At 38.1% G+C, this 288,358-nt stretch overlaps 2 protein-coding genes, 1 long non-coding RNA gene and 3 pseudogenes across 8 annotated transcripts; 2 read left to right on the top strand and 4 right to left on the bottom strand.

Moving 5' to 3' along the window:
- Window positions 1–9,267: 9,267 nt before the first annotated feature.
- On the top strand, window positions 9,268–15,794 carry Npbwr1 (neuropeptides B and W receptor 1). Its single transcript, XM_004837516.3, has 2 exons — window positions 9,268–9,382; window positions 9,720–15,794. Exon 2 carries the CDS (start codon window positions 9,865–9,867, stop codon window positions 10,855–10,857), a length of 993 nt encoding a protein of 330 aa, XP_004837573.3. The 5' UTR covers window positions 9,268–9,382; window positions 9,720–9,864; the 3' UTR covers window positions 10,858–15,794.
- Window positions 15,795–56,783: 40,989 nt separating this feature from the next.
- Window positions 56,784–57,939, bottom strand: LOC101725961 (heterogeneous nuclear ribonucleoprotein A1-like; annotated as a pseudogene).
- A 4,103-nt stretch (window positions 57,940–62,042) lies between these two features.
- Window positions 62,043–64,900, bottom strand: LOC110347679 (uncharacterized). The gene is made up of 3 exons (XR_002392402.2): window positions 64,820–64,900; window positions 63,055–63,291; window positions 62,043–62,730 (listed from the first exon to the last, which is right to left on the bottom strand). It is a non-coding gene; the product is annotated as an uncharacterized LOC110347679 (long non-coding RNA).
- A 4,313-nt stretch (window positions 64,901–69,213) lies between these two features.
- LOC101725591 (RNA-binding protein 7 pseudogene) lies at window positions 69,214–70,298 on the bottom strand (annotated as a pseudogene).
- Window positions 70,299–104,071: 33,773 nt separating this feature from the next.
- LOC101725206 (torsin-1A-interacting protein 1 pseudogene) lies at window positions 104,072–228,371 on the top strand (annotated as a pseudogene).
- A 26,977-nt stretch (window positions 228,372–255,348) lies between these two features.
- Window positions 255,349–283,023, bottom strand: Oprk1 (opioid receptor kappa 1). 6 transcript variants are annotated; one of them, XM_004837515.4, is made up of 4 exons: window positions 282,694–283,022; window positions 282,015–282,308; window positions 266,541–266,893; window positions 255,349–261,183 (listed from the first exon to the last, which is right to left on the bottom strand). In XM_004837515.4, exons 2-4 carry the CDS (start codon window positions 282,269–282,271, stop codon window positions 260,651–260,653), a joined length of 1,143 nt encoding a protein of 380 aa, XP_004837572.1. In that variant the 5' UTR covers window positions 282,272–282,308; window positions 282,694–283,022; the 3' UTR covers window positions 255,349–260,650.
- Window positions 283,024–288,358: the final 5,335 nt, after the last annotated feature.

Here is a 288,358-nt window from a genome sequence, read left to right as displayed (position 1 = left end):
AGATTAAAAACTCCATTGAAAGTATGCACAGCAGATTAAGGGAATGTGAAGATAGAATATCAGATATAGAAGACAGGATCGTAGTTAAGGACCATGAAAACAGAGAGTTCTTAAAAATAGTAAGGAACCAGAAGAAATCAATCAAGCAGCTGCTAAATGATGCAAAGAAGAATAACATAAGACTGATAGGAGTCCACAAAAAAGCAGGAGAAAGTACAATTGATATAAAAAAATTCACAGAAGTAATAGTTGAAAACTTCCCAGACAGAGGTGGAGAATTGGACATACAGATAAGTGAGGCATATACAACTCCAACTAGCCAGGATCAAAAAAAATCTACAGCTACACATATAATAGTCAAGATCCCAGAAACCCAACAGAAGAACAAAATCCTACAAGCTCTTAGAGAAAAGAAACAAATCACCTACAAAGGAAAGCCCATCAGAATCACAGCAGACTTCTCAACACAAATGCTCAAATCAAGAAGGGCCTGGAGTGAAGAATTTCAAGCCCTAAAAGAAAATAACTTCCAACCTAGACTGTTGTACCCTGCAATATTGACAAAGAACACCTGAGAAATTTCATGAACACCAAACCAGCACCACAAGCAATTCTAAACAATATCCCAGAAAAAAACAATGAAGGTCACAACTCCATGAGGCCCAACAGAGGGAAGCCACCAGGAAAGGTAAGAAACTAAAGGGAAAGGGGGAAAAATAAATAAAAGAGCCAACGAAAGTAAACCATCATGACAAGGGTGAGTCAATATCTATCAATTATAACCATCAATGTAAATGGCCTCAGTTCACCAATCAAAAGAAATAGACTGCCAGAATGGATTAAGAAGCAAAATCCAACAATATGCATATACAAGAAACATACCTAACTCAAAAAGAAATTCATAGACAGAAGTAAAATTAGGATTGAAAACAGTTCTCCATGCCACAGGAAACCAGAAAAAAGCAGGGGTAGCAATCTTATTTGCAGACAAAGTTGATTTCAAACCAAAACTAATTAAGAGAGGCAAAGAGGGTCACTACATCCTTGTGAAGGGAACAATCCAAGAGGAAGAGATGACAATCCTAAATATATATGCACCAAATACGAATGCCCCCAAGTATACAAAACAAATATTAATGGACATGAAAAACCAAATAAGCACTAATACAGTTGTAGTGGGGGACCTCAATACCCCACTATCACAAATAGACAGATCATCTAGACAAAAAATTAACAATTCAAGAACTGAACCAAGCTATTGAACAAATGGACTTAATGGATGTTTACAGAGTGTTCCACCCTACAAAATCAGAATACACATTCTTTTTGACTGCACATGGATCATTCTCCAAAATAGACCACATTCTAGCTCATAGGACATGTCTAAGTAAATGTAAAAGAATTGAAGTTACCCCTTGTATATTATCAGACCATAGTGCAATAAAATTGGAGATCAATAACATAAAAAAGCCACAAACCCCCCACAAACACATGGAAACTGAATAACACCTTCCTGAACAAACAACGGGTCACAGAGGATATTAAAGAACAAATTAAATGGTTTCTACAAGTAAATGATGATGCCAGTACAACATACAGGAATCTATGGGACACAATGAAAGCAGTTCTACATGGGAAATTCATAGCAGTGAATGCCCATATTAGGAAAACAGAGAAAACTCAAATAACCTAATGCAGAACCTCAAGCTGCTAGAAAAAGAAGAGCATAACAAATCCAAAGCTTGTACAAGAGAGGAAATTATAAAGATCAGAGCAGAAATCAGTGTAATGGAGACTAAGAGAACAATACAAAAAAATCAATGAATCAGAGTTGGTTTTTCGAAAGAATAAATAAAATCAATAAACGTTTAGCCAACCTTATCACAAAAAGGAAAGAAAAGGCTGAAATCAGTGCAATGAAGAATGAAAAAGGGGAAGTCACAACAGATCCAATAGAAATCCAGAGGATCATCAATACCTACTTCCAGAACCTGTACTCTAATAAAATGGAAAACACAGAAGAAATGGACAGATTCCTAGATACATATGAATTGCCAAAGTTAAATGAAGAAGATATAGAAATTCTAAGCACCCCAATTACAATGAGTGAAATTGAAAATGTAATTAAAAAATTACCAACAAAGAAAAGCCCAGGTCCTGATGGCTTCACTGCTGAATTCTACAAGACATTTAAAGAAGAACTATCCCCATTACTCTTTAAACTCATCAAGGAAATTGAAAGGGAAGCAAGGCTTCCAAATTCATTCCTGGAAGCAAGTTTGACTTTGATTCCAAAACCAGGCAAAGACCCAACCCAAAAAGAACTACAGACCAATCTCCCTAATGAACATAGATACAAAAATCCTCAACAAGATACTGGCAAACAGAATACAGAGGGTCATCAAGAAGATCATACACCCTGACCAAGTCAGATTTATCCCAGGGATGCAAGGATGGTTCAACATTCGTAAATCAATAAATGTAATACACCATATTAACAGAGTCAAGGACAAAAGCCATATGATCATCTCAATAGATGCAGAAAAGGCATTCAACAAAATCCAACCCCTATTCATGATAAAAACCCTACATGAAATTGGCATAGGAGGTCTTTATCTCAACCTGATTAAGGCTATCTATGAAAAACCAACAGCCAACATCATACTACATGGTCAAAAACTGAAAACTTTCATGGTAAAACCAGAAACAAGACAAGGATGCCCACTATCACCACTCCTGTTCAATACAGTTCTGAAAACATTAGCCACAGCAATTAGAAAAGAGAAAGAAATAAAAGGAATAAAGATAGGAAATGAAGAAGTTAAACTGTCATTATTTGCTGACAATATGATACTTTACATTGAAGACCCAAAAAACTCTGCCAAAAGACTGCTAGACTTAATTGACAAATTCAGTAGAGTAGCTGAATACAAGGTCAACACTCAAAAAACAATAGATTCTTGTACACAAATAACAGGCTCTCTGAGAGAGAAATTAGGGAAACAATTCCTTTTACAGTAGCATCCAAAAAAATGACATATCAAGGAATCAATCTGACAAAGGAAGCAAAAGACCTCTACACTGAAGACTACATCACTCTGAAAAAAGAGATCAAAGAGGATATAAGAAAATGGAAAGACATCCCTTGCTCTGGCTAGAAGAACAAATATAGTGAAAATGGCCATGCTTCCAAAACTACTATATAGATTTAATGCAATGCCAATTGAAATTCCAACAATATACTTCACAGAACTGGAGAAAACAATCCAAAAATTCATATGGAACCAGAAGAGACCTAGAATATCAAAAGCATTTCTAGGCAACAAAGACGAGGTAGGGGGTATCACAATCCCCAACTTGAAACTATACTACAAAGCTACTCTGATAAAAACAGCATTGTACTGGCAAAGAAACTGACCCGAGGATCAGTGGAATAGATTAGAAGATGAAGAAACAACTCCAGACATACTCAGCCACCTCATATTTGACAAAGGAGCCAACCACCCTCATTGGAGGAAAGATAGCCTCTTTAATAAACGGTGTTGGAAAAACTGGATTTCAACCTGCCGAGGATTAAAACTAGATCCATATCTATCACCATGCACTAAACCAAGATCGAAGTGGATTAAAGATCTAAATACTAAAACAGAAACACTAAACTTGCTGGAAGATCAGCTAGGTAGAACTCTTGAAGACTTTGGCATAGGAAAAGACTTTATGAACAAAACTTCAGTAGCTTGAGAACTAGCACAAAGAATCAACAACTGGGATCTCATCTCATTAAAAAAGCTTCTGCACTGCAAAAGAAACCACCAACAGAGCTAAGACACAACCTGCAATGTGGGAAAAAAATTTTAGCAGCTGTATCTCAGACAAAGGACAACTATCTAGAATATATAAAGAACTGAAAAAAATCAGAGGCCCCCAAATTCAAAGACCCAATTCAAAAATGGGCATCTGAAATAAACAGACATTTCTCACACAAAGAAGTAAAAGCAGCAAATAAATATATGAAAAAATGTTCAACATCACTGGTCATTCGAGAGATGCAGATGAAAACAACACTGAGATTCCACCTCACCCCACAAAGAATGGCTGCTATCAAGAAATCAACCAATAACAAATGCTGGCGGGGGTGTGGGGAGAATGGAACCCTTCTCCATTGCTGATGGGAGAGCAGACTGGTGCAACCACTGTGGAAATCCGTATGGAGATACCTCAAAGAACCAGGACTAGAGGTCCCATTTGACCCAGCTATTCCCCTGCTGGGTATCTTCCCCAAAGAATTAAAAGAATCATACCACAGCAATATATGTGCACCCATGTTTATAGCGGCACAGTTTGTAATAGCTAAAGCTGGAAAGCAGCCCAAGTACCCATCAACTGGAGACTGGATAAAGAAGATGTGGGTTTTTTTAAAAAAAAATAAAATGGTTTAGTACTCAGCCATAAAGAAGGAGAAACTAGAGACATTTATGGCTAAATGGATGCATATTGAGGCCATACTCTTAAGTGAAATAAATAGGACACACGTGTGTAAATACCGAATAGTTTCTCTAGTGTGAGAAACTGAAAGTGTAAACAAGGGTTAAAATGATTGAAATGAATAATTGATCATTTGAAATAAGAAGAAAGGTCCAAAGGGGAATAGTGGTGGGAGGAGAAGGGGAAAGGAAAGAAGGGAAAGGAAAAATTATGAGAAAAGAAAAAAAGTGGAAATGAAGTCTGTGTAAATAGGGAAAGGTGGAGGGGGTGAAGGGCACACAGGTAATGGGGAAAAAATAAGAACCAAGATCCATCATGTACAGGTACAAGCACCCAATGATAAATGTAAGCATATTGTAGACCTAAAATGTGCCAATAAAAGAACTTAAGAATAATAATAAAAAAGAAGATAGAAGAGTAGGGAAATAGAGATTAAACAGTAACACTGTAGGTGGATGCCCTTGTCTTAGTCCTTTCAAGCTGCTCTAATGCAGTACTATAATGCACGTATCCTATAAACAAAAGAAATTTCTTTCTCCTAGTTCAGGAGGCTGAAAAGTCCAAGACCATCGTGCCAGAAAATTAGGAGTCTGGAGAGGGCTCACTTTCTAGGTGACCACATTAATGCTGTAACCTCACAAGGAAGCTCTCTGGGGCCGCTTTCATAGGGGCATCCGTCTCCCGGGTGGGGCTCCACCGTCACGATTTAATTATCTCCCAAAGGCTCCATCACATACCATCACTACCTTAACGTATGGATTTTGAAGGGACACATTCAGATCACAGAGTTCCACCTCCGGCCTCTCCAAGTTCATATCATTCTCACCTGCAAACTGCATTCATTCCATTTCTGTATCCCTCCAAATCTGAAGTCATCCCAGCACCAACTCAAAAATCTACAGTCCAAAGTCTCCTCCAAGTATCATCTAAATTAGATATGAGTGAGACTAAAGGTACCATTCACGTTGAGGCAAACCGCACTCAAGCTGTGAAATCAAACACGTGCTACCAAAATACAAGGATGGGTCAAGCATAGGATAGACGTTTCTATTTCAAAAGAGAGAAATAGGAAAGAAGTAAAGAGAGATAGGTCCCAAGCATCTCTAAAATCCAACAGGACAAATAAGGTTAAATTTTAACCCTTGAGAATAAGTAACCCTTTTTGATTTGACGCTCTGTTGTTCACTATGACTGAGGGAAGATCCAGCCCTCCGGACGCAGGAGTGCAAGAGACCTGTTGCCGTGACTTTGGGAGGCACTACTTCCGTGGCATCTCTGTGCCTCAGCTGTGACCTGGTCCCCATTGCTGAAACCTCTCATTGGAGCTGCTACTGGTCTGGGGCCAAGGGAGTGGTCCCACGCCTACAGCTCTGCTGGGCATTGTCCCAACAGAGTCTCTCTCTGGTGGCGCTATGCTCAATTGGGCTTCTGCCCTCTGGACCTGTGATGTGGGGCAGCCCTGATGATTTCTGAATTACCTTATTCATGTTCTTGAACACTGGGCCACGACTTCTCTTTAATTTTATTATCAGAGAACGTAGTTTGGCCACAACCTTGGTGTTCTCTCCTGAATAGGCCTTCTTATTCCTTTCAATGTGGATATGCCGGGAGTTTCCCAGATCTTTAAGTTCTTTCCATCTTTGAGTTTTCTCTCCATTCTTACATTTACAGTCAAGAGGAATTTGGCCTCTCCTTTGGCATTTTGTTTAGACATTTCCCCAGCTGAATATCCAATTTCATGGTTTGTAAGTTCTACTGTCTCAAATCGTGATTCAGACAAGTTCTTTGGGATTTTATAACAAAGAATGTCTTTCATTCAGTTTCTAATAACATGCTCCAGTAACAAGAGACCTCAGTAGAATGGCCTTTCCTAAGAAGACTGGGGTCTTCTCCCCAGTTCTGCTCTTTCCTTTCTGAGCTGTCACCACCATCATCTTTAAAGGTCCATTCATAACACTGTAGGCTTCTTCTAGAACACACTTAAAAATTCTTCAGGCCTCTTCCCATTACCCCATTACAAAGCCACTTTCTCATTTTTAGGTATTTGTTACAGCAGTACCACACATCTTGGTCCTAATGTTCTCTTTTAAGTGGTGCAGGCTGCTGTAAGATAGCACCAACTAAGTGGCTTATGAGCAACAGAAGTTGCTTTCTCACAGTTCTAGAGGCTGAGAAGTCAAAAAAAAGGTGACAAAAATTTGGAGCCTATTAAAGTCCTGCTTTCTAGACAATCACCACTATAACCTCACAAGATGGGAGAGGTAAGGGTATTTTCTAGAGCCTCTTTTGTAAAGGCACAAATACCAGTGAAGGGGCCACTCTCATGGTCTAGTCACATCCCAAAGTTCCCATCACTAAATGTCATCCCACTGCAAATTAAGTTTTTTTTTTCTTCTATTTTCACTTTTTAAGAAATAAATTCTATTTAATCCCATTCCCCCCTCAAGCCCCCTCCCCTCCCTATGTACAGAAGCTTTGTTTCCATTTTTTCCTTCTATTTTCACTTTTTTTCTTGTCCCTTCCTTCCTTTCTCCAGCCCTCCTCCCTTGTTCCCCTTTCCATTTGAAGTCTTAATAATTTATAATGGGATCATGTTCTTATAAACTTATTATAAACAGAAACTATTGTAAGTCCAAAATTTATGTAATACGTCTTAACTTACTGAGCATCATAGGTTAGCTGTTCAATATAGAACAGTGGTGTACAGGTTCTGTTGAATATGTATCATAAAGATTAAAAATCTCTAGTCAAACATTGCAAACCAGGGATTGTGCATGAATTTATGGAGGATACAAGCATTTAGACCATAATAACCCTAATATCTGTAACTTCATTAAATACACAATGAATTAAATTCTCCAATTCAGAGACAAATAGCATTAGACTGGATTAATAAAGCTTTATAGTGCCTACATAGGACATACTATAAAAATAAGAACACAGGAAGATTTAAAGTTAAAAAAGTAAAAATGATATACTCTGGTAATACTAAGGAAAGAGTGTAGCTATGATGATACCAGCAACAAGCAGTAACTGAATTAAGGAGCTTATATTGATGAAAGAATCTACTGGAAAATCTAACAATCTGAAACTGTGGGCACCTGATAAAATAGGATGAAATTAGGTAGTCAAAATTGAAAGAACTGAAAGTATAAATAGATAAATCCACAATTATTGATTGAGATTAGCACAGCTCTTTCAGCAAATAATAAAACAGGAAAAAATGTCATTAGTGAGAAGATTTGAACAACATAAGTAATAAATCTGGCTAGTTGACATATGTAGTGTTTTGCACATAACAAAATGCAGAGCCTACATTATTTTCCAGTATATTTGAAATAGAAAAATTTCTACTGGGAAGTAAGTTTCAACAAATTCTTGTGAATCAAAATTATATTCTGTGTGTTCTCTGTCCACTAAGCTGTGTTCTCTGTGACTAAGCTGAAAATGAGTAACCAAAAATAGAAAATCTCCAAATGTTTGAAGTTATCAACTACATGCACCTATATTCGACACATTCAATACATACATACACACAGGTCTATGTGAACGTATATACGGGTGCTTAATATAATCCTTTCTCATTTTTCTTAACATTGCATGGTGTTTCCTTACATCATGTTCCCAGGGACATGGTCTGTGAATTTCCTGTCATTTTCTTCACTCAAAGCATGAAACTGCAGAGGAAGTAAACTTATGTAGATCCTGTATTTTTTGTTTTTGTTTTTAAAGAGTTAAGGAAAGCATTTGTATTTCTGTTCCTCTAGACCTCTTCCCCTGGCTACTTGTGATGTTTTTCTCAGTATCTCAGACCCTCCCTTCTCAAATGCATCATAAAGGAACAGATGAACACTGTATTTGAGCTTTGCCTGCTTTTGGGGCAGGAAGTTTATTAGAGGGTAGGATCCAGAGTTTTATTTTACTGGCTCTCCCAAAGGGAAGTTGGGGGGAAATATGAATTAGAGAGAACCGATATTTAGTTTATTTCATTCAATCCTCAGAGTATCTGCGCGGTGTTTTCGATGATTCCCCCTTTCTGGAGAAAGCAACTGAGGTTCAGGGGGACAGTGATAATGGAGTCCCAGCCTCCGCTTGCTTCCCTTAGCAACCCCAGGCCTTGAGTACAGGAAGTTCTCATTAGTGGCAGAAGCAGGAATGTGTGTTTGAAAAGCAGGAGAACGTGTGGAACAATACACGACATTTTTGTGACATTCATGACAGTGCCCTGAACAGCCTTCAGAAGCCGTTTGTCCACATTAGTCAAGTCTACACCTATTTTTGGAAACAGGAAAGTATCCAGAATTGTCAGCCATTATTTGACACCAAGGATCTTCTGACCTTTAAAGACTGGAGTATTAGAAAACCAGTTATTTGCATTAAAAAAAATTGTAATCACTTTCCCCTTCTGTGTAGCAATATGGTATGCATGTAATTTCAAATTCCAAATTACATTTGTCCATGTGGGGCACGGCGTTTGAGACAGGGCAAGGAAGTCTCAGCTGCATCATTCTCCTTTAAAAACAGAGCACCAACACCTTAACCTTGTTTTTCTTAAATTTAACTCCTAGCAGGGAAGCTTTTTATTATTTCAGATGGAATGACGTTGACTACTGCAAGGAAGAAAAGAACCCCTTATATTTTGATGGATGCTGCTTTCTGTTATCCAAGGCTGTTTTACTAGGAGCGGGGGCCAGTGGGGTCAGCGGAGAGCATCGCGGCTGCGCGGTCCCAGCACTTTCGGGCGGGCTGGAGGGACACGCGGAGGAGCTGGCTGCCGCCGCAGGGAGGAAACTGGGAGGAGGGCACCCAGCCCGCGGGCGCTGCATCCCATCCCAAAGCTGGCCTGCTCCTGTCCTCACCTCTCCGGGAAAGCAGACCCTTTCCAGAAGCCAGTCAGGTAAGCCAAAGATCGCTCTTGAGCTTGGTCTCACTGAGGGCGCAGGAACCCAGGGGGCTGAGTTTCTCTCTGTTGAATTCGGCGGGGGGACCCCAGCGTGCCAAGAGCGTTCTGAGCAGGGGAGATGGGCTTGTACGTTTCCGGTCAGGAGTGAGGACGGTTCTGTCCAGCACGGTGATGCATTGAACTGGTTGGAGAGAGATCTCAACAGGTAGCACAGAGCACTCGCGTGGGGCAGGGTTGTGGCGCTGCGCCGCCCCCGCCTGGGTACCTGGCTTCTCTCTAAAGCTGTTCTTCGAGGAGGAGCCTAACTTGTCTTTTCCACTCTGCTTTCCAGCCTCAGGAGTCCGCGGCTACAGTGGGCCGAGGGTGGCAGGAACGCCCCTCCCCGCGGAAAGCCAGAAAGGGGCTCCGCGCAGCAGCCTGAGCCCGCGCGCACGCGGGACTCGCACTCGGGTCCCCAGACCCTTGCCCTGGCCAAGATGCGCAACGCCTCTTTTGAGGAGCCCGGCCAGGCCAATGAGTCCTGCCGCGCTCTGGCGCTGGGCTGCTCCAACGTGTCGAGCCCGGAGCCGTTGCCGCTGCCGCAGGCTCTGGCCGTGGCCGTGCCGGTCGTCTACGCGGTGATCTGCGCGGTGGGACTGGCGGGCAATTCGGCCGTGCTGTACGTGCTGCTGCGGGCGCCGCGCATGAAGTCCGTCACCAACCTGTTCATTCTCAACCTGGCCATAGCCGACGAGCTCTTCACGCTCGTGCTGCCCATCAACATCGCCGACTTCCTGCTGAGGCGGTGGCCCTTCGGGGAGCTCATGTGCAAGCTCATCGTGGCCATCGACCAGTACAACACGTTCTCCAGCCTCTACTTCCTCACCGTCATGAGCGCCGACCGCTACCTGGTGGTGCTCGCCACGGCGGAGTCGCGCCGCGTGGCCGGCCGCACCTACAGCGCCGCGCGCGCCGTGAGCCTGGCCGTGTGGGGGCTCGTCACGCTCGTGGTGCTGCCCTTCGCGGTCTTCGCCAGGCTCGACGACGAGCACGGCCGGCGCCAGTGCGTGCTGGTCTTCCCGCAGCCCGAGGCCTTCTGGTGGCGGGCCAGCCGCCTCTACACCCTCGTGCTGGGCTTCGCCATCCCGGTGTCCACCATCTGCGTCCTGTACACCACCCTGCTGTGCCGTCTGCGGGCCATCCGGCTGGACAGCCACGCCAAGGTGCTGGACCGCGCCAAAAAGCGGGTGACCTTCCTGGTGGTGGCCATCCTGGCCGTGTGCCTCCTCTGCTGGACGCCCTACCACCTGAGCACCGTGGTGGCGCTCACCACCGACCTTCCGCAGACGCCTCTGGTCATTGCCATCTCCTACCTCATCACCAGCCTGAGCTACGCCAACAGCTGCCTCAACCCCTTTCTCTACGCCTTCTTGGACGACAGCTTCCGCAGGAGCCTCCGCCAGCTGATGAGCTGCCGCGCGGACGCCTGACTCCCCCGTGCCCAGCTTCTCCACCAGCCCTGCCCTCCACCGCTAGTTCAGGGGCGCCTGAGAGCTCCTCCGCCCGCGACAGGCAGCCTCGGCGTCTGGCGGAAACTTGCTAGGGACGCACGTTCTCCGGCCCCAGTCCAGACCTCCCGGCTAGGCTGCGCTGTGCCTGTGCCTGCTGTTTTCCTGTCCAGCCCTGGGCGTGCGCCCTTGTGTGGGCACAACTGAGGCTGAAAAGGCCATGCTGCCTGCTCCCTAAAGGAGAAGGGTAAGGGATGAGCCCTCGGCTCGGCCGAGGGACGAGTGAAGTAGAAGAGGGCAGTGTCCCCGGCTGCCTGCCCTGAGACCCTGCAGGCCGGGCAGTGGGCGACCCCGGGTTTAGGCGGAGCCCACCGCGGCCTCGAGGCACCAAGGAGAGAGGTCGCAGGCGCCCCCAGGCGCTGGCTCTGCGCTCGCTTCGGCGCTTCGCTCCTTTGCTTTTGGCGGTGGATCCCGGCGACTGGGGAAGAGGGTCGAAGCCCACCCAAGTCGTGCTCGCCTCTCCGAGGTTCCCTCTCACCCCCAGGCCCCACCCGGAAGTGCTCCGTGACTGTCATTTTGAGGGAACCTGCCTGCCCAGGTCGGAAAGCGACAGGAGCAGTTCGGGGGCAGTCAGGGCTCTGCTCCTGGGGCAAACGCAGCAACTCGAGGCGCGCGGCGCGGTTGTGCGGGGCGCGTTCTGCGGGCCTAGCAGAGGCCGGGGGTGGGGTGAAGGAAGCTGCAGCCCGGCGGTGGCCGCTCCCCGTCCCAAGGTCTTCATCTTTGCCTTTTGCCTTTTCGATTCCGATTCTTGATCCTACCTGCGAGCCTGCTTCGCGACTGCCCCTCTTCTGCAACCTTGCTGCCCAAACTCAGGAAGAGCCCGGGGCCGGGAGTTCTTGGCTTGGAGCGAGGTTCCGGCGCCCCCTTCAGGAGCCGGGTGCTCAGCTAAGGCCTGGCGCTGGGCTTTTGCCGGGGAGCTCACGAACCCTCCCTGGTCACGGCTGCTTAGGCAGAGCACGCCAGGTCCCACGTTCCCCGCGGCGGCCCCGGTTGGCTCACTCACAGACAGACGACGTGAGCAGTGCTTTGTAGTAACTGTGTGAGTACTGATTTTCAGGGCTTGAAACTGCATAAGTACTACTTGTGTCCTCATCTCACAATTTTTTTTTGAAGATGGAAAGAAGAAATGCGATCTACTCTCGTCTTTGTTTTCCTCGCTTCCTATACTTCTCAGACACTGCCTTAGGGAGAGGCAGGAAGCTGAAATGATCGAGAACCTCAGTTTTCCTTGGCTGATACCTTTCTACTTTTATTCCTTAGGCCCCAGGATGGAACGTGGCAGTAGTCCGTGCAATCTGGTAAATATCTGGTTCTGAACTCACCAGGGAGACCAGCCAGTATCTATTTTTACTTTATTTTTACTTATGAGAGACAAAATTGAATTAAGAAAGGATTGACAATTGGATTTCTCTGGTCATTTGTGATTTAAACCTCAGACATCAGGCCAGAATTAACTACGCTCTGATCATTGGTTTCAGTGCTTCAAAAGGTATTGTTCTTCAATATGAATTCTAAAAAGGAATGAACATTTATAAAAATGTTTGTTTCCTATGGTAGGATTCAATTTGTTATGTGTAAGAAAGAAAAGTTTTGTTTACCTAGTTTGTCATTTTAAATCAAGTTTTCAATTATTTAGTTTCAAAATACCTTTAAAAACATGTGGAGGAGAAATACTCTCCCTTAGTGTGGGGAATATAAGCCTTTCCTCTGAGTTTGGTGAATGAGAACTGGTTCTTAGCTCTCTAAGTCATTAGGATCATTGAGATTATTTATAGCTATTGGTTTAGAAAATATTAATTTAGGAACTTTCTGCCGTGGTGTAAATGGTAGTAAAATGTTTGAAACAAAGTTTTTCGTCTCTAATGCTTTTATTTTATTTATTTATTTTTTTAAGTAGGAAGATATTTATTTATTTATTTTTAAAGTTTTATTGATTTTTTTATTTTTGGTACTGGGGATCGAACTTGGGACCTTGCGCTTGCGAGGCAGGTGCCGGAACCACTGAGCTAAATTCCCAGCCCAGAAGATATTTATTGATAGGAAAACTCCTGAGGGGCAGAAGGGGTCCCAACTGGGTAGCCCTCTAATGCTTTTAAGTGATGACATTATGCCATTTGAACAGGTCTCTGCTTGCGGTCTTCAGAGGTCTCTTGGAATACCTGTCAATATCTCTCAAATTTCTAGGAAATAGCCTTCAAATTTTCCTTAAAACTCACAAAATTTGTTTATGAATCCTCTGTAAGTTTTCAAAATTAAAGCTTTGAGCTTAAAAGTAACTTTTAATTTATCCAAAGTGAAAGACAAAGACTGAAGTAGATACTTGACACAAACACAGCCAGATGTGAGCATCTCGATTCAGAGAATCTGTCTTCATGAACTCAGTGACTGGACACAGATTAGAAGGAGACTCAGTTGGTCTGTCTGCTGGATTATCTGTACCATTGATGGACATGAAGCTGTCTCAGAATCTATGGAGACAACTGTTGGAAAAAAAATTACAGGAACTGGTATCACTGTGTCATCTAGAGCAAGGAATAGGTTGGCAACCTAGTATGCATGTGGGATTAAATAGGACAGTTTCATTCTGGCTTTCTAAGTCACTGTACAAACTGTTGCATAATTTCTAGGTGGTTATCTTTCATATGTGCATGTAGGAGGCCAGACTATATAGTCTTGAACTTCTTAGGTCTTCAGTAATAGGTAGAATAAATATGCAAATAAACCATGCAAAAGTAAAGTATATTTACATCATTATATTGAAAAGGCTTTAATTCTGTGTTGAATTCTTTCAGTCTTTGTGTATACTATATTGTTTGGTTTTACCACTTCTGATATGTAAAAATGTTCATTTAGTTTTACTTAATTTAGTACAGTTGTATAATGTGCTTATGCTTTTTCTTGTGAGATGCAGAAACTCTGTCAGTCCATTGCTGAAGAACTCGGTTTAAAATAAAACCTAAAACATTGTGTGTTATAAGTACATACTCTATTTCCTAAAAACATAAGATGTATAATTCAATCACCTTAGCATTTTTACATTAATAATTTTTAAGGACACTGCCTTCCCAGAAAAGTTATCTAATAAGTAGCAATGAATAAACAGAAGTATTTGACAGGACAAGATTAAGAATAAACTCACCCCCCTTTTAATTTGGTTGATTATGAAAATGATTCAATAGTTGACACATAGATAGTCCTGGTTAACACATAGATCCTAGAACTTAAGTTGGGCAGAGAAAGGATAATAAGCTTTTATCATACACTCACAAACTTCTTTTCTTGCATATGTGAGCAGCTATATGAAAGGTGAAGGAAAGAGAAATTGCTTAAATGATTAGGAAACATATAACACTCAGTTAGCAGAATGCATAAGCATAACCTAAATACCTGCAAGGTAGAGAATTTCATCTGAAAAACCCAGCACACGCACTGTGAATCTGCTTATCCTCAGTAACATGTTGGGAAAAGAGTACTAATATCAAACATGATCCATCATAGACAGTAATCATCTGTACTTATGCATGTTAAGAAAATGAGACAAATTTTGCTTATTATAGTCCTTTATTAGGACAGCTCCGAATCTGACACATTGGTCCTCATTTTACTACAAACACAATGAGATGTAAAGAAGTGGATCAGTTTAGCTAGGTGCACAGAGGCCAATCAAGACTAATCAGAGTCCCCATTCTAGGAATGTTTCATACAGTTTCAGCAGGGAGGGACTTGTTTGCACTGTGTCATTTGGAAATGATAATAGAAACCACTGATATCTTTGAAATGTTTAGTGGATTGAACAAGTTGTACATAATATTACATCATGAGAGATGAAGGGAGAGGTAGATTTAACAACAAAACCTGAGGACTAGGGAATGCGGCTCAACAGTAGAGTGCTTGTCTAGTGTATGTAAGGCCTTAGGTTTGATTGTCAGCACTGAAAGAGAGACACAGAGGGAGGAATGGAGGGATGGAGGGAAGGAGGGGGCAGAGAAGGAGAAGAGAAAGGGAAAAGGGGAGGAGAGAAGAGAAAAGAGAGATGCTGCAGTCTTAAACCTTTGCAAAGCATATGGAGTCATTAAAGGTTATATAAAAATAATTCCTAGCCCAGAGCTGGCCAAATTACTCAACTGCAAAGGCACCATGTGCATGGCAGTCTTTGAGCTTTCTGCACATGAAAATGTGTTCCAAATGCAGTCTTTATATGGAATAGAGTATAAATGGTACCCCTGTTTTATACAGAATAGAGTTTTGCAGTGATTGACACTCTGAATTTAGGGCAAGGTACCCAGATTGTTTTACCATACCCAATAAGGTTATATGACATCACTCCTTATACAAACTTTGCTTCAGTTTCCCTCCACTGACCCTGCAACTCCCTCTCCCAACTTCCATGGGCTCAGTGGCCGCTCTAGGGGTGCCTACTTTCTAGTTGGAGCCAGCCAACTATAGACTGAAATGTCTGGTATTTAAGACATTTGTGTTAGTGATGAGAAAGAATAACTATGACATAATCTAAAATATTAGGTTTCTCTGGTAACAAGCATTTTGATACTTGGAAATAGTTCATATATCTGTCAAGAAAACACAAACTGCCTGCAGCGGGAGAGAATCTCTGTACAATTCATCACTGCATCATCCCCAGGCTCAGCACAACTGATCTGATTCAGAAGATTGGATTTTTTCTTGTCTCATCACTGTTTCTTTTACAGTAATAAACTAATACCATGCCAATAACAAATACCAATGTTTAAACTATCAAAATATTTTTAGGCTCCCAAGGAGTAAGTTTTTATTGATTGTAAGGTTTGTTTTTAATCATAAAGAATTATATCTTTATCCTCTTGCCATGCTTCGGAGTTCTTTTACCCCCATCACTAGTATATTGTTATAAATAACTTTCTCAAAATGAACACTGTCCTTGTGACTAATGCTTTATGTTTAGTGAGTGAAAAATAAAACTAATTTAATTAATTCTATTTGTTTTTCTTAGTAGGAAGACCCAAACTGATAAAATAAATCTACAGGAATTACTTATTTACTTTCTCTTATTTAAGGTATTTGTAAAAAGTGGACTTGCCTGCCACCTTAAGGATGGATTATGCAGAAAAATCAGGACTTGCAGCTGTAGCAATACTACCTTCAGCAAAATAAGACAACCATAGGATGGGGTTGGGGATTTAGCTCAGTGGCACAGCACTTGCCTCACAAGTGCAAGGTCCTGAGTTCTATTCCTGGTACTGAAAAATTTTTTTTAAAAAAACCCATAGTATGCACTTATGGGAAAACCTCAAGAAAAAAAAATCTTGACTTTCTTTTTACTTCTGGGATTCTATCTTTTATAGGCTTTCTAATTATGATTTTAGTGCATAATATTTCATAGAGATTAAAAATGTGATAATGGGTCTTGCCATTTCTCTATTGCTATTCCTTTAGTATTCCTATTTTGAGTTTTTTCTTGTTAGTGCAGTGGGCATCTTTATGCATGTTTCTTTTTTAAAAAATCATTTTTTTAGGGTATGCCTAGAAGTGAATTTGTTCCTTCACCTTCTTATATCTAAACTTCCAAATCCTACACCTTCCCTTTCTTCCTCCTGTTATATGGAGGAGCTGTCTCCTCAACCTAACATTGGCTGCGATGCTCTCCATTCCATTTCACTTTTCTCAAAGACTTTTTGTTTTGTTTTGCTTTGCTTTGCTTTTATTATTCTTATTCTCATTAAAATTATACATATTCACCTCTACTTCATAATGATTCTGGCTGGCCATTCAAGCATTCTAATTATAGCTTTAAATAACAAAAAAGAGAAAAGCTTCCTCAAACTCTTCTTTTCAGATGAATGACAGCTAATAAATGTAGAAGAAATGACAGAACAAGAAAAATCACAATTTTGCAGTAAAAATAGCAGCACTTTGCAAATTCAAACAAGCCCTATCAAAGGCTGCCAAAACTATTCAGTGTAAAATTTACTGGGAACAAAGATTTTTCATATGGTGCCAAAATATCACCCAAAGATTGCTTGCTAAGTAACTGAAGAGTAAAGATATACTTTTATAAAATAGAAAGCTGGCTGCCTTACAAAGTAACCCAATATGGTGTGAATAATGACAAGATCTCCTGGTATTAGGTACCATTGTGGCCCATGTACTATTATATATACAGCACTACTGTGGTGTGTTTTTGCCCAAGATGTTTAACCATTACCTAGTCTAACATTTGACTAACTTTGGGTTAAAAGAGAAAACAGGAATAGGAGAATAGGAAAAATGATGCCATGTGGAAACAACCACACAAATCTAGAATGTGTGCTATTCTATATGACAATTGTTTTACTGTACTCTCCAAAGAGTCAATGTGACACACATATGCCCAAAAGAGATGAAGGAAATGATTAAAGTTAAAATAACAAAAAGTAACCATCAAAGGCACCAATAGATTTGGGTTTGAAATGCAAGCTCCAAGAGAGCTTTTAGAAACAATCACGGAACTTGGAGAATGGTTTGAATTTTAGAAATCATTGAGGAATTTTTCTTTTTGTTGTTCACAGTGTTGGTTTAACAATTCCATTTCCAAATGCAGCATTTTCTATCAGTTTTAAAGGCTATTTACAAAGTGTTACTCTGCCAGTATTTTTAAATGCATTCAGCACCTGTAAATATCTAGAAATAAGGGGTAGTTCATGTAGGAAGTTACCCTAGTATGTACACAGCACTGCCACATAACACTGCACACCTGTAACAGTTGCTATCATTTGAAGTGTCTTTTCAACAGGACCCTCAAGGCCTTGAACCATTTCCTCCTCACCTTCTTTCTACCTTCAACCCAATGAACAAACACAGGCATTTGTAATACTCGGAGATGGTTGAACAAATTTGTATCCAAAAGTCACTTGCAGAGGACAAGCTTTCCTATGAGTTTCAACACAAAGTTTACAAAATGTGCTAATTTTGCTGGTTTCTTTGTTGTATGAGGGTCTGCTAGTTAATCTCGATTATTAACTTGATTGAATTAAGAGATACATAGTGAAGTAGTTGGACTATGAGAATGCAAACATCATCAAATGGTTTAATCAATAGGTTAATCTGTTGATGAGTTCATAGCTGAATGGGGCTCAGTTGGAGGAAGTAGGTCACTGGGAGCATAACTTTCAAGTGTATATCTTATCCCTAGTCCCTTCCTCTCTGGCTCTGTTACCCTTTCTGCCTCCTGACTGCCATGAAATGAGCAGCTCTCCTCTGCAATTCCCTGCCACCATGGTGTTTCTGCCTCACCAAAGGCCTGAAAGCAATAGAGTCAGCTACGCATAGACTGAAACCTCTAAAAGCATGAGCCAAGCATCTTTAAAATGTTTGCCCCTGTATTTGGACATTGTAGACAACTCTTTTACAGCGTAGAGAATAAATGTTGCAAAATTAGGACTCATTTGTTCATTATGTAGACTAATGCACAGTAAAACAAAATGGACAAAACATACAGAAAAATGGCATCAGAACACTTCCAAGTATGAATGCACCTTTTGCAATTCCTTCCATCCCACCTTCTCCAAACCACCACATTAGGAGGACCATGTTGCTCATGAAGGTGGTTCAACAATTCCATTTCTAAAGAGATAATATTTCTCATGATTTTTATCAAAAATATATTTACAAAGGGATACTTCACCATTTCTACATTTAACGTATGTTAGGCACTTCTAAATTTAACATCATTCTAGGCAGACTAGGTGTTTCAAGTAAAGACTTAATTTGTCCACTGTATACACAGTCCTCCTAAATGCACTTCATGTATGTAACAATAGTCATAATTCAAAAGTGTATTCAAAATATGGACTCTTCCCTTCACCACCGATGCAGTGGACTTAAGGCTCAGATTTTCAAAAGACAATCTCTCCTAGGAAATTTAATACAGCAAACCCTACATTTATCAGTTTGCTAGCTCTGCTTCTGTCACACACGGGCAGTTTTAACATCTAAGAAGACAGATATTATTAACTAGGAGGCACTTATCCTTTTCCTGTGAATTTTTGTACAAAAAATTTTGTAAAAGGAATTTACAAAATGTTGTTTTACATCCTCTACATTTAAACATCTAGCAAGTCTAGATACTCTATTTCAAAAAGTCATTCCCAGAGATGTTCTTATGATTTTAAAACAAAAACAAATGGCCACTTATAACATGTATGATTTTCTAATTATACTCTACCTTACATTAGCAACCTATTTACATCTAGAATGCCTGGACATAGGAATACTTTTCTCCTTTCTTTCTTTCTTTCTTTCTTTCTTTCTTTCTTTCTTTCTTTCTTTCTTTCTTTCTTTCTTTCTTTCTTCTGCCTTTCCTTCTTTCTCTCTCTCTTTCTCTTTCTCGCTCTTTCTTTCTTTTTCTTTCTTCCTCCCTTCCTTCCTCCCTCCCTTCCTCCCTCCCTCCCAATCTCTCTCTCTCTCTCTCCCCCTCCCTTCCTTCCTCCTTCCCTCCCTCCCTCCCTCCTTCTACCTCTCTCTCTCTCTTTCCTTCCAGGCAGGTGCTGTGCTGCTGAGTTATATTGGCACCCAAGGAATAGTTTTCTTTTCAACAGTTGAGGGGTGGAGTTAGGAATAGCTTTTTTTTTTTTTTTTAGTACCGGGGATTGAACTTGGGTCCTTGCGCTTGCGCAGCAGGCAGCGAAACCACTGAGCTAAATCCCCGGCCCGCATGAATAGCTTTTTAAATATTATGAACACAGACCTTCTATAAATGCCCACACAGGCCTTCTTTAAATGCCCAGTGAATTTTCCTAAAGGTGGTAGACGTTTCCCATTGGCCAAATGTGATGTTACTTTACCATTTCTCTTTCAATATCTAGGTCCAGTATAGCCAAGACACTAGCCTGATGACCTATCAACAATTTCCTCCATTATTGACTGGGGTTGTGCTCACTTAGTCTGGTAAAAGATGAAATTACAGCAAATCTAGATTTTCAGATCTCAATTGGCTTCATTTGTAATTAAAGAAAAAGGCAGCTGTTCAGACCAAAAATGGTGCAGAAAGCCTTCCTATATCGCATGAGTAGGTTATATTTTCTGCTAGAGAAAGGAAAGTGGTGTACAGGAAGAAGTGAGTTACAGCTTGAGTTTTTACAGCTTGGTGAATCTTATTTAAATGTGGTTTGAACAGTTGGCTGCCCTTGATTATCTGAGACTCAGCTATTTCTTACAAAAGTAGGTTACAGTCTGCATATTAACTGAGGTTGTAGCTCACTATGTGTGAAGAGACCTTTAGGTCAAACTTAAAATATTCATGGAGGAAATTTTAGGCCAAATACAACAGGCTTTTAACTGTCAGAGGAGATGAAGTTTTGTCCATTTGGGATGTGGTGGAGTGGTCACCCTGAACAGAACCTGCATCTGGGCAGCTCCATGGCCTAAACAGGTGGTGGCTGAGTTTGAGTCTATGAACCTACCTTCTCTGTCCTCGAAGCTTGTAGTGACTGCTCTTCTTGCCCTTGCCTTGCCTGCTACCACCCAAATTCACCATGTCCTCTGTGGCTTGGCAGAGGTTTCACTGAGGACTGGTAGGACTTTGCTCGGAGACCTGGTGGCTGGCAGAATCCATGACTGGAGAGGCCACTGCCACCATCAGGTCACCACATGGGATGAGGAACAAGTTCCCTGTTATTTCAAATCCTGAGCTGAGCTGGTGGATGGCCACAGCCAGGCCTTTGGGTATCTGCAGGACAGTGGCTGCTACCTGTTCCCTAATGTCCCAGGTCACTGCTGAACTGGTGCTAAAGGATCATGTTATGCTTCTGACCGTGATCTCTGTGGGGATCCTACTAGGGAATATTTCTTGTAATTTCTTTACTTGTAGCAGTAATATTATTTTGGCTGTATAGAATTTCTCTATTCTTAGGTTAGAAAGACAGAAACATGAAGGAGTGAAGAGTTATGATGCTTATAATTTAGTTTCAAATTATTTGGTAAATGTATCTTTGAGTCCATATGTATCTACAAAACAAATACATGAAAATATTTACATTTAGACATAATACAGGCATTATTCATGCTTTGTTTTTTACTTGTCTATACATTTAAACACTTCTGTAGTGATATTTGGAAGGAAAACAGCAACTTTAAAAGAAGGAATGTCATTGGCCACACATTCTCCCTAAATCTATGGATCCTCAAACTGCCTCCCCGAGTGGTCAACTGCACTACATCTCGTGTCCACTTTCTCCCTCATGTCCATCCTTCAGGGTACTCTAATCCTATCCTCCTATTTTAATGCATTCAAGATGCTGTAGCAGAATACCATAGTCTGGGTGGCTTAGGAAACATAAACACTTAATTCTCACGATTCTGGAAGTGGGAAGACCAAGATCAAGGTGCCAGCAGACCTGGTGTCTGATGAGGTTCACTGACGGCCATCTTTCTGAGGGGCTTTTGGTTTTACCTTTAAAGTAGATCTTGGGAAAGTGCTGCCTCTCTTCTCTCTTTATCTCTTTTCTCTCTCACGCACACCTTCCTGCAGTCACTCTATACAAACCACCACAATTTCTTGCCTGCACAACTGAAGCAGCCTTTACGTAACTAATATCTGGACTTCCACTCTTGCTTCCCTCAAATCATTTTTCACGAAGAAGCAAGAGTGATCTTATTAAATTGTAAATTGTGCCATTATAAATTGTGCCATTCACTAGGTTGCACATCTCCACCTGACTTTCAGTACAGTTTGAATGGAATCCATGCTTTCTACCTTGCCTTTCAGGGAATGCCCTGACCCCCATCTGCTTCCCTCTTCAACCCCATCTCACGGCCATTTTCCTTACCACATCTTGCAGCAGGTACCATCCCTACCTAAGGCTTCTCCTGAGCAGGGACTTTGCACCTGCTCCTTGTTTGGCCAGCTACACCTCCCCAGGACACAGGGTCAATTCCATTTGTCTTTGAGGTCAACTTGATTTTATCTCCTTGGAAGGAAGACCTACCCTACTACTCCTTGGTCTTCTCTATTTCTGCTTTTAATCACAATTTCCAAGTATTTACTTGTTTCCTTGGCTTTGCTTGTCACTCCCACTGTATGTAAGCATCCTGAGGGCAGTCACCAGGCTTCCTGAGTTACCACCCAATCCTGGAAATTTAAAAAGAATTGTCACATGGTAGGGACTCAAGGAATATCTTTGAATGGAAGGATTAATGAACAAATAGATTTAAACCCAGCATTTAGGTTTTAGATACCTTCACTTCATTCATAGTATTAGTTTATAGTCTTTCTTGGTGATTTTCTTTGAAACTTTAGGAAGCCCTAAAAACAGCCTAAATATAGTGAAGATAAAGTCCGTTTTTTAAAAAATTAATTTTATTGGTACATTTTAGGTATATAATATCATGACATTCACCATTGGAAATTTGCACCTTTACATAGTGTCTCTTGGTTCTTATATTTTACCCGTTCCCCTGCCTTCCCTTCAACCCTTCCATCCCTCCCTATTTGATAAAGTCTGTTTTTGAGAGAAGCCACCAGAGGGAGCACTGAGATAGATTTTGTAAAACAAAACAAAACAAATCTAAATTACTGTTACTCAAGTCACTTGAGTCTTTTATTTGTTTTTTGGTACCCAGGATCAAACTTGGGACCTTGTGCTCATGAGACAGGTGGCAGAACCACTGAGCTAAACCCCGGCCATTTGAGTCTTTTAGATAAGAAGTCTCACTAGGTTTCATTCAGAACCAGAATTTTTCTCATTATATCTTACATATTAAGACAGAAATATATCTCATATATTAAGACAGAAATTACAAAACTAAACCCACAAATTTAATTATTGTTAGACACAGATTTGCTCTTAATTCAGAATTAAGAAACCACATTTAAGAAAACTTGACCTGGAAAAATCCTGATAATTATGCAGATCTTCTGTACCATTTAGAGCTTGATAATATATTTGGACATAATTTGCTAGGAAACAAATTGTAGTTCTATTATTATGTATACATAATTAAAATCTCATGCTTTTAATTTAACAATAGCTTCACTGGATATTACTTTTATATTATCTCAAATTTTGGATTTCTCCAAATAAAATTCTGTTAAACAAAATCTGCTTTTAGTTCTGCTCAGTGGATGTTGACAAATTTGGATGGTTAACCGTAAGACAAATTGGCCTATTAGCAATTTATAAATGATAACAAACTGAGCAACATTATTCTCCATATATCTCATTTCATCAGTGAGAATTTTCCTTGTTCAATTTGGAGGTCAGAAGTTCAGATTCATGCAATGGCTCTTTAAATTCTTTGTTTTACCATTCCTAGTGCATATTGTTTGCTCTGTCACTCGCCACTTTCTTTATCACAAGTGGCTGCTTAACTCCAGCCTCTTGACCACAGTCCTTCAAGAAGAAAGGAAGAAGAAAGAGACTGAAGGCATATCTGTATAAGGAAAGCAATTTTTCTGGAGACCCTCAATAAATTTGTACTTAGGTCTTATGGGGAACCATTTCATGCCCCACTGCTTATACGAGTTGAGCGAGTTGAGCTATAGTCTGAATATTTGCCCCCCATTCATATATTGAAAATTAATCCTTAATATGAGGGTATTGAGACTTGGCCTTTTGGGAGGTGATTGGGTCATGAAGGTGGAGTCCTTATAAACTGAATTAGTACCTTCATAAAATAGGGCCTTTTTTTGTCGCTTCTACCATGTGAGGATGTAGTAAAATATCACCATCAGTGAGTAATGAGCCTTACTAGACAGTAAATCTGCAGATGCCATGGTAATGAGCTTCCTAGTTTTTAGAACTACAGGCAATAATTTGCTTTTGTTTATAAATTACCCTGTTATAACAGCCAAACAGACTAAGACAGAAATATTCCTGTTGTTAGGGATGCAGATATGATTCTTGATTCTGATATTCTCTATTGGAGCAGACAAAATAGAATACAGTAAGCTGCACCATGCAAACCAGTAATGAACACACATATGTTCTAGGACAAGAGTTTGACACACTTTGTTGTTTCCTTACAAAATCCCTATGAAGAATTTTAGTAGTGCTGCTTCAGAAAGGACAAATTGAGGCCTAAAATGTTGGTGTAAATTTTGGCCAAAGTTATATAGGTAGTGAGACTCTAGGACAGTCTGAACTTAGATTGGCACAATGAAACATTCAAGGTCTCCCCAAGATGAGCCTCCAGTCCTTATTGCTGTCATCTCTTTATGTAGCATAGTCACCTCTTTCCAATTGGCTCAGGAGAATTTTCTACACATTTATTTTATTCAAGAAATAATAATCGAGCTCCTGCTATGTGCCAGTTCTGGGTGCCAAGTTGAGATGCAGCTGTTGAAGGACCCTAGTTAGCAAGACAGACTTCATATTGCTGCTGAAAGACCCACCTGCCTGCCCTTTAGATGAACTCAGAAGGAGGAAGCTTAGAAACCTCCTCCCCTTAGAGAGTCTCTTAGAAACAACAACTAATCAACTATTGTTTTACAAATGTTCTAATGACAGGGTGTTCTGCTTCTGTACTTTTTGCTTGCTTTGCTAGTTCTATCCCATAGGGGGAGCCTAGAAACTGCTGACCTCAAAGGTGTATAAAATATGTTAATCTTCCCCAGACTGGACTTGAGTCTGATGCAGATTGGACTTGAGTCTGATGCTTGGCTCGGGTCCCAGCCGGTAATAAACTCCTGTGTGGATTTAATATCAGTCTCTGGTTGGTTCTTTCTCGCTGGGTGCAACATACTTGGAGGCCCCAGTGAGATAGCCAGCTGCTCTGGAGCTTATTATCTTGGAGCCTTTGTTTCTTTTTAGGAGAGACCAGGATGGGACATTGGCGGTGTTTGGCCCCTCTGGACACTGGTCTGGGGAAGGAGAGGCCACCCTGACGGTATTCCGGGGCTCCAGGTAGGCCAGTCCCAGTGGGGCCCTATCACTGATCAACTGACCCACAGGAGTTTATCAGGGAAGCCTCTAGAGGTAAGAATCAAACGACTCTTAGTGCACTGTGAGTAGGTGGGAGGAAGCCAGATGTGGCACAGGTTCCTCCCACCTAGACCCTCTTCGGGAAAGTGAGCAGGCTCAACTAGGGTGGAGTCCTCAGAAGAGCGACTCCCTGGGTGGGGTCCGATTCATCCCCAGAGGTTTATGTGGCCAAAGTCTGTTTTTGTCTGTTTATTGTTGTCTGTCTGGTTGCTTTGTGTGCCTTTTGTGTTTTCACAGGCTGAAATTATGGGTTCCTCACAGTCCACGGAAGGAACTCCACTTGATTGTGTTTTGAATAACTTCAAAAAAATTTATTCCACAGACAGAGAAGATGAATATGGCATGAAATTTTCTAAAGGCAAATTGCCAATTCTGTGCCAATCAGAATGGCCAGGTTTCGGGGTTGGTTGGCCCCTGGTGGGAACTTATTCCGTGCCTATTGCTCAAGAAGTTTGGAATGTGGTCATGGGAGTTGGTGCCCCAAGGCATCTGGATCAATTCCCGTATATCAACATTTGGATCGATATGTTGGAAGATCCCCCTAAGTATTTTATACAATGTACAGGTCCCGATCGACCTTTGACAACCCTAAATTGGAGGAGAAGGGGAAATCGAAACCTACTGGAGAAGAGCCCCTCTCTGATGGTTCTGTCAACCAGCAAAGGTGTTCTCCAGTCTGACCCTGAGGACGGTTTGTGCCTGACCTCCCCCTTATCATGCAGGTGGAGTCAGCGCCCGGGGTAGGGGTCCTGAATCTCCCCCTGTAGGCCCTCCAGTTCCCGACTCCTCCTCAGACCAGATCCACTCCCCTCCCCATACTCGATCGGGACAGGACTATGGTCCATCGGCCCGTCTTCCTCCTCCCTTTATCCTTTAAAACAGACAGAGCCCGGGGGAGGATTGATTTATGTCCCTTTTACAACTAGTGATCTTTACAATTGGAAACATCAAAATCCCCCTTTCTCTGAAAAACCTCAGGCATTAATCTCTCTTCTTGAGTCCGTTTTTCATACCCACCAGCCAATTTGGGATGATTGCCAGCAGCTTTTACAGATCCTGTTCACCACTGAGGAGCAGGACCATATTTATTAACAGGCAGTCAAAGAGGCACTGGGGCCAAACCCCGGTGTCACTCCCAGAATTCCAGGGCATTCGGCCAGGGCTAAAACAGTAGTTCCATCGCAACACCCCAAATGGGACCCCAATGATGATGATGGTAGGAGGAGGATGGGGACCTACCGCCAGGACTTATTAGGGGGACTCTGGGCAGTGGCCAGAAAACCCACTAATCTGAGTAAGGTAAGTGAGGTTTGTCAGGGAAGAAAGGAGTCTCCGGCTGCATTTTTGGAGACTCTTGGAAGTCTATAGAGTTTTTACTCCTATTGACCCAGAGGCTCCCGAAAATGCAGCAGCTTTAAATCTGGCCTTTGTTTCCCAGTTGGCCCCAGACATTAGAAAGAAATTACAGAAATTGGAGGGATTTGAGGGAAAGAATAGAACTGAGCTTCTGAGCATAGCCCAGAAAGTTTATGATAACCATGATGCCCCCAAGGAAGTCCTAGCTAAGAAACTGGGGAAAGTCACTATTGCTGCACTTCAGGCACAGGAGATAGTTCCTCTGAACAGAAGGAGGGCGAAGCCCCTTAAAGACTCACACCATCCCCAGTTGGGGAAGAACCAATGTGCTAGATGCAAGAGGACTGGTCACTGGATAAATGAGTGTCCCTATGGGGAAAAAGGAGCCCTCTCCAAGAAGGACAAACTGGAGGTTTTGGTGATACAGGAAGAAGAGGACTAGGGGGGTCAGGGCTCTTATCAGTTAAGCCCCAGGGAGCCCAGGGTAAAAGCCAAAGTAGGGGGCAAAATTATAAATTTTCTGGTCGATACAGGAGTGGCACGTTTGATTTTGACCCAACCACTAGGGCCAATAACCAAAAGAAAAACTTTTGTTCAGGGAGCCACTGGGACTGCTACTACAGGCTTCCCTTGGACTACAGAAAGGACAGTGGACCTTGGGCACCGCAGGGTGACACACTCATTCCTTGTAATCCCAGAGTGCCCATACCCATTGCTTAGAAGGGACTTACTTGAAAAGTTAGGAGTTACAATATCCTTTGAGGGCCAGCATGCTAGTCTTTCAATTGGTAATAAACCTGCCAAAATTCTTGTTACTTGCCCCCTATTGGAAGAATATTTGTTGCTCCCCGATATTATACCTATGGATTCAAAAACCCCAGACTCTCAATTTCTTCAGGAATTGACCACCTTGTGTCCTAGAGTATGGGCAGAGACCAACCCCCCAGGACTGGCAGCCCATCAACCCCCAGTAGTGGTCACTCTACATGCCACCATGACTCCAATTGCAGTAAAACAATATCCAATCAGAAAAAAGGCCAAAGAGAAAATCCAGATTCACATCGAGAGGCTTCTGCCTGCTGGAATTCTCATGCCATTAAGTCCCCCTGGAACACCTCTCTCCTTCCAGTCCAGAAACCAGGCACAGATGACTTCCAACTGGTCCAGGACTTGAGAGAAGTCAATAAGAGAGTGGAAACCATTCACCCCACAGTCCCAAATCCTTACACATTGCTGAGCTTAATTCCCCTGGAGAGACAGGTCTATACCATTCTGGATCTCAAGGATGCCTTCTTCAGTATCTCACTGGCCAAGGTAAGCCAGCCCTTATTTGCCTTTGAATGGGTGGACCCAGATGGCGGCTACTCTGGTCAATTAACTTGGATGAGATTACTGCAGGGTTTTAAGAACTCCCCAACTCTCTTTGATGAAGCCCTGAACAGAGACTTGTCCCTGTTTCGGGCCACCCACCCGGAGGTGACTCTACTACAGTATGTAGATGACCTGTTGATTGCAGCAAAAGACATGGACATGTGTCAAAAAGCTACTCGAGATCTTTTAAAGTTGTTGGAACAACTAGGTTACTGGGTTTCAGCCAAGAAGGCCCAATTATGTGTAGATGAAGCCACATATTTAGGCTACCAGCTCACTAAAGGAAACAGACTGCTTTCTCCTCAGAGGATACAATCTGTCCTACAAATCCCCTCGCCCACCACTAAGAGACAAATTCGAGAATTTTTAGGGACAGTGGGATATTGCAGGCTGTGGATTCTGGGTTTTGCCGAGATTGCCAAACTGCTTTGCTCAGCCACCGTGGCGGGAGGGGGGGGGGATGACCACTCCCCTAGTGTGGACAGAAAAAGAAAAAGCCACCTTTCTGGCTTTAAAGGAAGCCTTAGTGTCAGCACCAGCCCTGGCCCTACCTGATGTCACCAAGCCCTTTCAGTTGTTTGTGGCCGAACAAGGAGGCACAGCCACAGGAGTGCCAGCCCAGACATTAGGGCCTTGGAACAGACCTGTGGCCTACTGTGTAAAAGAGTTGATCCTGTGGCAAGCGGATGGTCTACCTGTCTGAGGGCAGTTGCAGCCACCGCCTTCCTGGTCAGGGAGGCAGATAAGCTCAGCCTGCAACAGGACTTGGTCATCACTGCACTCCACGTGGTGGAAACGTTGCTGAGAGGAGCCCCAGAGCGATGGCTCTCCAATGCTTGCCTGACTCAGTATCAGGCCCTGTTGCTGGAGGCTCCGCGCATCAAATTCACCCGAGAGACGGCCCTTAATCCAGCCTCCTTACTCCTGGACTCCAACCTGCACATACCCCTCCATGACTGTCTGGACACTCTGATAGCCTCAACCACCAACCGCCCCAACCTGACTGGCATTCCCCTGCAACACCCGGATGCGACCTTCTTCACCGATGAAAGCAGCTTCGTGGAAGACGGAGTCAGGTATGCAGGGGTGGCCGTAGTCATTCCAGAAGGACAGGTGCACTGGGCACAGGCATTGAACTGGGGAGCATCAGCACGGAGGGCTGAACTAATAGCTCTAACTGAAGCCTTGAGGTTAGGTTGAGACAAGGCCGTAAACATCTACGCTGACAGCCGGTGTGCATTTGCCACTGCCCATGTGCATGGTGACATCTACAGGCAGAGGGGGCTATTGACATCAGAAGGAAAAACTACTAAAAATAAAGAAGAAATTTTGGCCTTATTGGAGGCAATTTGGGAACCCAGGGCATTGGCCATTATTCATTGTAAAAGCCACCAGAAAGGAGACAGCTCCGAGGCCCATGGTAACGAGAGCCCACTCCACTGCGGCACATGTGCCATGGGTTCGCCATCACTGGCCTAGGCACACTCAGGCTTTCACCCACCAGGCCCTGCAGCCCAGTGGGAGGTAAATGTACATTTGTTCACCAATTCAACCAACAGTTATGGAACACATACTATATTGTTACAGGTTCTGTTCTGGTCAATGGAATCACAGCAGTGGATCATAAAGATGGATCCAATTTACAAGAAATGTACACTCTAGCGCAGAGATAGAAAATGTAAACAATCAGTAATAAGATGGTTTTAAATGAGCTAGTCCCCCCTTATCTGTGGGGGACACATTCCAAGACTCTCTGGGTACCTGAATTTGTGGATAATATTAAACCTTATGTTTTTTCTGATCCATACATGCTTACAATATAGTTAAATTTATAAATTCGGCACAGTAAGAGATTACCAACAATAGCTACTAATAAAATGGAAAAGTAATGCCAATGTACTTTAATAAAAGTTATGCGTATGATGTCGCTTTCAAAATATCTCACTGTACTGTGATCACTTCTTGTGATGATGTGAGAATATACAATGCCTGTGCGGTGGGCTGAAGTGACGTGAATGACACTGGCATTGCGATGTAGGGTCAGGCCATGATGAGAACATTATGCACAAGCTCGGCGACGGTGCAACAGTCAATCTGATAACCAAGCCAGCCTGAGTGGCTTACAGTCAGGTAGTGTAGTATGTCCAATCCCGTCATCAGCCAGACCCGCCTCGTAGGACTGTCTAGAACCAGCTGGTCAGGACTGGCTTCTTCAGAGACGAGCAGCCTTCAGCTTCTGGAGCCACTCTCTGGGCCCTTGCCTTCAGTGCAGGTCAACCCTAAAGGGCCATCCCTCTGGCTCTGTGCCATCTTACTGCCCGCTCCCCACACTGCTGTCCTCACAACCTGAGGCCTCAGAACAAGCTGCTCTTCATCTCTGCTGAGAGCACTACTGTACCCACACACGTCTGGACTCTAGCTTCTGTCCCCTCCTTAGTTTTAAAAAGAAAGATGCTTACCCTGTTTTGTAGATTTGAGAAAGGAATAAAGCTCTGTAATGTAAAGAGATGGCTCTTGGGCTGGGTTGGTTAGCAGGATGTTTCCCTGGCCTTCTGGTCAGGTGAAGAGCAAGTGAGCTGGCAGTGAGGGGCTCCCTTGGTGTTTTGGGCTCCCATCCTTGCCAGTAAATGGGGAGAGGGGCCCTGGTCCCTGGTAGGAATGCAGTGTTCTGTGTATGTGTATGTGTATGTGTGCATGTCTGTAGCCTATGTTTACTTCATTTATCTATATTTAATGTTTATTATTTATGTTTTATAGGCTTCTTCATATTTCTGTATATTTTTACATGTTATCTATATTTAACTGTTTGTAAGTGTGTTAATTAGCTTTCTGTCATTATAACAAATACCTGAGATAATTAATTTATAAACAGAAAAAGTTCATTTTGGCTCACAGCTTTGGAGGCTCCACTGCTTTGGGCTTCTGGTGAGGCAGGACATCGCTTTTAGGAGAGTGTGGAAAAGCGAACTGTTCACCTGATGGCTGGGCAGCAAGTGCGTGGTGAAGGCTTGAGGTCCCAGTGTTCCCTTCAGAGTCCTACCTCAAGGACTCAAGGACTTCCCATTAACCCCCAACTTTGAAAGTATCCACAAGTTCCCAATAACTCCCACCAGAGAACCAAGCCTTTAACACATGGGCCTCGGGAGCACCCTCAAGATTTAAATGATAGCAAGTTCCAAACTATAAGTATGTGTTTGTATTTGTGCAGCTGTCTATCTATCTATCTCATATACATCTTTTCTTGTACACCAGTGAAGCCCCAGTCAGTCAGATTTACATATTTATAAGTATGATGTTTTATAATATATACCCATTATTGTATTTATGTATAAATTCAAATAAGCTTCAAGTTTCTCCTTTATTTACAAATATATTTTTCATATGTGCATAAATATTTATCAAATATGGCTTTTATATACTGAGGCAGTCTTTCATAACTAGGCCTGCCACTGATGACCCAAGAGATATCTGGAAGTCTTGCTGCTATCCCAGGTCCCCATGCCTGCCTGTGGCTTTGTGTCTTCCTGTAGTCCCGAACCCTGAGCATTCACCGTTCATATCTCCTAGACACCACCTTTGCTGGACCCCCTCATTCCACAAGTTGATCTAAATTCAACCTCCATTCATTTTGCGAGGCAGTCCCAGTACTGCCTTTGACCTGGTTCCCTTCATTTGGTACCTGCCTAAAGGGTTTGTCAGGCCATTTCCTGCTTTGGGTGCTCCTCAAACAAGTGGAGTTGACCTCAACTGACCTCTTTCAGGTGTATCCAATCTGGGTATTAATCATTTCCATCTAGCTTACACTCTCTAGCTCTAGCTAGAATGGGCCAGAACTGGGTTTCTCAGAAATGTTTGGGCCTCAGTATCTGGGGCCATTTCTCTGGCCTTCAGGAGCCCTCAAAATGAGGCAGGACTTTGAAGTTGCCACCTAAAAGGAAACAAGCAAGCAGCTTCACTTTGGGGTGACCATAAGGGGGATGAAAACAAAGGGTGGATTAAAGGGGCAAGCCACTGCCTCCCCTGCAATACAGAAACAGGATGCAAGAGCAAACTGGGAAAAACTGATTCAAGGAACTAAACTGCATCCCACCCAAGCCTTAGTGAAGGGCTAATGACATTCCTCTGAGACTCCATAAAAGTGAAATTCCTCCTTTGTTCAGTACTGCTCTGTATGTGGAGCAGCCAGCTGAGTTTCTTTCCTAAAATAAACTAGTCCATGTCTGATTTCCATCTTACACAAGGCAAGGACCTGCACTAGCCAGTGACAAGGCTTTTATGAGTCTGACCCTGGCAAGGCCTTCCCTCTATCATGGTGGCATTTTAACTCACGTCCACAGGTACTGCCACCAGAGCAAGCTGAGGGATCTTTACTCTACTGATCTTCAGCTCCAGATACACGTCAATTCTATTTCCTCACACCAAGATCAGTGTATGTGTGCTTCTTGGTGTTCAAAAAAGGTGTCTTATCCTGGTTGACGGTTTTGGGAACAGAAACCGGCTTCCCATTGAGGCACTCTAGTTAGCTCTGTTTAAAGGGCTCTGTCTTGGTGCTTGCTGTCAGCCAAGGGCCACATGGACCTGACTGTGAGGGACTTCCTTTGGATTTTGGGCTCCCAACCCTGTCAGCTGATGAGGAGAGGGCTTATAGGTCTTGGGCCTAAATGAAATTTCATGTGCGTGCATATGAGTTTCTGTGTCTTTCTTTGGCTTATACTTATCAGATAAAAAGCTACATATTTATATAAATATAGTTTTATACTTTTATATAAAAACTTTGTTTATATATAGATGTATATTACATGTTTCTCAATATAAATAAGTATATAAGTATGTTAGTTACACATAAATGTAATATACAATATTAAAAATTACATTTATGCATATTTATATAATAGATTTATATTTAAATATAACATTGCACATTAAATATAACATTTAAATATAAAAATAGAAATACATTTAAATATTTTAATATTTAAATGTTTAATATAAATATACACATTTACATATCTCAATGCAAATATAAATATTATGTTCCTTTTTATAAATACATTTTTGTGTGTATAAGCACACACATGTATTGATCAAAAGGTATTATTTTTGTTTGTGAAAGCCATAACCACTTAGTTTAGCACTAAAAATCTAAGAGACATCTTTATATCCCTCAGAGGCCCTGGGGCAAGCCCCTGCCCATCCCAAGGTCTTACATACAGTGAAGAAAGGGAACACATAAGAAAGTGAATACTGGCTTTTTTATGGCCCCCAACCACACAAATCTAAAAATCAAATTAAATTCATCAGTCTTTAGAAGAAGTAATGCTTTTATATGTCACTGACAGAATTAGTAAATTAAAATGAGTCAAGTAAAAAATTTTAAATGAAAAATTCTTCAAAACCCAAGCATAGAAGTGAGATTTGTTTTATTTGAAATGCTACACATTCGTGTAAAGGGCATGGTATAAAAACTGCACTGTGCGAATGTTATGGAAATTCTTTAAGAAATAATTGTAAATGTAGTGGAAATGTTCTTTCATAAAAGTAAAATCCCTGTGTAATACTCTGAAAATCATCTTTCATTTTTGAGAATATGAATTTTGTGGAAAGGGTATTAATATTTATTCAGTAAAGAGCAAAGGTAAATGAATTATTTTTAAACATTACATGCCTCAGATGTTGTTACATCTTCCCGGGTTTCGTTTTCTGTGAACACTGTACATGTTCAATTTTTCACTAGATGGCACCAAGTGGCTGGCTATATAGACATGGGTAGAAACCGCATTTTTAAAGGATGCTTGGAAGACTTAAGTATTAGCATGAAGAATCCTAAGAAAAATTCTGAGTTGAAAGTGTTGGGTCTGCAAAGATTAGAAGAAGTTGATCTTGGATGTACATGGGCATTTGTACTGAATGTGGTTTCTTAAATGTCTCTCTTTTTAATATCTAAGTAGATATATAGGTTCAGCTCATGACATTTAAGGTGCTAATACTATTTTAAAAATAATATATAATAATAAATCCATAAAATATATAATAACTTCATTAAAAGTATTAAAATGACCAATTTTTACTTTAAAAACAAGTTTTTATGTTATTCTTTGAACATGTTATGGTGCGTTATAAGATCCAGTCACCCACATTTTAAATTAGCATTTCTTATCTCTTTTTTCATGTAGTAGATAAATAAAGAAGATAGTCCAGTAAAGGGTTGCAATTTTAGGTTAGTTACGGCAGGCTTAATGAATGCAAAAAGCAAACAAAAGTTAAATCATATCACCAAACCAAATGACATTGCATTTATTTAGACATTTTGTTAAAGGTTTCAATGACCCCCAAATTGGGTCAGTAGCCTTCCCACACAGCCTTGTAGCCTCTCGTCCGTACTCACCTCATCAGAGCACTTCAATTTTGCAATTACCTTCACATTTGAAATCTTTGAAGGCAGGAGCTGTGTCTTATCAACTAATTCATCAAGCATCAAGCATTGTGGGCTGGTACTTAGCTGACATTTCTATATAAAGAGTAAAATTCTATCATCGGACAGACATTGGGTTGTTTCTCAATTCTATCACTTATTTAGGTAAAATTTTGGGCAAATTACTTAAGTTCTAGATCCTGGAGTTAATAACAATAAATGAAGATACCAATAGTAAGTATTTGATAGAGTTTTGCTGAGTATTAAATGATAACAGATGTAAAAGACAGTCCCTTTTTAATTTTTATTAGTACATATTTGCCATACATCATGATCACATTCATCACAGGGAATTTGTACCTGTACATGATATAGCTTCCTTCTTTTTTTCCCATTCCCTTCCCCTCCATTCAACCCTTTTCCCTTCCCCATCTACAAAAGCTTTGTTTCCATTTTTTCCCTTTCATTCTCCTTTCAAATCCCCTTTCACTTACTTCTCTTCCTCTTTTTCCCTCCCTCCTTCCTTATTCCCCTTCCCATTTGAACATGTTCTTTCTACTCCCCAACATGTATCCTTCATTTTGCTCATCTACCCTTTGGGTTTCTCACAACAGAGAAACAATGCAATATTTCAACTTGTGTGTCTGATTAATTTCACTTAAGATTATGGTTTCAAGGTGCATCTATTTATCTAAAAATGTCTCAAGTTTATTCTTCTTTATGGCAGAGTAGTACTCCATCATACCTAAATACCACATTTTCTTTATCCATCCATCTGTTGATGGGCATATTGGCTATTTCCAAGATTTAGCTATTATAAATCATGCTGCTATTAACATGGGTATCCATATATCACTATGGTATGATGCTTTTAACTCTTTGGGGAAGATACCTAGAAGGGAAACAGCTGGATCAAATGGAACCTCTAATTTTAATTTTTTGAAGAATCTCCACATTGATTTCCACAGTGGTTATGCACACCCACCGGCAATGGAGCAGGGTTCCTTTTTTCCCACAGCCTTGTCAGCATTTGTTACTGGTTGATTCCTTGATGGTAGCCATTCTTTCTGGAATGGAAATGGAATCTCCGTGTTGTCTTAATTTGCATTTCTTGAATGACCAGTGATATTGAACATTTTTGATATACTTATTTGCTGTAAAACACAGTCTCTTTTGCATGGTAAGAACTCAATAAATGTTATGTATTACTTATTATTTAAAATGTGTATTTGTTGGATCTTAGCTAAATTTTTTGAAATTGTTTTTATCTATTTTGCATTACTGTTATAGCCTGAATGTTTATGTGCTCCTAAAGTTCATATGTAGAAATCTAATTCCCATGAAGGCCATGCCTTTATGATTGGGATTTGTGCCCTTACATAAGAGGGTTGCAGGAGCTTGTTCATCCCTTTGCCATGTTAGAAACAGGTTCTCACAAGATATAAAATCTGCTGGAATTATGATGTTAGATTTTCCAGAGTCCAAAACTGTGAACAATAAATCTCTACTGCTTATAAATTACCATCTAAGGCATTTTGTTGTAATAGCTCAAATGGACTAAGACAACTGATACTTTTATGGTGTGGGGATTTCTCTTACTGTGCTGTATGTAATTAGGAGTAAATATAACTGTTCAATTTGTAGAAAACTCAGACACACTCTTTCTCTCTCCTTCCTTCCTTCCTTTCTTTCTTTCTTTTTTTTTTTTTGTACCACCGAGCAAACTTGGGTCCTTGCACTTGCAAGGCAGGCAGTGGAAACACTAAGCTAAATCCCCTGCCCTGCACACACTATTTCTATGAAATACAGTGCTGGATGTTAGTTTATGGTCAGGATAATTAACCTCTGTTAACTATTACACTGTTGGTGGGCATGTAAAGTATGGAAGTTCCTCACAAAACCAGAAATAGATCTACCATATGATCCAGGTACCTCATTTCTGTGCATATACCTAAAGGAAACAAAATAGGCATAGTACAGAGATACCTGCATGTCCGTGTTTATTGCAGCATGATTTACAATAGGTGAGACATGGAACCCGCGTAGGTACTCATCAACAGATGAATGGATCAAGAAAATTATATATATATGCACCATGGAAAAGAATGAAATTTTATTATCTTCAGAAAAATGGAGGCAACTGGAGGACATTTTATTAAATAAAATAAGCCAGACAGAAAAAGACAAGTATCACAGGTTTCTCTCATATATGAAAGCTAAAAAAGTAGACTTGAAAGTGGAATGGTGATTTCTAGAACTTGGGAAAAGTGAGAGAGGTGAGGTGGGTGTTGAAATGGGGCAGCTGGATTTGGTCAGGTCATGCTCTATGTATGTGCGGAAATACCACACTGAGCCCCATTATATAATCAATATGCATTAATAAAAAATTAAAAACCCATGCACCAGTACATTTTTAAAAGGCTAATGAAATCGAACAGATAATATAGATAGATAGATAGATATGCAACCCTGAAGGCATAAGTCTTTTCAACTTCTCATAGAAGAAGCTTTTCAAGAAAAAAAATAGCAAACCCTTAAGTTTTGTTAAAATTGCTTTGTCCTTTAATAGAACAGCATCTTTCTTCTGTTCTCTTAACTACTCTGTTCTTTCTTAGGTTAGTTTATGTTTCCAATCATGCTTCTATCTGGTGAAGCAATATCTGTAGGTGCCTTTGCTTTTAACCCCAATTTAAAATATTCTATTTGAATATGTGGGATAGTAACCAAACCAAAGCCTAAAATTGGTTTAATGTTGGCAATGGAAAATTTCCTTTTTAAAGAAAAGAACATTGGAAATATTGCACATAGCAAGTTGAGAATCAAGAAGCTCTTGCAAATAAATCTTCAGTAACTGAATGCAAAAGATTAAGGAATATGAGAATTTTCCTGATGGGCAAGGACATTCTTAGCAATGGGAGAGCAAGATTTCTTCCAGAACCAAAAACACTTTAGCATTTATAATATGTAGAAAGTAATTTTGATTATTTGTGTACAGTAACAATATCCACACCATCTGAACATTCAAGAAAGCCAGAAAAGAAGTCTCTTAGAAAATGTGGTATGAGATAAAAGCAGACTCAGCTGGCATTATTAATAATAATTCTTTGCAAACAAAATAAATGTATCACATCTAACTCTCAGTCTTTCCTACCCAGTAACTTGGTCATTGGTTTGACAATTGTCACAATAACAATCAAATGTTTGATTTCACAGTTATAAAAAATAATGTGCACAAATCTTTTCAAAGGGAAACAAATATGTCAGGAACATCAATAACATAAGTGATATTTACTCTATAATTGACAATGGATATTTTGACTATATATGTTTATTATGTGCCTATACAAATGCAATAGTTTATACTACAAATACTTGTTAAAATTTGAGGCTTTGACTATACATGTAGACCTTATCTACCTATTTTCAGCTATTCACATGCATATAATAATTTATATTACAGTATTTGAAAAAATGGAGACTTTTATTAAAGCAGCATATGCCTAATTCTTAAACAACTCATTTAATAATATCTTTTCTATAATTCTTAATATATTTTCTATAATTTTAAAGACAAATCAAATTTCCCAATGTCTCAAGTCAATGTTATGTTTTCATATCTATCATTATTGTAGTTCTATTAGAATCCCAGTTAATAAATGGACTTGCTAAAATATCTGATTAACACATCATTAATATATGTTATATATAAATGCAAAAAGATATAGTTTAAATAGCTTAGCAGACTCTACTGTGTCCCTGCTTAATGTTTGTTATTGCTTTCATAAGGTGAAAAAGAACATTGCTTTTGCAATGGGTGAGTATAGTATATGAATTTCTGACCAAAAGAAAATTACTTTAGAGGCATGAAACCAGGCCACGGCCATCTTCATGACACAAAGGTCAGAGAGGTGGCTCACGAGCAGCAATTTCAGGTAGTTTTGTAGAGCAGGAGGACATTTCAGCTAAGAAAAGAGAGCAGAAAAATCATGTGCACTCCGCACGCTGATTTAGCCAGCACAGAATAGCTCTTATATAGAAAGGAACAATCCTCTTTCTTTACTTTTATATAAAAGATAAATAACAAATAGTGCTCAAAAAGAAAATTATCGTACCTACCCACATAGAAATATCTAATAAAGTCTAATATCCAGTCATTCGGATTCATAATATCAAACATCTAAATACATCCTCCATGCGGATGTTTAGTGATATGTGGACAAAGCATTCAAATGATAATTTAAAAAATATTTATTTTTAAAATATTTATTTGGATATTTTAATTTTGTCAAAGGGCTCAAAATAATAAAAGTGGCTGAATATATGCATCCTTTAATTAACATATTCATTTATTTATTCACTCATTCATAAAAACAGAATGGTTTTGTTATGTGCTGCATCTGACCTACATGCAAAGAGGCAGCAGTCAGCCAGGGCTGCAGTGTTGATCTCCAGGTGTCACAGATGGAGTTCGTGTCCATTCATTCAACATTCCTCTCTGCCTGTCTGCCCTGTGCTGACCACTGGAGATGCAGAAATGTAAGGGAGGTCTCCCTCTTCCAGAGAGCTGGTGATCTAGAGGCTGAGACCACACATTCCACACAGGTGAGGTGAGCCATCCATTTTTTAAGATACTATGGGATGCATTAAGAAACAAATACATAACAAGGTTTTGTGACAATGTTTTACTTGATTAGAAGGAATTAATTTCATAGTCTTAAATTGAGTATTTTTTATTGATCTGTTGGTCTATAGAAGATCTTGGAGAAGATTGTTACTGAGATCCTGTGAGCTTTCATGTTAGTTGTGAAGTCAGAGAAAGTGAAAAATAAAAAGAATAAAAATACAGAGGTAAATCACCAAGTGGCCTATCACCAGTTGTGACTTTTGAGATATAAACAAGAATCTTGAAGCTAAAAAAAAAGTTCCCATGATGCTTGGCTTGACATTGGGGCTTCGTGCAGCACCACTGGCCATCTTGGGAGCCTCACCTTTGGGCTCCTCCTGTCTTCTCTGCAGTAGCAGCTTTGTCAGTTATTCAATAATGTGAATAATTTGAGACATAAACCACACACATGTGGGTCAATAATACAAACTCAGTAGACTCCCAGCCTTCTCTTATCTGAGTATCCAGAAATCTGCTTTCATCTTTAGTTTCACTTGAACATTGCCTAAAATCACCCGCGTCCTAAGGAAACCTGCAGGACGCTTCCATTTCAGGTTAAAACCCTGGTCAGAACTTATTTCAGGCCAGGCAGGGATCTATGCTCCCAGGCTGTCTCCTGAGCACCCGAGTCTCATTTTCTCACCTCTGTTCCTACTCTCGTCTTTCTTCCCACAGTTCTCTGTTGATTCATTTGGTTGAGATTTCACATTTCATTTGTTGACTATATTTCTCCAGGGTATCTTCAGGTCATCACAAATTAGCATGTTCCGAGTCCTGCCATTATCTCAGGTGCTCCTAAAATCGTTCTATTTGTTCAAAGACTGAAAGGACCCCTGTGACCATATATAATGGAATTAGGATTAGTCTCTGAATTTGCCATTTTCATTAAACGAGGAAAACATGCCCAAAACTTTCCCTGCAATTAGAAACCTTCATTTCGACAAGTAAATTGAATATCTTACTTAACTGGATAGTTTGGTCTTGGGTAGATAAATGCATATACAAGAAATTAATCATTCAAAAATAATAGCTTTTTTAAGAAAATATTTTAAGAAATGTCCTTATTTATAGGATATAATCTAAAACCTTTGTCTTGTGATAGAAGAAAAATTCTACTGTGTTCTAAACTTAATTACAAGAGGAAGTGACATGAGGGAGTTTCATTAATTAAAGGATCCTAACCTGAAACAACAAAACACAATTTTATACTTCAGGGTATATGTTCAAATGCTAGCTCAAAATCCCACTGTGGTCTTCTAAGTACCATTGCACTCATCTTAGAAGCCCAAGATAGGAAAAAACGAAAAGTCCTTTTATTCAGAAGCTGTCCTAACCCTAAATCTTCTACTTGTCAGTGTTATCTTGCTCCTCTTACAGTTGCCACGTTCTGGGCTTCTGGGGTCTCCTAGAGGTGTTTTCTAGGTTCTTTCTATCCTGAACAAAGCATTGGTCAAGACAGTGCAAAAGGTACAGGAGCTTTACATTTATTAAGGCTATGAAAAGAAACACACTTTGCAGAATGAGTGCAAGCCAACAAAAGGAAAGAAAAGAAACATATACCTTGCAAAGCCCAGGGAGGCCACTGAGAGTTAGCAGTGGCCCCGACTTGATGGCAGCCATCTTTTGTAACTCCCACTCTTTAGGCTGGTGTCAGGTCTAGGCCATCCTATCAAAAATCAGATTGAGGGGGCGGGGATTTAGCTCAGTGGTTTTGCTGCCTGCTGCACAAGCACAAGGTCCAGAGTTCGATCCCCGGTGCCAAAAAAAAAGAAAAATCAGGTTGAATTCTTATAAGAAGAATTGAAGACAGCATTCTCAGACTGGTCCAAGGTGTATGGCTTTGGGAACTGTTTTATTCTGCATGTCCTGGATCTCTGTGACTGACAGCTCACACCCATTTGCCCAGCTGCTGTGCCACCCCTTAATCGCCCATCTCATTTTCTGTAACCAGTCTAGGTTCAATGCAAACAATTTATTTTGGAGCGGTCAAATTTTAATTATAAACATGGTTTTATTATCTCTAGGTCCAGTGGACATTTTCCAACTGTTATCTAGCCTTGCTTCTGGAAGCTGGAGGAATTTGTTGCAGGAGTTGGTCCTTTTCTGGTGAATACCTGCAACTATTCGATAAACCCATTTGTATCAGCGAGCCTTTGTTTCAAGAGTTTTGACAGCTGTCATTCAAAGTTCTTCATAATTAAGACAGTTACATTCTTAAAATTTTTTATTGAAGTTCACATAATATACACCATTTTAAAACAAACAATTTAGTAACATTTAGTATATTCAAAAAGTTGTGTAACCACCGCCTCTAATTTTGCAACGTTTTTATCACTTTGAATAAACATTATAGCCATTCTTCCTTCTTCTTTTCCTCAGGCCTTGAAGCCACCAATTTACTTTGTGTCTTTGTTTTTGTGTATGGATATTTCACATGAGTGGAATCATATACTATGTGACCTGTTGTCTGTTATTTCACATAAATGAAATCATACAACGTGATCTGTTGTGTCTGGGCTCTTTGTTTTAGCATAATGTTTTCCAGGTTCATCCGTATTGTGGTGTGGGAGGAAAGCCTTTTCATTTACCAGTTCAGGTTCTGTGGTTGAGGCCTATAAATTTAACCAGTAAGACGTGGATTAATAGAAGAAATGACAATGTTTATTCATATGCATATATGGGTATGAAATAAAAGTAGGTCTCTGAACAGCTAAAGATAAGGGTTTATATACCTTTTTTAACAGGGGAGAGGAAGCAGGAGAAAGGGTTTCTATGGACAGAGCAAATTGTTTCTCGGGAAAGACAATGGATTTTTAGGGATAAAAAGGAAAGGTAATATATTTTTAAAAATTAATTTTATGAGTACATTTTAGGTATACAATATAATGACATTCATCATTGAAAATTTGTACCTTTACATAATATATCTTGGTTCTCCCCCCCGCCCCCGATTCCTTGGCTCTTCCTTCAACCCCTCCATCCCTCCCTATTTACAAAGACTTTGTTTCCATTTTTTCCTTTTCTCATATTAATTCCATTCCCTTCTTTTCTTTCTCTAACCCCTCCTACTTCCCCTTCCCCTTTGGACCTTTTCTTCCTATTTCACATTATCTATTATGCTTTTTTTTTTTTGGTACTGGGGATCAAGCTCAGGACCTTTCACTCGTGAAGCAGGCGCAGTGCCACTGAGCTAAATCCCTGGCCCTATTATGCCTTTTATTCCTTATTTATTTATTTATTTATTTATTTATTTATTTTGGTACCTGGGATCGAACTCAGGTTCTTGCGCTTGCACAGCAGGCGGTGAAACCACTGAGCTAAATCCCCGGCCCTTTTGTTTCTTATTTACACTTTCAGTTTCTCACACCAGAGAAACTATTCAGTATCTGTGATAATGTTTGTTAATGTAAGTCCAATTGATCTTATCCATCTTTTTCCTGAATGCAAAACTTCCCTAGAGAAGGGAGGGTTTATGACTGTGTTAGTAAGTTTTCTATCACTGTGATGAAATACTTGAGATAATCTACTAAAAATAGGAAAGAGTTTGACTCGTGGCTTTAGAGGTTTTGGTTTGAGGTTGCTTGGCACTGTTGCTTTGGGCCTGTGGTGGCATAGTACATCATGGTGAGAACGCATGGAAGAAACTACTTAGCTCACGGCAGTCAGTAAGCAGAGAGAGGCTGAGGGAATGGTGGCTAAAGTCCCTATATCGCCTTTAAGGACGTTCTCCCAGTGACTTTACTTCCTTTCACCAGGCCCCACCTCCTAAAGATTCTACCACTTCCCAATGTGCCACAGGCCGAGGACCAAGCCTTTAACACATGAGGCTCTGGGGATATTCAAGAACCAAACCCTAATACTGGCAGCCTCACTCCCAGATGCTTTTGCTTATAGTGGGTAAAAGAAGTTCTGAAAAAGTTTTTCAGCACCAGCTGAATCTCAAATGTCTCCAGTTTAAAATAATCTTCATAACAACTCTGGGATCCAAGGGGTCCCCACAGTGACATGCATTAGTACTTCCCTGCTTTGTAGGGCTGAAACTATTTCATTATACTACACTATGTTTACCCACTTATCAGCTGATGACACTTGCTATGGTTTGCGTGTGTCCTCCAAATTTCATATGTTGGAAGCTCAATCCTTAAAGTCCTATATTAATGGAAGTTGTGAAGTGAGACTTTTGGAAGGCTCCCATTCTGTAGGTTGTCTTTTCATTTTCTTGATAATATCTGCATATGTGCATAAATTTTTAGTTTGATGAAGTCCAATTTATCTCTTTTTTGTTCATGCTTTTAGTGTTAAAATTTTAACTTGAAATTCAAAGCAGAAGTGAAGAGGTTGAAAAACACAACTGTGGCTCATTGTTATTTGAATGCCTGGAAAAACATCATAGAAAAATGGAATGATGAGTTTTGGCTGACTTTACCATCCTTTCATTATACTTTTGAGTTTGAAGAACAAATAAAAAGAAGCCTTTTTATGTTTCTAAGGGATACAATTTTCTGAGAACTTACCACTCATCTGAAATGGCATTTTTATTTCAAGAGGCAAAAAAAAACTTTCCTAAGGGATGAAGTTCAGATTGCTATGTTTATGATCAAAGGGGTATTTTCTGGAATTCTGTCATTTATATATTTTCTTAGAAAATACTATGATTGTTTCCCCATCCTAAATAACAAAATCCTAATTCTAAAAGTTACATGCTAGGAAAGGGTCTTGTGAAAGATATTATTAGCCTTTTGGGGGCAACTCCAAGTGTTAAGTACATGAGATCTTTGACATGGATTACCCATTTCATTCTGTGTGATGGTTAATTTTGTGTGCATTATATTGCTTTAAGGACTACTAGGTAGCACATGAAATATTAATTTCTGGATGTATATGTAAAGGTGCTTCTGGAAGAGATTAGCATATAAGTAAAGAAGATCCATCCTCACCAGTGTGGGTGTGTCTCATCCAATTTGTTGAGAGCCTGAATAGAGCAAAACTGAAGGAAGGATGAATTTGTTCTTCTTGTAGAATGGGGCAACCATTTCCTCCTGTCCTTGGATATCATTGCTTCTGCTTCTGAGCCTTTAGACTCCAGGACTTACACCACGAGGCCCCAGGGTTCTCCTTGCTCATCACTGTCACAACCACACTGTTGGCTCTTCCTAAAGACCCTTAGCTTTGCAGCCTGTGCACTTTGTGTGAGGCAGTCACCCCCACATCCTGGACTTTTCCTTGCAGTACTGGAAAACATCAGCTTTTTCTGATACTCCTGACATCACTCTAGTTCTTTCACGATCCACACAGATGATCTTTCCAATATCTTGGCTTCTTTACATCCTTGTCCTATCTTCTTCAAAGATCTTTCCCCCTACAAGAACTCTTCAGCTTACAGTTATGGTTCATTTGTCAGTAGAAACCATCTGTTTCCTTTCTATAATGCCACTTTTGAGAATATCATTGTTTGACCAAGAATGCTTCCTTTTACCTACATCCCCACTCTGACATCTGAACCCTCAATCCCCCTTCAATCTCAGCATGGTTTACAACTTGCTCTTTTTCTTGGCCAGGCATCATGACCTCGCTTCCCTCTGAATCCCATTTAGATGCCATGTTGCATGATTATAAGTATTACTTTGCCTATAATTTCAAGTCCCTTGACACTTTTTCCTCCTTTGTACCAGTTTGAAAAAAATCCTATGTCAGAAATGCCAAGCATTTAATTTATGATTATACCAGGCAAGTGATTAAGTAGATGAAGAATGCTGACCAACCTTACTCTAAATTGATAATCACTAACCTCAAGTGGATTTTTGGTGCTGGCTGACATTCCCACACCATTTCTCAGGACTTGTCACTCCAGAATTCTTCTATATGATTATTTTTTCTTTCTTTCCTAAAATCACCAACACCACCCTCCATCACTGTTCTCAGCTAATGACCTTTGTTCCATGGAGGAAATGGAATCGATCAAGGAGTCTACTCACTGGGTATCAGTATTCTCATGGTTGGTACCACTGTGACTGGCAAGGTTCAGCTGCTTTCTAGTTGTGCCCAACCTCTACCAGAACATATCCCATCTTCCCAACTCAGTTATAATTGCTTCTGTATTTACCCTTTCTTTCACCTGATGACTTACTATTCCCACTGTATCAGATTATTTACAAAACTGTTGAATATCTTTCAACTTTTATAAGAAGCTTTTCTTAATGGAAAAATAGGAACAAAAATCTTTGTAAATAGGGAGGAATGGAAGGGTTGAAGGGAGGGCTGGGCAAGGGTGAAAAATAAGAACCAAGAGAGACTATGTAAAGGTGCAAATTTCCAATGATGAATGTCATCATATTGTATACCTAAAATGTACCAATGATTAGAATGAATAATCGATAATGTAAAATAGGAAGAAAAGGTCCAAAGGGGTAGGGGTACTGGGAGGGGCAGGGGAAAAGAAAGAAAGGAGAGGAAAAATGATGAGAAATGGAAAAAATGGAAATAAAGTCTTTGTAAATAGGGAAGGGTGGAGGGGGTGAAGGGAGGGCTAGGAATGGGGAAAAAATAAGAACCAAGATGCATTATGTAAAGGTACAATTCCCAATGAGAAATGTAATTGTGTTGTATACCTACAATGTACCAATAAAAGAATTTAATACAAAAAAAGAAGCTTTTCTTGTTTGAATTGATGTTTCTTTCACTTGTAAGTATGATGCAGTCACATGTAGATGCATTTTATTGAGTTGGGAAATCCACTACCTTCTTAGTTTCTTAAGAGTTTTTATCATGATAGATAGGTGTTAGATTTTTTCCAACACCTTTTCTGTGTCAATTGATATAATCAGTTGATAGGATCTGATCCTTCTTCAAATGTCTCCATCATGTTTAGTGATAGTGTCACCTCTGTAGCTGCTCAAGCCAAAATCCTTGGTGTCGGACTGGGCTTCTATTTTTCTCTTGTATTTTATATCGATATACCCATTCCCACACCTTCTGCTGCTCCTGTTCTGGTCAAAACCACCTCACTGCTCAAGTAATAGTGCTTCTGCTTATCCCTCTTCCCCATCTGAATTTCACACTTTCAACTTCTCAATCTGGAAAATAAAGTCTGCCACTCTCAGTAAATTACTCTTATATTACTTCTTCCATTACTTAACATCAATAAATGTTAAGACATGTAGCATTTTAAATTTTTATGTGCCGTTTACTTTCCTACTTTAACAATTTATAAGGTAATCTGAGTCTTGCACAGAACACATTTTCAAAGTTAATTTAAAATTTTTAAAATAACTCAGTCACTCAAATTAATACCTTGAGTTCAACAATATTGCCTTTCAATGACAAAGTAAATTGAAAACAAGTTAAGTGACAGTCAGAGGTTGGCTGTTCTTGATAAATCTCTTCAGAGTGTGAGAGAATGGACTGTAGTTATGAGTTGTCTGCATGCGGGAAGAAGGGGTTGGAAATGCTCTGCAATGTCAGACAGTTCATTCTCTCTGTGAAGGTAAAATATTTCTTTTCCAAATGAGCCCATCAATCCACTGCCATGCATCTCTCTTGGGTCTCAGCAGGGCAGGGATCATTCAGGTTGTGAGACTGGTCAGTCCTCATGATCTAAAAGCTATTTAAATACATGGATAGCAGCTTACTCCATGAAGACCATCTTTCTACTTGACACCCAAATGGCCTATGTCATGCGGGCTGCAGTTTCTTATCTTCATCGATGATCTTTTTCTTTTCCAGTTTATCATTCTTTCTGTCCAGGTATCTTGCTGATATATTGGTGGTTCAACTAGGCATTGTCTATTTTTTATTTCTTTGTCCTAACTTTCTTAATATTCCTTTTCCCCAGGCTGCTTCAAGAAGGAAAGCTGATTTCTCTTTGTTTTCAGGCTAGTGAGATTATGGAAAATACACTTGATACCTCTTGCACTATTGTGACTATGGCTCTTTTTAATATTGGAAAATATTTTTCAACTCTGTAAAGTCTGTCATTAAAAACATCCATTTACACAACACAGGTAATTAATAAATAACAATATTTTTATAGTTTGAAACTTTTTATGTATGAAAATGAAAACCCTTGGTAAACACAAAATTGTCTTTATGAGTCCCATAGCCATTTCCCTACTTCCTCACTGGGGCATTCAAAAAAAATCTGACATTCTAGGAATCCTACTATTTTATCTTTTTGCTCTCTCTAGCTATATACCATCTATTTGTAAGCAATGGAGATCCTGAACTTTCTATTTTAGTTCCCTTATCATTTTCTGTATCTCTGCCTTTATGCCATGCTGTTTTTGCTTCTCTCTCTCTCTCCCCCACCCCCTCTCTCCCTATTCTTTTTTTTTTTTTTTTTTTGGTACTGAGGATCGAACTCAGGTCCTTGTGCTTTCGGGGCAGGTGGCAGAACCACTGAGCTAAATCTCTGGCCCTCTCTCCCTATTCTTGATGTCCAGTGGGACAGTTTTTAAGAATTTTTGTTCTTTTTTAATTATCTTTTCTATTCCTGGGATTTTATTTTTCTAGAAAACTTTATAATATGTTTGTCAAACTCAGTAGAATTTTACAGGAATTTCATTGATTTAGTAGTTTGAACTGTCTTCCTAGTCAAGAAAATAATATATCATACCTTGATCAGGCCCTTTTTGTCCTTTATAGTGAATCCTTTTTTGTCCTTTATAATGATTAACATTCTTACTTCATTTGTAATGTTTTGTTTATTTTTAAAAAAGATTAATGCTTAGGTAACAGAATTTTAAAAGTTATTGTTGTGAATCACCACTGTGAGTTAAGCAAGAAAAAAGGAATATCAATCTGCCTCAGTGAGTTATCTGGGGTATCAACACATTTAAGAAATCTTTATTGAGGAATGGTATGTTAGGGTTTTCTGTTGCTATAACAAAGTATCTAATATTGGGTTCTTTCCAAAGTACAAAAGTTTAGTTAGCTCACAATTTTTGAGGTTGAAAATCCAAGATCAGAGAGCTGTATCTGTTCAGCTACTAATGAAGTTCCCCTTGCTACATGGCAGAGAAATAAGAAGAAGAAAAAAAGAGCCACATGCAGAAGGGACCAAACATGTGCACCGGGCTTTTTTCTAACAACCTACTCTTTTGAGAATTAACTCCACGAGACCAGCATTAATCCCTTTCAAGGGTGCTGCAATTGGTGACCTAATTATCTCCCATTTGGTCCTCCCACTGAAAGGCTCCACCACTTTTTAACATCACCACACTGAGCATCAGGCTTCCAGGAGAAGCTTCCCAGGGAACATACTCGAACCGTATACAACATAGTAAATAGCATTAATAAACACATATATTTAAATTGTCCAATGTGATCATCTTTGATACATATATACAATATTTCCCTTGTTCTATGCTACAAAGCTGCAAGCATCACCACAATGTAGATAATAAACATATCCAGCAGAAGCAAAAGTTTTCTAATGAAACTTTCAGTGACTGCTTCCTGCCACTTTGCCACCATCTTTGACTGAAATGTATGAGAATAGTTTAGGCAATAGATAGGAAAGCACATGAGAAGAAAATGTGACAGTGAGACCCTGCATTTCTCACCTGTTCCATGATTGGAACAGTGTGTGGGTGATTTTACAGTGGTTCTAATTCTTCGTTACCGAAACTTCTCTTCTTCACACGTGAGGACCAGCCGACTTCTGATGCATTGGTGCCATGCTTTTAGGATCCTTGAGTGGCAAGTGGGTTGTCTCCTCTTTTGGGTTGAAGGTCGTGGTGATTTTTGCTCTCTATTCAGAAAGAAGTATGGAGTGGGGTTTTCCCAGACAGACAACTCACCAATGTCAACATCAAGAACCAAAATATTCTTATTCTTAGGAATGGCTACATTTTTCATAGCTATCTTACAGATCCAAGTGCTATTTATAACATTGTTTCCGTGGGAGAAAATTTATTTCATGTTCCTGACAACCTAAGTAAAAGGCAATTTTGTGAATATGAGTTACATGTAAGTTGGGGACACTTCTATGGGGAGGGTCTACCCTGCTGTGGGGCTCTTTCTTGTGCAGGTCACAGTCACTTTATTCTGTTTGAGGAAATTACTCTGTTGGTCTGCCTTTATACATACAGCTACTTTCTTTTTTTGGTATCAGGAAAAGGTGAAAGTTGAATTCACTGAAAATCCTTCCTTCCTCCCTTCCTTCATTCCTTCTCTTTCCCTGCTTCTCTGTCCCTCCTTTACCACTCAGACTTCTCACTCTGTGGTCATTTCCACAGTGAGGCAGGCAGTAAGGTGAAAGCCACAGCTCCATGAAGCCTTACTCCGTCATGTTCTGACTGCTCAGATCCCTCAGCATTGAGAGAAAGGCCAGGTCAACCTCTCTTGAAGCATGGGCTCCCCAAGGGAGGTCTACCTGGTAACAAGCTCTTTACTTCAAGTCCAAACATTTTAAATATAAATCTGTCTGGTGTAATTTGATGATAAAACACAGTTTGAATTTAAAAAACTATATTTGAAATGTTTGAAAGTAAGTGCAACTGGTCCTACAGCAACAGAAAACAGACTAGGACAGTATTTAATCACACTTCATGAATTTATGTCTTAATGCAAATTCCCACTCATTCAGAGAAAAAAATAACTTGTGAATAATAATTCCACCTCTGGACCTACAAAATTGGTCTTTAATCAGACTAACAGAGCATAACGAATGTTTGAATGACAACATTGGTCATAAGTTTGATTCTTCTACTTTGTAAACAATTAGTCTCCCATGGCTTGTTATAAAAAATTAAAGGTCATCTTAAAAGACAAATATGTCATAGTTTGTCACAATTTGGATTTGGTTGGCATAGAAATGCATCATTAAAATAACCAAAGTGTAGGTAAATAATTGTTTTTGCTTTCTTGTATGGATATGAGGTTATTGCTATTCATAACTAGCACAGTAAGACCTTAGCTTTTATAAATGTGGAAAATAAAGTCAACTTTCTTTACTACACATATGGCTAATTGTGTTGAGTTTTACTTTTAGAAATAAGAAGAAAAAATTCTCAAAAAAAAGGAGAAATGTTGGAAGTAGCAAGAATGAGCAGGAAAAGAGGACTGGCTGCTATAGCTGAGGACACCCGCTTGAGCAGGTTCTGTGCAAGACTCTGCTCTTGGAGAGGGGCAAAAGACAAGAGCTAAGATGCCTCAGGAACACTACATTCACCTTTGGGTTGCAATTAGCTCTTTCTGCAGAGAATCTTAATCTGCCATCTTACAGGACAACCAACCATAGGCAGGCTGGGAGTGAGTTTAAATTGTACTCATTTTATTTATTTGACTTTTGAGGTAGGATCTTGCCATGTAGTTCAAGCTGGACTTGAATTCCCTATGTAGCCCAGGCTAACCTTGAATCTGTGGCAATCCTGCTGCATCAGCCTCTTGAGTGCTGGGATCACAGGCGTGCATCATCACATCTAGCTAGTTGTTCTCATTTTTAAAAGGAAGGGAAGAATGTAAAGCATATGCTTAGGAGAGAACTGCAGGCTGATTATGGGTTTTAAATTCACTTTCCTTGTTCTTTCCTGCAATCTTCATGGCTGTTGATAAGAAAACTAATGTATCAACCATTCTTTTTAAAAAATATTATTTTATTTGTACATTTTAGGTATACAATATAATGACATTCATCATTGGAAATTTTCAGCTTTACATAATCTCTCTTGGTTTGTATTTTTCCCACTTCCCCTGCCCTCCCTTCAACCCCTCCATCCCTCCCTATTTACAAAGACTTTGTTTCCATTTTTTCATTTTCTCATATTAATTTCTTTCCCTTCTTTCCTTTCCCCTACCCCTCCCACTTCCTTCCCCTTTGCCCCTTTTCTTGCTATTTCACATTATCTATTATACCTTTTAGTCCTTATTTACACTTTCAGTTTCTCACACTAGAGAAACTATTCAGTATTTATACATGTATGTCCTATTTATTTCACTTAAGAGTAGTGCTTCAATGTGCATGCAATTAGCTATAAATGTCTCTAATTCCTCATTTTTTATGGCAGAGTAATACTCCATTTCATGAAAAAAACACATTTTCTTTCCAATTTTAGTATATGTGCTGCCGAAGTGAGCATGAACAACCACATTTTCTTTATCCAGTCTCCAGTGGATGGGTAATTGGGCTGGTTCCAAGTATTAGCTATTACAAATTGTGCTGCTATGAACATGGGTGCACATATGTCACCGTGGTATGATTCTTTTAATTCTTTGGGGAAGATCCCCAGCAGGGGAATAGCGTGGTCAAATGGGACCTCCAGTCCTAGTTCTTTGAGGTATCTCCATATTGATTCCCACAGTGGTTGCACCAGTCTACACTCCCACCAGCAGTGGTGCAGGGTTCCTCTTTCCCCACAGCCCCGCCAACATTTGTTACTGGGTGATTTCATTGTAGCAGCCATTCTTTCTGGAGTGAGGTGGAATATCAGTGTTGTTTTCATTTACATTTCTCAAATGACCAGTGATCATTTGTTCATTTGTTCATGTGTATTTGCCATTTCTACTTCTTTGTCTGAGAAATGTCTATTTATTTCAGATATCCATTTTCAGATTGGGTCTTTAATTTGGGAGGTCTGATTTTTTTAAGTTCTTTATAGATTCTAGATAGTAGATCTTTGTCTGAGGAAGAGCAGGTGAGAATTTTTTTCCACATTGTGGGTTGTCTCTTCACACTGCTGGTGGTTTCTCTTGCTTTGCAGAAGCTTTTTACTAAGAAGAGATCCCACTTGTTGATTGTTTGTGCTAGTTTACGGGCAACTGAGGTTTTGTTCATAAAATTTTTTCCTACACCAGTGTCGTCAAGAGTTCTGCCTATTCTCTGTTCCAGCTGGTTCAGTGTTTCTACTTTAATATTTATATCTTTAATCCATTTCGATTTTAGTTTAGTGCATGATGAGAGATATACATCTAGTTTTAATCTTTGGCAAGTTGAAAGCCAATTTTTCCAGCACCATTTATTAAAGAGGCTATCTTTCCTCCAGTGAGGGTGTTTGGCTCCTTTGTCGAAGATGAGGTGGCTGAGTATGTCTGGAGTTGTTTCTGCATCTTCTAATCTGTTCCACTGGTCCTCAGGTCTGTTTCTTTGCCAGTACCATGCTGTTTTTATCACAGTAGCTTTGTAGTGTAGTTTCAAGATGGATTTTGTGATACCCGCTGCCATGTCTCTGTTACCTAGAATTGCTTTTGCTATTCTGGGTCTCTTCTTGTTCCAAATGAATTTTTGAATTTTTTTCTCAAGGTCTGTGAAGTACGCTGCTGGAATTTCAATTGGTATTGCATTGAATCTATATAGTAGTTTTGGAAGTATGGCCATTTTCACTATGTTGATCCTTCCTACCGAGGAGCAGGGTATGTCTTTCCATTCTCTGATATCATCTTCAATCTCTCTTTTCGGAGTGCTGTAGTATTCAGAAAAGAGGTCTTTGATCTCTTTCATTAGGATGATTCCTAGGTATTTCAGTTTTTTGTATGCTATTTTGAAAGGCATTGCTTGCCCTATTTCTGTCTCAGTGAGTTTATTATTCACTTAGAGGAAAGCTATTGATTTTTGTGTGTTGACCTTGTATCCAGCTACTCTACTGAATTTGGTTATTAAGTCTGGAAGACTTTTGGTGGCATTCTTGGGGTTTTCTATACAGAGTATCATGTCATCTGCAAATAATGACAATTTGACTTCTTCATTTCCCATCTTTATTCCTTTTATTTCCTTCTCTTGTCTAATTGCTGTGGCTAATGTTTCCAAAACTATATTGAACAGGAGTGGTAATAGTGGACATCCTTGTCTTATTCCTGATTTTCATGTGAAGGATTTCAGTTTTTAACCATTTAGTATGATATTGGCTGTTGGTTTTTCATAGATGGCTTTGATCAGATTGAGGTAGAGATCATCTATTCCAATTTTGTGTAGGTTTTTTGTGGAATGCTTTTTTCTGCATCAATTGAGATGATCATATGGTTTTTGTCCTTGGCTCTATTGATATACTGTATTACACTTATTGATTTGCCTATGTTGAACCATCCCTGAAATGGTGGGATGAATCCCACTTGGTCAGGGTGTATAATCTTCTTGATGATCCTCTGCATTCTATTTGCCAGTATCTTATTAAGGATTTTTGCATCTATGTTCATTAGTGAGATTGGTTTATAGTTCTCTTTTTTGGTTGGGTGTTTCTCTGCTTTGGGGATCAAGGTGATGCTTGCTTCCAGGAATGAATTTGGGAGTATTTCTTCTTTTCAATTTCACTGAAGAGTTTAAAGAGTAGTGGCAGTAGTTCCTCTCTAAATGGCTTGTAGAATTCAGCAGTGAAGCCATCAGGACCTTGGCTTTTCCTCTTTATTAAGTTTTTAATTATGTTTTCAATTTCATTGGTTGATATTGGGTTATTTAGAATTTTTAGGTCTTCTTGGTTCAAATTTGGTAATTCATATGTATCTAGGAATCTGTCCATTTCTTCTGTGCTTTCCATCTTATTGGCATATAGGTTCTCAAAGTGGGTATTGATGATCCTCTGGATTTCTGCTGAGTCTATTGTAATTTCACCCTTTTCATTCCTAATTGCATGGATGTGAGCCATTTCTTTCCTTTTTCTGATAAGGTTAGCTAAGGGTTTGTCAATTTTGTTTATACCTTTGAAGAACCAACTCCTGGTTTCATTGATTTTTTTGTATTGTTCTTAGTCTCCATTGCATTGATTTCTGCTCTGGTCTTTATAATTTCCTCCCTTGTATGAGGTTTGGGTTTGTCCTGCTCTTCTTTTTCTAGAAGCTTGAGGTTCAGCATCATGCTGTTTAATTGGGCTCACTCTGTTTTCCTAATATGAGTATTAACTGTTGTAAATTTCCCTCATAAGACTGCTTTCATTGTGTCCCATAGATTCTGATATGTTGTATTGTCATTGTCATTTAATTGGAGGAACTGTCTGATTTCTTCTTTAATTTCCTCTGTGACCCATTGGTTATTCAGAAATGTGTTGGTCAGTTTCCATGTGTTTATGAAATTTTTGCAATTTCTTTTGCTATTCATCTCCAATTTCATCCCACTATGGTCTGATAATGTACAAGGGATAGCGTCAATTCCTTTGCACATACTTAAACATGTTCTATGAGTGAATATGTGGTCTATTTTGCAGAAGGATGCTTGTGCAGCTGAAAAGAATGTGTATTCTGATTTGTGGGGTGACAGTCTGTAAACATCTGTTAAGTTCATTTGTTGAAGAGTTTGATTGAATTCGAGTATTTCATTACTTATTTTTTTGTCTAGTTGATCTATCTATTTGTGTGAGTGGGGTATTGAGGTCCCCCACTATTATTGTATTAGTGCATATACAACTTTTCATGTCCATTAGTATTTGTTTTATATAACTATATATAAATAACACACTAGGATTTGGTGCATAGATATTTATGATTGTCATCTCTCCCTCTTGGATTGTTCCTTTTACAAGGAAGTAGTGTCCTTCTGTGTCTCTCTTAATCAGTGTGGGTTTGAAATCTACTTGATTTGCAAAGAGGATAGCTACTCTTGCTTTTTTTCAGAGTCCTCTCACTTGGAGTATTGTTTTCCACCCTTTAATTTTCAGTCTATGAATTTCTTTTTGAATTAAGTGTGTTTCTTGTATGCAGCATATTGTGGATCTTGCTTCTTGACCCATTCTGCCAGTCTATTTCTTTTGAGTGGTGAATTGAGACCATTAACATTGATGGTACATATTGAGTTATTGTTGTCATTACCTTTTCTTTTTGTTGGATTCTCCCCCTTTACATTTAATTTCTTCTCGTGCCCAATGGATTCATTCTGCTGTGCTTCCTGGGGTTTCGATCCTTGTTGTCTTTTCCTAGGATATGGTCTAAAAATTTTTGGAGTGCTGGTTTGGTATTCATGAAGTTCCTAAGGTGCGCTTTGTCATGAAAGAATCTTATTTCTCCATTAATTTTGAAAGATAGTTTTGCAAGGTACATCAATCTGGGTTGGAGGCTGTTTTCCTTTAGGGCTTAGAATACCTCACTCCAAGCTCTTCTTGCCTTGAGGGTTTGCATTGAGAAGTCTGCTGTGATTCTGATGGGCTTTCATTTGTAGGTGATTTGTTTCTTTTCTCTAAATTCTTGCAGACTTTGTTCTTCTGTTGTGTTTCTGGAATGTTAACAATTATATGCCTATGTGTAGATTTTTTTTGATCAAGTTGGAGTCCTATATGCCTCACTTATCTGTATGTCAAGTTCTTTTCCCCTGCTTGGGAAGTTTTCTGCCATTGCTTCTGTGAACAGGTTTTTATGTCATCCGCACTCTCTCCTGTTTCTTCATTGACTCTGATCAGTCTTATGTTATTCTTCTTTGCATTGTCTAGCAGCTGCTGGTTTGATTTCTTGTGGTCCCTTAAAATTTTAAAGCAATTTTCCTTTCCTGTTCACTAATTGCAATCTTATCTTCTATATCTGAAATTCTGTCCTCACATTGGCTCATTCTGATGTGTAGACATTCAGTGGTGTTTTTAATCTCCTGGAAATCTGTTTGCATCTGTTTTATGGATTCCATTTGTTTCCTATGTTGGGATTCCATCATGTTCCTCAGCTTTTCTCTAGATTTATTAATCGTGTCTTGCAGTATGAGCACAATCTCTGCTGCTATCTGTGAAATTATTTCTGATTTTATTTTTTCCAGATCCTCTTTTGTTGCTGGTTCATGGAGTCCAGGTGGCTGAGTATCAGAGTGTTCCATCTCATTTGTCTTTGGGGTTGCTGTAGGTGATTCGGAAGTCTGGTTTTGAGACTTGTTTATGTGTCTTCTCATTTTGATGGGTGTGTGTTGTGTGTGTGTGTGTGTGTGCGCGCGCATACTGTTGGTGCCTGCATGGCTCACACTCCTCCTGGAGTGGCAGTTCGGTTGCCTGGAAGCCTTCTGTGCATTGGGAGTAGTGATACAGTGGCTTGGAAGCCTCCTCTGAGATGGTAGCATGGTACTGCATCCCAGAAGCCTCCTCTGCACTGGGAGTGGTGGTATGGTGGCCAGGCAGCCTTCTCTGTGCTGGGAGTGGTGGTATAGTGCCCCTTTATTATACAATATTATTCACTTGAACTAAATGAATATTTAGCATTGTGGAATGTGGTGTGACAGGTGAGAGAGGAGTAAAAGAAGGTCTTCATGCTCACAGATGTTGGTATCTAGAGAAGGATAAGCACAAGGACCACCATATAATGCAGAGGTGAGATGTGTCACAAAGAACAAGTGAGAATTCTAATGAGAAGTGTTCAGAAAGCTTCCAGGAAGGGCTTTGAAGAGGGGCCTTCCTGCATAGAAGATGAGGGAAGGTAATGTTAGGCAAAAGAGATAAAGAAAGACTGGGAGGCACAGAAGTTCAGTGCTTATCCATTGCAGTACTGCAGGCAGGTCCAGCGGATTGAGCCACCTGGGTGTGTACACTGAAAGGTCAGGAAGCTAGCTTGTATCTGAATTTGGTGGGCATTGATTGCCAGGTACAGCAGAAGTGGGAGTCTAGTAAGGTGTTTTGATCAGGGGATATAATTTTGTGATTTAGATCTAATTTGGGAGTTATTGTAAAAAAGATAAAATGGGAGCTCAATGATAGTGAGGAGGTCATTGCTGTCAATAGTGTGGGTAAGAAATTATGTGAGAAGGAAGCAGGATGCTAACAAAACAAACAAACATAATCATTGCAGAGGCATATTAAGGATTGATTAAAAACAAGTTGTGGGGATAGGCACTGGAAAACCTAGACCCAGTTTCCTCATCTGTAAAAAGAGAGGTGAGATCTACTTTATAGGAGATGCTTTATTAGAATGCCTTTTAAATTCTGAATTGCTATCTATACTTATATTCTTTTTTTTTTTTAAGACATCTATTCAGCGTCATGATCAGACTATTACATTTAGCAATCAACAGCATGGGTGCAAAAAAAAAGTCTACATTAAAACCCTTTGTTGGAATGCTTTCCACTTTCCACAGAACAGAAACTAAAATAACCTGTTATACAATTAGTCACAAATACAGTCCTCAAGTTTTTTTGCCCATACAAATGAGTATTGTCTAAAACATGTCTTCTTTGTAGCAGCTAGGTCCTGCCTTCACTGTGCTTGGCTGAGCTCACAAATCTGTTATATGTAACCTGCAGCTTCCCTGTCACTTCTCTGGCTCTCCTCTCCTGCTAAGCTTTGTTTCCTGGCAGTATTAAAACCTTCTGCCACTGCCATAGCTACTGCTGCTGCTGGAACCGCCATAGCCACCTTGATTTCGTGGTTTGGCAAAGTATTGGCCTCCACCACCATAGGGCCCAGAGCTTCTGCCTCCAAAGTTTCCTCCCTTCATGGGTCCAAAATTTGAAGATTGATTGTTGTAATTGCCAAAATCATTGTAGCCTCCACCACCTTCAAAACTGCTTTCATCATTACCAAATCCATTGTAGCCATCCCCACTGCCACCATATCCACTTCCACTACGGCTGCCACTGAAGCCACCTCGACCACTGAAGTTTCCTCCCTGACTGAAATTGTCATTGCCCCCAAAACCACCTCCACAGCCACCACCAAAATTTCCAGAACCACTTCGACCTCTTTGGCTAGATGAAGCACTAGCCATCTCCCGTTTCAACAGGGCTTTCCTCACTTCACAGTTGTGGCTGTTCACAGTATGGTATTTCTGAATGACAATCTTATCCACAGAATCATGGTCATCAAAGGTTACAAAAGCAAAGCCCCCCTTCTTCCCACTGCCTCTGTCAGTCATGATTTCAATCACTTCAATTTTTCCGTACTGTTCAAAATAGTCTCGTAGTGATGCTCTTCAGTACCTTCTTTAATGCCACCCACGAAGGTCTTCTTCACGGTTAAGTGGGACCCGGTCTTTGAGACTCCTCTCTCGAGACAGCTCTCTTTGATTCCACAACTCTTCCACCCACCTTGCGTGGCCTTGCGTTCCTGGCTGCATCCACCTCTTCCACAGTGGTGTAAGTGACAAACCCAAAGCCCCTGGAGCGCTTGGTGTTTGGATCTCTCATTACCACACAGTCCGTGAGCGTTCCCCATTGCTCAGAATGGCTTCTCAGAGTCTCATCTGTTGTTTCAAAGCTCAGCCCTCCGATGAAGAGCTTCCGCAGCTGTTCGGGCTCCTTAGGAGACTCTGACTTAGATATGACGGCAGTCGGAAGAGAGACTAAAGATGTTTCCTCCGTGGCGTCCACGAGCAAAAAGGAGTGAGCTACCGAACGTACTCCTATACTTACACTCTTATGTTTCATCATTTTGAGACTGTCTCATTGAATTATTTATTCAACAAATACTTACTTAGTGCCCGTAACAGGCCAGGCCTTGTTTCAAGTTCTTGGGTTCCAGGAGTGAATAAAACAAATAAAATAATCTGCCCTTGTGGAGATTATGGCATTAGTGGTGGAATAAAAAGAAACAAGGTATATATGTAAAGCTTATTGACTGCTGACAGAAAAAAGGGAAATATAAAATGATGAACAATTTTTAAATTTTAGGTAAGGTGTCCAGGGCAGGTTCTCATTATGACCAACTGGAAGAAGGAGAGGGTAGTATGCAGATATTTGGGGAAGAGAGTTCTAGGAAGAGGAAGTAGGACCTGCAGGGTCCTGAGGCAACAATGTGCTTAGAGTCTTTGAGGAATGGCATAAAGATCTGCATGGCTGGAACAGGGACACAGGAAGCCAGTTTATGTAGAGCTTGTGGGCTAATGTAATAACTTTGACTTTTACCCACAGTGAAAGGGAGAAACTATTGGAAGATTTTAAGTAGAGGAATAACTTAGTATTTTTTGTTGTTCATAGTTTTTAGTGCTTGTGGCACTTGGGATTGAAACCAGGGTTGCTCTATGACTGAGCTACATTCCCCACTTTTTTTACTTATTTATTTTTTTTATACCAGGGGTGGAACTCAGGACCTTGCACTTGCGAGACACAGGTGGTGCCACTGAACTAAATCCCTGGCTCCCTTTTATATTTTTTTGAGACAAGGCCTAAATAAAATGCCCAGATGGGAGTTCAACTTGTAAAATTCCTGCCTTAGTCTCCCTGAGTACTGGGAACAACTTTGGTTTTAATTGCTTCTGACAATAAATTTAGAAGATATGCAAGAGATGAGGAGACCATTTTGGAAGCTTTTTGAAATGATCCAGGGTACAGACTATGCACAAGGGTTGTGGCAAAGGGAATGGGATGTAAGAGGAATCCAAATCTCTGATATGTTTCAAAGGTCAAGCTGACAATATTGTTAATAGACCCCAGTAAAGTTTGAGAAAGAAAAGTCAAGAATTATTCTAGGATTAATGGAGTGATTCTTTGATTGATTCAAAAATCTGCAGAGGAAACTGAACTGGGTGGGAATATTAGTAATTTCACTTTTGGGGGGTGCAACTTGAGAAGAGTCCTTGGATTCCTGGCTTAGGAGAGAGAAAGTGAAGGGAAGAGGGAAAGAGAAAGAAGAAAAATACTTCGTGGAGTGAAACAAAACATTTTTTGCCCAGCTTGGTTGGGCCTTACCTTCATTTCTAGTTACTGAGATTTTTACTTGTGCCTGGCCCCACCAAAATGTACTCTCCTGGCCGCAATCACCAAAATATTATTGGGTAGCTTGTTTTTAAAAAGTGGCTCATCAACTTAATGTTACCAGATTCTGGAGAGCTCACCTCTCCTTATGGAACTGAATTCCAGGTGTATTTTTTTGGCCTCAAACAAAGAATTGAACAAAACGAGCAAAAAACAGTGGGAAAGTTTATTCAAGAAACCAAAGTGAAGAGTGGGAGAGAAAATGGTTCTGTAGAGCAAGCTTAAACCAAGTAAATAGAAAAAGGGGATGAGAGCAAAGCAAAAGCACACGCTGTATCTGGCAAACACAGTGTGGGCTACCCTAAAAAGTTATGACAGCTAGTGACTCCATTTTGGACCAGCTGTGAATACATAATGGTCTTTGCTTTTCTCACATTGGCATTATTGGTTTATGGCCATATTCCTATCATATTTACATCACAGGAAAATGATCACTCTGACAAGGAGATTCTGTAGCTTAAATAGTAGTTGGAACTACTGGGTATATATTCTTTTTTTTGGGGTACCAGGGATCGAACTCAGGACCTTGTGCTTCCGAGGCAGGCACCAGAACCACTGAGCCAAATCCCCGGCCTGGGTATATATTCTAATATCCTTGGAACCAGTTGCAACTTTCCCCTTTGACTTCCTACAAACTTCTCTAAATCATTGTTTAAAAATATTTAAATTCATTCTTGATGCACTTTTGTGCATCAAAGAACAATTATAATGTTAAATTGGCTCTTTTTTTTACTATGAAACAGCTGAGTCCAAACAATTAATTATATGATCAAATAGCTGTCCTAATTAGGTTATTTGTACAGAAATAACCAGAACAGTAATGGTCTATTTACTTTGAGCTAATTAAGTTTGGAACTTGACTTGGGCTGAATAATTTGTTAAAAGTATTTTTAACATGATAGAATATATTAGTTTTTTTTAAAAACCAAGATAATTTTGGAAGCATTTCTATTATGAAAGCATATAAATGTTACAGAAAAAGTCTTGGATAAAATAGAAGGTTCATATATTAAAACTATTTTTCCCTATATACTTATCAAAGTTATTTAACCCTCTTTCATTATTTTTCCATATCAGACTTTAAGACTGAAAAGTATCTGAGATTTTATTGTCATTGAAAAAAGATCATAGTTTTAAATCCAACTGGAACACAAAAAAAGCCATTGCATATTGGGTTTCAGGAGAATTGGATTGGAACCTTTGTTCCTTTAGAGACAAATTCCCTTTGGGCTTATCTCATAACTTCTCCTCACTTCTTTCAGTCCTAAGGCAGAGATGATGATCTCTGCCTTATGGAACTCACAGGACTGAATTGCAGATGCAGTGAGATCACATATATGAAATAATTTTGCAAACTAAGTGCTAACAGCAATGGGATGTATTATTACAATGAAAAGACAGTAAATTTAGTTTAAAGATCTAATTAGCTTTTACTTGGATTTCTAGAAGTGGGTAATGCCTCATTTTATAAGGCAAAATGTACGTTGCAATGAGCTGAGCAGAGGTTGTCTTTATAGGTAGAACTGGGTTGATTTTCCTTTGCGAGCCTTTTTTATTTTATGAGAAATGAAAAGAAGATTGTCGCTTCTTTGTAGGGTGAAAGGAGAGGGAACTTCCTTGTCATTCCAGCTCAGGTAAACTAGGCTCTTTTTTCTTGGTTGCTGTGAATTTCCTGCTTTTTTTTTTTTTAAAAAACTAGCTCATTTCAAGGTTCAGTTTGATTGCAAGGCAATTAACATGAGTGACCCTGCCTTAGTCTGTTTGTGCTGTTATAACAAAATAGCACAGACTGGGTGATTTATGAAGAGCAGAAGTATGCTTCTCACAGTCTTGGAGCTGGGAAGGCCAAGATGGAGGTTCTAGCACTAGTATCTGGTGAGAGCTGCTCCCTTCTCCCAAGAGGACGCAATGCTGCACCCTCACATGGACAAAGAGCATAAGGGAAAGAAGCCAAATGCCGGGTGAAGCTTCTTTTATAAAGGTCTTAAATCCACGGTTTAGATGTGGCATGTCCACCCAAAGGCTCACATATTCAAAGGTGGGGCTTTTAGAAGGTGACTAAATAGTGGGGGTGTTATACTTAGCAGTGGATTAATCCAGTGATGAGTTCATGGTTGATTGTGCTGTTAGGGGGTGGGGCTCGCTGGAGGTGGGTCACTGGGGTAGGACCTAGAAGAGTGTATTCTTGCCCCAGCTCCTCCCTTCTCTCTCTACTGCCTGACTGCCATGTGTTGATTAGCTTGCTTCCACCATCCCCTTCCACCTTGTCCTTTCTGCCTGGGAAACAGCCACACATGGTCTGAACCCACTGGAAACTGTGCCAGATAAACCTCTCATCCTTAAGTTGTGGGTGTCAAGTATTTTTTCCTGGTGACAGGAAAGTGACTAATATACTAGAACTCTGGTGACCTGATCACCTCTTAATGGCCCCTTTCCTTAGTAGCACTATCACATCATTGGTGAGCAAATTTCAACCATGAATTTTTTTACCTTAAATTCTTTTATTGGTACATTTTAGGTATACACTATGTTTACATTTATCATTGGGTGCTTGTACCTGTACATCATGTATCTTGGTTCTTATTTTCTCCCCATTCCCCGTGCGCCCTTCACCCCCTCTGCCCTTCCCTATTTACATAGACTTCATTTCCATTTTTTTTCTTTTCTCATAATTTTTCCTTTCCCCTTCCCCTCCCATCACCCCTACTCCTTTGTACCTTCTCTTCCTGTTTCAAATTATCAATTATTCATTTTAATCATTTTCATCCTTATTTACTCTTTCAATTTCTCACACTAGAGAAACCAGTATTTACACGTGTGTTCTATTTATTTCACTTAAGAGTATGGCCGCAATATGCATCCATTTAGCTATAAATGTCTGTAGTTTCTCATTCTTTATGGCTGAGTAGTACTCCATTTTATAAAGAAACCACATCTTCTTTATCCAGTTTCCAGTTGATGGGCATTTGGGCTGTTTCCAAGCTTTAGCTATTACAAACTGTGCTGCTATAAACATGGGTACACATATATCACTGTGGTAAGATTCTTTTAATTCTTTTGGGAAGATCCCCAGCAGAGAAATAGCTGGGTCAAATGGGACCTCTAGCCCTAGTTCTTTGAGGTATCGCCATACTGATTTCCTCAGTGTCAACCATGAATTTTGAAGGGCACTTGAAAGTTCAAATCACAGAAGACTCATTTCAGGCTTGGTCTGGTCTGCTGAGGCCTAGTGTGGGACTGGAGTCCAAAACAATGGCCTTCCATCCACTTTTATCATCACTATTGGTTCTTAATCATATGTAGGATGACAAAGTACCTTAGATGTATTTTAAACCTGGTGTTGTTCTCATACGGAGCAAGAACGGCCTAAGGATCTTCCTTCTTCTTGGTAGGAGCCTCACATCTCTCTTTGTTTTGGTTGCTGGTCAGGAGTACGTGGATGTCAACCTGCAGAGATTTCCCATGGTGCTGGGAACCATGTAAAGCTGTACTGAACTGGACTTAAAATATCAGAAAACTCCTAATACACTAAAATAGCAAGAGACTGTTACAAGCTACATGAATCACAATGTTCAAAAATACCATCTGCGGATGGAAGCAGCTGCCTTTATTAGCAGCCATGTAGACTCCACATTGTCTCTGGACCCTCCTCCTCATCCCACCCCTCCACTGTGCATCACCGGGAGTGTGGAATGTGCACTTAGGGGAAACAACCTCTCTCCCAGTTGAAGGAATGCATGTAATGGGAGACATTTCAGGATTTCTTTATATATATAAACAATTGAGACTCACCAAGACAAAGAATGCTCCTTCTCTAATGAGGGCTTACTCTGCTAAAATCTCTGCAAAGCTGGAAACCATGTTTTCTCCCCAATTAGTGACCTTTATTTGGGTTTTACAGTTGTATCCTCCAGAATTGTGCTATTTGGCTGCACTGATGCTTTGTATTTCTCTGGAAGCTCATCAAGGGTCAAGGGTACTTTGACATCTTCTGTGCGGCCTCCACTATGTGGAGCTGTGTGGCCTCCACTGTGAACACAAAGCAGATCAGAGGAAAGAAATTCTTCAGCTTCTTACAGGATCTCTGCATGATACTTTCTAACTGGTCCTATTTGTTACTCTCCAAGTGAGTTAGCAAAACCTTCTGGTTGATTTTCTGCTGTAAAATGATCAAAACCTGAACAACTTTGATGTGGACACTTAAGCATCCTTGTTTTATGCATACTTAATCTTTCCTGACATGAGACAAATATGAATGCTTCGTCTAGAATTCAGTATGACCTTAAACTAGCTTTTAAAAATCTTAAGCTCTTAAGATACCTAATCACATATATCTTAACACAGATTTTCAGTTCAGGGTTGTGAGACCCTAATTGTATTTTGCTGCAGAAAGATCCTGTGTGTAATAATTCCATTGTTTTTACAAATGACAGATTTACCTAAAAAAGCAGTGGGAAAATTTAACTGAAATCATAAAAAGTCTTTGTTCTGAAGTGCTATCTTACTGTTTTTCTTAATTCAAAGTGATTGCTAGATGTTATTTGATTATTTCTTGTTAAAATATTAATTGGGAGGCCAGCAAGCTGAGGTGGCTCCCAAACCCTAGGTTCCTATATAAGCATACTGAAACCCAACTCAGGATAAACGGTTTCTAGGCCAATCAGAAACAACCAACTGACCTTTAACTAGGGACTTTCCTTAGAATGAGCACAACAAAGCTGTGGCTTCGCTCTAACATATCAAATATTTTCTTTACCTTGCTTTCATTTTTACCTTAAAAAAACTGTAACCTTTCCCTGTTTCCTTCTTGGAGCCCAGAACCACTAATGGTCTGGTGTGGCCTGATTTTTGGATTGTTGGTTGCTCAAACAAACTCTTCAATATTTTAATGTGCTTCTGATTCTCTTTGAATACTCTCATGACAACACACAAATATAATGGGCTCATTAAGAAAGGGAATAGTATAGCATTTTATGATATAGGTTTAGCTATTGTTCTAAAAGTAAAACCTACAAGTTAAAAGAGGAAAAGTTTATTTTTGGCTTACAGAAAGTTTAGAATAGTTTAATATAGAAGTTTCAGTCCATAGTTGGCTGCGTGGCATGGCAGAGGAGAAACAGTTCATGGTGTGGCAGGCAGAAGGAAAAATACAGCAGCAATAGCAAGCCTGCCTTTCCCTTTTTATTCCAATCAGGCTAAAAGCCTATTGGTTGGTGCCGCTCACACTCGTGGTGAGTCTTGTGTATTTAGTAAATCCATCCAGCCACACCCAGATCCATGCTAATCCACAGTGGACTAATCCAGTTATCAGATACCCACGATCCAGTATCACACACCCCTGTTCCCACCACCCCCTCAAAGCTCCACCTATGAGTGTATGAGGCTTTGGGGAGCATCTAGATATAAAGCATGACATTGGTGAAGCTAGAAAGCTGAACACTAACTTCTGTGACATTTGGGCTAAAATGAGCAGAACTTGATTGATAACTCACAGGTTCTCTATTTTTAAAAATCTCCTTTTCATTTTAGGATTAAGCATTAAAATACAAATCTGTACCTCTGAAGGACATCCTGCTTCAGACAGCTCTTTCAGTTTTCCCAGGGGAGCTTCCTCTACTAGGGCTCACCTGGTGCCTTCCTTCTGTTCTGTCACAATGGTTTCTCTCTCCTCTGCCTGCCTGTTAGTCTTGCCAAAGCGTAGGTGATAGTGGCTCACTCCCTGGCTGTAGGAAGCTCAGAATACAGTCTTTGCTTTTCTCATTTGATTAGTCTTTCTTTATTTATGCAAGGGTTTTGAGGATGTCACAATGACCCACTGGCTTGATTTTTTAAATATACTCTCCCAATATAACAGAATATAAGTGTTATCTATTATAAATCTATTTACCTACAAATGAGAAACTAATCAACTAGTGTATATTTTATTTTATTTTTTTTAACTAGTGTACATTTTAATAGGACAAGTGGCTAAATGAAGCTTATTAAAAAGCCTTTTTAGGCCAAGGATTTAGCTCAGTGGTTCTAGCACCTGCCTCGCAAGTGCAAGGTCCCGAGTTCAATCCCCGGTACAAAAAAAAAAAAGCCTTTTTACTATGGACTATTTAATTTTTAAAGTATTCTGCAAATATAGAGTATTAAATCTTAAGATGTTTAATTTTTTCCAGCTTTATTGAGCTATAATTGACAAATAAAAATTGTATGTATGTAGTGTACAATGTGATGTTTTGATATATGGATACTTCATGAAATGATTATCACAATCATGATAATTAACCTATCACCTCACACAATTATTTTTGTATGTTCTTAGAACATTTAAGATATATTGTCTTAGCAATTTTCAACTATATCATGCATTAACTGCAGTGACTAGGCTGTACAATAATTCTCAAGAATTTGTTTATACCGTCTAATTGAAATTCGGAACATTTAAGTTTTAAGTCAGTCACCAAATATTCAAATAAAACACTTTGTATCAAAGTTACTGAGGTCAGGGTAGATCTGAAAATAATTGTCTTTGTTTACACTGGAAGGAGAAGCTTGGCCAATGAAGAGGGCTGCTGAGGGGGCAAGTTGGTTACCAGATTAAGTGTATGATCACCTTGAAGGATTCTGCAGAGGGCCAGTGAGCTTTGAGCTTGGATGGAGCATAAATTCTTACAAAATGGGAGGTGCTCCTTCTCAAGAGAAAACGGAATGCTATTTTGCACAAAACCATTATGTCAGTTTGAGGGAGGATGCTGAACACTCAGTAAAGTTTTTCTAGCCATTCATTCATCATTCACTCATTTAGTTATTCATTCACTCATTCAACAAATATCCATGGGATATCTGATACCTACTGAGCACTGTGAGAACTTCGGTGGGTTAAAGAAGTGAGTTAGAATCAATTTAACCTCAAACTTTACACTTGAGCAAGGAAGACAACACACATGTTGATAACATATAGATAAGACTGATTCAAAGTGCCTAAGACAATGAGTGTAATTGGGAAGCCTAGTTCCTTTGTCAGCAAGGCCAATGTACCCTAGTATCATTGGTAGCTGGAAGATTGTAGCTGTCAGGTCTCCCACATTCTGCTTTCTCTGACACACAGATATAAATGCATTATAGTTTCTCAGACCAGAACTGCCTAGAGCTGACTTAACAGAGGTTTTTTTACATTTTTTCAATTATTCATATAGTTGAGACCCATCACAATCAGTTTCACTCAACCAATTAAATTGTTCTGCTTCTATGATCTTCATTATACTGTAATACTTGTTTACTTTCAAACATAAATTTGTTCAACATAGCATCTTCAAGGCATTTCTTTTTTCAGGAGTTAATGGCGTCAAAAAGAATAGAATCTATACTTGGTTGGAATTAAGAAAATAATAAGTTATGCAATGTTTTTATATGTTCAAGCATAACTTTTAACCTAAAATCAGAATTTTAGAGATAGGAAAAATGTAAAAGTACCTAACTAATCTCCCTGAATATATTTGAAGATACTGAAAAAGTGGCTTGTTCAAGTCTACCACTAAAGGGGACAGTCAGACCTCTAAGCCAACCTCTGGATTCCTTGCTGCATTTTTTCTTCCAGTGCTGGGAATACAACCTAGGGCCTTGGGCAAGCCAGACAAGCCCTCTGTTACTGAGCTACCTCCTCGTCCTCCCAGTTTTATTACCACAAGGAAATACTGGCCTTGTGTCATTGTATTAAGTAATTCATAATGTTGTCCTGTATTTAGATTTTTCTTAATTGTGTATCTGAATTCTGCTTTGCAACAGAATTATGACTACCAAATTAGCCATCACCATTTTGTACTGAATGTTAGTGATCATTTCTTTATGGAACGTTCTTCTATTTTGCTTTTGCATCTACTGGTAATTCATTTTGGTAAGTTATTGAGTCATTTTCATTTTTAATTGTTCTGCAGCACCTCTTCATTTTATACCTTTAACAACTAATTAAATTATGTCCAATGAAATTTTACAGAGGTAAGATTGGATACTATCTCATGAACACAAAACGTGTGTACTCTGGTAAAACAATTTCTGGTTGGATAATATGAAGAGATGTTGGGCAACTCAGAGTGTTTCATTATGGGATAAACTGGAAATGACGGCAAATTATCCATCACCTCTACCTGTCATTAATCCATCTATCTTAGTGGTTCTCCCAGGAGCTGTCCTCTCCACTCCCTCCTGGAAGATAGTTTTTGCAATGTCCAAGACATTTTCTTGTCACACTGGGAGATGTTCCTGGTATCTAGTGGGTAGAGGCCAAGGATGCTTCTAAACACTCTACAAGGCACAGGACAGCTCCACTAACAAAGGAATTTCTGGACTCAAACAGCAATAGTTAGCAATAAGGCCAAGCCTTAGAATCAACCTATCTCTCTATCTATCTATCATCTATCTATTTCTATCTTTATATAAAATTCATCATATAGTAAATTAAGTATAGGAAAAGGAATAATGATAAACCAATGAGACAATACTTGGAAAATGTATCATTTTGTCAGGAAATGTAAATTGAATGTCTTAAGTTTTCTTTGGAGAGCTACTCTGTTTTAATGGTTAGTCCATTACATGAGGCTGCAAAGAGAGGACCTGGGAACATTTTCAGTGTATCTTGGGACATTTATCTCAAGAACTGATTAGGAATGTATACTGTTATGAAGTGCATTGGTTATTCTTTTTTGTTTGCTTTGTTTTGTTTTGTTTTCCAGGACAGGGGATTGAACACATGATTTTGCTCTTGGCAGGCAGGCCTGGCACCACTCAGCTAAATCCCCGGCCCATTGGTTCTTCTTTTTTTTTTTCTTTTTATGTTTTTAATATATTAAAAAGTAACAGTGCAATTGAGATTAGTATTTAAAAAGGATCCAAATTTTTCAAGGAATGAATTTTATAAACAATTTTGTAATGAAAGGGAAATAGCATCTTGCTTGATACATGAAAAGTTTTAAGATTTTAAAATTTTAAAAGCAGAAAAATGTTAACATTAAATTCTTTCCAATGTTCAAACAAAAATCAACTTGTATAATCTCTGTAGTAAAATGTGTCCTCGGTACAGGTCTTGGGGACTTGGAAAATGTTAAAATTTCTGTAATTTGAGTGATAGAGGCAGCACATAAAGACTTCATGAATCTTTTTTCCCAAAAAGAATACTTTCAGTAAAACACTTTACTATTTTATGATTATGCATTGATATTTTTGTTCTTCCCAAAAAAGTGAATTTACATTAATACTGTAATTTTCCATGTAAAAATATACACATACAGATATTTCACATACAGATACTTAACTTCCTGAGTGACCAGTCATACATCAAACATGGTTTAATAAAAAATTTCTGAAATTTTAGAATGAAAGAGCATATGCAGATTTATTTTTTCTTTATTTATTTTTTTTGTGTGTGTGTTTTTTTGGTACTGGGGATTGAACTCAGGTCCTTGCGCTTGCGCAGCAGGTGAAGAAACCACTGAGCTAAATCCCCAGCCCTGTATGCAGATTTATACTTGTACAGGGTAAAGCTACAAAGAGCATCTCACAGAACTTATACTTAAATTCTCTAAATTAACCAAAATGATTTATCCTCTAACAACCAATAACTTCTGAAACTTAAAATGACAAATCACTCAAAAATTATATTTTCTAATTTATTAACAGAATACAGATAGCCATCTGATTAGCCAATAGCTATTAATATGGAATTCCTATTATACACACCAAAACTGGATTCACTTAGCACGGAATTTCTTGCAGAACAAAAATTTAAAATATTTGCTGTATAATACAACCATCTATGAGGTCTGATCAAAGCATGTGGGAATGTTTAGATTTTTAAAAATTTGTTACAGTAAAAGACACAATGCTATTATGGCATTATAGAGATGTGTCTTTTACTATAATTTTTTTTCAAAATCTAAACATTGTATTTTTAAAAAATCATGCCTGGTATACAATCCACCCTTCTGAAGCTGTCTAGATGATTAGCAACTGTGGCACTTTCTTTTGTATAAAGCCCTGTCCTCTTCATAAAACCCTGAGGTGAAAGGTTGTTAATGAAATAAGACTGGAACCATAATTCTTCCTATTTCTGTATTAAACTGTAGCTATACATTTTTAAAAAAACAAATGTGGCAACTGGATGAGTTTCTCTGTACAATTTTTCAACATATTTTCAGCTCAACTTAGTCGAAAGAGCCTAAAATGGCCCTACAAAACAAAGCCCTTTTAATATTTGCTGGTGTCGAGATGAGCGTCATTTTCCTTCTCCACTGCTGTCGCTTCTGTTATCATAGTCACGGCTCCAGCCAGCACGATTCCTATCTTCACAGAGGAAATCTCTGCTTCCTCTGTAATGGTGGTCAGACCCATGATCCGTGTAAGGCTGTTCTCAGCTATAATGTCTATCTGCTAGGTCGGGATGAGAATTCTGCCTGACTTTACGCTGTGATGGTGTTGTATTCTGGAGCCACTGGGAGCTTGAAGTATGAAGTTAAAAGTATGATCATGTGACTGAACTGATGGTAAAAATCCTGATTGATCCACATGTGGAGAACCAAATTTCCCAACAAATGGCATCCGTCTTCAAACATTGTTCATCACCGCTTGTCTCTGATAATTTCCTGGAGAAGAGAATGATCTCTGAATTATCTGTGATGATGGTGTCATGTTATCTCCAGTCCTTTCATATCTGCTAGGAGATGTGGAGGTAGGGCTTCAATTTCCAACATGATGCCAGGGTTTGATAAACTGACATCCTGTGAGGGATGACTACTTCCTGATCTAAACTGAATTTTGATGGGCCTTCCAAAAAGTTTGATTCCATTAAGGAGCTTCATTGCATAAGGAACAGATAGTTCGTGTTTAAAATTCACAAATGCAAATTGCTTTGGTTTACCATGCTTATCTTTTGGAATTTTCACCTTTATCACTGGCCCAGCCTGGTGGAAGAGCTGGAAAAGCAGCTCCTCAGTCACTTTAGTTGCAAGGTTGCCCACAAAGAGAGTGCAGTCCTCTTCTGCAGCCGCCACCCTCATCTCAACGTGGCCCCCTCTCCACTTAGGCCGAAGGGTCCAGGCCAACACAGCGACTGCACAAACTCCAAAATGCTATGTCCTTGCGCTCTCCATTGGTTATTCTTAATAGCTACATGTGAATTGATTTATATTTACCTTTATAAATAGTGAAATGCTCCCCTACAATTTACCTTCTAACACAACTTGCCTATTTTTCTATTGCTACATTATTTTTTGATGGTAAAATTCAAAGCCTTTGAATAAATAAATGAAGAGAAGTTACAGTATTTTGTCACCAAATAATTTCAATTAATAAGTGTCAAGAAAATGAGACAAATAGAAAGCAACTATTAATTAGAACAGCATCAGCATCATCATTGTTGCAGGGCAGATCCAGTGACAGATGTTAAAAGTAGTGGACAAAAGTTTGTAGAGAAAAAGGATTTCTGAATAGTCTCAAATTATATCTCCTTAAATATTCATTAATTATAAAGGAAAGAATAAGGTATGAACTTTTTATTTTAGGTGCATAACAAATGACCATAAATTTGTGGCTCAACATAATGTCTAATTATGGTTAGTCTCCGTGGGCGGGGAGCCCAGGGAGGGTTATTGTTCAGTCTCACAGTTTGAAATCCTGGTTCCAGGAACTGCATTTTTCTGGCTGTCACCCAGGAAGTCCTCAGTCCTGGATGCCACCCTCTGCTCCCTGCTGTGGGAACCTCCACAACATACAGTTAGTTCCTTCAGGACCGGTAGGGGGAAGTCCCCCCGACTCACAATTGCTCCCAACTCTTTTGCTGCCTTTTTGCATTAGTTCAGGCCTACTCAATATAATTTCTTTTCTGATTAACCTCAAAGCAACTGATCAGAGACTTAATTAAATTTATACAATCTCTTCTACTCTTTAACACATAGCAGGAACTCTATGACATATCACAGGAACTTTCTGGACCATTTCTTTCACAAATTTTAAGTCTAAAATTATTTCACAATAAAAAGTTGAAAACCAATCAATGATTTCCCAGGGCAGTTGGTTAAATTCAGAGAGCTAATGATTTGGAGCTAAATATTCCCACTGTAATGTTTTACGTGCTTAGAGAAGAGTGTACTTTATCTTTTGTTCTTCACAGGAAATGTCAAGAAAACTGATGAGGTATAGAAAGGACCTGGTTGCCGACACTGGGAATGAGAAAGCAATGCATTCCCAGGAAGGAATGAAGGAGATCACTACATACTAAGCACCTAAAATCTGCCAACTAATGTGCTAGGGTCTTCTATCTCTGTTAGTTTTCAGGGGGGCAATTATGATACCTGTTTTATTGATTAAAATGATCAAAGCTTAGGATTGTTCCAAACACAGGAGTGGAGCTCAGAATTCAAACAGAGATAATTCTAGATGGTTTCAAAGTTTCAAATGATGTGATATCCCATCATTATCATAGGATACCAGAGGCATCTTGACAGATGGAGAAAATAAGAGAATATTGGAACAATACAAAGAGAAAATAATAATCACAGAATTTTCTCCTTATTAGAATGCAGAACTGAACTTCAGCGCAGTTCATCAGGAGTGCTCTAAAGGTGTACCAAATTCAGACATTAGTCAAGAAACTATCTTGTTAAAAAGGATTATACCAATAGGTATGGCAGAGCACAGATAATTCCATATCTTCACTGAATTCTGAGTGTAGGCAAAATGGCTCTTGCCAGCAAATCTGTTCATTTTTGACAATGAAATTGGGATCTATTGCTGGGAAAGGAATCTGGGAGGAGCTGGCCAGGAAAGGCAGCTGAACTAGCTATGGTGAGCAGGAAGTGGAAAGGGAGGCAGTAGCTCAACTCTGTAGTGAGCCAGCGTTGGAGATGTGCAGGCCATACAAAGGGTGATTCACGATGGATTCTGTTTTCAAGACTTGGAGACTGCTAGGTTTGGAAATCTAGTTGACAGCAAAGAATATTTGAGTTGTGATTGTGGGAGGACAGAGGTTAGGTTTCCATTATTTGTCATGGTTTGCTCAGAACTGATTGTGTAGGTGGCAAGTACAGCTGGTCCCACATAGCCACAGATTCTGCATCCATGGATTTAATCAATCTCTATTCTGAAAAAAATCTGTCTGTCCTAAACATATATAGACTTTTCTTGTCATTATTCTCTAAACAACCAATGTATCAAATAATTATATATTATGTACATAGTATTAGTTATCTTAAGTAATCGAGAGAGGATTTTAGGTATACATGATGGTGTGCATAGGTTGTATAGCCTACGTCATTTATGTAAGAGACCTGGGCATCTTCAGATTCTGGTATCCGTGGGAAGGTACTGAAAGCAATTTCTCATGGACACCAACAAACCACTGTGTTAGTAAAACAAATTCTGAAGATCAGAAGAAACGAAGGTTAAGGAAAAGTTGCCGAAATGTTAACTAACCATAAATTATGTCAAACTGATCTCATCTACTTCTTTGACACTCATATTAAATTTGGGACATTAACTGACAAGGTCTATTTAGCATCGCCAAGGCCTTGTTTAGGTTTTCCCTTGATATTCTAGTGTATAATAGCTACATTAATTTTATATTTATTGAATATTGTGAATGAATATTAGCACAATTATATAAATTAACTAAACAGTGTTAATCCATTCTTTCTGATAAGTGTCCAGAAATGTGTCAATAGCTTCTATTCTTTGCTCTGTTCTATTTAATTTTCTCTCTAATGATACAACAAAGAGATGGTTTCCAGGGTGGCACACCTTCCCAAAGAGACAGGATTTGATTCAGCTTTCAACAGCTCTTTATTAGCTGTTTGCACAGGAGGAGATGTGACAAAATGAGATTGGAAGACACATTCCAGGGAAAGAAGGGAGCAGATTGGTGTGCATTCTTCTTCCTGGGGATTGGACTCCTGTGTGGATTTTTAATAAGTTCTGCTTTTCTTAAGCTCATTTCAGAAATTTATTTTATGAAATTATTGCACTTATAAAAATTTCAGTAATACCCTTCTTAATATACTGATATCATTTGCCTGTAAGCTGCACCTTTTAACTGAAGAATGTTGGCATCATGTAAAAGTTAATAATAACAAAATTATTAGCAGATTTTTCTTTCTATGCAGAAAATAGAAATTCTTTTCCTTTTAGTATTATTCCTTTCTTGTTATAAATGAAGAAAAGCGAAGCCTACCATCTATCTTTAATTCTCTTTTCTTATCATCGACATCTTTAATTGTACTGGTTCTCCCTGCCCCTTAAGCAGACAATATGTCTCAGTACATTCCCATGGATGCCTGAAACCCTAGCTAGCAACAATCCCCGTATACAAGCAATGGATACCACAGTGGGAGTCACAGAAAGTGCAACCATAGATAAGGGAACAGCTAACCTACATTCAGTCTTAATGGATTTTTACATTTTTTTTTATTAGTACATGTTTGTACTACAGAATGATCACATTTATCCTGGGAAGCTGGTACATGTACATAATACATCTTAATTCATTGTTTTGTTTTTTTTGTCTCCTACCCCTCCCACCTTCCTTGCTCCTTCCAATTCTTGGTCTCCTTCTTATTTGCAAAAGCTCTATCTTTATTTTTTCTTTCAATCTTTTTTATTCCATCCCCTTTCCCTCCCCTGCCTCCTTCCTCTACCTCTTGTCCCTCTCCCCATTAGAAGAAGATCTCCTTGCTTCCTATTATCTATCTTATTTTGCTCTTTATTTATATTTTGGATTTTTCATATATGACAGACCATGCAATATTTAAGCTTGTGTGTCTGATTTATTTCACTTAATATCACAGTCTCAAGATGCATGTATTAACCTATGAATGCCTCAAGTTTATCATTATGGCAGAGTAGTGCTCCACTGTGTGTAAATATCACATTGTACGTATCCAGTCATCAGTGATGGGCATATAGGTTGTTCCCAAGATTTAGTTATTATTTAGTTGCTATAAACATGGTTATGCACATATCACTGTAATATGATCACTTTAACCCTCGCAGGAAGATACCTAAAAGGAGAGTAGCTGGATCAAAAGGAATTTGTAGTTTTAGGGTTTTGAGAAATCTCCATACAAATTTCCATAATGGTTGTGCTAGCTTACATCAATACCAACAGTGTAGAAGGGTTCCTTTTTCCTCACAGCCTTGCTATTTGTTATTATTTGATTTCGTGATGATAGCCATTTTTTCTGGAGTGAAATAGAATCTCAGTGTTGTTTTAATTTGCATTTCTCTAGTGGTCACAGATGTGGAACATTTTTCACATATTTATTGGCCATTTGTACTTCTGAGAAGTATCTATTCATTTTAGTTGCCCATCTTTTATTTGGGTTTTTAATTTTAGAAGATCTAGTGTTTTGAGATTTTTATATATTCTAGATGTTAGTCTTCTGTTCAAGGAATAGCTGGCAGTTTTTTCCCCATTCTGTAGGTTGTCTCTCACTTTATTGTTTCTTTTGTTGTGCAGAAGGTTTTTCATTTTATATGAACCCATTTATTGATTCTCAGTATTATTTCTTGTGGCACTGGGATTCTGTTCAGAAAGTCCTTGCTTATATCTATGTCTTCAAGAGTTTTATCTATTTATCATCCAGTAAATTAAGTGTTACTGTTTAACATTTAGATCCTTGATCCATTTTGATTTTAGTTTAGTACATGGTGAGAAATATGGGTCTAGACTCAAACTTTTGCGTGCAGATGTCCAATTTTCCCAGCATCATTTACTAAGGAGGCTCTATCTGTCCTCTAGTGTATGTTTTCAGCCCCTTTGTCAAAGATCAAATAGCTGGAACATGCCTGGGGTTGTTTCTCCTTCCTCTTTTCTGTCCTATTAATCTACATATCTGTTTTTGTGCCAGTACTATGGTTTTTAAAAAAATAACTGTAGCTTTGTAATATAACTTCAAATCTGGTATTGTGACGCCTCCTGCTTTGTTTTTGTTTCCCAGGATTACATTCACCTTGTCCCTGATCAGGTCGGCTGTTTGGTAGTCACCTCTGCAGCCCTGTACTAAGGGAAACCAAGGTGCAGAGCCACTAGCAGTTGGCAACTTGCTGCCTGAGGTGAGGGGCCCTATTCTTGTGCAGTGTGGCATGGCAGCAGATGGGGCCTAGGTTTTGTAATATGGTATTTGATCTCTTAGGAGTGAATTTTTTCACTTATTGCAGTATCAGGATTTGTCCATGGTTTAACGTAGACTGTTATTTTGTTTCTTTTTTTGCTGACTAATAGTTTACTATGTGGGTATGTCATATTTTCTTCACTCATTCATCTGTTCATGGACAATTATGCTTCTCTACTTATTATTCTCTACTATTATATATAGTGGTGCTAGCATAATATGTGGGCACAAATGTTTGTATGGAGATAGAATTTCAGGTTTTGGGAGTGTATATATCCAGGAGCTGAATTGGTGGGCCATATGGCCTATGTGCTAATGCCATGTCTAGTTTTTTAAGGAACTGCCAGGCTGCTTTAGTAAGTGGGGGCAACCTTTTTGTGCCAACCTGGTGTCTGGAGGTCCCAATTTCTCTACATTTTCACGAACACTTACTCCCTCCCCCACCACCCCGTACCGGGGATCAAACTCAGGACCTTGTGCTTGTGAGGCAAGTACCAATACTTACGTTTTGATTATAGCCATCTCTTTGTGGTTTTGATTTTCATTTTCCTAATGACTAATTAGATTAAACATCTTTTATGATTTTATTGGTCATTTACATTTTTTCATTGAAAAATTTTTATTCAGATCATTGGGGTTTTTTAAAATTTCTTTTTTTGTTATTGAGAAATTATATAGCCTAGATACAAGGCTCTTATCAGATACACACTTTCTAAAACTTTTCTCCTATTCTGCTTCCTTCCTTCCTTTCTCCTTTCTTCACTCTCTCTCCTCCCTACTCCCTGCCTCCCTTCCTGGTGCTGGGGATTGAGCCTCATTTTTGTTATTGTTGCCTGTGGCTTTTGGTGGCATATCCAAAACATCATTGCCTAAATCTAAATTTCAGTCTATGCTTTTTATATGACAATTTTGCTCTTTTTCAGTTAATTTTTGGTGTGAGGTAGGGATACAACTGAATTGTCTTTTATGTAGATATACAGTTATCCTAGAACCTGTTGTTGAAAGACTGTTCTCTCCCTCACCATATTATTGTATCACTTTTCTTAGAAAATCAATAAATGTGAATTTATTTCTTGACTCTCAATTCTATTCTATTGATAAAGAATATAGATATAGATCTATATTTATTCCAGTCTCATGGTATCTTGATTACTGTAGCTTTATATAAGTCTTGATATTGGATGTATAAGTCATGCAACTTTGTTGTTTATTTTTTCCCCTACATTACTTTAACTTTGCAGTCCCTTGAATTTCCATGTGTATTTATGATCAGCTTGTTTTGATTTCTGTAAGGAAGACAGCTTTGGTTTTGACTGAGATTGCATTAGATATATAGATCATTTAGCTATTTTAATCATATGAGGGTGCTCAACTGATGAACATGGATTTTTTTTCATTTACATGTTTTTATTTATTTTAATGATGTTTTTCAGTTTTCAGAGAATGTTTTGCATGTCTATGAGCTACACTTATTCTTCCATATTTTATTCGTAATGCTATTCTAAATTATCTTTTAGATTTATTCTTGGCTTGTTCCTCGGTGCTGCATAGAAATCCAATTGATTTTTACATGTTGGCCAAATACCTCATAGAACTAATGAACTTATTTTGTTTTGATAGCGTTTCAGTGGGTATGTTAGGATTTTCTACATAAAGGATAAGGTCAATTGCAAATAAAAATGTTTCACTTCTTTTTTAATCTAGGTGCTTTTTATTATATTTTTTATGCCTAATTGCCCTGGTTAAAGCCTCCACTGCAATTTTCAAGGGAGTGGCTAGAGTAAACATCACTTTTTATTTTATTTTAATTTTTTCTGGTACCAGGAATTGAACTGAGAACCTTGTGCTTGCTAGGCAGGCACAGCACCGCCAACCTACATCCCTGGCCTCATGAACATCTCTTTATATAGACAAGTTAGAACAAATTTTGTCTTAGTTATTTTTCCTCTTGCTGAGACAAATAACCTGACTTAAAAGAGGAAAGGTTTGGGCTGGGGATTTAGCTCAGTGGTTTCACCGCCTGCTGTGCAAGCGCAAGGACACGAGTTCGATCCCTGGTACCAAAAAAAAAAAAAAAAAGAGGAAAGGTTTATTTCAACTCACACTTTGTAGAGGCTTCAGTCTACAATCAGCTGGCTCCAAGGCAAGGTGGTATGGCAGAGGGGTATTGCAGAGGAGCAAGAGTCCATGGCAAAGCAGGACAGGCAGAAGGCAGCAAGCGTCAGGTCACAAAGTGACAAGCAATGACTGATAAGCCTCTTTCTGTTCCTTATATCTTATCCAGGCTATCCACCCATAGGGAGGTAGCACTCATATCCTTAATCCTAGCATTGCACCCTTGATTTCAGCATCACAGACCCTATATCCACTACTTCTGAAAAGCCCCACCTGTGACTGCATGAGGCTTTGGGGCCACATTTAGATACAAGCCATAACATTCTTTCACCATTAAGTATGAAGTTAGGTGTGAGTTTTTCATAGATATCCTTTGTCAGGTTGGGGAAGTTCCCTTCTTTTCCTAGTTTGTTGAGTATCCTCTTCACTCTTTTTTATGAGTACATGTTCATCATACACAATATTTACATTCCTTGTGGGGAATTAGTACATGTACATAGAACATTTTAATTCCTTTTTTTCATCCCCTTTCTCTTTCCTCCCTTTCTCCTCCATCCATCTTTTAAAGGAATGAAAAAAAAGGAATTAAGATGTGTTATGTGCATGTACGAACCCCACACAAGGAATGTAAATATTATGGATTGCAAACATGTACAAAAAACCAGTTCTCTTAATGGAGATCGAACAATGAGTCACTGTGTTTATTTAAACCTCACTCTCCAATTTATGTTAATGGCTAGAGAAAGATTCCAAACCCTTACATTTACTGCTGCAAAAGGTTGCTTTCCCCCTTCCCCACAACTTCAAGACTGTTTATAGTGTGTCCAGGCAAAAGACTGAAGCACTGTTAAGTCTGTATAAATAGAAGTCAGACAGCAGGGACCTGGGGCATCCTAGAGTCTAGGAACTCCTAAGTCCAGACCTGAAGGAAGGGAGGGGAACCAGAGCTGGGCCAGTGTAGATCAGAAACTGGGAAGTTATGGTTAGGGTGTCATACTCCAGTCCTCAATCCACATGGAAGGGTGGCAAATTCATTCTACTGTTTGGAGAAGCAACCTGTCATTTCTACAACATGATACTAATTTAATAGTGGTTCCTCCTAATTAATAATTCTGAATGAGGAAATAAGCATTGAAATGTTTACTAATAAACTTTATTATGCCCAAGTGGTTTAACTTTTTTTTACTCTGATATTTTTCTCTTTTCCTTTTTGAATGCAATAAAATGTTTCTTGAAAAATTTGTTGGAATTTTCTTTGTAGTAAAGCCTCTGAAACAGTTGCTTTTAAAGTCAAGCAACTGAGAGTAAGAAATGAATGAGCAAGACATATTAAGTGAACTAACCCAATCTATCAATGGTCCAGCTACTTTAAGAAACAAAAGCAGAGCTTTTGCAAGGGTAGGACAGATGTGCCCAGGGTTAGCCAAGGAGAAGGCTGCAAATCTGAGTAAGAAACAAGAGACAGTTTACAAGAAAACCAAGCATCAGTGCTGGTCGAAATTACTGAAGCTACAAATCTGAAGATACGAGGGAGGGAAGATGCAGGTCCAGGTGCCTCAGCTTTGGGGATAGCAGAGCCTCTGTGGCAGCCTCAGGTCTTTCCCCATGGGTACACATTTGTCAGCCTTCCTGGCGTGAATACTAGCTGAGTCTCTGATGGGTCATGGGAAGACGTGAACTCTGAGTGCATCATGTATCTGATCCAACATGGGATTCTGCAATGTCTGGCAGGCAAATTTCAATGGCTAGGTACCTCTTACCAACAAGGAAGATCACAGATGGGAAAGAAAGAAAAATCATAATGAGTTGTTTTCATGGGTAGAACTGTTTGTTCATTACAACAATCATGTGCCTCATTTTGAGTGTTTGTAATTATAAGCAAAATTTACAACAAAATTATAAATGCTTTTAGTACATTTTCCAAAAGGTCATTTCCAATGTAGTAGGTTGATTGTATGTATGTATAGGATAGTTCAATTTAAATATGTAACTATTTTGAGAATTATTTCCTTCTCAGAGGATAATTGGTTTGGTTTATGTGGTGGTTGTTTTGAATAGGAAATCACCTCATCTATTTCCCTACATAAATGAAATACTGTATCTCTTAGAGGAATGTTTCTAAGGCTTAAGGTTCTTCATTTTCTTGACAAATTATCTTTGGTGACTGTCAGGTAATTGTGAAATCATAGTGACAGCAACAGAAGAAAACTGCTACTGTTCTTGTTTGAATTACTTTGCAAGTTCAGAAATAAAATGCAATAATTCTGATATCTTTCCATTGTAATGTCAAACAGACAGACTGTAGCAAAAATTGCCCATCCTTCCAAATTGGATTGAGAAATTATTGGTTGTCTTTCAGTGGATGTGAAAATGTTCAGATCTCAGAATATTTATCTACCCTTCAAAGAAATCAAAGTTCATTTGAATACTCTGAAATGAATTTGTCATAAGACTCTATGTTTTGTGACTCTAATGTGTATAAAATGACTCTAATGTGTATAAAATGTGTATAAAACTTCTGTTTCTCACCCTGAGTTGTGCTGCTAAATGGGGCAAATGGAAGCAGAAACGTCAAAGACAACCTAATCCAGCAGTATTTGACTAAACAGGCCTGATTTCCATATCTAATATGCATATGGCTGTGAAGCTTTGCATGTCAAATTTCCAGAGGTTGGAGAATAATAGGGTGCTAGTTGAAAAAATACATCAGATTCACCCAGTCATTTGTTAAAAATGACTTTTCCAGTCCCACCTTCTCTTCCAACTATAACTCTCAACCTGTCATGCTGGAATCCCTACCTGTAACTCAAAGCATCTATTCCTTAAAGTGGTGCCATTGGACAATTCTGAAGGTTAAACCAGCTTTGGAACTACTAATCTTTTCCAGTTTCTGTATTATACAGAAGAGAAAATGAGACTTGACAAGGACTAAGCCACCCATGGTGTTATGACCGTAGATTGTCAGAAGATGGAGTACATGTCAGTGACAGGCTAGGATCATGCAGCCAGTGGTGACAGCTCCATTCCCTAGTTCCTGTGAAAAGTGTCGCCCCTTCCCCTGCTCAGTGGTGGCTGAGGACTCTGTTACTGCTGCACCTTTGCCCTCTTCCCTCTCCTGTTTTTCTCATGCTTGGGAGCTGATGGTCATGAGGCAAACCTGCAGCAAGCTCCTGCACACAAACTTCCTTAGAATCTATTTCCTGGGAAACCCAGCCTGAGACACAGATCAGATGGCAGTTGCACAAAATCTTTCTTGCCCAATCAATTATGTGTTTCTCTGCCATGCTACCAATGATGTTGATTTTACTTTTTCTTAAATTTTGTGAGAAACTCATAGAGGAGGAAGAAAAATTGAGGAATCAATACTGAAGGCAAACTAGCTTTTACAATTCCCCTTTCAGGATGAGTGGCCTACTTTCTTCAGTTTTATTATACTGTTAGGTATAACTTAACTCTTTCAACCAAGGATGGGCGGCATATACCCTGGTGGTCCCATAGGAGTAAATTGCCTATTTTAGTATAATGTTTCCACAATGATGAGCTCACTTAAAGATGCACTTCTTAGACTATATCCCTGTTGCCAAGTGACAGGACTGAACTTCTCTGCATAACTTGAAAGTAATCAAAAGTAATGGCACAAATATTCTATGAAGGAATTCCTATGTATTGTATTAAGATTATAAATTTTTGTGATAACATTAAGCATTCTTTGTGAAGAATATTTTTTATTTCTGAATTATTGTTCATGTGCAGAATTCTTGAAAAATAGCTCTGAAATATCAATACAAAAATTTAATTCTTTCACAGATATTTAATTCATATTTGGAGAGTGGTCAAGTGATTTTGTTAGATAAAATTCTCAGGGAAAAATTTCTGTAAATTGAAATAGGACTCAAACTTTAGATATCTAATACAAATGGGCACTTTTAAGTTTAAAAAGTAAGTTTACCAAATTATTTTAGAAAGAACTTTATGCTATCAACCTGTTAGAAAAGGTATTTGTTAGAATATCTGGTGGAGTTTTTTTAACCCTAAAATTTTGTTGTTCCCTTGGAAGAGCAATTGTAGTTTGAATTTGTGCAACTGCATGAACAAATGTTTTAGGAAGAAATTTTCTGCGTATTTACCTACTATCCAGTTGCTTTAGCTGTGATAGAATATTTAACTTTAAAGATCATAGCGCTCTTTATAAATAAGAATATATTTATACATACTTGTGGGGGGCCTTGGCCCCCCGCTAGAACTCTTGAGTGCCTTTTACGGACATATCCGGGCCTGCTGCAAATCTACCCGGCAACAAGGAAGTAGCCCCAGTACCCTCCTCTTGCTCCTCCCCTCTAGCCCTACGGTATATATGTTGTAACAGCTTCTGCAATAAACGAGACTTGATCAGAAACCTGTCTTGTCTCCATCTCTCGTGTCCCCTGTCCCCTCTCATCCTCGCTCCCCCTCTAGGGTCTCCGTTGACTTACCCGCGGGCCGGGACAAGTGGCGCCCAACGTGCGGCCAGAGAACGGGGGATCCAGTGAAGGACGCTGCTCAGGGGCCCTAAGATTAAGATTGAGGAACAAAGAGCACACTCGACACGGGAGAGGCTTGCAATTGACGTGGACCTGCCGTCTTTTTGCACCTCGGTAAGTTGAGCAGCGATTATGGGACAGGGCATTAGTCAGCACGAATTGTTTGTGCAAGGTCTCAAGAAGACATTACAGGCACGAGGGGTAAAGGTTACAGTCAAACAGTTGTTAAGATTTTTTGATTATATTAAAGATCTCTGTCCCTGGTTCCCTGCTGAGGGAACCATTGACGAACAGAGATGGAAAAAGGTGGGGGAAGCTCTCCAGGATTATTATGCCACTTGCGGACCCAGGAAGGTCCCTATTGCGGCGTTCTCATATTGGAATTTGATTAATGATATTATTTCTCATAAAGCGAGGGATCCACTGGTGGCGCAGGCTATACAGGCTGGGGAGGTAGCTCTCCGAGATGGTAAGGGGCTGACACCCGCCAGTGATTCTGACGCAGTCTCCCGGGCCAATATGGCGCCGGGGCCCAGGCCCGTTGAGACCACGACTTCTTTGTCAGACAAAGAAGAGGACTTGATGTCCTTTGACAGTGACGACGATCCCGCCCCCGACGGACATGACGTCCCTTCGGACCAACCCCAAACGGCCACGAACCCTGCCAAGCCCTGTAGGGCAGGGCCTCGCCGAACCCCTGCTTCCTTGCTTTCCGCCACCGCCTCTAGGACAGCCCCACCCTCGCGGAAGGTTCCGCCCCTATATCCCTCCCTTCAAGCCTATCGTGGCCCGCCTCCGCCCCCAGATCCGCCCCAAGAGGAGCCCGCGGGGGGAGCATTGTGGGGCGACTCCGGATATCCCCCTCCTTATATCTCTTCAGGCCCCGACACTCCCACTCTGGCATGTCCTGTTGTTGATCCCCAAAAGGAACTCCGGGACAAAATAGAATTTCTAAAAGAACAGATAAGGTTAGAAAAGGAACACCAAGAACTTATTACCCAGCTTGAAGGCTTAAGAACAGGCAAAGCCCATAAAAATGTCCGTAGAGAAGACAAACTTAAGCCACGACCCCCCGTTAGAGGGGCGGCCCCTAGGGTGCCATCCGGGTCGGGAGTATCCCTGAAACTTAAAAATGCGGAAGCCTTTCCCGTAACTAAAACTACTGACGCACAGAGACAGGCGTGAAGACACCACAGTGGTTTTGATTTTAAGGTCATTAAAAAATTTAAAACGGCTGCAGCTCAATATGGGGCCACTGCACCTTACACCATGGCTATTTTAGAATCGGTGGCAGAAAATTGGCTCACCCCAATTGATTGGCAGACTCTGGCCCGCGCCACCCTTACAGGAGGTGATTATTTATTATGGAAATCTAAATATGTTAAAAATTGCCGAGAAACTGCTAGGCGCAATGCTCAGGCGGGGAATGGATGGGTGCTTGACATGCTCCTTGGGGAGGGGGCCTACGCCGCCAACGACCAACAAATACAATTTGATGCGGGGTTATATGCCCAGATTCAGACCGCCGCCACTAGGGCCTGGAAAAAGCTCCCCTCCAAAGGAGACGTGAGTGCCTCCCTCACTAACATTCGGCAGGGCCCAGACGAGCCATTTGCGGACTTTGTCCACCGCCTTCTCACGGCGGCAGGCCGGATTTTTGGGAGCGCGGAGACAGGGACAGATTTTGTTAAACAGCTTGCTTTTGAGAACGCCAATGCCGCCTGTCAGGCCGCTATCCGCCCCTATAAAAAGAAAACTGACCTTTCCGGCTACATTCGCCTTTGTTCTGAGATTGGGGCCGCCTACCAACAGGGCCTTGCCATGGCGGCCGCCATGCAAGGCTTCACAGTCAAACAATTTTTGCAACGCCACGTCGGCAATAAGTGTTTCCGGTGTGGGGCCACCGGCCATTTTGCTAGAGAATGCCCGACCACTAAAATGCAGGGCCCCAATGCTCCGCCCCCCGGGCCCTGCCCCCGATGTAATCGGGGGAGGCATTGGGCGAGTGAGTGCCGATCCAAAACTGATGCCCAGGGCCGACCCCTTCCCCCTCTTAAGGATTCGAATTCGGGAAACGGGAAAGGGGGCCAGCCCCAGGCCCCCAACTCCAAACAAATTTACGGGGCGCTCAATTTTGCTCCAATAAACAGCAATCCATTTCAGACCTCATCAGAGCCACAAAAGGAAGTGCCGGATTGGACCTCAGTGCCACCACCCACACAGTATTGACCCCAGAAATGGGAGTCCAGGCCCTCGCCACAGGAGTCTTTGGACCCTTACCTAGAGAGACTTTTGGCCTCGTAATAGGCCGAAGCAGTAGTACCATAAATGGGCTGTTGGTTTACCCAGGAGTGATAGATAATGACTACTCTGGGGAAATTAAAGTTATGGTTTCTTCTCCCAAAGTTATTAATACCATTCAATCAGGCCAAAGATTTGCTCAATTGCTACTCCTTCCCCTTCTCTCTACCTCTAATAAGGCTCTAAACAACGCCCGAGGCAGCCAGGGATTCGGCTCATCTGATGTTTACTGGTCAGAGATACTTTCAGCACAAAAGCCTCTCGTGACCTTGTGGTTAGATGGGAGACAATTTTCTGGGCTGGTTGACACTGGTGCCGATGTAACTATCATAAAGGGAGAGGATTGGCCTCAGGCATGGCCATTAAAAGACACCCTCACCCATCTCGGGGGTATAGGTCAGAGTGAAAATCCTAAACAAAGTGCCAAAGATCTGACCTGGAGAGACCAAGATGGTAATCAGGGCACCATTCAACCTTATATCATTTCAGGGTTACCTATTAATCTATGGGGAAGAGACTTACTATCACAAATGGGGATAATTATTTCCAGCCCCAATGAAATTGTCACTATGCAGATGTTTAAAAATGGGTACATTCCAGGAACGGGACTGGGGAAACACCCTACAAACCTTACTCACCCCATTGAGCCTGTCCCTCGGCCCCCTCGGGCAGGGCTAGGCCATTTTCCATAGGGGCCATTGACACTCCTGCGGCCCATGCTGAAAAGATTACCTGGCTCTCAGATGATCCAGTGTGGGTCGATCAGTGGCCCCTCTCTAAGGAGAAATTGTCAGCAGCTCAACAGTTGGTGCAGGAACAGCTTCATGCTGGCCATATTATTCCTAGCCACTCCCCTTGGAATACTCCCATTTTTGTCATTAAAAAACGGTCGGAAAAATGGAGACTCTTACAAGATCTTAGAGCAGTTAATAAAACCATGGTACTCATGGGAGCTTTACAACCTGGTCTCCCTTCGCCGGTAGCCATTCCCCTTGGGTATTACAAGATTATTATTGATTTAAAGGATTGCTTTTTCACCATTCCCTTACATCCTGCTGATCAAAAACGCTTCGCATTTAGCCTTCCAGCGACCAATTTCTGTACCCCAATGCAGCGCTTTCAGTGGCTGGTTCTGCCCCAAGGCATGGCCAATAGTCCCACCCTGTGCCAGTCATTTGTAGCCGCGGCACTCCAATCCACCCGAGACAATTGGCCTCAAATGTATATTATCCATTACATGGATGATATCCTTGTAGCGGGGCAATTAGGAAGTGAGGTTTTAGCTTGTTATGCTGACCTTCGACGGGCACTTGAATCTCATGGCCTCCAGATTGCCCCTGATAAGGTTCAACTAAAAGACCCTTATAACTACCTTGGATTTCAGATGAAGGGACGTCACATTTCCTCCCAAAAGCTTACCTTGCGGCTGGACGGTCTTAAGACTTTAAATGACTTCCAAAAATTGCTAGGAGACATTAATTGGCTTATGCCCTATTTAAAGCTCACTAAACATGACCTGAAGCCTCTCTATGATACCCTACAAGGTGATAACCACCCTACTTCACCTCGACAGCTCACTGCCGAGGGGCGCAAAGCCATCAGTACAGTGGAACAAGCCATTCAAAATCAAACAATTACTTTTATGGATTATAACTCTCCTTTACAGTATATCATCTGCAAAACCTCCCTCTCTCCCACTGCTGTCTTTTGGCAAACCGCTCCCCTTTTGTGGGTTCATCTCCCAGTTTCCCCTAAGCGGGTCTTTTACCCCTATTATGTTGCAGTTGCAGACCTAGTTATCTTGGGCAGAGACCATGGAAAGATGTACTTTGGAAAAGAACCTGATGTCATTATCCAACCCTACCCTAAGGACCAGGTCGATTGGCTTATACAAACCACCGATTCCTGCCCAATTGCTCTTGCTTCTTATTCAGGGTTATTGGACAACCACTATCCTCCCAGCAAACTTATTGACTTTGCCAACAGACATGACTTCATTTTCCCGAAGATCACTTCTTGCTTTCCTCTGCCAGAGGCTCTACCCGTTTTTACAGACGGTTCTTCCACTGGAATGGCTGCCTATGTGTGGGATGATAACATTGTCCAGTTCCAAACCGCCCACTCTTCGGCCCAGTTAACCGAGCTCCAGGCAGTCATAGCGGTCTTTACCGCATTTCCTGCCCGAGCTTTTAATCTCTTTACTGACAGTGCTTACATTGCCCAATCTGTTCCCTTATTAGAAACATGTGGACTGATCAAACTTGCCTCTCAGACTGGTGGTCTTTTCCTCCAATTACAAGATCTAATCAGAAAACGATCCAAATCCTTTTTCATTGGGCACCTTCGCGCCCACTCTAACCTACCCGGCCCACTTGCAGAGGGCAACCGCTTAGCAGACCTAGCCACAAGACCTCAGGCTTTTGCCTATTCAATAAATACTGATGCCCCCAGTCCGATTGACCAAGCACAGAAGGCACACCAATTCCATCATCTTAATGCTCACACGCTTCGCCTTATGTATAAGCTTACTAGAGAACAAGCTAGACAAATTGTTAAGGCCTGCCCTACGTGCACTCTGCACCTTCCTACACCTCATCTGGGAGTTAATCCTCGTGGCTTGATTCCAAATGCCCTATGGCAAATGGACATCACACATTACCCTAAATTTGGAAATCTTAAATATATACATGTCAACATTAATACATATAGTGGATTCATATTTGCCACCCTGCAATCTGGGGAAGCTACTAAACACGTCATTGCTCATCTCCTCACTGCCTTCTCAGTGCTTGGCTGCCCACAACAAATTAAAACAGATAATGGTCCTGGCTATATCAGCTCTGGCTTCTCCAAATTTTACAAACAATTTACAATAACACATATAACGGGAATCCCATATAATCCACAGGGACAAGGCATTATAGAAAGGGCTAATCTCACACTTAAAATTACTTTAGACAAAATAAAAAAGGGGGAATGGTATCCTACTAAGGGGTCTCCTAGAAATCTGATATCACATGCACTATTTATTCTTAACTTCTTAAATTTGGATGCCAAAGGTTTATCTGCAGCCAATCGTTTCTGGCAACCAGAGACGCAACGACAATTTGCCTCGGTGATGTGGAAAGACCCCCTGGACCACTCATGGCACGGGCCGGATCCTGTACTTATCTGGGGCTGAGGATCGGTGTGTATTTACTCCAAGGAAATGAAGTCAGCCAGGTGGCTCCCAGAACGCCTAGTAAAACAAGTTGATAGGTGTGCTGATGATGCCGATGACCTGACGTTGTCCAATCTTAACCAGTTAACAATGGCACCTACAATTACAATCTAATAATCATCAAGAGTATAGTATAATTCAATTTGGCTAGTTATATTTGGGTGCACCCTAATTTTACACACTGTCTTATATGTTTGTCTATTGTCTGTTGTTTGTGTTTGTACAGTTGAGCTCAATATGTTCCTTCCTCTTCAAAGGATATTCGCCTATTGTTAAATTGACTTATAGATAATATTATTAAACTAAAGACATGCTTTTCTTCCCAGGTTGTTAATTGATCAAAGTACCACTGAAATTTATTTTATGAAAGTGACGTGCATTGTTACCCACACGCAACAATCAAATTACAATTAACAGTTATAAAATAAAAAGATATATATTCTTAATTGTTTGTCAAAACGATTATAGATGGGAACTCCCTTTGATGAATATAGAAGTGGCCACCCAGAAAATGATTATTCTGGTCTTAATTCATTAAAGGGACCCCCTAGTAAATTTTATATTATATAATCTTATGGGAGACATATCACAATGAATATTATCTAAATATGTTATAAATTGATTGTATTGGTTGTCCTTGATATTTAAGCATTAAATATGTTGTTACAAAACGTTCATATTGGTTAAGTTCTGAATATGTTATTGTAGCATGTCCACATTGGTTATCTTCAAAAGCTTAATCAGGGTAGCTTAACTCTCTTATTCACAGTCTAGCCTTAAATGAACATTGCTGTTTTTATGCCAACAAATCTGGGATCGTCAGGGGAAAAATTCGCGAACTTCAGGAAGATTTAAACAGATGACGACAAAAATTCACTCAAAATCCCCTCTGGACTGGCCTCAATGGTTTCCTCCCTTATCTCCTCCCTTTGCTGGGACCCTTATTGGGTCTACTCTTGCTCATTTCTTTAGGGCCCGTACTTTATAACAAAATCATGGCCTTTCTTAGAGCCCAGATAGAGGCAATAAAAACAGCGCCCATACAGGTCTACTATAATAGATTGGCAATGGCTGACCAGGACGAATGTCGGACCATCGATTAGGTCCTTGCCGTGGCGAAGTGTTCTCGCCCCACCTGGTGAGTGGGCTGGCAAGCCAATGACGGGCAACTGAGCAAGCGTGCCATGCAATGAGAGAGCCCTCGTGTGCCGCCTAAGACAGGTGCCAGAGCCTTGATTCTCTGGTTAACCGATGACGGGTAAGGTGCACGGTGCAGACACGTGTGTTGCTCTGACCCAAGACAGGCTCAGCCCCCGCAGGCTTGGCTCTCCTGACGCCTTTCTAAAATTATAATTTTAAAGGGAGGACCTGTGGGGGGCCTTGCCCCCCCGCTAGAACTCTTGAGTGCCTTTTACGGACATATCCGGGCCTGCTGCAAATCTACCCGGCAACAAGGAAGTAGCCCCAGTACCCTCCTCTTGCTCCTCCCCTCTAGCCCTACGGTATATATGTTGTAACAGCTTCTGCAATAAACGAGACTTGATCAGAAACCTGTCTTGTCTCCATCTCTCGTGTCCCCTGTCCCCTCTCATCCTCGCTCCCCCTCTAGGGTCTCCGTTGACTTACCCGCGGGCCGGGACACATACTTACATTACATTGGAGTTTTCAGTTTTCTCTTACAGTTTTTCTTAATGGTGTTTTTTGCCAACTTTTCAGTAGAGGATGCTGAAAATTGCAATGTATCTTTTATTACATTAAGTCATTTGAATACTTTTTTGAAGTTTTTGCATTTCTTTTTAATCACAATGTTGAAATGTACTCTCTTTCAAATTTCAATTTCAAATAAAAGATTGATTAAATTATTTCAGTGAACCTGAATCAATGCACTTATTGAATCACACTTGTTGACTAGGTAGAATGAGGCAAGTACATTGAAATAATTTTTCATTGGAAATTCAGAAACATTTCAAGATAAGCAATAATCATGCCTGATCTAGAATAACACTATGGTTAACTAGAATTCATTTACACTAAGGATTTTATTCTGAGTCTAGTAAAGGCAAAAGTAGTTTATAAACTCCTATCATATAGAATTTCTAATACGAGGTGCTTTAGGGATAATCATTCATTCATTTAACAAGCTGACTGAATGCTTGGGATATGTCAGTTCACATTTTTGGATATAAGGTAAACATGCTTTAATTTCTTCTACCAAGAAACTCATGGCCTAGTGGAAGAGATAGGAATTTAAGCAAATACATTGTCTACTAAGCACTTTGTTGTCATTATCAACATCATTGTAGTTATTTACAATGAACTTTAACACAAATAAGGACCAAATAGTCTGTATCTTGGGTCAAAATTATAGTAGACACCATAGCTCTATGTTTCCATTGCATTAATGAAAAACCTCTGAGTGACAAAGTCATTGACATGAATGGTTTGAAAAAAATTTTTAAATTCTTTTATTGGTACATTAGGAAAAGACTTTATGAACAAAACCTCAGTAGCATGGGAGCTAGCACAAAGAATCAACAACTGGGATCTCATCTTATTAAAAAGCTTCTGCACTGCAAGAGATACCACTAACAGAGCTAAGAGACAACCTACAATGTGCGAAAAAATTTTTAGCAGCTGTACCTCAGACAAAGGTTTGAAAATTTTTAAACAGTAGGTGATACTATTTTTTTTAAAAAATTGACGTGAATTCATACAAAACAAATTAATAATTTTCAGTGAACAATTCAGTGGCATTCAGTGTATAACCAATGTTATATAACCATTGATATAATTCTAAAATATTTCCATCCCCCTAAAAGGAAACCCCATCCATCTTAAGCAATTGCTCCTCATTCCCTTTGCCTTTCCCAGGCCCTGGAAACCACCATTTTGCTTTCTGTTCCTGTGAATTCACCTATTCCAGACATTTCATATAAATAAAATCATATGGGATGTAACTTTGTGTGTTTAGTTTCTTTCAATTAGCCAATCTCCCCAGGTAAGGTAAAACTTAGATTACACATGCACTGATGAGAAGTGTCCCAAGATGTTCTTGCACATTTATCTCCAAGTTCAGAGAGGCAAGGTAGAGTGATGATCTCAGTCTCTATGACATTTTTAACTAAAATTATCCAAGCTCCATTGTTCTTGAACACTCAAGTCATTCCATATCTTTGGAATCATAGTGAGATTTGAAAAGGGGAAATCAACAACTGACTCATAATATTCTATTGTATTAGAGGGAAAGTCAAATAATGTCCTTCAAATTAGTGTTGTCTGCTGTAGTGACACTTTGGGGACTAGTGATCTTTCAAATTTTTTTATTAACATGAAGTGGTAAATGAAAATTTGTTATACAATATTCTAAGTATTATTTTCAAATATGAAAAATGTTAGTATTCTTTTTATTCTGTTTCACTTTATTATTTTGTCTATTTTTTTAATTAAATTCTTTTATTGGTACATTGTAGGTATACAACACATTTACATTTCTCATTGGGAATTGTACCTTTACATAATGCATCTTGGTTCTTATTTTTTCCCCATTCCTAGCCCTCCCTTCACCCCCTCCACCCTTCCCTATTTACAAAGACTTTATTTCCATTTTTTCCATTTCTCATCATTTTTCCTTTCCTCTGCCCCTCCCACTACCCTTACCCCTTTGGACCTTTTCTTCCTATTTTACATTATCGATTATTCATTCTAATCATTGGTACATTTTAGGTATACAATATAATGACATTCGTCATTGGAAATTTGCACCTTTACATAGTCTCTCTTAGTTCTTATTTTTCACCCTTGCCCAGCCGTCCCTTCAACCCCTCCAGTCCTCCCTATTTACAAAGATTTTGTTCCTAGTTTTCCATTTTCTCATATTAATCCCATTCCCTTCTATCCTTTCCCTTAGCCCTCCCACTTCCTTCCCCTTTGCCCCTTTTCTTCCTATTTCACATTACCTATTATGCATTTAGTCCTTATTTACACTTTTCAGTTTCTCACACCAGAGAAACTATTCGGTATTTATAAATGTGTGTCCTATTTATTTCACTTAAGAGTATCGCCTCAATGTGCATCCACTTAGCTATAAATGTCTCTAATTTCTCATTTTTTATGGCTGAGTAGTACTCCATTTAATAAAAAACCACATTTTCTTTATCCAGTCTCCAGTTGATGGGCATTTGGGCTGTTTCCAAGTTTTAGCTATTACAAACTGTGCTGCTATTATTTTGTCTATTGAGGTATAATGGTCTTCGTCTGCTCATTTGAGACTTATAACCATTAAGGGTCATTAATTTCCCAATAGTGTGTTTTTAGTTTAAGCTTTTTGGGTGCTGAGGATCAAATCCAGATCCTCCTGTAATGGGAGGCAAGCACTCTACCCCTGAGCTACACCACCAGCCTAAGGTTAAGTTTTTAGGAACATGAATCTTTTTTTTTTAGGAACATGAATCTTAAGATTAGCAAGAGAATGTAGTGCTGCTATGATTCATAAATGTCTATTATTCTAAGATAAACAGCCTCTTCTTTAAGTGTGGGTCCCTTTGCTTGTGGCAGTTAAAGATGGGCACAATGTCTTCGTCAGGCTTCATTGTCCTCCCATCACAAATTCTGAAGCCCACAGGGACCCCAAGGTGGCTCCTGTCAGGCTTTTGACTTATCATAGTCCTGGTACCAGAAGCAGCTCAGTGCTGTGTGGAAATCTTCAGCTGAATTGGGCCTTTGAAAAAAAATTCTAAAACTGGAACGTCAGACAGAATGCTGACTGATTTCATTGAGAGGAGAAAGTAAGGAACTCTTGCTCTGCAAGAGTTGGAACATATGCTGTCCAAGTACCATATTGCTTCTTCAAATATCACCTCACTTTCTCACGACCAGATAATAAAACACTATTGACATCATTTGCAGCTAAGGACACTGAGGTCCATTATGATTGAACAGCTTGCTAAGGCTCTTCTTGGACTGTGAGGCCAAGACCTTGTATGTTGTTTTCTTTCCATCCTTGCAATTGCCATCTCTTTTGCTTTCCTATCTGTGAAATCCTTGAGATACAAGGTCTCAGTACTGGCTATCCCTTCCCTCTCTCCCTGTTGTAGCTTGTGTCTAGGTGTTCCCCCAAAGCATCATGTGTGGGTTATAGGTGGAGTTTTTCACAGGTGGCTAGATCTAGAGTGTGTGGTGCTGGGATCAAGTGTATAGTGCTGAGATCAAGGGCGTATGATTACTAAATTAGTTCACTGATTGGTTTGGGATAGTTCTATGAGTGGAGAATGGGAAGGCACTGTGGGTGTGAGTGCTACCTGCCCTCAGGGAGTCTAGGTAAAATACAAGGAACAGAAAGAGGGCTGCTATGGTTGCTTGGTGCTTGTCAGTTACTGCTTTGCTGCCTTCTGCCCACTATCAACTGTTTCTCCTTTGTGATTCCCCTCTGCCATGCTGCCTTGCCTTGAAGCCAGCCAACTGTGGATTCAAACTGCTACAAACTGTGAGCCAAATAATCCTTTCTTCCTGTAACTGTTTCCTTTGTCTCAGTGAAAGAAAGAGTAATGAAGACACTCCCCAATCCCCAGTCTCCTACCTCTCATTCAGACATCCATAGACAAGCCCAAAACTTATTCTGCTTTTCAGTGCATGATAAATCCTCCTTAAACTTGTCAAGTCAGGTTTATTTGTATTTACATAACCCTTGCAAAGGATTTTATTTTTTATTTTTAGCAGGTAAAATTAAAATTAGGTGTTAAAATCCTTTTGTTAGTTAATGTTTAACAACATAGACCAAATAATTTCCCATTGTCTTTTAATAAGTATGTAAAAATATGGAGTATATCGCAACTAGCACATTTAACCTCTAGTCAGTTGGTAAATTGTAATTTCAAAAATACAAATGGAATGAGTAGCTAGCTGTCTTTCAGATGCAGATATATCATCCTATCAGGTATAGAAAATTATTTTACAAATTCATAATAGTTTACTAGTTTATAATTTATAATGTTCCTGCTCTGGGTGCCAATGTTAGGGTTCTTAGAACAACTATGTGGAATAAGAAAGTCCTTACAAGGTAATGAACATGATTTGGAGTAGCAATATATTTGCAGAGAACAACAGGAGGCCATGTTTGGAGTCTTGACTGATACAGCATGCAATGTTTTTATAAGTTAAAAGCATAGGAGATGATAGGGCATGGAGGGTGTGGCTTGGTGAAAGCTGAGAGGAGCATCTCCACTGCCTCAGGTCTCCCTCTGTGCACCACCCCTTCCTCTGGATCCGAGACTCAGAATCTACTGTTTCTGATCAAGGAAATCAAACATAGACGCTTCCTCTCTCAATTCCCTTACGAACATCATGATCCTCCAGTTCTGACTATGTTCCCTAAGTGTGTCCTAATCCCATGTTTATCAGCACTGACAATTGTTCACCTAAGATACAGTGTCTTGAAAGTGCCGAAACTCTTCACTTGTGCAATGTTATAGTAGAAGCATTCTAAAATGTCCATACTGGATATAAGTAATGAGGAGTCAGTAGATTTAGCAGGATTGAGCTATGGTTCAATGGCAACTTCATTCTACTATGAATTTGCTACTGAAGATTGGAAAAATTAATTTGAATTTCTCAAGAGCAGACACAGCAAATACATCTAGAATTTCATAGTTCTCATTAAATATATAAGTGGATATATACATATACTATCATAGTCCTGAATTTTTAAGTTGCCTATTAAATATGCAAATAGAGATATACATATACTGTGGTAGTCATGACATTTATCAAATCTTTTTTTATTAAGATTATTGGTACATTTTAGGTATACAATACAGTTACATTCATCATTGGGATCTTGTACCTTTACGTGATATATCTTGGTTCTTATTTTTTCCTTATTCTCCTGCCCTACCTTCACCCCCTCCACCCTACACTATTTACATAGACTTTGTTTCCATTTCCATTTTTCCTTTTCTCATATGTTTTCTTTTCCCTTCTTTCCTTTCCCATACCCCTCCCACTTCCCCTACTCCTTTAGACCTTTTCTTCCTATTTCACATTATCAATTATACATTTTGATCCTCATTTACACTTTCAGATTTTCACACCAGAGAAACTATTCAGTATTTACACACGTGTGTTCTATTTATTTCACTTAAGAGTATGGCCTCATCCATTTAGCTATAAATGTCTCTAATTTCTTGTTCTGTATGGCTGAGTAGTACTCCAATTGAAAAAATACATATCTGCTTTATCCTGTCTCCAGTTTATGAGCAATTGGGCTGTTTCCAAATTTTAGCTATTACAAACTGTGCTGCTATAAACATGGGTGCACATATATCGCTGTGGTATGATTATTTATTTATTTTTATTTATTTATTTATTTATTTATTTGGTACTGGGGATTGAACTAGGGACCTTGTGCCTGCAAGGCAGGCAGCAAAACCACTGAGCTAAATTCCCGGCCCCCGGTTCTTTTAATTCTTTTGGAAAGATACCCAGCAGAGGAATAGCTGGGTCAAATGGGACCTCTACTCCTAGTTTTTTGAAGTATCTCCATATTGATTTCCACAGTGGTTGCACAAGTCTGCACTCGCACCAACAGTGCAGAAGGGTTTCTTTCTCCCCATAAACCCACCAGCATTTGTTATTGGTTCATTTCATGATAGCAGCCATTCTTTCTGGGGTGAGGTGGAATCTCAGTGTTGTTTTCATCTGCATCTCTCGAATGACCAGTGATGTTGAACATTTTTTTTCATATGTTTATTTGCTGCTTTTACTTCTTTGTCTGAGAAATGTCTGTTCATTTCAGAAGCCCATTTTTGAATTGGGTCTTTATATTTGGGGGTCTGATTTTTTGAGTTCTTGATATATTCTAGATAGTAAACCTTTGTATGAGGAACAGCTGGTAAAAATATTTTCCCACATTGTAGGTTGTCTCTCAGCTCTGTTGGTAGTTTCTCTTGCAGTGCAGAAGCTTTTTAATAAGATGAGGTCCTAGTTGTTGATTCTTTGTGCTAATTCCCATGCTACTGAGGTTTTGTTCATAAAGTCTTTTCCTATGCTAGTGTTTTCAAGAGTTCTACCTGATTTCTAGCAGGTTTAGTGTTTCTGTTTTAATATTTAGATCTTTAATCAACTTTGATTTTTGTTTAGTGCATGGTTAAAGATAGGGGTCTAGTTTTAATCTTTGGCAGGGTGAAACTTACTTTTTCCAGTGAGGATGGTTGGTACCTTGGACAAAGATGAGATAGCTGAGTATGTCTGGAGTGATTTCTGCATCTTTTAATCTATTCCACTGATCCTTGAGTCTGTTTCTTTGCCCGCACCATGCTGTTATTGTCACAGTGGCTTTGCAATACAGTTTCAAGTTGGGGATTGATACCCCAACTTGATACTCCATTGATACCCCCTGTAATGTCTCTGTTGCCTACAATTCCTTTTGTTCCAAATGAATTTTTGGATTGTTTTCTCTAGTTCTATGAAATATAGTAATTGGGATTGCATTGAATCTATATAGCAGTTTTGGAAGTATGACCATTATCGCTATGTTGGTTCTTCCTACACAGGAACAAGGAATGTCTTTCCAATTTTTTTTGTAATTAATTTTATTGGTACATTTTAGGTATACAATATAATGACATTCATCATTGGAAAGTTGCACCTTTACATGATCTCTCTTTGTTCTTATTTTTTCCCCTTCCCCTGCCCTCCCTTCAACAACTCCATCCCTCCCTACTTACAAAGACTTTTTTCCCATTTTCCATGTTCTCATATTCATTCCATTTCCTTTTTATGCCTTTACCCTAACCCTCCCAGTTCCTCTTCCCCTTTGTACCTTTTCTTCCTATTTCACATCATCTATTATACCATTTAGTCCTTATTTTAGTTTCTCCCACTAGAGAAACTATTCAGTATTTACACATGTGTGTCCTATTTATTTCACTTAAGAGTATGGCCTCAATGTATATCCATTTAGCTATAAATGTCTCTAATTTCTCATTTTTTATGGCTGGGAAGTACTCCATCTTATTAAAAAAAAAACACATTTTCTTTATCCAGTCTCCAGTTGATGGGCATTTGGGCTGTTTCCAAGTTGTAGCTATTACAAACTGTGCTGCTATGAACATGGGTGCACATATATCACTGTGGTAAGATTCTTTTAATTCTTTAGGGAAGATCCCCACCAGGAGAATAGTTGGGTCAAATGGGACTTCCAGTCCTAGTTCTTTGAGGTATCTCCATACTGATTTCTGCAGTAGTTGCACCAGTCTACACTCCCACCAGCAGTGGAGCAGGGTTCCTCTTTCCCCACAGCCCCACCAGCATTTGTTATTGGTTGATTTCATGATAGCAGCCATTTTTTCTGGGGTGAGGTGGGATCTCAGCGTTGTTTTAATTTGCATCTCTCAAATGACCAGTGATGTTGAACATTTTTTCATATGTTTATTTGCCATTTTTACATCTTTGTCTGAGAGATGTCTGTTCATTTCAGATGCCCATTTTTGGATTGGGTCTTCAAATTTGGGAGGTCTGATCTTTTTAACTTCTTTATTCTACATGGCAGACTTTTGTCCGAGGAACAGCAGGTAAAAATTTTTCCCCACATTGTGGGTTGTCTCTCAGCTCTGTTGGTGGTTTCTCTTGCTGTGCAGAAGCTTTGTTTTGGGGGGGGCACCGGGGATCAAACTCCGGTCCTTCCGCTTGTGCAGCAGGTGGCGAAACCACTGAGCTAAATCCCCAGCCCAGCAGCAGAAGCTTTTTAATAAGAAGAGGTCACATTTTTTGATTGTTTGTGCTAATTCATGGGCAAATGAGGTTTTGTTCATAAAATCTTTTCCTACACCAATGTCTTCAAGAGTTCTACCTAAACTCTATTTGATCTGGTTCAGCGAATCTGTTTTAATATTTAGATCTTTAATCCATTTTGATTTTAGATTAGTGCATGGTGAGAGATATAGGTGTAGTTTTAATCTTTAGCAAGTTGAAACCCAATTTTTCCAGCACCATTCATTGAAGAGGCTATCTTTCTTCTAGTGAGGGTGTTTGGCTCCTTTGTCAAAGATGAGGTGGCTGAATGTGTCTGGAGTGGTTTCTGCAACTTCTAATTTGTTCCACTGGTCCTCAGGTCTGTTTCTTTGCCAGTACCATGCTGTTTTTATCACAGTAGCTTTGTAGTATAGTTTCAAGTTGTGGATTACGATACTTCCTGCCATGTCTCTGTTACCTAGAAATGCTTTTGCTGTTATAGTTCTTTTCTTGTTCCAAATGAATTTTTGGATTTTTTTCTCAAGGTCCATAAGTTATGCTGCTGGAATTTCAATTGGGATTACATTGAACCTATATAGCAGTATTGGATGTATGGCAATTTTCACTATGTTGATCCTTCCTACCAAGGAGGAAGGGATGTCTTTCCATTTTCTGATATCCTCTTCAATCTCTCTTTTCAGAGTGCTATGGTCATCAAAGAAGAGGTCTTTGATTTCTTCTGTTAGGTTGACTCCTAGGTATTTCAGTTTTTTGGATACTGTTATGAAAGGAATTGTTTACCCTATTTCTCTCTTAGTGAGTCTGTTGTTCATGTAGAGGAAAGCTATTGATTTTTGTGTGTTCACCTTGTATCTAGCTACTTTGCTGAATTTGGTTTTTAAGTCTAGAAGACTTTTGGTGGAGTTCTTGGGGTCTTCTATATAGAGTATCATGTCATCTGCAAATAGTGACTATTTCACTTCTTAATTTCCTATCTTTATTCCTTTTATTTCTTTCTCTTGCCTAATTTCCGTGGCTAATGTTTCCAAAACTATATTGAACAGGAGTGGTGATAGTGGACATCTTTGTCTTGTTCCTGAATTTCATGTGAAGGATTTCAGTTTTGACCATTTAGTATGATATTGGCTGTTGGTTTTTCATAGATGGCTTTTATCAGATTGTGGTAGAGACCATCTATTCCAATTTTTTGTATGGTTTTTATTATAAATGCTTGTTGGATTTTGTCAAATGCTTTTTCTGCATCTATTGAGATGCTCATATGGTTTTTTTCCTTGGCTCTATTGATATAGTGTGTTACCTTGATTGATGTGCATATGTTGAACCATCCCTTCATTCCTGGGATGAATCTCACTTGGTTGGAGTGTATGATTTTCTTGATGATCTTCTGCATTCTATTTGCCAGTATCTTAGTAAGGATTTTTGCATCTATGTTCATTAGTGAGATTGGCCTATAGTTCTCTTTTTCGATTGGGTCTTTCTCTGCTTTGGGGATCAAGGTGATGCTTGTGTTCAGGAATGAATTTGGGAGTATTGCTTCCCTTTCAGTTTCATTGAAGAGTGTAAAGAGTAGTGGCAGTAGTTCCTCGCTAAATGTCTTGTAGAATTCAGTGGTGAAGCCATCAGGATCAGGGATTTTCTTAGTTGGTAAGATTTTAACTACATTTTCAACTTCATTGATTAATATTGGATTGTTTAGAATTTTTAGGTCTTCTTCATTGAACTTGGGTAATTCAAATGTATCTAGGAATCTGTCCACTTTTTCTGTGTTTTCCATCTTATTAGCATGTAGGTTCTTGAAGTAGATATTGATGATTCTTTGGATTTCTGCTGGGTCAATTGTAATTTCACCCTTTTCATTCCTAATTGCATGGATTTGGGCATTTTCTTTCCTTCTTCTGATAACGTTGGTAAGGGTTTGTCAATTTTGTTTATTATTTTGAAGAACCAACTCTTGGCTTCATTGATTTTTTGTATCATTCTCTTCATCTCCATTGCATTGATTTCTGCTCTGATCTGTATAATTTCCTCCCTTGTATGAGGTTTGGGTTTGTTCTACTATTGTTTTTCAGCATCAGGTTGTTTCATTTGGCTTGCTCTGTTTTCCTAATATGAGTATTCACTGCTATGAATTTCCCTCATAAGACTGCTTTCATTGTGTCCCATAGATTCTGATATGTTGTATTGTCACTGTCATTTAATTGGAGGAACTGTCTGATTTCTTCTTTAATTTCCTCTGTGACTCATTGGTTATTCAGAAGTGTGTTGTTCAATTTCCACATGTTTATGAAATTTTGTGGTTTCTTTTGCTAATGATCTCCAATTTCATCGCACTATGGTCTGATAATATACAGGGGATAACTTCAGTTCCTTTGCACTTACTTAAACAGTTTCTATGAGTGAGCATGTGGTCTATTTTAGAAAACAACCTGTGTGGAGCTGAAAATAATGTGCATTCTGATTTGGTGGAGTGGAGCACTCTGTAAACATCTGTTAAGTTCATTTGTTCAAGAGTTCGATTGAGTTCCAGTATTTCATTACTTAGTTTTTATCTAGTTGATCTATCAATTTGTGACAGTGGGGTTTTGAGGTCCCCCACTATTATTGTATTAGTGCATATATGACTTTTCATGTCCATTAGTATTTGTTTTATATAGTTGGGCACACTCGTGTTTGGTGCATATATATTTATGGTTGTCATCTCTTCCTCTTGGATTGTTCCCTTTACAAGGATGTAATGTCCTTCTTTGTCTCTCTTAATCAGTGTTGGTTTGAAATCCACTTGATCTGCAAAGAGGATAGCTACTTCTGCTTTTTTTATTGGGTTTCTGTCACATGGAGTATTGTTTTCCACCCTTTAACTTTCAGTTCATGAGTTTCTTTTTTAATTATGTGTGATTCTTGTATGCAGCATATTGTTGGATCTTGCTTCTTTACCCATTCTGCCAGTCTATTTCTTTTGATTGGTGAATTGAGACCATTAACATTGATGGTTATAACTGAAACGTATTGACTTATCACTGTCATGACTTTTTCTTTTTGTTGGCTTCTCACCCTTTACATTTAATTTCTTGTGCCCGATGGGGTCATTCTGCTGTGCTTCCTGGGGTTGTGATCCTCATTGTCTTTTCCTATGATACTGTCTAAAATTTTTTGCAGTGCTGGATTGGTATTCATAAATTTCCTGAGGTGCTCTTTGTCATGAAAATATCTCATTTCTCCATCCATTTTGAAAGATAGTTTTGCAGGGTACATCAATCTGGGTTGGAGGGTGTTTTCCTTTAGGGCTTGGAATACATCACTCCAAGCTCTTCTGCCCTTTAGAGTTTGGGCTGAGAAGTCTGCTTTGATTTTGTTGGGCTTTCCTTCATTTGTGATTTGTTTGTTTTCTGCAACTGCTTATAGAACTTTGTTTTTCTGTTGGGTTTCTGGAATCTTAGCAATTATATGCCTATGTGTAGATTTTTTTTTTATCAAAGCTATTTGGAGTCCTATATGCCTCACTTATCTTTATGTCAAATTCTTCCCCCCTGTATGGGAAGTTTTCTGCCATCTCTTCTGTGAACAGTTTTTGATGTTATCTGCACTCTCTTCTGTTATTTCATTGACTCCAATCAGTCTTATGTTATTCTTCTTTGCATCATCTAGCAGCTGCTGGATTGTTTTCTCATGGTCCCTTTCAATTTTAAAGCAATTTTTCTTTTCCTGCCCCCTAATTGCAATCTTATCTTCTATATCTGAAATTCTGACCTCACATTGGTTCATTCTGCTGTGTAGATTTTCAATGGAGTTTTAAGCTCCTGGAAATCTTTTTGCATCTGTTTTTTGGATTCCATTTGTTTCCTATGTTGGGATTCCATCATATTCCTGAGCTCCTCTCTAGATTTATTAATCATGTCTTGCACTATGATCACAATCTGTGCTGTTATCTGAGAAATTATTTCTGATTTCATTTTTTCCTGATCCTCTTTTGTTGCCAGTTCAGGGAGTCCAGGTAGTTGAGTGTCGGAGTGTTCTTGTCGTTTCCCTTTGGGGTAGCTGTAGGTGATCTGGAATTCTGATTTTGAGACTTTTTAAAGTGTTTTCTCATTTGAATGGGGTCGGGCGGAGAGGTAGGTTTTGCTGCTGTTGTCCACAAAGCTCACCTCCGCAGTGGTTGGTGGGGCTATGCTCCTCTGTGCTGGGGGTGGTATTAAGGCAGCCTGAAAGGCTCAGCTGCTCACCCTTGGAGGCCTCTGTTCTTCTGTGGATTTTACATTTTAATCCACTCTGCCAGTCTATTTCCTTTGATTGATAAATTTAGGCCATTACCATTGATGGTTATATCTCATATGTATTGACTTATCCTTTTTATGTTATTTTCCTGTTGTTGGCTTTTTTATTTTTTATTTTTCCCCTCTTCCTTTAATTTCTTGGCTTGCCTGATGGATTTGCCCTGTTGGGCCTCATGGCATTGTGACCTTCATTGTCTTTTTCTGGATAGTTTTTAGAATTGTTTAGAGTGCTTGTTTGGTAGTCATGAAGTTTCTCAGGTGTTCTTTGTTTAGGAAGTATCTTATTTCCCCATCAATTTGAAAGATAGTTTTACAGGAATTCATCAGTCTAGGTTGGAGTTTGGTTTTTTGGGGGTTTTGAAATACCTCACTCCTCCTTGACTTGAGGGTGTATGTTGAAAAGTCTGCTGTGATTGTGATGGACTTTCTTTTGTATGTAATTTGTTTCTTTTCTCTAACTACCTGTAGTATTTTGTTCTTCTATTGGTTTTCTGGGATCTTGCTTAGTATATGTCTAGGTGTAGATTTTTTTTTTGATCATGGCTAATTGGAGTCATATATGCTTCACTTATCTGTATATCAAATTCTTTCACTCTGGGAAGTTTTCTGTCATTAATTCTGTGAACAGTTTTTGTATGTCAGTTGAGCTTTCTCTTGATTTTTTGTGGACTCCTATCAGTTTTATATTCTTCTTCTTTGCATTATCTAGGAGCTGCTGGATTGATTTCTCATGGTCCCTTACTATTTTTAAGTGATCTCTTTTCATGGTCACTCACTGCAATCTTGTCTTCTATATCTGATATTCTGTCTTCACATTGGCTTATTCTGCTGCAAATGTCTTCAATTGAGTTTTTAATCTCCTGGATATCTGTTTGAATCTATTTCAGGGATTCCATTTCTTTCCTATGTTGGGTGTTCATGGTTTCCATTTCTTTCCTATGTTGGGCATTCATGGCTTCTATCATTGTTCTGAGCTCATCTATTTTTTTTATCTGTTTCTGTTGTATAGTCTCTAATCATGTCTTTCATTCTGCTCACCATCTTTTTATTTATCTGGGAAATTATTTCTGTTTTGAATTTTTCTAGAGCCTCATTCATCTGTTTTGTTACTTCCTGTGCTATCAGTTCAGGGTTTTCCTGTGCTATCAGTTCAGGGTGTCTAGATGGTTGATTATAAGATTTTTCCACCTTGTTTCCAGAATTTTCCTTTGGTGAGTTGGAAATCTGGGTTTGCACCTTGCTTGGGTGTTTTCTCATTTCTATTTTTGTTGTTGGTATTCTTTCCGATTTAATACCTGGGTTGATACTTCAATATTGCATATTGTAAGTATCTTTGTTGCTTGTATTTAGAACCCTTATGGAATGATTGCTTCTCAGAGGTGTCTTCCAGATATATCTTGTCTTTAGGTTTTGAGTCTCTAATGACGCTTAGGTAATATCATTTTCAGTATAACAGGAAGGACAACTGATTAGATCAATCACAACACCTTAGCCCAAGTGATACAATCTGCAACAACAATAGCATCAAGCACAGTTCAGAAAATCACAATTTGTGGGAGTTATTAATCTATCACCTTTAACCTTTTTTTGATTAAATCAAAATTGAGTACCAGCCCAAAATATGTTTATAGTGAATAAACTCTTCATTATAGCAACTTTAGCCTTCAGAATGGGGACTTAGAAGGAGTTGGGGAGGGAGGGATAGATAGGTAGAAGAATAGGGAAAAGTTATAAGGGAGGCCAGAGGACACAGGAAGATCATGCAAACTCTAGGAAACTGTTAAACACAAGAGGAGCAAATAGAATGAAAGAACAAACACAAGAACAGAACAACCTAACAGCAATAGGGAGGCTAGAAACTGCATTCACTTTCCTTTAAAACTAATGACAATTGAGAGAAGGAAAAAGAGAGAAGAAAAGAAAAAGAAAGAAAAAAGAAATCTGAATTAGGACAGGAACAGAAACAAAAAAGGAGAGAGTTGAAGAGCAAGGTGGGAGAGAGTGGGAGAGCTAGAGAAAGAGTTAGAGAGAGAGAGTAAGAAAAAAAGAAAAAGAAGAAAAGAATTTGGAAAGAGAAGAGAAAAAAACTTTGAAAAAAAAAAAGGGCCTCCTTCAGGGTGTGTTTCTGTTGTCACAATAGACAGTGCGGGAAGCAGTGTGAAGATCTAAATCAATTAGTCTCAGCAAGCCAGCTGCTGTTTCCTGGGATTCAGGCTGATTTCTGGCTGTAAGGCCCAAGTTGAGCTCCCTGACCTCCTGCTGGGTTGGACTCTGCAAGGTTCTACTGCAGATTCCAGCTGCCCTTGCCCTGAAGATAGTTCCGGTTCCGATGAGAGTGGTGATTCCTCCAACTTACCAACTGGGGTGGTCTGCTGTGCCTTTATTGCAGAGATTTTCTTCACTTTTCCAGTGGGCTTCAATTTTCATCAAGGAGCCTCAGAGAGGCCCTCTTTGTGTTGTTCACTTTTGCTCTATCTTCTGGAGCTCAGAACAATGGCCTTTATGGCCAACCCCCTGTACCTCTGTGGTGTGGATCCAGGTGTGGACGTGGCCCAGCAGTCAGAGGTGTGGGAGGAGGGGCTGCTGGGGCCTGCTTGGCTTGGCTCCTCTGCTCCTCTGCACCCAGGGGGCCGTACTACCGGTGGCCTGTGCAGCTTGCCTCCTCTGCTCTTCTAACATTATCAAATCTTAACATAGGAATGGCTCTAGAAATATCTGGTCCAATCACCTCATTATTATTTTTTAAAATTCTTTTATTGGTACCTTTTAGGTATACAGTACGTTTATATTTATCATTGGGTGCTTATACCTGTACATGATGTATCTTAGTTCTTATTTTTTTCCCCATTACGTGTTCACCTCATTATTAATCCAAATTATTTCTACTTAGGTTGCCTAGTAGGAAATGGAGGAAGCTTTTTTTTTTTTTTTTTTTTTTTTGGTACCGGGGATCAAACTCAGGTCCTTGTGCTTGCAAGGCAGGCAACAGAACCACTGGGTTAAATCCCCGGCCCAGAAGTGGAGGAAGCTTAGAGCCTTCATCTTATTACTCACAGGATTGATTTTCAAATGACTGGGAGAAATTGATAGCACAAACATTATTCTCAATAAATAGGGGAGACTTTTTTTATTCTTTTTTTGTTATTTCAGCTATGTAGTGCAAATAAAAGGTAGTTCTATTTTGTAAAAAGTTATTGTCTTTAATTGGTATTTCCATTTGAATTTTAAATATATAAATATCATTATATACCAACAATAGGTAGCTTTTGCTTATACTATAAAATAACAGGCAATTTACAAAATGAGACTCTTGAGAGAAACGAAGTTTCTGGCAGCAATTTGTGATGGAGCATGGTACTGGTTCATGCTTTTTTTTTTTCAACACCCGAGTTAAAAGAGAAATGTGATAATAGAATAAAACTTGAGAACCATTGAATACATGTTTCTGAGCACATCCAAACCTTCTGGAAGGAGTAACTGATAGGAATTTAAAGTAACAGAGGAGATAGCAAAGTTAAAATTGAAAACTGAACTATGACTTTGTGCTAATATGCAATTTTACTTCTTTAATATTTTTAAATATATTTGTCTTCTAGTAGAGAATAGTAAAATTTGTTTTCTTGAGTTATTTTTTGCTCATTTGAATAATCATCTCTAGATTTAAATTGTACAGAATATATCAGACTATTCTCTGGTCCCTGGGGTTTGCTTCATTTGGAAACCTGGTATTTTAAACAAAACTTAAACCTTAAAACCTTAAACTTAAAATATTAAAAAAAGCTTGTTTAAAAAAGCTTTGTAATTGATGTAGGACAGAAAATATATTTAATTTACGTAGAAGGTAGCATATTCCAATTAAGACTAAATCTACCATTCATTAGTCCTGTGAGCTTTGGTGTCATTTTATTTCTCTGCAAAATTGGGATGATTGTAATATTATTATTGGGATGTCAGGAAGATTAACACCTTTAATACAAAGACTTCACCATATAACAGATACTTAATTCATTTTACACTGGAGAGCTTAGTACCTAGGGCTAGGAAGTTATCCTAGGGAACTAGGAGGGAGGGAAGGGTAGAAGCACAATTTTGTGCCTACTAACCCTCTAGATCTGGCCCCTTTGGGTTGAAAGCTAAAAGGGCAGGAGTAAGAGCTGAGTCCACTCACACACATTCCCTGAGCTTCTCTAGGAGAGAGCTTGTGTTCTAGAGCCTCAGGGGTGTGGAGTGTATTTGATACAACACTACTCAGTTTTGTTCTCTCAGCATCAGCCCAGCTGAGGCAAAGAGGAGCACTGGCCTGGGGTTCCCAAGACAAAGGGAGACACAGCTTCCGTCACCAACTACAGTGTATCATGAAGGACTCAGAGAGAAGCCCTGAGGCCCAAAGCCAGGATCTGTACAGGGTATCTGCCCATCCACAGGCCAGGGCAACACAGGGGTTTCACAAGCTAGCGAGGAAGTTTTTAATGTTTGATCTTTAAGGATAGGTGTTCCAGTGGGAACTATGGATATAATCAATCATTTTATTGCTTGAATGCACTCAAAATCAATGCAATTTAATCTCTTTAAATATTTAATATTCTCCATTAGTGAGAAGTTTCACCAGCAAACTGAGCACTGATTGCTTTTGTATCATTTCCCATAGACTTGTTATTGTTTCATGTTTAATTCTTGTCAGTACGCAATTTATTACCACTTCAAAATACATCTGCTGGCAACCCACTCAGGACTCCTCCTGGAAATCTGGGAGCTATTTCTCTTTTCCTTACTTCCAATAGACACTCTCGTAACTTCAAGAGAAAATACATCTGTTGACTATTTATAGGCTTGTTTAATATCTGTGCCCCAGCTTGATGACTTCCTGAAGCATTACAGTCTCTTACCAGTGACAAACTTGTTCCCCTAAAGGGTCATCTGAGACAGTAATCTTAACACTATTCAGATTTCTTGTTGTGTAAAATAAATTAAGTAAAATTACTGTTGAATAGATTCAATAAACATATGGCTAAAACAGTTCTCTCTGTCATTTTTCTCCCTTTCACTTAATATTTATGAAGTACCTACTTTGGGCTGAGGCAATATTGAGTTGAAGCAGATAGTCTTACCAGCTCCACTGTGAAATCATTATGGTATCACCATCCTTTCTCTAGAGCTGCATAATCACAGAGAACTTATAGGCAATCTCTGGTCTCTGTAAGAGACAATTGGTCAGGTCCTTCCACTGTACATCAAAAGGCAAACTGATGGAGGTTTCAAAAGATAAGATGGAGACAGCTTTCTCACATAGCTTGCTAGAAATGACAGCCATTGGAAATTCTAAATATTAACAACAATAAAAGCCAAAACTAAGTAAAGAGAGAAATCTGACAAAAGGCTGAATAAGCATTTCAGTGCAAAACACAATCCATCAGGGTCAATTAGGCTTTAAACAAGGAATCAAATGCCTCTTTGCCCACAATAAGGGTATTATTGATTAGGATCATCTACTCGACACCTTGAACTGCACATTCCAGCCTCCTCTATAAATATATTTAAAAGGTACACAGGAATTTAAGAACATTTTTATGAAACTAGAATTCAAAGTTATTTAGCTCCAGGATCATTAAGCCAATGGAGCAAAGCAATGATAAAAGATGAAGAAAACTTTTCAGACTTGAATTCATACCCATTGAACTTGTTACAATTTGACCACTCAACAAAATCCAAAATCAGGAGTAAACTGAATGATGAATTTATTGGAAACTAGGGAATTTTTCCCTCTGAAGTTCTGCTAGAGACCTAAAGAATATTGATGGAGCCTTTCACATTTCAGTTTTGTTTTCATCTGGTCACAAGCTGTAATGCTCACTAGGGAGATTAAATGTTGAGAGTAGCTACAGCAATGAAAAAGGATTAGCAAAACACTAGCTAACATTAATACAATCTACCACTTTTTGAGTTTTTCATATATGTTGCAGACTCTTCAGAATCTTCTTTAATTTTCACTCAACCATTTACAAATATTTAATGGGCCAGCAACAGACTTAGCCCATTGAGACCAATAAAAGAAAATAGAATCCATGGTCTCTGGGTTCAGTATGGCTACAGATGAAAGCGCACCACAAAAATCTGCTGCAACCACAAGGCAAGGTCAGGTGGCTGCCCCTGTAAAGAAGCAATAATAGGATTGAAGGAAAAAGTGTTACTGAGACTCTATGGAGTAGTCTAATAGATGGGGCAGAAGGCATGGAAAAGAAAAAGTGTAGAGAGACCTGGGTGTGGAATATTTTTACAGGGTGAGACATTTAAAAAGCTTATACTTTTGAGAATAAATTCAATATAAAAATAACACAGCACCTCCATCCTTGACACCCTTCTTCAAGATTATCTTTCCCAAAAGTGTAAGCCTCCAATTACACTAATTTTCAAGTTTTAGAAACTACATTTTCTTTTAAATGAAAGTAATTTGTCATTTTTCCTCATGAGAAAAAAGTCTTATGACAGAGACTTGGGAGGATCTTAGCTTGGAGCCTTGGAGGCAAGCACATGGGTGCCAAGAGATGCTCTCAAATACTTATTCTAAGAATGGCTTTTAATTACTTATTCTTCATACTACATGAAAAGTAAAGTAAAACAAAGGCATTTGCTTTTAGCTTGAATTATTTAGACTATTGCCCAAACTGTCCTTTGGGTGCCAAGGTGCTCTCACTGATGCAGTTATGTCATGTAACAGGACTCAGAGACTTGTCTGCATTCTATCAAACATTTCAAAGTAGCAAAATTTTTAGCATGTGTATTCCACGATTTTAATTTTAAATATTAGAAAGTTATTTAAATTTTACCTCAAACTGAAGATTTTTTTCTAAGTTGTAAAGTATGATCTCTACGTATTGCTGCATAATAAATCTCATACATATACTGTAAGTGCTATGAAGGACCTATCAATAAACTGTGCACATTTAAAGATAAAATGAAAATCTTTTATGATTCTAAACTAGTGATAAATTAGCACAATATGAGTTGACTGATTTGTAACAAAAAGCTATGTTGACTCTTGTTACCTGAGAAGAAGAATGTTACATTAGAACACTAACTCCCGGCAACTAAGCTTTTCTTTATAGAGTAATGTAACTTACACTGATGGATGAGGAAGTAGAAGCAAACAGAGGAACATGTGAACCCAAACTCCCGTTACTGTTATTTGTCTATTCGTGAAGAATAACTTCAAGTATTTCTGATCACTCACTTGTTGAATCTCATCATATTCCTCTGAAGTAGAAATAGGACAATTCTTAGAGGTGGAAAATAGATAAATCATAAATAGTCGTTGGGTATCAAGGAATATGAAACGTCTAATTTTAATCATATTTACTGCCCCATTTACATTCTTTGCCTGACTCTAAAAAGCTGTGTGTAATCTAAAATGTCCAGAAATTTAAATGAGTTTTTGATATGGATTCTCCACTTTATTATAGCAAATGGCTGAAACTAATGTGATAATATAGCAGGTGATACATGCTCTTTTCATTTCAAGCATTGCTTCTGATATACATTATGGAAAAGGCATTCATAACGTTTTCATAAAAAAGGAATCTCTATCTTATTAGAAGTGAATGAAATTACCGGATCCACAGTCAAACCGCATGACAGGAAAAATGTAGAGTGCATTAGAATATAAACTTGTTGGCAGTAACTTTATTTAAATTGTGCATTTCAATATCTCTAGATGCTAAACAATGTCTAATAGATAATAGGTGAACAAAAGTATTTTTAGAAGCAGTGTGTGAGGAAACATGCATAAAGCTTGAATTATCTTTATGGCCTTTAAAGGAATTATGGAAGTCTCTAAAGAAGCAGCTTATACCTTTCAGGAAAATTGTATTTAGTTGACTCTTCTAGACCTGTGCACAACCCTAAACATAAAAGGATGTGTTATGGTTTAGATCTGGGGTGTGCCCCCCAAACCTCATGTATATGGAAGGAGACTAGAACATGGGGGGACACCATACTCCTCAGTGGATTAGTCTACTGATGAATTCACTACTGACTTGCTGTTAAGAAGTGGGGTTTGCTTAGAGGCAGGTCACTGGTGGCCTAACTTGGAAGAAAGCATCTCCTTCCTCAGATCCTCTCTTCTCTCTCTGCTTCCTGGTTGCCATGACTGGAGCAGCTTCCCTCCACTCAGGCCCTTCCACCATGACATTTCTGCCTTGGAGCCAGGAGACTAAGGACTGAAAACATGAGTGAAAATAAACCTCTCTTCTTTTAACTGTGGGTGTTAAGTATTGTGTCCAAATGATGAGAAAGTGATCCAGAGAGCGTACAAATTCCTTTTCAAGGAGTAGGAAGGGGTAGATTTGAATTCATTGTTTTTCTTTAGTGTCACACGTGGCTTTTCTGATGGGACAAGTTGTTATGGTGGGGAACTGCCTCAAGCCTTAAAGCATGCTTAGCATCCTTGGTCTTTACCCATTAAAAGTCAGTTGCATTTCCCTCAGTGATTGTGTCCATTCAAATTATTTGCTAACATTTACAATGCCAGTGGGGGTTGGTCAGGGTGGTATCATTCTCTTGCAATCAAATGAAAGGGAAGGTCTGCACAGAGCAGGCTCTGGCCAGGGAGCACAGCCACAGTGGCTTGCCCCTGGAGAGCTCTTCCACCTTAGCTCTGCACCCTAAGGGGCACCAACCCAGAGCAAGAAGACAAAGCCAAAGCCATATTTTCTTCCTAGTTTTGAAGAACTCTAACTTTATACTCCATACTAAGACACTGTGGAAATAAAAGACCATTCAAATGAGAAAATCAAAGGCTATTTGGTTTTACTGTCTGTACTCAGGTTCTGGGCTGCCTTCTCTGGTGTTTAGGCAGACTCACAGGCAGGTAGAGGAGTAGGCCAGCTTGGTGGAACAAAGGGAAAGCTTCAGAAATGCCCTGGTGTCTGCTGGCCTGGACAAGCTGGAGGCTGCTAACTGGAAGTAAGGCGTCCGAGGTGTTTGGGTAGGGAGTGTAATTCACTTTCTCTGCTTGATCCTAAGTTGGAATTGGGAGAAAAATTAGGCATTATTAATGAAGTCTTGACCATCAGGGGACCAATTGTCATGGAACTTATTGTTTAGTTTCTTAGATTGCCACTAGAGAATACAATCTTGCCTCCTGCAAGTCTGATTTACAGCAGCCTGGCTCCCTGTGTTGTTTGTGGTGGATAAAGAGCTGGCTTCCTGGGCGGCTGTTGCAGCCTGTAGATCAGAGATCTAAACTTATATGTGATCTGGCCATTGTCCATTTGTATAATCAGAGAAGCAGCAATTTCCCAAAGGGGAAAACACTGGTCAAAGTGACAGATGAAGTAAGGTAATGATTGCAATGAATGATGGAAGAATTTTATGTCTTTTTTTCAGGCTTACTTGTTAGGGTACATGCAAGTAAACATTAGGATTATGTAATACACACTTACACAGTCTTTGAGATTCACCCACTTTGATTTTTATTTTGCTCATTGTTTTTTCTTTTCAATTTCATTGGTGCCAAAAGTCACATTTAAATGTAGCAATCTCCTCTCTATAATTTCAATTTAAATTACTTCTATAGTTTAATGTAGCCTTTTACAAATTCATCTTATTGGCTGTTACGGTGGTTACAATGCTGTTTGCCACAGCTTTCCTAGAAATAGCAGAAATACTAGGCATATACTGTATAATGGCTCTATCATTTAATTAATAAATTACTCTAAAAGTATATTCATAGAGTGCTTAATTTACAAATCTACAAAGTTCTTTTCTACTCCATCTCTCTTTTAATCTTATGAATAACTATTACTTATTTGCATTATTGCTATATTATAATTTTATTTTTTCCCGAAAACTGTTTGAGGACGAATTTAAGATCTCATCATCTGCATTTAGCGCAGAATGTCCTGACTGAACACATATGTTGGATACAAAAGGCGAGATTGCATTTTCTAATCTTCTAATCCTTAGCACTTGGAACACAGGAAATAAATGCTCAGTAAATGTTTGATGTTTAGTCAAGAATTGAATGTTTGTTCAACACCAAAACCTTATGTGCGAAGATGTGGTAGGTGATAATTCTATGTCCCAGCCATGTTTCTGGTCATAGGGACTGAGCTGTGAGCAAAATCATGCTGTTAGGGTGTGTTTGCATCATCCCATGTCTACTAGGCACATGTCTATAGTAGCATTTATTCCAGACCATACAGATTTTTGAAAACTTACCATCGTATAGCACTTCGTTCTAGCACAGATTTAGATCATATCCTTACTTTTTGAGACTGCATTGGTAGACTTTTGAACTATCAAAGGCTAAACAGTTCCTTTCATATTGTGTAAGCATCTGTGTTTTCCTGTATAAATATGTATTTAAACCATGATTACATCAAATAAATTTTGGGCACAAGTTTTTAAGGCCTCATGTGAAAGATGCAGCTGCTGTAAATTGTACTGTGGCTTTATTGTGAATCTTCAAACAATGTATGTCAAGAACTTCCCAAAAGTGGTATATGACATCTGGGTGACCATCTTTTCTTGCTGTGAATGGGGTCAAGGTGGCATTCACCACCAGAAGAGCAAAGAGGGCATCTTCATGCATGCACTAAATTCAACATATATTTCAACATAGGCAATGTATAGAGTATTTCAAAACTACTGCCAGTTTTATTAAATTGCAAATTCCAGATACTTGGAAAGTAAACATAAGACTACTATATAAACCATGAATCATGAAGTAGTCACAAGGGCAATCAGAAAACATTTTGAAATTAATTTAAAAAAGGCTCAAAGTTTCATACCACAATGTTCTCAATCAATTACCTCAACTTTCACTAAATGAGAAAAGGTAGAGCAAATTAAACCATATAGGAGAAAAGTCATGAAGATGAAAGTGGAAAGCCCTAAAAATAGCAAATAGATCAGCAGCAGAGTATTTATTTGAATGAGTAAAACTGACAAACTTCTAGTTCAATTGATCAAGGTGGGGTGAGGTAGTTCAGAAATTAACACCAGGACTGAAAAGGAAGACTTTACTACAGACCTAGAAAGATTAGATGGATAAAAGGAATATTATAAATCACTTTATGCAAATAAGATTAAAAATTAGGTAAAATGGACTATTTCTTGAGAGCTATAAAATAATAATGCACACTAAAGCAAACATAGACTGAATATCTTTAAAACTAATGAAAAAATTTGAATTTATAGGTTTTTTTCCCATTAAGTTTATTGGTACATTTTAGGTATAAAATACAGTTACATTCATCACTGGGATCTTCTACCATTACATGAGTTTCTTGGCTCTTATTTTTTTCCCCTTCCCCTGCCCTCCCTTCACCCCCTCCACCCTTCCCTATTTGCAAAGACTTTGTTTCCATTTTTTCCTTTTTTCATATTTTTTTCTTTTCCCTTCTTTCCTTTCCCCTATCCCTCCCACTTCCCCTGCACCTTCAGACCTTTTCTTCCTATTACATAATATCAATTATACATTTTTAAAATTACAATATCAAGATCTAGGAGACATTACCACAGATTTTACAGAATTTAAAAGGATATAGAAAGCACATTACAAAAATGTTTTGAAATAAATTTGACAACTTCTCAGAACTACCTTGGAAGACAAATTAATGAAACTAACTCTGGAGGAAATATAAAATTTGAATAGCACCTGTTAAAAAAAGTATATTCCTAGCTTGAAAACTAACCTATATGACAACAGCAGGCTCACAAACATTTTAACTGATAAATTATATCAAATAATTAAAGCAGAAAAAAGAAGGAACACTTCCCCTCTCATTTTAGGAACTTAACATTGTGCTAATCCTTAAACTGGATAAAGATAATAGAAGAAAAAAGTATGAACATAGATAGAAATTTGTTTAACAAAACAAACTATTAGAAGTCAGATCTGGCAGAAAGTATGTAGAAGGTGGTTTTATTATAGGGATGGCAGTGTTGGTTCAGCATTGGAAGATCCACCCCCAAAAGTCATCATGTTAACAGAGGAACGGAAAAAGCCATATGATCCTGTCACTAGTTGGAGAAAGAGTATTGGACCAAATTCTACAGCTGTTCATGGTAAAAGCTATCAGGAGACTAGAAGTAGAACAGAACCTTCTCAACAGATCAAAGACATGTACTCCATACTTCCAACAAAAACTCTTTCTATGAATGGAGATGATACAATGCTTTCTCCCTAAAGTGGGGAACAAGGGCATATATGCCTACTCTTCATCTGTCCATTAAACTTTGAAACATAGGCCTAAACCAAAATAGTCTGGCAATAAAATGACACAATTAGGATAGGATTGGCAATGTAGAAGTAAAATCTTCATATGTAGGTGAAATGATCATCTACAGAGAAAATACTAAGAAATCTCTAGGAGCCCCTAGAACTTGTATTTGAATTTAGCAGGATTAGAAAACACAAGGCATATAAATAATTCAGGTGTATGTATACTTGCTATAAATGAAGAATTGGATATTGAAATTTAAAAGTTATGTAGGAGTACAAAGAACCTAGAAAAGTAAAGAGAAAAAAAACAGTGCTGGAAGACGTTTTGTATCTAATTTTAAGATTTCCTCTAAAGCTACAGTAATCAAGGTAGCGTTGCTATGAGGAAAGACATATAGACCATGGGAATAAAACAGAGAATCTAGAAATAGAACCACACATACATGGTCCACTGAGTTTTGGAAAATTATTTAACATTAACATTTTATAGAATATGAACTCAATTCAAGAGCTGAGGAAAAGATAGTGTTTTCAGCAAGTGGCACTAGAACACCTGGTATCTGTATATAAAAAATTAACCTCAACTCTTTATTTCCATACATAAAAATAACTTGAAAGGATCTATGAACCTAAATATGAAAGCCTAAAGGTATAAAACCTTTTTTTTTTTTTTTTTTTGGTACCAGGGATCGAACTCAGGTCCTTGTGCTTACACAACAGGTGGCAAAACCACTGAGCTAAATCCCGGGCCCTAAAAGTATAAAACTTTAAGAAGAAATTATAAGGGAAAATGTTTATGAATTCAGGGTAGGCAAGAACTACCTAGGATACAAAAAACATGATGTATAAAAGGGAGAAATTGATAAATGAGATTCCATCACAATTTAGAACTTTAAATGACATGATTAAAATGAAAAGTAGTCCTTAAACAGACCATATTTACAATGTATATAACCTATGATCAGAATATATAAGGAACTCTTACAGCTCATTAATAGACAGCCCAATTAAAAAGTAGACACTAGAAGATGAAAAATAGTACAGCAAAAGGAAAGTTGTGCAACACTAAAATCAAAAAAATACTAATCAGTACAATAACAAGGTTGAGTTATACACTCATTATTGAGATGAAGTTAAAAGTTTTAAAAGCCTTGTCATGACTTTTTCTTTTTGTTGGATTTGCCCCCTTTGTGTTTAATTTGTCACACCCAATGGATTCATTCTGCTGGGCTTCCTGGGGTTGTGATCCTCATTGTCTTTTCCTAGGATATTGTCTAAAATTTTCTGGAGTGTTGGTTTGGTATTCATGAAGTTCCTAAGGTGTTCTTTATCATGAAAGTATCTTATTTCTCCATCAATTTTAAAAGATAGTTTTGCAGGGTACATCAATCTGGGTTGGAGGTTGTTTTCCCTTAGGGCTTGAAATATGTCACTCCAAGCTCTTCTTGCCTTGAGGGTTTGCATGGAGAAGTCTGCTGTGATTCTGATGGGCATTCCTTTGTATGTGATTTGTTTCTTTTCTTTCACTGCTTGTAGAATTTTGTTCTTCTGCTGGGTTTCTGGAATCCTAACTATTATAAGCCTATGTGTAGCCTTTTTTTGATCAAGGCTAGTTGGAGCCCTATATGCCTCACTTATCTGTATGTCAGGTTCTTTTCCTCTGCTTGGGAAGTTTTCTGCCATTACTTCTGTGAACAGTATTTTTTATGTCATCTGCACTCTGTGTTGTTTCTTCGTTGAATCCAATCAGTCTTATGTTATCCTGCTTTGCATCAACTAGCAGCTGCTGGATTGATTCCTTGTGGTCCCTTACAATTTTAAAGCAATTTTTCTTTTCCTGGTCACTGATTGCAATCTTATCTTCTATATCTGAAATTTGTCCTCACATTGGTTCATTCTTGCTGTGTGGACTTTTAAATGGAGTTTAATCTCCTGGAAATGTGTTTGGTTCTGTTTTATGGATTTCATTTGTTTTCTATGTTGGGATTCCGTCATGTTCCTCAGATCCTCTATTTTTTTATCTGTGTCCTCTCTAGATTTATTAATCATGTCTTGCACTGTGGGCACAATCTCTACTGTTACCTGAGAAATTATTTCTGATTTTATTTTTTCTAGATCCTCTTTTGTTGCCAGTTCAGGAATTCCAGGTAGTTGAGTATCAGATTTTTCCATCGCGTTTCCCTTTGGGGTTGCTATAGGTGATCTAGAAGTCTGTTTTTGAGGCTTGTTTACATGTCTTCTCATTTCTTTGGGGGGGAGGCTGCTGGTGCTCACGTGGCTCACCTCCTCTGCCCTAGGAGTGGTGGAATGGCACCTGGGAAGCCTCCTCCTGGGTGCTGGGATTGGCTCACCTCCTCTGCCCTGGGAGCAGTGGAATGACTGCTGAGGAGCCTCCTCCTGGGCCAATATCTATAATTCTTGATGTTCCATGACTTGTAGATGTGTCACTCTAATCTCTGCTCTGAGGTCACATGTCCTTTTCCAGTAGGCCACTGTTTCTTCACATAGTTGACTTCTCTCTGTGTCTGTGTCTATATTTCCCACTTTGAGGACACTTTCCTCCTGTATGAACTCATCTTAGCTAGTTGCATCTTTAACAACCTTATTTCAAAATTTTGAGGTATTAGGGGCTATTACTTAAATATATTTTAAACAAAATAACCCATCACAACATAAAGTAATTAACTACAAGTAAATAAATCATACACTTGTGCAGAAGAGCTATAGTTTTACAACTTCTGGAAGAAAACAGGGGAAAGTTTTTTGATTTTGAGTTAGGCAAAAATTTCTTAGATAATGATACAAAATGTGTAATCAATCAAATAAATTTTTGATGAAACTGAATTTAATCAAATTAAAAACTTTTAGCCTTTGAATGTTCAAAGATTAAAGTTAAGAAAATACACTGTTAAGCAGATATAAAGGCAAGCCACACATTACAAGTAAATATTTGCAAAACATATAACTAGAAAAGGCTTCTAAAATACATAAAAAAGAATATATTTCAGTAATAAGAAGACAAACAATGGAATTTTAAAATAGGCAAAAGGTTTGATGGACATTTCATCAAAGGAGTTCTATTAATGCAAATCTGATCATGAAAATATCCTTACTAACATTAGCTACTGGGGAAATGTAAATTAAATTAATATCAGATATGCTTACAGAAGTCCTTGCATGGCTAAATTTAAAAGAGGTGGCAATGCTAAGTTTAGAAAGGATATGGAAGAACTAGAACTCTCATACATTGCTGATTGGAATGCAAAATACAACCATTTTGAAAAACATTTTTAAAGTTTTTTACAATGTAAAACACCATTCAATCCAGTAAGCCACTTTTAGTTATTTATTCCAGATAAATGAAAACTACACATTTCCCCAAAGACTTGTAAATGAGCATTCATAGCAATTTTTAAAATAATAGTGAAAACTGAAAACAAAATAAGTGCCTGTTAAATAGTAAATGAATAAGCAAATTTTGGTATGTTTACACAATGGAATACTGTTCAGTAATATAAATTGATTTATTGATACCACAAGGAACATGGATGAATCTCAAATTCATTTTGGAAAATGAAATATAGCAGATATAAAAATGTTACATGTTTCATGATGCCATTTATATGAAATTATAGAAAAATAAAAATGATAGTGTAAATCTATATTTTCTAGAAGTTGTAAATAGGAAAATTATTATTAATGGAAAGGGCATAAGGAATATTTTGAGGTCTTGGATGATGAGAATATTTATATATCAACTATGGTGGTGATTACACAATAGTATATATTTGTCAAAATTCATCAAACTGTACATTTAAATTGGTGAATTTTATTTATGTAAATTGTATATGAATAAAGGTAATTTAAAAGTACATTCTATTAAAAGATGTATATAGTCTTCAATAAATAGATATTGACTTTAGGTTGGCTAAAATGCAGTAAAAAATAGATCCTTAAATGTCTAATGTTTCTGCCAACCAAAGGTTGTATAGTGCCTTTTGTTGGACAGCTTTCTTCATGCAATAATTCATTGATTCAGACACTTCCTATAACTTTGAGGAGGACAGGAGCAGTGAGAAGTGCAAAAAGAATTTTATGGGTTATGATTAGACTGCATTATATCACTTGAGCATATATTTCAGGGGATAGAATTTAGTCATTTGATGACATTAACTATAAAACCTATTTGTGTGGCCAGGAGGAAAATGATATGAATTTTGGTGAGCAACTAATGGTGTCCACTTGAAAAATCATCTAACATCCATTTATACTTCTTACTTCACATGTACAGAAGATGCACTCTCCTATCTTAAAGAAATAAATCTCATACAATTACTGTCCTGAACTAAAATATTAGGATTTCTGAATGGATGTCAGCTCCTGAGGTGGTTTTCCATGGTCTGGTACCTATGTACTCAAAATGAGTCACCTACCACCATGCACATGCACTCTGAATGGTGGAGCAAGGACAAGATATCTGAGTCCTGTGTGGTAAAATAATGAGTGGGAACACAGAGCAGCCCATGGTTCATAGCAGTTGTAGAATTCTCCTAGGTATGCTTATGATTGTTCTTTCTTCTGAGGGTAGAAAAAGTTCCTTAGCTACTTTCCAGGTCTGTTCTCTGGGACAAATTCTCTTGTGTAATTTGCCTCCTAGTTGCATTGCCTGATCAGGGCTTCCTTATCCATTGTCTTTCTTAGTTGTGTTTGAAGAAGATATTAACTAAATATTAGACTTGTTAACTTAGTGAGCTAGTGAGACCCTGTCTTGAAAAATAACAAAATAAAAAGAGCTGGAGATATAGTTCAGTGTGAAGTCCCTGGGTTCAGTCCCCAGAAAAAGAGAGAGAAGAAGAGGGAGAGGAAGAGGGAGAGGGAGAGAGAGAGAGTTGTGTAGACGAAAGGACAGTTTTTTTTTCTTCTTTTACTCTTCTACGTTTTCCAGCTGGTGCCTTGAAAATTACATCACAAAAGACAGATTGATAAGAGAAAACAAAGTTTATCAGCACTTGCAAGCCACACATTTGTAGGAGAAATTTGGTGAAGAATTAACTCAAAGAGGTGATTAGAACTTGAGTGTATACAGCATCTTAACAAAGAATAATACCTTAGTAGAGAAGTGACAGGAGAAAGGAAAAGACTTTAGGCTTCTAAGAGCAGTGAAGTACAGGAAGGTGAATATGATGAGTGTAGGGGGAGTGGGGACTAATGAAATGACTGAACTTTATGTTGTCCAGCTTGGCAACAACTTCCCATCTTCCTCATGGCCGTAAAGCTTCCACAGGAGAGAGGGGATTTATGGTAGTCCTCATTTCTTAGGCTTTTCTGCTTTTATTCAGGTAAGAGACACACAAAGAAGGCTTTTATTTCTGCATCTGTTGAATCTTAAATGCCTTCTGTCCTAAACAATCCTTCTGCCAAAGTAGCATGTTTTGGAGTAGCATATTTTGGTCTCCTACATACTAATTGACTTTGTAATTTGTTAAACTAAATGCACAGTTCAACATTAATGTTAATTAGAAAAATAAGAATATAATATATATCTTCCAAATCATAGAAAAAAAGTTGGAATTGTGTAGATTGCACCAAGGCAATTAAAAGCAGGGAGGAAAGACAGAAGGCATTCATGTTAAATAAAAGACACAAACTAAAATAATAGAAAAAACAAGAATATGTTTTTATGGAAGATAACATAAAGGATAAAGTTTACTAATTTTTAAAGGACATTCTTACATTGGATAAGTTGGAAAAGATTCAGCAATATACTTTTTACCAGAAAATCACATAAAACATAATTACTCAGAAAAGATATAAGTAAAAGAATGACAAACAGTATATACTTATTGCAACACCATCTGTACTAGTCTATAATTAGAAACCAGTGACTATCCATTGAGAAACAGAGAAATAAATATAATTATTGCATTTGATGTGAATAAACAATGCAATTATATTAATGTGTATAGATCTTTAAAACATATGTAAATAAAATAAAAGAATGTGTACAATGTGGTACCAACTATTTAGAAAAACTGAAGATATACATAATGTGAATATATATAAATATAGTAAGAAGTTTTAAGTACATACATGAAAACAGTACAAACCCTAAAATAATGATAATCTAAAGGTAGGGAGAAGAAAGGGGTAGGTTGAGATTTGGAGCGAGAGCTAGTTAACATCTATTTTAATATAGTTCTGTATAGCTAAAAAATCATTATAATTAAATGTGATATATTAGATTTTTGCCCAAACACTAAATTGCCCAATAATATTATAAATTTTTCTCCTCCAAAATTTCCTAGTTAATCTTACTGTCGCAATCATGAGTAAATGTTTATTCCACTAAGAATTTAATGGATTTTTCCTTCTCATATGACATTTGACTCCAAAAATCTCATTTTATGTTTTATTTCATACCATAAAAGAAGGGATGAGGATGGAGAATCTGGGTAAAAGTTTGCATTTGAATCCCTTGCTCACTAGGATAGAGAAGCCCTATGGAAAATTTGAAGATAAATTTATTAGCTGGAGGCACAGAGAAGTAGGTTTACAAGAGAAAGATGATATCAGGTGAGAAGTCAAGGAAGCATATAAAGACAGAAATTCTCAAAAGGAGATCATTTATTATTGTTCTTGTTAAGCAAAATTACCGAGTGGGCGAGCTGTTGATTCACATTCATGTAACAGATCAGAGCAATGCAATGGCTAAATATCCAAGGCTTCTGGTATTTGAAATTTGACTATTAGACTGTAATTCTTTAAAACTATCAGACCTTTTAGGTGCTTCCTAGTATCTAAAGGTTTGAATATAGAAAGGTCCTTGTCTAAAAATAGCTTTTCAAGAATTTCTAGAAATTTTCTGTAAAAGTAACTTTTATTACAGAATTTTTTTGACTACTATCAGAGAAGAGCTCATCTTGTCTCCTTTTATTATGTATGAAGCATTTGATGAATTAGTATTTAAACATTTTAATGAAAGATAAATAACATGCTCATATGCATTATTCAGATCTTCTTTGCATTTTGTTTCAGTTTGTAAAACTGATATTTATACAAACACTGAAACACAGTCTGGCTTGAAAGGCACATTTTTCCAGAACTGGCTGTCAGCCCAACCCAGAATGTGGTGAGGCTTCTCCCAGCTGTGTCATTAACTACATGTGGAGGAGAGAGGCTTGAGACAGGGTAATTGGAGTGTCAGGGCCTTGCTGGTTGAAATAGATTGAATACTAAAATAAATGTGAAAGCAATAATAAAAATCAAGATGGTAGGATTTCAGTCAACAAACATTTTCAGAATTAACATCGGAAAACAATTATTTTTATTACATACAAATCTGCTTCATAAATACACTTAAGTGTTTAATTTAAAAATCTGAATACAAATAGTGTGTGTTTAAAAATAGTTCACCCAAACAGTACAAACTTGAAATGGGAAAAAGTAAATTCTTTAATAATTCTAAATCAGTTTGAATACTGACATAGAAGCTAATCCCTACTGTTAGCCCAACCTTTACCTTAACTCTATAAAATAATATTTACTCTTTTTTTGTGTGTGGTACTGTGGATTGAACACAAGGTCAAATACTCTCAGCCATATTTGCAAATTCTTATGTTTCCTTATGTGTTTGTTTACTTTCCTGTTTCTGCTCAGAAGTGAAGAAATGGCTCCATTTAATAAGACCCTTAAATTTTTTTATTATATATATTTACTCCATCAAAAGAATTCCAAAATAGTACTATAACCTGTAATACATTTGTTTGTTTGTTTGTTTATTTATTGGTACTGGGGATTGAACTCGAGTCTTTCCACTTGTGAGGCAGGCAGTGGAACCACTGAGCTAAATCCCCGGTCCGTATTCCCTATAATATGTGACAATTATAAAATTTTGGGCATTATTACAAAATATTGCAACCAAACTTGTGGTTAAACACATATTTGTTGGAAGGAGCTTTGACACTGAGTTATAAAGGGAAGATATTTGGGGAAAGTTGAGACTTTCAATAATTCTCCAAGAATTGTTGTATTTTTAAATTAGTTTTATTGGTACATTTTAGCTATAAAATATAATGACATTTATCATTGGAAATCTGCATCTTTACGTAATCTCTCTTGGTTCTTATTTTTTCCCAATTCCCCTGATCTCCCTTCAACCCGTCCATCCCTCCCTATTTAGAAGACTATGCCTCCATTTTTTCATTTTCTCATATTAATTCCATTCCCTTCCTTCCTTTCTGCTACCTCTCCCATTTCCCCTTCCCCTTTGCCCCTTTTCTTCCTATTTCACATTATCTATTATACCTTTTAGCCTTATTTACACTTTCAGTTTTTCACACCAGAGAAACTGTTCAGTATTAACACATGTGTGTCCTATTTATTTCACTTAAGAGAATCGAATGTCTCTGATTTCTCATTTTTTATGGCTGAGTAGTACTCCATTTTATAAAAAAACACATTTTCTTTATCCAGTCTCCAGTTGATGGGCAACTGGGCTGCTTACAAGTTGTAGCTATTACAAATTGTGCTGCTATGAACATGGGTACACATATATCATTGTGGTATGATTGTTTTAATTCTTTTGGGAAGATACCCAATAGGGAAATAGCTGGGTCAAATGGGACTTCCAGTCCTAGTTCTTTGAGGTATCTCCATACTGATTTCCACAGTGGTTGCACCAGTCTACACTCCCACCAGTAGTGGAGCAGTGTTGCTCTAATCCCACAGCCCCTCCAGCATTTGCTATTGGTTGATTTCATGATAGTAACCATTCTTTCTGGAGTGAGATAGAATCTCAACATTGTTTTCATTTGCACCTCTCAAAAGACCAGTGAAGTAGAACACTTTTTCATAGGTTTATTTGCTGTTTCTACTTCTTTGTGTGAGAAATGCCTGTTCATTTCAGATGCCCATTTTTGGACTGGGTCTTTAAATTTGGGAGGTCTGATTATTTTAAGTTCTTTATAGGTTCTAGAGAGTGGACCTTTGTCTGAGGAACAGCAGGTGAAGATTTTTTCCCACACTGTTGGTGGTTTTTCTTGCTGAGCAGAAGCTTTTTTATTTTTTTAACCAGGGATCGAACTTGGGTCCTTGCACTTGTGCAGCAGGCAGCAAAATCACTAAGCTAAATCCCAGGCTCCAGAAGCTTTTTAATGAGCAGAGATCCCACTTGTTGATTGTTTGTGCTAGTTCATGGGCAACTGAGGTTTTGTTCATAAAATCTTTTCCTACACCAAAGTCTTCAAGAGTTCTACCCAACCTCTGTTCCAGCCGGTTCAGTGTTTCTGTTTTAATATTTAGATCTTTAATCCATTTCGATTTTAGTTTAGTGCATAGCAAGAGATATAGCTCTAAAAAAAAAGAGATATAGGTCTAGTTTTAATCTTTGGCAAGTTCAAACCCAGTTTTTCCAGCACCATTTATTAAAAAGGCTGTCTTTCCTCCAGTGAGGGTGTTTGGCTCCTTTGTCGAAGATGAGGTAGCTGAGTGTGTCTGGGGTTGTTTCTACATCTTCTACTCTGTTCCACTGGTCCTCAGGTCTGTTTCTTTGTCAGTACCATGCTGTTTTTTTTTTATCATAGTAGCTTTATAGTATAGTTTCAAGTTGAGAATTGTGATACCCCCTATCATGTCTCTGTTACCTAGAATTGCTTTTGCTATTCTGGGTCTCTTCTTGTTGCAAATGAATTTTTGGATTGTTTTCTTCAAGTCTGTGAAGTATGCTGCTGGGATTTCAATTGGAATTGTATTGAATCTATATAGCAGTTTTGGAAGTATACCATTTTCGCTATGTTTATTCTTCCTACCCAGGAACAAGGGATGTCTTTCCATTTTCTGATATAATCAGTCTCTCTTTTCAGAGTGCTATAGTTTTCACAGAAGAGGCCTTTGATTTCTTCCGTTAGGTTGATTACTAGGTATTTCAGTTTTTTGGATGCTATTGTGAAAGCAATTGTTTGCCCTATTTCTGTCTCAGTCAGTCTGTTGTTCGTGTAGAGGAAAGCTATTGATTTTTGTGTGTTGACCTTGTAGCCAGATATGGTACTGAATTTGGTTATTAAGTCTAGAAGACTTTTGGTGGAGTTCTTGGGATCTTCTACATACAGTATCATGTCATCTGCAAATAATGACAATTTGAATTCTTCATTTCCTATCTTAATTTATTTATTTCTTTCTCTTGTCCAATTGCTAAGGGTATTTTTTCCAAGCATATATTGAACAGGAGTGGTGATAGTGGACATCCTTGTCTTATTCCTGTTTTTTGTATGAAGGATTTCAGTTTTGACCATTTATTATGATATTTGCTGTTGGTTTTCTCACAGATGGCTTTTATCAGATTGAGGTACAGGCAGTCTATTCCCATTTTTTTGTAGGGCTTTTATCATAAATGTTTGTTGCATTTTGTCAAATGCTTTTTCTGCATCTATTGAGATGATCATACAGTTTTGTCCTTGGCTCTATTGATACAGTGTATTACATTGATTGATTTGTGTATGTTGAACCATCCCTGCATCCCTAGGATGAATCCCACTTGATCAGGGTGTATGATCTTCTTGATGATCTTTTGCATTCTAATTTCCTGTATCTTATTAAGGATTTTTGCACCTATGTTCATTAGTGAGATTAGCTGATAGTTCTTTTTTGCTTGGGTCTTTCTCTGCTTTTGGGATCAAGGTGATGCTTGATTCCCTGAATGAATTTGGGAATATTGCTTCCCTTTCAATTTCACTGAAGAGTTTAAACAGCAGTGGCAGCAGTTCCTCTCTAAATATCTTGTAGAATTCAGCAGTGAAGCCATCAGGACCTGGGCTTTTCTTAGCTGGTAAGTTTTTAATTATGTTTTCAATTTCATTGGTTGATATTTAGTTATTTAGAATTTTTAGGTCTTCTTCATTGAACTTTGATAATTCATATGTATCTAGGAATCCGTCCATTTCTTCTGTGTTTTGCATCTTATTGGCCTATAGGTTCTGGAAGTAGCTTTTGATGATCTTCTGGATTTCTGCTAGGTCCATTGTAATTTTACCCTTTTAATTCCTAATTTCAGGGATTTGGGCCTTTTCTTTCCTTTTTCTGATTAGGTTGGCTAAGGTTTTGTCAATTTTGTTTCTTCAAAGAACCAACTCTTGGCTTCATTGATTTTTTGTATCATTCTCCTAATCTCCCTTGCACTGAGTTTTGCTCTGATCTTTATAGTTTTCTCCCTTGTATGAGCTTTGGGTTTGTTCTGCTCTTCTTTTTCTAGAAGCTTGAGGTTCAGCATCAGGTTGTTTAATTGGGCTCACTCTGTTTTCCTAATATGTGTATTCACTGCTATGAATTTCCCTTGTAAGACTGCTTTCACTGTGTCCCATAGATTCCAATATGTTGTATTGTCATTGTCATGTAATTGAAGGAACTGTCCGATTTCTTCCTTAATTTTCTCTGTGACCCATTTGTTATTCAGAAGTGTGTTGTTCAATTTCCATGTGTTTATGAAATTTTTGTGATTTCTTTTGCTATGGATCTCCAATTTCATCACACTATGGTCTGATAATATACAGGGGATAACTTCAATTCCTTTGCATTTACTTAAACATGTTCTATGTGTGAGTATGTGGTCTATTTTTGAGAATGACCCATGTGCAGCTGAGAAGAATGTGTATTCTGATTTTGTGGGGTGGAAGACTCTGTAAACATCTGTTAAGTTCATTTGTTCAAGATTTCAATTGAGTTCCAGTATTTCATTACTTATTTTTTATCTAGTTGATCTATCTATTTGTGACAGTGGAGTATTGAGGTCCCCCACTACTATTGTATTAGTACATATATGACTTTTCATGTCCGTTAGTATTTGTTTTGTATAGTTGGGCACAGTAGTGTTTGGTGCATAGATATTTATGATTGTCATCTCTTCCTCTTGGATTGTTCCCTTTACAAGGATGTAGTGTCCTTCTTTGTCTCTCTTAATTGGTGTTGGTTTGAAATCCACTTGCTCTGCAAAGAGGATAGCTACTCCTGCTTTTTGGGGGGTTCTTGTTACATGGAGTATTGTTTTCTACCCTTTACTTTCAGTCTACAAGTTTTTTTTTGAATTAAGTGTGTTTCTCATATGCAGCATATTGTTGGATGTTGCTTCTTTTTTTGTTGTTGTTACGGGGGATCGAACTCAGGTCCTTGCGCTTGCGCAGCAGGTGGCAAAGCCACTGAGTTAAATCCCTGGCCCCTGGATGTTGCGTCTTGATCCATTCTTCCAGTCTATTTCGTTTGAGTGGTGAATTGAGCCCATTAACATTGATGGTTATAACTGATACATATTGACTTATTATTGTCATGACTTTTTCTTTTTGTTGGATTCTCCCCCTTTACATTTAATTTCTTCCCATGCCCAATAGATTCATTCTGCTGTGCTTCCTGGGGTTTTGATCCTCATCATCTGTTCCTAGGATATTATCTAAAATCTTTTGGAGTGCAGCTTTCATATTCATGAAGTTCCTAAGGTGCTCTTTGTCATGAAAATATCTTATTTATCCATCAATTTTGAAAGATAGTTTTGCAGAGTACATCAATCTGTGTTGGAGGCTGTTTTCCTTTAGGGCTTGGAGTACATCACTCTAAGCTCATCTTGCCTTGAGGTTTTGCATTGAGAAGTCTGCTGTGATTCTGATGGGCTTTCCTTTGTACGTAATTTATTTCTTTTCACTAACTGCTTGTAGAAATTTGTTCTTCTATTGAGTTTCTGGAATCTTAACAATTATATGCCTATGTGTATATTTTTTTTGATCAAGGCTAGCTGGAGTCCTATATGCCTCACTTATCTGTATGTCAAATTCTTTTCCCCTGTATGGGAAGTTTTCTTCTATCACTTTTCTGATCAGTATTTTTATGTCATCTGCACTCTCTCCTATTTCTTCATTGACTCCAGTCAGTCTTATGTTATTCTTCTTTGCATCGTCTATCAGCTGCTGGATTGATTTCTTATGGTCCCTTACTGTTTTAAAGAAGTTTTTCTTTTCCTAGTCTCTAATTGCAATCTTATCTTCTATATCTGAAATTCTATCTTCACATTGGCTCATTCTGCTGCATAAACTTTCAGTGGAGTTTTTAATCTCCTGGATATCTGTTTGCATCTGTTTTATGGATTCCATTTGTTTCCCATGTTGGGATTCCATCATGTTCCTCAGCTTATCTATTTTTCCACAGCTTATCTGTGTCCTTTCTAGATTTATTAATCATGTCTTGCGCTATGGACACCATCTCTGCTGATATCTGAGAAATTATTTCTGATTTCATTTTTTCCAAATCACGTTTCATTGCCAGTTCAGGGAGTCCAGGTGGTTGAATATCAGTGTGTTCAATCTTGTTTCCCTTTGAGATTGCTTTAGGTGATCTGGAAGTCTTGTTTTGAGACTTGTTTATGTGTCTTCTCATGTCAATGGAGGGAGGGGGAGGATGTTTTCTGATGACGCCCATGTGGCTCACCTCTTTGGTGCTTGGGGTGGTGGTACAGCAGCCCTGAAGGTTCTTCTCCTCTGCACTGGGGGCATCTCTGTTCCTCTGCATTCAAGGTGGTGGTACTGTTGCCCAGAATGTTCACCTCCTCTGTGCTGGGGGCAGCTCTGCTTCTCTGCACTCAGGGCAGTGGTACTGTGGCCCAGAATATTCACTTCCTCTGCGCTGGTGGGAGCTCTTCTGCTCTTCACTCGAGGTGGTGGTATGGTGGTCCAGAAGGTTAACCTCCTCTGTGCTGGGGGCAGCTCTGCTACTAGGCACTTGGGGGCAAGAATTGTTATTTTAATGGTTTCCTCTGCCTAGCCCCTCCATTTCTGGTCCATGCATTTTCTTCTTAATCCATAGCCAGTACCCTAGTTTTTGTGGACTTTCACAGCCAGAATGGATATTCCAAATCATGAGAGACCATGACAGGCATAAAGAATCCTTGAACCCTGCCAAAATTAGGCGACAGGAAGCATCTTCCCATTCTCCCTACAAATAAGCTTTGAGAGAATGAGCTTGTTCTCTTTGCAACCACCATTTACCTCTCAAGGAGCGATTTGACATACAGCATGATTGCTTGCTTTCTTAGCTATTTATTTGAGGATTGCCATTTCAAAGCCCAAATCCATAGTTTTGGGAACATTTTAAAACAGTGTTTTTACATGGAATCAGTAGAATGGCCTTTTCCTTGAAACCCAATCTTCAATGCCTCTTGATGGTGTGTGATTACAAATCACCTGAAAATGGCTGTTGGCCCTGGATCAGACACTTTGTCCTTCCAATAAGTGCACTTCACTTGTGTGGGAGGCTCCTAGCTAAGCAAAGTCAAGTAGTTTTCCAAATAATTGGCCTGAAACACACTGCATTTTTAATGGGCATTGCATTTAATAGGAATAAATCATCCTTGTCTCTGTATCACAAAATGCCCTTTATTTTCATCACAATTGGAACATTTCTATTCCTCTTCCTTATATCATATCAAGTGGTTTGACATTGACCTCACCGTTTGACTCTTAATTTTTCAAGGGTATTGATATTCATGATTTATCTCTGTGGCTGATAAATAGAAAATTAATTAATTTTGCATATTATAAATGAACTAATTCCATCTTAGGAAAAGTTAGTATAATTTGAGATGCTTGTCTGAATAGGGTGCTGTATGGAGGTATTCAAAATTTTATATATTGTGACAATAAAATTACAAGATGTTGTTAATGTACATAGACAAGGAGAAGGATTTGAGTGAGATAAGGTATGATGGGGAAGCCAAAGAAAGACTGGTGTGGTTATTCCATACTCTGGAAATGAAGGAGACCAAGAATAAGCTGTAGCCATAATAACCTGGTGGGTAGTTCTACACAGAACTGCTGTAAAGGCAGAAAATATTTTCTGCCTGAGCCTTTCTGGATGAGCTCCAGGTGGCCAGGTATTCGGGTTCACCTCAACACTCCATGTTCCTCAGAACAGTGAGGGTAAGATGCTAGCATGGAAGAGGGACTTTACCAAGCACCTCCATAACCACACTACAGCATACATACTTCAACATAATTCTGCTAATTCAACAGCCTGGGGCAGAACTGGGAAGTCAGGCTTCCTTCAGAGAAACAGTGAGGCTGCCCAGGGAGGGTTTGAAAATTCAGGCGAGGGAGCTTCAAACCCAAGCAAGGTGGGATTCTGTAGTAAGTTAAGTGCACAGACTTTGTTTTCTGACAGATCTTTAGGAACTTCTTTCTATTACTCAGTTGATGCAAGTTAATTGCCTTCTTCATCTAGAAAATGAAGATAATAACTGGCACAAAGTGAGAAATGAAGAGTGATATAATTATTTTCATATTACTACTATTAGTTGAGAATTGTATGAGGTGGACTGAAGAGGGCAGAAGTATACAGGGTCTAGGAATCCAGTAAAATAGTTACCTTATCTACACTAAGGTAAACATGTTCTGGAAGGGCCAAACATTCTACTTGGCTTTCCATTGCTGTCAACTCAGACTCACAGACCAAATAAATTTCAACTGCCAGATAGTGACTTAGGTTAGCAACCAGGTAGTATTAAGGAATGAGGACCAAATAAAGTTAAACAGAAGGAGTGGGCAAAAGTCTTTTTTCAAGCAGGGCAAAAGTCTTTTTTCCATCTCTGCTTGCTCTGTAAGTCAGAGGAAAAAGAATTCCCCAGAGAAATTGGCTGGTGGCCCTGGGCACAACCTTCATGTTCTGAGTGATTAGAAGAGTTAAACAACACCTAAGAAACTGTTTTTACATTTATACCTCTATAATGTTTTAAATGCTAAGGTGAGAAAAAAATGTATCTTTCATGCCATATTTCCCCAAACTTTGCAAGCTTTAATTCTCTTACCCCATATTGTAAACACACAACATAGCATTATGAGCTAGGTTACATTTCTATAACCAGATTTTCCAGGGAATGAGGATGATAAGATGATGACAATGATAATGACTTACTCTATAGGCAATAAATTGAATGACTTTATGACAAAACTCTAGTTCCTTGGTCTTATGACTGATTTTTGTTTGAAGTAATGGCCATTTTTAGCTGTGTTTCTGGTGTTGTGCTAGGTATGTTGGAGCCTCACATGCCTCAGTTTCTGCAATGAGCCACATGTTATTAAGACGCTCACATAATACAGCACTCAGATGAACTGAATGGAGTTTTCCTCCTTGGGAAATTTTCTTTAAGAACTTGACACAGTTTTTGATATGAAGTTTATGGCAACACATCTCCAAACCTCTTGTTTCTTTTAAATCTTTGCAGAGCCTCTCAAAAACCTAAAGAATATAAATAAAAATTTAAAATTAGTCCTAAATCTCTTTAAAGACAGTTTTTCTTTGTTTCATATTCTTCTCCTATAAAATTTTCCCTTTTCAGTAAAGAAATCTCTACCTTTTCTCAAGTGTTTTTGGTCTCTCCATTCTGTGACAAAGAGCCCAGGATAAGAGTTGGGGAGGATATCGTTTATTTAATGGATGAGGGTACTTGTTATTTTCTCATCACAGCAGACCCTGGCTTTAGAATGGAGTGAGTAAATTGTAAGTAGCATTTGCGTGCATAATCTCTGTCTCTCACACTGGAAGAACGTAAATGTTGGACAACTTCTAAAGCATTAATTACAAATGGTGGAAGACTGTAATATATATATCAGTATAAATGTTTCAGGGAGTACAGCAAAGACTTCAGATTACTTACCCAATATGCATTTCATTTTTTCTTTTATATAGATCCTAAGATTTACTCTAGATAGCAATATGCCCAGTGAAAAAGTCAACATTTCCCAATCTCCATTATAAGCTGACTCTGCTAGGGGAATGTTTCTAGAAAACTGTCAAAATAGATATTTGTTGACTGTTTTGGACCTTTTTGGCCTTTTCATCCTATCTCCCCTTTTCTTGTTTGCATTATGGATGGTTAAACTCCAACAGTTGGCTTTAGATTTCAAGTTGACTTTGAAAATGGAAGGCATGTGCTAAAGATGAAAGAACAGAATCACGGTAGGATCCTAGGTTCACATTCTAAATATGACAATCAAGTTAAATCTGAATGAGTCATTTTTTAATAGAAATATGTTCCAGAAACTTACCATTGTGTTTTCCCTTAAGTTCAATATCATAATTGATCTACATTCTTTTACATTTTAGAGTCTTCTTTTGTCTATTATTATTTTTATGTGATTTAAAAATTTTTATTTAAAAAAACTGACAACATTGCATATATTTATAATATATACTTTATTGGTTTGATATATGTATATACTGTGGAATGGCTAAATTGGGCAGTTATTACTCCATATCCTCATCAATTTTTGTGGTAAGAACCCTTAAAATTTAATCTTGTAGGATTTTTCAAGAAGTGAATGCATTGTTACTGACTATAGGTATTATGTTGTATGACAAATCTCTTAAACTTATTCCTTCTGTTTAACAGAAAAGTTGCATCCTATGGCCAACATCTTCCCAACCCACTGCTCTTCCCCAGCCCTAGTAAAATCATTTTTTCTCTCTATTTTGATCAACTCATCTGTTTTAGATTCATTTGTAAGTGAGATCATGTGGATTTGCCTTTTTGTGCCTAGTTTATTTCAGTTAACATAATGTCTTCCAGGATCATCTATGTTGTTGCAAATGAGAGATTTTCTTCTCCTGAAGAACATCTCATCACTTATCTCATATGCACCACATTTACACATCAGTGGACACTTAGGTCGATTTCCTCTTGGCTTTTGTGAATAAGGCTTCATTGAACATGGAAGTGTCAAAGTCTCTTTGACATATTGATTTCATTTCTTTTTAATATATATCCAATAGTTGGATTGCTAGATTCATTATTTTTATTTTACATATAATATCAAGAGGTTTTACAGCATGGTACTGGCAAAGAAACAGACCTGAGGACCAGTGGAACAGATTGCAGACACACTCAGCCATCTCATCTTCGATAAAGGAGCCAAACACTCTCACTGGAAGAAAGATAGCCTCTTTAATAAATGGTGCTGGAAAATTGGGTTTCAACTTTCCAAAGATTAAAATTAGACCTATATCTCTCAACCTGCACTAAACTAAAATTGAAATGGAATAAAGATCTAAATATTAAAATAGAAACTCTGAACCAGTTGGAACAGAGGTTAGGTAGAACTCTTGAAGACATTGGTGTAGGAAAAGATTTTATGAACAAAACCTCAGTTGCCCGTGAACTAGCACAATCAACAAGTGGGATCTCTTCTTAGTAAAAAGCTTCTTCACAGCAAGAGAAACCACCAGCAGTCTGAAGAGACAACCCACAATGTGGGAAAAAATCTTCCCCTGCTTTTCCTCAGACAAGGGTCTACTATCTCAAATCTATAAAGAATTTAAAAAGATCAGACCTCCCAAATTTAAAGACCCAGTCTGAAAATTGGCATCTGAAATGAACAGACATTTCTCAGACAAAGAAGTAGAAATAGCAAATAAATATATGAAAAAAATGTTCAACATCACTGGTCATTCGAGAGATGCAAATGAAAACAATGCGGAGATTCCACCTCACTCCAGAAAGAATGGCTGCTATCATGAAATCAACTAATAACAAATGCTGGCGAGCCTGTGGGGAAAGAGGAACCCTGCTCCACTGCTGGTGGGAGTGTAGACTGGTGCAAGCACTGTGGAAATCAGTATGGAAACACTTCAAAGAACTAGGACTGGAAATCCCATTTGACCCCACTATTCCACTGCTGGGGATTTTCCCCAAAGAACTGAAAGAATCATAACACAGTGATATATGTGTGCCCATGTTCATAGCAGCACAGTTTGTGATAGTTAAAACTTGGAAACAGCCCAAATGCCCATCAACTGGAGACTGGATAAAGAAAATGTAGTTTTTAAATAAAATGGAGTACTACTCAGCCATAAAAAATGAGAAATTAGAGACATTTATAGCTAAGTGGATGCACATTGAGGCCATACTCTTGAGTGAAATAAATAGGACACACATGTATAAATATTGAATAGTTTCTCTGGTGTGAGAAGCTGAAAGTGTAAATAAGGACTAAAACGTATAATAGGTAATGTAAAATAGGAAGAAAAGGGGCAAAGAGAAGGGGAAGTGGGAGGGCTTGGAGAAAGGATAGAAGGGAATGGAATTAATATGAGAAAATGGAAAAATAGGAACAAAATCTTTATAAATAGGGAGGAATGGAGGGGTTGAAGGGAGGGCTGAGCAAGGGAGAAAAATAATAACCAAGAGAGATTATGTAAAGGTGCAAATTTCCAATGATGAATGTCATTATATTGTATACCTAAAATGTACCAATGATCAGAATGAATAATTGATAATGCAAAATAGGAAGAAAAGGTCCAAAGGGGTAGGGGTAGTGGGAGGGGCAGGGGAAAGGAAAGAAGGGAAAGGAAAAATGCTGAGAAATGGAAATAAAGTCTTTGTAAATAGGAAAGGGTGGAGGGTGTGAAGGGAGGGTAGGAATGGGGAAAAAATAAGAACCAAGATGCATTATGTAAAGGCACAATTCCCAATGAGAAATGTAATTGTGTTGTATACCTACAACGTACCAATAAAAGAATTGAAAAAAATAGGTTTTAATTGTACTAAGGGGAATATTCAAGAAAAAACTATGTCTGCTCTGTTATCTCCAATGTCCTGTAACTTTATTTGTTCAATCTGGCAATACTACTAGTTTGATATCATGGATCTGCTCTTTCAACTCTAAACTGTTTATATCCATAGTTCTTATTATGTGAAAAATAAAAACTCATACATTCATGTCATAATTTTGAGAGTATCTGTTATTCCTAATTGAACATATGCAATACTTCTGCAAAAATTTTTAAATGTTCAAGACAAATAGGGTACTTCAAGAATATTTCTACTTTTTGCAGGTCCGTAGGCTCTCTTAAAACACTGATTATTTTATTTTGGTAGTAAGATTTGAAATGTACAGCATTAGGAGTACCTTAAGACATTTATTGCAATTTTTAAAGCCTAGCAAGTACTGATAAAAATCTACGTGTCATGATGCTCTGTAAACCAACATCAAATATCCTTAACTTTTATTTTCATATCTAGACTATTGAATTCTTTGTAGATGAAAGCTAGGTATAATGATGCACTTTTATATTTTAGTTCATTTAATCATTATCACAAACCTATGAAGTAGTCATCCACACTGTACAGATAAAGTGCGTAAGTGTTAAGTAACTGGCTAGAGTGCCATAGTGAATATTTCAACACAGATCTCTGATACAATCCTCTGCCACATTCTTGACCTCATTCTATTTCCTGCAGGGGGGACAGACAATCTTGTAATCACTCACTTTGCCTTCTCTCTCTATGCTGGTCTTACTATCATACAAGCTTTTTCTGATATTTTTAAAATTTCTGATTTCCCTTGTATGATCTCTTTTCACTGAATTTCCATTTGCTTTCAGTTCTGAGACAGCTCCACTCAATAAGAAGCTTTCTTCCTGATTAAGATGTTCTTCTCCTTAGTAAATTCGTGTGGTGGTGGTGGTAATAAAACAGGCTTTAAATCATAAATTATTTTGTGTCTGGGATTTCACATTGAAAAACAAAATAGAGTTACTTGATGTCCTGTATAAAAAATTTCCAACTCCTGAGTGGCAGGCTTCAGACACTCATGAACTTAATGTCTTTCTTTCAGTGGTTTTATAGTTTTTTAAAGGTAAAGAAATCAAGGTCTAGTGAATTAATTATTATTCACAATCTAATGCAAGTTAAACAGGAGTTTTAATGATTCATCCGGAGGACATCTAACTGAGCTTAGTTGGGAATTTGTTTCTATGATTATTGAAATAATTAGAAATATAGGCTATTTCTTTCTCTTCTAATAATTGAGAGCCAGAAAGACGACATGAACAGTGTGCATTGGCACAAGATGAAAAATTTCAAATTCTAAAGTAACTATCTAATCCTAGTAAAACCAATATAGGCCCACACAGAAATAGAGACTTGTCAGGCAGCGGGTTGGATTGAGTTAGCCTCTGGGGTCTTTTACCAGAAGTAAGGTGTTCAGCAGGAAAAGGAAGGTAACCACGCTCTGCTCTGAAGCAGTTAGACCTAGGATGAATCCCTACCCCCTCACTTAGCAGTGCCTACAAGTTCAGAAACTCTCTGAGTATCTATTTCTTCATCTAAAACATGGATGGATTTAAATCTCTCTTGTGAAAATTAAGTGAGATAAAATATGTAAAGTATTTGCCACATTACGGTTGATTAATAAAAGTGATTATTATTATTTTGAGATCCAATTTTTACCTGGATCATTTCCAGACTTCCACTCAAGTAGATTTCAGACCTGAAACCCAAAATATAAACAATTTTTAAAACAGAATTAAAAAATGATAGGAACAAGAGAGAAATATTTTGTGGAGATAGGAAGGGGCACTAGAGCTTGGGGAGATGGGAAGGCAGGAAGGGGAAGCAAAAAGGATCAAGATGGTTAACACCATCTCTCCATGATGAATCTATTTATTATTATATGGCCAATATATACTAATATTTTTAATTGTTTTGAGTGCTTCCTGGCTCACCTGTTATGGCTTTATATTCCATCTTCACCTTTTCTCTAGTATCTTTGAATTTGATCAGCATGGTTATCTTCTGTTATGTTGACTGAATTAAAGGTTGGTGAAAACTGGGTGCAGAATTTTTTTTGTACTTAAATTCTTTTATTGGTACATTTTAGTATATAATACATTTACATTGGTCATTGGGTGCTTGTACCTGTACATGATGTATCTTGGTTCTTATTTTTCCCCATTACCTGTGCCCACTTTACCCCTCCACCCTTCCCTATTTACATAGACTTTGTTTCCATTTTTTTCTTTTCTCATAATTTTTCCTTTCCCTTCTTTCCTTTCCCATTCCCCTCCCACTTCCCCTACCCCTTTAGATCTTTTCTTCCTATTTCACATTATCAATTATTCATTTTAATCATTTTAATCCTTATTTACACTTTCAGTTTCTCACACTAGAGAAACTATTCTGTATTTACACATGTGTCCTATTTATTTCACTTAAGAGTATGGCCTCGATATGCACCCATTTAGCTATAAATATCTCTAGTTTTTCATTCTTTATGGATGAATAGTACTCCATTTTATAAAAAGAAAAACACATCTTCTTTATCCAGTTTCCAGTTGATGGGCACTTGGGTGGTTTCCAAGCTTTAGCTATTATGAACTGTGCCTCTATAAACATGGGTGCAAATATATCTCTGTGGTATGATTCTTTTAATTCTTTGGGGGAAGATACCCAGCAGGGGAATAGCTGGGTCAAATGGAACCTCTAGTCCTAGTTCTTTGAGGTATCTCCATAGTGATTTCCACAGTGGTTGCACCTGCCTGTACTCCCACCAACAATGAAGAAAGGTTCCTTTCTCCCCACAAATCCACCAGCATTTGTTATTGGTAGATTTCTTGATAGTAGCCATTCTTTCTGGGGTGAGATGGAGTCTCAGTGTTGTTTTCATCTGCATGTCTCAAATGACCAGTGATGTTGAACATTTTTTCATGCGTTTATTTTCTGCTTTCACTTCTTTGTCTGAGAAACATCTGTTCATTTCAGATGCCCATTTTTGAATTGGGTCTTTGAATTTGGGGGGTCTGATTTTTTTCAGTTCTTTATATATTCTAGATAGTTGTCCTTTGTCTGAGGTACAACTGCTAAAATATTTTTCCCATATTGTAGGTTGTCTCTTAGCTTTGTTGGTAGCTTCTCTTGCAGTGCAGAAGCTTTTTAACAAGATGAGATCCCAATTGTTGATTCTTTGTGCTAGTTCCTGTGCTATGAGGTTTTGTTCATAAATTCTTTTCCTATGCCAATGTCTTCAAGAGTTCTACCTAACTTATCTTCCAGCAAGTTTAGTGTTTCTATTTTAATATTTAGATCTTGAATCTGCTTCAATCTTAGTTTAGTGCATGGTGATAGATATGGGTCTAGTTTTTTTTTCTTGTTGTTTGTTTTTGGTACAGGGGATTGAACTCGGGTCCTTACATGTGTGCAGCAGGCAGCAAAACCACTGAGCTAAATCCCTGGCCTATGGGTCTAGTTTTAATCTTTGGCAGGTTGAAATCCAGTTTTTCCAACACCATTTATGAAATAGGCTATGTTTCCTCCAATGAAGGTGGTTGGCTCCTTTGTCAAAGATGAGGTAGCTGAGTATGTCTGGAGTTGTTTCTGCATCTTCTAATCTATTCCACTGATCCTCAAGTCTGTTTCTTTGCCAGTACAGTGCTTTTTTTTTTTTTAATCACAGTAGCTTTGTAGTATAGTTTCAAATTGAGGATTTTGATACCTCCAGCCATGTCTCTGTTGCTTAGAACTGCTTTTGCTATTCTAGGTCTCTCCTGATTCCAAATGAATTTTTGGATTGTTTTCTCTAGTTCTGTGAAGTATATCGTTGGAATTTCAATCGGCATTGCATTAAATCTATATAGCAGCTTTAGAAGTAAGGCCATTTTCACTATATTTGTTCTTCCTACCCAGGAGCAAGGGATGTCTTTCCATTTTCTTATATCCTCTTCAATCTCTTTTCAGAGTGCTGTAGTTTTCAATATGGAAGTCTTTTGCTTCCTTTGTTAGATTGATTCCTAGATATTTCATTTTTTTGGATGCTATCGTAAAAGGAATTATTTACCTAATTTCTCTCTCAGTGAGTCTGTTATTTGTGTACAAGAAGGCTATTGTTTTTTGAGTGTTGACCTTGTATCCGGCTACTCTACAGAATCTGTCAATTAAGTCTAGAAGTCCTTTGGATGAGTTTTTTGGGTCTTCTATGTAAAGTATCATATCATAAGCAAATAATGAGAATTTAACTTCTTCCTTTCCTATCTTTATTCCTTGTATTTCTTTCTCTTTTCTAATTGCTGTGGCTAATGTTTCCAAACTATATTGAACAGGAGTGGTGATAGTAGACATCCTTGTCTTGTTCCTGATTTTAGCGTGAAAATTTTCAGTTTTTGGCCATTTAGTATGATGTTGGCTGTTGGTTTTTCATAGATAGTCTTAATCAGGTTGAGATAAAGACTTTCTAGGCCAATTTTATGTAGGGTTTTTATCATGAATGGGTGTTGGATTTTGTCAAATGCTTTTTCTGCATCTATTGAGATGACCATATGGTTTTTGTCCTTGACTCTGTTATTATAGCATATTAGATTTATTGATTTACATATGTTCAACCATCCTTGCATCCCTGGGATAAATCTGACTTGGTCAGGGTGTATGATCTTCTTGATGACCCTCTATATTCTGTTTGCCAGTATCTTGTCAAGGATTTTTGCATCTGTTCATTAGGGAGATTGGCCTGTAGTTCTCTTTTTTGGTTGTGTCTTTTTCTGGTTTTGGAATCGAAGTAACACTAGCCTCCAGGAATGAATTTGGGAGTATTGCTTCCCTTTCAATTTCCTTGATGAGTTTAAAGAGTAATGGTGATAGTTCTTCTTTAAATGACTTGTAAAATTCAGCATTGAAGCAATAAGGACCTGGGCTTTTCTTTGTTGATAAATTTTTTATTACATTTTCAATTTCACTCATTGTATTTGGGGTGTTTAGACTTTTTATATCTTCTTCATTTAATTTTGGCAATTCATATGTATCTAGGAATCTGTCCACTTCTTCTGTGTTTTCCATTTTATTAGAGTACAGATTCTTGAAGTAGGTATTGATGATCCTCTGGATTTCTGCGGGCCTGTTGTAATTTCACCCTTTTCATTCCTAATTGCATGGATTTGAGCCTTTTCTTTTCTTTTTTGGATAAGATTGACTAAGGATTTGCCAATTTTCTTTATTCTTTAGAAGAGCCAACTCTTTGATTCATTGATTTTATGTATCATTCTCTTAGTCTCCATTGAATTGATTTCTGATCTGATCTTTATAATTTCGTCCCTTGTATGAGCTTTGGGTTTGTCCTGCTGTTCTTTTTCTAGAAGTTTGAGGTTCAGCATCAGGTTGTTTAACTAGGCTAGCTCTGTTTTCCTAATATGAGTATTCATTTCTATGAATCTCCCTCATAAGACTGCTTTCATTGAGTCCCATAGATTCTGATATGTTGTATTGACATTGTCATGTAATTGTAGGGACTGTCTAATTTCTTCTTTAATATCCTATGTGACCCATTGGTTATTCAAAAGTGTCTTGTTCAATTTTCACGTGTTTATTAAATTCTTGCAGTTTCTTTTGCTATTCATCTCCAATTTCATCGCATTATGTTCTGATAATTTACAGGTGATAACTTCAATTCCTTTGCACTTATTTAAACATGTTCTATGAGCGAGTATGTGGTCTATTTTAGAGAACTACTCATGTGCAGCTGAAAAGAATGTGTATTCTTATTTTGTGGAGTGGAACAGTCTCTAAACGTCTGTTAAGTTCATTTATTCAAGAGTTCAATTGAATTCTAGTATTTCATTACTTATTTTTTGTCTAGTTGATCTATCTATTTGTGAGAATGGGGTTTGAGGTTCCTCACTACTATTGTATTAGTACATATATGACTTTTCATGTCCGTTAGTATTTGTTTTATATAGTTGGGCACAGTAGCATTTGGTGCATAGATATTTATGATTGTCATCTCTTCCTCTTGCATTGTTCCCTTTACAAGGATGTAGTGTCCTTCTTTGTCTCTCTTAATAAGTGTTGGTTTGAAATCCACTTGATCTGCAAAGTGGATATCTACTCCTGCTTTTTTTTTGGTTCCTATCACATGGAGTATTGTTTTCCACCCCTTAACTTTCAGTCTATGGCTTTTTTTGAACTGTGTTTCTTGTATGCAGTATATTGTTGGATGTTACTTCTTGACCCATTCTGCCAGTCTGTTTCTTTTGATTAGTGAATTGAGACCATTAGCATTGATGGTTATAACTGATAAGTATTGACTTATCATTGTCATGACTTTCTTTTTGTTGGATTCTTCCCCTTCCATTTAATTTATTGTCATGCCTGATAGATTCATTCTGCTGTGATTCCTGGGGTTGCCATCTTCATATTTTTTTCCTAGGACACTTTCTAAAATTTTTTGGAGTGCTAGTTTGGTATTCATGAAGTTCCTAAGGTGCTGTTTGTCATGAAAGTATCTTATTTATCAATCAATTTTGAAAGATAGTTTTGCTGGGTACTTCAATCTGGGTTAGAGGTTGTTTTCTTTTAGGGCTTGGAATACATCACTCCAAGCTCTTCTTGCAATGAGGGTTTGTATTGAGACATCTCCTGTGATTCTGATGGACTTTCCTTTGTACGTGATTTGTTTCTTTTCTCTAACTGCTTGTAAAACTTTGTTCTTCTATTGGGTTTCTGAAATCTTAACAATTATATGCCTATGTGTAGATTTTTTTTTTGATCAAGGCTAGTTGGAGTCCTATATGCCTCACTTATCTGTATGTCAGGTTCTTTTCCCCTGCTTGGGAAGTTTTCTGCCATTACTTCTGTGAACAGTTTTTTTATGTCATCTGCACTCTCTCCTGTTTCTTCATTGAATCCAATCAGTCTTACGTTATTCTTCTTTGCATTGTCTAGCATCTGCTGCATTGATTTCTCATGGTCCCTTACAATTTTGAAGCAATTTTTCTTTTCCTGTTCTATAATATCAATCTTATCTTCTCTATCTGAAATTCTGTCCTCACATTGGCTCATTCTGCTGTGTGACTTTCAATGGAGTTTTTAATCTCCTGGGAATCTGTTTGCATCTGTTTTATAGATTCCATTTGCTTCCTTTTTGGGATTCTATCATATTCCTCAGGTCCTCTCTGGATTTATTATTCATGTGTTGCACTGTGAACTCAATCTCTGCTGTTATCTGAGAAATTATTTCTGATTTCATTTTTTCCAGATCCTCTTTTGTTGCCAGTTCAGGGAGTCTGGGTGTTTGAGTATCAGAGTGTCCCATCTCATTTCCCTTTGTGATTTCTGTAGGTGATCTGGAAGTCTGGGTTTGAGACATTTTTATGTGTCTCCTCATTTCAACACAGGGGTGTGCTATTGGTGCCCATAGGGCTAACCTCCTCTGTGCTGGGAGCAGTGCTACAGTAGCCCAGAAGCCTCCTTCTCTGCACTGGGAGTGGTGGTATGGCAGCCTGGAAGCATCCTCCTCTTCACTGGGAGCAGCGGTATGGCCAGTCTTATGTTATTATATGTTTATAGTGAATAAACTCTTCAATATAGCAACTTTACCCTTTGGGATGGCGAGTTAGAAGGAGTTGGGGAGGAAGGAATAGGTAGGTAGAAGGATAGGGGAAGGTTAGCATTGAGACCAGAGGACACAGGTGAGAAAAAGAAAAATAAAGAACAGGAACACAAAGGGAGATGAAGAACAATGTGGGACAACAAGGGAGTGAGTGAAAGGAGACAAAGGAAAGAAAAAAGAAAGAAAAAATAAAAATAAAAATTTGAAAAGAGTAGAAAAAGAAAAAGAAATTAAAAATAAGAGCCAAAAATAGTGATAATTTTGAAAATAACAAATAAAAGATAAAAATGGAGGGCCTCCTTCAGGGTATGTCTCTGCTGTCACAATAGACAATGTGGGCAGCAGTGTACAGATATAAGTCAAAGAGTCTCAGCAAGCCAGTCACAGACCCGTGAGATTCAGGCAGATTTCTGGCTGCAAGTCCCATTTGAGCTCCCTGTCCTCCTGCAGGGTTGAACTCCTCAAGGCTCTACTGCAGGTTCCAGTTGCCCTTCCCCTGAAGATAGTCCAGGTTCTGATGGGAGGTGATAATCTCTCCAACTTACCAAGTATGGTGGCTTGGTGTGCCTTTATTGCAGAGATTCTCTTCACTTTTCCAGTGGGCTTCAGTTTTCATCAAGTAGCTTGAGAGAGGGCCTCTATTGTTGACTTCTGCAGCTCAGGACAATAGTCTTTATGCCCCCCTGTGCCTCTGTGATGTGGAACCAGGTAACAGCACAGCCAGGGGGCCAGAGGTCGGGGGGGGAGGCGGGAATCGTAGGCACCTGTGCGGCTAAGCTGCCTGCTGGTGGGCATGACAAGGAGTCCTCACCTTCTTGCTGGTGGCAGGTGGGTGTGGCGAGCTGGATGGAGCGGGGCTCTAGACAGGCAGGGACCTCTCAGCCTGCACACCTAAGCTGCCTGCCGGTGTTGAGCCTCCTCACTCATCATCTGCATGCTCTTTTCTTAAAAGATACAGCTTATATCTGTTTTTTGTTATACTCTAAGATATATAGGAATCTTCTTGTACTGAAAGAGTGTAAGTAGATACAGTACTCAAGCACTTAGTATTTCTATGTACATGCTCATTAATTCTTCAAAAACCCACAAAAGTATCAAATACAGATGAAAATATTGCCCTTTGTTTTTATACTTTATATTCAGAAAAATCCTATCTGCATGCTCTTGGTAATGTTTTTAATTTCTCCAGTTCTAGGGTTCTCATAGACAAAAAGTGAACCATAATAGCTCAAATCAAGTAGAACAATGGTAAAAAAATCATGCACAAACAATAAAACTCAGCACCTTAAATATAATGGTCATTTAATAAATGTTAACTGATTCTCATGGTATGGGAGATAATTCTAACTTTCTGGAATATAGTAAACAAACCCTCAGGAGGCAGAATCCGCAGAAGTTTGACAAATTCGAAACAGATATCAGAAACTATGAGGCCAGCTGTTTTCCCCAGTTGGGCTTTCATTAAACCCACACCCCAAAGTCAGGCCCCATCTCTGAAGACCCCAGAACACAGGGGTTGGTTGAGGACATTCAGGAGGGCTGACTGACCCCTGACCACCTATCCTATCAGGTAGTGCTGACTTAAATCTCTATTTTAGTCTGTTCAATATAGTGGATCAACTGAGTATTTTAGGAAGATTTTTTAGTTCTTCCCCTGCTAACTGCCACTGTGAAATTGGAATTAGAAGTACCAATCCTCTCTTTGATTGTCATCCCTTTATAACTTGCCCAGCTCTGATTTCAGAACCTTATTCTCATTATGTTCTTCTCCACTTACAAATCTTTTATCTCTATCTTCTCCATTCTTATTGTAAGTTTAATTCTATTCTATTTTGCATCTAAATTGTCTTAATGCTATTCTTATATCTAAATGTTACTGAAACAGAAGCCTAAATAAAAATTTCCTCTATCCAAATATAAACCAGTCGGTGATAATTAATCTTCTCCAAACAACCTTTTCTCATATTATCTCCATATGAATTGCTGCATGGATTCTATTACATATTTAGTTATGATCTCTTTATGATTCCATACTATACATTCAAACTTATTACATAATACCTAATTTTTCTCAATAAATATATATTGAATACTTTTCATATACTTGAATTTGGTGAGAAACTTAGGCATATTTCCTTCTTTCAGGAAGCTCCCAATTTACAAGAATGGGAGATAATTAAATACATACATTGAAATGAGATTGCAGTTGAGAGAGTAGCACACAAAAGAATCATCAGTTCAGGGAGCCTAGTTGAGTTCACGCAGGATCATAATTTAAATGAACTTTATTTTTTTAAATTTTTTCCACATTAACTTTATTGGTACATTTTAGGTATAAAATACAGTTACATTCATCATTGGGATCTTGTACCATTACATGAGTCTCTTGGTTCTTATTTTTTTCCCCTTCCCTTGCCCTCCCTTCACCCCTCCACCATTCCCTATTTGCAAAGACTTTGTTTCCATTTTTTTCCTTTTCTCATATTTTTTCCTTTCCTTTTTTTCCTTTCCCCTACCCCTCCCAATTCCCCTGCTCTTTTAGACCTTTTCTTCCTCTTGCACAATATCAGTTATACGTTTTTAAAATTACAATATTAAGATCTAGGAGACATTACCACAGATTTTACAGAATTTAAAAGGATATAGAAAGCATATTACAAAAATCATTTTTGAAATAAATTTGACAACTTCTAAGAAGTAACTTAGAAGACAAATTAATGAAACTGACTCTGGAGGAAATATAAAATTTGAATAGCACCTATTAAAGATATAGTCCTAGCTTGAAAACCTACCTATATGACAACAGCAGGCTCACAAACATTTTAACTGATAAATTATATCAAACATTTAAAGCAGAGAAAAGAAGGAACACTTCTCTACTCATTTTAGGAAATCAACATTGTACTAATCCTAAAACTGGATAAAGATAATAGAAGAAAAAAGTATGAACATAGATAGAAATTTGTTTAACAAAACAAACTATTGGAAGTCAGATCTGGCAGGATGTAGAAAGTGGTTTTATTATAGGGATGGCAGTGTTGGTTCAGCATTGGAAGATCCACCCCCAAAAGTCATCATTTTAACAGAGGAAAGGAGAAAGCCATATGATCCTGTCACTAGTTGGAGAAAGAGTATTGGACTAAATTCACAGTTGTTCATGGTAAAAGCTATCAGGTGACTAGAAGTAGAACAGAACCTTCTCAACAGATTAAAGACATGTACTCCATACTTCCAACAAAAACTCCTTCTATGAATGGAGACGATACAGTGCTTTCTCCCTAAAGTGGGGAACAAGGGCAGATATGCCTCCTCTTCATCTGTCCATTAGACTTTGAAACATAGGTCTAAACCAAAATAGTCTGGCAATAAAATAACACAACTAGGATAGGATTGGCACGGCAGAAGCAAAATCTTTATATGTAGATGAAATGATCATCTACAGAGAAAATACTAAGAAATCTCTAGGAGCCCCTAGAACTTGTACTTGAATTTAGCAGGATTAGAAAACACAAGGTATATATAAAAATTCAGGTCTGTGTATACTTGCTATAAATGAAGAACTGGATATTGAAATTTTAAATTTATGTAGGAATACAAAGGACCCAGAAAAGCCAAAAACAAAAACAAAAACAGAGTTGGAAGATGTTTAGCACCCAATTTTAAGACTTCTTCTAAAGCTACAGTAATCAAGGCAGTGTTGATGTAAGGAAAGACATATAGATCATTGGAATAAAACAGAGAATCTAGAAATAGAACCACACATATATGGTCCACTGAGTTTTGAAAGATTATTTAACATTAGCATTTTATAGAATATAAACTCAATTCAAGAGCCGAGGAAGAGATAGTGTCTTCAGCAAACGGCTCTAGAACACCTGGTATCCATATATAAAAAATTAACCTCAACCCTTTATTTCCATACATGAAAATAACTTGAAGGGATCTATGAACCTAAATATGAAAGCCTAAAAGTATAAAACTTTAAGAAGAAATTATAAAGGAAAATATTTATGAATTCATGGTAGGCAAGAACTACCTAGAATACAAAAAACATGATGTATAAAAGAAAAAAAATTGATAGATGTGATTCCACCAAAATTTAGAACTTTAAATGACATCATAAAGAAAATGAAAAGTAGTCCTTAAGCAGACCATATTTACAATGCATATAACCAATGAGCAGAATATGTAAAGAATTCTTAGAGCTCGTTAATAGACAACCCAATTAAAATGTAGACATAAGAAGATGATAAATAGCCAGTAAAGCACAAGGAATGGTGTGCAACTCTAGAATCAGAAAAATACTAGTCAGTACAATAATAAGATTGAATTATACACTCATTAGGGAGATGAAGTCAATAGTTTTAAAAGCCTTGTCATGACTTTTTCTTTTTGTTGGATTCTCCCCCTTTGCGTTTAATTTGTCACACCCAATGGATTCATTCTGCTGGGTTTCCTGGGGTTGTGATCCTCCTTGTCTTTTCCTAGGGTATTGTCTAAAATTTTTTGGAGTGCCGGTTTGGTATTCATGAGGTTCCTGAGGTGCTCTTTATCATGAAAGAATCTTATTTCTCCATCAATTTTGAAAGATAGTTTTGCAGGGTACATCAATCTGGGTTGGAGGCTCTTTTCCTTTAGGGCTTGAAATACATCAGTCCAAGCTCTTCTTGCCTTGAGGGATTGCATTGAGAAGTCTGCTGTGATTCTGATGGGCTTTCCTTTGTATGTGATTTGTTTCTTTTCTCTCACTGCTTGTAGAATTTTATTCTTCTGTTGGATTTCTGGAATCCTAACTATTATATGCCTATGTGTAGATTTTTTTTTTGATTAAGCCTAGCTGGAGTTTTATATACCTCATTTATCTGTATGTCAAGTTCTTTTCCCCTGCTTGGGAAGTTTTCTGCCATCAGTTCTGTGAACTGTTTTTTTACGTCATCTGCACTCTCTCCTCTTTTCTCATTGACTCCAATCAGTCTTATGTTATTCTTCCTTGCATCATCTAGCAGCTGCTGGATTGATTTCTCATGTTCCCTTGCAATTTTAAAGCAATTTTTCTTTTCCTCCTCACTAATTGCAATCTTATCTTCTATTTGTGAAATTCTATCCCCACATTGGTTCATTCTGCTGAGCAGGCTTTTGATGGAGTTTTTTGTCTCTTGGAAATCTGTTTGTATCTGTTTTATGGATTCCATTTGTTTCCTATGTTGGGATTCCATCATGTTCCTCAGATCCTCTATTTTTTTATCTGTGTCCTCTCTAGATTTATTAATCATGTCTTGCACCATGAGCAAAATCTTTGCTGTTACCTGAGTAATTATTTCTGATTTCATTTTTCACAGATCCTCTTTTGTTCCCAGTTCAGAGAGTCCAGGTGGTTGAGTATCAGAGTGTTCCATCTCGTTTCCCTTTGGGGTTGCTGTGGGAGATCCAGAAGTCTTTTGTTGAGGCTTGTTTATGTGTCTTCTCATTTGCACGGTGGGGGGGTGTGTGCATCTGGCACCCATGCGGCTTACCTTCTCTGCCCTAGCAGCTTGGGATGGCAGTGGGGGAGCTTCCTTCTGGGTGCTGGGACTGGCTCAGTTCCTCTGTCCTAGGAGCTTGGGATGGCGGTGGGGGAGCTTCCTTCCAGGTTCTGGGACTGACTGAGCTTCACTACCCTAGGAGCCTGGGATGGAGGCAGGGAGCTTCCTTCCTGGTGCTGGGACCAGCTGAGCTTCTCTGCCCTAGGAGCCTGGGATGGAGGTGGGGAGCTTCCTTCCGGGTGCTGGGACTGGCTGAGCTTCACTGCCCTAAATGAGCTTTCAACTGATGTAAGGAAAATCTTTGTTGCTACTTGAAGCATGGGGCCAGACTGTTCCTGCAGAGGAACAGCATGTGTGAAGCCCCAGGGCGAAAGGGCTTTCTGTGAGCAGAACACCATTCAGTCATCTGGAGTACAGTGAGCTAGGCATATGGAGTCAGATGAGGTCTGGAGTGTACATAGAGCTAGATTGTGTAGGGCAGGATTTTCACTGTCCCAGGATAGCATTCTTTCAATCCCATGGTGTTTTCTTACCCCTATGCCATCAATCTCTTACATAGTTAGCAGATGGAAAGGGGAGAAGTTTCAAATGTTTGATTGTACTTGACAAAGCTATTTAGAAACCTTATATGGAGTTTAAATCCAATTTCTTATCAGTCATTTTCCATTTTCATAATATCTCTTTCATTCCTGACAAATGAGATAATTTTCTACATTTTCTTGAGACTGAAAACTCTGTCTAAAATCCCAGGGGAACACTATTTCTTCCAAGTGCCAAGTTCAGGAAGATGGTGAAAGGGTACTCTTGCAGGCTTTTCCTCTCTAATTACTTGTTTTTGGTCTGTGCAAAATATAGTCCCAAAGACCCTATTCAGATTCTCCTGCTCCTCCAAATGAATAGGAAGATTGTTTGCAAATAACATATATTTTGAAAACTGGCTGCATACTGCATGCATGCAAATGATTCTATACCAAAGCTGAATCTTTTTCAGGGTTGATTTTATACTTTTATTTTTATATTTTGATTCTGAAGTTTGATAAGCTTGAAGCAGCTAGCACGAGAAGACAAAATTGCTTAATGAACTTGATGGAGAAGATTTTATGACATCTGATTACAGAGGTTCCTCTCAAGAGTTCTGGGGAGCTTTTGTCAAACATTAACAAAGCTGGATAGTTAAGGCAATGAGCCAGGTTTTGTTCAGTAATACAGACAGCATGGCAAAGACCTGAGCTCTACTCCAATTTGCAATTTGCATAGAAGTGACTAGATGTTTCAGAAAGAGAGTGAGTGGGACTTAGAATGAGAGAAGTAAAACATTATAAAGGGTTAGTCAGTAGATGTGTGATTAGGCTGCTGTGTCTGACAGCTGCCATTATGGAAGTTCGAGTTCTGACTTCTCACAGAGAGGGTGAGATATCAAGCCCACACTTCCTGAGAGCACATTTCAAATGGTTTTCAGGTCTTTGAGACACTCCTGAGAAAGAGAAGATACATACTCACAAGTGTAAGCTGTTTTTTAGTAAATGCTCCGATAAAAGAAGGTCAGGGACCCGTGTCAGGTGTTAATAGTAACAAATAGTAAATTCTTTCTACAGTCTCGACCTTTTCCAGAACTCAAAAGGGGCATGGGCCATCCTGGAAATACAGCTTTTTACTGCCTATAGCCATGTTAGCATTGGTCAAGTCTTTTAAAAAATAATACCTTTTTAAAAATTGATACCTAAAGACATAAGTTGTACACATTTATGTGGCACTATGTGATGTTTTTATAGTTATTTACATTGTGTAACTTCTTTTTTGTGCATTGTGGGGAATTGAACCCAGGACCTCACATGTGTTTGGCAAATGCTCCACCCTGAACTTTCCAGAAATCAGGGGATAAACATGAGTGTGCAATCATTATGTAATGCTAATATGTACTAATAAAAAATAAAAACTGAAAAAAAAATAAGGATAAGCATATCTATCTCCTTAAATATTATTTCTTGACAGTAAAAACATTCAATATCCTTTCTGCTAGCTTTTTGAAACAGTACATTATTAGCTATAGACACCCTTCTGTGAACACCAGAAGTCTTTCTTCTTATCTAGCTATAACTGAGTATCCATTAATCAACCTTTTATTTGGATTCTTGATGTTCTATAGTTCTTAGCTTTACCTGGATGATCTCAACACTTAGTCTAAACTAATGTGAAGCAAAGCTTTCTACCACATTATAAGTCTAAGCTCTTTATTTTTGAACTTCAAAAATGCTCTTTAGTTGCCTTATAATGTAAACAATATCAAAATAGGTACAATTTATAATTTCTAGGCATCTGTTTGTTTAAATATTTCTATAAGTTGCTTCTAAGAAAACTGACTAGTTCTTATGAACTTTGAGGAAAAATAAAATAAAACACTGTGTTTTGCTCAACAAATTTACACTCAGTTACATTTGCTTTTTAATAATAGTGATCAAAGTACTGACTTTAAATGTAAAGGCTTATTTTTTCATAATTGACAATTTCTTCAAAATTTAAACTCATTTGATATTGCTCCATTATGCTCCTTTAAACTATCCTTTGAAATCATTCTCCTGTCATATAATTTATATTAACCCAGAATAGGTTTTTGAACTCACTTTAATTAGGTTTGTTGAAAATCAGTCACCTTTGGAGTCATACCAGCCTCAGTCTGATACCGTAACATTATTTATTATTCAATTAAAAGGTTCTAGACTAATGCAAATGGCTGTAGAATTTTAAAATATGTTGATGATGATAATGGCTTCCCATGAGACAAGCTGTCAGAAGAATAACTGCCACCTAAAATAAATGCTTCCCCATGGGGATTTCAAGTCACCAGACTGAGACACTGCATTTCAGACTCTGACTGTTCCAAAGAGCAATGTCTTGAAAAAGCAAGTTTCCTTTTTAGATACCTAGAAGCTCCACATCATTTTCAGAAGAGCCAAATTTTAGGGCACTGCTAATGATCTTTAACAGCCCATTTGCAGCCACAGAAGGCAACAAATGTCAATTATCTTTTAAATTAACAAGATGCTTTTACTGCTGTTGCACGCATAAATGTGCCTCTGTGTGTGTGAGAAAGAAAGAGACAGAGAGAGCTAGAGAAAGACAGAGAGACAGAGACAGAGAGAGAAAGCAAGAGAAAGAGAAGGAGGAAGATGAAGGGGATGGGGAGGGACAAAGGGAGGAAGAGAAGGAGATGGGGAAATACTTGACCATATAAACTCCTCCCTCTTCCCTGATCTCCTTCTTCTGTCATCCGCACACTATCCCATAACTCTGGCATCGAACAAACTCCATTCCTCTGGCTTCAGCTGAGTCAGTCCACGCACAGCATGGACAGATTGGAGGGGCTAGAAGACAGGTGTAGGTCTTTGTGCCCTGTCTTGCTTTCTGCATGGATCTAGATTATCTGAGTTTGGGTTAAAGCCACAGCATCCACTGGGTGATGCTCTCCCACAATTTCATAATTTGTCCTTCAACTTACACCTAACATACCATGAAAAGTTCCCTGTGGACAGACAGAAAAGAATATAGGCCCATTATTTATGAATCCACGACTAGGCTGCCCCAGCCAGAGGCGGGTGTCCACGTTTACAGAACCAGTGAAAAGTGACTCTGGAAAAAACTCATGAAAAGAAACTTCTCCAGTGTGCAGAACTAGAGGCAGTAAGGATGGCTGGCCACTCTCCACAGAAAAGGTGGACTGTGGTACGGATCTGCAGTGGGGGATGGACAGCAGCTAGAGAGCTGTGTGGTTAAGCAGGGGGCCTGAGAAGGCAGTGACAAGGATGTCAAGGTGGGGCGAGGAGTTGTTGCCAGCTCCCTTGGAATGGCCACAAACTGCACTGACTCACAGCTGGCAAATGCTCAGCCCTCAGTACATGTGTCATGGAATCACATTACAAGTCAATTGCTGTTTCAAAAACTCACTCATTTGAGTAAGTGTAGAAAATACAAAAATAATGCTATTCTTCCATCTAGATAAATGTGCTCCAACTTTGCATTCCTGGGGGATCCTCCAAGTTAATCCTGGGAGGTTGACAATCAAAAAAATATTTTAAATGTGACTTAACTCATCATTTTCTATGTTAAGCAATGTTGGCAAATATAGGTGAACTATTAAAACACAAAATTTATTTCTGAAATTTTAAAATATGTGATTTTACAATACCTTATAAGAATATAAAATTAAGAAAGCATATCAATGTATAATATAATGTGATAAATAGCATTTTTTCTACTATATATTTTGTCCAAAAGAAGAGATGTTGGTAACATTTAGTTTTAAGTAGATAATACTTTTTCTTTTCTTTTGGGCACTAGGAATTGAACTCAGGACCTTGCATTTGCCAGGCAGGTGCAGCGCCACTAAACTAAACCCCCAGTCCTTAAGTATATGTCTTAATTATCAAGAAAAAAATGATTATCAATCCTTGTTAGGTTGGTGACCCTATCTATATAACATAGAATGAATGAATTCAATTAAATTGCATAGCAAATTAACGTTAGTTGACAAAAATACCCAAATTACTAAGATGCCAAAATTCTGTGTTGAAATCTAAATTAGATTCTCAAACTGGTCTACTTATTTTTGCCACCACATATACTGTCCTTCTAACTTCTGAGAAAGTTTTCCCTTCCCTCGAGAATCCTGCCCGGGCCCCAGCTTCTCTCAGCAGCCCCTACTCTTTGTGCCCTTGATGGTAAACCAGAGTCCACTTCCCCCAACGCCACAGGGTCTTCTGTATGTGCAGGCCCTCTTTCAGCACTTCACGTCTGACACTTAGAGTCATGTTGTTTGGTTAGTGATCTTGCCTATAGATTCTTTTTTATCAGATTAAGGGACAAATTCTCTAGAAGCTGAAAGCCTCCTGTGTACATGTGAGATCCAATTTCACTCATAGAAATGCTCAATACATATTTTTCACAAATATTGGGCAAGTAAACACCTTCATTTTCAGTCCTCTTCATTTTGTCTTGTGAGCCCATAGAAGAACACAGCACACTGGGCCACCATGATGCCGCCACAATGAGTGTGGGAGCTCAAGACCCCTGAGCTAACTCTCAAGGGGACTGAAGCCCAGTCCTGATGTAGTTTCCAGCCTAATGTGAAATCCAGCTATTTTCTATACCTCAGTTGCCTTAACATAGGAATTGAGATAATTTTCCATCACCAAGAACTACGATGAGACTCAAATTACATAATAGGTAACTGCCAAAACAAAACAAAAAAAATCACTCATCAAAGTTGGATTTAGATCTTTCCTCAGGGGAACTACAGCAAGCTATTGTGCCACTGCAGCTACAGCCAGAAAAGATGAATTCTATACTCACCAACCTATTCAAAATGACTGTTCTTGTCTTTTGTCCAGTCTCTAGTCTATAACTTTTTCCAAGAGCTGTTCACTGATGAGATGGGCTGATTTCAGTACTTTAAACTCAACCTGGCCTTAGTCTATAATGTGATGATTGGCAGATAATCAAGAGGCTGGAGGTCCAGAGAGACTATATTTCCTTTGTCATCTGTGGTTAATAAAATCAGTGGAGACAGCAGTAATTGTGTATTTTAAGCACTCCTGATTAGAGACACATCTCATATCTTGTCATCAGAAAAATCACTGTAGTTATTTTCTAATCACACAGTGAGTGAACCAACTAACACCAAAAGACGAAGAAAGCATCTTTGTTTGGTTTTATTTCAGTTTTCTGTAAAGGCCTGGATTCAGCTCATAGCTGAACTATTTGAGTGAATCTCATACAAAGCACCCAGAATAGAAGAGAAATTAGGCACTGGATCCTCTCCAGCTCTGCCACCTCAACTGCCTGAGCCATACAAATATGCTCACATCTTTGCACATGTAGGATTGTATTCACTTTCTTTTACTTGCACTTTAAAGATTGTTTCTGGAAGATGTTAATCTCATGAGAACAGTGGGGCTAGAAAAGGTTCAGAATCCAGGTATATGGCAGAGCTGACCAAAAGGAGTGAGTTCTGAAGAAAGTTCTGAAGAAATGAAAGTTCTGAAAGTTCTGAAGAAAGAAACAGCAAAGAAGTTCTTCCTCGGTCATGCTCATGCTCTCTGGACTAGATAATAGGAATTTGGGGGCAACACCTGCATGATTGTATACTCCAGTTGCACCAAAGGCAGGCCAGGCAGCACTGCCTTTTAGGCAGTACCCTTTAGCATTTATATCACCATAGATGTTTCAAAATACAGTGACAATTATTTTGCTACACCGAGTTTTCAAGATATTTATGGTTTTTTATTTCCTAATCCTCATGCTGTAACCACACAATGTGGGATTACTGACGGGATTGTATTTTTTTTAACATTTTCATATTTTATTGGTACATTTAAGGTATACAATATAATGACATTCATCACTGGAAATTTGCACCTTTATATAATCTCTCTTGGTTCTTATTTTTCCTCCTTCCCCTGCCCTGCCTTCAACCCCTCCACCCCTCCCTGTTTACAAAGAATTTGTTTCCACTTTTTCATTTTCTCATATTAATTCCATTCCCTTCTTTCCTTTCCCTGACACTTCCCACTTCCCCTTCCCATTTGCCCCTATTCTTCCTATTTCACATTATCCATTATACCTTTTAGTCCTTATTTACACTTTCAGTTTCTCACACTAGAGAAACTATTTGGTATTTACACGTGTGTCCTATTTATTTCACTTAAGGGTATAGACTCAACGTGCATCCGTTTAACTATAAATGTCTCTAATTTCTCACTTCTTATGATTGAGTATTTTTATAAAAAAACACATTTTCTTTATCCAGTCTCCAGTTGATGGGCAATTGGGCTGTTTCCAAGTTTTAGCTATTGCAAACTGTGCTGCTATGAACATGGGTGCACATATATCACTGTGGTATGATTCTTTTAATTCTTTTGGGAAGATCCCCAGCAGGGGAATAGCAGGGTCAAATGGGACTTCCAGTCCTAGTGCTTTGAGGTATCTCCTTACTGATTTCTACAGTGGTTGCACCAGTCTACACTCCCACTAGCAGTGGAGCAGGGTTCCTCTTTCCCCACAGCCCTGCCAGCATTTGTTATTGGTTGATTTCATGATAGCAGCCATTCTTTCTGGAGTGAGGTGGAATCTAAGCATTGTTTTCAATTGCATCTCTTGAATGACCAGTGATGTTGAACATTTTTTATATGTTTATTTGCGATTTCTGCTTCTTTGCCTGAGAAAAGTCTGTTCATTTCAGATGCCCGTTTTTGGATTGGGTCTTTAAATTTGGGAGGTCTGATCTTTTTAAGTTCTTTATAGATTCGAGATAGTAGACCTTTGTCTGAGGAAGAGCAGGTGAAGATTTTTTCCCACATTGTGGGTTGTCTCTTCACACTGGTGGTGGTTTCTCTTGCTGTGCAGAAGCTTTCTAAAAAAGAAGAGATCCCACATGTTGATTGTGTGTACTAGTTCACAGCAACTGAGGTTTGTTCATAAAATCTTTTCCTACACCAAGAGTTCTACCTAACCTCTGTTCCAGCTGGTTCAGCGTTTCTGTTTTAATATTTAGATTTTTAATCCATTTTGATTTCAGTTTGGTGTATGGTGAGAGATATAGGTCTAGTTTTAATCTTTGGCAAGTTGAAACCCAATTTTTCCAGGACCATTTATTCAAGAGACCATCTTTCCTCCAGTGAGGGTGTTTGGATCCTTTGTCAAAGATGAGGTGGCTGAGTGTGTCTGGGTTGTTTCTACATCTTCTAATCTGTTCCACTGGTTCTCAGGTCTGCTTCTTTGCCAGTACCATGCTGGTTTTATCACAGTAGCTTTGTTGTATAGTTTCAAGTCAGGGTTGTAGTACCCCCCTGCCATATCTCCATTACCTAGCTTTGCCTTTGCTATTTTGGGTCTCTTCTTGTTCCAAATGAATTTTTGGATTGTTTTCTCAAGGTCCATAAAATATGCTGCTGACATTTCAATTGGGATTGTGTTGAATCTATATAGCAGTTTTGGATGTATGACTATTTTCACTCTGTTGATCCTACCAAGCAGCAAGGGATGTCTTTCCATTTTCTGATATCCTCTTCAATCTCTCTTTTAAGAGTGCTATAATTTTCAGAGAAGAGGTCTTTGATTTCATTTGTTAGGTTGATTCCTAGGTATTTCAGTTTTTTGGATGGTATTGTGAAAGGAATTGTTTGCCCTATTTCTCTCTCAGTGAATCTGTTGTTCATGTAGAGGAAAGCTATTGATTTTTGTGTGTTGACCTTATATCCAGCTACTCTACTGAATTTGGTTAAGTCTAGAAGACTTTTGGTGATGTTCTTTGGTCTTCTATATACAGTATCATGTCATCTTCAAATATTGACAGTTTGACTTCTTCATCTCCTATCTTTATTCCTTCATTTCTTTCTCTTATCTAATTGCTGTGGCTAATGTTTGCAAAACTATACTGAAAAAGAGTGGATATAGTAGACATTCTCATCTTGTTCCTGATTTTAGTGTGAAGGACTTCAAATTTGACCATTTAATATGATACTGGCTGTTGGTTTTTCATAGATGGTTTTTATCAGTTTGAGGTAGAGACCATCTATTCCAATTTTCGTAGAGTTTTTATCATAAATGCATGTTGGATTTTGTCAAATCCTTTTTCTGCATCTATGGAGATAATCATATGGTTTTTGTGCTTGGCTTTCTTGATATATTGTACTACATTGATGATTTGTGTATGTTGAACCATCCCTGCATCCCTAGGATGAATCCCACTTGGTCAAGGTGTATAATCTTTTTGATGATCTTCTGCATTCTATTTGCCAGTATCTTAGTAAGGATTTTTTGCAACTATTTTCATTAGTGAGATTGGCCTATAGTTCTCTTTTTCAGTTGGGTCTTTCTCTGCTTTGGGGATCAAGTTGATGCTTGCTTCCAGGAATGAATTTGGGAGTATTGCTTCCCTTTCAATTTCATTGAGGAGTTTACACAATAGTGGCAGTAGTCCCTCTCTAAATGTCTTGTAGAATTCAGCAGTGAAGCCATCAGGACCTGGGATTTTCTTAGTTGGTAAGTTTTTAAGTATGTTTTCAATTTCATTGGTTAATATTGGGTTGTTTAGAATTTTTAGGTCTTCTCCATTCGACATTGGTAATTCATATGTATCTAGGACTCTGTCCCTTTCTTCTGTGTTTTCCATCTTATTGGCGTATAGGTTCTTGAAGTAGGTATTGAAGATCCTCTGGATTTCTGCTGAGTCTGTTGTAATATCACCCTTTTCATTCCTAATTGCATGGATTTGGACCTTTTCTTTCCTTTCTCTGATAAGGTTGGCTAAAGGTTTGTCAATTTTGTTTATTCTTTTGAAGAACCAATGATTTGCTTCATTGTTTTTTTTGTATCTTTCTCTTAGTCTCCATTGCATTGGTTTCTGCTCTGATCTTTATAATTTCTCCCTTGTGTGAGCTTTGGGTTTGTCCTGCTCTTCTTTTTCTAGAAGCTTGAGGTTCAGCATCAGGTTGTTTAATTGGGCTCGCTGTGTTTTCCTAATATGAGTATTCACTGCTATGAATTTCCCTAGTAAGACTGCTTTCATTGTGTCCCACAGATTCAAATATGCTGTATTGTCCTTGTGACTGAATTGAAGGATCTGTCTGATTTCTTCTTTAATTTCCTCTGTGATCCATTTGTTATTCAGAAGTGTGTTGTTCAGTTTCCATGCGTTTATGAAATTTTTGTGTTTTTTTCTGCTTTGGATCTCCAATTTCATTGCAGTTTGGTCACTAACATACAGGGGACAACTTGAATTCCTTTGCACTTGCTTAAACATGTTCTATGAGCAAGTATGTGTTCTATTTTGGGGAATGACTCAGTGCACCTGAAAAGAAAGTTTATTCTGATTTTGTGGTGTGGAGAGCTCTGTAAACATCTGTTAAGTTAGTTTGTTCAAGAGTTTGATTGAGTTCTAGTATTTTGTTGCTTATTTTTTGCCTAGTTGATCTATGTATTTGTGACAGTGGGGTAGTGAGGTTATGTACTACAATTGTATTAGTACTTGTATGACTTTTCATGTCTGTTAGTATTTGTTTTATATAGTTGGGTGCACTAGTATTTGGTGCATAGATATTTATGACTGTCATCTCTTCCTCTTGGATTCTTCCCTTTACAAGGATTTAGTGTCCTTCTTTGTCTCTCTTAATCAGTTTTAGTTTGAAATTCCCTTGATCTTCAAAGAGCATAGATACTCTTGTTTTTTTTCAGGTTCTTCTCACCTGAAGCGTTGTTTTGCACCCTTTTATTTTCATTCTATCAGTTTCCTTTTGAATTAACTGTGTTTCTTGTATGCAGCATATTGTTGGATTTTGCTTCTTGACCCATTCTGCCAGTCTATTTCTTTTGATTGGTGAATTGAGACCATTAACATTGATGGCTATAACTGATACATATTGACTTATATTTGTCATGACTTTTTCTTTTCGTTGGATTCTCTCCCTTTGCATTTAATTTCTTGTGTTGCCTGATGCATTCATCCTGCTGGGCTTCCTTGGGTTGTGATCCTCATTGTCTTTTCCTAGGACATTGTCTATAATTTTTTGGAGTGCTGATTTATTATTCATGAAGTTCCTAAGGTGCTCTTTGTCATGAAAGTGTCACATTTCTCCATCAATTTTGAAAGATAGTTTAGCAGGGTACATCATTCTTGATTGGAGGATGTTTTCCTTTAGGGCTTGGAATATTTTATTTCAAGCTCTTCTTGCCTTGAGAGTTTGCATGAGAAATCTGGTGTGATTCCAATAGACTTTCAATGGTATGTCATTTGTTTTTTTCTCTAACTGCTTGTAGAATTTTGTTCTGTTGGGTTTCTGGAATCTTAACAATTATATGCCTATGTGTAGTTTTTTTTTATCAAGGCTAGTTGGAGTCCTATATCTGTATGGCAAGTTCTTTTCCCCTGCTTGGGTTGTTTTCTGTCTTCACTTCTGTGAACAGTTTTTGTTATGTCATCTGCACTCTCTCCTGTTTCTTCATTGACTCCAACAGCCTTATGTTATTCTTCTTTGCATCATCTAGCAGCCGCTGGATTGGTTTCTCATGGTCCCTTACAATTTTAAAGCAATTTTTATTTTCCTCATCACTAATTGCAATTTTAACCTCTACATCTGAAATTCTGTCCTCACATTGGTTCATTCTGCTGTGTAGACTTTCAGTGGAGTTTTTATTCTCCTGTAAATCTGTTTGCATCTCTTTTATGGATTCCATTTTTTTTCTATGTTGGGATTCCATCATGTTCCTCAGCTGCTCTTTAGATTTATTAATCATGTGTTGCACTATGGGCACAATCTACTGTTATCTGAGAAATTATTTCAGATTTCATTTTTTCCAGATTCTCTTTTGTTGCCAGTTCAGGGAGTCCAGGTGGTTGAGTACCAGAGTGTTCGATTTCATTTCCCTTTGGAGTTGCTGTAGGTTATCTGGAAATCTGGTTTTGAGGCTTGTTTACATGTCTTCTCATTTTGATGGGGGTTGGGGTTGTTGGGTGCTGCTGGCCCCTGCGTAGCTCACCTCCTCTGTTCTGTTAGCAGTGGTATGTTAGCCTGGAAGCTCCTTCCTTTCTGCTGGGAGTGGTGGCACATCCATCAGGAAGTTTCCTCCTCAATGCTGGGAGGGGTGGTTCATTGACCCAGAAGCCTCCTTCTCTCTGGTGTTGTATTCTTGCAGCCAGCCTTTTCCAAATAATATTAATGTCTTGATAATGATAGTGACGCCAATTCTGCAGACAATTATACCATATGATCCAGTTATCCCACTACTGGGTATAGATCTAAAGGAAATGAAACCAGTCTGTTGAAAAGATATTTTCACTGCTATGTTTACTGAAGCACTATTTATAGTAGAAAATGATGTGGAATCAACGTAAGTCAGTCAATAGATTAATGGATAAAGAACAACATGGTGCACATGCAGAGTGGAGGACTATAAAAGGATAAAGTTTTATCATTTGTGGCAACATACTCATAGATGAACCTGAAGTATGTCAAGTAAAATAAGCCAGGTAGAGAAAGATAGATACTGCATTTTCTCATTCATATGTGAAAACTAGAACTATCCATCTCATAGAAATAGAGAGTAGATAAAAGTTATTGTTGGTGGGAAGCGGGGAGAGACAGGGTGAGATTAGAGGTTGAAAGTTACAGTTATTCTACTGTAAACAACTGTACATTTATTATGTTTTTTTATTTTTATTTTTTCATTACATTCTTTTATTGGTACATTGTAGGTATACAACACAATTACATTTCTCACTGGGAATTGTACCTTTACATAATGCATCTCAGTTCTTATTTTTTCCCCATTCCTAGCCCTCCCTTCACCCCCTCCACCCTTCCCTATTTACAAAGACTTTATTTCCATTTTTTCCATTTCTCATCATTTTTCCTTTTCCTTCTTTCCTTTCCCCTGCCCCTCCCACTACCCCTACCCCTTTGGACCTTTTCTTCCTATTTTACATTATCAATTATTCATTCTACTCATTGGTACATTTTAGGTATACAATATAATGACATTCATCATTGGAAATTTGCACCTTTACATAGCCTCTCTTGGTTCTTATTTTTCAACCTTGCCCAGCCCTCCCTTCAACCCCTCCATTTCTCCCTCTTTACAAAGATTTTGTTCCTATTTTTCCATTTTCTCATATTAATCCCATTCCCTTCTATCCTTTCCCCTAGCCCTCCCACTTCCTTCCCCTTTGCCTCTTTTCTTCCTATTTCACATTACCTACTATACATTTAGTCCTTCTTTACACTTTCAGTTTCTCACACCAGAGAACCTGTTCGGTATTTACACATGTGTGTCCTATTTATTTCACTTAAGAGTTTTAAATGTCTCTAATTTCTCATTTCTTATGGCTGAGTAGTACTCCACTTTATAAAAAAAACCCCACATTTTCTTTATCCAGTCTCCAGTTGATGGGCAATTGGTCTGTTTCCAAGCTTTAGCTATTACAAACTGTGCTGTTAAGAACCTGGGTGCCCATATATCTCTGTGGTATGATTCTTTGAATTCTTTGGGAAGATCCCCAGCAGGGGAATAGCTGGCTTTTTTTCCTTGAGACAGGGTATCACTATGTGGTTCGGATTGGCCTTGAAGTCATTGTGTAGCCCACTGCTGGCCTCAAACTCATGGCAATCCTACTGCTTCAGCCTCCCAATTGCTAGGATTACAGGTGTGCACCACCACACCCAGCCCAAGCATTTTCTAAGAATAATTTTTGCTTTTGTGAATCTTACATTTTAATAAAGAAAATAAAGAATATATAAATAAAATTATCTAGCATGTTAGAAAGTGATAAATGCTAAGTAAAAATAAAAGGGACATTCAGGGGTCTTGTATATGGAGGGAGTGGGAAAGAGTCAGGAGGGATTCACTGAGAAGGTGTCCTGGAAGTTTGGAGATGAACCAAGTGATTGAAGAGTTATTACTGTGTGCCAAATATTCTAAATGCTTTATGAGATTTTCAATAATATCAAGATGAGCCACTCTTTCCATTTTACAGATAAAGTAAATTGAGACTTTAAATATTTTGGGGGGGTTCTTTGATGTTTCAACCTTCTATATATTTAAAACAATTTATTTCCTATAAAAGATAATAAAAGAACTTGCAGAACTTACAGTGCTTAAGTTAGCACTTTAATGTGAAAGAAATTTTCTTTCAATACATTATCATGTTTAAATCATGCCGTGATCTTAATTAGGTCTTTTCTTTTCATTTCAAAAATGCTACAGATGAAAAATGAAGGAAGCTTAGAAAGTTAAAGCAAATTTTCCAGAGACTTATAGCAGATCTGGATTTGCAATTCAGATCCAAACCCAAAGTGCTTCTATTCCCATTGATTTGGTTTCTTTGCTTACGAGTATTTAGAAGCATATAGCAGGCATATACTAGGGATGTCTGAGATTCCAGGAACTTAGGGCTTTTAGAGACAGACTAGTAAAGAGACAATTATAACATTTAATGCTTAAAAATATATAATATTGAATATAATTAACTGAGGTAAATAATAACTGAGGTAAAACTTTGGTAGGTTTTAAGTGGATTTCTTGGGTTTTCTATACACAAGATTTTCTTAGCTACAAGTAGAGATAGTTTTATTTCTTCCTTTCTGATCCAGATGCTTTTTATTTCCTTTTCTTGCTAACTGCCATGGCCTGAACCTCAATTACAAATGGCAAGAGATCTCCATCTTTTGTCTTTCCTCCTTTTGTTTTGCAGCATGGGGGAAAGATTTTAGTATTTCACCTTTAAGTTCAATCCTAGCAGTGGATACTTTTAGCTATCTTTCATCATGTTGAGAAAATTCCTGTCCATTCTAATTTGTTAAGGGTATTATCATGAAAAAAAGTTGGATTTTGTTGAGTTGTTTTCATCCATTTATTGAAATGGTCATTTTTAATCTTTTGTTCTTTTAATGTGATGCATTGCATTGATTGATTTTCATAAATTGAATCAACTTTGTATTCTTAGGATTTGCTCATAGTTATGTTTCTAAATTGGGTTTGCTATTGCTTTATTGAGTATATTTTGTCCATTCTCTCAGGGAATATTGGTTTATAGCTTTCTGTTCTTTGGATGTCTCTGTCTGGTTTCAATATCAGGATAATATTGGCCTTATGTAGTGAATTGGAAAGCATTTCTTTCTCTTCTATTTTTTGAAATAGTTTGTGAATGTTGGCATTAATTCTGCTTGAGGCAGTTTCAGTAGATTTTATGTTTCTAGTGATTTACCTATTTTCTCTTTTATCTAATTTTTTTGGCATACAAGTGTTTATAGCATTTCTTTATAATCATTTATTCTGATAAGATCAGTATGATGTTTCTTTTATTCTTCATTTTAGTAATTTGAGTATTTTCCCTTTTACATATTTTTTCCTTAGTCTGCTTAAGGTTTTGCTAAATGTGTTGCTTTTCAAGAAATCAATCGTTCATTCTATGTGTTTTTGTGTTCCACCAGGCTGTGTGTCACCACACAGTGATGAATCCAAGACATAATTTAAGGTCCCTGAGAATAGAAACAAGCATACCAGGCTCAACTTACAAAAGGAAAGAAGAGGAAATACACAAAATCCTACCCCTTGGAATGTATTGGTCCTTCAGCTGATCTAAGGAACCAGCAGATATACTCAGTAGCTGATGTGGATGACTAGTACTAAGCCTGCAGTAGAAGGATCCTGATCCTTTCCTCATGGGGTCTGAAATACAGAAAGCTTTGGGTCCTCTAGGGTCTTTGACACACGTAACTAAGGAGAACAAAGGAGAAATATGGATTCTTAAACAGGGAAAGTTATTCCTACATAAGACCATGAACCTAGCATAGGCTGTGAAGACCCTTTATTTGGTAGTCAGAAGGTAGAAGGCCTTGATTAACTTACAGAGTTCTAAAAATGTTGATTCCTACATTTTTGCCAGTTTTCAATACTTTTAGAATGGAAAGCATTTTCAGAAGTTCTTGCCAGTGTATCACTGATGCTATGCAAACTGATTATATCTTAAAATTACTTAAAAATTGTTTTTGAGTAGCAGTAGATTTTCTGGAACTTTATTTATGGTTAAAGCAAAATGAATGAGCAATAACAAAAGAAGTAGAAAGTAGAAAATTTGGACATGGAAACATGGATGAAACTTTTGGTCAACAATGCCAATGTTCTTCTGGAATCAATTAGATCTTAGAATACACTGAGAATGTGGAAAAAGTAGCACAAAATAAAAATAATCATTATTTTTGTAAGTGACCACAAAATAAGCAATTATTGATTATTCTCAAAGGTTTTTGGTGCTTGTAGGAGATACAGACTTAGGAATGAAGTAAGCATAAAAAGATAAAAAAATCAGTAGAGTATGTACATAAGTTATTTTTTAAATTAATTTTATTGGTACATTTAAGCTATACAATATAATGACATTCATCATTGGAAATTTGCACCTTTACATAATCTCTCTTGGTTTTTATTTTTCCCCTTCCTCTGCCCTCCCTTCAACCCCTCCATCCCTCCCTATTTACAAAGACTTTGTTTCCATTGTTTCCTTTTCTCATATTAATTCCATTACCTTCCTTCCTTTCCCCTACTCCTCCCACTTCCCCTTCCCCTTTGCCTCTTTTCTTCCTATTTCACACTATCTATTATACCTTTTAGTCCTTATTTACACTTTCAGATTCTCACACTACAGAAACTATTTGGTATTTGCACAGGCATATCATTTATTTCACTTAAGAGTATCACCTCAATGTGCATCTATTTAGCTATAAATATCTCTAATTATTCGTTTTTTATGGCTGAGTAGTACTCCATTTTATTTTAAAAACACATTTTTTTAATCCAGTCTCCAGTTGATGGGCAATTGGGCTGTTTCCAAGTTTTAGCTATTACAAACTGTGCTGCTATGAACACGGGTGCACATATATCACTGTGGTACGATTCTCTTACTTCTTTGGGGAAGATACTCAGCAGGGGGGATAGCTGGGTCAAATGGGACCTCCAGTCCTAGTTCTTTGAGGTGTCTCCATACTGATTTCCACAGTGGTTGCACCAGTCTGCACTCCCACCAGCAGTGGAGCAGGGTTCCTCTTTGCCCACAGCCCCACCAGCATTTGTGATTGGTTGATTTCATGATAGCAGCCATTCTTTCCGGGGTGAGGTAGAATGTCAGCGTTGTTTTCATTTCCATCTCTTGAATGACCACTGATGTTGAACATTTTTTCATGTTTATTTGGTATTTCTACTTCTTTGCTGAGAAATGTCTGTTCATTTCAGATGCCCGTTACATCAATCTGGTTTGGAGGCTATTTTCCTTTAGGGCTTGGAATACATCACTCCAAGCTCTTCTTGCCTTGAGGGTTTGCACTGAGAAGTCTGCTGTGATTCTGATAGGCTTTCCTTTGTATGTAATTTTCATTTGCATCTCTCGAATCACCAGTGACGTTGAACATTTTTTCATGCGGTTATTTGCTATTTCTACTTCTTTGTCTGAGAAATGTCTGTTCATTTCAGATGCCCATTTTTGGGTTGGGTCTTTAAATTTGGGAGGTCTGATCTTTTTAAATTCTTTATAGATTCGAGATAGTAGACCTTTGTCTGAGGAAAAGCAGGTGAAGATTTTTGCCCACATTGTGGGTTGTCTCTTCACACTGCTGGTGGTTTCTCTTGTTGTGCAGAAGCTTTTTTTTTTTTTTTTTTTTGGTACCGGGGATCCTTCTGCTTGTGAGGCAGGCGGCGGAACCACTGAGCTAAATCCCTGGCCCAGCAGAAGCTTTTTAATAAGAAGAGATTCCACTTGCTGATTATGCTAGTTCACGAGCAACTGAGGTTTTGTTCATAAAATCTTTTCCTACACCAATGTCTTCAGAGTTCTGCCTAACCTCTGTTCCAGCTGATTCAGCATTTCTCTTTTAATATTTAGATCTTTAATCCATTTAGATTTTAGTTTGGTGCATGGTGAGAGATATAGGTCTAGTTTTAAACTTTGGCAAGTTGAAACCCAATTTTTCCAACACCATTTATTAAAGAGGCTATCTTTCCTCCAGTGAGGGTGTTTGGCTCCTTTGTCGAAGATGAGGTGGCTGAGTGTGTCTTGAATTGTTTCTGCATCTTCTAATCTTGAACAATTTTTTTTAATGTCATCTGCACTCTCTCCTGTTTCTTCATTGACTCCGTTCAGTCTTATGTTATTCTTCTTTGCATTGTTGAGCAGTTGCTGGATTGATTTCTCATGGTCTCTTCCAATTTTAAAGAAAGTTTTCTTTTCCTGGTCACTAATTGCAATCTTATTTTCTGTATCTGAAATTCTGTCCTCATATTGGCTCTTTCTGCTCTGTAGACTTTCAATGGAGTTTTTAATCTCCTGGAAATCTATTTGTATCTGTTTTGTGGATTCCATTTGTTTCCTATGCTAGGATTCCATCATGTTCTTCAGCTCTTCTATTTTTTTTTTATTCACATGTTGCACTATGGGCACAATCTCTTCTGTTATGTGAGAAATTATTTCTGATATCATTTTTCTCAGATCATCTTTTGTTGCCACTTCAGGGAATCCAGGTGGCTGAGTATCAGAGTGTTCCACCTTGTTTCCCTTTGGGGTTGCTGTACATGATCTGGAAGTCTAGTTTTGAGACTTCTTTACATGTCTTCTCATTTTGACAGTGTTGGGGTTTGGGTGCTGCTGGCACCCATGCATCTCACCTCCTGTACACCTGGATCAGTGGTACAGTGGCCCAAAAGCCTCGTCCTCTGTGCTGGGAGTGGTGGTGTGGCATCCTGGAAGCCTCCTCCTCTGTACTGCCAAAACTCTTTTATTTCATAATTTTACTTTCACGTGTAGTTTTGATTATTTTTCAAAGGCTGAGTATGAATGCATTTATATTTCATGTCTGTAAATCACATACACAAGGAACCTTGGAAAAGCTGACTGAATTTCTTTCTGTAATGACAAAGCATCCTGAATATAATTCTGGTGAAGTTGGAGTTAATGGGGGCATTGACGGACAGCTCTCCAACAATCAGGGCCAGTGGGCTCTGCTGGAGATGAAACAAGCTCCAGAATCATTGCAGATCTGATATCAAATTGATTTACTTTAAGGCACTGTTATCAATAGAAAATACATCTTACAAAGCCCTTTTCATAAGTTTTCAAACCCTCAATTGTGGAGAAAATGCAAAATTGTATCAGAAGGTTGTGCTTTGTATCATATTATTATTATCTGAATCACCATTGATAATTGCCTTATTTCTTTAAAGCAAATGATGGTAGGTTTGTTTCAGGAAGAGACTAGATGACTAAGGGTTCTTCAGAGGTCTTGTGGGGACAACAGGATGGGATTGACCATGCATGGCCTTTTGTGAACGTCTCAATAGGAAGACGGTGTAGCCTTAGGAGTAATGGAGAAACCTGAAGTATAAAGTGGCTTTATCTTAAGTAGACATGAGATTGACTCAAATTAGTTACACATTCATTTATTTAGTATTTTTTTCACATAGGTGTTTAGAATACATTTTCAGTGCTTGGCACTGTGTTAGGTGTTGGGATTACAGAGTTGAATGACATGGTTCTTATTCTTGTCTACTTTACAGTTTAATGGCACCTGGTAGGGCAATGATAATTTCACTGGAGGGTGAACAATAATTTCATTAGAGGTTGATAAGTGTTAGGATAGAGTTAGGTGAAAAGTATAAGGGGTATAGAACTGGAATCTTCTGTGTTCCACAACCTGGCCATATTAGAGGCTCCTCACAGTCATATGATGGATCTTGTGTCTCTTCAACAAAATCGTCTACAAGATTTAGGTGAAATTCTAATCATTTAATGTTTGTTTTAGTCCACAGGGAAACAACCCCAGTCTTCTTAGACTATTTGTCATATTATCACTTTCTGTTTCTTTCATCCAGCAACAGTGACCATGATTTTTAATTCAAAATTAAATCTATTGGTGTGATAAAAGGCATGCATACCACTTAGAGACCAAGAGTCAATGTGAGCTATAAAATAGCAGAAATTCTAGTACATTTTTATTTTGTATGATCCTTTTTTTTTTTTTTTGTCTTTTTTTTTTTTTTGGTACTAGGGATCAAACTTGGGACCTTGTGCTTTCGAGGCAGATGCCGGAACCACTGAGCTAAATCCCCGGCCCAACATTTTTATTTTATGGGGACAATGTGGCAACACATTGAAACACGTGAACATTGAAGACATTGGCAACACTTGAACTATTTTCAGCAGGGAACTTGTACTTGGTAATTGTCACATAATATTTTTAAATGGAGTTAAGTGAAATAAAAATAGCAAAGAAAATCTAGGCTGTGGCCTATGGTTTTTTAAAGTCTCTATAACACAATGAGTTGATAGGAAAGGGAATAGAGTTAACACCGGAGATTAAATAGTCCTAAAGCATTGTGGCATTTACAGCATTCTCTGCTCATTTGACTTTATGATTCTCACCTCAGTGCTTTATTCCAGGGACTATGGTCCTAATGTCCTAGGCACAGAGCTTTGAGGCCTACACAGGCAGAATCCCAAAGAGAACAAGTTTTCCGATACACACTGATTGCTGGGAGAAAAGAGTTGGATGGTGAAGAAAGTGTCTTTTTTAATGAGGCATCTGGGAGTATCTTCCAGCTACCAAGCAAGCAGGTAATTATGGGCAATGGCTGGGTCTAACTGCCTCGCAGCAATGACTGAAGTGCCTCAAACAGGAGTTCTGGTGAACTCCACTGTTGAAGCACTGTGATTCTGCCAAAGATAATGAGTGCATTTAATCTCAATGGAGAGAAAGCTTGTGATTATGAACAGTATTCCCTGACATGTAGCCACAAATGATGTCCAAATACTTAAGAAGATTGTACTACTCATTACATAAACCTTACCATAAAAGTATACTGGAACAAACAACCTAAGGATAATCTGTAAATCTGCAGAAAGGACCTAATAATATTTTCTATACATGCAGCACTCTGAAAATAGGTAATTTAAGATTAGCAACCCGATTTCACTTAGTTAAAAGACTTTATATATAAATCTTAAAATTCTCTCTTCAGTTCATTATTTTCTGTTTATATAAAGAAGTAATTATAACATGAGTATGACAACTTAATTTTATACTCTGAATAGCATTTATCAAGGCTGAATTCTAAATTCACATGAAAGAAAATAGCCTTTAGATTCTTCTATGAATTTTCTTCTAATCACCTGCACATTGACTCATTTAATGTTATGTCTTGTCACATAAACAGTCAAGCTAACAGATTAAAATGTACCAGGAATTATTAAAAATGCAAAAGATTTCATTTTTTTTCTTTTCTTTTCTTTTTTTTTTTTTGGTACCGGAGATCAAACTTGGGTCCTTCTGCTTGTGAGGCAGGTGGCGGAACCACTGAGCTAAATCCCCGGCCCAAGATTTCAGATAATAATGAACTAACTAAGCCAATTCTAATTGTTTTTTCTTTTTTAAAGATTTTACCAATTGGCAGACATGAGACCTGAGTGAACAATTCTGAGGCTGACAGATAAAATCAACTGAACATAAGAGAGGCTGATTATTTTTGGTAGCAGCTCTCCCACCAGTGTGTATAGTTCAGGTTCCACTCCTTCATAATTGAGGGTGATAAGATCTGGAGAGATGGTCATCAGAAGGTATCTTTTCTGAAGTGATAAAAATTAATTTGATTTTTAAAACATTTTAGAGGGCTTCCTCTATAAATATGGAGTTTGCTTGTCCTGAATATTTCATGTTTGCACCAATACAAAGCAGCCAACTCTGTGGCTTATACTGTCACATATTCTTTACCATGACAATTGGTTTATAATGAGAACTTAAAATCTCAATTTCTATAGAATAATGTATTTGTGGAAGAAGATAAGTGAAACATGGCCCCCTGAACTCAGTTTATTAATGCTATAATTATTTGATCCTCGTGTGCTCAGAAAATTTATACAATAAACAGAAATAATGATCTTACTGCCAAAGAACCATAAATATGTCAAATATTTAAAATGAAAATCACTACATGGTTAATTACTTAATTTTAATATTTTTTAATCAACTTTACTTAGGTCTTTTCAAGAAGATAGTATAATAAGATGAATTTTAGTGGCTTTAAAAAGAGATAGAATTATAGCTTTCCAGCTATTATTCAATCAGTTATATTTTATGTCCTTCTATTCAATAAATCATCTCTTTTGTGCATTTCCCAGTCTTAGCACTTATCACATAGAACATAATCCAAAAGGCTTTCTTTGACTAAATAAGAGCTCTTGAAATCAGGCATGATAATATATTTATGACAGAGATGCTGTGGTATGTGCAATCATCCCCCTCAAAGGCACTTAATTACCTAGAAGAATTTGTATAAGTGCACTGAAGAAGTATAGGATTGTGGACCCTAACCTGCTATATAAGATGACATAGGGGTTTTAATCAACAAGAAACATATCTGAAATGTGATTGAGAAATGCAGTGTATGTTTAAATTTAAAAAGCTTTATAATAGTAAAGATCTATTGCCATGAATCATCCCCAGAATGCTCCCTCACTTCAAACACACTTGTCCTCTCGTTCTTGTTACTGCTGAAGGCATTCTGGAAGCCTTCTTTGAAGAACTGTCTTTAGTTGTGCTGGCAAGGCTACCTCAGTGTCCTGTCAAAGGTAAAAACATTTACCTCCCATGGTCATTTTGACTTTGGGAAGCATCAGAAGTCCCACAGAACTGTTTCAGAAAGTGGCAAGAAGGAGGGCATAAGTGTGCTTGGAATGAAGGTGCATATTTTGAGGGAGGTTAATGGCCATGTGTCTTTTACTGCAATATTCTTTAAAAATGTAAACATTCACTGCCTATTTTGATTGCCTCTCATATTTGGTCTTTGCTCTAGTACCCAGCACAGAGTTTCTCAAACCACTGGAATCTCATCAGTTATAAGAGTCTTTTGTGTGGTAATGAGATGACTCATGATTGGGTCCCTTCCAGAGCTTCGAGACGGGGCTGGTCACCAGAGAAACCAACCATGTGAGTAGAGTATAGTGATCTGTTTTGTGTTGCTATGACAAAATATCCAAGGCCAGGTTCTTCATAAAAAAAAGCTTACTAATCCCACAGTTCAGAAGATCTCTGAGCATGCCACTTGTATCCTGGTGAGACCCCCTTGGATGTGTTACAACATCGTGGAGAAGTGTAAAGGGCAGAAGTCAAGCCTATGGTGTTTTTGCTTTATAGCAATCTACTCCCTTGATAACTGACTCAACTTACATTACCAGCATTATTCCCTTCTGAGGACAGTGCCTGCCCCATAACCTGATTACCTTCTTTTAAGGTCCACATCTTAAAGCTTCCACCATCTTAACACCACCGCAGTGGGGGCCAAGCTTCCAACACTGAATCCTTGGGGAACATTCAACCACATCTAAACCATAGCAGAGAGTTGCAATTTGCAGCTCCACTCTCCAACCTCCTGGGATAATAGAGGAGATTTCATTAGACTTGACTACAAATAAAAAGTGATTTATCAACCATATCTGTATAATAAAATCTACAAGGAAATCCCCTAAATAATAGAATTGAGAGGGCTTCTAGGTTGGTGAACATATAGAGGTCCTGAGAAGATGCTGTACCTAGAGAAGACATGGAAATTCCACACCCTCATACTTTGCTCCATACATTTCTTCTACTGATCTATTTCTGGATTGTATCCTTTATAACAAACATTAATGGCAAGTGAATGGTTTTGCTGAACTCTGTGAGCCATTGTCAAAAATGATTGAACCTAATGAAGGTGTGGTGAGAGCCCCTGATTTATAGCTGGTTGGTAGAAGTAATGGAAACTTTTGGACTTGCTGTTGGCATCTGAGGTGTAACTTTTGCTATCTGACTCTAACTCCAGTTAGATAGTGTTAGAACAGAGTTGAATTATAGGACCACCAGTTGGCATCCAGGGAGTTGGCAAATTAGTTGATGTGAGAAAAAAACTCACACATTTGGTGTCAGAAGAATGATGACAGAAAAAAATTATTGGTGGGTGGGGGATATGTACTTTAAGATCTTCCTGTGTGATTCCCCAGAGAATCTCAGTTAATAGAATATATATGAAAAAATATGAGATCAAATCTTACCTCAGTAGAAGTATTTTACCGTATGTCCTTCGTCTTGTCACTTATAAACCTCATGAGTAGAATATGCAGACAGACTTTGAAAGTTGCATTAAATAAATTCAGGTCTTTATTTATTAGCAGCCTATGGTCTAATTTTTGTCATTTATTTGAAACTAAGCACACTTTTCTCATGGAGGTGACTGGCTAAATTGTGGAAATCTATTAGTAGCCATGGCAAGCTTAGTACTAAAACTCAGAGGTGCTAAAGACACAATGAACACTTCCTGAATGCTCCTAGGTGCCAGTAGGGTACCTTTGTATGACTTTGTTTACCACTGTACTCTGTCCAGTAAGCAAATTCGCAGGCTGGCATCCTGCCACAGTCCACTGCCCAAGCAGACCACCCTGGTGTGGACCGGCTCTGCCCCAAAGAACGGAAAGTGCTTCCTTCTCGTTCTCTCTCAAAACAGCAGGTTATCAAACATCTGATCTTTACAACTTGCTCTGTTAGAAATATGTTCTCTTCATATGAATTCATCTCATAATCAGCAAAATAGAATAAATTTTCATATCTTTTTTTTTCTTAAATTCTTTTATTGGTACATTTTAGGTATACAATACATTTAGATTTATCTTTGGGTGTTTGTACCTATACATGCTGTATCTTGGTTCTTATTTTTTCCCCATTACCTGTGCGCCCTTCACCCCCTCTACCCTTCCCTATTTACATACTTTGTTTCCATTTTTTTTTTCTTATAATTTGTCCTTTCCATTCTTTCCTTTCCCCTTGCCCTCAAACCACCCCTACCCCTTTGGACTTTTTCCTATTTCAAAGTATCAATTATTAGTTATTAATCCTTTTAGTTCTTATTTACACCCAGTTTCTCACACTAGAGAAACTAGTCAGTATTTACACATGTGTCTTATTTATTTCACTTAAGAGTATGGCCTCAATATGCATCCATTTAGCTATAAATGACTCTAGTTTCTCCTTCTTTATGGCTGCGTAGTACTCCATTTTATAAAAACACCACATCTTCTTTATCCAGTTTCCAGTTGATGGGCACTTGGGCTGTTTCCAAGCTTTAGCTATTACAAACTGTGCCGCTATAAACATGGGTGCACATATATCTCTGTGGTATGATACTTTTGATTCTTTTGGGAAAATACCCAGCAGGGAAATAGCTGGGTCAAATGGGACCTCCAGCCCTAGTTCTTTGAGGTATCTCCACACTAATTTCCATAGTGGTTGTACCAGTCTACACTCCCACCAACAATGGAGAAGGGTTCCTTTCTCTCCACACCCCCGGCAGCATTTGTTATTGGTTGATTTCTTGATAGCAGCCATTCTTTGTGGGGTGAGGTGGAATCTCAGTGTTGTTTTCATCAGCATCTCTCAAATGAGCATTGATGTTGAACATTTTTTCATATGTTTATTTGCTGCTTTTACTTCTTTGTCTGAGAAATGTCTATTCATTTCAGATGCCCATTTTTGAATTGGGTCTTTGAATTTGGAGGGTCTAATTTTTTTCAGTTCTTTATATATTCTGTATAGTAGCCCTTTGTCTGAGTTACAGCTGCTAAAATTTTTTTCCCACATTGTAGGTTGTCTGTTAGCTGTGTTGGTAGTTTCTCTTGCAGTGCAGAAGCTTTTTAATAGGATGAAATCCCAGTTGCTGATTCTTTCTGCTAGTTCCCGTGCTACTGAGGTTTTGTTCATAAAGTCTTTTCCTATGCCAATATCTTCAAGAGTTCTACCTAACTTATCTTCCAGCAAGTTTAGTGTTTCTGTCTTAATATTTAGATCTTTAATCCACTTCGATCTTAGTTTAGTGCAGGGTGATAGATATGGGTCTAGTTTTAATCTCTGACAGGTTGAAATCCAGTTTTTCCAACACCATTTATTAAATAGGCTATCTTTTCTCCAATGAGGGTGGTTGGCTCCTTTGTCAAAGATGAGGTGGCTGAGTATGTCTGAAGTTGTTTTTGCATCTTCCAATCTATTCCACTGATCCTTGGGTCTGTTTCTTTGCCAGTATCATGCTGTTTTTATCACAGTAGCTTTGTAGTATAGCTTCAAGTTGGGGATTGTGATACGCTCCCAGCCACATCTCTGTTGCCCAGAATTGCTTTTACTATTCTAGGTCTCTTCTGATTCCAAATGAATTTATGGATTGTTTTCTCTAGCTCTGTGAAGCATACTGTTGGAATTTCAATCAGCATTGCATTAGATCTATATAGTAGTTTTGGAAGTATGGCCATTTTCACTATATTGATTCTTCCTACCCAGGAACAAGGGATGTCTTTCCATTTTTTTATATCCTCCTTGATCTCCTTTTTCAGGGTGCTGTAGTTTTCATCATAGAGGTCTTTTAATTCCTTTGTTAGATTGATTCCTAGATATTTCATTTTTTTGGATGCTATTGTAAAAGGAATTGTTTCCCTAATTTCTCTCTCAATGAGTCTGCTATTTGTGTATAAGAAGGCTATTGTTTTTTGAGTGTTGACCTTATATCCAGCTACTCTACTGAATCTGTCAATTAAGTCCAGAAGTCTTTTGGTAGAGTTTTTTGGGTCTTCTATGTAAAGCATCATATCATCAGCAAATAATGGGAGTTTAACTTCTTCCTTTCGGGTCTTTATTCCTTTTATTTCTCTCTCTTTTCTAATTGCCATGGCTAATGTTTCCAGAACTATATTGAGCATGAATGGTGACAGGGGGCATCCTTGTCTCGTTCCTGATTTTAGAGTGAAAGTTTTCAGTTTTTGACCATTTAGTATGATGTTGGCTGTTGGTTTTTCATAGATAGCCTTAATCAGGTTGAGATAAAGACCTTCTGTTCCAATTTTCTGTAGGATTTTTACCATGAATAGGTGTTAGATTTTGTCAAATGCCTTTTCTGCATCTATTGAGATGATCATACTGTTTTTGTCCTTGACTCTGTTAATATGGTGTATTACATTTATTGATTTATGCATGTTCAACCATCCTTGCATCCCTGGGATAAATCTGACTTGGTCAGGGTGTATGATCTTCTTGATGACCCTCTGTAATCTGTTTGCCAGTATCTTGATGAGGATTTTTGCATCTATGTTCATTAGGGAGATTGGCCTGTAGTTCTCTTTCGGGGTTGGGTCTTTTCCTAGTTTTGGAATCAAAGTCACACTTGCTTCCAGGAATGAATTTGGAAGCCTTGCTTCCCTTTCAATTTCCTTGATGAGTTTAAAGAGTAATGGTGATAGATCTTCTTTAAATGTCATGTAGAATTCAGCAGTGAAGCCATCAGGACCTGGGCTTTTCTTTGTTGGTAAATTTTTTATTACATTTTCAATTTCACTCATTGTAATTGGGGAGTTTAGAATTTCTATATCTTCTTCATTTAACTTTGGCAATTCATATGTATCTAGGAATCTGTCCATTTCTTCTGTGTTTTCCATTTTATTAGAGTACAGGTTCTCGAAGTAGGTATTGATGATCCTCTGGACTTCTGCTGGTTCCGTTGTGACTTCCCCTTTTTCATTCTTCATTGCATTGATTTGAGTCTTTTCTTTCCTTTTTTTGATAAGGTTGGCTAAAGGTTTATCGATTTTATTTATTCTTTCAAAAAACCAACTCTGATTCATTAATTTTTTGTATTGTTCCCTTAGTCTCCATTGCATTGATTTTTGCTCTGATCTTTATAATTTCCTGTCTTGTGCGGGCTTTGGGTTTGTTATTCTCTCCTTTTTCTAGGAGTTTGAGGTTCTGCATTAGATTATTTATCTGAGTTCTCTCTGTTTTCCTCATATGGGCTTTCACTGCTATGAATTTCCCATGTAGAACTGCTTTCATTGTGTCCCATAGATTCCTAAATGCTGTACTGGCATCATCGTTTACTTGTAGAAACTGTCTAATTTCTTCTTTAATTTCCTCTGTGACCCATTGGTTGTTCAGGAGAGTGTTGTTCAATTTCCATGTGTTTGTGGGGGTTTTGCAGTTTCTCATGTTATTGATCTCCAATTTTATTGCACTATGGTCTGATAATATACAGGGGTTAATTTCAATTCTTTTACATTGACTTAGACATGTCCTGTGAGCTAGCATGTGGTCTATTTTGGTGAATGACCCATCTGCAGCTGAAAAGAATGAGTATTCTGATTTTGTTGGGTGGAACACTCTGTAAATATCTATTAAGTCCATTTGTTCAAGAGCTTGGTTCAGTTCTTGAATTTCATTGTTAATTTTTTGTCTAGATGATCTGTCTATTTGTGATAGTGGTGTATTGAGGTTCCCCACTATAACTGTATTAGTGCTTATTTGGTTTTTCATGTTCATTAATATTTGTTTTGTATAGTTGGGGGCATTTGTATTTGGTGCATATAAATTTAGGATTGTCATCTGTTCCTCTTGGATTGTTCCCTTCACAAGGTTGTGATGACTATCTTTGTCTCTTTTAATTAGTTTTGGCTTGAAATCTACTTTATCTGCAAATAAGATTGCTACCTCTGCTTTTTTCTGGGTTCCTGTCACGTGGAGAACCATTTTCCATCCTTTTACTTTCAGTCTATGAATTTCTTTTTGAGTTAGGTGTGTTTCTTGTATACAGCATATTGCTGGATTTTGCTTCTTAATCCATTCTGTCAGTCTACTTCTTTGGATTGGTGAATTGAGGCCATTAACATTGATAGTTATAATTGAGAGATATTGTCATGATGTTTTACTGTTGTTGGCTCTTATTTCTTCTTCCCCCTTTCCCTTTAGTTTCTTACCTTCTCTGGTGGCTTCCCTCTGTTGAGCCTCATGGAGTTGTGACCTTCGTTGCCTTTTTCTAGGATATTGCTTAGAATTGTTTGGAGTGCTGATTTGGTATTCATGAAATTTCTCAGGTGTTTTTTGTCATGGACGTATCTAATTTCCCCATTGGTTTTGAAAAATAATTTTTCAGGATACAACAGTCTAGGTTGGAAGTTATTTTCTTTTAGGGCTTGAAATACTTCATCCCAGGCTCTCCTTGATTTGAGGGTTTGTGTTGAGAAGTCTGCCATAATTCTGATGGGCTTTCCTTTATAGGTGATTTGTTTTTTTCTCTAACTGTCTGTAGGATTTTGCTCTTCTGTTGTGTTTCTGGGATCTTAACTATTATATGTGTAGGTGTATATTTTTTTTTGATCATGGCTTGGTGGAGTTCTATATACCTCGCTTATCTATCTGTATGTCCAATTCTCCTCCTCTGTCTGGGAAGTTTTCTACTGTTACTTCTGTGAACAGATTTTTTATGTCAATTGTATTTTCTCCTGTTTTTTCAGGAACTCCTATCAGTCTTATGTTATTCTTCTTTGCATCATCTAGCAGCTGCTGGATTAATTTCTCATGGTCCCTTACTATTTTTAAGAAATCTCTGTTTTCATGGTCCTTAACTGCAATCCAAGTCTTCTATATCTGATATTCTATCTTCAGATTCTCTTAATCTGCTCTGCATGCTTTCAATGGAGTTTTTAATCTCCTGAATATCTGTTTGAATCTGTTTCATGGATTCCATTTCTTTCTTATGTTGGGCATTCATGGCTTCCAGCATGCTTCTGAGTTCATCTGTTTTTTTATCTGTTTCTGTTCTAGAGCCTCTAATCATGTCTTTCCCTCTGCTCACCATCTCTGTAGTTATCTGGGAGATTATTTCTGCTTTGAATTTTTCTAGAGCCTCATTCATCTGTTTTGTTACTTCCTGTGCTATCAGTTCAGGGTGTCCGGGTGGTTAGTTATCAGACTTTTCCACTTCGTTTCCCCCAGCATTTACCCTTGGTGGGGTGGAAATCTGGGTTTGTGACTTGCTTAAATGTCTTCTCATTTTTGTTTTTGGTACTGTCCCTGGTTTAGTTCCTGGGTTGATATTACGAAGTTGTTTATTGTAAGTATCTTTGTTGATCTACTTAAAACCCTTATGGAATGATTGCTTCTCAGAGGTGTCTTCCAGATACAGCTGGTCTTTAGGTTTTGAGTCTCTAATGACTCTGAGGCTGTCTCATTTTCATTATACCAGGAAGGAAAACTGTTTAGATCAGTCAAGACACCTTAGCCCAAGTGATACAATCAGCAACACCATAGCATCAAATACCACTTGGAGAATGACAATTTGTGGTAGTTATTAGTCTATCACCTTTAAAAATGAAGGGCCTCCTTCAGGGTATGTCTCTGCTGTCACAATAGACAACGTGGGCAGCAGTGTGCAGTTATAAGTCAATGAGTCTCAGTAAGTGAGTCCCAGACCAGTGAGATTCAGGCAGATTTCTGGTTGCAAGTCCCAAGTTGAGCTCCCTGTCCTCCTGCAGGGTTGCACTCTGCAAGTTTCTACTGCAGGTTTCAGCTGCTTTTCCCCTGAAGAAAGTCCAGTTTCTGATGGGAGCTGATAAACCCTCCAATTTACTAATCATGGTGGTCTGGTGTGCCTTTATTGCAGAGATTCCCTTCACTTTTCCAGTAGGCTTGTTTTCATTAGGGAGCCTGAGACAGGCACTCTCTCTGTTGTTTACTTCTGGAGCCCAGGACAATGGCTTTTGTCCCCCTGTGCCTCTGCAGTGTGTAACCAAGTAGCTGCACAGCCAAAAGGCCAGAGGCCACGGGGGCGGGGGTTTATTGTTGGAGGCGCATGCGCAGCCAAGCCGTCAGCTGGTGGGCCTGCCCGGGGGGGTCCCCCAAATTTTCCTATCTTGGAAAGCCATTTCCATTTTCTTGTCTGTGATTGTTTATTATTTTCGCATATTTTATACTGGATTATTAGTTTTTATTGATTTTTAGAAACATTACTTGGGGCTATTTTAAAATATAATCCTTTGCTGTAGATATAAGCTTACCATATTTTCAACAGTTTCATATTTCTCCTTCTAATATTTTTATGTTTCTTGAGCCTTTTTAGTCTTCAGATAGCTTTCTGAATAAAATTACTTAATATTTTATGGTTTCTAAGGCTTTGATGATATTTAGGAAAACAGTCCTCGTTTGGGAGTATGTGCTCAGTCTGAGGTAGTCTCTTCTCACTGTTGGTGCCAGACAGATGAGGAGTTATTATCTTCAGTTAGCAATCAGGCTCAGTTTGGTTGCTGGGAGATCCTGAATGGAGGAGATTCCACGGTTTCTGAAATGCAGAAGAGTCCTTCATTGTCTGCAGTTTCTTGTGTCTCAGCCAACCTTCAACCTAGGGAAGATTCAGTCCATCCATCTCTTCCCTCTTGATCTTTTGAAGGTCAGGTAGAGTTAGCACAATCACACTAGTCACACCAAACCTTGTCCCCTCTCAATACTCAGAATTAAATATCAGACTCTCTCCGAGATTTCCCAGCATCGTATCTTTACCCATGGGCTCTTCGCTGTGTCTCCCAAAAGGGCCTGAGGCCCCATTCACAGTCACTTGCAAGTGCCCATAACTACCTGCTCAGAAGACGCATGCAAGTGGAAGGTGGGAGCGGAGTGATTAGGGTTAGACTCCATGATGGACCCTGAGATCAACAGACCAGTGAGGGAGACTAGAGCTTTTTCAGTTTAGTCTTTCTCTCCAGAAACATAGTCTGCCATTTTATTTATTTAACTCTCAGCATTTATCTCTTGGGCACATTTAGAGTTTTCTTCCTCTACATCTTACACATCTGTTTTTTATTTCTAAATGTTTTATTTACTCCTTGATATTTGTATTTATGTATGTTATTACCTCTGTAAATATTGTAAGTGCAGTATTAGCTTTTAGTATGTTATATGGTTACCACTGTACTTATAAAAGATTTCCAGGTGATTTTCTTGGAGTTTTAAGGTGCATTATTAAATTATTTGGAAATAATATAACAGGTTAAATGACATTGGTTGACAGAAGCAATTCTGGTCTTATGACTTTAATAAGATTGATTTCAGATTTTGAAAAATGTTTAATAGATATTTTATCAGATGCGAAAAGTATTCACATTGCTATGATTTGAATGTATCCTTTCCAATAGGATCCTTTCCAATAGGATCCACTGAAACTTAACTCTCCAGTATACAGGTATTGAGAGGTGGGGTTGTAAGAGAGACGAGAGCTCAACTGAACGGGATTCACACCTTCTCTGAGGGCTGGGGGAACAGCAGTCTCACATTTTTGTTCTTTCATCCCTTACCAACCCCATGGTAACAAGGTGTCCTTGGAAGCAGCAAGAACAGGCCTCAACAGTTACTGAATGTTGGCACCTTGATTTTGGACTCCTCGGCCTCCAGAACAATGAGAAAATTAATTTTTATCCTTTGAAAATTGCTCAGTCACAGATATTTTGTTTTAGAAGCATGAATAGACTGAGACACATATGTTTATTAAAACATTTAATTAAAAACACTTCAAAATGGAATTCCACATGTCATTTTTTTATATTTTTGTAGAATGGTAAATATTAATACATTTTTTAAATGAAAATATCTTGATATTTAAAGAAAGTACTTATTCTTGGCATATCATTTTAAAATATGTTTTGGGTTTGTTAATTTTTATTTAGGATTCTGGATCTGCAGTTCTGTGTATGTGTGTTTTCTTTGTTGGATTTGCAGTTCATTATTATCACTATCTCACAAATAACTTAGAAAATATACTTTATGTGTTCTAAAACAGCTCAAATAACATTAGAACTTATAGTTCTATAAAGAATTTGGAGCTTAGCCTAGTGGCACATGCCTATAATTCTAGCATTCTGCAAGGCTGAGGCGGGAGGATCACACATTCAAGTCTAGCCTGGACAATTTAGTGAGACCCTTTCTAAAAATAAAAAAGTAAAAAACAAAACAAAAAAAGGGCTTGGGATATAGCTCAGTACCAACATCCTGGGTTCAATCCCCAATTTTATGTGTGTGTGTGTGTGTGTGTGTGTGTGTGTGTGTGATTTATCACTGAATCGACATGTGTTAACATTTAGCAACAATATTTTAGGGGTCATGGGGGAAGGAATTTATGAAAACCATCTCATTTCCTCCAAGCATTTAATTTATGTAACTTTCTATTATCATCTTGTTTCTATCTTCAATACTGTGAAGAATTGTTTTATGTTACTAAATATCTCTTTCCTCCTATTATCCATTTTATCTCCAAACAATACATTTTGAACTGTAACTATTAAAACCAAAAGAAAATTGAAATGACCACACATTTCTCAAAACAAGTATAAATGGTCAATAAATACATGAAAAGAACGTTTAGCATTTTTGGTTATTAGAGAAAATGTAAATCAAAGCAACACTAAGATCCCACTTACTCCAGGAAGAATAGCTATCATCAAGAGCTCAAAAAACAACAAATGCTGCTGAGATTGTGGGAGTAAAAGCAAATCTTCTACATAGTTGGTGGGAGTGTAAACTACTATGGAAATCAGCGTGGGGATTCCTCATGAAACTGAAAATAGAAATTCCATTTGATCCAGATATACTTCTTCTGAGTATCTTCCCAAAAAATTAAAGACACCATATTACAGTGACACATGAATATCCATGTGTATAACAGCAGAACTCATAACATATATATGACCATATATGACCATCAAAGAGATAAATAAATAAAATATGAATAAATAAAGAAAATATGGTGTAACGTACAGAAGGTGGAAATCAGTGTGGAGATTTCTCAAGAAAGTAAAACTAGAGGTTCCATTTGACCTAGGTATATCTCTTCTTGTTATCTTCCTGAAAGAATGAAAAGGATCATACCACACTGATGTATGCACATCCATGTTTATAGCGGCACAGTTTGTAATAGCTAAGTCTTGGAAACAGCCCAAATGCCCATCCACAGAAGAATGGATAAAGAAGATGTAATTTTTTTATACAATGGAGTACTACTCTGCCATAAAGAAGGATGGGCTTCAGACACTTATAGATAAATGGATGGACCTTGAGACCATACTCTTAAGTGAAATAAATTTGACACATATAAATACCACATTGTTTCTCTGGTGTGAGAAACCAAAAGTGGAAATAAGGAATGAAATGTATAACGTGTGTTGGGAAATGGGAAGAAAGTGTTCAAATGGGAAGGGGAACAAGGGAGGAAGGAGGGAGAAAGGAAGGAAGGGAGAAGAAAAAATGTGAAAATAGAAGGAAAAAAAGGAAACAAAGCTTCTGTACATAGGGAGGGGAGGGGGCTTGAGGGAGGGAATAGGATAAAATAAAATGAAATTTATTAAAAAAACAAAAACAATAAAATACCAACTAATAAATAGAAAAAAAAAAGACTATACTGGGTAAATAGAATGGAGTACTATTCAGCCATAAAGAAGAATACCTTTGAGTAATTTTAGGAAAATGGATGCAACTTGAGATCACAGTGTTAAGTGAAATAAATCAGACTCACAGAAGATGAAATATCTCTTATATAAGAAACCTCAAAATATAAATAATTTGAAGAACAAAATAAAAGGTAAATGGTAGGAAACAGATGTAGGCTTTGTGGAAGTGGGAAAGCAATCTGGGGATGGGGAATGGAAGGGCAGGAGAGGAAGGGGAGATAGAAATGATTAAGATGTGAGTGTACATTGCCAATTCCTCAAGATGATTGTGATTATTATGTATTGTAAATATATACTGTCATAAAAAATGAAAAGAAAAACCAAAGAAAGAATTTAGCATGCTTACATCATCTCTTGCATTTCCTTCCCTACCTCTTTGAAATATTGATTTAGGGCACATGTTTACACAATGTTCTCTATTCCTTACATTTGTTTAGTCAGGGCACATATCAAGTATATTCAGGGCTCATCAGCAATCTCATGCAGTTGTTCTATTTGTTTCTTAGTGGGCTGATATTTATTCTACTGGTTTCAGGATAGGTGCATGAGGGCAATATGCTCTGCCTTTCTTTCCTAACATTAGCATATGTTTTTTCCTTTGCTTTAATATTTTAACAACAGTTTAGATGGTCCTAAAATTTGGGGAACTTATCTTTCTTCTCAAGCACTTTGCCCAACCTCTCTCTCTTTTCTTTTCCTTTCTTTCTTTCTTTCTTTCTTTCTTTCTTTCTTTCTTTCTTTCTTTCTTTCTTATCTTTCTCTTTATTTCTTGGTTCTGAGGACTGACCTAGGGCCTTACACATGCTAAACAAGTGTTACACGGTTGAGCTACATTCTCAGAGCTTTTTATTTTTTATTTGGAGACAGGTTCTTGCTAAACTGTCCAGGCTGGCCTTGAGTCACAATCCTCCTGTCTCAGGCTCCGGAATAGCTGGGATTACAATGCACCACCACACAAAGACCTCCTTTTAATGTAATAAAAGGGAGAATTTTTTCCCTTTTGAGTAACTTACTGTTTTTGGCCAATTGCCAAATATACTTTTTGTATTTTTGATGCCCAGAGATTTTACTAAAATATGTCTTTTTTGGTAGAATATTTGATGTAATGTTTCCTGCAAAGAAATATTTCCTTTAAATATATAGATTCATGTCTTTGTGTATCGAGAGTTTTATGAAATTGTATCTTTCAATAATTTTCTGTTCCATTATATCTGGCTTACTTCTACGGATAGGAGAGAAGGGAGGAATAAATGATGTGTGGTTTGAGATTTCTTTGCTTCTCTTCCTTATTATTTTCTATTATTATTTAGTTATTAATTCCAAATATTCTTAGTTCACTTTAACACTGCATCTTCTTTGTTTTCAGTGGTTTTTATACTCTGTTGTTCACACCTTCCAATTTTGTCTTCATTTCTACTACTGTTTTTATTTCAAAATTTCCCCTAGCTCTGCTAAGTCATATTTCACCTTCTTTTATGCATTTCCCATTTCTGCTCTGACTTCTTAAAAAATCTTATCTTTTTATGTAATTTTTTGAAATGAGACAATTTTATTTTTATTTTTTTGACAATTTTATATTTTTATTCATAGCAAAGAACTGGTCAACTATAGTTATCTGCTTTTTTTTTCAGCTTCTGTCACAATACTCAACTGCTTTTTCTTTTGCATGTTCTTGGACATCCTTATGTTTCAGTTCCTGTTCTATTTTTTATTCTCATAATTTCTACAGACTTTGTGGGGGCTTTGACAATTCATATTTGAGTGAGGTAAAATTTTCATGGGCATGCTATGTGCACAGTACTTGTAGAGGGTGGGGCCAGAAACTTGCTGCAAGCTGGCATAATTTTACTTTGATGCAGACATGGATGCTGTCCTTTCACCTGTGGATGAAGTCCACAGTCATTGGGAAAAGATAGTTCTGTACTGTTCAGAGTGAACTTCTTGCACATCAGGCTAAACAGGCAGGTGATTTCTACAAATATGATTTGGCTGTGTGATTGTTTTTCATGCAGCCTAATTTTCCTTCTGCTTCTCAAAGCCAAAATATGTCCAGAGGAATATCATGTTGCCATTTTCTTTTCAGTCCTGGGGATTGAACTCGGGACCTTGCACTTGCAGTGCAGGCTTGGCACTACTGAGCTGCATCCCTGGCCCCATGTTGCCATGTTTTAAAGAAAAGAAATCCTGAGTTTTTACCTTAGTGTACAATCTTGGGTATCAACTTTACCAGCTTGTTCTAAGATTTATAATACAATTGTGGCATTATCACGTCTTTCCATATTTCTGAAACATCTTTGGCCTTTTAAAATTATTGTTCAGGGTTCCAAAAGTTTTCTAATTTTTCAAGAAGATTTCTTGTTTTATTATTGCTTTTGTAGTTGATCTTAAGAGAGGTAGGTGCTTTGTGAACATGTCTTTAAGTATCATTAGAGTATATAATTAATTTCTTGGTAATGTCAGATTTATGAAAGTATGTGTTGAAAGTAAGGATATATTTCATTCCTACAAGAGCAGAAAAATATATAATTAAGTCAAACAGGGGACAAGTGATTAAAATGTTACTTTGACATTAGTTTTTTCCAATTTTGTCATAGTTTCTCTTCTCATCAAAAAGGTGCACTTTTGAGTAAACCCACTCTTCACAAAGACCTCATTAAGTGAGGTGACTCTGGAGAAAGAGATAAGCCTCAAATGTTTGGTTGTGATGTTCTGTGCTTGACTAATAATATTAGCATTTTCAGGGCACCAGTGATTTAACCTAAATTCCCGGAGATGTTACCACAGCAATTTCCCATTACTGCATTCTGAAAATAATAATTGGTTCCCAGGAAAAGTAGATAACTTAAAATATTAATCTTTGTATTAATTTACTGAAAGTTTGCTATTGGGAAACATACATTTTAAAATATTTAAATAAAACTACTAATAAGTCTAATGTTTGATGGAATGGAGATAAGAAGGAAAAGGACATGGGATAAGGATATGTAACTCATGTACAAAATGTAAAAACAACTTCTCCATCACAAAATAAATTATATCCCTGCTTTTAAGATAATAACATTTATTATATTTTTCTTTACAAGTTAAGTATCACCTTGAACTGAGGTGGAAATAACTCTTGCACATTATGAGCATTAGCATTTTAGACTTAAACCTTATTACAATATGTAAAAATTAATAGAAAATTTTATTATTTGTTCAAATTATTCTCAAGCAACAGGAAATATCATTATATGAAGAATGCTTTAGTTGATAAATTATGTAGCTGAAACCCAAATAGACATATCAATGAATTTACTATTAGACTCTCTGATGTCTGAAAAATAGCTAGAAAATGGACAAACATATAGTTAGAAAGCACAGAAAGAGGAAACTGGCACATTGTTCATCCTGGCTCTCTGTCTATGTTCGTCTTTAATGACTGCATAACCTACTGGAAGTGTGTGCTGAGGTCAACAGAAAATTGTTTTCCAGTTGATAAGTGGTTTCATCACTTGTTTTTTGTTGTTTATTTTTTGTTTTCTTTGTTTTTTCTAAATATATGTAAAATCAAGTGAAAATATGGCTAGTCAATAAGATTCTTTGGTTCAAGTATCTAACTAAAATCCTCAGATCTCAGCTATCTCAACAATGATTAGCAAATATGTCCTCTTGGGGCAAGAGTAATATATATCTGAACATATATATTTGGAATCTTGGAAGACTGATTTAACTGCATTTATAAGATGAGAAGAATGTACAAAAATTCTTAGCATTCATGTCTTAGTCCCTATTTAAATTCATGTAGTTTGATTTACTCTTGAAGAAGCTTTGGTTGTGTTATATCATTCCCCACTACTGTGCATTGACCTTCATATGTATCCTGAGCATTGTGTATTTTCTCACTGTGCTGTTAGACAACAAATCCTAGGAATAAGGTCAATGATGAACAAATCTGGTAATTCATTCAACAGATACTCCCTGAGGGTCTGATGGTCTCAGACTCAGAATGGAAAAGGCTGTGTTCTTATTATTCTATTGTGATACATTTAGTGCCTGGCCTCAATCATTTTTTTCCTTAAAAGAATGAAGGTAATAGGCAGATTTTATGATCTATTCAGGAATTGCTCCTATTTTCATTTTGACTGGCTTTACTTTTTGTTTGCATCACATGCTTGCATTATATAATGATTGCATTCATTGTGGGGAGTGAGTACATTGCATAACTCATTCTTACTCCTTCCCTCCTTCTCCTTCTCCTCTCCCTCCATCTCTTGGTCCTTTTCCCTTTTGCAGAAGATCTGTCCCTCTGTTTCCTATTATGTTTTATTTTGCTTTATAATAATTTATATTTTGGTTTCTCATAGAAGTGAAACTGTGTGATATTTAAGCTTGTGTGACTATTTCAGTTAACATTGTGGTTTCAAAGTGCATCCATTTTCCTACAAATGACTCAAGTTTATCCTTTTTTATGGCAGAGTACTACCCCACGGTGTAGAAATACCACATATTCTTTATTTATCTGATGATAGATGTATAGGCTGCTCCCAAGATTTAGCCTTATGAGTTGTGCCAGTATAAACACAGGAATGCATTATTATTGTAATATGTATACCAATAATGATTTACAGAGAAAGAAATTCAGCAAACAATATTCAAAATATCATCAAGAAAAATTAAGTACTTAGCAATTAACCTAAGGAAGTGAAAGACTTCTACAACAAAAACTACAGTACTTAGGTAAAGGATATGGAAGAGGATATCAGAAAATAGAAGGATATCCCTCCCCTGTTCCTAGATAGGCAGAACCAATATTGTCAAAATAGCCATACCTTCAAAACTGATGTACAAATTTAATGCCATCCTAATCAAAATACCAAAAGCATTCCTCACAGAGCTAGAGAAAACAACCCTAAAATTCACATGGAAAATGAACCATTCACAGTAGTACTAAGAAAAATTAAATACTTAAGAATTAATCTAACTAAGAAAGTGAAAACACTGAAAACTATAATACTCTGAAAAATAAAGTCTAAGAGGATATCTGAAAATGAAAAGATATCCCCTGTTCTGGATAAGCAAAAGACAATATAGTCAAAATGGGTATTCTTCAGAAATTGATATACAGATTTAAAGCATTCCCAATCAAAATGTCAACAGCATTATTCACAGAATGGGAAAAAAACAATCCTAAGATTTATGTGGAACCAGAAAAGACCTACAAAAGCAGTCTTGGGAAACAAGATCAAAGCAGGAGGCATCATTATCCTGGACTTCAAGTTATATTAAAAAGTTAAAGTGATGAAAACAGCATGGTACTAGCACAAAATCAGACATGTGGACCGATGGGACAATACAGAGAATGCAGAAACAACTCCAAGCACATTCAACTATTTGATCTTTGACAAAAGGGCCAAAAACATACCTAGAGGAAAGATAGTCTCTTTAATAAATGATGTTGAGAAAACAAGCCATCCATCTGCAGAAGATTGAATCTAGATTCATATCTCTCACCATATACTAAACTAAAATAAAAATGGATCATAGATCTAAATATTAAAATAGAAACAATTTGAAGGAAGAAGGAAGATAAAATAGGTAAAACTCTTGAAGACATAAACATAAGCAAGGGCTTTCTGAACAGAACCCTAATTGTATAAGAAATAATATCAAGAATCAACAAATGGGATCATGTCAAATTTAAAAGTTTCTGCACAGCAAAAGAAATAACCAACAAAATAAAGAGACAACCTACAGGGTCTGGGGATTTAGCTCTGGTTCCACTGCCTGCCTTGAAAGCACAGGTTCCTGAGTTTGATCCCTGGTACCAAAAAAAAAAAGAGACAATCAACAGAATTAGAAAAACTTTTTGTCAGCTATTCTTTGGACAGAGAACCTATAATATTATATTCTACATTATTGGTGGGAATGTTAACTCTTACAACCACTATGGAAATCAGTATGGAGAGTCCTCAAAAAAACTAAAACTAGAAACCGCATTTGACCCAGATATTTCATATTTAGATATCTTCCTGAAAGTTTTTGACTAATATCTAAAGATGTTTTGGTTTACAAAGTTGCTCCTGCTCAGAAGCAAATGCCCTTAAAGACAAAACTTCAGCCTTGAATGTATTCATGTATCTCTCATAAACATTCAGGTAAGTCTCCAGCAAGGTGTCCAAAAATTTTTTTGAGATAGTCCCTCTTTCTGTAAGCTTGTACCTCTCCCAGTTTCAGTTACCTGCAGTCATACATGATCTGAAAAGACAAAAGAAACAATTCCAGAAATAAATAGTCTGTAAAATTTAAACTGCACATGCTTCTTAGTATTGTGATGAAATGTAATGCTGTCCTTTTCTGTCCTGCCTGGAATTTTAATTATCCCTTTGTAGAGATTTATGGGGCCAGATGTTAAAAGGAGACCCAGTTCAGTCCTGACACCACTTCTCTTCATTAGGCACTTCATGAAGGCACAGGAGAACAAAAAGAATTTTAAGGGCAGGTATCTATACCTTTATGAAAACTATTCTTCAAAAACTGTTATCAAGCAATGATGTAACCAACTCCCTTGGGGCAAATGATAGTAGTAAATGCAGAAGAAAGATATATATTGTTTTAATATTAACTAAGTCAAAGATCCCTGGCTTATAATAACAGTATTGCTACCTTTTATTTTTTGTAGTGGAAGAAATAAAGTTAGCCAGGGATGGTGTATTTGATAATAAAGCACATAAAAAAGAGATGGCTTATAATACTAAATAGAGTCAACTCCTGGGCATCATGAAGGATCTTCCTGTGCACTGATTGGACAATATACTTCTCTACCATTGTTCTTCATAGATGTATCATTACATTTCCATGTGTGGTCCATGAATTTTATTCTATAATTTTGAAATAATTATTTTGTAGAAGCTCCACAAAAACTATTTGCTGAGAAACCTTGCAACACTAGGGGCAGTGTTGTACCTACATGAAAGTTATTAATTTAAGTTATTAATGTTCCTCAGTTTTTTCATCTGCAAAATGGACTAAAAAAATAATACCATGATAGGTTGATTTCAAAAAGTTGGTGAAATCCTCCACTTCTTCAGGTACCCATACCTTTTGTAATGTGAATTTTCAGCTTCTCTTGTCAAGAGATAAAGCTCTTTCTTACCCTCCCCAGCCTTCCTTGAACTGCTGGTATCTGTACTGACCTTAAAACTTGCTTTGGTCAATACAATGTAACAGATGAGTCTCAGGTTTATAACTAGACTCAAGAAGTCTTACACACTTCACTTTCTCATTTGGATTCCTATCTATGTTATAGAACAAGTCCAAACTGGCCTGTTGAAACACACAAGATCACTAAAGGCCATTTTAAAATACTTATTTCCTAAAGGAGCTAAGATTAATTCATATGCATGAAAAAACCCAACCAAGACTTATGATAAATAATAAATCCTTCCTAAGCCATCAAATTTTGCAGTAATTTGTTACATAGCAGCAGCTGACTGATACAAGATATTATAAATATCAAAACACATAATGCACACTGTCAGAGGCTTTTGTGGTAACTCTCTAGTGTCTCTCTGCCCAGTTTGGCAACCAACTGGAAGGTTGAAGAAAAACTTAAGACAAAGTTAAAGAGAAAGTGTGAACTGGAACAGCCAATCCTTTGGCAAAAGGCACTGACCCATTTCCTCCACTGAATTTTATTATTCATCAATTAGGGTAAAGGTGCAATATGTGTAATTACCATGAAAACTAAAGCAGGCAAGGCTTTAAAGAGAAGAGTCAAAACCTTTTCAAATTAAAAGCAAGATAGATAAAATATATAGTTGTAATTAGAGCTTTGTCCTTCAAGCTACGAAGGCACTAATAGTGGGAATGGAATTTGGGTGCGATTTACTCCAACCTCAGCTACATATGTTAGCTCACATTAGTCCCAAAGCTTTACAGGTCATTAGTCTGTTTTTGCCCGTGGCCTCTAATGGGGAGGTCATATCGACCTATGTGCTACTGCAGTGCTAATAAGATACTTCTGTGAATCACATAGCTTTAGTCCAACTTGATACTGAAAGCAAGCCAACTGAGGGATTGAACTCTTTGCAGCCTGCACTGCTTACAGCATGTTTTGGGCATAATCAATGTTGTGGGACTCTGGCACAGGCAGAGTGATGTCTGTTATAAGATAAAAGCATTCTTCTTTTTATCGTCATTGTTATCAACAACTATTTTTTCAGTTCTTTTTATTCATTAAGTTTGTTGGTACATTTTAGGTATACAATATGATGACATTCAACACTGGGAATTTGTACCTTTACACGATGTATCTTGGTTCTTATTTTTTCCCTATTCCCCTGGCCTCCCTTCAACCCCTCCACCCCTCCCTATTTACAAAGACATATTTTCTCCAGTGTAAGAAACTGAAGTGTAAATGAAGGTTAAAATATATAATAGATAACATAAAATAGGAATAAAAGGTACAAAGGGGAAGGGGAAGTGTGAAGGATAGGGAAAGGAAAGAAGAGAAAGGAAAAAATATGAGAAAAGGAAAAAGTGGAAACAAAGTCTTCATCAACAAATATTTTGCAAGCTCTGTAATTATCAATTTCTTCCTGTGAGACGGGGACTTCAGTAGAGTTTGTACATGGATAAATAAGGTAATTTGGGCCAGAATAACAAATGTTCACTCTAAAGTTTTACTTGATAAGTAAACTCTCTTGGAGTTTTGTTATGCTAGCCATGTCACTAATGTGGGGTTGTTATAAATTCTCTGCTTGTGGTATAGAGATTAAAGACTAACCCAAAATAGATCATAGACCTAAATATAAAAACTATAAAACTCTTACAATATGACATAAGTGAAAATCTAGAGTTATCTAGAGTTGATGATGACTTTTTATTTGCAACACCCAAAGCAGGATCTATGAAAGAATAATTTGATATCATCACATGATACTCTATAAATATGTATAATTTTTATGCTTGTATGTGTCAGTTAAAAATAAGTCTAATTTAAATTTTAAGAAGCCTGGGCCAGCACAGAGGAGGTGAGCCACTCCCAGCACACAGGAGGAAGCTTCTGGGGTGCCATACCACCCCTGCCAGCACAGATGAGTTGAGCCACATGGGTGCCAGCAGCACACTCCAACCATTGAAAAGAGAAGACATGTAAACAAGCCTCAAAAACAGACTTCCAGATCACCTAAAACAACCCCAAAGGGAAAGGAGATGGAACACTGTGATACTCAACCACCTGGGCTCCCTGAACTGGCAACAAAAGAGGATCTGGGAAAAATGAAATCAGAAATAATTTCTCAGATAACAGCAGAGATTGTGCCCATAGTGTAAGACATGGTTAATAAATCTAGAGAGGACACAGATAAAAAATAGAGGAGCTGAGGAACATGATGGAATCCCAACATAGGAAACAAATTGAAACCATAAAACAGACACAAAGAGATTTCCAGGAGATTAAAAATTCCGTTGAAAGTCTATGCAGAAGAATGAGCCAATGTGAGGACAGAATTTCAAATATAGACGATAAGATTGCAATTAGTGACCAGGAAAGGAAAAATTGGTTTAAAATTGTAAGGGACCATGATAAATCAATCCAGCAGCTTCTAGATGATGCAAAGAAGAAAAACAGAAGACTGATTGGAATCAAGGATGAAACAGGAGAGTGTGCAGATGACATAAAAAAATCTGTTTACAGAAGTGATAGCAGAAAACTTCCCAAGCAGGGGAAAAGAACTTGACATACAGATAAGTGAGGCATATAGGACTCCAACTAGCCTTGATAAAAAAAAAATCTACACATAGGCATATAATAGTTAAGATTCCAGAAAAGCAACAGAAGAACAAAATTCTCTAAGCAGTGAGAGAAAAGAAACAAATCACATACAAAGAAAAGCCCATAAAAATCACAGCAGATGTCTCAGTGAAAGATCTCAAGGCAAAAAGAGCTTGGAGTGATGCATTGCAAGCCCTAAAGGAAAACAATCTCCAACCTAGGTTGGTGTACTCAGAAAAATTATCTTTAAAAACTGATGGAGAAATAAGATACTTTCATGACAAAGAGCACCTTAGCAACTTCATGAATATCAAACCAGCACTCTAAAAAATTTTAGACAATATCCTAGGAAAGGACAATGAGGATCACAACTGCAGGAAGCCCAGCAGAATGAATCTGTCAGGTGTGACAAGAAATTAAACATAAATGGGGAGAATCCAACAAAAAGAAAAGGTCATGACAATGATAAGTCAATATGTTCCTGGATCACAGAAAGAAATACATGCGGACATAGAATTTGGGTAAAATAAAAGTTTACTTGCAAGCTGGTGGGACCACCAGAAACTGGTCGGTCAGAGTCTGCGCTCTGCATTCTTTGTCCATCACCTTTTATATATGTGTCAGTCATTATCTCATCCCTAGCAGTCTTTGTTAAGTAAATAAAGTTCCATTTCCTGTTTAATTGTTAGACACAGATGGTTTCTGTCACTGATTACAGTCCTGAACACATGACAGTTAAGGCACATATATCACAAGTTTGTTCAAGGATTTCCACTTTGTTCTTCAGAGCTAGGATGTTATCTATAGTGGAGTTACAGATCAAAGGAGCTATATAACCTTCACTTTAAACAACAAAAGCAAAGGGCTAAGGTAAGCTTTTAAAGGGATACACTACCTATTTTTCTACCACAACTACTTTAATAGATAATCTACTAAACTTACTTTAAAACTTTTCCCTATCAAATATGTATAGGATATAACCATCAATGTTAATGATCTCAATTCTCCAATCAAAAGGAATAGACTGGCAGAATGGGTAAAGAAGCAAGATCCAACAATATGCTGCATACAAGAAACACATTTAATTCAAAAAGAAACTGATAGACTGAAAGTTAAAGGGTGGAAAACAATACTCCATGTGACAGGAACCGCCCCCCCCCCCAAAAAAAGCAGGAGTAGCTATCCTCTTTGGAGATCAAATGGATATCAAACAAAAATCTGAAATACTTCTGATCCCAAGAATTTCAGATAAGGGATAGTCAACTTGTATGTACACATCTATTGTGAGCAGGTGTTTTCATTCCTCTTAAGTAAAAATTTAAGAACAGAACTGTTGGTTCTTAACAGTAACACAAGAAATTTCTATATTATTTTCTAAAATAGTTTTATCATTTTACATTCACATTAGCAAAATTAGAAAGTTCTAAATGGTTCACACTAAGTTGACATTTGTTCTTATAAACCTTTTAACTTCATCTCCCTAATGAGTATATAATATGATCTTGTTATTGTACTGATTAGTATTTTTCTTATTCTAGTGTTGCACACCTTTCCTTGTGCTGTACTGGCTATTTATTATCTTCTTGTGTCTAGTTTTTAATTGGGTTGTCTATTAATGAGCTGTAAGAGTTCTTTATATATTTTGGTCATAGGTTATATGCATTATAAATATGGTCTGTCTAAGGACTTTTCATTTATTTTTTTTCTGTACTGGATGTAATTTATAAATATGTTGAAATATATGTATATATACATATATCTTTACAGAATATAGAAATTAATATTTGCTAATCTACATGATTTTTGAAAAGAGGTGAACTCAAGAAAACACATGTACAGAAATCTTTTTTTCTAATTCTTTTATTGATACCTTTTAGGTATACAATGCATTTACATTTATCCTTGGGTGCTTGTACCTGTACATGATGTATCTTAGTTATTATTTTCCCCCATTACCTGTGCACCCTTCACTCCCTCCACCCTACCCTATTTACATAGATTTCATTTCCATTCTTTTTTCTTTTCTCATAATTTTTCCTTTCCCTTCTTTCCTTTCCCCTTCGCCTCCCACCACCACTACACCTTTGGACCTTTTCCTATTTCAAATTATCTATTATTCATTTTAATCATTTTAATCCTTATTTACACTTTCAATTGCTCATACTAGAGAAACTATTTGGTATTTACACATGTGTGTCCTATTTATTTCACTTAAGAGTATGGCCTCAATAAGCATCCATTTAGTTATAAATGACTCTAGTTTCTCATTCTTTATGGCTGAGTAGTACTCCATTTTATTTTTAAAAATCTGCTTTATCCAGTTTCCAGTTGATGGGCACTTGGGGTGTTTGCAAGCTTTAGCTATTACAAACTGTGCCTGTATAAACATGGGTGGACATATATCACTGTGGCATGATTCTTTTAATTCTTTGAGGAAGATACCCAGTAGGGGAATAGCTGGGTCAAATGGGACCTCTAGTCCTAGTTCTCTGAGGTATCTCCACACTGATTTCCACAGTGGTTGCACCTGTCTGCTCTCCCACCAACAATAGAAAAGGGTTCCTTTCTCTCCACACCCCCACCAGCATTTGTTATTGGTTGACTTGTTGATAGCAGCCATTCTTTCTAGGGTGAGATGGAATCTCCGTGTTGTTTTCATCTGCATCTCTTGAAAGAGCAGTGATGTTGAACATTTTTTCATATATTTATTTACTGCTTTAACTCCTTTGTCTGTTCATTTCAGATGCCCATTTTTGAATTAGATCTTTGAATTGGGGGGGACTGATTATTTTCAGTTCTTTATATATTCTCAATGGTAGACCTTTGCCTGAGGTACAGCTGCTAAAATTTTTTTTCCACATTGTAGGTTGTCTGTTAGCTCTGTTGGTGGTTTCTCTTGCAGTGCAGAAGCCTTTTAATAAGATGAGATTCCAGTTGTTGATTCTTTGTGCTAGCTCCTGTACTACTGAAGTTTTGTTCATAAAGTCTTTTCCTATGCCAATGTCATTGAGAGTTCTACCTAACTTATCTTGCAGCAAGTTTATTGTTTCTGTCTTGATATTTAACTCTTTAATTCACTTCGATCTTAGTTGAGTGCACGGTGATAGGTATGGGTCTAGTTTCAATCTTTGGCAGGTTGAAATCCAGTTTTTCCAACACTATTTATTAAATAGGCTATCTTTCCTCCAATGAGGGTGGTTGGTTCCTTTGTCAAAGATGAGGTGCCTGAGTATGTCCGAATTTCTTTCTGCATCTTCTAATGTATTCCACTGATCCTTGAGTCTGTTTCTTTGGCAGTACCATGCTGTTTTTATCACAGTAGCTTTGTAGTATAGTTTCAAGTTAGAGATTGTGATACCCCCAGCCATGTCTCTGTTGCCTAGAATTGCTTTTGCCACTCTGGGTTTCTTCTGATTCCAAATGAATTTTTGGGTTGTTTTCTCTAGTTCTGTGAAATATATTGGTGGAATTTCAATCAGCATTTCATTAAATCTATATAGTAGTTTTGGAAGTATGACCATTTTCACTATATTTGTTCTTTCTACCCAGGAACAAGGGATATCTTTCCACTTTTTTATATCCTCTTCAATCTCCTTTTTCAGAGTGCTGTAGTTTTCAGTGCAGAGGTCTTTGCTGCCTTTGTTAGGTTGATTCCTAGATATTTCATTTTTTAAGATGTCATTGTAAAAGGAATTATTTCCTGAATTTCTCTCTCAGTGAGTCTGCTATTTGCATATAAGAAGGCTATTGTTTTTGAGTGTTGACCTTGTATCCAGTTATTCTGCTGAATCTGTCATTCGGTCTAGAAGACTTTTGATCGAGTTTTTTGTGTCTTCTATGTAAAGTATCATATCATCAGCAAATAATGAGAGTTAAACTTCTTCCTTTCCTATCTTTATTCCTTTCTCTTATCTAATTTCTCTGGGTAATGTTTCCAGAACAATATTGAACAGGAGTGGCTATAGTTAGCATCCTTGTCGTGTTCCTGATTTTAGCGTGAAAGTTTTAAGTTTTTGACCATTCAGTATGATGTTGGCTGTTGGCTTTTTTTTTTTTTTGTATTAAATTCGTTTATTGGTACATTGTAGGTATACAACACAATTACATTTCTCATTGGGAACTGTACCTTTATATAATTCATCTTGGTTCTTAATTTTTCCCCATTCCTAGCCCTCCCTTCACCCCCTCCACCCTTCCCTATTTACAAAGACTTTATTTCCATTTTTTCCATTTCTCATCATTTTTTTCTTTCCCTTCTTTCCTTTCCCCTGTGCCTGCCACTACCCCAACCCCTTTTGACCTTTTCTTCCTATTTTACATTATCGATTATTCATTCTAATCATTGGTACATTTTAGGTATACAATATAATGACATTCATCATTGGAAATTTGCACCTTTACGTAGTCTCTCTTGGTTATTATTTTTCAACCTTGCCCAGCCCTCCCTTCAACCCCCCAGTCCCCCCTATTTACAAAGATTTTGTTCCTAGTTTTCCATTTTCTCATATTAATCCCATTCCCTTCTATCCTTTCCCCTAGCCCTCCCACTTCCTTCCCCTTTGCCCCTTTTCTTCCTATTTCACATTACCTATTATACATTTCGTCCTTATATACACTTTCACTTTCTGACACCAGAGAAACTATTTGGTATTTACACATGTGTGTCCTATTGATTTCACTTAAGAGTATTGCTTCAATGTGCATCCACTTAGCTATAAATGTCTCCAATTTCTCATTTTTTATGGCTGAGTTGTACTCCATTTTATTAAAAAACTACATTTTCTTTATCCAATCTCCAGTTGATGGGCATTTGGGCTGTTTCCAAGTTGTAGCTATTACAAACTGTGCTGCTATGAACAAGGGTGCACATATATCACTGTGATATGATTCTTTTAATCCTTTGGGGAAGATCCCCAGCAGTGGAATAGTGGGGTCAAATGGGACTTCCAGTCCTAGTTCTTTGAGGTATCTCCATACTGATTTCCACAGTGCTTGCACCAGTCTACACTCCCACCAGCAGTGGAGCAGTGTTCCTCTTTCCCCACAGCCTCGCCAGCATTTGTTATTGGTTGATTTCATGATAGCAGCCATGCATTGTTTTCATTTGCATCTCTCAAATGACCAGTGATGTTGAACATTTTTCATGTCTTTATTTGCTATTTATACTTCTTTGTCTGAGAAATGTCTGTTCATTTCAGATGCCCATTTTTGGATTGAGTCTTTAAATTTGGGAGGTCTGATCTTTTTAAGTTCTTTATAGATTCGAGATAGTAGACCTTTGAGGAAGAGCAGGTGAAGATTTTTTCCCACATTGTGAGTTGTCTCTTCACATTGCTGGTGGTTTCTCTTGCTGTGCAGAAGCCTTTTAATAAGAAGAGATCCCACTTGTTGATTGTTTGTGCTAGTTCACAGCCAACTGAGGTTTTGTTCATAAAATCTTTTCCTACACCAATGTCTTCAAGGGTTCTACTTAACCTCTGTTCCAACTGGTTCAGAGTTTCTATTTTAATATTTAGATCTTTATTCCATTTTGATTTTAGCTTAGAGCATGATGAGAGATACAGGTCTAGTTTTAATCTTTGGCAAATTGAAGCCCAATTTTTCCAGCACCATTTATTAAAGAGGCTATCTTTCCTCCAGTGAGGATGTTTGGCTCCTTTATCTAAGATGAGATGGCTGAGTGTGTCTGGCGTTGTTTCTGCATCTTCTAATCTGTTCCACTGGTCCTCAGGTCTGTTTCTTTGGCAGTACCATGCTGTTTTTATCACAGTAGCTTTGTAGTATAGTTGTAGGTTGGGGATTGTGATACCCTCTGCCATGTCTCTGTTACCTAGAATTGCTTTTGCTATTCTGGGTCTCTTCTTGCTCCAAATGAATTTTTGGATTGTTTTCTCCAGGTCTATGAAGTATGCTGGTGGGATCTCCATTGGAATTGCATTAAATCTATATAGCAGTTTTGGAAGTATGGCCATTTTCACTATATTAATCCTTCCTACCCAGGAGCAGGGGATGTCTGTCCATTTTCTGATATCATCTTCAATCTCTCTTTTCAGAGTGCCATAGTTTTCAGAGAAGAGGTCTTTGATTTCTTTGGTTACATTGATTCCTAGGTATTTCAGTTTTTTGGATGCTATTGTGAAAGGAATTATTTGCCCTATTTCTCTCTCAGTGAGTCTGTTGTTTGCGTAGAGTTAAGCTCTTGATTTTTGTGTGTTGACCTTGTAACCAGCTACTTGACTGAATTTGGTTATTAAGTCTAGAAGACTTTTGGTGGAGTTCTTGGGGTCTTCTATATAGAGTATCATGTCATCTGCAAATAATGACAATTTGACTTTTTCATTTCCTATCTTTATTCCTTTTATTTCTTTCTCTTGTCTAATTGCCGTGGCTAATGTTTCCAGAACTATATTGAACAAGAGTGGTGATAGTGGACATCTTTGTCTTGTTCCTGATTTTAGTGTGAAGGATTTCAGTTTTTGACCATTCAGTATGCTATTGGTTGTTGGTTTTTCATAGATGGCTTCTATCAGTTTGAGGTAGAGACCATCTGTTCCAATTTTCTGTAGGGTTTTTATCATAAATGCATGTTGGATTTCGTCAAATGCTTTTTCTGAGTCTATGGAAATAATCATATGGTTTTTGCCCTTGGCTCTATTGATACAGTGTATTACATTAATTGATTTTGGTATATTGAACCATCCCTGCATCCCTGGGATGAATCCCACTTGATCAGGGTGTATGATCTTCTTGATGATCTCCTGCATTCTGTTTGCCATTATCTTATTAAGGATTTTTGCATCTATGTTCATTAGTGAGATTGGCCTATAGTTCTCTTTTTCAGTTGGGTCTTTCTCTGCTTTGGGGATCAAGGTGATGCTTGCTTCCAGGAATGAATTTGGGAGTATTGCTTCCCTTTCAATTTCAATGAAGAGTTTAAACAGTAGTGGCAGCAGTTCCTTTCTAAATGTCTTGTAGAATTCAGCGGTGAAGCCATCAGGGCCTGGGCTTTTCTTAGTTGATAAGTTTTTAATTACATTTTCAATTTCATTGGTTGATCTTGGGTTGTTCAGAATTTTTAGGTCTTCTTCGTTCAACTTTGGTAATTCATACATATCTAGGAATCTGTCCATTTCTTCTGTGTTGTCCATCTTATTGGTGTATAGGTTCTGGAAGTAGGTATTGCTGATCATCTGGATTTCTGCTGGGTCTGTTGTAATTTCACCCTTTTCATTCTTAACTGCATGGATTTGGGCCTTTTCTTTCCTTTTTCTGACAAGATTGGCCAAAGGTTTGTCAATTTTGTTGATTCTTTCGAAGAACCAACTCTTGGTTTCATTGATTTTTTTTTATCGTTCTCTTAAGTCTCCATTGCATTGATTTCTCCTCTGATCTTTATAATTTCCTCCCTTGTATGAGCTTTGGGGTTGTCCTGCTCTTCTTCTTCTAGAAGCTTGAGGATAAGCATCAGGTTGTTTAATTGGGCTCACTCTGTTTTCCTAATATGCGTATTCACTGCTAAGAATTTCCCTCATAAGACTGCTTTCATTGTGTCCCATAGATTCCGATATGTTGTATTGTCATTGTCATTTAATTGAAGGAACTGTCTGATTTCTTCTTTAATTTCCTCTGTGACCTATTGGTTAGTCAGAAGTATGTTGTTTAATTTCCATGTGTTTATGAAATTTTTTGAGTTTCTTTTGCTATGGATCTCCAATTTCATCGCACTATGGTCTGATAATATACAGGGGATAACTTCAATTCCTTTGCACTTACTTAAACATGTTCTATGTGTGAGTATGTGGTCTATTTTGGATAATGACCCATGTGCAGCTGAGAAGAATGTGTATTCTGATTTTGTGGGGTGGAAGACTCTGTAAACATCTGTTAAGTTCATTTGTTCAAGAGTTCGATTGAGTTCTAGTATTTCATTACTTATTTTTAGTCTAGTTGATCTATCTATTTGTGACAGAGGGGTGTTGAGGTCCCCCACTACAATTGTACTAGTGCATATATGACTTTTCATGTCCATTAATGTTTGTTTTATATAGTTGGTTGCACTAGTGTTTGGTGCATAGATATTTATGATTGTCATCTCTTCCTCTTGGATTCATCCCTTTACAAGGATGTAGTGTCCTTCTTTGTCTCTCTTCATCAGTGTTGGTTTTTGAAATCTATTTGATCTGCAATGAGGATAGCTACTCCTGCTTTTTTTCGGGTTCCTGTCACATGGAATATTGTTTTCCACCCTTTAACTTTCAGTCTGTGAGTTTCCTTTTGAATTAAGTGTGTTTCTTCTATGCAGCATATTGTTGGAGTTTGCTTCTTGACCCATTCTGCCAGTCTATTTCTTTTGATTGGTGAATTGAGACCATTATTATTGATGGTTATAACTGAAATGTATTGACTTGTCATTGCCATGACTTTTTCTTTTTGTTGGGTTCTCCCCCTTTACATTTGATTTCTTGTCATGCCAGATGGGTTCGTTCTGCTTTGCTTCCTGGAGTTGTGATCCTCCATGTCTGTTCCTAGGATATTATGTAAAATTCTTTGTAGTGCTGGTTTGGTATTCACGAAGTTCCTAAGGTGCTCTTTGTCATGAAAGTATCTTATTTCTCCATCAATTTTGAAAATAGTTTTGCAGGGTACATCAATCTAGGTTGGAGGCTGTTTTCTTTTAGGGCTTGGAATATGTCACTCCAAGCTCTTCTTGCCTTGATGGTTTGTGTTGAGAAGTCTGCTGTGATTCTGATGGGCTTTCCTTTGTATGTGATTTGTTTCTTTTCTCTGACTGCTTGGAGAACTTTGTTCTTCTGTTGTGTTTCTGGAATCTTAAAATTATATCCCTATGTGTAGATTTTTTTTTTATCAAGGCTAACTGGAGTCCTATATGCCTCACTTATCTGTATATAAAGCTCTTTCCCCCTGCTTGGGAAGTTTTCTGCCATTATTTCTGTGAAGAGATATTTTATGTCATCTCCACTCTCTCCTGTATCTTCATTGAACCCAATCATTCTTATGTTATTCTTCTTTGCATCATCTAGCAGCTGCTGGATTGATTTCTCATGTTCCCTTATAATTTTGAAGCAATTTTTCTTTTCTGGTCATTAATTGCAATCTTATCTTCTATATCTGAAATTCTGTCCTCACATTGGCTCATTCTGCTGTGTAGGCTTTCAATGGAGTTTTTCATGTCCTGGAAATCTACTTGCATCTGTTTTATGGATTCCATTTGTTTCCTATGTTGGGATTCCATCATGTTCCTGAGCTCCTCTCTAGATTTATTAATCATGTCTTGCACTAGGGGCACAATTTCTCCTGTTATCTGAGAAATTATTTCTGATTTCATTTTTTCCAGATCCCCTTTTGTTGCCAGTTTAGTGGGTCCAGGTGGTTGAGTATTAGAGTGTTCACTCACATTTCCCTTTGGGATTGCTGTAGGTGATCTGGAAGTCTGGTTTTGAGACTTATTTATCTGTTTTCTCATTTTGACTGGGGCAGGGGGCTGTTAGCTCCTGCACGGATTACCTCCTCTGAGCTAGGAGAGGTGGGACAGGGGCCAGGAGCAGCGGTAGGAATGGTGACCCAAAAGCCCTTCCCTGTGGGCTGAGAGCAGCAGGAGGGATGGTGGCCAGGAAGCCCCTTCCTCTGGGCCAGGAGCAGTGGGATGGCAGCTCAGAAGCCCCTACCTCTGGGTCAGGAGCAGTGGGACTCAGTACCTTGGTCTGGTGGTTTGGTGTCCTCTGCATCTTTGCAGTGTGGAACCAGGTGGCTTCCTGTCTGAAGCGGGGTGATTCGGCATCTTCCGAGTGACTTGGGACATTGGTAGGGCATGCACCGACCTGCCTTTCTGAAGCGGGCTGATTTGGTGTGTTCTGTGCCACTTGGGACCTTGGTAGGGCGTGGCCAGACCTGCCTGTCTGCAGCCGGGTCTATTACCTATAACTGACAACCTGACAGGGGAGCCTAGATCATTCTGTGCATATCAGAAGGCTTGGACTTTTCAGTCCTCAGAGTGGAGCATCTTCGTGCTGGGGTGTCCGGGCAGACCCCGGTGCTGGGGCTCTCCCAGGACTCTAGTTTCTCATTCTTTATGGCTGAGTAGTTCTTGATTTTATAAAAAACCCACACATCTTCTTTATCCAGTCACCAGTTGATGGGCAATTGGGCTGTTGCCAAGTTTTAGCTATTATAAAACATGCTACTATAAACCACAAGAACTTCATTAACACATGGAAATTAAATAACACATTCCTAAACAACCAATGGGTCACAGAGGAAATTAAAGAAGAAATTGCAAGAGACACCACCAACAGTGTGAAGAGACAACCCACAATGTGGGAAAAAAATCTTCACCTGCTGTTCCTCAGACAAAGGTCTACTATCTAAATTTTAAAAAGAACTTAAAAAAATCAGACCTCCAAAATTTAAAGACCCATTCTGAAAATGGGCATCTGAAATGAGTAGACATTTCTCAGACAAAGAAGTAGAAATAGCAAATAAACATATGAAAAAAATGTTCAACATCACTGTTCATTGGAGAGATGCAAATGAAAACAACACTGAGGTTCCACCTCACCCCAGAAAAAATGGCTGCTACCATGAAATCAACCAATTACAAATGCTGCCGGGGCTGTGGGGAAAGAGGAACACTGCTCCACTGCTGGTGGGAGTGTAGACTGATGCAACCACTGTGGAAATCAGTATGGAGATACCTCAAAGAACTAGGACTGGAAGTCCCATTTGGCTCAACTATTCCCCTGCTGGGGATCTTCCCCAAAGAATTAAAAAGAATCATACCACAGTGATATATGTGCACCCATGTTCATAGCAGCACAATTTGTAACAGCTAAAACTTGGAAGCAGCCTAAACGCCCATCAACTGGAGACTGGATAAAGAAAATTTTTTTTTTTTTTATAAAATGGAGTACAACTCAGCCATAAAAAAATGAGAAATTAGAGACATTTATAGCTAAATGGATGCACACTGAGGCGATACTCTTAAGTAAAATAAATAGGACACACATGTGTAAATGCCAAATAGTTTCTCTAGTGTGAGAAACTGAAAGTGTAAATAAGGAGTAAAAGTTATTAATGTGAAATAGGAAGAAAAGGGGAAAAGGGGAAGGGGAAGAGGGAGGAATAGGGGAAAGGAAAGAAGGGAATGAAATTAACGTGAGAAAATCAAAAAATGGAAACAAAGTCTTTGTAAATAGGGAGGGAAACAAAAGAAGAAATTAAACAGTTTCTACAATTAAACGTCAATGCCAATACAACATGTCAGAATTTATGGGACACAATGAAAGCAGTCTTAGGAGTGAAATTCATCGCAGTGAATATTCATATTAGGAAAACAGAGCAAACTCAAATAACCTAATGCTGAACCTTAAAGTCTTAATTCTAGTTTGTAGCTGTTTACTTACCACTCTGAGTTCTTGCTCTTTTCCTAGATTTTGGCCTGAAAGCTTTTCATTCATTTGTTAACTCTGTGATACGAAGGAAGCACAAAGGAAGCAAGTAAGACAGCCATAGATACATGCAAAAAATATTAGTGGGAAGCACTTTCAGGAGAGCTTCACATTCCTCTATGTGGCATAAACACTTTGTATGGCATGAACCCATATCACAACCGAAGTTGGTACCAGAGAATGACACTCCCATTCACCGATCACTTTGATCATTTAGGTTATTCTCTGGCCACATGAGGTGGAAGATAAAGAGGAGAATATCTAAAAAACACTAGGGATATTTTTTTTCCTAAGTAATCTGGAAATACTGCAATCTTTCATAAAGAAATGTAGTGACCTTACTTGAAGAAAATATAAAGACATGTGTTTCTGGTACTAGAAAACCTAGTAATTATGGCTAACTTTCTCATTGAGAAAATATCCACAAAAAATAGCAAGTAATAAAAATAATGCATTGCTTATATAAGAATAAATTTTGGCCTTCTGGTTGTCTTGAAATGGTTATTTTCAAACTCCCAGGTAAATTATTTTTCAAATTACATAAACAGTAAGAATCCCTTAAGCATTTGCTTCTTGGAATATGAGTGTGTAAACAAACAAAATTTCCTACAACCTTCCTTTCAATGTTGCTGTCTTATTTGACAGTAATTCCTACTCCAACAATTTTCAAGGAAATTCTTTAAAACAATTGGAAGGTTATTGTAATGCTACCATCATGAATAGGTGGCTGTGTTAGCTAGGAATGGAGGTGATTTTAAAGACAATTCTTGAAGAAACCTAAAACCATAAGAGTTGAATTTATCAGTTTTTATTTTTTCATAATCATCCTCCACTAGTCTTATTCTTTTATTTTTCCATCCCTGGGCATTATTGTTGCTGTAGAGGCAACAGTGTAGAAGAACCTTCTCTTGTATACTTTTTACCTGAATGAAATTATGGAAAGGTTTATTGAAAATGAATTTTAAAGAAGCCAATAATCTGAAATTATCAGATATGGACTGTCTTGGGAGTATATTTGATGCTAATAGACTTATCTATCACTATTCAAAGTCTCAACAGTTTCCTTCTTTCCTGCCCATCCAGTCCAGAGTGGTAGAATTCTTTATTCAAACAGATTTGATTAACATTTAAATTGGAATTCCAGGGGCCTGGGATTTACCTGAGTGCTCTCTCAGCCTGCCTCACAAGGGCAAGGGCCCGAGTTCAATCCCGGTACCAAAAAATAAATAAATAAAATAAAATAATAAATAATTTGGAATTCCAGAAAGACATTTTCCAGGATGACTATCTGGACAAGGATGAGAGATCTAATAGATGACTTTCTAAGTAAATGCCCATAGCTTCAGAAACCTTCTCTGCCCCCTTCATTTCTATCATTCCTTTTCTGGTCACATATTAGAAGAGGGATAAAAAGATATTTTCCAGTAGAATTCATTTGGATGTTACCTTATAAAAAATACATTTCATGACAATTGCATGGTTTCAGGCCAGAATTGCTCTCAGTACCTATGTACTGTCACCCAGCTGCAGAGCTAGGAGTGGACATAGAGGTGACTGAATTCAGGGCCTAGAGGGTCTTGGGCTCAGAGCTACATAGTTTTCTGGGGTGTTGGTCTCACTGTTTTATAATGAAGTGATCAAGGTTTTCTGCAGCCTGGGTCTCTGAGGCAACACCGTGCTGAAGCTGAGTGTGCAGACGTTTCAGTACTATATTAAGTCATATTTGCAGTCTTGATCTCAGAACACAGTGGCAGCAAAATTATGCTACTCTGCTCAGGAAGAACATACTCACAGTGTAAGATACTTCCTTCTCTTCTCCAAAATTGAATAGAGTAAGTAAAAGGTGCTTTACTTACCTTTTATAGTAAGTAAAAAAGTGATTACCTCAACTAGAAAATCCAAACCTGTTTTTTTTCACATTATGTAAAGGCTCTCTGATATTAACAGGTTTTTCACAGACTTGGGTTCCAGCACTATTGGGACATTCTCCATAATAATTAACAGCCATAGAACAGATACAGAGTCATCCTACCCTTATTATAATTGTGAAGAATAAGCAATCTATTAGGAAATGTTATTACTAGAAGGTTCTAAATAAAAGATCTTAGGAAAGATTTTATAACAAAATATTGATATCTAACATCTTGAATTTTCCTTTTACTGAAAAATGAAACTACACATATTCAAAATATTTTGAAGAAAAATTTTTCACTGAAAACTGCTGACATAATTGCTAAATAACATATAATTTCTTTTAAAGTTGATACAGATGAAAATTAACAAAGATATCCTTCTTTGTTTTCTCTAGGGATTTTGTAATATAATAGAGTGTCTGTATTTATTACTTATGAGTCCATAAATAAAAGACTTATAAATGACTTAACAGTCATTCAGCTAACTCACTCGTATAGAACTAATTTGATTATATACTTTCACCTTAAACAGGCATCTCAGTCGTTACAAAGAATCTGTCTCATTTAAAATATTTCTAAGTTTTCTATAATTGTTCCAGGTACAAACTTAGAACAATTATTTATATGATCTTCATATGTAAATATTTAGTTTACAATTTGGTTTTTAGCTTATTTTCACTTATTTTAAATTTTGTTGAACCATTAATTCAATATAACATATAATTTTCTTCAAATCACTTCAAGGTAACGCAAGTTATCGTGCATGTTTTTCAATAAGAAGTTTGCTAAATAACTGAAAAAATATGACTTTTGGAAAAAAAACCCTCAGAAAAATAAGAAATGAGATTTTGTGTTGGAAAAAATAAAGATTTAGAATACCTCAATTAGGCTTAAATTCTGGTCTAAGGGCATGTTGCTTAGCTAGTTATTCTGGTCTATTTTCCTTGATGGTGTCTTATTTAGTGTCTCATTGCTAGGGAAAAATACCCAACATCCAATATTAAAGAAGGAAAGGTTTTTTTCAGCTTAAGGTTTGTAGAGATTTCAATCCATTGCCAGCTGGCTCTAAGGTAGGGCGGCAGGCAGAAAGGCATCGCAGAGGAGAAACCGTCCATGTGGGACAAACGAAAGGCAGTAAACCTCCCTTTCTTCCTTATCCCAACCAGGCTACAAGCCTTTTGGGTAGTGCCACCCACACCCAGCATGGGCCTTCACATTTTCCACACCCAGAACCATAATAAACCAATTAGTGCACCAATCCAGTACCACACACCCTTAATCCCAGGGTCACACATCCTAGATCCAGCCACCTCCAAAAAGCCCCACCTATGAGTGAATGAGACTTTGGGGGCACATCTAGATACAAGCCACAGCAGATGGGCTCCAGTTCTCCCATCTGAGCTTCTTGGGTGATGCTCTGTGAGCTTCAAGGGGTGAGTGCACCTGTGAGGAGCTAACAGGCCTCAAGGAGCCTGACAGGCAGCCTCTTAGAGCATCACAAAGTCAATTTCATTCATGCTCACAGTCACCACGAGCAAACCTCTAGACCCTAAAATGATTCCCTTATGCTACATCTGCCTCTTTATTTGGTTAGATCCCAGAGGTAAAGCACACATTTATCACAAATGAATATTTGATAAACTTTGTTAGTGTTGTAGTTAACACAATCTTCTAAAGAGAGGAATTGCTTGAGTCAGAAATAAACCTTTCATGGCTTTGAGTAAAGTTTCACAAGAATTTGTAGTGGTTTCTTTAGCTTTCTTCTCATAGGTAATACAGAGCATATCACCATAATGTCTGTTAGTTACAATTTTATTCAAAAGCATCCCAAGAACTCACTTTGGGGAAAGAAAATAAAAACTCATTAAAATTCTCACACAAAACATGTGCTCTGGTTGGGTCTGTAGGTTCAGAGCCTTTGTCCTTGCCCTCCCTCTTCTCAGAAAACTTTGTCCATAATCCTCACGAATACTCCCCTTCCTGTCTTCATGTCTTCATTGGCTTTTGTCCCTTCACAGAAGTGACCCCTGATTTCCTTCTAACAAGTACCCTATTCGTACTTTTCCCCCACACTGCTTTCTGTGACGCTTGTCTCTCTGCCATATAGTATGTATCGTATGTATGTGTGTGTGTTTAGAATCTATTTCCCTCACTAGAACTGAAATTACCTGGAGTTAGAAACTATTTCTATCAGTGTGTTGAATTAATTACTGATAGGTAAAACACTATATGTTTTATAGCCACACTCAAATTCAAAGCTTTGGATCATATAATTCTGCTCAGAAATAATAAAAGGTTTAGCTTTGACTATTAGGTGTATTCGCTCACATAATGTCATTCAGTTCTGTTGCTTTAAAAAAAAACCCTATATATTCTGAGGTTCAGGTAGAATGAAAACCATCCAGTTCTTATTCTCTGTAGCCAGAAGCAGCTGTGTTCTCAGCCTTCCTTGCTGCACTTCCCCCTTCCCACCCCTGCTAATTTTCTCTGTTTCCTGTACCCAGACAGAAGAACTTGTGTCTGGCCTTTGCTCTTGCCTACTGGTTTACTCCTGCCTACTGGTTTACTCCAGTCTGCTTTTGAGATTCATTCTTGGTGCAGCATGAATCATCAGAGTACTATGCCACTGAATGGGTGCGTGATATTTTTTAACTGCATTCACTTGTTGATAGACAATTGAGTAATAATAATACAAAGAATCAACAACTGGAATCTCACCCTGTTAAAAAGCTTTTGCTTTTTAAGAAACCACCAACAGAGTGAAGACACAACCCACAGAGTGGGAAAAATTTTTAGACAGTTATCAATCAGACAAATGACTAATATCTAAAACATACAAAGAATTGAAAAAAATCAAACTCATTAAATTTAAAGACCCAATCCAAAAATGGGCATCTTACATGAATAGACACTTCTCAGTGAAAAGGTAGAAATGGAAAATAAATATATGAAAAAATGTTCAACATCACTGATCATTTGAGAGATGCAAATTAAAACAATGCTGAGCTTCCACCTCACTCCAGAAAGAATGGCTGCTATCAAGATCAATAAAAGACAAATGCTGGCGGAGCTGTGGGGAAGAAGAAACCCTTCTCTACTGTTGATGGGATGTAGACTGGTGCAAACATTGTGGATTCCTCAAAAGATTAGGATTAGAGGTCCCATTTGACCCAGTTATTTCTCTTCTGGGTATCTTCCCAAAAGAATTAAAAGCATCATGCCACACCAATATATGCACACCCATATTTATTGCAACACAGTTTGTAATAGCTAAATCTTGGAAATAACCCAAACATCCATCAGAAGATGTGGGGTTTTTAAAATATATATATACAATGGAGTACTATTAAGCCATAAAGAAGGATAAACTTGAGACATTTATAGCTAAATGGATGCACCTAGAGATGATATTCTTAAGTGAAATAAATCAGACATGCATCTAAATATCACATTGTCTCTCTGGTGTGAGAAACTGAAAGAGTAAATAGGGACCAAAATGTATAAGAGATAATGTGAAATAGGAAAAATTATTCAAAAAGAAAGGAGAACTAGGGAGGGGAGAGGAGGAAAGGAAAAAGAAAAAGGAAAAAAATGAAAACAAAGCTTTTGTAAATAAGGAGGGAAAGAGGGGTTGAAGGGAGGGGAAGGGAATGGGAAAAAACAAGGAATCCAGATACATCATGGACAGGTACAAATTCCCTATGGCGAATGTCATCATCATCTAAATCTAAACTGTACCAATAAAATTAAAATTTAAAAAAATAATGTAATACATTATCCTTTTTTTTTTAAAAAAGTCAGTTGTCTTTAAATTTTTCGATAATTTCACTGAGGTATAATTTTACATTTCATGTAAGGAAATACATTTACTCACCTACATGCCATTTTCAGTATTCTTCATATTAGTATGAACATCCTAATTTCCATTTAATATCTTTTCCTTGAAAAGCTTTCTTCATTTTCTGTAGTGAAGATTTGTTGTCAATATATTCACTCAGCTTTCGTTTGTATGAAAAAATTCTTATTCTACCTTCATATTTTTGAAGAACATTTTTGTTGGAGATTAAATTCTACATTAACTTTTGTTTCCCACTTCGGATTTATTTGTTTTGGGTTTTACTGCATTTCTTGCTTTTATGAATTTATAGTTTTCCTCAAGTTTGGAAGATGTCCGGCTATTATCTCTTTAAGAACTTTTTGTATCCCTACCCCTTTCTCCCTCACGCTTCTCCTTTAACGACATGTGTATTAGGACACTTGGTTTGATGTCACTTCTTACTGAACCTTTTTGTTACTTTATAGCCTTTTTTTCTTTGAGCCTAATGTTGGAAAGCTTCTCTGGCTGTGTTTTCATGGATTTTTTTTCTTCTTTAGTGTCAAATTTGTTCATCTTGTTCACCGAACATGTTATTTCAAGCATTTAGTTTTTCATGTTTTCAAGTTTCATTTTCATGTATCTTCAATATTTGGCTATTTTATTATAGTGAAAACATTTATTAAAATTTATTACTGTATTGTTAATGTTCTTGCCTTGTACTTCCATGATTCCTCCCTAATTTTTCTATTGTAAACTGGTCATAATTACCTAACTTTTTGCACATCTAACATTTTCTAATTAGCATCTTTGTATGTCAGACTTTAAGTTACATTATCAAATGCTTAAATTTTGTCATTTAATTTTTAAAATAGTTTTCTTTTAGAGCTACAATTAAATATTCTCTTGTTTATATTGATACTTATAAGGATTACTTTTAAAATGTTTCTCTAGAGATAATTTAGTTCTAAAACTAAGATTTGAGCCTTCTAAAATTACCAAAGATTTCCCATTTTTCAAGTTCTTTGTTCTCTGGCTGGAAAGAATTCAGATGTCACCCTGTTGTGGGTACATGTTAGTAATTATTTGCCTATTGCTCCATTGTTTTTGTATGGACTTGTAACTTTGTCCTTCACATTCATAGCTGTGAAGATGAATACTTCACCGTAAGCTCAAGGAGTCATCTTTGCAAATTTTTTTATCACTTTTTCTGTGTTGTTTCCTCTTTTCTAGTGATTTTCCCTGAGTATTTGAGGTACATCCACTTCCCTGAAGTCCTCACCCTGCCTCTGAAAATTCAGCAAGAGAACTGGTCCCAGTCACTCCATCAGAAATACAAGTTTAATATTAGGAATATTTGGGAATTTGAATCAGCATTATATCTCTGGATTGAATATAGTATGTGAGAAAAAAGGTAAGAATGTTTCCTACATTTGTATGCTGAGAAACTGGAAGAATAAAGATTTCCTTAACTGAAGGAGTATGTGGGAGAAAAAGGCTTTGGGGGGAAACCTCATTTTTGAACTATCCATTAGCTTGTCAAGTGCAAATGCTGAATAGTTAGTTAGATGCACATTCTTTGGAGTTCAGGAGAGGTCTGGCCTGAGTCACAATGGGGACTATGATTGTATATGGTACATAATGTACTCTGCTCCCTGTGATCATCAGGAGAAGTAGTACAGATAGAGAAGAAAGGAAGCCAAGTGACCAGGCCAAGGAAGCTCTAAATGTAGAAGGATGTGACACTGGAAGTGTAGCAGCAGAGAAGGCCAGCAGGCCAGGGCTGGGCGAAGGCCATACTGGGTTTGCAGTCTACATGGCGCTGCCTTCATGATACTTCATGATGAGATATCTGAGGATGTTTCTGTATGTATGGTCCATAGTCAGGTTGGTGAAAAAATAAATGGCAGTATCAAAACCTTGCTCCCCTTTCCAGAGGACTCAGACTCCATCTGGAATATTGGTGTCATCTAAAAGCTAGATACTTAAATCTAGCAAAGGAGAAGGGATCAGGGTTAAAGAAAACATCATGCAGGGGAAAGCCCAGAGCACACGGAGGAGAGAGAGAAAGGGGGAGAGGGAGAGAGGGAGAGAGGGAGGGAGAGAGAGAGAGAGAGAGAGAGAGAGAGAGAGAGAGAGAGAGAGAGAGAGAGATGAGATATCGGCCCCATAATATTGGTGGGACTTTTCAGTGTTGTTCTTGGGATAGTGGAGTATTCTGGTTGTCTCCTCTTGTGTTACTGAGATTTTATTGTTGTGCTTTAGTGAGTAACAGCACAAATTATTGGTGATCCATGACCCCATCTAGATTCTCTGTCGTGGCTGGAATTCTTTCTTACCTCAATTTCCAGTTTTCTTCAAGTGTTCCTTCTGTTGTGGTTAGAAAAGTTGTCAATGTCATTTCACATCAAGATACAGTTGTTCTTGTATTGGATGTATGGGAGATATTTCATCCATGCTTCAATGCCAACAAAATAATTGTTCACAGACTCGTCAACCTGTTGCTGAAGGTTTTTTTCTTACCCAAGGGATGCTTGTAAGTCTCATCCCTGTCCATTGTGGTAGTTGGCCAGTCTTTTACATAGGTCCTTCCTCTAGTTAGTATACTGCTGCTAGCATCTATGGTTCAACATAGGAATTGGAATTACATCCACATAGGAAGGAAATATTCAGTCATACTTTCCTTGACTTTCCTTATAGCAATGTAGTGCTTAGATTTAACAATGGCTGCCTCTGCCCTCTCTTCTTTCCCTTTGTTTATTACCTACACTCATGAGCAAAAACCCCCTGCAGAACATACCTTTTTTTCAACTGTCCTCTTCTCCTTAGTGGGCATCTTAAGCAAAAGACTCTTCCACAAGATGATCTCTGTACTCTGTGCTGTGAGCATCTCAGCCTTTACAGAGAAATTCTCTTTACCACATTCATCTCCTGCAACACTGAAGGATACTTTAGGCCACATAGGTGCCTGCCATCCAAAGGGGATGTGAGGATTAGAAGGGGGCTAATGGTAGCTGTTTTTGTTTTTCCTTTTCCCTCCCAGAGAAGGTCAGGCCCACTCTGCCAGGTATGCTTTGTATATTCACTTCTTTTTAAAGAACTGAAACTTTGGTTTCAGCTGCTCATAAAGAAGCCTCTTTCTGACACCAGTATGTAGATTTTTACCATGATTTGAAAATATCACAGGTTTTTCTGCAGCTATTTTCTAGCACTTGTGCTGGACTGATCTGAATACTCCCCCGCCCAGTGCCATTTATCTTCCCATTTCCCCTTCCTGCCTTCCACTACCCTTTTATGAATGGATTTTATAATTCTAGGTACTGGATTTTGTAAGTTTCAGATTTTTGTTGTTTTTCTCTGAAGCACCTACTTTGGATGTGAGGGCTACAGAATTATCTTAGTTATTCTGGGTCATTTGCTTTGAACCCAGGACTAGTTCATTTCTTGTAAATCAGGTTAGACTTTAGTCTTTCTTGTACCACTACAAAAAATAAAGAAATAGGCTTAAGGATCATAGGACAGGAAGAAAGATATCACACCCAGGTCTGCTCAGTTTTGTAGAGTGATTGTCTTTCTCCCCCTGGAAGGGGAAAGAAAAAAAAACCCTTTTTTTTGCTGGTACATTTAAAGCAACATCTATGGGGAGGTCCTAATTTGGGACAAGTGGCACTACAACATAGAGTGTTCAAAAACCAGAACTTTTCAACTCTGAGGGTGAGAATTTACCATTGGCCACTGCCTGGTCCATTTGGTATATCAAAAGAATATTGGCTGCTGTGACTAGAACCTGAAGAAGCAAACTTAATGAATTCACTAGATTTGTGACTGGTGTTTTTCTATCATTTTCAAGGACTATATATAAGCAGATGTCAAAATAATTGTACAATTCTTAAATGTCACAGTTGCATAAGCTAGTTCTCTCCCTCTAAAAAGGCAACAAAAAACTAATAAGCACTGTAAAGTTGGATAATCCCTCTTATCTTAGCTATTGCCTTAGCTATTTCATGCACAAAATGAAGCAGGTGAACTCTTAATATTGAACGTTTCTTATATCTTTGAAATTCTCTTTCACCCTTTTCACCTATATAGGCTGTTCTAACAAGACAGGAAACTTAAATTACAGGAAGTTCTGAGGTCTTCCTATAATCCTCAACAAAAGTAATTTAAATAAATTAAAATATTATAAAACACATCAAGTCAAAGGCTCTGATATTTCAAGGTCTAATTCACTGCTTTATGGAAGAAAGTTAAAGCAGAAAAATAAAGAAGCAAGAATCAAAGCTAAAAGTAGAAAAAGAGTAGGTGGCAGAAAGTGTAATTGTATAGAAGTTTGAGAAATGTGCAGACTAATGAATTTAATATCAAAATCCTAAAGAAAGTGCCTTAAGGGGAATAATTGAAGGTTAAGAGAGAGCCTGAAAATCGTTGACTGAAGAAGTAATAAATAAGAGAGGAGCTGAGGAACATGATGGAATAGCAACATAGGAAAAACATGGAATTCATACAACAGACGCAAACAGATTTCCAGGAGATCAAAAACCCCATTGAAAGTCTGCACAGCAGAATGAGCCAATGTGAGAACAGAATTTCAGATATAGAAGATAAGATTACAATTAGTGACCAGGAAAAGAAAAATTGCTTCAAAATTGTAAGGGACCATGAGAAATCAATCCTGCAGCTGCTAGACAATGCAAAGAAGAATAACATAAGAATGATTGGAGTCAATGAAGAAACAGGAGAGAGTGCAGATGACATAAAAAAAAAATGTTTACAGAAGTAATGGCAGAAAACATCCCAAGCAGGGAAAAAGAACTTGACATACAGATAAGTGAGGCATATAGGACTCCAACTAGCCTTGATCAAAAAAAAAAAAAACAAAACTACACATAGGCATATAATTGTTAAGATTCCAGAAACTCAACAGAAGAACAAAGTTCTACAAGCAGTTAGAGAAAAGAAACAAATCACATACAAAGGAAAGCCCATCAGAATCACAGCAGACTTCTCAACACAAACCCTCAAGGCCAAAAGAGCTTGGAGTGACATATTCCAAGCCTTAAAGAAAACAACCTCCAACCCAGATTGATGTACCCTGCAAAATTATCTTTCAAAATGGATGGAGAAATAAGATACTTTCATGACAAAGAGCACCTTAGGAACTTCATGAATACCAAACCAGCACTCCAAAAAATTTTAGACAATATCCTAGGAACAGACAATAAGGATCACAACCCCAGGAAGCACAGCAGAATAAACCCATAGGGCATGACAAGAAATTAAATGTAAAGGGGGAAAATCCAACAAAAAGCAAAAGTCATGAAAATGATAACTCAATATGTATCAGTTGTAACCATCAATGTTAATGGCCTCAATTCACCAATCAGAAGAAATAGACTGGCAGAATGGGTCAAGAAGCAAAATCCAACAATATGCTGCATACAAGAAACACACTTAATTCAAAAGGAAACTCGTAGACTGAAAGTTAAAGGGTGGAAAACAATACCCCATGTGACAGGAACCCCCCCTCAAAAAAAGCAGGAGTAGCTATCCTCTTTACAGATCAAGTAGATTTTAAAGCAACACTGATTAAGAGAGACAAAGAAGGACATTACATCCTTGTAAAGTGAACAATCCAACAGGAAGAAATGACAATCATAAATATCTATGCACCAAACACTACTGCCCCCAATTAGGTAAAACAAATACTAATGGACATGAAAAGTCAAATATGCACAAATACAATTGAAGTGGGAGACTGCAATACCCTACTGTCACAATTAGATAGATCAACTAGACAAAAAATGAGTAATTAAATACAAGAACTCAATCGAACTCTTGAACAAATGAACTTAACAGATATTTACAGAGTTCTCCACACCACAAAATAAGAATACACATCCTTTTCAGCTGCACACGGGTCATTCTCCAAAACAGATGACATACTGAATCATAGAACATGTTTAAGTAAGTGCAAAGGAGTTGAAGTTATCCCCTGTATATTATCAGATCATAGTGCAATGAAATTGGAGAACCAAAAACAAAGGAAATGCAAAAATTTCATTAACATGTGGAAAATGAACAACACACTTCTGAATAACCAATGGGTCACAGAGGAAATCAAAGAAGAAATTAGACAGTTCCTTCAATTAAATTACAGTGACATAACAACATATTGGAATCTATGGGACATAATGAAAGTAGTCTTACAAGGGAAATTCATAGCAGTGAATATTCATATTAGGAAAACAGGGTGAGCCCAATTAAACAACCTGATGCTGAACCTCAAGTTTCTAGAAAAAGAAGAGCAGGACAAACCAAAAGCACATACAAGGGAGGAAATTATAAAGATCAGAGCAGAAATCAATTCAATGGAGACTAAGAGAAGGATACAAAAACTTAATGAAGCCAGGAGTTGGTTCTTCAAAAGAATAAACAAAATTGAAAAACCCTTAACCAACATTATCAGAAAAAGGAAAGAAAAGATGCAAATCAAGACAATTAGGAATGAAAAGGGTGAAATTACAACAGACCCAGCAAAAATCCAGAGGATCATCAACACCTACTTCCAGGACCAATAGGATGGAAAACACAGAAAAAGGGACAGATTCTTAGATACATATGAATTACCAAAGTTGAATGAAGAAGACCTAAAAATTCTAAACAACCCAATATTAGCCAATGAAATTGAAAACGTACATAAAAACTTATCAACTAAGAAAAGCCCGGGCCCTGATGGCTTCACTGCTGAATTCTACAAGACATTTAGAGAGGAACTACTGCCACTACTATTTAAACACTTCAATGAAATTGAAAAGGAAGCAATACTCCCAAATTCAGTCCTGGAAGCAAGCATCACCTTGTTCCCCAAAGCAGAGAAAGATCCAACTGAAAAGAGAACTATAGGCCAATCTCACTAATGAACATAGATGCAAAAATCCTTAATAAGATACTGGCAAATAGAATGCAGAAGATCATCAAGAAGATCATACTTGCTGACCAAGAGGGATTCATCCCAGGGATGCAAGGATGGTTTAACATACACAAACTAATCAATGTAATACACTATATCAATAGAAACAAGGACAAAAACCATATGATTGTCTCCATAGATGCAGAAAAAGCATTTGACAAAACTCAACATGCATTCATGATAAAAACTCTACAAAAATTGGAATAGACAGTCAATGCCTCAATCTGATAAAAGTCATCTATGAAAAAACAACAGCCAGTATCATACTAAATGGTCAAAAACTGAAACATTCACAGTAAAATCAGGAACAAGACAAGGATGTCCACTATCATCACTCTTGTTCAATATAGTTTTGGAAACATCAGCCATGGCAGTTAGACAGGAGAAAGAAATAAAAGGAATAAAGATAGGAAATGAAGAAGTCAAATTGTCATTATTTGCAGATGACATGATACTCTATATAGAAGAACCCAAGAACTCCACCAAAAGTATTTTAGACCTAATAACCAAATTCAGTCAAGTAGCTGGATACAAGGTCAACACACAAAAATCAATAGCTTTCCTCTACAAGAAAAAGAGACTCACTGAGAGAGAAATAGGGCAAATAATTCCTTTCACAATAGCATCCAAAAAACTGAAATACCTAGGAATCAACCTAACAAAAGAAATCAAAGACTCTTCTCTGAAAACTATAGCACTATGAAAAGAGAGATTGTAGATGATATCAGAAAATGAACAGACATCCCCTGCTCCTGGGTAGGAAGGATTAATATAGTGAAAGTGGCCATACTTCTAATACTGCTATATAGATTCAATGCAATCCCAATTGAAATTAGAAATTAGATTAGATTAGAAGATGCAATAACAATTCCAGACACACTCACCCATCTCATCTTTAACAAAGGAGCCAAACACCCTCACTGGAGGAAAGATAGCCTCTTTAATAAATGGTGCTAGATCTGAGCAAGCCCAAGGACCCAAGTTCGATCTCTGGTACCAAAATAAATAAATAAATAAATAAATAAATAAATAAATAAATAAATAAATGGTGCTGGAAAAATTGGGTTTCAACTTGCAAAGATTAAAACTAGACCTATAACTCTCACCATGCACTAAACTAAAATTCAAATGGATTAAAGATGTAAATATTAAAATAGAAATGCTTAAGCCCTGGAACAGAGGTTAGGTAGAACTCTTGAAGACATTGGGGTAGGAAAAGATTTTATGAACAAAACCTCAGTTGGCTGTGAACTAGCACAAACAATCAACAAGTGGGATCTCTTCTTATGAAAAAGCTTCTTCACAGCAAGAGAAACCACCAGCAATGTGAAGAGAAAACCCACAATATGGGAAAAAATTTTCTCCTGCTTTTCCTCAGACAAAGGGCTACTATCTCAAATCTATAAAGAATTTTTTAAAAATCAGACCTCCCAAATGTAAAGATCCAATCCGAAATTGGGCATCTGAAATGAACAGACATTTCTCAAAGAAGTAGAAATAGCAAATAAATATATGAAAAAATGTTCAAAATCACTGGTCATTGGAGAGATGCAAATGAAAACAATGCTGAGATTCCACCTTACTCCAGAAAGAATGGTTGCTATCATGAAATCAACCAATAACAAGTGCTGGTGTGGCTGTGGGGAAAGAGGAACCCTCCTCCACTGCTAGAGGGAGTGTAAACTGGTGCAACCACTGTGGAAATCAGTATGGAGATACCTCAAGAAACTAGAACTGGAAGTCCCATTTCACCCAGCTATTCCCCTGCTGGGTATCGTCCCCAAAGAATTAAAAGAATCATATCACAGTGATATATGTGCACCCATGTTCATAGCAGCATAGTTTGTAATAGCTACAACTTGGAAACAGCCCAAATGCCCATCAACTGGAGACTGGATAAAGAAAATGTGGGGTTTTTTAAAAATAAAATGGAGTACTACTCAGCCATAAAAAATGAGAAATTAGAGACACTTATAGCTAAATGGATGCACACTGAAGCGATACTCTTAAGTGAAATAATTGGACACACATGTGTAAATACCAAATAGTTTCTCTAGTGTGAGAAGCTGAAAGTGTAAAGAAGGACTAAAAGGTGTAATAGATAATGTGAAATAGGAAGAAAAGGGGCAAAGGGGAAGGGGAAGAGGGAGGGGTTGGGGAAAGAAAAGAAGGGAATGGAATTAATATGAGAAAATAGAAAAATGGAAACCAAGTATTTGTAAATAGGGAGGGATGAGGGTTTAAGAGAGGGCAGGGGAAGAGGGAAAAATAAGAACCAAGAGAGATCATGTAAATGTGCCAATTTCCAGTGATGAATGTCATTATATTGTATACCTAAAATGTACCAATGATTAGAATGAATAATCGATAATGCAAAATAGGAAGAAAAGGTCCAAAGGGGTAGGGGAAGTGGGAGGGTCAGGGGAAAGGAAAGAAGGGAAAGGCAAATTATGAGAAATGAAAAAAACGGAAACAATGTCTTTGTAAATAGGGAAGGGTGGAGGGGTGAAGGGAGGGCTAGGAATGGGGAAAAAATAAGAACCAAGATGCATTATGTAAAGGTACAATTCCCAATGAGAAACGTAATTGTGTTGTATACCTACAATGTACCAATAAAATAATTTTTTAAAAGAGAATTAGAAGTAATAAATGAACAGAACATGAAGAAATATAGGAAATATAAATCTGTTAAAAATATTCACTTAAATAAGTAAAGGCTATAAAACTTGTAATAACTGAAATAAAGAGTTGGGGAAATAATTAGCATTTTATAAATAGTTATTATTTGTCAGGCTTTAGGCCAGGTATTTTATGTTCTCTATAATTTATGAGTTCATTGAAGAATTAAAAAAAGAAATTATGGCCATCATGAATAATTATTATTTGTTGTACATAAGCATTGATTATGCAAAGTCTTAGTTGCTGGCTGTTAATTCAATAGAACTTGAGCATGGGCTTGCATCGGTATTTTGAATGCTTAGCTAGGCTTGAAAGCCACTGATCTAATGCATAACCTTTACATGGGAATTTGCATTCACTTGGTGAAAACAGTGTATTTCTATACTGTGCTCAGGACAGCACAAGGCTAGGGTGGTGTGGGAAGATCCTGGAGGTGGGGGAGCTTGAACCAGCCTGGGAGCAGAGACAAATGAAAAAGAGAGAAAAGTGAAAGCAGTCCTGGAGCTGGGACAGGCTAGTTACTCAGGTAATCAGGGCTAGTTGGTGTGGCTAAAAAATGAGCAAGATATGGTGGATTTTCACTAGGAAAAGACAAGAGAAAGAAAGTGTCATAATCAACCAATCTTAAGTACTGGCCAGGAGAATATCTGAGCTGTCAAAGTGGATCTGGTGAGTTAAAGGATCCTCAGGTGAATTGTCACACCCACAAATGACAATGTAAATGCAATATAAAGCCTTCATCCAGGTTTATATCAAAGATTCCTTGAGTACATCTCAATAGTTCTACTGGCAGTGAGCAGTACTTTTACAACACATATATGATGGTATTTGAGGGGGTTGATAAGAATGAAGCAGGTGACAAGGTCCCAGATAAGGAAGGCTCAGAGCCACAGTAAACAGGAACTAGTACATACTTGGGATGGCAAGTTGGAGGTCCCCCCCCCCCACTCATCAATCAGGCATATTAAGGTCTGAGGAAAAAGCTGGACACCAGCAGGTACTAACCTAGAAAGCTACACCATGAACACAGATTCTAGGCCAATCTCATGTGGGAGACAAGCCCATGCACTGCAGAGGCAAGTGCCCTGCTCTGAATCTTTACTTCACTATTTATTCTTGCATAAAGTTGACCAAGTGGTTTAACCTCTATAAGCCTTGATTTTATTTCTTCTTTTTTTGGTATTAAATTCTTTTATTGGTGCATTGTAGGTATACAGCACAATTACATTTCTCATTGGGAATTGTACCTTTACATGATGCATCTTGGTTCTTATTTTTTCCCCATTCCTAGCCCTCCCTTCACCCCCTCCACCCTTCCCTATTTACAAAGACTTTATTTCTATTTTTTCTATTTCTTGTCATTTTTCCTTTCCCTTCTTTCCTTGCCCCTGACCCTCCCACTACCCCTACCCCTTTGGACCTTTTCTCCCTATTTTGCATTATCAATTATTCATTCTAATCATTGGTACATTTTAGGTATACAATATAATGACATTCATCATTGGAAATTTGCACCTTTACATAATCTCTCTTGGTTCTTATTTTTCACCCTTGCCCAGACCTCCCTTCAATCTCTCCATTCCTCCCTATTTACAAAGATTTTGTTCCTAGTTTTCCATTTTCTCATATTAATCCCATTCCCTTCTACCCTTTCCCCTAGCACTCACACTTCCTTCCCCTTTGCCCTTTTTCTTCCTATTTCACATTACCTATTATACATTTTAGTCCTTATTTACACTTTCAGTTTCTCACACCAGAGAAACTATTCGGTATTTATAAATGTGTGTCCTATTTATTTCACTTAAGAGTATCACCTCAATGTGCATCCACTTAGCTATAAATGTCTTTAATTTCTCATTTTTTATGGCTGAATAGTACTCCATTTTATTTTTTCAAAACCCCACATTTTCTTTATCCAGTCTCCAGTTGATGGGCATTTGGGCTGTTTCCAAGTTGTGGCTATTACAAACTATGCTGCTATGAACATGGGTGCACATATATCACTGTGGTATGATTCTTTTAATTCTTTGGGGATGATACCCAGCAATGGAATAGTGGGGTCAAATGGGATTTCCAGTCCTAGTTCTTTGAGGTATCTCCATACTGATTTCCACAGTGGTTGCATCAGTCTACACTCCCACCAGCAGTGGAGCAGGGTTCCTCTTTCCCCACAGCCCCGCAAGCATTTGTTATTGGTTGATTTCATGATAGCAGCCATTCTTTCTGGAGTGAAGTGGAATCTCAGCGTTGTTTTCATTTGCATCTCTCGAATGACCAGTGACGTTGAACATTTTTTCATGTATTTATTTGCTATTTCCACTTCTTTGTCTGAGAAATGTCTGTTCATTTCAGATGCCCATTTTTGGATTGGCTCTTTAAATTTGGGAGGTCTGATCTTTTAAAATTCTTTATAGATTCGAGATAGCAGACCTTTGTCTGAGGAAAAGCAGGTGAAGATTTTTTCCCACATTGTGGGTTGTCTCTTCATACTGCTGGTGGTTTCTCTTGCTGTGAAGAAGCTTTTTAATAAGAAGAGATCCCACTTGTTCATTGTTTGTGCTAGTTCATGGGCAACTGAGGTTTTGTTCATAAAATCTTTTCCTACATGGATGTCTTCAAGAGTTCTACCTAACCTCTGTTCCAACTGGTTCAGAGTTTCTATTTTAATATTTAGATCTTTAATTCATTTTGATTTTAATTTAGTGCAAGGCAAGAGATATAGGTCTAGTTTTAATCTTTGGCAAGTTCAAACCCAGTTTTTCCAGCACCATTTAATAAAGAGGCTATCCTTCCTCCAGTGAGGGTGTTTGGTTCCTTTATCAAAGATGAGATGGCTGAGTTGTCTGGTGTTGTTTCTGCATCTTCTAATCTGTTCCACTGGTCCTCAGGTCTGTTTCTTTGCCAGTACCATGCTGTTTTTATCACAGTATCTTTGTAGTAGAGTTGCAGGTTGGGGATTGTGATACCCCCTGCCATGCCTCTGTTACCTAGAATTGCTATTGCTATTCTGGATCTCTTCTTGTTCCAAATGAATTTTTGGATTGTTTTCCCAAGGTCCATGAAGTATGCTGCTGGGATCTCAATTGGAATTGCATTAAATGTACATAGCAGTTTTGGAAGTATGGTCATTTTCACTATATTAATCCTTCCTACCCAGGAGCAGAGGATGTCTGTCCATTTTCTGATATCATCTTCAATCTCTCTTTTCAGAGTGCTATAGTTTTCAGAGAAGAGGTCTTTGATTTCTTTCATTAGGTTGATTCCTAGGTATTTCAGTTTTTTGGATGCTATTGTGAAAGGAATTATTTGCCCTATTTCTCTCTCAGTGAGTCTGTTGTTTGTGTAGAGTTAAGCTCTTGACTTTTGTGTGTTGACCTTGGAACCACCTACTTGACTGAATTTGGTTATTAAGTCTAGAAGACTTTTGGTGGAGTTCTTGGGGTCTTCTATATAGAGTCTCATGTCATCTGCAAATAATGACAATTTGAGTTCTTCATTTCCTATCTTTATTTTTTTTATTTCTTTCTCCTGTCCAATTGCCATGGCTAATGTTTCCAGAACTATATTGAACAAGAGTGATGATAGTGGACATCCTTGTCTTGTTCCTGAATTTAGTGTGAAGGATTTCAGTTTTTGACCATTTAGTATGATACTGGCTGTTTGTTTTTCATAGATGGCTTTTATCAGTTTGAGGTAGAGATCATCTATTCCAATATTTTGTAGGGTTTTTATCATAAATGAGTGTTGAATTGTGTCAAATGCTTTTTATGCATCTATGGAGATAATCATATGGTTTTTGTCCTTGGCTCTATTGATATATTATATTACATTGATTGATTTGCATATGTTGAACCATCCCTGCATCCCTGGGATGAATCCCACTTGCTCAGGGTGTATGATCTTCTTGATGATCTTCTGTATTCTATTTGCCAGTATCTTATTAAGGATTTTTGCATCTATGTTCATTAGTGAGATTGGCCTATAGTTCTCTTTTCAGTTGGATCTTTCTCTGCTTTGGGGAACAAGGTGATGCTTGCTTCCAGGAATGAATTTAGGAGTATTGCTTCCATTTGAATTTCATTGAAGAGTTTAAACAGTACTGGCAGTAGTTCCTCTCTAAATGTCTTGTAGAATTCAGCAGTGAAGCATTCAGGGCCCGGGCTTTTCTTAGTTGATAAGTTTTTATTTACTTTTTCAATTTCATTGGTTGATATTGGATTGTTTAGAATTTTTAGGTCTTCTTCATTCAACTTTGGTAATTCATATGTATCTAAGAATCTGTCCATTTCTTCTGTATTTTCCATCTTATTGGTGTATAGGTTCTGGAAGTAGGTATTGATGATCCTCTGTATTTCTGCTAGGTCTGTTGTAATTTCACCCTTTTCATTCTTAACTGCATGGATTTGGGCCTTTTCTTTCTTTTTTCTGATAAGGTTGGCTAAGGGTTTGTCAATTTTGTTGATTCTTTCAAAGAACCAACTCTTGGCTTCATTGATTTTTTGTGTCATTCTCTTAGTCTCCATTGAATTGATTTCTCCTCTGATCTTTACAATTTCCTCCCTTGTATGAGCTTTGGGGTTGTCCTGCCCTTCTTTTTCTAGAAGCTTGAGGTTCAGCATCAGGTTGTTTAATTGGGCTCATTCTGTTTTCCTAACATGCGTATTCACTGCTAAGAATGTCCCTCATAAGACTGCTTTCATTGTGTCCCATAGATTCCGATATGTTGTATTGTCATTGTCATTTAATTGAAGGAACTGCCTGATTTCTTCTTTGATTTCCTCTGTGACCCATTGGTTATTCAGAAGTGTGTTGTTCAATTTCCATGTGTTTATGAAATTTTTCCAGTTTCTTTTACTATGGATCTCCAATTTCATTGCACTATGGTCTGATAATATACAGGGGATAACTTCAATTCCTTTGCACTTACTTAAACATGTTCTGTGTGTGAGTATGTGGTCTATTTTGGAGAATGACCCATGTGCAGCTGAGAAGAATGTGTATTCTGATTTTGTGGGGTGGAAGACTCTATAAACATCTGTTAAGTTCATTTGTTCAAGAGTTCGATTGAGTTCTAGTATTTCATTACTTATTTTTAGTCTAGTTGATCTATCTATTTGTGACAGTGGGGTGTTGAGGTCCCCCACTACAATTGTACTAGTGCATATATGACTTTTCATGTCTGTTAGTATTTGTTTTATATAGTTGGGTGCACTAGTGTTGGTGCATAGATATTTATGATTGTCATCTCTTCCTCTTGGATTCTTTCCTTTACAAGGATGTAGTGTCCTTCTTCGTCTCTCTTAATCAGTGTTGGTTTAACATCTATTTGATCTACGAAGAGGGTAGCTACTCCTGCTTTTTCTCAAGGTTCCCATCAAATGGAGTATTGTTTTCCACCCTTTAACTTTGTCTATGAGTTTCCTTTTGAATTAAGTGTGTTTCTTCTATGCAGCATATTGTTGGAGTTTGCTTCTTGACCCATTCTCCCAGTCTATTTCTTTTGATTGGTGAACTGAGACCAGTAACATTGATGGTTATAACTGATACATATTGAGTTATCATTTTCATGACTTTTGCTTTTTGTTGGATTCTCCCCCTTTACATTTAATTTCTTGTCATGCCCTATGGGTTTATTCTGCTGTGCTTCCTGGGGTTGTGATCCTTATTGTCTGTTCCTAGGATATTGTCTAAAATTTTTTGGAGTGCTGGTTTGGTATTCATGAAGTTCCTAAGGTGCTCTTTGTCATGAAAGTATCTTATTTCTCCATCCATTTTGAAAGATAGTTTTGCAGGGTACATCAATCTGGGCTGGAGGCTGTTTTCTTTTAGGGCTTGGAATATGTCATTCCAAGCTCTTCTTGCCTTGATGGTTTGAACTGAGAAATCTGCTGTGATTCTGATGGGCTTTCCTTTGTATGTGATTTGTTTCTTTTCTCTAACTGCTTGTAGAACTTTGTTCTTCTGTTAAGTGTCTGGAGTCTTAACAACTATATGCCTATGTGTAGATTTTTTTTGATCAAGGCTAGTTGGAGTCCTATATGCCTCACTTATCAGTATGTCAAGTTCTTTTCCCCTGCATGGGAAGTTTTCTGCCATTACTTCTTGGAAGAGCTTTTTTTATGTCATCTGCACTCTCTCCTGTTTCTTCATTGACTCCAATCATTCTTATGTTATTCTTCTTTGCATCGTCTTGCAGCTGCTGGATTGATTTCTCATGTTCCCTTATAATTTTGAAGCAATTTTTCTTTTCCTGGTCATTAATTGCAATCTTATCTTCTATATATGAAATTCTGTCCTCACTTTGGTTCATTCTACTGTGTAGACTTTCAATGGAGTTTTTCATGTCCTGGAAATCTATTTGCATCTATTTTATGGATTCTATTTGTTTCCTATGGTGGGATTACACCATGTTCCTCAGCTCCTCTCTAGATTTATTAATCATGTCTTGTAGTAGGAGCACAATTTCTCCTGTTATCTGAGAAATTATTTCTGATTTCATTTTTTCCAGATCCCCTTTTGTTGCCAGTTCAGAGGGTTCAGGTGGAATATCAGAGTGTTCCATCTTATTTCCCTTTGGGGTTGCTGTAGGTGATCTGGAAGTCTGGTTTTGAGACTTACGTATGTGTTTTCTCATTTCGACTGGGGGGCAGGTGGGTGCTGTTGGCACCCACGCCAATCACCTCCTCTGAGCTGGGAGAGGTGGGACGGGGGCCGGGAGTGACGATAGGGTTGGTGGCCTGGAAGGCCCTTCCTCTGGGCTGGGAGCAGTGGGACAGAAGGCACCCCAAAAGCCCTTTCCCCTGGGCTGGGAGCAGCAGGAGGGATTGTGCCCCAGAAGCCCCTTCCTCTGGGATAGGACTTGTAATATGAGGAGACCTAGAGATGTTTGGATATGAAACCAAAATGCAACAATGAAGTAAAACATCCAGATGGAGTTTGGAGATCCATAAACACACCTCAGAGAGCCATTAATCCCCTCAGAGCTGGTGAGGTAAGGAGGATTGGTAGCGGTGGTGGGGGTAAAGGTGAAAGGAAGCAGCTCTGAGAGGAAGCTCATGGATGGGAAATGATGTGGAAGAGCAAACTTTAAGGAAGAGCTTAGAGGGAACAAAAGGGGAGCATAGCAGCCTGGGATGCAAAGAAATCAAGGGAGGGAAGTGGCACCCCATCATGAGAGGCTCTAAGAAGCTGCTGAAGATGTGGTTCCGGTCATGAATGCATCAACCTGAAGCATAAGGAACAGCTCCACTATGGGCTTAAATCTCCTCTTTGATGAAAAGTGGATTAGCAGGTGCTGTCTTGTGTCCTTTCCTTCTATGAAATGCTGTGGAGGACCAGAGTGCTGGGGCAGGCTGTTTGCAATTATAGACAGAGTGCTTTTAAAAGGGGTTGGCAAGCAAATATAATGTTTTAGAATTTTTAAAGTAGGAGGCACTTGTACAACAGCCTCAAGGACTTGCAAGGTCAAAGAAAGGTGATTCAATAGCCATATGTGCAGAGTACAGAATTACATTCCAGCGAAAAAATAACCAGGCTAAATTCATGGCAAAATAGAACACAGCCAACTCAAGAGTCCTGTGAAAAATGTCCTTTCTCTCAGAGATTCTGCTTTTTACAAACTGAATCCACAAAATCCTCCAGAGGTAGGAGAGTCAAGGCCATGCAGTGCCAGAGAAACAGATGAAGTCCTTTTTGAGGAAATATAAATATACATTTCAATATTTTGGCATTTTGATTAATTACCTATGATTCCTATGGAATCATCTCAGGATGACTTTCTCATGTCACTATGTTCTATTAACATTGTATCTTATAAAATATTAAGCATGTTCCTTACCACTAATGAGTTTAGTTTGCAGCTGTTTCTATATGTGAAGTATGCTTAAGATTTCATATCCATGAAGGTTAAGATGAAAGGGGAAGATATAGGTCAAAAGATATAAAGTTGCTATTATATAGGATGAATAAATCTAGAGAGCTAATGTACAATATGAGGGCTATAGTTAATATAGAAAATAATGCATTGTATACTAGTAATTTGCCAAGATAGTAGATTTCAGGCACTTTTACTAAAAATAAGAAAAGAAAGGAAAGAAACCATATGTGATAATGAGTATGTTATTTTGCTTGAGTATAGCAATCACTTCACTTTAAATATATATACAAGATAACTGTATTAAAACACCACGCATATGCTTTCAATTTATATAATAAAAAGATGAAATTAATTTAATTGAACAATAAAATCCCTGTTGACAATAAAAAAATAAACAGTTTCTTTATTACAGTGATCTACTCTACTGGAAAATTTCTCTGGGCAAAACTAACCTTGATCTAAGTGCTCTACCATATACAAAGGCACATTTAAGAGAAAACACTGTGCCAAAATCAGCACATAATCATTCATATCATTCTGTATGCTTGAGCCTCTAACAATGAAAACAATTTCTCCAAAGAAAGATTTTCTAAGACAAAGATTGCTTTTTCATGGATGATTGTGTTATTAAGAAAATGTTTTGTGTTCAAGAGTGAAAACGCCAGACTTGACAAAAGCTCTTTGAGTACAGCACAGAAAATCTGTCTGGATTTTGATTCAACATTTACAAAAGCATCTGACATACAGATCTAGCCAGACATTGCCAGACATAGCTCAACATTTTGAGATTAGAGTTCCTGAGCCTACTTCTTCCCTCATACTAATGCCACACAGACATTAGTTTAAGCACAGTTTTCTTCTGAAGAGCAATAATTGGCCTCAGACAGGCCCCTTAAAACATAATCAAACAAATGCAATAGAGAATCTTAGTTTGGGATCCAGGAAAGCTTCCTGGTTGGTAACCTGTGGATCATTATTCATCAAGTTAATAATAACTAATGTTCTGTAGCGCTTTGTTGCTCCCAAATCATTTTGATATAAATCATCTCATCATCTCTTTATAAACATCCTGGGAGGTAATTATTATTTTCATTTTCTAAGTCAGGAAAACAAGACTGATTTAAGGCTGTTCAATTAATAAATGGTGAAGAATACCGGTCTGCTGTTGCCATAAAACATGCATTTTCTACTTTATGTACTTCATTAACTTGTCCTTTGTTTATTGAACAAACATTTGTTGAGTGCAAAAGGGAGAATATTGAGAGGTATGGTTGGATCTCAACCCTATAACTCTATACAAACCATTTCAAGTTTCTTATTCACAGTCCTCCCAACGTGATTTGGAATATCTCCAGCAGACTAAAAACTAGAGCTAGCTTTTCTGACAAACAGGATGGACATAAGTGCAATAAGTCAATGATATACGATATTCTTTAGATTCCTAAGGTAATTTGGTGTGATAAACGGGATCAAAAGAATCCTCAAGATTAAGAAATTTTGGTAGAAGGAAATGTGGAACAGGCACATAGGATTTTAGTGCCTGTGGTTTTCAGGATGGGTTTTCCAACCTAGACGCAGGTCTAGTCAGGAAAAAAATAACCACCTTCTTGCACTCTGAAATCATGACAGCTAATCTGAAATTCAATATGGAGGTGACCATGGAAAATTTAGGACACCTTGTTAACAGAGACATACACTTGGCTCTCTGGAGTTGAACTGAATTGAACTCATAGACTTTTAGTTGGTTGAACACTGGAATTTCTCCATGGCATTTAGAAACATAGAAATTAATATAATGAGTAAAAAATCATTCCATTTTTATGATTTTAATAAGTTTGAAATTAAAACTCAGGCTACTGCTCCAGAAGAGTTGTTCATCCTCACAATTTAAGTGTGTATTTTTCTGATGCTCCAGTAGTGGTAATAAGAACCACTCTGAGACTACCCGCCTCCTGCAGCCACACTCACAGCAGCCTCTGGTACACCCATTGCCGGTTTCCATCCAGAGAGGGTTGCAGGCCTCTCTATCCTCTGCAGATGTTACTATATCAAAGTCACTTCCATTTCCCTCTTTAGTTCTCAGAATCCAGAAGCCCCCAAGAGCTGAGTGGGGATCATGGTTCTAACCTTCCAGTCTTCTCCATCCCCACCCTGGTGGGGAGAGGAAGGAGGAGCTTTGTGAGTGGGGATTTGGAAAGAGGATGAACCATCTTCTCAAACTGTTACAAACCAAACAGTCTCAAAGAAATCTGTCAGAACACAAGAAGCTCCAGTGACCAGTGACGATCTTGTAATTAGCCTTTGTAGACTCCCTCTGAGAAGCACGAGATCTGATTCAGCATACAGAACAAATAAAAATACTAAGAAGAATGAATTAGAAGCCTCCAGGGTTGAACAGAAGGTCAATTTCTCTGAAGAAGGAGAAACTGAAGAGGACGGCCGAGGTGGTTCTCACAGTGATATCACTACTGTGAAGGTCAGATCCGGGGATTCTTTTGAATCTGGAGATCAAACCGCTAGATCACCTAATCAATGTCCAGAATCAATTCGGAGATTACCCCAAAGCTCAGGAATGGTTTGAACAATGGTTTGAAAAAAACCCTCAGGAATGGTTTGAACAACAAATAAGAATGAGAACGAGAATGTGAACATCTTCACCAGTCAAGAGTTCGATATATGGCCGTTTTTCAGATGGTGACAGCATTCAGGTGTCAGAGCTTGGAGACCCGTCTCTATCACTCTCCAGCAAACAAGTAGCTGAACAGCCCCCAAATGACTATTTTTTCAAGAAGAAATGGTTTTTGTGCCTACTTGTTGTGATAAGTATTCTTGTCTTGTGGAATTTTTCTTTTACTCATACTCCTGAGGTAGAAACTACTGCTGTTCAAATGTTCCAGCACCAGATGAAACAACTTAGAAATAAGTACCAAGGTCAAGATGAGAAGCTGTGGGAAAGAAGCCTAGTGTTCCTTCAGAAACATCTTAATAGCTCCCATCCTTGGCCTCAGCCTGCTATCTTGCTGCTTACTGCTCCCCAAGAGGTGGAAGAAGCACTTAAATGTCTGAGTGAATAAATTGCTGATGCCTCTTCTTCCTTTCAGAGTGTCCGTGCCATCCTGACTGATGGGACAGGCAAAGCTGCTCAAGACAGTGATGCTGTCAAATGGGAGGTAGATCAGGAATTGAGCAATGGTTTCACAACTGGCCAGAATGCAGCTGTAGTGCACCACCTTGAATCACTGCCTGCAGGCTCTACTTTAATCTTTTATAAATACTATGATCATGAAAATGCAGCCTTCAAAGATGTAGCCTTAGTCTTGACCATCCTATTGGAGGAGAAAACCCTTGGAACCAGTCTAGGCCTAAAGGAAATTGAAGAAAAAGTGAGAGATTTCCTCAGAGTGAAGTTCACCAGCTCTAGCACCCCCAGCTCCTATAATCATATGGACCCAGACAAACTGGATGGGCTTTGGAGCCATATTTCTCACTTAGTCCTGCCTCTACAGCCCGAAAATGCTCTGCAAAGGGGTATCCTCTTGTGAGGGGTGAAAGAAGGAAAAATCATGTCTCAAATCTAAGAAATTTTCAGACTTTTTTTTTTTTTACCAGAGACAGCATTCCAAGCACTTTTTGAATGAACTGTTTCTTTTTAAAAGAAGTTAAGTTCTTATATAAACATGGAACATCTAAATCATCTAAATTATTTGTGACTTCAGAGAATTATTTCTGTTTCTGGTGAGAGCTATGTTGAGTAATTAGAGAAGTGCACATTTATGCATTCCCATCAAGAATCTGTTTTGATTCTGGGCAGAATCATTGCTGTAGCATGAACAGTTTGAAGGATTAGGCGCCTTTCGTATGAATAAGCCTTGTTCTTAAACTTAACTTAGATTTTAAGTTTGTTGAGTTAATAAGGCAGCTCTTTAATTGTAGCCATGGGTTTTCCCATTATGTTTCCTCTTACAACATTTAATCCTGAGTTCCTTAGTCAGCTTCTGCTTAGGAACAAAAGTAAGGAAAGATCATCTGCATATGTGTTTAGATTTTTTTCCCTTTACTTTTGGAGAGTGGAGAGGAGGGGGAAAGGGAAGGGAGAAATTGTAGAATGGATAAAGAAGGAAATGGAAGGGTAAAAAAAAAATTTCAATATGAAATGTTACAATAAAGCCACTAAGAGGTAAGTCAGTGAAACATCTAAACCCTTGGTGAATTCTATTGGAATTTTTTTGTGTTTATTTTTTTTTCCTCCTCTAAGAAATTCTTGGTTATCCCAAGAAGTTTTAGTCTGTGTATTAGAAGGCTTCATATGATTGCTCATTTGACTTTTAAGAGTAAATTCAGAGCAGTTCATTTTGTGCAAATCTGAAGTTTTTGTTTTGAATTAAGAAATAACAGTTTCGGAAGTTGGTAAGCCATTTGTTAACCTGCTATTCTGAGCTATTATTGATTTAATTTCTGCTTGTCCACTTGTTGCAGTCTAAGTATTTTAATGATACTCAGTAAGAAATGTAAAGATTTACTATGCATGTGATAAATTTGTGTGCATCAAGACAAAAAAGATAGTGAACTTTACCACATATAAAGAATGTTAAATGTATAACTGGAGTTTTCTCATCTTTCAACTGCTTTGTTTTTCTTTAAATATAATTCTAGATCTACTTTGAGGTTTTTTTTAATTGTCCACAAGCTATTAAGTGAAAAAGCTGTTTTTAGGGTACTATAGCCAGACATCGGCTTCATTTACCCTTTGAGGGCCTCACAACTTATAGTAAGTGTGGTCTGATTTCTTTCCACTAGAATTACCAGCATTCATAAATGTATACCCCTTTACTACAATTTGTTTCCAACAATCAGAAGACAGATGGTCTGATTTATAAAGGATTATAAAACAAAATTTTGAGAATTATTTTAAACGTATTATATGGAGAAACCAATGTTTTTATAAAATGTTTCAATCAACCAAATAATTTTAAAGTAATATGTTACTTATTATCTTTCAGGAAAAATAATTGTTACTGCTGATATGTAAAAGCTATTTTAGTAATTTAAATAAACTTACTTTCTTGGTTTGTAAAAAAAGAAGGAACCAATCCTTTTTATTCTATTTGTTTGCTCATTAGAGAGGTCATTTTTGAGCACCTTCAAGGCATTCTGCCAGGTTCTGTGGGAAATGAGTGATTATTGTTTATTGTTAACCCTAAAAATATAAACAGGAAATACATGTATAATACAAGACTCTTGACTGAAATTACATGAGAGTTTAGATCTCCCCAACTAATATCTGACATATTCTTTAGGGAAAACAAGTATACTTAATATTTCAGATGTAATGATTAGCATCTCAATTCAGCAAATACTTCTTGCTTGTATATGAATTCAGTACTATGTTAATCTTTGAGGATATGCAGTGTCTTGCTTATTTTTCTCATTGCTGAGACAAAATATTCAACACCCAAAGCTAAAGGAGAAATAGGTTATTTTAACTCATAGTTTGTAGATGTTTCAGTCTGTAGTTTGCTGGCTCCAAGGCAGGGCGACATGGAAAGAGGGGCATAGCAGAGGAGTTCATGGTAGGGCAGGTAGGAGGCAGCAGCAGCTGTGAAGTTTGCTTTTCATTTTTTTTTATCCCATCTAGGCTCCAAGCCTTTTGGGTGGTCCCACCTACACTCAGAATGTCTTCAACAAATCCATTCAACTACACCCAGAACTATGCTAATTTCAATCAGAGGACTGATTTAGTACCACACACCCTTAGTCTTAGTATCACACACCCTAGATGCAGCCAGCTCCAAAAAGTTCCACCTATGAGTGCATAAGGCTTTGAGGGGACATCTAGATCCAAGCCATAACATGAAGATGAGTAAAATCTCTTATGGTCAGGTGCATTGAGACCCAGAGCCACAGCTATTGACATCAATTACACTGAGGAATTTTCTGTGAATCTTTATAAATACATAGATTTTCCACCTTTTCCCTTGGTATTGGTTCAGGACAGGGCTTGGCGTCTATTATTTTTATGCCCTACAGAGGTTTATGCTTTCCACGGCCAGTGGAAAAACATTCCTATCTTCATGGACTTTTTTTGCTTATGACTCCTCCTTTATTTTTCAAAGGAACATTTATATATCATTTCTCATAAAATTAAGTAGACCCCTACCTTTAACCCAACAATTTTACTCTTAGGTAGTCACTCAAGACTATACTCATACCACGTTCAAGTGTCGTGTCTGTAATCCCACTACTCTGGGAGGCTGAGACAGGGAGGTCTCTAGTTCAAGTCCAGCCTGGGCAACTTTGAGATTCTTCTCAAATAAAAAATTAAACAGGGATGGGAATGCAGTTCAGTGCAACAGCCCTGATTCAATCCCTAGTATGAAAAGTTAAGATACAATAAATAAAACCAAATACACTGAAAGACATATGACTACAAAAGGACTTGAGTTATGACATTTTATTAGTAAAAGCAACAGTAAGAAAATGGGGGAGGTGCTCTGATTACTTGTATAATAGAATACCACTTATCAATGAAAAGGAACAAACTACTGATACTTATGACAAGAATAAATCATACAAAGAGTGTGCTACATGAAAGAAAGCTTATACAAAAATATGCTATTTTTTTCTGAAATTTCACATTTATTTTAATGATTAAAGCAACACTCTCATTTGAGAACAGCAAAGTCATGAAAGCTTCTTTGACATTTAACCCAAAGAGAAAACAAGCTTTGTAATTTTTATTTTTAAGAATTTTAACCAGCAAAAATATGCTATTTTTATTAAGTTCTAGAACAGGTAAAAGTAATTTAGGGTTGGAAATAGTCAGAAAAGTGCATGACTCAGTGGGGTGGCAGGAGGGTGTTGGTAGTTGGGAAAAATCAAAAAGGAACTTGTTAAGGTAGTAGCACTATTCTATTCGTTAACAGGTATGTGCTTACACTGGTACAGGCATCTACCCAAATCACACTGAATGCTACACTTAAGATATGTGCATTGTTTTCTGTTATAATTGCCTCAAAAGAAATAACTATAAACAAATATTGAACTCTAGCTGATGATCTGAATGTTGAAGTACTTGGTGGGGAACTGGACCAAAACAACATACTTTGAATAAACAAGATGGACTGATAGATGGAGAGCAGGATGGACAGACACATAGGAATGTGATGGAGCAAATAGAATGAAATGTAAATGTAGAATCTAGGAGGTAGATATCTCATATTATAAATGTTAGGAAATATTTCAAAAGAATGTATATAATATTCTAAAGGTCTCTTATTATTGTGAGTGTTTTATACATGATATATATATTTTAATGACTTATTTTGCCTAAATCTTGTGACAGAAGCTAGTTGGCCACCACAACTTCTTCTTCTGGTTGCATGGCTATTTTCTAGCCAATCATGGACTAAAATGTGGCCATGTGACTGAGTCTGACCAATGAATGAGTATGGAAAGCATATTCATTGTTAATTGGGTGTGGCACGAAAGACCTTCCCTATGTAAGACTGAATTTAAACATCATCATTTGGTCTGCTGTGTTGGAGGTGGTAAAGCCACACATGATGAGTCCATGACCCATTGAAGAAACAATTCTTTTCAATCAGAACAAGAAATGTACTTCTTCTGGTGAAACCACAGAGATCTATGGATTTATCTATTACAGCAGCTGGTGTCACTCTACCTTGTGCATGTGTCTCCATACTGGCATTACTCATGCCCTTATCTCATGGTATGGAACACAGTCTGTACAAAAGATCATTCAATGACAGCCTTGGCTTCCAATCCAGGCAGTCTGACTCCAGAGTCTCGGCTCCCAACAATTACACTAATCTGCCTCTTTTTTGCAGGTATTGATATAAGATGAATAATTGTTTGTTTTTCCTTTAAGTAAATGATATAACCCAGGGACAGTGTGTCATTCTTCAAAAATACAAATTTATAATCTCAGATGTAGACTTTTCTTAATAAGCAACTATCCTTGTGAGCCAACTTTGTCCCAAATAAGCCAGACCATTTCTGCCAACTGTCAAGATTATATGTATGGGGAGTCCGGGGAAAGCAGAGGGAACTCAGAGAGAAAGAGAGTATGTAAATATCAGTATCACTGATCTTTGTGGATGTCCAATTGCCCATTGTTAGTCAATAAATAATAATAAAGAACAGCTGTTTCTATCCATTGCGTGGCGCTTACTGGCATCTTCCCAGCTTGTGCTTCCTCTGCCCCCAAGAATTCATATCAAAATAGGGAAGGTTGAGTGCTATCCCTACATCTCCACCTGGCTATTCTTCATCATGGTGACAATAGTAGAAAAGAGAGCTTAAAGATCAATCTTTGAAATAAACTATGTGTATTGATCTCCTGAGCTCTTGATAATGAAGGAGGTGCCTGCAGGACCCAAAGTATAAAAGGGAAAAGTCAGAACAGAACCTCTGCTATTTTGCTAAACTGAATGTTGATGAGTTTACTGTACCCCAAAGAAATACATCTAAAATGCAGCATCTGATCCTCCAATATGCAGATGCAGGAAGTGGAAACATTTATATATAGACAACTATTACCATGGCATCTTTGGAACTTGCATTAACCCTCAGGCTCCTAATTGCCAGATGCCATTCAGCTTTGAGTTACATTTAGGAAATTATCCAGGCTGCCAAATTCATAGTTAAAGAGAATAACAAGGGACACAGCAATACCAAATAGGTCTGTAAATCAAATGCAGAATTAAATGAAATTCAGCAGTAGATATTCTATTTTCATATTGGTGATATTTTATCAGGTCACTAAATGTGAACAGAAATCCCTGAGTAACTCCTTCACTTTTTTATGTAGAACTATAGGTTGTCAACAATTTGTTGTCAACAAAATGGTATAAAAGTTTCAGAATATTTTTTCATTTTATTTTTTGAATTGATACATAATAGTTATCCATATTTATGAAATACAGCGTGATGTTTTCATTCTTGTCTATAATAAGTAGTGATAATTCAGGATAATTAGCATATCCTTTACCTTAATCTTTTACCATTTCAATATGGTGACAGTTGTTAAAAATCCCCAATCACTAAAACTGAAATATCTTAAATTCCAAGGTATAATCTTTCTCAAATGACTAGCATCAAAATAGAAATTAAGGAGAGGGGAATGGAAAAAAAAGAAGGAGCAAGATATATCATGTACAAGTACAAATTCCCTATGATGAATGTTATCATTATGTATATCTAAAATGTACCAATACAATAAAAAATTTTAAAAAGAAATTAACCAACTTTATTCTTACAATTCTAGTCTGAATGAACAGTGACATTTTATGACAGTGCTGACAGATACTGCTCTCAGTTTTTTCATTCATATCAGTGTTGGGATTTGGCTGGGGGACAGTTATTCCCAGAGACCTCCAGTTGTGCTCATATTTGGCCCTCAGGGTTGTCCTATTGGTCATGGTGACAAGGAAAAATTGGATCCCAGGCTCTTAACTCCATTCTACCCCAGAATTTCTGAGGAGCTGAAATTGAATGTTTAATTTCCCAATTTTCCAATAATGTCCCTCCCTAAAACCCCTGTCTACCCAGAACCTCAGAATGTGACTTGATTGGAAACAGGATCTTGGCAGATGTAATCAAATTAAGATGAGGTCTGGTGTGCTCATAAAAGGGGAAGCAGAGACAAAGAACACATACTTGGAGAGGACTATGTGATGGCAGAGATTGGACTGAATGTATCTGCAATTCAAAGAACACCAAGGATTACCAGCAATCAGCAGGAGCTAGAAAAAGACAGAGTCTCCTTCCTTAGCACTCAGAGGGAACATGACCCTGCCAACACCTTGACTTCAGACTTCTAATCTTCAAAATTGTGAGACAAAATTCCTTTTGTTTTATGCTACCCAGTCAGTCGTACTTTATTATGGCAATTCCAGGAAACAAATACAGAAAAAATTGTTAAAAAAGATTTTAAAGATTCATTACTAAAAATCTGAAGCTAAACCAAAATGAAATGCATGATGAGTTTTTCTTGTCTTGATCTATTTTTGCCATTATAGCATAATACCTGAAACTGTTTATTATAAATTACAATAAACATAAATGTATTGGCTCATGGTTCTAGAAGCTGAGAAGTCAAAAACTGAGTAGCTAACGCCTGGCAAGGAAGGGTCTTCTTGCTGAATTGTCCCATGTCAATAGGGCAAAGAGGGAGCAAGAGAAACCAAAAGATTGAACTAACAGCCTGATGCTCTTTTATAACAACATTAATCCATTCATGACAGTGGGGTCCTCAGAACCTAAACATTTCTCACTAGACTCCACCTTCCAATACTGCTGCATTGGAGATTAAGTTTCCAGCATGTACTTTTTGAGACAGGCATTCAAGTCATAGCTGTGACCCTCACTGTCTTCTCAGATGGTAACTGTCAGTCTATAGATTTGAAATCACTTTCATTTATTAAACCTCAAAGAATACAGGCATTTCTTAACAAAACCATTTAGCTCAAGGCTGTAGAGCCTGAGACTGTTACGCTACCTACCACATTCATAAAGTTACATAAGTGGCCTAATCACCTGAAGCGTTAATTTCATCCTCTATAAAATGAGAACGGTGGTAATGACTACCACATGGGACTAGACAGTTAAATAAATTAATACATGAAAAGTACTTAGAACAATATCCAGCACATGAAGGTTCTTACTCAATGGCATTTGCTGTCTGTGACAATCTCAAATGTCTCAGAAGGAAAGCTCAATGCTGAACAACAATTCTTACCATGCCAATTACAATTAAGACTTTAATATTTATATTTCATCCTTGAATAGTATTACCCATAGCCAAAAACTATGTAGAATTCAAAATGAAACTCAGTAAAAGCTCTATTTTTATTTCTTAAATGCAGTGTATCAATTTAGAAATCATTTCTCTCAAGGAAAAGTTCAATGTAGAGGTTATCACAGCACGGGAGACATTCCATTTCACTTCTGTTTCCAAATGTTTCCGGTATAAAAGACTAGAGTGTGTTTAAGACAAGTATTAATATCTTGTCCATATATTTGAACCCCACTATTTAAAATTATGTCTTAAGGGAGAGATCTCTCTAGTAAATAACTTTATGACCCTTTGCTACAAGTAGCGTCCATAGATTTCTGATAACAATGACAAAAAGATGATTTGCCCATTATAACAAAGTGTTTTCCTTTCACTTTCTTGAGCCATGTAGACACAGTACCTTTGTCCTTTATCCAAAACTGAGAACCAGTCTTAAAGGATCCAGTCAGTAGAAATGGCATCAAGTGGTCCTCTTGTGATAGAAGATTTCAGTTCCATAGACATCTGGATCAGCATCTCCATTGCTCTGAAAACACAAGTATTTTACTATTTCATCTGTCGTGAATATTGTGACTTCCTGAATGTTCCTTATTTTTCTCTCAATATATTTATTCCTGGAGAGAGAGTAAGTCACAATGTTCCATGTTTATGCATAAAATTGACTATCCAGGCTGCTTAATTTCTTTGAACTCTCTATTGACTCATTTGCTGAAAGTATAGAGCAAACAGTGAACTATCAAACAATAGTCATGTCATGTTGCTTCGGTTTCCTCTTAACTATAGTCAAGTCAAAGTCACAGTTTTCAGATTTTCCTTGTTTTTGGTGATCTTGACAGTTTTAAAGAGCACTACTATTTTTTAGAATGTTCTCCAATACTGTTTTTTTTATTATGATGCAAACCTGAGTGATCATTTTTTGGCAACATGTCATTCTCATCACTTGGTTTCAAGAGTACATGCTGTGAACATGACTTTTCACTGTTGTTGACCTTGGTCACCTAGCTGAAGTAGTGTTTGCAACATTTCACTACTGCATAGTTAGCCTTCTTCCTCCTTTCCATACTATAGTTTTTGGAAAGCAGTCACTAAGCAGAACCCATACTTAAGGAGTGGGAAATTATGGACTACTTCATTGTGGGAAGAATATACACATGAAATAATATTGGTGATTCATCTCTTCTTTCCATTATTTATCTATTTATTCAATTATTTATTTATGCCAATACAGACTCATGGATATTTAGTTTATACTTTAGGCTCTAATTCAATACTACTGTATTAATTTTGTATTTCACATTGTTCTTGCTTTGGCCATTGAGACATCAATTAATTGGCTCCTGTGTACCTTTTACATCTCTCTAGAATTATGGGATTATTTATTCACTTATTTTGAACATATCTTAATTTCTGAGACTATAAAATGTTCCAGATTAGTCTTGACTATAATTTGCTTGAGTCCTTGAATTATCACTGGTCGTGTTGAAAAAAGACATTAGAAGTACAGTCTGGGCGCTGGGTGTGCTGACTGTTACTGGGATGTCATTTCTTTTAGAATCTTTCAGTTGACAGGGCAAAGAAAGATATGTCTTATAGTAAATTCATGAATTATTTGTAAACACGTGTATACATTTTTCTATGTGTAAAAAATTTGTCTACTTTTGTCTCTACTGTTTTGTGTGTATACTAAAATAAACATGAAGTAATAGTGTAATAATGGTGTACTAACTCTAATCTATTACTACACGGATTATTCTATCTCTACTTGCTTGTCTACAAGTTCCCATAAAACTAGAAAATCTGGTTCGCATCATCTGCCATCCATTTAGTTAATTGCTTGGTTCCAGTATGGTTGTGTCATAATTTATGTATCCATCATTTCAGTATCAAATAAAGTAATTCACTGTCCTCAAAATCCCTTGGGCTTCACTTTTTAAGTCTTTTCTCCCTCACCTTGACCTTCTGGCTATCACTGACTTTCTATTTCCTCTATCGTTTTACCTTTTTCAAAATATCATAAAATTAGAATCATACAATAAATAATCTTTTCATACTTGCTTCTTTCACTTAGAAATATGTATTTTAGTTTAATCTATATCTTTTTACAGTTTGATAATACTTTTGTTATTACTAAATAGTATTTCATTAATATAGGTATATCAACTTGTCCATTCATTGAAGGATATCTTATTTACTTTCAATTTTTATTAAATATGAATAATCTGCTGTGTATGAAAGAATCTGTTATGGACATTTGTTTGCAGGTTTTTGTGTGAACCTAAGTTTTGATTGCATGATAACACTGTTCTAGCTTTGTAAGAAAAAGAATTATATTTAAAATCACTTCCAGGACCAGTGTTTTATAATTCTACTAGAAGATAGCTATTGTTTCATTGTATAGCAATGGCTAATAATGGTAAAAATGCAACAGTATATACAAGGTATACCATATCAGCACCATTTTGCCCAGAGTATTCTTTGCAGTGAATTCATGCTTTATTTTAACCAGCTCATTTGGGGTTAGCAACAAATTCTCATAGGGAAAGTTATCCTAATCTCTGTGATTAGCACCTTAGAGATCTCAAATATGCATATCATTGTACCTCATGTTAGCAGTCATCAAGAATATTTTCTTTTTCAGTGTTCCAGGGCATATTTTTTGGCATTCAGTGTTCATGCCAGAAATTATAATGGCATTTAATTATGTGACATCAACTCTCTGACTTATGAATTCTGGCAAAATGCAACCTGACTCTGTGTGTGCGTGCGTGTGTGTGTGTGCGTGTGTGTGTGTGTGTGTGTGTGTGTGTGATACTGGGAATTGAATCCAGGGGCCTTTGTACTTATCCGTATCCTCAGCCTTCCTTTTTAATTTTTTTATTATTTTTTAATTTTTTAATTCATTTTGGCACCAGGGATTGAATTCAGGACCTTGTGCTTATGAGGCAGGTGGTGGAACCACTGAGCTAAATCCCTGGCTCTAATTTTTTTATTTTGAGACGGGGTATCTCTAAGCTGCCAAACTTCCCGGGCTGGGCTTGAACTTGATATCCTGTTAGGTCAGCCTCCAAGAGTGTTAGGATTCCAAAATATGACTCTTTAATTTGAGACATTTTGTTGGAGAGAAATCTGATGAAATTTGGTATTTTAAAAATATGTCTTATGGGGCTGGGGATTTAGGTCATTGGTGCTGCCGCCTTCCTTGCAGGTGTAAGGTCCCGAGTTTGATCCCTGGTACAAAATAAAAAAACCTTCTCACAATTCTCGAGTCTACAGGCTTGAGATCAATATGTTAGCAAGGTCAGTTTCTCCCAAGGCTTCTCTTCTTACCTTGTAGATGACCATCCACATCCATGGCCTCCACTCTGTATGTATCCATGTCCAGATGTCCTTGTTTTATACAGACTCCAGATACATTGGATTAGGGCTCATTCTGCTGAGCTCAGTTTAACTTACCTTTGCCTTATATTTTTATATTACTTCCAAATAAAGCAACATTCTTAGGTACTTATGAGTTACAACATTTGAATTTGGGGGAGCACAATTGAGCCCTATATGTGTACTTTAATATTTCACTATCAATTTTCAAATTAACCCTGGTTACAAATTGAGTATAGAAAATGTATACAGAAGTTTTAAAGAATGTAATACGAAGCTTTATGGAAAGTGAGACTCAGGGGCTGGGGATTTAGTGGTATCATACCTGGTACCATGCTCAGTGGTACCATGCCTGCCTCAAAAGTACAAGGTTCTGAGTTCAATCCCTGGCACAAAAGAAAGACAGAAAGAAGAGGAAGGAAGGAAGGAAGGAAGGAAGGAAGGAAGGAAGGAAGGAAGGAAGAGAAGAGAAAGAAAGAAAGAAAGAAAGAAAGAAAGAAAGAAAGAAAGAAAGAAAGAAAGAAAGAAAGAAAGAAAGAAAGAGAAAATGAGACTCTCCGGAAATTTTTTTCACTTCAAGAAAGCACTCAGATGTGCCCAACATGACCACAGCCAACTATTCCAGTGAGAGTTGTGACACTATTTCTTACAACACTATTTTCAACTCAGCCTTGGAGTGACAAAAATACCTGTTATTACTAGGCCTGCTGGTGCCCCCAGGGGAAAAAAACCCTGTGTCAGGCCCCCATCCTTAATGTGGCCAAGGAAATCTGGGAGGAATAAAGACACAGGTAAAAATTAGCTTTCCTCCAGAATGAAATAAGCATGCTTGTTGTTTATATCCTTCTGTTTTATAGAGGAAACTTAAAAGTGATGAAAGTTCAACCAAGGTCCTCAGCTAGTTAAGAGCAGAGCCCAGTGTCCAGGTTTCTAGGCCACCGCTCATTACTCTTTGAAGAAAAAATCACTTCATGTTGTTAAGGGTTCCTTAGCTCATGACTATAAAATTGGAACATTTATACACCTAGTCCAAGTATTTCATCTATTTTAAAGTAGATAAGAGATAAAGAAGAGATAAAATTATGTGTAAGACTCTCAGAAAATCTATAATTATATGGACTTGGCTAATAGGAAGGGGATTGGAATATGTTCCCAAAAATATTTCTAGAAAAAGATAATTGAACACAGGTATTGTGTGAATGAAACAAAAAAGTGCCATATGTGTAATAAGGAAAAAGAAAGCATTTCCTGCTGGCTTGACCAATAAGGTTAAAATTCACATGATTATACAATGCCAACAGAGGAACTTAGATTTCTCAATAAAAGGCATTTAGCACCAATAGTAATCTCAGTCTGATTTTAAAGAGAGTTTCCATAAACCAACCATTTAGTTGGTATAGAGAAGTAAGTATAAATCCCAAATTAGATGCTTCATTATTAAAATTAACCTTAATAATTATCCATCAACTGGGTAATGCTACCAATCAGATGACAATATTAGTGTTCTTGTTTTATAAAGGTGTGTGTATATATGTATTTATGTGGCCTGTGCAGCTGACCGGTCCACGGAGGGAGAACGGCAGGGCATGAAGAAAAAAGACAGAACAAAGAGATACAAAAAAACAAAGAGATACAAAAGAACAAAGAGATACAAAAGCTTGGGCCAGGTGGAGCTTTCCTCCTGATGGGAGAAAAGGACTGCCAGAGTAGAGATAAGGGAAGTGCAAGGGGAGGTAAAAGGGCTGGTCTGTAGGGGGAACCGCGAGAGAAGCTAAGGTCCGCAGACCATCATGCCTTGACGGTTTTATGGGGAATGGACAGGGAGGCAGACCCGTCCTCTTCTAAGCCAGGCCTTGCTCCGCCACGCCGCCCTCCTTTCTTGTGTTGCCTGTTCTCCTCCCGGGGGGCCCTGCCTCACCTGTTGGGAGAAGGCCAGTTAGGCCCAACCATGGTGGTCTACAGAGCGGCGCTCCCAGCCTGTATGTGTATGTGTACATATGCGTGTGTATTTATATATGTACATATAGATAGATACCAGGGGGTTATTGAGAAACATTTAACAAAATTAAAGTAATATAAATTAATATATAAACTAAATGCTTAATGTAAAAAATTAAAAACTACATTTCTTATTTTCTAAAAATATTCTCTCCGTGTATGTGAGTGTGTGTATGTCTTAGAACTGATGCCTAAGTGATTCAGGTCATTTTAATCATTTCGAAACCATTTATTGATTTTTAGAATTTATTTTCCACATAACTCATTGCATTGCCTGGCTTTTTCTTGGGTTTCTGGTGCATATTTGCCTATAGTGAAAGCTGTAAGGGTCTACTTCTGAATCCTAGGGTCTCCCAAAGGCCCTGGGCCACAGTGCCGCCGCCAGTACTTTGACGTCTCCCACTGCCTCTGCCCACGGGAGCGTAGAGGCCTGGAGCTGCGCTCTCACTACCTCTGCGTCTACCACAGCCCAGGCACGCCTGTGTTGGTGCCAGACCAGCCTCTGCGGAGGGTGCCATGCTCTCCTGCTCTCTGCCAGTTGGTGTGGAAGGATTAGCACAGTGTGGTGTGTGCCCTTACACTAGGGCTATGGTTTGAGTGTGACTGTGTGTATGAATGGAGATAACAGTTTTGTATGTATGTCAGATAATAAAAGAAATAATTCTATGTATGTAAGTCAGCTATAGCTTTTCTTTGTGGGGAATAATAGAACTAAAAGTTTCCCCCCTCCTTATAGTCTGCTTTGTCTTATATTTTTACCAGAATATCTGTTATCATTCTTCAAAGAAAGTCAGCATAAACTACAGCCCAAACATTTCAAGTTTTAAAAAAACTGACTTTAATTCCCCTGGCCTTCCTCTTCTAGAAAACATGAATGAATTTTCTCCTGTATTTGGTTATGTGACCTAAATTTCTCACCTATCCTTAACTTAGAACAAATTGTTATTACTCTGAGAACAAAGAATTATGGGATCCTTGATATTTTGTTCAACTTATTAAACTTTATATAATTTGCCCTGGAAAACATATTTTAACATAGCTCCAAAAAAGTGCACATCTACTTTTATTTCTGATTGCTAACTCAAAATTTCAAATAATCTATTTGATAATAGAGTATCAAAGCAAATATTTTTCTTTCTTTCATTAGTGCACAAAGAATCTAGGGCTGAGAATAGTTAAATAATACTTTCAAAGTCATAAAGCCAGTAATGGAGATATTTCCAATTCCAAATTTCTCCAGCTTCCCAAATCATAAGCATCCTACTTTTTCACAGTGCTGTCAGTGATAATATTTGTGTAAATTTGTTATATTTAGAAATCTGAGATAATAAGCAATAATACATTTCCTTTCCACCTGAACTTTTTATTATGATAGAAATTTATTCACATCTGAGATAAATGTGTTTTCTTTGTCCTTATAAGGTCTACAATCATTGCTTATTTTCATTGTTAATAAATCTGTTACATCATTATCTGCCACCTCTCAGTTGTCTTTTTAGTGCATGTTGTTTATGGTCCAACAGTAACTGAAAAGATGGGTTTCAGAGGAGTTTTTTAGAATTCTTAACATTTACATATTTTTATGTATGGATATGAATTGGTGAGCTAATAAAGTTTGGAAGGAAGCCTAAATCTTCTTAGAACAATTCATTATCAAAAATAAGAGTAGTTTTTTGCCCATGGAGTATGTAGAGGTGAACAGGGGCATTTTAAGATGGGGAATGTGGTGAAATCTGCCTGCCTTTTTTCTGTGTATATTCTAGTTACTATTGCTACATAACAAACCACCACAGAACATAGTAATATAAAAGAGTGACGACACAGGGCACCTTGCCTCAAGGTCAAGGACAAGCACAAAGTCCCAGAAAAAAAAAAGAGAGATTTGCTTCAGATGTGACAAGATAATAGAAGTAGTCACCTGGGACTAAAACACAGGGTCATCGCTTTCGACCCAAGCAGGCCTGCAGTGTTGGAATAAATGCTGCAAAAGATAGTTAAATACAATCATCGTTCTTCACAAAGAAGAACTTTAGGGATGGAACTTAGGGAGCGTGTGCGTGCGTCACAAAGAACATCCAGACAGCTCAGCAAAGAAGAAAAGCAATCTCCCTTGAGACTCTGACTGAGACCTTGACAGCTTGGAGCCTTGTGCCCTCTGTTTTGCAGCTTGAACAACCGAGGCTGGGAGCCACTCAAGCTTCCGGTCCATGGCAATCAGCCACTGGTGAGAACTGTTTAGTCTCGGTCTTAGAACAACTGCTTACCGTGTCTGCTGTCTTTCACACCATGGACTTGCCTCTCTCAGAAAATGTGACATCGTCGCAGGCAAATCCCAGTGCTTCTCCTTCCGAGGAGCTCGAGCTGCCTCTCTCTCCACTTGCTAAGATCACAGGTGCGGAGGAGGTGGGGGCAAAAGCATGAGGAGAACTGCTTGGTTTTAGTGCACTGGAGGGTTCGGGGAGGGGGGCACTGTGGTTAGACTCAGAGGGGGTCAAGCAGGGCTTGCACTCAGATTGGAAAGAACAAAAATGAGAAAATAACTAATGGGTTGAAAACAGCTAAGAAAGCTCTGAAGAGCGTAAAGCAAACTAATGAGAAAGAACACTCCTGGCCTTAAGAGGCAAGGCCAGTGCTGTGTTATCAGCCTGAGGCTGCAAAGGTCTGGAACCCTAAACAAAGCCAGAGAAACTGCAACTGTGCTCTGCCAGACATCAAGAGATTTTACAAGAGAAATCAAGTTGCATATTTTAGCTAATTGATAAATGTATCTTTTTTTCTTCAGGTTTTAGTTGGTTTTTTTAGGGGGCAGGGTACCGGGGATTGAACTTGGGACCTTGTGCTTGCAAGGCAGGTGGTGGAACCACTGAGCGATACCACCGGTCCCTGTCTGTGTTTCAGTTTGAGCTAATGTTTAATTGGTGTGCTTAAAACATTTCTTGTGCATTGCAAATTCTTGAATTGTGGAGCTGACAAAGGTGCTGGCCAGTCCCAGGCACTGACTTTCATTGGCAATCAATTGGGGTAAAATCAATGTATGGTTTCTATGGAAATTAATGTAAACAAGGCTCATAAAGGACAAGATAAAGCATTCTCAAATTAGAAATAGAGTAGATAAAATATATGATTATAATTAGAACATTGTCCTTGTAGTCTGAAGGTTTTAGTTATGGGAATGGAATTTGGGTGCGAGTTACTCTGACCTCGGCACATAGACTTCGCCCAGACTCACTTCTACAAACAAGCCAATTGTGGGGTTAACTCTTCACTGCCTCTTTTGAGCATAATCAATATAACAGTCCTGTGCAGTTCTGCTCACTGATTTTGTAGGTAAGTTTGAAGATGACAAGGATGGCTTGCTCTATTGCATAATTTCTTGGTTCTTAGCTGTGAATAACTCAAAAGTTAAGTGACTGGGTTGGGCTAAAATCACAGGGAGGTCCCTACAATATTTTCCTGGCAGTTGATGCCATCTGCTGGCTGGGACCCAAGCCAGGTTGTTACATATAACATGTCGGTAAGGACTTCTTTGTGCTTCCTTACAAGATGGCAGCTGGTTCCAAGAGCAAGCATCCCAAGAGAAAGGCAAAAGTGCATGTTGCATTTTGATTTGGGCTTAGAAATCACATACTTTGTGGATTAATGCTGAAACTTTCTCTATCTGGGTTCAAGGGAAGGGCATAGAGCAACATTATACAGGACAGACACCAAAGTCATGTTGCATGAAGAGCATTACAAGGAAACATACATTGCCCTTCTAGAACATATACACTGAGTCAGATCCTCTAAAACATACTTTTATTATTTTATGAGCTATGTGATTTTCCGGTGACAGAAGAAACTATGAAAAGAATTGATAATCCGGGACTATTTGCCAGTTAAATTATTCATACCATGGGCTTCTCTCTGGAGGCCAATCCAAGTTGATTGTACTATTCCTTGTGAATGGATCTCTGTTCTTTTCTATGTTGCTATAATCTAGAAAGTGTGGGTAACAGGTGATACTTTACCCATTGACGAACAATCATTAGGATCTGTTACATGATAATGATGATAAAGATATTAGCAAAATCTCCTCAAAAAAGATGTGTCTGGGAAAACATGGTTCAACATGCAGCTGAATCACAAGTCATAAAAGCATAGAAATACTGTACCTGAAAACTTGATTAAAACAATTCAGTAGCAAAAATAATATTGATCTACATTTAAAAAAATCCATATCAAGATGTGTGTGTGTGTGTGTGTGTGTGTGCGTGCGTGGAGGGGGGAGGCTTGGGGATGTTGCTTAAATTCTCCACTACATTTGAACTAATATTTGAATCACATAATATGAGGAGATTTTTGATAAATCAAATTGTGTGTGAGTACAGCTCTAAATGGAAATACCTCCCATTCTTAAAAAGCAGTCCTTAGAAGCAAATTCTTATGTACAGAAAAACTGTCAATGTTCCGTCTGTAACAAAATACCTAAGATAAAAAAAATTTAAAGGGAGGAAAAGATTTAATTTGGCTCATTGTTGCAGAGGGGTTGAGCCCATAGCCACCTGGCCTTATTGCTTTATGCCTGTAGCAAGGCTGAACAGCATGGCAGAGAGCACATAGCAGAACAAAGCTGCTCACTTCTTGATAGCCAAAAAACAAAGAGGGAGAGGAAGGGGCTGGGACCATAAGATCCCCTTCAAGGCCATATGCCAATGCCCTAACTTCCCCGACTAGGCCCTACCTTCTAAACTCACACCACTTCCCAGTAATGCTATGGCTGGCAGCTAAGCCTTTACCATGTGGACTTTGGGGAGACATTTAAGATCCAGATCCAAATCACAAGAGCAATGATTTCAAGTTATGAATTGAAGAAAAGCTATGATCTATTTTTACATTTGAAAATAAGTTTTGAGGAAAAGACTGGAGGAAGCACAGCTGCCACAGCACCTTGAGAGGGTCATCATGTGCTCGTCAGAAGAGAACTCCACAATAAAAACAGGCTGTGGAAAGCTTGTAGTTTACAAAAAAGAAAAATGTCCTCACCAAAAACAAATCCAGCTAGTATTTATTGGCACTCTCATTTTATCTTACAGAGAGCACGCACTCTGAATTTTCACTCCAGTTGGAGTGTGCTCCAGCTGCATAGGGCACAGTTTTATGTGTGCTTATGAGTGGGAAAGCAAAGTCAGTAAAGTCCTCTCCCCTATAGGAGAACTGAAGTCATTATCATTTTGCAGGCTTTTATCCTTTTCTCCTGACTGTCCCTCCACCATGATGTTTTCTTCATGGTGAAAATATACCTGGGTGTATGCCCCTCAAAGTGTTGTCTGATTTAGACTTGGTCACTGTAGGATAAACTTGGGAACAGATAGTCACCACATGACAAAGTCTCACGTGTTTAAAAGTCTATCGTAATGGAAGGCATAGGAAAAGCATTAGTCAGCAGAGGTAAGAAATTGTATACTGTGTTTTGTGTTAGCAATACTATTTTTAGATCTTTTATTTCTAGCAACTGCAAATACTTATTTCTAACAGATGTGACCATGTGTTAGTTATAAAATATTTTCAGTATTAAAACTCTTCAAAAATATATGTTAGTTGCTCGTTAGAATTAATATTTGTAATATAAATATTGTTGGCGTGGGCTTTCTTCTTGCAGTATATGAGTCTGGAGCCTTGGTAGTCCAGTCTAGAGCAGGAGGGGAGCAGTGGTGCCGGTTGCTAGCACTCCAGTGCTTACCTTCTGTTCTGTGTCAGCCCGTGCTGACATTCCTGCTGCTATCACTCCATGCTCATCCCACACCTCAGCTCACTCTCCGTCTTCACCTGCAATTACTCTTTTACATGTATATTCCTTTCAAACTGCTTTCCTCATTGTTCTATCCCCAGCAGTTTCTTCCCCTTTCTTCCCCATTGAGGAAAGGAGAACATATTGACTAGATGAATACTAGGGTAGACAACTATTGTATTTCTCTTTCCAGCATCCCTTTTTATTCTCTGGCCCTAGAATCCCTCTTTAAAAATGGAAACCCATGCTATGAGATCAGAGAAAATTAGCCCTTCCTGACTCCTCCCTGCTAATATACATATGATAGACCCAAGGGTTGGAGGAGACCACACAACTGTGTCCTTGACAGTTGAAGCAGGGTACCCCTCCAGCAATAATGATTATTTCAAGAGGAGGACAATTAGAATCTCTTCCTTGGATATGTGAGTTCTGGAGAGGAGAGGATCTCTCTGTTCCTCAGTTATTAGGAGCTGTATGGAGGAAGTGAGGCTGGAGCTGCCAGTGTCACATGGAAGAGAGCTGGCCTGAGCATGAAGGCAAAAAGATGACACTGGGATGAATATAAAGAGAAAAGCAGATCCCTCACACTATCATTTGGGTTCTACCTAACCTCTGTTCCAACTGGTTCAGAGTTTCTATTTTAATATTTAGATCTTTAATCCATTTTGATTTTAGTTTAGTGTGTGGTGAGAGATACAGGTCTAGTTTTAATCTTTGGCAAGTTGAAGCCCAATTTTTCCAGCACCATTTATTAAAGAGGCTATCTTTCCTCCAGTGAGGGTGTTTGGCTCCTTTGTCGAAGATGAGATGGCTGAGTGTGTCTGGCATTGTTTCTGCATCTTCTAATCTGTTCCACTGGTCCTCAAGTCTGTTTCTTTGCCAGTACCATGCTGTTTTTATCACAGTAGCTTTGTAGTAGAGTTGCAGGTTGGAAATTGTGATACCCCCTGCCATGTCTCTGTTACCTAGAATTGCTTTTGCTATTCTGGGTCTCTTCTTGTTCCCAATGAATATTTGGATTGTTTTCCCAAGGTCCATGAAGTATGCTGCTGGGATCTCAATTGGAATTGCAGTAAATGTATACAGCAGTTTTGGAAGTATGGCCATTTTCACTATATTAATCCTTCTTACCCAGGAGCAGGGGATGTCTGTTCATTTTCTGATATCATCTTCAATCTCTCTTTTCAGAGTGCCATAGTTTTCAGAGAAGAGGTCTTTGATTTCTTTGGTTACATTGATTCCTAGGTATTTCAGTTTTTTGGATGCTATTGTGAAAGGAATTATTTGCCCTATTTCTCTCTCAGTGAGTCTGTTGTTTGTGTAGAGTTAAGCTCTTGATTTTTGTGTGTTGACCTTGTAACCAGCTACTTGACTGAATTTGGTTATTAAGTCTAGAAGACTTTTGGTGGAGTTCTTGGGGTCTTCTTCTACAGTATCATGTCATCTGCAAATAATGACAGTTTGACTTCTTCATAACCTATCTTTATTCCATTTATTTCTTTCTCTTGTCTACTTGCCATGGCTAATGTTTCCAAAACTATATTGAACAGGAGTGGTGATACTGGACATCCTTGTCTTGTTCCTGATTTTAGGGCAAAGGATTTCCGTTTTTGACCATTTAGTATGATATTGGCTGTTGGTTTTTTATAGATGGCTTTTATCAGATTGAGGTAGAGACCATCTATTCCAATTTTTTGTAGGGTTTTTATCATGAATGCATGTTGGATTTTGTCAAATTCTGTTCCTACATGTATTGAGATGGTTTTTGTCCTTGACTCTATTGATATAGTGTATTACATTTATTGATTTGCGTGTGTTGAACCATCCATGCATCCCTGTGATGAATCCCACTTGGTCAGGGTGTATGATCTTCTTGATGATCTTCTGCATTCTGCTTGCCAGTGTCTTAGTAAGGATTTTTGCATCTATGTTCATTAGTGAGATTGGCCTATAGTTCTCTTTTTGGTCGGGTATTTCTCTGCTTTGGGAATCAAGGTGATGCTTGCTTCCAGGAATGAATTCAGGAGTATTACTTCCCTTTCAGTTTCATTGAAGAGTTTAAACAGTAACGGCAGTGGTTCCTCTCTAAATATCTTGTAGAATTCAACAGTGAAGCCATCAGTACCTGGGCTTTTTTTAGTTGGTAAGTTTTTAATTACTTTTTCAATTTCATTGATTGCTATTAGGTTGTTTAGAATTTTTAGGTCTTTTTCGTTCAACTTTGGTAATTCATATGTATCTAGGAATCTGTCCATTTCTTCTGTTGTTTCCATCTTATTGGCATATCAGTTCTCAAAGTAGGTATTGATGATCTTCTGGATTTCTGGTGGGTCCATGGTAATTTCACCCTTTTCATTCCTAATTGCCTGGATTTGGGCCTTTTCTTTCCTTTTTCTGATAAGGTTGGCTAAGTGTTTGTCAATTTTGTTTATTCTTTTGAAGAACCAACTCTCGGCTTCATTAATTTTTAGTATCATTCTCTTAGTCTCCATTGAATTGATTTCTGCTCTGATCTTTATAATTTCCTCCCTTGTATGAGCTTTAGGGTTGTCCTGCTCTTCTTATTCTAGAAGCTTGAGTTTCACCATCAAGTTGTTTAATTGGGCTCATTCTGTTTTCCTAATATGAGTATTCACTGCTATGAATTTCTCCATAAGACTGCTTTCATTGTGTCCATAGATTCCAATATGTTGTATTGTCATTGTCCTTTAATTGAAGGAACTGTCTAATTTCTTCTTTAATTTCCTCTGTGACCCATTGGTTATTAGGAAATATGTTGTTCAATTTCCATGTGTTTATGAAATTTTTTGAGTTTCCTTTGCTATGGATCTCCAATTTCATCACACTATGGTCTGATAACATAGAGAGGATAACTTCAGTTCCTTTGCATTTACTTAAACATGTTCTATGAGTGAGTACATGGTGGTCTATTTTGGAGAATGACCCATGTGGAGCTGAAAAGAATGTGTATTCTGATCTTGTGGGGTGGAACACTCTGTAAATAACTGTTAAATTCATTTGTTCAAGAGTTCGATTAAGTTCTAGTATTTCATTACTTATATTTTGTCTAGTTGATCTTTCTGTTTGTGACAGTGGGGTGTTGAGGTACCCTACTACTATTATATTAGTGCATATATGACTTTTCATGTCCATTAGTATTTGTTTTATGTAGTTGGGTGCACTAGTGTTTGATGCATAGATATTTATGATTGTCATCTCTTCCTGTTGGCTTGTTCCCTTTACAAGGATGTAGTGTCCTTCTTTGTCTCTCTTAATCAGTGTTGGTTTGAAATCTATTTGATCTGCAATGAGGATAGCTACTCCTGCTTTTTTGTGGTTTCCTGTTGCATGGAGTATTGTTTTCCACCCTTTAACTTTCAGTCTATGAGTTCCTTTTTTAATTAAGTGTGTTTCTTGTATGCAGCATATTGTTGGATCTTGCTTCTCGGCCCATTCTGCTGGTCTATTTCTTTTGATTCATGAATTGAGACCATTAACATTGATGGTTATAACTGATACATATTGACTTATCATTGTCATGACTTTTTCTTTTTGTTGGATCATTCCCCCTTTACATTTAATTTCTTTTTGTGCAAAATGGGTTCATTCTGCTGTGCTTCCTGGGGGTGTGATCTTCATTGTCTGTTCCTAGGATATTGTCTAAAAGTTTTTGTAGTGCTGATTTGGTATTCAGGAATTTCCTAAGGTGCTCTTTGTCATGAAAATATCTTATTTCTCCATCCATTTTGAAAGATAGTTTTGCAGGGTACATCAATCTGGGTTGAAGGCTGTTTGCCTTTTGTTCTTGGAATATGTTACTCCAACTCTTCTTGCCTTGAGGGTTTGCATTGACAAGTCTGCTGTGATTCTGCTGGCTTTTCCTTTGTATATGATTTTTTTCTTTTCTCTAACTGCTTGTAGAACTTTATTCTTCTGTTGGATATCTGGAATCTTAACAATTATATAGCTATGTATAGATTTTTTTGATCAAGGCTATTTGGAGTTCTATATGCCTCTCTTAGCTGTATGTCAAGTTCTTTTCCCCTGCTTGGGAAGTTTTCTACCATTACTTCTGTGAACAGTTTTTTATGTCATCTGCACTCTGTCCTGTTTCTTCACTGACTCCAGTCAGCCTTATGTTATTCTTCTTTGTATCATCTAGCAGCTGCTGGATTGATTTCTCATGGTCCCTTACAATTTTGAAGCAATTTTTCTTTTCCTGGTCACTAATTGCAATCTTATCTTCTGTATCTGAAATTCTGACCTCACTTTGGCTCATTCTGCTGGGTAGACTTTCAATGGAGTTTTTGATCTCCTGGAAATCTATTTGCATCTGTTTCATGGATTCCATTTGTTTCCTATGTTGGGATTCCATCATGTTCCTGAGCTCCTCTCTAGGTTTATTAATCATGTCTTGCCCTATGTGCACAATCTCTGTTGTTATCTGTGAAATTATTTCTGATTTCATTTTTTCCAGATCCTCTTCTGTTGCCAGTTCAGTGGGTCCATGTGGTTGAGTATCATAGTGTTCCATCTCATTTCCCTTTGGGGTTGCTTTAGGTGATATGGAAGTTTGGTTTTGAGACTTGTTTACATGTCTTCTCATTTTAAAAGGGGGAGGATGCTTTTGGTGCCCACGTGGCTCATCTCCTCTGAGCTGGGATTGGTGGAATGGTGGCCTGGCAGCCCCTATTTCTGGGCTGGGAGCAGTGGTATGGACAACTGGAAGCCCCTTCCTCTGTGTTAGGAGTGGGGAAACGGCAACCTGGAATCCCCTTCCTCTGGGCTGGGAGTGCTGGAACTGTTGCCTAGAAGCCCCTTCCTCTTGTCTGGGAGCCCTGGAAGGATGGCTTAAAATCCCCTTCCTCTGGGCTGGGAGTGGTGGAACCGCCCTTTGCATTTAATTTCTTGTTGCACCCAATGGATTCATTCTGGTGTGCTTCCTGGAGTTGTGATCCTCATTGTTCCTGGGATATTGTCTAAAATTTTTTGGAGTGCTGATTTGGTATTCATGAAATTCCTGAGTTGCTCTTTGTCATGAAAGTATCTTATTTCTCCATCAATTTTGAAAGATAGTTTTGCAGGGTACATCAATCTGGGTTGGAGGTTGTCTTCCTTTAGGGGTTGGAATATGTCACTCCAAGCTCTTCTTGCCTTGAGGGTTTGCACTGAGAAGTCTGCTGTGATTCTGATGGGCTTTCCTTTGTATGTGATTTGTTTCTTTTCTCTAACTGCTTGTAGAACTTTGTTCTTCTGTTGGATTTCTGAAATCTTAACATTTATATGCCTATGTGTAGATTTTTTTTGATCAAGGGTATTTGGAGTCCTATATGCCTAATTTATCTGTATGTCAAGTTCTTTTCCCCTACTTGGGAAGTTTTCTGCCATTACTTCTGTGAACAGTTTTTTTAAAATTTTGTCTGTACTCTCTCCTGTTTCTTCATTGACTCCAAATAGTCTTATATTTTTCTTCTTTGCATCTTCTAGCATCTGCTGGTTTGATTTCTTGTGGTCCCTTAAAATTTTAAAGCAATTTTTCTTTTCCTGGTCACTAATTGCAATCTTACCTTCTATATGTGTAATTCTGTCCTCACATTGGCTCATTCTGCTGTGTAGACTTTCAATGGAGTTTTTAATCTTCTGGAAATCTGTTTGTGCCTATTTTATGGATTCCATTTGTTTTCTATGTTGGGATTCCATCATGTTCCTGAGCTCCTCTCTAGATTTATTAATCATGTCTTGCAGTATGAGTACAATCTCTGCTGTTATCTGAGAAATTATTTCTGATTTCATTTTTTCCAGATCCTCTTTTGTTGCCAGTTCAGGGAGTCCATGTGGTTATCAGAGTGTTCCATCTCGTTTCCCTTTGGGGTTGCTATAGATGATCTGGAAGTCTATTTTTGAGGCTTGTTTACATGTCTTCTCATTTCAACTGGGGGTTGGGGGGGAAAGGGGTACGTATGTGCTGCTGGTGCCTGAACGGCTCACCTCCTCTGCACTGGGAGCAGTTTTATGGTTGCCCAGAAGCCTCCTCCTCTGCCCTGGGAGTGGTGCTATGGTGGCCCAGTAGCCTCCTCCTCTGCCTGATCTAATGTTTTCAAAGTGAGGCTAATTGAAGGTAATTATATTAACAACACTTATTGAGTGTTTACTATAGTTGTATGGGCCTAATGTGTATGTGGTAGATATTCACTTTGTCAACATTTTACAAGGGAAGCTGTAGGACAGAAATCATTACATCTTGCACAAGATCACAAAAATACCCACTGGAGCTGGGACTTGAAGCTATACAACCTAATTCCGAAGTCTACACTGTTTTTTTTAAATTAATATTATTGGTACATTTTAGGTATACATTATAATGACATTCATCATTGGAAATTTGTACCTTTACATAATCTATCTTGGTTCTTATTGTTTTCCTCATTCCCCTGACCTCTCTTCACTACACTGGATTTTATCCTCCTAATCTCACTTGTTGCATTTTACCAACCTCAGTGAACCCCAAGGTCTCCTACTGTTTTGCATTTAATAATCATACTTTGTCCAGCATATTAACTATGTGGCCTTGGAAAATTTATTTACCATATTCCAGTATTATACAACTAACTCATAGACTTATTGAGAGTATTAACAGAATATATAAAAAACACCTAATATAGCAATAAATATAAGGTTTTATACGTATTGGTATTAGCAATAGCAACATTATCCTTTTAAACTGATTAAAACTGAACAGATACTTTAGTAAATAATGTTCAGATTTGAACAACATGTCTTTAATCTGAATTTCTGATTCAGGTACCTTCTGACATAGAAATATCAGGTTTTATTGATAAGTTCAAGGATAAGAACATCTCCAGTTTGGATGAGGTAGAGAGATGTCTGGGACTTCAAAGGTGCTTTGCTGGTCCTTCCTTCCCACACATAAAATCTCTTCCCCTAAGTGACAGCTGAGGTTTCTAATTAAGTTACATGTCACCTCCAACATTGGAGAGAGCATTTAAGTTATGAAATATATTCATTTTATGCCCCTCCAGTACCATACTCCTATAGGTAATAGGTTTATTAAAAGCAATCTTAAACCAAAGGAAATCATATAGATAAGTTTTCTTCCTCACAATAAAAAAAAACATTAGTTATCAGAGATTCAGTTGTCAAGGAGTTAGTCATCTGGTTTCTCTCTCCATCTGAATAAGACAGCTTCCCTACAAGGCCAGTCAGTTGGTTACAGATAGGTAATTTTAAATCTTTCCTCCATGATTCCATTAAAATTATTAAAGGAATTACAGTGAACCCTGTAGTTTGGTCTGTGTCTTACATATAGCTTTATTGCATGGCCCATAATTTAAATGAGAAACAATGTATGACTTTAATTCCTCAGTCTTTTTCCAATTCATTTTTGTCGTTATTTTATTAAATATGCCAAAAAATGCACCAAGAAATGAAAGTGGAAGCTTTATCACATATTTGTATTCCACTCACAAAATTGAATTATCAATCAAGGATAAATAGTAATAAGAATTTTGTTTAGCTTTAAATGAGAATAGACTTGCTAATGTGCTTTTCCCACTCAGCGAGATGTGTCTCTTTTTATTGTCAAAGTTTTTGCTTTGACTTAACAAAAATCCTTTTGTCAAGATACTAGTTTTAAATTTGCTCTCTGTTTATGTGAACAAATACCATAAGTTTAGAAATAGTTCATGTATAGTGGTATAGTTATATTTACACATTGAATGAATGTGTTTGTAAATTGAGTTTGATTTCCTTAAACCTTCACTGGCAGGTGTTATAGTTTATATCTAAAATGTTCCCCAAAGCCTCATGTGCTCCCAGGTAGGGCTTTTGGGAGTATCTGCATCATGGGTGTGTGATACTAGATCCTGGGTATGATAACTAGATCGGTCTACTGATTGTATTAACATGATTCCGGGTGTGCCTGAATGAATTTACTGAAGATAGAAGACACACCTTGGGTGTGAGTGGCACCAACCAATAGGGTTGTAGCCTGAATGGAATAAAAAAGGAAAAGGAGACTCACTCCTGCTGCTTCCTGCCTGCCTCGCCATGAGCTCTTTTTCTTCTGCCATGCTCCTCTGCCGTACCTTCTGGCCTGTAGCCAGCTGTCTATGGATTTAAACCTCTTCAAACTGTGAGCTAAAATAAACCTATCCTCCTTTAACTTGTAGGTGTCATGTGTTTTGTCCCAGCTATAAAAAAGTAATTAAGACAGGACAGCTTGATTTTGAAGTTCGTGTGTTTTTTGTAGGGAAAAAGAAATTGGTTTTCATTTGAAGAGCAGAGTTTAACATTGATTTTGAGAGCATTACTGTGAAAACAGGTGAATTTTCCTAAGTGATTCCACAGATCTGAGAATTTAAGATGATAGTTTAAAATACTATATACTGTTCCATTCCATTAATGATCCATTAATTATTGCCCTGTTTGGAAAGTTAAAGTAACTTATAGCTTTGAGAAATAGTTAACATTGTTCTTGCTGACATATAGCATTATTAAAATCATTGAAGGATAAATTATTTACCAAGAAATTGGCTTTTGCAACTTTTAGCAGGTAGAATTTTAGTTTTATTGCAAGGCACACAATCATATACACAAGTACAAGATTTAAATAATATACATTATAGGAAAGAATACATGACTATACTAGAATACTTTTCTTTCAGAGAAAATTACCTTAGAGCAAGCAGGTTTATGCTATGTGTGAATGGGATTTTCATATTTATGCTAAATCACCCAAAGAATTCTTGCTTAGAAAATAAATCTCATTGAAGGGACATATAACCTTGCCACAGTTTTTTTCCTTAAAAATATTCTGAGCTAAAACCATCTAATGTATTCTTTTATTTCACTTACTCATTTTATGTCCCTCACTCGATGAAACACCTATAAATTCTGATACTAGTTAAAGAATATTACTTCTCAGTAATATATCACAAGAAGAAATTATTTTCTTAAAATATATGTGATGATTCCTTGATTTCTTTCCAAATAGTGTTTTCAAACTTTGCTTCTTTTCAATTATAAGCCTAGAGTTTTGCCTTAAATTTTTTACCTAAAGGGTACTCCTAGATTTGTAAGTAGCTTAATATATTAAGGGTATTTCCACTTTTCTCCTCCCAGTTGGAGCTGTTGGTTTTATTCTCACCACTGTCTCCTGCATGGCCAGTTCATTTCTCTGACCTTTTACGAGGTCTTGTCTTCCCCAAATTGTTACCAGAGTAGGGGGATAGAATCTATGCAGAGTCGATCTCAAGGTCAGATGTGTGCAGTTCTGGTCTCCAAGAGACACAGTAGGCAATGCCCTTCTTTTGAGATGGGAGAACAGGAACATGAGAAGATGGGAAATATCTGTGAGGCAGTGGGTGCTTGGACTGATGAATGAATGGCAATGGCATCACTGCCTCTCAGCACTATGCAGACACTCATAGGCATTGGCAAACATTCACTCTACCTCCTTCTCTCTCCCTTTCTCTTGCATGTACTTTTGAAAAAGAAATACATCTGTAAAAACAGTGTTATTTCTACCATAAGTGCCTGACATTATCATTCCTTTAAAGAAGTGCCTTATAGGAAGGATTAATATAGTGAAAATGGCCATACTTCCAAAACTGCTATATAGATTTAATGCTATTCCAATAGAGATCCCAGCAGCATACTTCATAGACCTTGAGAAAACAATCCAAAAATTCATTTGGAATAAGAAGAGACCCAGAATAGCAAAAGCAATTCTAGGTAACAGAAACATGGCAGAGGGTATCACAATCCCCAACCTGAAACTCTACTACAAAGCTACTGTGATAAAAACAGCATGGTACTGGCAAAGAAACAGACCTGAGGACCAGTGGAACAGATTAGAAGATGCAGAAACAACGCCAGACACACTCAGCCATCTCATCTTCGACAAAGGAGCCAAACACCCTCACTGGAGGAAAGATAGCCTCTTTAATAAATGGTGCTGGAAAAATTGGGCTTCAACTTGCCAAAGATTAAAACTAGACCTGTATCTCTCACCACACACTAAACTAAAATCAAAATGGATTAAAGATCTAAATATTAAAATAGAAACTCTGAACCAGTTGGGACAGAGGTTAGGTAGAACCCTTGAAGACATCGGTGTAGGAAAAGATTTTATGAACAAAACCTCAGTTGCCCGTGAACTAGCACAAACAATCAACAAGTGGGATCTCTTCTTATTAAAAGGCTTCTGCACAGCAAGAGAAACCACCAGCAGTGTGAAGAGACAACCCACAATGTGGGAAAAAGTCTTCACCTGCTCTTCCTCAGACAAAGGTCTACTCTCTCGAATCTATAAAGAACTTAAAAAGATCAGATCTCCCAAATTTAAAGACCCAATCCAAAAATGGGCATCTGAAATGAACAGACATTTCTCAGACAAGGAAGTAGAAATAGCAAATAAATACATGAAAAAATGTTCAACATCACTGGTCATTCGAGAGATGCAAATGAAAACAATGCTGAGATTCCACTTCACTCCAGAAAGAACGGCTGCTATCATGAAATCAACCAATAACAAATGCTGGCAGGGCTGTGGGGAAAGAGGACCTCTGTTCCACTGCTGGTGGGAGTGTAGACTGGTGCAAGCACTGTGGAAATCAGTATGGAGATACCTCAAAGAACTAGGACTGGAAGTCCCATTTGACCCCACTATTCCACTGCTGGGGATCTTTCCCAAAGGATTAAAAGAATCATACCACAGTGATATATGTGCACCCATGTTCATAGCAGCACAGTTTGTAATAGCTAAAGCTTGGAAACAGCCCAAATGCCCATCAATTGGAGACTGAATAAAGAAAACGTGGTTTTTTTTTATAAAATGGAGTACAACTCAGCCATAAAAAAATGAGAAATTAGAGACATTTATAGCTAAGTGGATGCACATTGAGGCAATACTCTTAAGTGAAATAAATAGGACACACATTTATAAATACCGAATAGTTTCTCTCGTGTGAGAAACTGAAAGTGTAAATAAGGACTAAATGTATAATAGGTCATGTGAAATAGGAAGAAAGGGGGCAAAGGGGAAGGAAGTGGGAGGGCTAAGGGAAAGGATAGAAGGGAATGGGATTAATATGAGAAAATGGAAAAATAGGAACAAAATCTTTTTAAATAGGGAGGGCTGGAGGGGTTGAAGGGAGGGCTGGGCAAAGGTGAAAAACAAGAACCAAGAGAGACTATGTAAAGGTGCAAATTTCCAATGATGAATGTCATTATATTGTATACCTAATATGTACCAATTATTAGAATGAATAATCAATAATGTAAAATAGGAAGAAAAGGTCCAAAGGGGTAGGGGTAGTGGCAGGCACAGGGGAAAGGAAAGAAGGGGAAGGAAAAAATGATGAGAAATGGAAAAAATGGAAATAAAGTCTTTGTAAATAGGGAAGGGTGGAGGGGGTGAAGGGAGGGCTAGGAATGGGGAAAAAATAAGAACCAAGATGCATTATATAAAGGTACAATTCCCAATGAGAAATGTAATTGTGTTGTATACCTACAATGTACCAATAAAAGAATTTAACACACACACACAAAAAAAAAGAAGTGCCCTAAAAAGACACTCATTCACATTATCTCTCTTCCTTCAGTTTGAAGGGAGTCAGCGTTAACAGTAATTCAGGAGCTTGGAACACATCTCACGAGCAAAATAGCTACCCATTTCCCTCCTTGGGTTGCAACTCTCTCTATGCAGGACAATCAGGCAAAAGTTCAGATCCCAATAATGGCGCTTAATGTTGAAATAGCATATGGAATACTAAAGTGAACACTCTTCTACATATAATTTCATTCCATGATGCTAACTCTTTTTCCATTTTGGCTTTGCTGTTCCTGAAAGAGGTTTTTCAATTTCCTATTTCAGTAGGGTTTGTCACTGGAACTACTTTCTATGTAGATATCCCTCTTATATAATAGCCAATATTTAAGCCATTCCTATCTAAATTCATTTACCAGAATTTGAGCACAAGTAGGAATTTTTTTTTTTTTTTTTGGTACCAGAGATCAAACTCGGGACCTTGCACTTGAGAAGCAGGCGCCAGAACCACTGAGCTAAATCGCCAGCCCTACAAGTAGGAATTTCACTGAAATTTAAGAAATACTCAAAAGAGCGCTATATTTTTTATTATGAAAAATCCCTACTATGTTGCCTCACACCATCTGTGTTAGGTGCCATAAAAACCTGGAATGGAGACAAACATGATCAAAATTCTGAAGCCACATGTATAACTTTCAATGTAAGATTTCATTTCCAGAATGAGAGGTAATGTAGACTACAGAGAAAGCACATGCTTAACAGAAGTCATAGATACAGTGATGCCTGTAATTATATAATTCTACACCTTCAATGCCCCTATCAAATTGCAAAGGGTAATGCTTTCATAAGATATAGGCTTAAAGATGGGTATTATTTCTACATTATCCCTTTCTTCTTCCCAGGAAAATTATAGAAAAAGCCATTACTTTGAGTTTTATGGAAAAGAAGAGGGAATTTATATGTCATCTGGAAGTTGCAGCAAAATTATCCTAAATGTGCTATTCATGTCATTATCCTCGACAGCCATGCCCTTCACAGAATACTATGCAAGATATGCTCATGCACCCCCAGTGCCATAATGTCCTCATTCATCACACATTTAGAAGCAATTCTGCTTCCTGCTGAAGCCACAAAATAAAATCTTGATATGTATGTAATCAAACATCTTCCCTCTATGAGCAAAAAGAATCTGTTAATAGTTATATATTTATGAAGAGATGCCACAGATAAATTAGCTTTCACTAAGGCTCCAATCTGAGAGTGAGTTAAAGGTTTGGGGGTTGTTAACACTGAGTTATAAGCATTGTTGAAAGATTAAATTATGTTTGGGAGTCTAAAAGAAATCACACAGTGACTGATTATCCCAGAGATAGCTGACATTGCAGCAAAATGTCTTAGCATCAATTCTTAATAATTCAGGGGATGTCATTAGTGTACCCTTGGGAAATTTCCAGGCTAGAAAGGAAGCCCATTTCTTATTTTCACATAGACTATTATGAACAGATCGAACTATATACAGTTCCAGTGGTATTTAAGCCATTTTATGGTTCTTAACATATGGTATGTGTTTATCAGAAGATTCAGTTGAAGTCCATGCTAAGAAAACCCCAACAGTTGTAGTTTTCAAAATATTAGACTATGTTAGAATCCACCTTTTATATGTTTAGATAAGTTTACAAATGTCAAGATAATGTTCTATCATACGTGAACATCAGATCCCAAGAGTGCGTCCAAGTCCTACTTAGGCAGGAATTCTCTCCATACAGCCACATGAAATGCATCTCCATCTTGCAGAGAGAGAGAGAGAGAGAGAGAGAGAGAGAGAGAGAGGTATGAACCCTGGAAATGGTTCTGATTCTTTTTGAGCTTGTTGCTGCCAGTGTTGAACATCCGGATTGGATATCTATGAAGCCCTGAAGCCAAACTTTGTTATTTCCTTTTCTTTTTTTCTTAAAGAGAGCCTTGAAGCCAGTTGTATAGGAAGGCCACAACAGATGGGGGCTAAATCTAGGGAACCAGAAGAAAAAGGCCTAGATTGTTCTCCATCAAAGGGACCGTGCATCAGCCTCACGTCGTGTTTGTTGCTAGGACCTTTGGTCCTCCATCTCTACAGTATCGCTGTTTCCACTGAGCTGGATTGTGAATGCAGCCTGCATCTGATGACTTCAGAGCAGGAGATTTCCAAATTTAATAAAACTGTCTTTCCATTTCAGACTGCAGTAGTAATCTGAGTTAAACCTAGATCATTGAATTCATCTCTTCCTGGAGAACTGTAAGAAGACATCTCCACGACTAGTCATACTGGTTTATTCATCCCATCCACATCCCTCATGTAAGCAGGATCCTGGACTGTGTTTCGGACTCTGCTAGTGCTCTGCCTCTCCATCCTCATCTTAATGGGAAAGCAGAAGTCCCTAAAACATCGCTTGAAGTTTTCATCAAGGAAGGCATAGAGGATGGGATTCAGGCTGCTGTTGGTATAGCCCAAGGCGATGCAGAAGTAATAGCTGGAGAGAGCGGCTGTGCTGTGGGAAGTGCTGCCCAGGGCCTCTACAAGGATGAAAATGTGAATCGGGGTCCAACAGATGATAAAGACGGCCACCACCACCAGGACCAGCCTGGTGATCCTGCGGAGGTTTCGATCTTTCTCACGGGAGCCAGAGAGGAGCCGGACACTCTTCAGGCGCAGGATCATCAGGGTGTAGCAAACGATGATGATGAGGACTGGGATCACAAAGGCAAAGACGAAGACACAGATCTTCATGAGGAGATCCCACCAGGAGTAGTCGTCATCCGGGAACTGCAGGGAGCACTCGATGATATCTACATCTGGAGGAAGCAGCCCAAAGCACAAAGGGAAGCCTATTAGTGTTATTAATACTGACAGTGTGCCTGGGAAATGTGGAGATAATCCCTCTCCGTTGCCAAGGCTAGGCTGCAACCTGCCATCCTCTTGCCTCAGCCTCCTGAGTAGTTGAGATTACAGGAGTCCAACCTCGCACCTGGTTTACAAAATGTTTTGTTTGGTTTGGGTTTTTTTTTTGGTACCAGGGTGTCGAACTTGGGACCTTGCACTTGCGAGGCAGGCGCTGGAACCACTGAGCTAAATCCCTGGCCCCTACAAAATGTTTTAAATGTGAATTTGAGTACTTTTGTTTGCAAAGATCTCATTACATTGAGATGATATTGCCTAACGTGGGTCACCAAATTAGAGATGCTGCCATATGATACTAATCACCCTACCATGGTGCATAAAACGATGATGCTAGAAATGTGTCACTTATTGATAACATACATTGTGCTGTAGAAAAGTAAGATCAACTAGCATTATGATTTATCTAGCCATGAAAGCTGATTTGATCTCGATGGCTTCAAAAGAGCTAAATTGTTAAGTTGTAGCATGGACACTTACTTGTATTTCTGTGTAGTAACAGTTCTCCCAGCCCTGAGGATTGGGCAATTAAAGATAATGTCTGTTTGTAATAAATGGCTATATATTTTAAGTCTAGCCTTTAAATTTAACAAATATCAACTTGTCTGAAAAACATTAAGAGGTTTATGTGAGTCAATTAAAACTTATAACAAAATTTATCTAAATATGGCCAGGTGTTGTGATTTAATGAACACAATCAAACCATTATGATGAAGTGCAGTATTGAAACATGAGCAAAACTTTTGGAGGAGGAGAAGAGCAGAAAGAGCTCCCATTCTGCAAGCACCAGCCAGCCTCACTTTGTCCTCCTGCCTTTAAGCAGTGAGCACAGCGCAGGCACCCCTCTCTGTGACTGGTCTTTCTTCACAGATGAGGTGGTCATGCGCAACACTCTGAATGTAGTCTTTGTGAGGAAAATATTTCCTTTTGACATAGGAAAAATCTGCTTTAAAAATACTTCAAGAATATATTTCTTTTCAAATAGTAAAGTAGCTATATTAATAGTGCTTACTAAAACATTTTGTGATCTCAAATATCCTTTAGTAAAACAAAATGTATCTTATTAGAACTTCAACTAGACATACTTTGAAATACAAAGGATATAATTATTTTGGACAATTAGTAAAGAAGAATATCCTAGAAACACTCTTTTTACCAAAGACCAAGTCAAATCTTTGGGTGCTAAATAAATTTTGATGGATGATATAAAAATCTGAGTTAATGTAAGTACCTAATCCTAGATTTTTGTCTATTAAATCTGATGAGCATGGTTTTCTTGAAGGTGAGAAACATGTACATATTGGGTTTTTTCTGCTTAAATTTTGTGTTTCTGCTTTGTCTCTTTTTTTTTGGTTGTCTTTAGCCTGATGTCACCTCAGAGGTATTTAGATAGGAGTCTCTCTTTTTAGTCTACAACATATTGTACCCACCCTGTTTATTTCTTAGACAGAATCTCTTCCAATATGTAATCTTGTCTTGCCTTTCCTAACATTTTTCTCTCCATCCAGAATGTAAACAATCTTAAAGTAGGGACCCAGTCTACTTATTCAACATTTAATCCCTGGGTGGTGCTTGGAACATATGGCATATAAAAATGAATTGTTAAATAAATGAACAAACAGATATTATGTGGACAGTAAGCTCCTGAGAATACGTACTATGTACAGGAGTTATTATAGAGAAATCACCTGCTAAATTATGCAAAGACAGCACAATGGCCGATCTGCAATTTGGATGTATCTTTTAACCCCAGAGATCAGCTTCCTCGGCTGTAATGTAATAGGAGCTCAAAAAATATTTGATAAATAGGTGAAATAACCAACAACAGTTACTTTTATAAGACTGTGGGAAATAAATATCCAATGATGAATTTAAAAATATTCTCCATGGGCTGGGAATTTAGCTCAGTGGTTCCACTGCCTGCCTCGCAAGCACAAGGACCCGAGTTTGATCCCCAGTACCAAAAAAAAAAAACATTAAAATATTCTCCAGAAATGTCAATAAACCTGAATTTGTACCATTAAGGAGGAGATAATCATCAAGAAATTCTGGTCCAGAACCACCATTTTTATTAATCATTCTATTTCTGGAAAAAGTGAGCACCTTTGGGTTGAATTATCTTTAAATTGCCCCAGTTCAAAAAGTAGACTTTCTTCAAATACTACATGATCTCTCTCATATGTGGGATCCAGAAAAGTTGAACTCATAGAAGTTGAGAGTAGAATAGTGGTTACCAGAGGGTGGAGAAGGCACTGGGGAGGGTATATGGGAAAAATTGGTCAATAGATACAGGGCTAAATAGATGGGAGGAATAAGTTCTGGTGTCCTGTTGCACAGTGGGTGAGTATAGTCAACAATAATTCATTGCATATTTCAAAATAGCTAGAGAAAAGGATTTTTAATGTTCTTACCATTAAGAAATGATAAATCTTTCATGAACATGCCAATTATCCTGTTTGATTACTCTGCAATGTATACGTGCATAGAAACATCACACTGAATGCTACAAATACATACAATTATGCATGGATCAAAAAATTCCAAAACGTAATCTTTGTTTTCCTTTTATATTAATACCAAAGGATCATGGCTTTCACTGGCAAATCCAACAATGTATAGGTCCCTTGCTTACAGAGTTAGATCTAATAGCCAAACTCAAGATTTTATGTCTGTTCTTTTTTGTTAAGAATAACTTGGGTTCTTCTTATAGCTATTACAATAATGCATAGCTACTATAATAATTGTAGTAGGCAAACTGTATTCCACAAATAAGTAATACATACATATATAATATGTGAAATATTAGATTCAACATTTTATGTTCCCAAAATGAAAATGCTGCTATACACAGGAGCCTTCACTATTAAATGAATTTTTGATAAATGTTGAAAAACTAAGGAACAAGGCAGGGCTTATGAAGATCACTTTGTCATAGGATGATCGTCATATTTATCTAGTGCTTACAAGACCAGGCACTGCTTTATTTACATCAATTCACTAGATCTGGAAAATATCTGAAGAGATAGGCACTACTGTTTTGCAGATGAGAAGCCAAAGTTCTATGTAATGTCACCCAAATGACATTGTCTGTAAATGGTGAATTCAGGACCCAACCTTAGCCAGTTTGTTTCTAGAATCTATGTTCTTAAAGTATGTGCATTCTGATTTGATTGATGCCTGATTCCTTTCAGTGAACATTCTTTATAAAAACATGACCATGAACTACTATAAACTACCAATGCCAGTTAGCCCTGCTCCAGTGTGGATTGATTATCTAAAATGCTTCTCATAATCATCCAAGATTCCTAACATGCAGTGTGGTACAACACTCCAAAATGAATGCACTAGACCATCAAGATGACCTTTAATCATATAAATAAAATCTGCTTCAGAAAATTAAGAAGAGAGGAGAACAGAGGCCTCTTATAAGACTAATTTTCTTCCATTTTTTCTTCTGTGCTGCACAAATTAATCTTCAGCTTTCATTGGTGGTTCTTTTCCATTGCATCTGCACATATCCATCTATACCAACTCTCCTGGAAAAACCACATCTGTCTTTATTTCATCTTTCAATAGGTTAATTGAAATTCATTTCTTTTAAAATGTCATTTTCTGACAAAGATTAGAAGGAATGCAGTGGTTACATGAAATACAAAAAATCAGTTATTTGCCCCAGGAAAATCATTTATCTTCTTTTACTATTTAGTCTATTCTTCTCATTCTTATAGCATATAGACAACATCTGCTCCTGAATTAGAATTGTGATACACCAATACCTAAGCCTCAGAGGAGTTTCTTACAATTTATTTTCATTTGCCATAGGCACAAAGAAACAAAATCTTGTGTGTAATTAATCACATTTGAAAATTTTTATCTGACAGAGAAAATCAGGATTTCTTAAAATTTGCCAACTATTATAGCTTATCACTCACTGTGTCTGTGCTAAAAATTCTTTTTATAGCTTTGGAGGAAAGATTCATGTTTCATTTTCAAACAGTGGATTGTATATTTGTCCAAATCTATAGAATACACACAGCAAGAATGAACTCTAAGGTAAGTTATGAACCTTGGGTAATAATGATGTGTCAAATGTCTCAATATATGCTCATCAACTGTAACAAATGTTCCACCCTGGTGGGTGATGTTGGTATTGGGGGAGGCTCAGTATGTGTGGGATCTGGGGTAAATGCTAACTCTACTTTCCATTAAATTTTCTGCGAACTTAAAACTTCTCTAAAACTTCCTGAAGACAAAGGAAGATAAGCTATGCATGTATTATGCAAAATGTAGTATGATTTTAGCACCTGTCCTTTGCACTGACCTGTAAGTCCTTGCTACACATATTCAATTATCTATACAAACAGGTATCACAAAACTCCCTAGTAACCTGGAACATTTAAACACCTGCTAGAACATTAAATAGCATTTATAAAGTTCAGAGTGATTGTTCTGCTGCCTTCCACCACTCCCAGCAGAATTTCTATTAAGATGAAAGCTATTTTTCATAGCCTTGTCTTTTACTAGTAAAGCAAAAATTCCAGAAGCAGTAGTTTCCATTTTGGTTGCAGGTCAGAGTCACTTAAGAGACCTTAAAAATCTTGAGCCCAGGTCACACATCAGGTCAATCAAATCAACAGTGTATTCCGCCATGCATCCAAGAGTGAGAAATACAGGGAAAATGTCAGTTACCCTATTTTCATGGGGCAAGAATTGATATGTCCAAAATCTAATGATTCTGCTCACTGTAACACCATCCATTTGTGAACTAGCCAAATAAAGCTGTTACCACCGTTTTCTGGGGATTTACTTTGAGGGAGCAAAGAGAAGATAGCCAACATATTTAGCTGATGATTTGGGTCATTCTTAGGGAGGGAAAAAAAAGGAAATAGAAGGTATGAACTGGAATCATCAAGTTGTAATTTCAAAATCCACATGTCTGCAGTTACTTATTTGATTCTGTCCATATTCTGATAAGCAAAATATGAGACAGGTTGGGGATCTGTGTTGTGATAATGTGTTTAGAGGTGGAAAGGAAGACAAAATCATTTTATTTCTCTTCTTCCATGGATTAGGCATTATATTTCCATTGGGGTTATTTGGGTTTTTGTTGTTGTTGTTGTTGTTGTTGTTATATATATACTTTTTTACTTTTGGTTTTTCCACTTAGATTATATGTCCTACTCACTCCTAAATTAAAAGTTTATATAACTAAAAGTTATGTTTTTATAAATAGGATGAAAATTTTTGCTCTTACCTTCCCTGACTTTGGTGCCTCCAAGGACTATGGCAGAAATGCCAACGGATGATGACAGAAGCCAAATACAGATATTGATAATCTTTGCCTTTAAGGGTGTACGGAAGTCCAAAGCCTTCACGGGGTGGCACACAGCAATGTAGCGGTCCACACTCATCATGGTCAAGGTAAATATACTGGTAAACATGTTGTAATAATCAATGGAAATGACTATCTTGCACAGCACATCCCCAAAAGGCCAGGAATTCATCAGATAGACGGTGCTCTGGAAGGGCATGGTTGTAGTAACTAAAGCATCTGCCAAAGCCAGGTTAAATATGTAGATGTTGGTTGCTGTCTTCATTTTTGTGTATCTAAAAGACAAGAAACAGTAGCATTTCTTTCTGTTTTTCAATTCCAATCCATGAGGTAACTATATTTGTGACAGCCTTCTGATTATTAATTTTACTTTTTTTACACATAAAATAAGTGTATAATATGTAAAAGAACTGTTCTAGACATTTGGGAGAAAATGGACAAAGATCTCTGGCTTTATTGAATTTTTACTTTAGTGTTTTGTTTGAAAAATATAAATAAAAAAGAAAATGAAAATTGCATAGATTAAATGGAAAGATAAACATATAGTTTTATTTTCAACAGATTGTATGTAGTAGAGATCTTTATTTTGTGGCTAACAATTCATTTTAGTTCTACCCAGAGTTACTTTGTTTAAACATTTAAAAAATATTTTCCTTTTACATATCAAAACATTTTCTCCTGGAGGTTATTTTGAAAAATCAGTCCTTGTAATTACACTATCTTTTGAGAATGCAAAATGTTTTCAATTTTTAAATATTTCCATGAAATGGCTAAAACGCAATAGTTTGTTGATTTTAATTTGCCAGTATGCCACTAATTTGTCATTTCAATTGTATTACATGAATAAAACTGGCTGAATTCTTCATTTATACAGGTTATCACAGTACCACAGTAGATAAGAAATAAGTATCTTACTCTTGTCCAATCTTCAGAGAATTTTAAACACATAATTTATCTAATTTTCAAAATATGTCAAAAAGATTGCCTTTAGGTCCAAATTATCCAAATTATTATTTATAATATAACAGGAGGTTTAGAGCAATTCCATTTTCACCTAAAATTGAATTAAAGGGTTATTTTTCTTAGAGAATGCTTCCTAAGAAATCCATAGAGCATGAACCATTCCATATGATCACATCAAGTTTTCAGAGGCCAAGAAGGGAAATCCATGGTGATTACGTCCTAGCTTATCACAATTAATTCATCCATGCCTCATCTAACACATACATTACCACATGAGAAATATCTTTTAACATTCAGTGATAGAACAGTCCTGGTTCCCCTGGAGTCACTGCAGTCTAATATGAAGTCAGACAGCCCTGAGTGTGAACTTCTTGAGCTTTACTTCTTCTAAATGAAGACAATAAAACCTAACTGGCCATCCATGAAATAAAAGCAGTGCATGGCCTGACTCAGCCCATCTGACACATAAGACCATACTTCACCTTCAGGGTTCACTGCCCTTCTTCCGCATGGAGTCTTTCCACCCCTCCTTTTCTAGTTAGAGATGTGTTTATAGTGAGATGGAAAAGCACTGTGAAGACTGGTACTAGGGCCAACCTCTTGGTTTCCATTGTAATGCTCAGTTACTCAAACAGTTATTTGGTCTGAAGAATGAGAAGTTTATTTAAAGCTATGTTTTTGTTTTACTCTTTTTATTCAAGTACTGTTAAATGACCCATAAGTTTTAGAAAGTGATTACAATTGTATGGCCAGAGATTTATAACAAAGACTTTCTAAAAACATAGATAACTAAGGAAGTACAATTACTGAGAAAAAGTCAGCTGTTTCCAATGAAAAAGTCTGAAATGTGATCTATTGAGAGATTGTCTTCTTAAAAGTGGGATTTTATGTTTGAAAAATTAGGTCTTACAAAACTACATTCTATTCTTTCAACTCTACCCAGAATCCCTGATACTGGCAAACATTTCAGCAGGCAACGTCTCTGGCACTTACTCTTGAATTTTGTGACTCTGATATCCTCCTCTTTTTTTTTTTTTTTTTTTTTTTTTACAAAGAGTGGCATTCTTTGCTTTATAAAGTTAAGTAGACCTAGGTTCTAGAGCTTGTTTTTCCCTCCAAGAAACAGATTTTAGAGGGGCCTTTAACAACTCCGAGACTCAGTTTCTGCAACTATAAAATGAAAAATATAATGTTTATCTCATAAAATTGCAGAGATAACTAATGAAATTCATCTGATTCAGAGAATAAGCCTAATTTATTTCTAATTGATTTCACGCTCCCAAACTGCTCTTTCTCTTAGGTGGATAGAAGCCTCCCGTTAGTGGGCACACACACACACACACACACACACACACACACGGATGATGCAGTTTCTAAGTAGTGCTTAAGGTCATATTTAACTAATTCAGCTTGAGTATAAAATATCAGAGTAAAAATGAAGCCTGGAACCTAACATTAGAGGAACATGGATGGAATGATACATAAATTACCATAAAATATCTTTAAGTAATCATAAAATGTTAAATGATAACATACTTTAGCTTTTCAAAATATTTACAAACAATAAACGTATAAAACTTCAAGACTTGAATTTGAAAAAGAATTCAAATCCTGTCATCAGATCTCAGAATCAGAGATTTGATCACGGAAAATAATTATAACAATCACTTATTTCACACAGCACCCTGGGTCAGGCAGACTGCATTCCATAGACTTCACCTCATTTAGTCCCTACACTAACTCCATATGGTAATGTCAGTATCCTTACTGACACTGAATGACAAAGAATCACAAGGTTTTCTTTAAAATTCTCAAAGTGATACAAAGGACATAGCCGGGGAGTTTGATCCCAGTTCCTGCATTGTTACATTTATCTTTCTAGCACTTTATAACTTACAAAGCCCAATTTTTGACCTCCGTATCTCATATTTGATTCTCACAACAGCTCCCTTGCTAGCTGACTCTTGAGATTTATGTCTTTCCCTTCATATAGCTAAATAAGTAATCCCAGCTAAATTAGGTGATTTGCGTAGCATCAGCAAAGGGGAACCTCAGTGGGGAGGTCTGGAAGAGATGTCTGGTTAGGGCACCCTTTCAGGGTTTTGAAAATACGTGCTTACAAACCTACAACCCTGGAAGAGGAGAACTCAATGGTATAATTAAAAGTAAGAATTAAACTGTCAGTTTACTGAATACTTTTTTAACGGTCTTTTATGTATAGCACTGGACTAAATCCTATGACCGTGTAAATCTAAAACAGGATCCCTACCCTCAGAGATGGTCTGGTCTATATTTAACCCCTGCAAAATGTCATGCAATGCTTTCATTTATTTTGTCTAGAGGTAAAAAAAGCAAGTAAGCTTTCTTACTATGATAAGAGATAAAATTATTTTAGATTCCATCCATAATGGTTTACAAAAATCCATAAGCATTTCAAGTGCCACCATCTGGGCAAGAAGTTCTGGCTTGTGTGGCAAAGCTGGAGGTGGGCTGGCAGTGAGTGGCTGCACTTTTTAGCACACACACCACAGGAGCATATGGCACTAAAAGAGCAAAGTCTGGGGGCTGTCCTTGGTAACTTGACAATGTGACAAACCTGGAATCAACACAGCAGAGTGCTGGATGAGATGTGATGGGCAGGCCAGGCAGAGGGACAACTAGAGAACTTGGGATGGAAGCCTTGGGAAGAGGGTGTTTCAGAGAGTTAGGAATACTTCCCGAGACACCGTCATTCAAGCCCGTACTTCTCTTTAGAGTATGGAAGTGTGGCTTCTAAACTGGTATCCACAGAAGCTTTGTGATGGCAAGAGGAACACAGTATCCAAGGAGATGTAAGAAACAAGTATCAACAGGCAGAATTTCTCGGAGAATGACACTTGCTACTTGAGAAATGAGGTGCCTGTGGGATGCAGTGGTCTCAGGGCTTCTTGTTCTTTGCATCTGCCTGCCATGATCAGAAAACACTCAGGTGGCAGAGATAATTACTGGACACTGTCATCCTTTGCTATGGAGCATTTTACCCAAGTTTGATTCTTATTTCAGTGATGCTTCTTTAATCAGAAACTCCTTTTCACCTTCATGGCAATGATATAGAATAAATACTTCATCATAATGGCTGTTCACCAACAGTCTTTCAGTTTTATTGATTTATTTTTAGCTTTCACCTCCAGTTGTGCTCCATGTTGACTTTCATGCACCCTCTCTCTGTCTCCAATAATGTTCATGTTCCCTCCCTTTTCATCATCCCTCCATTTTCAACTTGTTTTAATTGCCTACCCTGTTGATAGCATCTGATTGGACTTTGAGGAGGCTGAAAAATAAATTCAATACCCAGACCCGGGTCATTACTGGTTAAAATTATAATGTGAACTAACAGAACACACAGAAAGGAAACATTCTGAGTAGTGAGATGTCAAGACATATTTAAAATAAGAGAGAACTTGGTAGGACCTTAAGTTTTGTAAAGATTTGGACAGATAGAGACTTGGTAGTTAATGTCACATGCAGGGATCCACAAGAAGTGGACATCCTGGGTCAGGGATCCTGCTGGGGAAGGATGGGAGGCTGACTGGATGTGTACTGTTGGGCCACAGAGGACCATGAACTCCAGAAAGAGAAAATCATTTTAGGCATTTATTGATGACTTATTATATGACAGATAGTGTTTAGGAGCTTCACATTATCGGATAAAGTTGTTATTATGATTAAATGACACATGCATAAATTTGCTTAGCATGGGGTCTGGTTCTTGATAATTGCTCAGTGGATGCCAACCTCCATTATCATCATCATTGTTACTGCTGTTGTTATTGCTGTTATTATTAATTATCTATCAAACAGTAACAACCCACAGTACAATCCCATAAGATACTATTGCTCCTCAGAATTCATATGTAATAACTAAAAGAACTCAGGGCACCCTTGTTGAAAAAATTCTTAAAGAGTTAGGTATTTTATCAGAGAGACAATGTGATTCTATAAATTCTGACACTTCTTGCAACTAAAAACTAAAAAACATTCTAGTATTTTGGCCAACTCTGCATCATGAGGGTAGGAAACATTTAATACAAGGGAACACGACATGGTCTAAAGGGGAATGCTGTATTAAAATATGAATGTATTGTTTCTTAATGAGCAAAATGCTGTCATAGGTGTCATGATATTTGAGTTTTTCCATAGGCAGAATACCTATCCTTTAGTATTTGCAAATATTGGTTCTAAGCCCTCCACAGACATCAAAATCTATGAATGCTCAAACCCCTTACATAAAATGGTATAGTAATTCCATATAATAGGCATTCTATATACTTTAAATAATCTCTAGATTACTTACAATACCTAATGCAATACATTATATAAATAGTTGTTTACTATATTGTGTAGGGAATAATTAATCTTCAAAAATCCATTAGTCCTATCCATGATAGAACTAACTACATTTGGAGGATTCCACAGATGTAGAGCCTGAAGATACAGAGGGACAATTGTACCCATTTTTTGAGCAAGGAGATACTTCAGAGGAAGAAGGTGACTTGCTTAAAAACCACAAACTAGTAATATATGAGAAGTTAAACTTTGGCACCAATTTAATGAAAAGGAAATTTTGTAAAGCTTAGTGGCCGTTTTTTGGAGTGGACTCTAATATAGCTAATACTGAAAGGCCCATTAGAACAGATGTTCAATAAAGAGTGCGATCAAATGCTGCTGCCCAATGGTCCCTGGCAGCTGTCTTACAATACTGGAGCTTCCCTAGACCAAATTTATTCAGAGGAGAATTCTGCAGCATGAGGGAAATGCAGTCTTTTTAATAGACAATGCAAGACTGGCATGGCACGGTGGGGGAGAGGCATTGAGTATTCTTTTCTCCACGTTGTCACCTAGTAGGATTTACTCATTTTCCTGGGCATGCTTTCCAGAAACATAGAATTCTAGATTTTATGTTTGGAACTATCAGAAAAGGGGAGGAAGAGGGAGAAGTTGGTCAAAGGGTACAAACCTTCAGTTGGGAGATTTCTGGGGATCTAATGCAGCATAATGGCTATACTTAGTAATACTGTACTGCATACTTGTAATTTGCTAAGACAGTTTCCTCCCCACATATGCAAACACATATACAAATACACACAATGCTAACTACATGTGATGATGGATGTGTTAACTAATTCGTGGAAAACATTTCACAGTTTATATGTATATGAAACTGGGTAAACAAGATTTCTGTCACTATGACAAAATACCTGACATAATAAATTTGTAAGGAAAAAAGACTTATTTTGGCTTACAGTTTTGAAGGTTTTCAGTTTATGATTGGTTGGCCCATGGTAGGAGGGTGGTCAGCTGTGGCCAGGAAGTAGAGCAAGGTGGGAGCACATGACAGAGGAAGTCTGTTCATTTCAGCCAGAAAGCAGAGAGAGAGGGGGGAAAGGGCTGGGTCCCAACATCCCCTTCAAGGGCACGCCCCAGTGAGGAGGTAATTTCTTTCTACTAAGCCCCACCTCCAAAACATTCCATCATCTCCAAATACCACAAAGCTGAGGACCAGGACTTTAACACATGGACCTTTTGGGAATATCCTAGATCTGAACTATAACACAGGTCATCACACTGTACACTTTGAACATATGTAATTTTTATTTGTCCTTTAGACCTGAATAGAGCTTGGGGTGGTGGTGGGAGAGTTAACCCTAATGTAAGCTGTGAACTCTGCATGATTCTGCTGTGTGAATATAGGTTTATCAATTGTAACAAATGTCCTTCAGGTTGGGTATGTTGATGATGCATGTGGAGGGAAAGGAGTATGTGGGAAATCTATACTTTCTACTTGCAAGGTTGTGGCCAGAAAGGAAGTGGTACATCCCAACAGTGATTTCACTGGACCACCCAGCACTCCCAGAGTAGTCAAGGGGATGTGATGATACTCCCTCCCAACTCCCAGGAGAAATGTCCTAGTGCATCCAGCCACACACACCAGGTGAGAGCTTATCATGTCTGCCAACAATCCAGAAGAAAACTGCAAATCACCTACAACTGGCATGTTGCTTCCTAAAGCACAAATACCTGGATGCTGAGTGGTATATAAATATTTAACTTAATTTTCCTGTCTTTATATAGAAATCTGACTTAGCTCTGACCAAACCACAGACTGACTTACCTCTGAGCAAGCCACAGACTGGGAAAGTAGAGAGGTCCAATGATTACTCGTTGGGTTCTATTCTCTGTCGGATGAGGTCGCCATACCCTCACAAAGACTCATGCATCATAGGTAGGGCTTTTTCAGAGGTGGCTAAATATAGAGTGTGTGATGCTGGGATTAAGGATGAATGGTTACTAAATCATTAATTGGCATAGTTCTGGGTAGGATGAAGGGGGCCCCACCATAGGTGTATAAAATGTAAAGGACAGAAAGACAGCCTTGCAGTCCCTAGTCATTGCTTACTGCTACTTTGCTTGCTTTGCTGCTTACTGCCTTCTGCCTGCCCTGCTTTGCCATGAACTGTTTCTCCTCTGCAATGCTCCTCTGCCATGCCACCCTGCCTTGAAGCCAGCCAACTATGAAGTGAAACCTCTACAAACTGTGAGCCAAATAAACCTTTCCTTCCTTAACTTGTGGGTGTTGGGTATTTTGTCTCAGCAAAGAGAAAAGTAACTAAAACACTTCCCCTTTCCTGGGTAGGAAGAAATGCTGAAAGGCAGAGAGCAGTGAGTGCCTTAATGTTAGACAGACTAGGGCTCTGGTACTAGATTAGTTATTCAGCATTTGTGGGCCCTTGGAAAGCTACTTAAACCTCTGTAGTTTTATGTCCTCATCTGAAAACAAGCTCTAACAGCCCTCACTTAATAGGTTTGGTGTCAATTTTAATAAGCTAATACTCAATGGGAGCTTGGAAAATCAAAATCATTCCCATTGTAATAGCTGACCTCTACATGCTTCTAACTTCAGCCATTCCTAATCCCAAGTCCAGCTTCTGATCCATCCCTTTAGGATTTTTCAACCCATTAAATATTTTCTTTATTCTTCATCTAAATTCCAATGTCCTTGGCCAGAGAGTATGTGTTTAACATATAAACATACTTTAACCTACAAGCTTTTTAAAATATTATTCCCATTCCTAAAATCTATCCTTCTTCCATAAGTCCTTATCTAAGACATAAACCAGCATCCCCTTTTAAATATGGGGCTGAGGACTACTGACTGATTTTTTAAATTAAATAAATAATATTATTCTGAAATTCTCTTGTTAAGACAGTTCTAAGCCTGCATTACTTGTACCACTGAAACCACATGAGCCAAACCTTAGAAAGGCAACTGTCCTATAGCCGTACAATTTTAGGTTCTTAGCTGAACATAGAGCCTCTCTGGGCAACAGCAATTGAGTGCATTCAAAAGTTAATCTTGAATGAAGAAGGCACCGAGCACGCAGTTCAAAGATACTGCTATTTAAGAGATACAGTGGAATGATTAATAGAGAGAAATTCTTCTCTCCCACTGAGAAATAAATCCCTCCTGAAATGAACACGGAAACAGACAACAGGAAAGACTATAGTCAACAAAATCAGAAAATAATTTTGAAGGCTTTATTTTTTCCTGTAGTCTATTAAAGCTTAAGAGCTCTATACTAAATCTCTAAATGAAAATTCCTTCCTTCCTTCCTTCCTTCCTTCTTTCCTTTCTGTCACCCTCTCTCCTTTGTTTCTTTCTTTTTCTCTTTTTTCTTCTAGATGTTGAGTCTCTGACTCTTGAAATAGTTGCATGTTTCAGACTTCATCTGTGAAAACATATCTCACCAAGAAGAAAATTTTAAAAAGAAGAAAATAATTTTAGCTAATCCATATGAACAGTTGCAATGAAATTGATTTTCTCTTTTAAGAGGCTGTCAAATATGAACAAATTATTTTGATAAGTGAAAAATAGGCTCTAGATTTTTAAACTTAGTTTTGCTATGTTTACATTAAAGGAAATATTTATTGTTGATTTCAAAACAAAATCCAGGAAAATTTTGAAAGTGCTATTTTAATCAATGCCCAGGATAGGGGTGGTGTTAAATAGGGAGCAGTAAATGGTGAACTATGCAGGTACAACATGTACCTCATCCATTTCGTATTCCTCTCCACTTGTGGTTTGGTGATATTATCCAAGGTGGGCCAAGTGGACACGATGAATCTAGGATGATTTAGGTACCTGTAACTGCAGTGATTACAGTGGGCACCTTGATGAAGCGCAGTGAGGGATGGGAGAGAGGCAGGCACTGTGGCAGATGCTCAGGATGAGTCACCCGATTCCTTCTCACACCTTCTTCCATTTCAGGACAGCTACACAGTTTTGACACAGTTTTGACACAGCTCAACACTGGGTTCCGGGTTGGCACAGAGGTGACCCAAGTCAGTCAGTTCATGCCACAGAACCGAAGATGATATAAGCAGAATAAGGCATGGAGCTTTGGCTTAATGGTTTATATAAGGAAAAAATGTTCTTTCCTCCTATTTATGAGCAAGAAAATAAGCTCCTTCAGGAGAACGAATCTCCAAGCTCAGCAAAGTTGAGTAGGTTAGCTGCATTTGGAGAAGAAAATTGAGTTTAGGAAATGTAACCATTTAGATAGTATCTTTGTGGTTTACATTTCTTATAAGCCCCTTATAAAGTGACCCTTTTGGGGAAACTTCAGCCTGCTGGGGCTAAACTAAGCAGAAATCCTCTTTCCAGGGTGAGGCTGGGAGAGAGCACTGAATGTCAGCAGCATGTCAGTGGAAATGAGGAAAGGAAATGCAACCTAAAATCAAGAATAAAAGAATTTTCTAATTCTTACTATTTTTTTCTTATTAAAATGTCCCTTACAATTAATTTATAAATCAATACAGTATTTTCCAAACTAAACAAAAAAGTACATAAATGTAATTATTGTGGAATTTGAAGTATTATGGGCTGAACTGTGTCCCACCCGCAAATCCCTCATTGCAGTTTTCATCCCCAATACCTCAGAATATGACTATATTTGGAGATACGGCGTTCCAAGCAGAAGTAAGAGGTCCTATGACTAGGCCCTAATCTAATATGATTGGTGTTTGTATGTAAAAAGGTGATTAGGACACAGTTATATGCAGAGGGAAGACCACATGAGGACGCAGGGTGAAGATGGCCATCTACAAGCCCGAAAGAGAGGCCACAGAAAAATCCTCAGAGAAACCTGCTAACCCCTTGGGCTTGGACTTCTGGCATCCAAAACTTTAATTGTGAGACAATAAACGTCTGTTGTGTAAGCTTCCTCCTGCTTCTGTCCGTGGTATTTTGCTATGGCAACCCTAGCAGGCAGATGTTCCAGAGACCTGAGTCCCATGTGGGGTGATCACATAAAGGTATCCAGAAGGAACGAGGCTAGCTGAGTTTGCAGAGAGAGATGAATAACTGGGAGGGAGAGACAGTGTATTAGTCACTTTCTGTGACTGAGACAAAATAACAGGTAGCCACATCTTCAAGGAGGAGAGGTTTATTTTTGGCTCATAGTTTTAGAAGGTTTAGTCCATGGCTAAAAGCAGAAATAGCATTTGGGCAGGGCTTGGCAGAAGAAAGCAGCTCAACCCATGGCAGCAAGGAAGCAGAGAGGGAGGTAAGGTCCTGGGCAAAAGAATTTACCCTTCTAGGTCACGCTCAGCATGACCCACCTCCTCTGACCAGACCTCACCTCCCAGCAAGCATAATTACCTATGAACTCAAGAATTAATCCTCTCCTGCGTACAGCACCATCATGATCTAATCACCTTCCAAAAGCTTCACTTATGAGCACGTGAGACTTTTGTGAGACATTTTAGTTCTAAACTGTAACAGATATAGTTAGGGTTTGTCAGACTGTACCTGACAGTTATGACCACAAGAATGAGAGGGGCCATTGAAAGGGAATATGATAGTCACTTTGATGTGCTAACTTGGCAAGGCCTCAGCTCCCGGGTCCTCACACACTCAGGAGCTGCTGTGAAGATGTTTTGTAGATGTGATTAATGGTCATAATCAGCTGATTTGAAGCAAAGGGGATCATTCTACCTCATCTAGGTGACTGATTCATCGGTGCAATGGCCTTAAGTCCTGAGTTGAGGTACACAGAGAAAGCAAACTGAGGAAGAACAAATTCTACCTGGGAAGGGCAGCTTTCTCTTCTTGGCTTGCTGAACTATGAATTTCAGACTTATCCAATCAACCCCAAAAATCACATAAGCCGATTTCTTTCCAGAAATCTCTTAGCATGTACATCCAGCACTAGTTCTGCTGCTCTGGTTGAACCTTGATTAACACAGTAATCATGCTGAGTGAGGAAAGAAATTAGCTGAGAAGACCCTGGAGGATATAATCATCTAGAGACATCAGAGGAAGACAAATACATGAAAGAAACCACAGAAAAGCTCAAAGAATGTGAAAGAGAGCTGAGGAGAAAGCGTATCAGACAAAGTGAGGGACCTAAAATTGGTCAAAGTACAAAGAACTCTCTACAAAACTCAGGTGACAGCCCAGCTTCAAATAAGCCTCTGAAACATGAGTACCTTAGCTTTGGTCAAGGAACTTCAAGGAGAATGACCAAGTGTAAGAGGCAGAGGAATCGAAGAGATGGGGAAGAGGAGGGACTATTCCTCCAAGAAGCTTATTTACTTGAGATGAAAGGACATTAGCTAAGGAAACTCAGCAAAGGAAGATTTGGTGGATATTGGGTTTTTGATTAAAATGACAGATACATGAGTATGATTTTGTGAAAAAATGTACAAGAATCTGTGGAGAGGGAGACATTGCAGAGGGAGTAGGAAGGAGATAACTTATGTGGCAAAGCCCCAGGAAATGATGAGATTCAAACACAGGAAAAAGGATAGAAGATACTATTCCTCCAGGATGGAGTGGATTGAGAGGAGGGAACTGCCATCGTTTGTAGGAGAAGGGGCATTCTCAGTAGCTGGGGCTCATGTCTCAGTTAACTGCTGGGCAAAATCATGTACTGACTGGCAGGGGAACATGGTCAAGCAGAGGGCTTGGGAACCAGTACAGATCTGAACTCAATTTTTATGGGAAATGGGAGAAGGAATGGGCGCAAGAAAATAAGAGGGACACAAAATCTTCTAGGCAGAGTTAGGGTCAGATATACTTGAAGGTAGTGGCTTTGCCTTGACAAAAAAAAAATAATTTTACCCAACAACATGTGATTAGTAGGGTATAAGAACATGGAAGAGATATCACTGACTTCATGGTGATGAAGCCTTTGATGGAAGACAATGGCAGAGGGACAAAGGAGCAGAACAGTTGGGTGTATTTTCAAGATCAAGGCTGGAGTGACAACTCATGAAATCCAGGCTGGATGAGAGAAAAAGAGGCACTGAGAGTAAATGAAGAACTACTTAGAAAAGAAAGTATCCATATGTTGGGAGAAGCAGTCTAGTGAAAATGAGTAGCAGCACGGATAAAAACACAGGCTCTGGGTCAGGCTGCTGAAATCATTGTGGTCTTCTCCTGAGTCAACAATGGGTGAACTTGACCTTAGTTTGTTTAATCTTTCTGTGCTTTAGCTTCCATATCTGTTAAAGAGATATGGTAATAATACACCTATGTACGTTAAGATTAAATAAAAGAATTTACATGAAGTAGACAGCTATTCCTGCCTGGCACATATTAACTGCTCATTAAATTTTAATCATCCTTGTTAAAGAAAGAGACAACTCTAAGTGTGGAAAGTGGTGGAAAGAGCAGAAAAATGGATGTTCACTATGTCAGAGGTAGGGATGCCCAGAAAGGTCAAAGATAAAGGTATTGTGGGTGTCATGGTATTCACTGAAGGTGACCCGAAAAGGAGGAAGTCAAGAGACCATGTGATTAGGATACAAACCTTAAATCTATAGGCATGCTCAAGGACTTCAACCCCCAAAACCTAACAACAAGGAAGCATGGAACACATAAATTTTAAGTTCTTTACAGTGAAAAGGTAAAGTACCCTTATAGTAGAGAGTTATGACTGTTAGTATATTAAATGGTAAGAACACTTGCAACTTTAAATATCTTCCGGGAATACTGAGCAACATTCCAGATGTCCAAGGTGGGAAAAGCTATTTGTAAGACATGCCTAAAAAAGCACTTTTTCCACAGCACTTTCTCCCCAGATAGGAAATGGGCATCCTAGACCTTCACCTGCCTACCATCTGAGCATTTAATTTCCATCTCTAGAATAATATTCCATAAGATTGAACTACACCAGGATCCTTTTCCAGGTACAATATTTTAAAATAGTGCCTTTCTCAAAATTGACCCTCTGTCTCTTCAAGCAAAGTCGCTTGGCCTCCAACTTCTGTTATAAGAGTTGCACGTAGATTCCACACTTGCTCCTACTCTGTTCTGACCAGCACACCGCAGTCCTCTTCCTGGCCCCCTCTCTTGAATCTTCAGTCGGTTCCTCTTCTAACTAAATAAATCCAAGTCCATTTTTATTCAAAGGTTTTATTTTTCAATTCTTCAACCATCTATCAATATGAACAAATTTTAAAGACTCCTATAGCCTCTTAGCTGTGGATTTAAGGGAACTATCAGTTTGTTAGGTTGGCTTTCCAGGGTGGTAGGATAACTGTTCATTTTAAACTTATTGTTGAGCTTAATCTCAAAGTAATTGAGAAGGGAGTGGGAGGATGGATGATGTTGTTACATGAACTAACTTTTAAAGTATTTTTAGCTGGGATTTATCCTCATCTAACAAATTGTAATGCAAATTGTAGTATATATCTTCGGGAAATGTGTCCATTAAGAGTCCGAGTTAATCTGTAAGAATTCTTTTTTTCATCTAACATGTATGTTACTGTAGAATTCTTTATTTCTTAATGAGTCTGCAGGCTCATAAAAATGTTGTAGAGCAACTTGGAAGCCCTTATCAAACTCAAGACTGAATGTGTTCATTCAGGTATCAATAAGATGCATCTGTTTTACTTGAACATTTAATGTAACACAAGTAGGAACAAAGCCTATTTTTTGAGTCTTCTTGTGTTACAATATTTTATCACAAAATGGTCTCATATCAAGGTCTCTTTAATATTTAATTACAATTTAGAATACACTTGTCTTTTCTTTTTGTTTAATATTCTCTCCAATGGAGACCAGCCTTGTGATTACTAATAATTGGGCAAGCTGCCTTTTTACATTTTACTCCTTCTATAGCTTTTACTCATCACTGATAGAATTCCTGTAAAATGCAATAAGCAATTATGGAAACCAAGGATACTGAGGTCTTACATTAATTGTGGGTGAAATGACATTTATAATATATATTTGAAAGCTTAAATGATGATGGTTTTAATTTCAGAGAGGAGGATAAAAGATCTGACATTCCAATGCCAAAAAAAAAAAAAAAGGCAAAGAAGTGTTTTATGATGATGATACCCAAGGGAAAGACTCATGCTACTGTAGATATTATTTTTAAAGTTTGTAATAATAAAAGACTTGTCTCAAAACAAAAGTCAAGATTAAAAAAAGAAATCGGTTCTTCATCCATCTAATGTCTGTAATCAGATATTAAAGTCTTCTCTTGACTTTCAGGGACTTCTGGAAGGAATGTAAGCTTGCTATTCACTCTCAGTATATTTCCAAAGCATTAGCTCTCCCAGAAAATGAAACAAATATTTCAAAGGGCACCCAGAACGAAGTTTGGTTTCTTTTTCTTTTTTCTCTCTCTCTCTTTTTATTTAAGAATCACTTCATTTACCAGAAAGTTAGCATAATATGTGGATATTTAAAACTATCACTGCAAGTTGACTTCAAGAAAATTTCACAAAAGAACAATAAAATCTTCGATTTCTCATGGTAGGGAAAAGTAGCAAAACAATTTTTGAAAATCTCTACAGCCCACAGCGAGGAGGGTAATTGAACAGTTAATTTACAAAAGTCACTGATGCTCTAAAAAAATGAGATGGCAGTTCTATACTAAAAAGTCTCCTACTTGTATATTAACCGCCTTAACTAGCATATGGCTTTTGTTTCATAAGCCCTAATATCAATCTGATAACTCACAGGGATATACGAATTATCTTCAGTGCCTTTGGTGGCCCTTATCTTAAGAAATACTTACAAAAGGAAAGCCAAAGTGCTTCAAACTGGAGCGGGAAACTAGAAAACAAAAAAGGCCACGAAAATGGACTAGTTTCTTTACCAAGAGGCACTGACCTTGGGGTCCGAACCCAGTACTTTTCCATACTGAATTTTCTGCAGGGGTTGGGGTCTTGGGGTCGTGTGGGTGTTGGACCGAGGCTATGTTCTCTGGCCGCTCAGATTCACCCTGCGTGAACCCCCATCCCCAGTAGAAACTCCCAGGAAATCCTTGGCCTCCTTCAAGAGGACTCGCTGGGAGAATTTCCGGATCCCTGACCGGAACGGTCCGCACCCCCTGGCCGGCTCCCCCCTGCGGCGCCCGAGCCCGGACCCGCGCTCACCTGATGATCACGAACATGACCAGCGAGTTGCCCACCAAGCCCACGACGAACACCACGGAGTAGACGGCCGTGATGATGACCGGAATGGCCGGGGAGATGTGCGCGGGCTCCAGCGGCTCGTCCTCCGGGCTGGCGCTGCCGTTGCTGTCCGACTCGGCCCAGCCAGAGAACCAAGCGCTGCCGTTGGGGAGCAGGCAGGCGCGCGGGGCGCAGGTGGGGCCCGGCTCCCCCCGGAAGATCTGGACCGGGGAGTCCATGGCGGGGCGACTGCCGCGGGGCCGGGAGAGGCAGCACCTGCAGGGCGGCGGGAGCGACGGGACCGGCTGGCCGGAGAAGGAAACTTTGCCCGCGCTCTGACCGCCGCGCGGAGGCCGGTGGCTCTGCAGACCCCGGGGCTCTCTGACATCCAGCCCGGGCCCCACCACCCTGGGGAGGGATGGGGAGAGCCGACCTCTGCCCGTCACCACCCCGCCGGCTCATGCTCCGCTGGGGGCCAGGCGGGGGTGCCGCTAAGTCCTGCCTCCTTTGGCTCCTGAGACACCGCGCCCCTAATCCTAGGCATTGCTGGCTTGTGGAATTATCCCCAGACTGACGGCTCAGCCTCCAAGGACAAGCAAAGCCCCACCGCCCCCAGCCCAGACCCCTGGCTAGGACTCCTCCGCGAAAGGCCGAAGCTCACCCCTGCTTCCTGAAGACAGGCGAAGGGCTCGCGGTTGACCCGCGCGTTCCAGGTCTGGCTCAGCCGGGGCTGCCAGGCACCTCCCGCCTCGCGTCGCTGACTCTTGGACCCCGGCCCAGGCAGTGTGGCCCAGGGCTCCTTTTCTGCCTGACGCCGTCTGCTTCCCAGCTGCTTTCCGTGCGCGGCTCCCACTACTGGAGGTGGCTCAGCTGAGCCGGACGCCCCAAGGATGCAGCCGGGCTGGGGGGACCCGCTGGAGACCGCCGGGCTGGTGCGCCCGCCAGAGGCCCGCCCACCGCCGCTCCGCCCCTCCAGAGCCCTGGCCCAGGCCCCAGAGCGCATCCCCACCAGCCCCACGGCTGCCCCTACCTGCAGGCTGCCTTGCTTCGATGGCCCCCTCAGCCTTCCCAGAGGTCTAGGATTGAGCTCTGGCCCATTTTACGTTTAGTAATAGGAAAGGATATGCCTGTTTAATTCAGTACGCGCCGAGATCATTCATAGTGCGTGTAGAAGTTACTGAGCGCATAGCTCACAGGACGTGTCTTTTTCTGGGGGAAGGAGAAAAGCCATTGCAATTTTGAGGGATGTGTTTATTTGTTTATTTATTTATTTATAGTGATCCAAACAACATAGAAAATGATCCAGTTAGAATAATACCACATCATAAACTATTAATGATTTTAAATGTATGGATAGAATACTTCTGTGCATTCTGTTACTTTCAGTCTGCTGCAATGGAATGGCAGCTCGAATGCAAACTGCACCTTATAGGTATTGCCGGCACAGCACGGTGTCACCAGTGGGGATAAAACACTCAGTCTCCCCGCCCAGCCTTCAGCAATGATCTAGAAGGCGACAGTGTCTTATAATAATCCTGGAGTCATCACATCCTGCTCACATCTCCTTCGCCACAACACCTCCTCTACCACACCACCGAATCTGAACCTCTGAAGAGAAACTCACCCACTGCTATTTCTTGGCAAAACTCTGTCAGTGCAAGTATTGCTGTTAAATTCTGCTGGGTGAAAGTGTCACTTAGGCAAAGGGACCAGAAGCACAGGGCACAAAGGTGGGGATCCAAGGAAGAGTAGGGAAGTCCCCCAGAACATTGCTTACTGGGGCCAGGATTAGAGGATCCCAGTGATTACGTACGCACTTGAATTTTCCTCATGTTTTCTTTTGCCTCAGACTGAGAAACACAGGTCCCCACGGCTTCCCATAGCTCACACTTAATACCCGTATCTGCGTATATCCTAATGACTGAGACAGCCTTTCCATCCATTAGCAATGTCAGAAAAGGGTTCCTACTTCTTTCTACACACCTTGGCTCCAAAAGAGATTTGGTCACCAAGTTTTTTCATAGCCTAGAAAGGCATAATTCATTTAAGCAGTGTGATATAAAAATAAAAATAAAAACCATTCCTTCGGCCACCATCTTTTCCACCGAGTGTCTTGAGAATGATTATCATATCTTGTGTCTTTTAAATCTTACTCCAAGCTCTCACTGGAAAGTGGCATCTCATATTGCAAATTTCAACCCGCTGGGGCTTCCATGTATCCAAGGGTGCTCTCTTCATAAGGAAGATGGCAAACAGAATATTCCCTATGTGTCTATGGGCTTGCTTCCTGTTCGAGCTATCCAAACAAATTAGTAAAGATGTTTTGCTTGAAATTAATGAAAACTGAGCAATGCTAGAGTTGTAAAGAAAGTTAAAAAACTGTGAAGTCCACAATGATCCCTCTATCCTTTTATCTATTTACAAGTATGTTTATGTACTTATCTATGGTTTCGTGCATTAAAAGTACACCTGCCTTTCTCGAATGACCAGTGATGCTGAACACTTTTTCACATGTTCATTTGCTGTCTCTCCTTCTTTGTGTGAGAACTGTCTGTGCTGCACCGTTTTGGGTTTCTGAGACAGAGTCTTGCAATATAGCTCAGGTTGGCCTCGAGCCTACTTTATTGCCCAGGCCTCAAATGGAAGTGATCCTCCTGCCTCAGCACCCCCAGTGCTGGGATTTTAGGCATGCACTACACACATGGCCCTTTGCTACACACTTTTGAAAGTGTGTCGAGATTATGTAGCTTCCTTTTCTGCTCATTTACACATTGGTTGTTTTCTTTCTTTAGCATCCAGGGGGCTCTCACAGCTGGTAACACTGGGTATGGGTTCAAACACAAGCGCTCCTGGCTCTTGCCATATCCCTATTAAGCAGAACCATTTCATTAAGCAAACTCTCCCCTCTGCCCCACCACAAAACAAATTTGAGAGGGAAGTATTTAGCAAGGATAAAAAAGAAGAAAGGAAACTGTATTATTTTTAAAGGCTTTACTTGAAGTTTTAAAGATGTAAACAATTATAAAGAAGTCTCCAAGTTGATACAATTCCAACAATTCAAACTCTTGATCTCCCTTTCTCACAAATACTCTTGTCCCTCGGTACCCTCCAGGAAATGATTCCAAAGCCCTCACGGATACCAAAATCCACAGCTGCTCAAGTCCCTTACATGAAATGCCAAAGAATTTGCATACAACCTACACACATTCTCTCATATGTTTAAATCATCTCTAAATGACTTATGGTACTGAATACAATGGAATTGCTATATAAATAGTTGTTACACTGTATTGTTTAGAGAATGATAACAAGAAAAAAGTCTGTGTACATATTCACTACAAATGCAATTTTTAAAAAATAATGTATTTAAAGCTGTGGTTGGTTGAATCTTCCAATACAGCATTTGTACATACAGAAGAAGGCAGATTGCATACAGTGAGTATAAAAGGGTTTCTCTGGGATGTATTTCTGTAACTAAAGCAGGATGCAGAACTCAGCCCAGGACTTCTAAACTATAAGATGATGCGCTAATCCTGATGATTGCTAATAAATCTTTAGTAGTTGAATCAGCCTTTTGAAGGTAAAATACACTAGCTAAAATAAAAGTAGTCTTGTTTCATCTGTGTGCCCCTAATTTTTCCCCATTTTTACCATATTAGTGGCCAACATGAAGTGAACATGGGAAGAACACTGGGATGGTTTCAGGCAGTCCCAGTTGCCAGGGGAACCCTTCTGAATCTCTGAACATTGTGAGCGTGGCTGTTTCTGTGCAGTCAGGCTCTCAGGAGTATAAGATTTTATCATAATATTAGATAAAAGCTCATAAAATAGAAAGAAAAATAAACTGTGAAATGCTGTACACTATTACACACTGATATAAAGCATATGAATTAAACTTACTAGTGCTTTATATCTACTTGCCATTTTATTCAAAACAAAAATAATGCTTAAAACTAAAGGAAAGCATTTTTTAAAGATCAAAATGTTGGATTTTTTTTTTTACCTGGTTCATGCTACCAAGCATCCTGGGTAATGAGAAGCTTTGGCATTTCTTTCAGATAGACTGGATAACCTACGGCCAACTGTGATTAACTTGCTTTCTTGTGGCTCTAGAGACAAGACACAGCCAGCAGTGAGTGCGGAGCCAAAGGGCACTGTTTGCTTAAGATGCCAGATGCAGCTGGCACAGTTCACCAAGCAGGACACAGTGGCCCCAGCTCCCCTCACCTGGTACAAGTTGCTGAGTGTTCTAAGTGGAGGAGAGGCAGGCTGTGAGGGTGTAACAATAAGCAAGAGAGAGGTAATCTCTTCTCAGGGGAATGCATACTCGGCCATGAGAGAGTGGGATCTAAGTTTTAAAATCTCTATGAAAATTGATAAGGATTTAACACAGTCAACTCTGATGACTATTACATGGAGAACATGTTAGATAGGAATGAAACAAGGTAACATAAGCCTGTGCATCAAGTTTGTGCAAAATTTTAAAAATAGCTCTCCTTCTTAAAAACATTTTATTTTACATTTTAATAAGTTATCATAAGAAATGTTCAAGTTGGCCCTGCATTTTACAGTCACTGCATGAGATATTGCACACTTAGTTTCGGTATAACGTGCACATAAGGGTACAGGCCCCGAAGATAATTTGCTGCCCAGAACCCACTCCCAGTAAGAGATCACCATTCCTGAACAAGTGGCATGGAAGCTAATGTTTAAGGAGACTGCATAGCCATATCCAGGTGAAGGGGAAGAAAGGGACCATTCCAGGCAGGGAAAGGCATAAGTGAAGGACATAGGTTGGCAGAAGTGGGACACGTTGGTGGCAGTGAAGGGCAGTCAAGGTGCCTGAGCCTCGTAATCAAGACTATGTAGCATAAGCTAAAGTGGAACATGCTCACTGAGTATTTCGAACTTCAGCCTAAGAGTAATAGAGATCCTGGGATTTGTGGCACACATCTGTAATGCCAGCACTCTGAAAAGGTGAGGCAGGGAGACTGCAAGTGTCATCCCAGCCTGGGCAACTAGCAATTTACCAAGACCCTGTCTTAAATTTAAAAATAAAACAAAAAAGGGGGCTATGGACGTAGCTCAGTAAGAAGGCCCTGGGTTCAATCCTCAGTACAATAAATAAATGAATAAATAAATAAATAAGAGAATCACTTGACAGGCAGAAAGGGCACGCTCAGATTTGGATTCTTGAAAAATCATTTGTCTTTCATTTTAGGGAAGTGCAGGAGAGGACAAGAGTGTGAGGAGTGAAAACCTGAATCAGCATCCTGAGCTGACACCACTAAAAGCCATCTTCGTGTGCTGTGTATGATGGAAATGAGGGGTAACATCAGGGCTTTGCCACAGCCATGGATTCAAATCTGAAACTTCTTATACTGAGACTCCTGAACGAATTTGAAAACTCCTGCCAGCTGCGTGGCAGGTACAATGGTAGAGAGTGAGAAAATTTCTGGCTATGGGAGGTAATAAAAGGCGTATCAGAACACGGGCAAAATTAGTCCAAAGGAAGCCAAGAATACCCCTGCTAGTAGAGCAAAGGCTTGAAACGTGAGCAAGAATTTATCAGGAAGGAAAGACAGGGAGGCACACACAAAGCGGAGCCTGGGCTGTTTGGCGAGCTGGCTGTCACCAGCCAGATGGTGCAAAGGTGAGAGTGGCAGAGGGTGCAGGGACACAGAAGTGGAGCGCTGGAGGACAGAGGTGCGGACCTGGTGCGAGGCAGGGGAGGGAGGCTGATGGATGGGAGGGCTGCTAGGAAATGAAGTTGGCAAGACTTGAAGTCTGAACGAATTTGGAAGTCAGAGAAGGAGAAGAGCCTAGAATTACTTTAGGAATATGCTTGGGTGACCAAGTGAATGGCTGAGACATTAACTGAAATAGAAAATTCAGTGAAATCACAGCAAGCTTTCGGTTGAACATAATGAGCTCTGGTTTTGGAAGGCTGTGCTTGAGGCACCAGGGAGGTATTCATTTGTATGCATGATACAGGGCTTCTAATGCTGGGGAGGTTCGTGTTGGAGACATGGAGGGCAGGAGGAGCCCCAGAAGTGAGGAGAGGTATCCAGTGGGACTTATCAGGAAAGTGAAGCTCGTAAAGAAAATGCTGGAGAAAACTTGCCCTTCAATGAGGAGCTGGCAAAGAAGATTGATAAAGAACATGTGAAGAAGAAGGAGAAGCAGAGTCAGAGAAAAAAGAGAAGAGAGAATTTCAGGAAAGACAGGATGGTCAACAGTGTCCACATGACAGAGAACACAAATGAGATTTTAATAAAAAAGAAGTCACTGGGGCCCCAGAATGATCCATAACTGAAAGAAGCATT

Source organism: Heterocephalus glaber, unplaced genomic scaffold (genome assembly GCF_053883595.1).
Source record: "Heterocephalus glaber isolate CG9 unplaced genomic scaffold, H.glaber_assembly_v1.0 deba00000281, whole genome shotgun sequence".
Classification (NCBI taxonomy): domain Eukaryota; kingdom Metazoa; phylum Chordata; class Mammalia; order Rodentia; family Bathyergidae; genus Heterocephalus; species Heterocephalus glaber.
The sequence above is the reverse complement of the archived record's forward strand: the minus strand, read 5'-3'. Positions and strand labels throughout refer to the sequence as shown.

What these genes read in the sequence shown, in the direction of transcription:
- Npbwr1 (XM_004837516.3), top strand. Translation starts at nt 9,865, where the DNA reads ATGCGCAACGCCTCTTTTGAGGAGCCCGGCCAGGCCAATGAGTCCTGC.
- Oprk1 (XM_004837515.4), bottom strand. Translation starts at nt 282,271, where the DNA reads ATGGACTCCCCGGTCCAGATCTTCCGGGGGGAGCCGGGCCCCACCTGC. An exon ending in GTCATGTTCGTGATCATCAG is followed by an intron (nt 266,894 to 282,014) that starts GTGAGCGCGGGT and finishes CTTGTCTTTTAG; the next exon opens with ATACACAAAAATGAAGACAG. An exon ending in AGGCACCAAAGTCAGGGAAG is followed by an intron (nt 261,184 to 266,540) that starts GTAAGAGCAAAA and finishes TGCTTCCTCCAG; the next exon opens with ATGTAGATATCATCGAGTGC.